This window comes from Hemiscyllium ocellatum, chromosome 8, assembly GCF_020745735.1.
Source record: "Hemiscyllium ocellatum isolate sHemOce1 chromosome 8, sHemOce1.pat.X.cur, whole genome shotgun sequence".
NCBI lineage: Eukaryota > Metazoa > Chordata > Chondrichthyes > Orectolobiformes > Hemiscylliidae > Hemiscyllium > Hemiscyllium ocellatum.
Window position 1 is genome coordinate 73,530,298 of NC_083408.1, and position 249,238 is coordinate 73,779,535.

Sequence of the window (249,238 nt, forward strand, 5' to 3'; positions counted from 1 at the left end):
AAGTTGTTGGAGGGAATCCTGAGGGACAGGATGTACATGTATTTAGAAAGGCAAGGACTGATTCAGGATAGTCAACATGGCTTTGTGTGTGGGAAATCATGTCTCACAAACTTGACTGAGTTTTTTGAAGAAGTAACAAAGAAGATTGATGCGGGCAGAGCAGTAGATGTGATCTATATGGACTTCAGTAAGGCGTTCAACAAGGTTCCCCATGGGAAACTGATTAGCAAGGTTAGATTTCATGGAATACAAGGAAAACTAGCCATTTGGAAACAGAACTGGCTCAAAGGTAGAAGACAGGATGGTGGTGGAGGGTTGTTTTTCAGACTGGAGACCTGTGATCAGTGGAGTGCCACAAGGATCGGTGCTGGGTCCACTATGTTTTGTCATTTATATAAATAATTTGGATGCAAGCATAAGAGGTATAAGTGGTGTCATCTGCAAACTTACTATGTAGTGGACTGCGAAGAAGGTTACCTCAGTTTACAACAGGATCTTGACCAGATAGGCCAATGGGCCGAGAAATGGCAGATGGAGTTTAATTCAGATAAATGTGAGCTGTTGCATTTTGGGAAAGCAAATCTTAGCAGGACTTATACATTTATAAGGTCCTAGGGAGTGTTGCTGAACAAAGAGACCTTGGATTGCGGGTTCATAGCTTCTTGAAGGTAGAGTCACAGGTAGATAGGATAGTAAAAAAGGCTTTTGGTATGCTTTCTTTTATTGGTCAGAGTATTGAGTTCAGGAGTTGGGAGGTCATGTTGCAGTGGTATATGACATTAGTTAGGCCACTGTTGAAATATTGTGTGCATTTCTGGTCTCCTTCCTATCGGAAAGATGTTGTGAAACTTGATAGGGTTCAGAAGAGACTTACAAGGATGTTGCCAGGGTTGGAGGATTTGAGTTATAGGGAGAGTCCGAACAGACTGGGGCTGTTTTCCCTGGAGTGTCGGAGGCTGAGAGGTGACCTTATAGAGGTTTACAAAATTATGAGGGGCATGGATAGGATAAATAGACAGTCTTTTCCTGGGGTGGGGGAGTCCAGAACTAGAGGGCATAGGTTTAGGGTGAGAGGGGAAAGATATAAAAGAGACCTAAGGGGCAACTCTTTCACACAGAGGGTGGTACGTGTATCTAATGAGCTGCTAGAGGAAGTGGTGGAGGCTGGTACAATTGCAACATTTAAAAGGCATCTAGATGGGTATATGAATAGGAAGGGTTTGGAGGGATATGTTTCTGGTGCTGACAGGTGGGTCTAGGTTGGGTTGGGATATCTGGTTGGCATGGACGGGTTGGACTGAAGGGTCTGTTTCCATACTGTACATCTCTATGACTCTTTTTGGGTTTTTTCTTTACATAATTACAAAACTAATACTAATACAAAATGGTGTAATCACTTAACAATATAATAACAACAAATAAATAAAGAAAACAAACAATTAATCTATTCTACAAACTACCAACACACTAAGTATGTAAAAAAACTCTATATAAAAAAACTGCAATACAGTAAATAACTAACAAAGAAAAGGATAAATAATTAAACATTCAAAATAGAATTCTATCAAGTCATAACAAAATAGCTTATTTTACATGCAATAAAGTTCCAACACTCAACGCATTCGCATTATAGCTCCCAATCGATGGGAGCAATAGTGTGCAGACCCGCATTTATACAGGATTCTTCCTCCAGGGGGCCCCGAACCGACAGATATCATCCCCATGGCTAGACAAAGGTCTTAGATAATATGGCCAATACATCAGCTTTGACATAGCTCAAAAAGGGCTGCCCATGTTCTATAAAACAATGCCGTTTTTTGGTGCACCATATTCGTAAGGAAATGCAAGCGAACGTGTTCCATAACTATCCTGTGCCAATTCGAGAGTCTTGGGGGACTTTCCGATACCCAGCTTGCTAAGATGTTTTTCCTCGCACAAAAGGAAAGGATAGTAAACAGTTTCTTCCCGTGTGCATCTCGAGAAGGAAAATTTGGGAAATCCAAAAGGAGAGACACCAGATCCAACCCAATTTCCATTCCCAAGATATTTGTTAAGGCATTTGCCAAGCTGTCCCAGTTTCTACGGATCTTATGGCATGTCCACAAACAATGATTGAGAGTACCAACGTCTATTTTACATTTAGGGCACATTGGAGACACTCCTATCTTAAACTATGCAAGCCGCTCTAGTGCCATATGGGCCCTATGAAGTATCTTCAATTGAATAGCTTGAGTCCTATTACAGGTAAAGATCTTCCTGGCACTTTCCCAGATGTCCTCCCACATCTCTGAGGAGATATTCACTCTCAATTCTTGAGTACAGGTTTTAAATAGTCATCCCATGTCCTTCGACACATTATTACCTAGCAAATGATAGGGAGTACTGTCCGAGGGGGCACCCATCGGCCAAAGCACTCTCCATATCCGATTTATAAGGGTTGACCATCAATGTGGTCTTTTTCTGTATGAAGTCTCATACTTGAAAGTATTGAAAAAAGGTCCTTGCTAGGTAACCCGAACTTCTGACGCATCTGTTCGAAGGACATCAGGACCTCCCCATTGAATATATCTCCCAAGCAGGAGATTCCTCTGGCCTCCCAAAGTTTAAAGCCAGAATCTATTAGACCTGGCTGAATTCCCAACATTCCCACTATAGGAGTGAAGGGGGAGGTTTTTTGGAGATTACCCTCACCTTGTCGAATCATCCTTCAAGCTTTGTTTGTGTTGAGGACAATTGGGCTTTTACAATGATCCATGACAGTCCTTACCTTATCCATAAACAATGGGTTGATGAGGGGGCATTTTGCCTGGGAAGCCTCGATATCCAACCAAATTGGTTGTAGATCACGAGAGACCCAATCAGCCACAAATGATAACAAGGAGGTCAGCTGGAACTTCCTAATATCTGGAATATCTAGACACCACTTCAACCAACAACACCCCCTCCACCCCCCCCGCCGCCCCTCAACTTTCTTGTGGAAGCTGCAATTTATCAAATTTGATAAGGGGCTGTCTATAATGCCAAACAAAGGAACCGAGCCAGCCATAAAGCTTATGCAGCACTTGCTTCAGCAATTTCAAAGGAAGCATTCTCATAGGGTATAATAGGCCAAGGGAGAACATTCATCTTGACCAGAACTATTCTTCTCAGCCAGGATATTGGGAGATCTTCCCAGTACCGGAGGTCCTGCCTTATTTTCTCTGACAGATGCACATAGTTAGCTTTGTATAACTGATCAAATGCCAGGGTAATAAAAATGCCTAAAAAAACCTCCCTGTGACCACTGAAAGGGGAAGCTGGTTCCATCCGCAAAGTTGGATATGCTAGTTCGACCTCCTAGCGGCATGGCTTCTGATTTCATAAGATTAAGTTTTTTTTTAGATTACCTACAGTGTGGAAACAGGCCCTTCGGCCCAACAAGTCCACACCGACCCGCCGAAGTGCAACCCACCCATGCCCCTACACTTACCCCTTCACCTAACACTACGGGCAATTTAGCATGGCCAATTCACCTAACCTGCACATCTTTGGACTGTGGGAGGAAACTGGAGCACCCGGAGGAAACCCACGCAGACACGGGGAGAATGTGCAAACTCCACACAGTCAGTCGCCTGAGGCGGGAATTGAACCCAGGTCTCTGGCTCTGTGAGGCATCAGTGCTAAGATTGTACCCAGAAAATGTACCGAAAGAATTAACTGCTTGTATTAAGTGGAGCATGGATGTCAATGGATCAGTTAAGAAAAGAAGGATGTCATCAGCACAGAGAGTAATGTTGTGCTTGCTTGATCCTACCTCCGGGGCCATTACACTGAGTCTGTCCGGATAGCTTCTGCCAGCAGTTCAATCACTAGTGTAAATAATAATAGCGAAAGCCCAGTGTCATTCTTTGCTGGCATACTTGTACCATATTTAGCACTCTTCTAATGTTATTAATGATTTGCAACCTTAAAAAACTCCGTCTGATCCTCTTTTATGATAAATGGCAATACCCTCTCCAGTCTTAATGCCAACATTTTCAACAGGATTTTAAAGTCCACATTCAATAAGGATATAGGTCTGTACGAAGTACAGTCATTGGTGGCTTTCCCCTTTCTTAAGGAGGAGAGAGATATCTGCTTCTCTCAAGGAGGGTGGAAGACAACCCTGACTAAATGAATAGTTATACATTCGATCAGTGGTCTGGCTAGTTCATCTATAAACTCTTTATAGAACTCAGTCTGACATCCATCTGGCCTGGGCATTTTACCGCTCTGGAGCTGCTCCGAGGTAAAACCTGAAAGGTCCAAGTTCTTAACAAAGGATTCCATCTTCCTCGCTCCATCTTCACAGCCCTCCAACTGATACAACTCAAAATAGAACTTTCTAAATGCTGCATTGATCTTTTTAGGATCACAGATCAAAGTACCAGCACTCTCTGTAATAGATGTAATGGATATGGGGAGCATCTTCTTTCTGGCAGGATATGCTAGATACCTAGCCGGCTTATCGCCATATTCAAATAGTCTCTGCTTCAAAAATTGTATCTCCCTCTTTGCTGTTTGAGTAAGTGCAGCACTCAAAGTAGCCCTGAGGCTGTAATCCACTGTAGTTTAGTTATGGATGGCCCATCAACATATGCTGACTCAGCTGCCTTCAGGCGAGCCTCGAGCAGACATTATTGTTCTCCCCTCTGTCATTCCCAGGTCACAGAATACGGGATAATCAAGCCCCGCACATACGCCTTGGCAGTCTCCCACATCACCGATGGGTTACTGGCCGAACCTAAGTTGATATGCCAGAAAGCTTTAAATTCCTGTGAAAATTATTCAGTAAGAAAGGATCCACACGCCAGTCTGGGAGTCCATCACAAAACCACCAGCCTTGACCTCCATATACACTACCCTGTGGTCGAAAACAGCTATATTCCCTATTTTGCCGGACAGTATCGAATTCAAAACAGTCAAATGGGTAAAAGACATATCAATTCTGGTATGACACTTATGTGAGTTAGAATAAAAAGTAAAATCTCTACCCTCAGGGTGAAGACATCCCCACACATCCACCAGTCCCAACTGCCTAATCAAATCCACCAACTGTCTAGACTGCAGAGATATACCCACACAGCTCCTAGGTATTCCGTCCATCTTGGGATCAATGATACAGTTGAAATCTCCCCCTATAATCGTGTGACACGTCTCAAGGGCCATCAATCTGCAAAGTGCATCTGTTACAAATTTAAAAGGATGCGCTGGGGGGCAATATACATTCAAAATCCCATTCTCCTCTCCATATATTAGAGCTTTAAGTATTATAAACAGCCCAGATTCATCCTTTATTTAGCTTAACATTTGAAATGAAAGATTCTTCAGGACAAGATTGGCCACGCCTCTACTTTGAGTTGAAAGATGAGAAGAACACCTGACCAAATCCCCCCTGCTGCAGCTTCAAATGCTCCTTGTCAGTTAGGTGTGTCTCCTATAAAAGGGCTACATCAAACTTCTGTTTTTTAAAGATTTGACAGTATCTTTTTCCTTTTAATTGGAGAGTGACTCCCTTTAACATTCCAGGTGCACCATTTAAACAACTGATTAGCCATGATCGTTCAGGAAGATCCGAAACCCCCCAAGAGGAAGAACCCCACTCATTGAGCATTGAGTAAAAACTGTAAACAATTCACATAGATTTAAAAATACAACCTTTAACATTGCTAAATCAAAACTACCAAAACAAAACATAAAACACAAGTAAAAGGAGTCGTTCCCCCTTGTCCACAGGGGGCACTCCTACCATCCAATAATTCCACCATGACTCCTTCCAGCTGGAGCGGTGCCCTCACCCCAGACATCACAAAGTAAGATAAACAGATGCCAATATCTTATATCAAGGAAATTAAAAGTGGGTATCCAACCCCTCCCTTTCACACCATTATTCTAGGCATTCTTGGCAAAGCAGCAACATAAAATAAAATATAAACTTATAATCCAAACATATATTAGAGGAAAAATCCAAATTACCCCCGAACAACCAGGTAAACAAGGCAGATTATAAATAAAGATAAGAAAAAGAGAGGAAAAAAAAGAAGAGTGGAAAAGAGGGATAAAGTAAAATAATTGTCGATATAATTCAGACCAATCAGTCTATTTAACAGTGTCCAAAAACTATTTTACCTTTTCCGGCAATCCAAAGTTATACTCAGACCCTCCACGACTGAAGTGCAATGTTGCCGGATATCTCATAGAATACTGAATATTCCGGTTCCTCATTCACTTCTTTACCGCGTCAAACCCGAAGGTAGAAGACAGAGGGTGATGGTGGAGGGTTGTTTTTCAGACTGGAAGCCTGTGGCCAGTGGAGTGCCACAAGCTGGGTCCGCTACTTTTCGTCATTTATAACAAATGATTTGGATGTGAGCATAAGAGGTATAGTTGGTAAGTTTGTAGATGACACCAAAATTGGAGGTGTAGTGACAGTGAAGAAGCTTACCTCAAATTACAGCAGGATCTTGATCAGATGGGCCAATGGGCTGAAGAATGGCGGATGGAGTTTAATTTAGATAAATCTGAGGTGCTGCATTTTGGGAAAGCAAATCTTAACAAGACTTATACATTTAATGGTAAGGTCCTAGAGAGTGCTGCTGAACAAAGAGACCTTGGAGTGCGGGTTCACAGCTTCTTGAAGGTAGAGTCACAGGTAGATAGGATAGTAAAGAAGGCTTTTGGTATGCTTTCTTTTATTGGTCAGAGTATTGAGTACAGGAGTTGGGAGGTCATGTTGCAGTGGTACACAACATTGGTTAGGCCACTGTTGGAATATTGTGTGCATTTCTGGTCTCCTTCCTATTAGAAGGATGATGTGAAATCTGAAAGGGCTCAGAAAAGAGTTACAAGGATGTTGCCAGGGTTGGTGGATTTGAGCTACAGGGAGAGGCTGAACAGGCTGGGGCTGTTTTCCCTGGAGTGTCGGAGGCTTGAGGGGTGACCTTATAGAGGTTTATAAAATCACTAGGGGCATGAATAGGGTAAATAGACAAAATCTTTTCCCTGGGTGGGGGAGCCCTGGGGTAGAGGGCATAGGTTTCGGGTGAGAGGGGAAAGATACAAAAGAGAATTAAGGGGCAACTTTTTAATGCAGAAGGTGGTACATATATAGGATGGGCTGCCAGAGGAAGTGGTGGAGGCTGGTACAATTTCAACATTTAAAAGGCATCTGAATGGGTATATGACTAGGAACTGTTTGGATGGATATGGTCTGGGTGCTGACAGGTGGGACTAGATTGGGTAGGGATAGCTGGTCAGCATGGACGAGTTTGACCGAGGGGTCTGTTTCCGTGCTGTACATCTCTATGATTCTATGACTCTAAACACCTTCCTCTTGCATATCACAACCGGAGAAAAGTCCTGAAAGAGCATTATTTTTGATTCCTTGTACTCCATACCCTGGGGATCCTTCCTCGAGGCCTGGAAGCAGCATTCGTTGTCTCTGTATTGCTGGAGTTGCACTAGGATCGGGCGGGGGTACTGGTCCAATCCGGACCTATGCACTGCGACCCGGTGGGCCCACTCAACCCGCACCCGGCCTACCTCAGACTCCAGCCTCAGCAGTTGTGGGAGCCATTGCTCTAGAAAATTAACAAGATGGCCTTCTTCCTCCCGTTTGGGAAGGCCCAGCAATCAGATATTCTTCCGATTACTTCAATTTGCGGAGTCCTCGTGACTGAAACGGAGCACTGCAGAGTATCTCAAGGAGTACTGGATACCCAGGTTCCTCAGCCTCTTTTTAACTTCATCGAAGGACTTCCTCTTTTGAATTAAAGCTGCTGAGAAATCCTGGACAAGCATGATTTTTGACCCCTTGTGCAACAATCCCTGTGGGTCTTTTCCCAGTAATCTGGAAGTTTCTATTACTTTTTGCTTGTCCTTGTATGAGTGGAAGTGCGCTAGGACTGGGCGGGGATGCTGTACCAGCTCTGACCTGTGCACTGCGATCTGATAGGCCCTTTCAATCCGCAGCCGGCTGGACTCGATTTGAAGGCCCAGGAACTATGGCAGCCAGCTTTCAAAGAAGCTGACTGGCTGCCCACCTTCTTCACTCTCTGGCAACCTGACAATCTGAAGATTCATCCTCGGACCTGGATTTTCGAGGTTGTCAATCTGGTCTTATAAGGCCCGCACCTCTCGCTCCGGCACTTGGATCCGACCAGATGATGACTCCATTGCTGCTTCTGAAGCCTTGGTTCGACCCTCCACCTCCTCCAGCCACTCCCCGAGGCCCTGGACCTCCTGTTCATGCTTCTGCAGCATGGACGCATTGGGTTGGTTCTGGGCCAATCGCAGCCCCAACCTTTGAGGTAAGTCTTTCCATCGCCATCGCCAATTCCTGCGAGTCTGTCAGGTCCTCAAGAGGTTCGGGAAGGCTGCTGCTGTTGCTGCTGTCTCTGGTATACCCGGTGCTGCAGGGGAGTGTTCTCCCTGCTGCTGTTTGCTCATTCCCCTTCAGGTGTTGCTGGAAAAGCGCAGCAAGTCAGGTAGCATCCAAAGAGCAGGAGAATCGACTTTTCGGGCATGAGCCCTTCTTCAGGAATAAGGAAAGTGTGTCCAGCAGGCTAAGATAAAATGTAGGGAGGAGGGACTTGGGGGAGGGCCATTGGAAATGCGATAGGTGGAAGGAGGTTAAGGTGAGTGTGATAGGCCAGAGTGGGGGTGGGGGCGGAGAGGTCAGGAAGAAGATTGCAGGTTAGGAAGGCAGTGCTGAGTTCGAGGGTTGGGACTGAGACAAGGTGGGGGTAGGGGAAATGAGGAAACTGGAGAAATCTGAGTTCATCCCTTGTGGTTGGAGGGTTCCTAGGCGGAAGATGAGGCGCTCTTCCTCCAGCCGTCGTGTTGCTATGGTCTGGCGAAGGAGGAGTCCAAGGACCTGCATGTCCTTGGTGGAGTGGGAGGGGGAGTTGTAGTGTTGAGCCATGGGTTGGTTGGGTTGGTTGGTCCGGGTGTCCCAGAGGTGTTCTCTGAAACGTTCCGCAAGTAGGCGGCCTGTCTCCCCAATATAGAGGAGGCTACATCGGGTGCAGCAGATGCAGTAAATGATGTGCGTGGAGGTGCAGGTGAATTTGTGGCGGATATGGAAGGATCCCTTGGGGCTTTGGAAGGAAGTAAGGGGGGAGGTGTGGGCGCAAGTTTTGCATTTCTTGCGGTTGCAGGGGAAGGTAACGGGAGTGGAGGTTGGGTTGGTGGGGGGTGTGGACCTGACAAGGGAGTCACGGAGGGAGTGGTCTTTTCGGAACGCTGATAGGGGAGGGGAGGGAAATATATCCCTGGTGGTGTGGGGTCCGTTTCGAGGTGGCGGAAATGATGACAGATGATCCGATGTATATGGAGATTTGTGAGGTGGTAGGTGAGGACCTGTGGGGTTCTGTCCTGGTGGCAATTGGAGGGACGGAGCTCAAAGGCGAAGGAGTGGGAAGTGGAGGAGATGTGGTGGAGGGCATCGTTGATCACATCTGGGGGAAAATTGCGGTCTTTGAAGAAGGAGACCATCTGGGTTGTACGGTATTGGAACTGGTCCTCCTGGGAGCAGCTGTGGCGAAGACGAAGGAATTGGGAATATGGGATGGCATTTTTACAGGGGGCAGGGTGTGAGGAGGTGTAGTCTAGGTAGCTGTGGGAGTTGGTCAGTTTATAGTAAATGTCCTTGTTGATTCGGTTGCCCGAGATAGAAATGGAAAGGTCTAGGAAGGGGAGGGAGGAGACTGTGACAGTCCAGGTAAATTTGAGGTCAGGGTGGAAGGTGTTAGTAAAGTGGATGAACTGTTCAACCTCCTCGTGGGAGCACGAGGCAGCACCGATACAGTCATCGATGTAGCGGAGGAAAAGGTGGGAGGTGGTGCCAGTGTAGCTGCGGAAGATGGACTGTTCCATATATCCTACGAAGAGGCAGGCATAGCTGGGGCCCATGTGGGTGCCCATGGCTACTCCTTTGGTTTGGAGGAAGTGGGAGGATTGGAAAGAGAAGTTGTTCAGCGTGATGACCAGTTCAGTCAGTTGAAGGAGGGTGTCAGTGGAAGGGTACTGGTTGGTAAGGCGGGAAAGGAAGAAGCGGAGGGCTTTGAGTCCTTCGTGATGGGGGATGGAGGTGTACAGGGACTGGATGTCCTTGGTGAAGATAAGGCGTTGGGGACCGGGGAAGCGAAAATCATGGACGAGGTGGAGGGCGTAGGTGGTGTCCCGAACGTAGGTGGGGAGTTCTTGGGCTAAGGGGGACAGGACCGTGTTGAGGTATGCAGAGATGTGTTCTGAGGGGCAGGAGCAGGCTGAGACAATGGGTCGGCCAGGGCAGTCAGGTTTGTGGATTTTGGGCAGGAGGTAGAAACGGGTGGTGCGGGGTTGTGGGACTTTGAGGTTGGAGGCGGTGGATGGGAGATTCTCTGAGGTGATGAGGTTATGGATGGTTTGGTGGTGGGAGGTGGGATTATGGTCAAGGGGACAGTAGGAGGAGGTGTCTGCAAGCTGGTGTTTAGCCTCAGCGGTATAAAGGTCGGTGCGCCAAACTACCACCTCGCCTCCCTTGTCTGCAGGTTTGATAGTGAGGTTGGGGTTGGAACGGAGGGGTGGAGGGCTGCACGTTCTGAGAGAGAGAGTCTGGAGTGGGTGAGAGGGGTGGAGAGGTTGAGGCGGTTAATGTCACGGTGGCAATTGGCTATGAAGAGATCGAGGGCAGGTAAGAGGCCAGCACGGGGTGTCCAGGTGGATGGTGTGTTTTGGAGGCGGGAGAAGGAGTCGTCAGAGGGTGGGCGAGAATCCTGGTTGAAGTAGGCGCGGAGGCAAAGGCGCGGAAGAATTGTTCAATGTCTCACTGCGTGTTGAACTCGTTAATCCGCGAGCATAGGGGAATGAAAGTGAGGCCTCTGCTGAGGACTGATCTTTCATCCTCAGAGAGGGGGACGTCTGGAGGGATGGTGAAAACACGGCAGGGCTGGGAGCTAGGACCTGGTGCCGGGCTGAAGCTGGGAGTGGGGGCGGGGTTGGGCGTGGAGGCGGGAATGGAGATCGACGCGGGGGCGGGGTTAGGCGTGCGGTCGGAGATCGGCGTGGAGGCAGGGTTAGGTGTAGTGATGGATATCGGCGTGGGGCGGAGACTGTATCGGCGCTGCCTCGTGCTCCCACAAGGAGGTTGAACAGTTCAACCACTTTACTGACACTTTCCACCCCGACCTCAAATTTACCTGGACCGTCTCAGACTCCTCCCTCCCCTTCCTAGACTTTTCCATTTCTATCTTGTGCGACCGAAACAACACAGACATTTAATACAAACCGACCAACTCCCACATCTACCTAGACTACACCTCCTCCCACCTTGCCCCTTGTAAAAATGCCATCCCAATCTCCCAATTCCTTCGCCTTCGCTGCATCTGTTCCCAGGAGGACCAGTTCCAATACCGTACAACCCAGATGGTCTCCTTCTTCAAAGACTACAACTTCCCCCCAGACGTGATCAACGATGCCCTCCACCACATCTCCTCCACTTCCACTCCTCCGCCCTTGAGTCCCGTCCCTCCATATGCCACCAGGACAGAACCCCACAGGTCCTCACCTACCACCTCACAAACCTCCATATACATCGTATCATCCGTCGTCATTTCCGCCACCTCCAAACGGACCCCACCACCAGGGATATATTTCCCTCCCCTCCCCTATCAGCGTTCCGAAAAGACCACTCCCACCGTGACTCTCTCATCAGGTCTGCACCCCCCACCAACCCAACCTTCACTCCCGGCACCTTCCCCCGCAACCGCAAGAAATGCAAAACTTGCGCCCACACCTCCCCCCTTACTTCCTTCCAAGGCCCCAAGGGATCCTTCCATATCCGCCACAAATTCACCTGCACCTCCACACACATCATTTACTGCATCCGCTGCACCTGATGTGGCCTCCTCTTTATTGGGGAGACAGGCCGCCTACATGTGGAACGTTTCAGAGAACACCTCTGGGATGCCCGGACCAATCAACCCAACCAACCCGTGGCTCAACACTTTAACTCCCCCTCCCACTCCACCAAAGACATGCAGGTCCTTGGACCCCCTCCATCGCCAGACCATAGCAACACGACGGCTGGAGGAAGAGCGCCTCATCTTCCGCCTAGGAACCCTCCAACCACAAGGGATGAACTCAGATTTCTCCAGTTTCCTCATTTCCCCTCCCCCCACCTTGTCTCAGTCCCAACCCTCAAACTCAGCACCGCCTTCCTAACCTGCAATCTTCTTCCTGACCTCTCCGCCCCCACCCCCACTTCGGTCTATCACCCTCACCTTGACCTCCTTCCACCTATTGCTTTTCCAATGCCCCTCCCCCAAGTCCCTCCTCCCTACCTTTAATCTTAGTCTGCTTGGCACACTTTCCTCATTCCTGAAGAAGGGCTCATGCCCGAAAAGTTGATTCTCCTGCACTTTGGATGCTGCCTGACCTGCTGCGCTTTTCCAGCAACACATTTTCAGCTCTGGTAAAGTAGAAAGCTGAGTACAAATGAGGTGAGTTCTGTTGTTAACAAGTTTAACGAGCAGCAATCCTACTTAAATGGCAACTTACTGCTGCCTAGTGAGAAATTCACCATACCACTGGTTAAAGTATAAGAGATGGAATGAGGTGCTCCCAACATCGAGATTGGCCTTGTTGGATTTCTTGTCCAATTCTGCTACAAATCTTAGTATTGCCAATGGCAGTCATACTCCTATAAGATTCCATCTAATTATTCCAGTTGAATAACTCTTCTTTAGAGAAATTGATTGGTTCTGCCTTAGAATAGAAGTGTTATAGTGGTGTGATAGAAAGTTTAAACAAGACATACGGCGAATGGTAAATTCATGCATAAGTATGCAGATTACTTCAAAACTCATATAGTTTGCTTCATGCAGTTAAGCACTGAAACTTTGTCAATGTTGACTTCATTGAACTATAAAGCAGGTTAGGATTTGCAACAGTATAAGTTTTTTGTATGGAAAGATACCCTATTTATTATGAATAAGTGTTATTATGAATAACTATTAGAAAATAGCACATGAAGAAAAAAATGTTTAGTATGTAATGCAGAAAATGAAAAGATTTTAACTAAAGTAAAAACAAAAGAAGAATGGAAATTCGGATAGAGAAATATAATTAATAATGATAGTCAGTAAGAATCGATAAATTAAATGCAAGAACTATGAGCAGGTTTGGGCTTTGAACCCTTTGAACTGCTCTGCCATTCAATGAGATCATTACAAATCGTCTACTTCAACATATATTCCTATAAGAAGATAAAAAATAGGTAATACATAATGAGCTGTCTGAGCAACACACCCTCCAATAATTAGACTTTGAATCATTGTAGTCTTAAGAACTTGTCCTTAGGGAATATCACGTAGCAGGCACCCCACCTATCTGTCCAGTTTCTCCTCAATTAAACTCCTTACATTTTAGAGACTTGACTATTTAATGCTTACTCCTGTGTTTCAAAACAAAAGCTTTCCTTTTTGTTTCCAAGTTTAATTAACCAAGAGGGTGGAGTCTTCCCAGCCACAGAACAATATGGGCAGTGATGAGTCAGTTGTGAAGATACAGTGAGATTGGGGAAAAAGAGACTATTGATGCTAAGAAGAGAAGTCTGATTCTACAAATAGGTTTTGAACAGTGAAATGAGTCTTGCTACTGAACAGTGCAAGACCTATTTGCATCCATTAGCATGTCATTAGTATCTCATCTCACCTCATGGATATGCAGTTTCCTACTTTCCCATGCACCAGATAAAAACTAGATGGTGACAATTCCTGATAGGAAATTCAGAGCAGGTAAACAAAAGCCAAGGAATATAGGCTGGGGTGCCTGACATCAGTGGTGGGCAAGTTGTTGGAGGGAATCTTGAGGGACAGGATTTAGAGAGGAACCTTGACTATCCAGCATTCAATTATCTGAATATCGGATTATCCGGCAACATCACAAGGTGCTGATGCTTCACTAAACTATGTTACCTGGCATTCCATTATCCATTCCATGTGTCAGCCCAAGCCGGGATGTTGTCCAGAACTTCCTGCATTTGGACATGGTTCAGATATTGCAGGAGTTGTGACTGGTATTGAGCATTGATCAATCATCAGTGAACATTCCCATTTCTGACCTTATGATGGAGGGAAGATTATTGATAAAACCTCTGGAGATGGTTGAGTCTAGGACATTACATTGAGGAACATGTGCAGAGCTGTCCTGGAGCTGAGAAGACTGACCTCCAACAACCACAACCAGTTATGCTGAAGATATATAGTTCTATCTAATCAGCACCTCTCACCACCATGTTATTGCCTCTGTGTTGTTAGCCTGCTTGTCAAAGATACAGGTCTCAATTGTGCAATTGCCTCCTGTTAAATTTGAGAAGACTGACGTCATCACTTTTAATCCCTGCTACAAACTCCTCATCACTAATTCCATGACTCCAACCGCATTCAATTTCAAGCCAACTGTTTGTACCTGCAACACATTATCAATGAGCTTGAGCACTTCACCAAGACCTTCCCCACACCTCCACTACTTGCCTTTAAACAACCGCCAAACCTCAAACAGATCATTGTTCGTAGCAAACTGCCCGGCTCTCAGGACAACTCCATATAACCCTGTCACGGTGGACGCTGCAAGATGTATCAGATTATGGACATAGATACCACTATTACGTGTGGGAACACCTCCCACCTTGTACATGGCAGGTACTCATGTGACTCAGCCAACGTTGTCTATCTTATACGTTGCAGGCAAGGATGCCCAAAGGCATGGTACATTGGGGAAACTGAGCAAAGACTACGACAACGGATGAATGGGCACCGCACAACAATCAACAGACAGGAGGGTTCCCTCCCAGTTTGGGAACACTTCAGTGGTCCAGGACATTCAGCCTCAGACCTTTGGGTGACCATCGTCCAAGGTGGACTTCGGGACAGGCAGCAGAGGAAAATGGCCGAGCAGAGTTCAGTAGCTAAGTTCAGTACCCATCGAGAGGGCCTCAACCGGGACCTTGGGTTCATGTCATACTACAGGTGATCACCATTGCACTACACACACACATTCTCACATACACACGGACACAGGTACACACAGACGGGCACACAGACACCCACACACACCCTTATAGACACACACACTCCCAGATTCACACATGCACCCCGTCATAGACTTAAGACACTCTGCACCCACCACCCACACACACACACTTTCTCACACTCACAACCCCGAACCCAGACAGACAGACACACACAGACGGACAAAGACCCACATGCATACATATATTTTGTGGGGTGAATTTGTATTGCAGAGTTACATTGCACTTTGCTCAAAAACTGCATACATTCATGTAGAACTCTGAGCTCAAAAGCTGCATGAATTTATGTAAAACACTGTTATCTCACTTTTTAGATTAGAATCAATCTAAACATCAGGTCATAGACAGAGAACACAGAGGGCTAACATCTTCAACATATTGTCTAGCTATCACCATTGTTAACAGCTAACCCGAGAATGCAACTTTTAAAAGAAGGGTTTTGTGATTTACACATGAAAGAAGTGAAACTATCACTGTATTCTAACAGATGAAAGGCTTAGCAGACAATCAATTTTTCAATGTATAATTTCAGTTACATCACATTGCAAATTTTTGCCATAAATTCTGTGTTACGATCTAACCCTCCACAATCACCTGATGAAGGAGGGTCGCTCCGAAAGCTAGTGTGCTTCCAATTAAACCTGTTGGACTATAACCTGGTGTTGTGTGATTTTTAAGTTTGTAACATTGGCATCCTATGCTTATTTGCACTTCGGCTTATTAGTGCCGTAGGCCTTCCCTGAACTGTTCCAATGCATTAACATCCTTCCATTAGTGTAGTGACTAGTACTGTACAAAGCACTCCAGATACAATCTCAGCATTGCCCTGAATAACTGAAGCATAAATCCTCCCCTACTCTTGCATTTAATTCTCTTCACAATAAGCTGTAACATTCCATTAGATTAGATTAGATTACTTACAGTGTGGAAACAGGCCCTTTGGCCCAACAAGTCCACACCGACCCGCCGAAGCATATACCACCCAGACCCATTCTCCTACATTTACCCCTTCACCTAACACTACAGCAATTTAGCATGGCCAATTCACCTAACCTGCATATTTTTGGATTGTGGGAGGAAACCAGAGCACCCAGAGAAAACCCACGTAGACACGGGGAGAAGCTTTCTTGATTACTTGCTGTACCTGCATACTAACTCTCTGTTATTCAACATTGGGACACCCAGATCTCTCTACATCTCAGAGCTCTGCAACTTCTCACTATTTAGATAATATACTTTCTTAATTCTGCCAAAATGGACAATTCCATACTGTTCCACATTTGCCAGATCTTTGTCCACTCACTTATCTTAACTGTATTCCTTTGTAGGCTTAATATGTCCTCCTTACAACTCAATTTCCCACTTTTATTTCTGTTGTCAACAAATTTAGCCATCTTTGGTCCCTTTATCCAACCATTTTTATAAATTGTAAAGAGCTGAGATGCCAGCACTGACTTCTGTGGCATACCACTCATGACATCCTACCAGTCTGCTTCCCATTAGCAAGCTAATCTTCTATTCATGCCAATATGTTAACCCTTACACCAGAACCTTTATTTCCCACATTAATCTTTGATGTGGCTCTTTATCACCTTATCAAATTCCTCCTGGAAATGTAAGGAGCTGGTTCCCTTTACATACAGCATGAGTTACTTCTTCAGAGAACTGCCTATGTCTTCAGCCTTCTATGCTTGAAGTTTTGGAATTCCATCATAATTCACTCTAACTCCCCATCCTTTTGAATCGCCCTTTAAATCTATCTCTTTGTCCAACCTTTCAGCAACTCCATGAAATTTTGCCTTCTTTGGTTCTGTCAATTGTCATCTCACCACACACTTATGAAGCATTCTGGGATGTTTTAAAGATATGTTATAAATGCATATGGTTTTGGGATGTTGTCATTTGAAGCAGAGATAGCTGACAAGGTATTAGATAACTTCTTTGAAGGTATATAGGATTCTAAGAAGAACGAGGAAGGACTATTTCTTCAGATTGGTAAATTAGTGACAGGGCAACATCAATGTAAAACTGTGATGAAAAGATCAATTAAGATAAATTTATTCATGGCGAGAATTGGTGGAGCGTGGAGTATTTTACCATGAGGAATGATTCAGTTGTTTAGCTTCTAAGGCAAGAAAATATAAACTTTTAAGATCTGTGAAGAAAACAGGGGTTGAATTAATTTTAGACTGCTCTGAAGAAATGATAGCAGTGCCATAAGTGAGAGAGAGAGATTGGCCGATCTTCAGTATTATAAACATTCTGCTATTCCAAAAGCAAATTCAAGACCAAAAGTTGTGAAATAATGACATGTTGTCCCTGAGAAACAAAGATGCATTTCAGGCATTTGAAAGAAAGAGATAAATATTTGTATAAGTAATCAGTGTATTGAAATATTGGATAAAAGACAAAAATTGGGATTAAAATCGTACAGGATTGCCATGGCTGAACTATAGTTGTACAACAATTCCATTAAACCTTGGCAACATATCTCCCTTTTCAACTGTAATAATCACTTTTTAATTTTTTTTTATCTTTTCTGATTGGTAGATAGCAGTAAATGATTAGTTGAACCTTTTAGTAAAATATCAACATCGTTGCAGTTACTTCATCAGCTCCAAGTGAAGTGATTTTCAGGGCTTTGAAACAATTTCTCCCTGAAAAAGATAAATCATCTGCTAACTGAAGCAGCTATGATCTTATAGAATTGCAGGACAATCTTGAGGTCTCCTCCACCACCGAAACAAAGCCACCCACCAACCAGAGAAAGAACACCTCATCTTCTGCCTCAGGACCCTATAACCACATGGCATCAACATTGACTTCACCAGTTTCCAAATTTCTCCAATCCCCAGCTCCAAATCCAACTCAGCACTGCCCTCTTTACCTGTCCTACCTCCCATCTTCCTTCCCACCTATCTGCTCCACCCTCCCCACTGACCAATCAGAATTATCTCCCACCTGCAATCACCTATCGCCATCCCACGTACCTTGCCCCAGCCCCACCCCCACCCCTCTATTTATCTCTCAGCCCCCTTCCCCCTCCACATTCCTGATGTACAGCTTACGCCTGAAACACCGACTCTCCTGCTCCTCAGAGGCTGCCTTACTTGCTGTGCTTTTTCAGTGCCACGCTTTTCGACTCTGAGGGCTGAATGGCCTACTCCGATATCTTATGTTCTTGACATTCTTAACCACCTATGCCACTACTGGGGCTAAATAGACCTTTTCTGTTTTTGGCTAAGGTTCTGTCCACACAACCTTTGGTTTTAATGTATGTCATTTTTCAATGTTACTGTTATCTTCATAAATCTTGCCCCAGGTGTTTCACTGTTATGAACTACTATAGGTGATATTGTTGTTCAACATCATGCAAAATGGGCTTCTTAAATTTGCACTTTAATTTTGGTTGATTTTCTTCATTAGCAGGTTTTAAGTAATTAATTCAAAATTTCACAAATAAAATAGTGAAAATCAATGATGAATGGCAGTTGCACACTCCTCCTTATTCAGAATTAGATTACTTACAGTGTGGAAACAGGCCCTCGGCCCAATAAGTCCACACTGACCCCTTCACCTAACACTACAGACAATTTAGTATGGCCAATTTACCTAACCTACACATTTTTGGACTGTGAAAGGAAACCCACACAGACATAGGGAGAATATGCAAACACCACACAGTCTGTTGCCTGAGGTAGGAATTGAACCCAGGTCTCTGGTGCTGTGAGGCAGCAGTGCTAACCACTGTGCTACCATATCATGCTATAAGTTTGCCTTCTGTCAGCAAAGCAGTTCCACAGTTGACCTTGTTTTGCGAACTTTAACTTTTGAACATTCTTGACAATTTTTCACATTTTTACATCGCTTTCTGCAGTCTTTTTCAACTTTGAGATTTTAGTTAACCTTTGAGCAATGTTAGCTTGTTAATTATTATTGTTCTTTATATATTTTGTAATATTTTTCTAAACATTATATCTATTCTTATTGCTATTTGGATTATACCTAAGTGAGTTTGGTCAGACAATCTACTTTAATTATCAACACAATATAAATGAAAGTTTATAAATAAAGGTCAAGTGACTACAATTTAATTTAATTAAATAATTTATCCAGATAACTAAATTTACCAGTCGGGAATATGTTATAAATATGAATGCACTAAATCATACACTAACAGTTGAACACCAAATGTGCTCATTACATTACAGTTATAGCCCGAATTAGTGCACAGAATGAATTCTGTCAAAATGTTTATGTGGGCAGAACTCGTTACGTTTTAATGTGGAACTCAACATTTTCCTGCTGCTGTAACTTATTAATATCTTGAAAATGTAGATGCAACTTACTACTTTTAATATTCTTTTCTATCAACATATGAGCCCCTCTTTAATCACTGCTGAGCCCAAATTCTGACTTGCCCTAACACATACTTCCAGCAGGGGTCATTGGATAGTATTCAAGTCTGGAACTGTGATTCATTATATCCTTAACTCAGAAATCAAGAAGAGGTCTGGAATACTACTTCTGGTAACACCTTAGTCAGCTCAGCTCACAAGAACTCTGAATGAAGCTTGGATTGTCCTGATTGGTAATGCTCACTGGATAAACTTACTGAGCTACGGGAAAGCTACTTACAATTTATACAAAGCGGATCAGCACCGCACACAAATAACGATGGACTGAGCGATGTATTTAGTGCTGAGTGGATGATGCAGCTCAGCCTCCTCCAGAGGTTTCTAGCTTCAGAAATGCCAATCTTCATCCACTTTGATACACTCTATGTGACACAAGAAACTGCTGGAGACAGTGGTTACCACAAAGGCTCTAGGGTCTGTCAACATTCTGGAAATAGTGCTGAGGATTTGCACTCCAGAACATGACATGTCCCTCGCCAAGCTATCCCAGTACAGCTGCAATGACGTCTATCCAACAACAGGGAAAATTACACAGGTACACAAAGGCAGGACAAATTCAACCTGGCCAATTACAATCCCATCAGTCTACTCTACATCATTAGTAAAGAGATGGATGGTGTCATGAACAACATTATAAAACAGCACTTGCAAAGGAATGACCTACTTAATGACACTCAGTTTTGTTTCTGTAAACACCTCTCAGCTCCTGACCTCATTTAAGCCTTAGTTCAAACAAGGACAAAAAGTTGAATTCCAAAGTTGAGATGAGAACGAGCACCCTTGACCTCAACACTGCATTTGACCAAGTGCAGCATCAAGAAGGAATTGGGAATATGGGATGGCGTTTTTACAGGGGGCAGGGTGGGAGGAGGTGTGGTCTAGGTAGCTGTGGGAATCGGTCGATTTACAGTAAACGTCCGTGCTGATTCGGTCGCCTGAGATAGAAATGGAGAGGTCTAGGAAGGGGAGGGAGGAGTCTGAGACGTTCCAGGTAAATTTGAGGTCGGGGTGGAAGGTGTTGGTAAAGTGGATGAACTGTTCAACCTCCTTGTGGGAGCACGAGGCAGCGCCGATACAGTCATCGATGTAGCAGAGGAAAAGGTGGGGGGTTGGTGCCAGTGTAGCTGCGGAAGATGGACTGTTCCACATATCCTATGAAGAGGCAGGTATAGCTGGGGTCCATGCAGGTGCCAATGTTTCTGCGGGAGTCGGTCGGTTCATAGTAAATGTCTGTGTTGATTCAGTCGCCCGAGATAGAAATTTTCTGTGGGAGTCGGTCGGTTTATAGTAGACTATAGTAGACCACCTAGATTACACCTCCTCTCACCCTATGCCCTGTAAAAACGCCGTCCCATATTCCCAATTCCTTCGTCTCCACCGCATCTGCTCCCAGGAGGACCAGTTCCAATACCAAACAACCCAGATGGCCTCCTTCTTCAAAGACCGCAATTTCCCCCCAGACGTGATCGACGATGCTCTCCATCGCATCTCCTCCACTTCCCGCTCCTCCGCTCTTGAGTCCCACCCCTCCAATCGCCACCAGGACAGAACTCCACTGGTCCTCAGCTACCACCCCACCAACCTCCACATACATCATATCATCCGTCGTCATTTCCGGCACCTCCAAACGGACCCCACCACCAGAGATATAGTTCCCTCCCCTCCCCTATCAGCATTCCGAAAAGACCACTCCCTCCGTGACTCCCTCGTCAGGTCCACACCCCCCACCAACCCAACCTCCATTCCCAGCACCTTCCCCTGCAACCGCAAAAAATGCAAAACTTGTGCCCACACCTCCCCCCTTACTTCCCTCCAAGGCCCCAAGGGATCCTTCCATATCCACCACAAATTCACCTGCACCTCCACACACATCATTTACTGCCTCCGCTGCACCCGATGTGGCCTCCTCTTTATTGGGGAGACAGGCCGCCTACTTGCCGAAAGTTTCAGAGAACACCTCGGAGACATTCGGACCTACCAACCCAACCACCCCGTGGCTCAACACTTCAACTCCCCCTCCCACTCCACCAAGGACATGCAGGTCCTTGGACTCCTCCATCGCCAGACCATAGCAATGCGATGGCTGGAGGAAGAGCGCCTCATCTTCCGCCTAGGAACCCTTCAACTACAAGGGATGAACTCAGATTTCTCCAGTTTCCTCATTTCCCCTCCTCCCGCCTTGTCTCAGTCCCAACCCTTGAACTCAGCATCACCTTCCTGACCTCTCCGCCCCCACCCCCACTCCAGCCTATCACCCTCACCTTAACCTCCTTCCACCTATCGCATTTCCAATGCCCTTCCCCCAAGTCTCCCCTCCCTACCTTTTATCTTAGCTTGCTTGGCACACTCTCCTCATTCCTGAAGAAGGGCTCATGCCCGAAAAGTCGATTCCTACTTCTTGGATGCTGCCTGACCTGCTGCGCTTTTCCAGCAACACATTTTCAGCTCTGATCCCCAGCATCTGCAGTCCTCACTTTCTCCTACAGCATCAAGAAGCCCAGCAAAATGGAATCAATGGGATTCTTGGGAAAGCTCTCTGCTGATTGGACTCATATCTGGCTCAAAGTTAGATGGCTCTAGTTACTGAAGATCAGTTACTTAAATGTTGAGAACAAGATGAAATAAGAAGGAAAAACTATGAAGCACACCTTATCAAAAAAAGTCAAACCATCTGCTAATGTCCTAATGGTTATGTAGGTCATTGTTTTTTTTCCCCTCTTTATTACCCCTACATTACCACCTAACTGTGGTAGTGCTTATTTTTCCCTACACCCACGTTGTGTGTGTGCAGGTGCAAGACACAGTGAAAGACACAAGGTGCATGAATCTTTATTCAATTTCCACCACCAGGAAGTAAAGAAACACCCAAGACGCCAGTGACAAGCAGTGAAGGTGAGGGCAGGGATTAAATCAAAATAGAATTGGATGAGGAAACTCCACTCCCTGCGGTGCCCACCTCTCCCTGAATAGCTCAAGGGTGTTGATGGTCACCAGATGTTCCTTCTCCAGAGCCACCCGAGCTCTAACATAACTGCAGAAGAAGGGAAGGCTGTCGGCCCTAACAACCCCCTCCACGGCCCGCTGCCTGGACTGTTTATGGCCAGTTTGGCCAGGCCCAGGAGCAGACCCATGAGGAGGTCCTCAAACCTGCCCTCCCCATTCCATACCGGGTGCCCAAAGATCAGGAGCATGGGACTGAAGTGTAACCAAAAACAGAGAAAGTCATTGGTTTAATTTATTCTTCTGAAGGTACATGTGTGTGTTTAATCAAGTGCTGTAACTCAGCCATAATGGACTGAACTATCACAATATCACTGAAAGGCTGTTTTAAAACAGCCATGGTGAATTATATATGATAGTATGGACTATTTATCATATAAACAGAGAATACTTAGCCATAGGATTGTGTTGTGTAAATGTCATACATTTGACTTGATGACAGAAAGGTGGCAATGGTGTGAGCAAGCTAAAGCTGAGGTCAAAGTTCATTTAAACTAAAAGATAAGCCTCTTTCTGAAGAAAACAAGCAAGTACTAATGAGTTAAATGATCAAACTGGCTGTGAGAAAAACCGCACAATTGTAACTGATCATTTGCTCGCATTTGAATGCAGTCTTCTGTAGGGAGAAAAAATAGAGTATAAGAAGATTTTTCTCAAGATATAGTTAGATAGCTCACAAGATTGTCTGATCAGTAGCTGAAAGTTGAGACAGAATGGGCTTATCACTCTTTTGGCCTGATCCTCAGTTCGAGCTCACCTGACTGGATATATCCTAGGATTATGTGGGAAGCGAGAGAGGAAATTGCAGAGCCGTTGGCAATGATCTTTTCGTCTTCACTGTCGACAGGGGACTGGAGAGTGGCGAATGTCGTGCCCATGTTCAAAACAGGGAATAGGGATAACCCCGAGAATTACAGGCCAGTTAGTCTTACTTCGGTGGTAGGCAAAGTAATGGGAAGGGTACTGAGGGATAGGATTTATGAGTATCTGGAAAGACACTGCTTGATTAGGGACAGCCAGCACAGATTTGTGAGGGGCAGGTCTTGCTTTACAAGTCTTACTGAATTCTTTGAGGAGGTGACCAAACATGTGGATGAGGGTAGAGCAGTGGATGTAGTGTACATGGACTTTAGTAAGGCATTTGATAAGGTTCCCCATGGTAGGCTTATGCGGAAAGTCAGGAGGCATGGGATAGTGGGAACTTTGGCCAGTTGGATAGAGAACTGGCTAACCAGTCAAAGTCAGAGAGTGGTTGTAGATGGTAAATATTCAGCCTGGAGCCCAGTTACAAGTGGAGTTCAGCAGGGATCAGTTCTGGGTCCTCTGCTGTTTGTAATTTTTATTAATGACTTGGAAGAGGGAGTCGAAGGGTGGGTCAGTAAATTTGCAGACAATACAAAGATAGGTGGAGTTGTGGATAGTGAGGAGGGCTGTTGTTGACTGCAAAGGGACTTAGATATGATGCAGAGCTGGGCTGAGGCGTGGCAGATGGAATTCAACCCTGTCAAGTGTGAGGTTGTCCATTTTGGAAGGACAAATAAGAATGCAGAATACAGGGTTAACGGTAGGGTTCTTAGTAAGGTGGAGGAGCAGAGGGATCTTGGGGTCTATGTCCATAGCTCTTTGAAAGTTGCCACTCAGGTGGACAGAGCTTGTAAGAAGGCCTATGGTGTATTAGCATTCATTAGCAGAGGGATTGAATTCAAGAGTCGTGAGGTGATGTTGCAGCTGTACAGGATCTTGGTAAGGCCACATTTGGAGTACTGTGTGCAGTTCTGGTTGGCTCATTTCAGGACAGATGTGGAAGCTTTGGAGAGGGTGCAGAGGAGATTTACCAGGATGTTGCCTGGAATGGAGATTAGGTCGTACAAGGATAGGTTGAGAGTGCTAGGCCTTTTCGCATTGGAATGGCGAAGGATGAGGGGTGACTTGATAGAGGTTTATAAGATGATCAGGGGAATAGATAGAGTAGACAGTCACAGACTTTTTCCCCGGGTACAACAGAGTGTTACAAGGGGACATAAATTTAAGGTGAAGGGTGGAAGGTATAAGGGGGATGTCAGGGGTAGGTTCTTAACCCAGACAGTGGTGGGGGCATGGAATGCGCTGCCTATGGGAGTGGCAGAGTCAGAATCATTGGTGACCTTTAAGTTGTAATTGGATAGGTACATGGATAGGTGCTTAAGCTAGGACAAATGTTTGGCACAACAAGGTGGGCCGAAGGGCCTGTTCTGTGCTTATTGTTCTATGTTCTATGTTCTAGAACATAGAACATAGAAAAATACAGCACAGTACAGGCCCTTCGGTCCTCGATGTTGCGCCGACCAAAGCCTACCTAACCTACACTAGCCCAATAACCTCCATATGCTTATCCAATGCCCGCTTGAATGACCATAAAGAGGGAGAGTCCACCACTGATACTGGCAGGGCATTCCATGAACTCACAACCCGCTGAGTAAAGAATCTACCCCTAACATCTGTCCTATACCAACCTCCCCTTAATTTAAAGCTGTGTCCCCTAGTAACACCTGACTCCATACGCGGAAAAAGGTTCTCACTGTCAACCCTATCTAAACCCCTAATCATCTTGTACACCTCTATCAAATCTCCCCTAAACCTTCTTTTCTCCAACAAGAAAAGCCCCAAGTGCCTCAGCCTTTCCTCATATGATTAGATTAGACTTAGACTTACAGTGTGGAAACAGGCCCTTCGGCCCAACAAGTCCACACCGACCCGCCGAAGCGCAACCCACCCATACCCCTACATATTACCCCTTACCTAACACTACGGGCAATTTAGCTTGGCCAATTCACCTGACCCGCACATCTTTGGACTGTGGGAGGAAACTGGAGCACCCGGAGGAAACCCACGCAGACACGGGGAGAACGTGCAAACTCCACACAGTCAGTCGCCTGAGTCGGGAATTGAACCCGGGTCTACAGGCGCTGTGAGGCAGCAGTGCTAACCACTGTGCCACCGTGCCGCCCATGATCTTCCTACCATGCCAGGCAACATCCTGGTAAACCTCCTCTGCACCCGTTCCAGTGCCTCCACATCCTTCCTATAGTATGGCGACCAAAACTGCACACAATACTCCAGATAAGGCTGCACCAGAGACTTATACAACTGCAACATGACCTCAGGACTCCGGAACTCAATTCCTCTACCAATAAAGCCCAGTACGCCATATGCCTTCTTCACAGCACTATTTACCTGGGTGGCAACTTTCAGAGATCTGTGTACAAAATGGGTTCACTTTTGATTAGTAAGCATTGCATGGGTAAGGTGTTTCACAGTAATTTTCTAGTGTACTTTGCTTTAATAAAGAAGATAGGGTGTATCCTGTTGGTAGAACTGCATGGGTTATTGTTATCCAGAGTAAACCCAATGGACCAGAGAACTGGGAATAAAAGCCTCAGGTCTCAGCTTCAGAATTTCTCTGCAGGAATACCTCAGGGTAGTATCCTAGGCCCAATTATCTTCAACTGCTTAATTAAAGATCTTCCCTCCATTATAGGGTCATATTGGGGATGTTTGCTGATGATTGTATAAATCTTCAACATTAACGTGAGGGGAGGAAATGGTTGAGAAGTATTATCATTAGGCTATTAATCCAGAAACCCATTTAATGTTCTGGGGACCCAGGTTTGAATCCTGCCACAGAAGATGGTGGAATTTGAATTCAATAAAACAAAATCTGGAATTAATAAGCTACTGAAGACCATGAAACCATTGCTAATTGTCAGAAAAACCTATTTGACTCACTAATGTCCTCCAAAGAAGGAAATCTGCCATCCTTGCCTGATCAGGCCTACATGTGACTCCAAACCCACAGTAATGTAGTTGACTCTCAGTTCGCCTCTTAAATGGCTTAGTAAGCCATATAGTTCAAGGGTAGCTAAGGATGGGCAAGAAATGCTAACCAGAGTTGAAAAGTGTGGTGCTGGAAAAACACAGCAGGCCAGGCAGCATCCGAGGAGCAGGAGAATCGACGTTTTGGGCATAAGCCCTTCTTCAGGAATGAGGCAGGAATGAGGAATCAGCCTCATTCTTGAAGAAGGGCTTATGCCCGAAACATCGATTCTCCTGTTCCTCGGATGCTGCTTGGCCTGCTGTGTTTTTCCAACCCCATACTTTTCAACTCTGGTCTCCAGCACCTGCAGTCCTCATTTTCTCCTGAGAAATGCTGAGCAGCCAGCGATGCCAAAATTAAAAAAAATTGTGACTCCTTCGGTACTGAAATAATGCATGTCCAATGCAGCAATTCCAAATTTGGGCTGACAAGTGGCAAGTAACATTCACACCACACAAATAACCATCTCCAACAAAAACAGAATATAATGTTATGAAGGTGTAAGGGGTACTGTACCTTTAGAGAGTTGAAGGACTTAGCAAGCACACAAAGTGCTGAAGAATTTACAATGTAACATTTGATGCAGCAGCTAGCAGTACCTGGGTTACTCTGAAATAAAAAACAAATTCAAACTCGGCCAATCACCTTAAATTATGCCTCAAGATACTATCCTCTAATCAAGTTTGAATTTAGTATTTTGACAATATTAAAACCAATGAAACAATTCAATGCTTTGGGGGTATAAGACCGGGATAAATTGAACAGTTGGGGGAGACCTGCCAAAAGACCAACAAATGTAGGCTGCTAGTGAGAACTCTCTGAAAGGTACCTGGCTGGAGAAGGACTCTGCACTGGAAAAAAGATTGACACCAATCTAGAGAGCAAATCTACAAAGGAAAATACCAAGAGAAGATTTGACAGCTGACTGGTTTTGAAATTTGAATTTTTCTGTAAATCTTATTCCGGGGTTTTATTGGACCAGCATTGTAGAGGGGAAGGTAAAAGATAGGTTTAGACAAATGAGTTGTAGATAATTATTGGTTAATTATTGTCTGTTAGACTTTTAAAAAATCAAAATTCTTAATTCCTACTTTAAATAGTGACTTTTGGGATTATTCTTTGCCTCTTGAATTTTAACAGATTGCAGCACAGGTTAAATCATTTCTGTGTTGCAGGTTTAAATTAGCAGAGGGGTTAGCCCCATGCTGTAACAATAACTATCACTGAACCACTCCCACACTCATGTATAAATGGCCTGGGGGAGGTGGGGGGGAGGGGGTGGTGCGGGGTTAACGGTTGACTAGAAGTAAATTGGTCTCGTCATATAAATATTACACATACAATGGCTGGTCAGAAGTAGGGATTCTGATTTCCCAAAGCCTGTCCATCATCTACAATGTATGAGTCTGATGTGTGATGAGATACTCCCCACTTGTCTGGCGGGATGCAGCTCTAACACCAATCAAGAAGCTTCACACCATCCAGTACAAAGCAGCCCGCTTGATTGGCACAACACCCACAAGCATTCAGTCCCTCCACCATTGATGTTCAGTAACAGCAGTGTGCACCATCTACAAGATGCACTGCAAAAATTCACCAAGGATTCTCTTAACCTGTGACTACTACCAACTAAAAGGGTAAGGGCAGCAGATATATGGGAAGAGCTCAAACTGCAAGTTTCTCTCCAAGTCACACACCATCCTAACTTTGAAATACATCACCGTTCCTTCAGTGTCGCTGGGTCAAAATCTAGGAACTCTCTCCCTATTGGCATGGTGGATCTACCTAAATCAAATAAAGACTAGATTCCCTACAGTGTGGAAACAGACCCACACCGACCCTCCAAAGAGTAACCCACCCTGACCCATTCCCCTATCCTGTATTTACTCCTGACTGATGCAACTAACACTATGGACAATTCACCTGACCTGCACATCTTTGGATTGTGGGAGGAAACTGGAGTACCCAGAGGAAACCCACGCAGACACCGGGAGAACATACAAACTCCACACAGTCACCCAAGGCAGGAATCAAACCAACGTTCCCAGTGCTGTGAGGCAGCTGTACTAACCACTGTGCCACCCCCTTCTCCAAAATCTCAAATAAACCACAGCAGTTTGAGAAGGCAGCTCACCCCCACCTTCTCTGGGGCAACAAAGGATGGACAATAAATGCTGGTCCAGCTGGGGTCACCCACATCTACTGAATACATTTTAAAAAATACAGTCTTCTTCCTTAGTCACTATGCTTTGTTGTTGGATTAAATCTGGCTTCTATTTATATATTCTGCAATGCTTGGTTTTGAAAGGTTCACATTGCTAAAAATACAAACTATTTGATGTTAAATTTTTCAATTTTATTAGCTGCATGGATTATGTAGAATGATTTTCAGTGAATTTTTGCAAGCATTATCTCCTAAGTTGTGACATGAACTACACCGTCGGGGACTACTCAGTGTTGGGATCACAAATATTGTCTAAATAATTTGAAACATGTCCTGGAAATTTTAATGAAGTGCACAGCTTGGTAACGTTGGATCTCCATCAGAGAACCAAAGTTGAATACAAATGCATCTGTCTTCACTGGGTGAGTTTGCCTGGTCTCAGCTGAGCTGACAGATGGAGCACTCTGAAGAAATGGAGTGGCTGCATTTCAAGGGCAGCAAAATCTGGCAGAATCTTGAATACACAAGTGTTCTGTATCCAATCGTAGAACAGCATTGACAGCAGCTGTGAAGAGACTATAGTTGTGAGCAGTTTTGCCCCAAGGCGAAGATTAAATTTTAGAATGCACAGGCCAGGGAAACCAATTCTTTTTTCCCCACTTCCAAGCTATTTCCAATTTAATAAAGAATGTGGGTTCTCACCCAATTGGCGGTTGCATTTCTTAGATTGATTACTTATTGCGATGTCAAACACAACATGTGCTTGTGTTCCTTAAAATAGCAAAGCTTCAAATCTCCTAAAGAAAAATTTCAAACTAGATGCTGCCTCTGGGGTGAGATAAAAGATCAGAGTCCCTGTTATCCCGAATTACTATTGCAGCGGCATGTGAAATGGCACAAGGTGAAGTGAAAGTGAATTGATTTGATTTGAATGCCTTAAACTACAGAATTAGGATTAGTTTGGGGTTGTAGGGAAATGGATGGAGGCTGTTTCCAGAACGAAGAAGTGATTTGGTTTCTGTTTTCTGTTCAGAGGAGCTGAAAAGTGTTGCTAATTTTTGTGCGTGCAAAATGGATCTTAAAAGGGCAACTTGTACATAAAATAGAATACTCCTGGTAATGATTGAATTCTTAGGCTGATGTTTGGATGGGTGGATGCAACACAAAGTAGAAAGGCATTTTCAGGACAAGCGAGAAGATGTGGAAATGCATCTGTTGTCTAAATGGAGAAATAACCAACAGTATTGTAAATAAAGCAAGAATGAAAGCCTATGCAAAAATCCTGGTGTAGTGGCTATCTCTATTGTCTTCCTCATCCAAAAATGTTGAATATACAAAGATGGTCCAGCAATCCGGAGTCACAAATATTTACTTTGGTAGGATTGGAATAGCTTGAAATTTATGATTGCTTTCATTTCTGAAGAACTTCCAACATGCACAAAATGGGGCATGTATCATTGAATTTACTACATTTTTAAAAAGTATTTAATTGAGTTAATTTCAATACTCATTAGATAATGAAGAAATATGAACAAAAATATTTGCAACAGTTCAGTATAAAGTACATCCCCATCAAATTTGCTGTCAAGCTTACATATTTTTCCACAAAGGAATGCTCTTTTCATCATTATTAAACATCTTATTCGTCAGAAGTCCAATCTTGGACGAGCTTCAAATTCCTTCAGATAAACATTGGTAAAAACAAGAGCTTTGTTTTTGGAATTGTCCACAAAATATCCAATCTCCTTCTTCAGCCAGTCTCAGATCAAAAGGCTGCCTGATCTGCTACTGTGACGTGGTCTTTTGCCTCTACCAGGATATTTGTACTGAATAAGACAATACTCATATAAGTTCTCAGAATGTAAGAATGAGATAAATGGAACTGTAAGACTGATACTTATTACAACTCCTGATATGTGTATACAACAAAGTTACATGCAGTTTGATGTCCGAATTAAGGCTATTCAGTGACAGACTGTAGCAAAATTTGATCTAGTTTGAAACTAAACCTGTCTCTTGATAATTTAATATATAATTCCTCCAGCATTGATAATTTACATGGAGACCTTTAAGTGAAAAGTGAAAAATGAAAGGTTGAGGTGCCTTGGATCTAAATGTACTCTCAGGTGACATCTTTCTATAAGATTCAGATGATGGAGCTCCACTGATCTGTGTGATGGTGAACCTTCCAAATCACACTATTTCCCTCCATCTCACCCAATTGTGTGAGAGGTTTCTTCCAAATGTGTACACTGCACCTTCTTCAAAAATTCAGTGCTTTTTTTGACGTTGAGATATATTACACTATACATAAAATTGTCAGTTATGTTGAAGGAGCCTGGGTACAGCTGTTTGAAACCATGGATGGAATTATTTGCATCACACCTGCAATGTGGCTTCATTCGTATGAATTGTCACCATATTGTGATCTGTATAATTATTGGTACTATTAGATTTTAGGTAACATCCATAAGCACTGTAGTGTGATTACAATGGATCACCAATTCTGTATGACGCGATGTTGTGTTGTACCACACGGCATTATCTTGCTGAGCTACATATTTATGGATGTGTAGTGGTAATATATTGGCACCATCTTCTGTGTTGAGTTTAACTTTTTAACTTTTAGTCTAAGGGGGAAGGTGATGGCCTAGTAGTATTATTGTTAATCCAGAGACCCAAACAATCTTCCAGGGACCTGGGTTTTAATCAGGCCATGGTAGATGGTGGAAATTTAACTCAGCAAATTAAGAGTCTAATAATAGGAAGGAAACTGCCATTCTTATGTGGTTTAGTCTGCATGTGATGCCAGGCCCACACAACGTGGTTAACACTTTATTGATAAGAACATCCCCAAAATTTAAGATTTGCCTTGCTGCCAATGTTGTAGTGTGAAATTGTCTTGTCGGCCGTCTTGCATTTGGTTCTAAGGTCTGGATTGGCCTTTGGTCTATATTTGCAGAAAAGTCTGGTTCTAATGTTCTTTGGTGCCACATAGTATACAGATGTGAGGAAATATTGAAGAGCAACAAATGATATCTTTTAAAAATCTTATTGATTTTGTGCATTTGTATGCTATGGTGATGATTGCACTGGAAAGATGGAATAAGTCAGCTGGTCACTAATGCTACCTTCAAGCAATCCATCAGTGATTTTGTCCACAAGATCCCTTCAGTTAGTATAGAAGTGATTACTAATTCAATGAGCCTTTCCGAATGGTTTCCTTTGGTAAAAATCACACAACCTTTGCTAAAGGCATTTTGCAACAAGTTCATCAATAAACTCTTAGGGTTTCTCTCTGCAGAACATGAATTGAAGTCTGTTAATCCAGAAATTATTTCTTACCTTGAGCTGGTCTTCAAGACTTGCCTAGATATTTTTCTTTTTAAATCACCTATAGAAAGATCACATGTTTTAATTCTGCAAGACCCTTCCTGCCAACAGCAAGATTTTCAGAGATCTCTTCCTCTGAGTATTTCTTACTTGACCTGCAAAAATCAAGCTGCATAAAAGATGTTTAAATAACCATAATTCAATAAAGATCACGGTTCTCTGCCCAATCATAATTATTGTTTGTATTCAATTTCTCATTACTTCTATTAAAGCAACAGATCTTTCCAGTGCAAGGCTTGTTTGCTCATTTGTTTTACTGCTTTTTGTCATTTGTTTACTTGTAAAACAAGCAAATTAAGAAAAATACTTTAATTTTTCAGTCTTAGACCTCCTTTATTTGGTTATAATCACTTTCAGTCTGCTCCTTTAAGAAAAACAGGTCTGCAGTAGCAGGTTACAGTCACTGTGGTAGTTATGACAAATAAGGAGTGATAAAAATCACACAGGCTTTCCACATCAGCATCAAGACAATGCTATAGACTAGGCCAGACTCCATCAAAACATTTCAAGCAAGTAGCCGGGATCTGAATTTTGCTAGTTGTTTTAAGCAGGTGTAACGTGAATATTCTGAGTGATGCAGCTGGCCAACCACTTAGCTTTAGACAAAATAGAATTTATTTGCAAGATTACCGAATGAAACACAAACAAAAGAGAACAGAATACAGAATAACTTAACTTCTCTGAAAACCAAACAGATTATCCCAATTTAATTATGCTGTTCCAAATACTTGTGACAATCCCTGTAAACACCCCTTTGCAAAGAAAAAAGGCAACATCCAACACAGGTCTTTACAGGAGAGATGCCAGAGAGAGGGAGGATCAGCATGGACCTGCTTCTTTGCATCAGGTAGCTTCACCAGTGACTGATAAAACCAAACCCCAAAAAGCTAGCTGGGAGAACTGGCCAATCCCCTTTTGTAGTAGAAGTTTCTTTTTAAACTTAAGCTTCTTCAAGTAGATCAACCCCAGGTATTTCAGAACCTGTGTCTTTATGACCTCCTGAGAAAAACAACCAAGGACAATGTAACCTTGTTAAAGGAGCAGCATCATCACAACAAAGGGAAGACGGTATGGCTGAACTCACTGACATCTGCATACTAATAAATTTTCTTCGTTTCTTACTATTTTAAAAGTAGTATTTAATTCAGATTAGCTTTGTATTTAAGCTGAGAGTAGCCTTTGACTGCAGTTTTATTTAAAAAGAAAGTTGAAATAAAAACAAACTAGCAGCTTAGTAAATCCAAAGTTCTCAAACAAAATGCCACTTTTAATATGCAGATCTACTCAGGAATTTGTGTGAAGTTTTCAAAAACTTTAAGTCCAGAATTGTCACCTTGTTAATCTTCAATAACGTCTTGATGTGCCTGCCATTGTGAACTTGCACTCTTATAAATGACCACTGCTGCCCATAGCTATGCTGCCATTATATTTTGCCACATTATGGGTATTTGTACGTGATAAAGGTATTACTTACATTACCCCCCATGAAGTAAATCTAGCTCATAAAGGGGAAATGTATTTATTACAGCTCCCAGTATACTTATATTGTGCAGTCACAGGTATTTCAGTGTCTGGGCCAATGTGAAACTAATTGTTTACAAAAGCTAGCACATTCCATCAGCATATTGAGCTTCAAGTGTCCCTAGTTAAAATTCACCTGAGACTTGTATGCCTTCATGTCACATATTATAATACAATGATGACTGTATGAGCTTGACTGTTAAAGGAATACTTATTATGAGCAAAGACCTAAAGCCATCGATTGGGAATTCTAAAGGTTCTCCACCACACTCCCCTCCCTTATGGCTTTCCGAACCCATATGTGCAGCAAAGCTTTTGGTCACCCACAAAATCTCTCATTGAAACAATATTGCCACCAAAGAAAAAGTGCAGTTTAAAAAGAGATAATAGATTAGATTCCCTACAGTGTGGAAACAGACCCTTGGCCCCCACAAGTCCACACCGACCCTCTGAAGAGCAACCCCCACCCTTATGATTAATGCACCTAATACTATAGGCAATTTAGCATGGCCAATTTAAAATACAATTTGAGAACACAGTGGTTCTAATGTTAAAAGGCAAAGCTGGCATTAACACTTCAGTTGAGCCACTTTGATATTAAAGATTAATTAGCACTAAAGTTGAAATCAATAAAAGACTTTAATTAGTTCACATTGCTGCTTGAGATCCAGTGTACTAATGCACTGGAACAGGTTAAGTTCAAATTTCTTTAGCAAACATTTATAATATTTACTTGAAATATAAATCAAATGAAAAGCTGTATTGAGAAATTGAGAACTTATGGCTAAGTAATTTAACTTAGAGAAGCACTGTTTCATCACTAGGACTTTGAATACCACACAGTCTTAAAACCACAATGATGTATCATACAAATTTAATAAGTTACAGGCAACAATAGTCATTTATCTTAATGTTGCATTCAAAGAGTTGGATTTAAAAATTACCACTAGGTGGTGGTATTACACCAGTGTTAAATATAGGCCAGTGAGATTACAACCTAAATATACCTGAAATAGTCACAACTTGGTGACCTAACACTTTAAAGTGATTTAGAAAAATACCTTTTCAAATGTACCAATTTCAATCATTTCTAAATCTTTGCAGGTTTCTTTCTGAAGAATCTTTTAGCTATTCCATCAAATTGTGCTCACTTGCCACGGCTGTCTCCAAGACAACCATGAACAACTGTTCTGAAACACCAAAGATGTTCACTTGTTTGTTTCTGCATCTCTCCACCACCCTGGATATGTTATTCTCTTGCAGCTACAGGAAAGTTGAATGCTTTGTTCTAAGATTAATGAGCAAATTTATAAAAGGATTATATAAAAGAAAAAATTGTTTTCTGAATTTAAAAAGGCCAGTAGCTGCAGAATATAGAAGAGTGTATTGGGCAGTCATATCCAAAAACCAAGAAGAATGGAATGCAAATATACAAGCTGAGGTATATAATTTATATCAGAACCAACTTATTTTAGTACTCAGCTGCAATTCTGAAATATTAAACTTAATTGATTCCAATCATATTTAGAAATGGATAGGATGCTCTTCAGTGAGTTGGTGTGACTCAATAGATCAAATGGCCTGCTTCCACAGTGCAGAGATTTGAAAGCCTGATTGACTGACAAAAATCACGTGACCTTGTGTATTGAAAATATATACTGTATTTCAAATTTAGCTAATCTGTAATACTGCATAGAAGTAATAGTTTGAGCCATATATAAATTAAATAGGAGTAAGTGAGGACTGCAAATGCTGGAGATCAGAGCTGAAAATGTATTACTGGAAAAGCGCAGGTCAGGCAGCATCCAAGGAGCAGGAGAATCAACGTTTCAAGCATGAGCCCTGATGCGCTTTTCCAGCAACACATTTTCAGCTCTGATCTCCAGCATCTGCAGACCTCACTTTCTCCTCCATATATAAATTAAGGCTAGAATGTTACTCTTATGGTCTGAAGTAATACTAATTTTTTGAAGGTTGAACAAAAAAACCATGATAAAAGTTAGGAATAATATTCAAAACATAATATACATTTAACTTAACTACTAATAAACATCCAGTAGTAACCACAGAAAATGCTGGAAAAACCCAATGGGTCCGACACTATCTGTGGAGAGACAAACAGAGTTAATAATTCAGATCCAGTAGGAATGTTCTTCAAAAACCATACAGATTGCCGCTTTGTTAAAGGCCAAGAACACAGTAACCCGACGAAACGTTGCAGCTAGCAGGACGTCAGAAAACAGGTTACATCTATATCAAACATGACTATTTTTCAATGGTGATTTAATTAGTCTAGTCAAAAGGAAGTGGACATTTATCACAAGAAATTTAGTTGCATAGTTACAAAATCAGTTTCAAAACATTCCTCTTTCCCAAAGTGATTCAATTAAAAAATTTGCACTATGTTAACAAAATGGGACATGAATCTAGTGGCCAAAACCAGAAGCAACTTATTAGGGCCTTGACTACAATACTGTAGGATAATCTAACTCATAACACTTACAAGTTTACTTTTCAGAAATCCAACTCATCTAATATTCCAGTTCAAATAATTCAGGATGTAACATGTTGCAATGTGCTGGGATGTAGAGTCAAACCAATTCAATAGTTTACCACAATGGTGCAAAGTACTCTGGCTTCAAGAATATAAAGCTTTGCTGCATCCAAGTTGTTTTTAAAATTTCAGACTGTTTAGGAAATGCATAGCCAAAGATAGGAGGAAATATTGGCAAATGGCCATGGCTAGGAGGTAGTGAGGACTACAGATGGTGCAGAGTCAATTAAGTTTGGCGCTGGAAAAAGCACAGCAGGTCACAAAGCATTCAAGGAGCAAGAAAGTCGATGGTTTGGGCGTAACCCTTCATCAGGATAAAGGATTATGGCCGAAACATCAATTCTCTTGCTCGTCGGATACTGCCTAACCTGCTGTACTTTTTCTAGCATCACACTTTATACACAAATGGCATGAAGCTACAAGAGTGACAAAGTTATATTTTGTAGTATTTTGAACACGAACATTTAAAGATTAATATAACTTTAAGGAAATATATATCAGAAACTGGAGTCAGAACCACTCCAGAGACAAGAGCACACATTCTTGCCTTGCAATTAGCATAGACACTATCGTAATGCTGGGAATGTCAACCTTCAAATGAGATGTTAAACAAAGGCTCTGCCAGCTTTTTCAGGTGAACAATAAAAGTCATAAAAACAACATTCAAAGATCAGGAGAGTTCACCTGAAGCCCTGCCCAAAATTTATTCCTCAACCAGTATCGCCAAAACAGATTATCCAATCATTTATCTTGTTACTGTATGGAGAGCATTGTGGGTGTAAATTGGCTGCAGCAGTATTACAGTGACTGCACTTCCAAAGTGCTTCAATTAACTACTTTTAAATATTTAGAAAATCTTAAAAAGGTGCTAAGTAAATACAAATATGTTCATTATATTGGCTAGGTTATTAACGCCAGATGAGCAGTATTTATTTTAGGTTGCATTTTTATAGACCCAATAGGTGAATTAAGTTGTCAACATTGCAAATTAAGCTACAAAATGAAAAATGACCTCTGTGGCTCCACTCCCTCCCCCCCCAAACCACCAAATCAACACAATGGTCCTTGCATCCATTTGTTGCACAATAATCCACGATAACCTCTATCAACTTGCTTCTCATTAAAGATGCTAATGAGATCAGAAGTTGCAAACTCCACTGCAACATTTTATTCCAATATCCAATCAAATTAGTTATTTGATAGAAAAAAGTCTGCATGAATTTGTTTTGCATCACATCTAGTAAATTCAATACAGAAAAGATTATTTGTGCCATTTGTGAAGACAAGAAATGACCATTAATAAATGGTTCTAGCCATTACACAACTCACAGAATATTTTTGTTAATAAAGGTCATTACCATCCTCCAATATACCAGGTACAGTAACAAGGGATTAACAAGCAAGCAATTCAGCATATACGCATGCAAATAAATTGTATTAAATTTGATGATAATATGTACAGTGAGTATTGCTTGTAGAACCCCCGAAGAGACCCCTAACAAAATGACTACAAAAACTGGAAAAACTAGGTTTACTGGAAGAATGACTATTAGACAGCAATCCAAAATAATTTTTGTGCAGCTCCAAAAGCAATTTTGTAAATAGTTTTTCTAAATGTGAATGTAACAAATTAACTACCAAATGGACTTTGAAAGGATTACAAACAATAGGTATCCTATTAGCATGGTATTATTACATTAAGTGGAGGAGCACTGCCATGGAACTTGCAAGCATGGAAGCACGTTTAACTATTACAGATGTCGCACACATGCAAATGAAAAGGCTTATACTAGTGAAATAGCCTAGGTTTATTCTACAGCAATTAAAAAGACAAGCCAAAAGATTGAGAAACAATCAATAAAAGTCATAACCCTGAGACTTCAATTTTAAGGATTAATTATCCATCAAGACATTGAATAAAACAAATCTAAAAGTGTAAAATCACAATGGGGATTTGAGAACTTCAACTATTCATTTGTAACATCCTACATTCAAAATAATTAGCTTATTTTCTATAATTAAGAAAAAAAACACACAAATAAATGTCAGTTCTTTTAATAGGAGTTGTTCAATTTTTCTGAACAAGTTGCAATCGTGCACTAGTTATTCAATCCATTGAATGAGGTAATATATAAAAGGCACGTCTTCACAAAATATACAGGCATTTAGACTTTGCCATGAGCAAAAAAATACATACACAAAATTAGGAATCTCAATATACTTAATTTTTAAAAATTTTGCTAAAACTAAGAGTCTAGTCACGATTGTCACAGTTTTACAACACAAAAACAGGGGCAAAGAAAATTAAAAGAGATCTTGCTGATTAAGCGCTACAGGTTTAATAAAAAAAAACACCCTTCACTTTCCGATTGTCTTCTATTGACCATACAGAACACTATTGTTAAAATTCAGACCAGGAAACATTTTATTATAAAAATGCAATAAAAGTTTTGTAAAAAAAATTAGACTTCATTCTAAGGGCTCTGCTACATTCTTACTATAAAACTCTCCATTAATAAATTTCAAGGATAGGAATTATACACAGCAACTTCGTAAAGACCACAAAAAGCTATAAATAAAATGTTTTTGTTTGATTATACAAAGCTTCTTTTTCTTTACAGACCTGACCTGTTTTATATTTTATGTTAGATGACTAGTCTCCAGTTTTTAAAATTTTCCTTGAAGCTGCTTATTAAGCAGTTATGGTAAATTGAATTTATCAAAACCCCAAAGAAAACCCAGAGTGCAACATAAATATTTTCCAAGTGTGCAATACAACTTTTAAAATATACATTAACAAGTGGTTTTTTATCTTAAAAGTTTTCAAAAGAAATTGAATTTCACATTTTAATTCTTCTAAACCATTTTTTGTTCCAGTATGGATCAGTAATACCCAATAAAGATCAGGGAACTCATTACTGAAAAAATTCCCATTAACAATAATAAACACCATAATTCTTTGAAGAACACAAATTTATGCAGTTAAATAAGAAAACTCAAAAGAAAAATCAGTAGTAGTTTGTTATTTTTTGAATCTTTCAACATAGAACTCAATTTTTCATAGAATTGCCCATTTGTGGCATCAAGATAAACTTTTATATTTTAAGAAAATTAAAGCTTGAAATAGTTCAAACTTTAATTAGCTAAACTCAGCCTTTAAACAACAGAAAATTCACTGCATCCCAAACCATCAAAATGCTATAAATACAGTATCAAGTTTCATCAGGAGAAAGAAACATTTAGTAGTTGTTCTTAGTGCTATATTCCAATCACAGCAAACAACAAAATACAACACTTCATAACTGAATTTCTCCAGAAGTTAAGACCACATACCCAACATTCACAGGTTAAAGTTACAGTACTGCACTTCAAAACAGTTAATTTACCTCTCATTCAGAATGGTATTGGGTCATGTTGCTAAGTGAAATGTCATACCATCAAGTATATCTATGTACAGCAAAAATTGTATTTCTGAAGGAGTTAGAGTGTTTGCTTAGATATTAACAGACCAAACAATTTAACATTTGCTAGCATTAACATTATTGTGCTAGCAAATTCTTAAACTGGAAAATGCAGGACAGTTCAAGTAATTGGTTGCTTATTGATTTTTAAATAATGGTTACTACATTTGATGACTCACTAAATGGTTTAACAGGAACTATCACTCTCATTCAATTATAATACCTGGAGGTGTCACATTTATGCAACGTCAAAAGCTTGGTGAGGAAGAGGATGAACACAGTAAAATCAAACTTTAGGAACTGAGATCATTGAATCTTTTTGAGAAAAGAGAAATGGGACATCCCTCTAGTGATTACAATTGGATCTTCATGAAAGGAAAAGAAAAGAAAATAGTTCAAATTTTTGAGGTTGTTTCCTATGAAATACTGCAACTTTAACAGATTTAAAAAATATTGAAAGCAGATTTCTTTTCTTACATTTTATGCAAGAAAGCCATGCAGTGGAATTTGTTTCTTTACAATTGTAGCCTAAACCATGCAAGGTTTCCAGATATGAACGTTAACTTGAAGATATTCAGATTTAATGCTAAATGTTATCTAATAGCAATATTCTTTACAAGACCACAGTGGAACTTGCGTATGTGCCTATACAGGTCACCCGACTGAGTAAATCGTCTTTCACACCATTTGCAGGCATGTGGTTTCTCCCTGGTGTGCACAACTGTGTGACGGCTGAGATTATGAGAGTACTGAAAGCTCTTTCCACATTGACCGCAGGTATAAGGCTTTTCACCGGAGTGAGTTCGTTCATGACGTTTTAGTGTGTACATGCAGGAAAAGGTTTTCCCACACTGTGAGCAGGTGGGCATGGAGCCATCAGTAGGCATTTTAGCTCGAGGGCCATCTTTTTCCCTGAAGTGAGTGCTCAGGTGAAGCTGAAGGATATGTGGGCTTGGGAAGCCTTTGCTGCAGAGAGGACAGATAAAAATATGTCCTGCCGACATTGCCACCTTTTTGCCTGAAATATCTGATGATGGCATATCATCCTCACTCCCGTCCTTTTCATGCTCTCCTCCTACAGCACGTGCCACACCATTCCCAGCAAACACAGGACCAAATCCTGTCAGCATGCTACTGGCAGAATTCCCACTCTGACTTGCTGGATCCATTTCTTCACTGTCTTCTTGGTCTGACAGCAAATCTTGTCGATCTCCAATAAGTGGTCCGGTGCCCTGCTGCTGGCTGTTGGAGGCCAGCTGTCCAGAAACATAGGAGGAGTAAAATAAATCTCTTCCAGACACAGGCTTGAAAGACAGATCTAGAGCACAGTCCACATCAGCTGGGGCCTTGATATGGTCAATAGCTGTCTGAGACAAAGGTTCTGTGGAACTACTGACACTGGACTTTGTTTTTCCAGCTGCTGCCTTGCATAATTCTGGTTCTGTAGATACTGGATTGATACCTACAAGGTCAGAAAAGCCTCCACAATGTCCATTAACTTTTTCACTGCTTGTGGGTTTATCATCTGCAACAGTACAACTTTTCTTGATCCGTATGCCACAATTGTGTGTCACTGGCTCATCACTTTCTGAAGAACTCTCTTCTTTCACAGATCCAAGTGCATTACCATTCATTCTGTCATCTATGCATTGTTCTTTATCTTTCAATCTTCCTTTACAAACTTTCACAATGTTGTACATGTGAAGGTAGCTGGCTGCAGCTAACACATCTTCCACTGGTAGACTATTAAACTGAAGTTTTCCCTCATACATGAATTCAAGAAGCAGGCCAAAGGCAGGAGCTGTGACAATGTCACTGTTCAGATGCACAATGTCTCTTTTGTCCAGCTGGTCCCTGTAGAATAGATGGAAGTACATGCTGCATGAAGCAAGCACTGCGCGATGGGCTCGAAACTGAACGTCTCCAACTAGAACAGTACAATCACAGAGAAAGCCCTGGTGACGCTGCTGACTCAGACACTGCAGCAACTGCCGGCTATGGTCTGGAAACTCCATTCTTCCTTCATAACCTGCTAAAGCACGAAAATGAAACAGAAATTACAACCTAAGAAACGCATTCAATTAAAAACTGCGCCATTAATGCTTTAAGACTCTAAAATTGAGAGACAGTAATAAACATAACGCTTGCGCGGATTTATAACGAGCACCTAGTGTTCGTGCAGATGGCATCTGTAACACGACAGCTGTCAGAAAAATGTTATCAATTAGGGAAATTAAGTAACGATCATTTAAAGCAATTAGTTTCCCGAGTAATCACCAAACTTTGGCACTTCAACATGACAAAAGAGCGTTCAGTCAGTGATCACTCGTATGGCGAGCAAACAACTGTTTACTGTTAATACCTTGACCACAGGCAAATTGAATAAAACTAAATTCTCACGCCCCCTTTTGGTTCACTCCTCCCCAAAAAGCGTCAATAGCCTGAAAGCTTCCCCCCACCCCACCACCTCCCCCCTTGCTGAAACCCACCCGAGTAAAATCGGTTGGAAATCCGAAATGGACCCTGTGGTAAAGTGGCCTCGAAGCACAGAGAGAGAGAGAGAGAGAACTGGGTTTACTAACTCCAGGAACAAGCTGGAGAGTCAGCTGCTCTGACATCACTGGCAATGGAAATGCTACCTCCAGCTGTGCTCCTTTAATGCCATATGTTCCTTTAACTCGAGTTCGCAGCCAACGACCGGAGGGGGAGGGATAGGAAAGAGAGTTCACTGTTGTTCCAATTTTACATCCTTCTCCTGGCTCCAGCTTTTGCTGTTGCTGTTGTTGTTGTTTTGCAAACGGGGCGCACACAACTTTCTCAAGTTAAAACACATCCTGGAAAAATTACCAAGTGCGAGTGGAACTCCTGATACTTCGGCCTAGGGGGGCGGTAGTGATAAGCCAGTGAGAGAAAAGGGGAAGAGGAAGGGAAAACAACACCAACGCGCACTTGCATAACTCCGAAGCAGAAGCCTGCCGGTGCACGATGAGAACTTGGGGAGCGGAGCGGAGCTGGGCTGGGCAGGAGGAGCCTGGCTCTGTGTGTGTGTGTCCCTGTGTCTGCGCGTGGCCCTGGTCCCGGGAGCGCGTGCTGCCCTCCCTCCCAGGTGTGCTGCACCTACCTGGGCAGAGCGAGCGTCGCGGCGGTCGGCTCCGGGGGGACGAGCGCTCATGAGGCCAGTCTCTGCGCAGTTCCCCCCGCTGTGTGGTCCCTTCATCTGCGGCGGCCCAGATGTTAGTGGCCGCGCAGCCAACTGTTGGTGAGTGCAGGACTCGTCTGGGAGCCCGCTCTCGCGATACTTACCTATTGAGCAGCGCTCTTAGGTCAAGGCACTGGATTCATGTGTCTCCCTCCACCGACTACCCTCTGCACGTCTTCACTCACTCCGCTCTACCTGCACTCCGCAGTCACCCGAGCATCTGGGTACATAAGTTGTACTCTTAACCCAGTTCCATTCGATTTTAGCACTTGCACCCCGATAGAGCTGCACGCCAGTTTAAGATTGGGGAAACAAAGTACCCTAGATGCTGGAATCTGTACTGAAAGCAAAACAATAAAGAAAAGCTAGATATCACAGCGGATTAGGTTGCGTCCCGTGAAGTGGATATGCCTCTCTTCGATTTTTATTCCCCTCCCCCGTACCATCCTTTCTAACTGTTGCCCCGCCACCCAGTAAAGGATGCGTGCCACTGTTCGAAGAAAAATTAGGAAGTTCTTCCAGTTCCCTGGTCAATATTTGCCATCAACCAAATCTATCCAAAACAAATGCTGTTTGTGATGTGTAAAATAACTCTTGTGTTTACTAACATAGCAACAGTCACTGTACCTCAAAAGGAATGCTGTAAAACACTTTAGGGAATTTCCAACAAAATATCAATACAGGTCTTTTCTCTTTCCCTAGTTCTTGCCAATCAGGAATTGACTGCATAAACAGAAGGGGACAATGATCAATGATTGCTTTTAATGGTTACATCCCACTTTTCTTGGCAGTTACAGTTTTCCACTGCTCCTCTCCCATTACTGCCATGTCATTCTTCCTAACTAAGGGAATGTGTTTATTGCTCAAAGGTCCATGGAACTATAAAGGAAAACAAAGTGTTCTCCCCGGTTCCTGTCCAATATTTATTCTTGCCCAACTCAATCCATATAAATGCTATTTGTAGAATCTTGCAAGGTGTAAAAGAAATCTCATGTTCACCTAGACACTGCACCCCAAAAGTGAAGATGAAAGCATCAAGTTTAAGATCCGACTCAAATCAAAACTGATACCTTTTCACTCCATGGTACATTATGACACTCAGGTGCCATGACAGTAATACTTTACTAAATGACCCTTAATAGGTTTGGGAACAAAAGACTATTATAACATTCTTACTTAAATAGTCTGTTCAACCTCAATCATCAACCAATTTAAGCAAAGAAGTCAAGGGATTAGGAGACAGGGCAACAACTTGGAATTGAGATAGAATATCAATAACGAATTTATTGAGTTTTGCAGCATGTTGAGCTGCCAGATCATCTATGTCTGCTCCCATTTCTTATGCTCTTATATTCTTCAATAGGTGTCCAATACAAAGAAAATGTTAGTGTTGTGAATTTATTCAAATTTCAAAGCAATACTGCCATTACAATTGTTCTACAATATGAAGGATTTTCTTCTTGGGCTTCAGGATCTTGGCCTAAGGTTCAAATGGAGGTCATAAACTTACACTGTGTGAGGAATAGTTGGTCATCTGTGATTTTTCAGTTAATGGTCAGAGGGTGTGCTTGGTGTCCAAACCAAGACAACTGTTGGTGCAGTCTCAAACCTGGAGAACCAAAAAGGAGGCCTTCCAGCATGAAAGCAGCAGCAGCTGGATCTATGGTGGGCAAGTGAGGGAGATGGTGCTTCAAGATGGAAACATTCTCCTCTCCAACCCTTTAAGTTTAAAAGCAAAAAAATTTGCAGACTAGTTGCTGATGAGAGGGTTGTCACTGATGCTGAAGCCAGGCAGGCTACTGGGATTTCCAAGGTCCATCACAGTATTGATCACCATAGCCTGCCTGATGGCATCTGTACAGATCCTCACCACCTATGGAGTGGAAGATCCCAGTCAGCCTCCAACAACAGGCCTTAATAGGCCTGAACAAGCAATTGGCTACCCATCACTTGCAATTCAGTAGTCTTGTCACACCTCCATAATGCCTCTGGGAAATGGTGCAAGGATGAAACGAAGGAAAGGGCATGCTGACCAATAGTACTATTTATGTTACAGTCCAATCTGTCTGTCACAATTCTGCCCTGCCTCACTTCATTGTGGTTTGAGACCCACTAGATTGTAACTTCACTGCAATGTCAAACCTTAAGTAGAATGTACCCTTTGACCTCCTTGACTATCTGCTTTTTACACCTACTTGAAGCATTCAGTGTTTAAGTGCCAAAAGAGAAGTGCTGCTCATATTTGTAAACTTACATGTGCCTTGTTCTCTTCTGGGCAGAAATACAGCCTTCAACCAGGTATTGTAATTCAGCTACGGGTTTGCAACTGGAAGGCTCACATAGTCAGGTGTAAGAATATAAACAAATCAGACATCAATATGAACAAACAGATATATCAAATCATAAAGGAAAGATGAAATATAAAGTATAGTAATGTAAAGTTCTATTAAACTGATACTGCAAGTCCTTGTGGTATGCATCTTGGCCTATAGATTCAGAAATGTTGTGGTGTGATGAATCATTATATTATGGCCTTGCCACTCAGTAAGGGCACAAATTCATGCTTGTGATTTTTTTATGTAGAAAGTTCTCAAATTCAGCCATTTACTTGGAAGAGCCATCTAGAGAGAGAGTGAAAATTAAAGGAAAAGACACCCTGAGCCACTTTTGGCAAACTCATAGCAGCTAGTTACAGAATGGCATTGGCAGAGTGCTTGAGAACAGATTGCCTTCTTGTCATCTTGGCGAAGATGTAATAAGTGACTCAGGGGAGGGGGCTAGAAATGATGTAAGGAAAATTAAATCTAAAAGTAAAGCCCTATAGCAATGAATTTTTTACAGATTATTTATCATAGATATATTATGATTCAAAAATAGAAAGAAGTTGTTTTATATCTGGCTTCCTATGACACTTTGAAACACATAATCATTTAAGGTTTCATTTTGGTTCATGTATAACGTTTTACTAGATCCAAATTCAGTTGCACTCCTCATTATTTGATTATGCAGTATGTCACAGAATCATGTACACAGGACTATAGTGAGTTAGGTGCTGTCAGTAAGGACAGTAGTCTTATGGCAAGGGTGGAGAAAATGTATCAATATTCTTTTACCTGATCATTATCTGTTCTGAGAGTGCATGACTGAATCAGTCAGATTGTTTATTACTTGTCACTGCAGATAACTACTTTGGCAAAGTATCTCAGAGCAAAGTATCTCAGAGCATGCATGGAGTGCAGTATGCCATCGAGAAAAGGAGGTGGAAAGTGTGTGAAGAAAATAAGGTTAAACTTCAAATGGATTTTGAATATTGATATTAAGAGTGACACTTTTTGAAAATAATTACAGCTGAGAAGTAAATATAATTTAGTTGCCACTTTGTGGACTGTTTAGATGAGGTTTACTAGATTGGTATAATATACTAAAGAACTGCAGATGTTGGAGATTTGCATCAAAAACAGAAACTCAGCAGGTCTGACAACATGTGTGGGGAGAAAGCAGAGTTAATATATTGTATCTCACTGTATTTCTCATATATCTGTCATATTTAATGTATGCTCTTAGATGTATAACACTTCCAAATTGTTAGATCATATTTTTGGAACATCATAGTTTTTGCAAAAGGCAAACAAAAAAAGGCTTTAATATCTACATATCTGAAGCACATATTTTGATTTGCTGACATTTACCTATTGAGAAAACTAAGAAATCATACTTGTTTTAGAATGTCAACCAGTAAGTATCACTAAGTCAGTAAATATCTCCAGCTGTTAGTTGTATATATTTTTACAAGCTGTTTTTCAACACATCAAATGAACATATGTAGCTAAACATTAAATTTACATGACAACAAGCATATGACATTTTTAACAAAACAAAGCTTATGCATTAGATTCTTGACCTATTGTTAAAATACTCTGCAGGAGTTTCTTTGATGATGGTTGTGTTTTGGTTTGGAACTAGGGCATAAGTTTCCAGATGTTGAAAAATTCTGTGTGAAAAATAAGCAAAATAAGACATATAGTCAAGTTATATTTTTCTTACTGCTAATTGTAGGAGTAGAATATCAGTGGGCATTGTACCAATCTATGGCACATTATAACTAAGCACAAAAAGAAATAGGGAGTTCTAGCTACTGTGACAGAATTCTTTGATGATGAAAAGGTTTTATCATAGAATTTAGTTCCCATCTTCAAATTAAAGGACCTGTAATATAATGAACTATTCCAAGACATTTCACAGAATATAATTTGATAGATCCACATAAATAAAAACTGAAGTAGATGATGAAAAGAATGTTTAAAAGAGATAGATATTAAAAGAGAAAAATAAGGCATAAGCTTTAGGGAGGGAATTCCAAAGCTCAGGGCCTTGGCAGGTGAACGAGTGGCAATCAATTCTGGGTGTTCTAAAATCAGAGAATTACAAGAGTGCAGATATCTAGAGGATTGTTGAGGTGGAGGAGGCTACTTTGGCAAAGTATCTCAGAGCACGCATGGAGTACAGTATACCATCGAGAAAACGAGGTGGAAATAGGGATGGGCAAGAGTAAGGAGGAATTTTAAAATTAGGATGAGAATTTTAAAATTGAGGTGTTGCCAGACAGGGAGACAATTGGTCAATGAATATAGGGATGAAGAATCAAAGAGATTTGGTGCACTTAAAGATATGCTGAGTTTTGCATCTGTCTTGAGTGAAGGACAAAATCAAATACAATCTTCATGATAATTCGCCTCATCGAAGATCAGGGCCTAAATAGGGCCTAGGTGGGAAGTTGTTTAATCTTAGTATCCTCTGTGCCAGAATTGAACTGACAATGCATGAGCTACAGTTATTGTCCACTTTACACCAGATTTGCATATCACATGAAATTTCTTTAATTCTGAAGATAAGAAACTTACTCAGTTCTTGAATGTTGCCAAAACAAAACTCATATCAACATACACCTGGTTAGCCAAGTATTCTATCTCCAATATGTTGAAGATGAGACTCTGGAGAGACTCATTTCCTATACCTTGGCAGCCATCTCTCTCTCAAAAGGCTACTATTGCTGATGAGATCCAGTTTTTACAGCAGTCTTGGTTTACAATAAAATCGCTTCAGTGTTCCAAAGAACAGTTATTGAAATCAAAATTCATTGAATCCACAGATGCTGTCAGACCTGCTGAGTTTTTTCACGACTTTCTGTTTTCATTTCAGATCTCCATCTTTGCTTCTTAGTTGCTTTTATTACCAAATATACATCATTAAGGCAGGATGAGAAACCCTTTTCAGGTCATTGTCTTCCTATGACTGAAGAGATAAGAATTAAACTAGGAAAGAGTACTCCTAACCATTTGGATGGTAGGAGAAAGGAGTCAGAGGATCAATATGTAGTCAACCGTGGCACAGACTGCAGTCAAGGTGGGAAGGTGAAACTCCAGTTACACCAGCAACTAAACATTTGTAGATATTTTGTTATCAACCTGTTCAGAGGTGTGTCCTCTAGGGCAGGTGAGACATGAACCTCGGCCTCATGGCAGAGAGGTAGGGACTCTATTACTGCATTACAAGAGCCCTACTTACATATATATACTTACATTTATATTATATATTTAATGAAAAGTAGATTTTATAGGCCAAATGATTTCCTTCTATAATGAATCTGTAAATAACTCCAAACTCTTTCACAGGAGTAAAATCAGGCAAGTACTAATGCTGTGTCAAAAATGGACATATAGAGGGTTTCATTGAATTCTTGGACAAAGAGGTAGGATTCAAGAACAGCTTTCAAGGAAGAGAAAGGCATGAAAAAAATTAGAGGTTCTGGGATGGAATTCCAGAGGTCAGGGTATTGAAATCTGAAAACAATGGTAAGGGCAAAAACAATGGGGCATGCAAAAGAGACCAAAGATGGATCAACACAAAACCTCAGTCTTTTAGAACAAGAGGAGATTACAGATGGGGAGAAATAAGGCCATGGAGGAATAGATAATGAGGATGAGTATTATAATTTGAGACAATAGTGCACTGGAAAACAATTAAGCTCAGTGAGCACAGAGTTAATAAGTGAGCAGAACTCAGGACTGATGACTGTGAAGGCAACCAAGATTTGAACTGGCACAAATTTATAGACAGTGGAAACTCAGAGGCTGGCCAAGGGAGCATTTGAATACTTCAGCCTGGAACAAACATATAATGGACAAGAATTTCAGCAGCAAATATGCCAAGGTGAGGCAGAGAAGGGCAATTTTACGGATGTGGAATGCAGCATTTTTGGTGATGAAGATGATGTGTGATTGGAGGCTGAACTCTGAATAAAATAGGAGGCCCTGATTGTAAACAATTGGTTCAGCCTGAAACCGAGGTAAGAAAGGGGTATTGAATTAGGGCCAAAGGCAATGGTTTCAATCTTCCTATTTTTCAATTGGAGGAAGTAAGTCAAAATGAAAACTAATGTTGGAGAAGCAGTCTTAAAACACAGGCAGTTTGGGAGAGCTGGTAACAAGGTAAACTGGGGTTTATATCTGGAGCCTAATGTCATGTATTGTGATGTTGCTAAGGGTCATAATTTAGGTGTGAAATTGCTGGGAGTCCAAGATAGATTCTCAAGTCAGTTGCTGTCTTACTATGATGAAGTGTGGTTACGTTTGAACTGTAGCAGAACTATGATAACATCAAAAGCTACACTTTTTTTGGCATACCCTTGAACAATGTCAATGAAGATGACTGGGATTTCTGAAAAAAAAACACAGACAAGCAAGTAGTATTGGCAAAGCAAGGTGGAGGGAGTGGCTGGTAGGATGGAATGGAAAGGAGTGTTGCAGAACTGGAAAGGGCAGGAAGGAGCAATGGGAGATGAGAAAAACAGACGTGGTAGGCAACAGATGTACAGCAATATCAAGAGAAAACCTGCATGCAATGGAAGTTGAGTGGCATGACGTTACTGTTCCTGTTCAGTGGCAAAAGTCAGCATATCTGACTGACTACATCACCTTGAACATCAATTTCTATCAAACACGTCATTGAGATGGCTTCTAGCAGATGATTGTCAATGGACTGGGCTCTGGGCAGTTTTGGAACAAAGAACATAGAACAGTACAGCACAGTACAGGCCCTTCGGCCCTCGATGTTGTGCTGATTTTTTTATCCTACGCTAAGATCAGACTAACCCTTCATTGTACTATCTTCCATGTGCCTATCCAAGAGTCACTTAAATGTCCCTAATATATCTGACTCTACTTCCACTGCTGGCAGTGCATTCCATGCAACCATCACTCTCTGTGTAAAGAACCTACCCCTGACATCTCCCCTAAACCTTCCTCCAATCATCTTAAAATTATGCCCCCTCATGATAGCCATTTCTGCCCTGGGAAAACATCTTTGGCTATCTACTCTATCTATGCCTCTCATCATCTTGTACACCTCTATCAAGTCACCTCTCATTCTTTTGTGCTGCAATGAAAAAAAACTGTAGCTTCCTCAACCTTACTTAATAAGACATGCCCTCTAGTCTCAGCATTATCCTGGTAAATCTCCTCTGCAACCTTTTTAAAGCTTCCACATTCTTCCTACAGTGAGGTGACCAGAACTGAACACAATATTCCAAGTGTGGCTGAACCAGGGCTCTATAGAGCACAGCTCTTAAACTCAATCCCCCTGCTAATGAAAGCCAACACACCATACGCCTTTTTAACAACTCTATCAACTTGGGTGACAACTTTGAGAGATCAGTGGACATGGACCCCAAGATCCCTCTGTTCCTCCATACTGTCAAGAATCCTGCCTTTAACCCTGTATTCTGCATTAAAATTTGATCTTCCGAAATGAATCACTTCACATTTTTCCAGGTTGAACTCTATCTGCCACTTATCAGCCTAGCTCTGCATCCTGTCAACGTTCCATTGCAAACTACAACAGCCCTCCACACTATCCACCACTTCACCAACCTTCATGTCATTGGCAGACTTACTACCGTTCCTTCCACTTTCTGATCCAAGTCAAAATCACAGTGAGCAGAAGTCCCAGAACTGATCCCTGCGGAACATTGCTGGTCACCAAGCTCCAGGCTGAATGCTTTCCACCTACCAACACCCTCTGTCTTCTAAGGACCAGCTAATTCTGTATCCAGACATACAAATTTCCCTGTATCCCATGCCCCCTTTCTTTCTGAATGAGTCTACTGTGGGGAACCTTATCAAACGCCTTTCTGAAATCCATGTGCACCGTATCAACTGCTCTATAGTCATCAATGTGTTTTGCCACATACTCAAAGGATTCAATAAGGTTTGTGAGGTGTGACCTGCCACTCACAAAACCATGCTAACTATCTCTAATTAAGCTCCGGTTTTCCAAATAATCATAAATCCTGTCTCTCAAATTCTCTCCAATAATTTGCCTAACACAATCGTAAGACTGATTGGTCTGTAGTTCTCAGGATTATCCCTATTCCCTTTCTTGAACAATGGTTTGCTGCCTGCCAATCATTTGGCACTATTCCAGTGGACAGTGAGCATGCAAAAATCATTGCCAAAGTGCAGCAATCTCTTCCCTCACTTTCTGTAATAACCTTGAGTATGTCCTATCTGGCCCAGGGGAACCTATCTACCCTTATGTTTTTCAAAGTTTTCAGCACATCTTCCTTCTTCACGTCAACCTGTTCATGCAGATCAGTCTGTTTCATGCTGTCCGCACAAATGTCAAAGTCCCTCTCAGTAGTGAATACTGAAGTAAAGTATTCATTAAAGACCTCCCTTATCTCCTCCAAATCCAGGCACAAGTTCCCTCCGCTATCCCTGATCGGCCCTACCCTCATACTAGCCATCCTCTTGTCCCTCATAGAAGTGTAAAATGCCTTAGGGTTTTCCTTAATCCTACCTGCTAAAGCTTTTTCAAGCCCCCTTCTAGCTCTCCTAAGTTCATTCTTCAATTCCTTCTTGGCTACCCTGTAATCCACTAGAGCGCTGCCTGATCCTTGCCTCCCCAACCTTAAGTAAGCTTCCTTCTCCCTCTTGACTAGATGTTCCATATCCTTTGTCACCCAAGATTCTTTCAACCTACCATCCCTTCCTTGCTTCAGTGAGACAAACCTGTTCAGCACCATCAGCAAGTGCTCCCTAAACAGCCTCCTCATTTCTGTCATGCATTTCCCTGAGAAGATCTGTTCCCAATTTAGGCACCCCAGTTCCTGTCTAATAGCATTGTAATTCCCCCTCACCCAATTAAATATTTTTCCATACCATCTGCTCCTATCCCTCTCCATGAGTAGAGTAAAGTCAAGAAGTTGTGATCATTATCACCAAAATGCTCTCCCACCAAGAGATCGAACGCCTGGCGCAGTTCATTGAAAAGCACTAAATCCAATAGGGCTTCCCCTCTAGTTGGCCTACCTACATATTGAGTCAGAAACCCTTCCTGGATGCACCTGACAAAAACTGCTCCACCCAAACTATTTGAAATAAAGAGATTTCAATCAATATTAGGGAAGTTAAAGTCACCCCTGATAACAACCCTGTTTCTTTTGCACCTTTCCAAAATCTGCCCCCAATCTGCTCCTCTGTGTCTCTGTTGCTATTGGGGGGTCTGTAGAAAACTCTCAATAATGTGGCTGCTCTTTTCCTGTTTCTGACTTCCACTCATACTGACTTTGTAGACAAACCCTCTTTGATGACCTCCCTTTCTGCAGCTGTGATACTCTCCCTGATTAGCAATGCCATTCCTCCACCTCTTTTAACTCCCCCTCTATTCCTTTTGAAACATCTAAACCCTGGAATATCCAACAACCATTCCTGTCCCTGTAATATCTAAATCTCCGTATTGGCCAGAATATCATTGTTCCAAGTACTGCACCAAGCTCTAAGTTCGTCACCCTTATTCCTGTTACTTCTTGCATTAAAATAGACACATCACACTGACTGCACCTTTGCCCTATCAGCTATCTATCCCTCCTCACAGACTGTCTGCATGCTGTATCTGGCCGTTCACTACCTACTCCATCATCTGATCCATAGTTCCACTTGCCACTCCATTACCAATCTAGTTTAAACCCTCCAGAAGAGCTTTAGCAAACCTCCCATCAAGGATATTGGTGCCCATTCAGTTCAGGTGCAAGCCGTCTTTCTTGTACAGGAGGTATCCCAATGATCCATATATCTGAAGCACTCCCTTCTACACCAGCCCTGCAGCCATGTGTTTATCTGCACTTGTTCTCTGTTCCTCAACACTGGAGACCCCAGGGGTACATACTCAGACCCTTACTGTACTCACTGTATACCCATGACTGCATCACCAAATGCCAGACTAATGCCATTTACAGGTTCACTGATGACACCACCATTGTCGGTTGAATCTCAGATGGCAATGAAACAGACCATAGACTTGGAAAAATGGTACACTGAGAACAACCTAGCTCTTAATGCCAGCAAAACCATGGAACTCATTATTGACTTTTGGTGGGATGTTACTCATGCCCCCCCCTACACATTAACATTTACAGGTGAAATGAGTGGAGAGTGTCAAATTCCTGGGAGTGGTCATCCACAACAAGCTTTTTTGGACACTTCATGTGGATGTACTGGTTACAAAGGCCCAACAATGTCTCTTCTTCCTCAGACAGCTGAGGAAATTTGGCATGATGGCGAATACCCTTGCCAACCTTTATAGGTGCGCCATCGAGAGTATTCTGTCTAGATGTACCACTACCTGGTATGGCAACTGTACCATTCAAAATTGGAGACAATTACAGAGAGTGGTGAACTCGGCCCGGACAATCACAAAGGCCAACCTCCTATCTATAGAATCCATCAACCAGGCCCACTGTCAAGGAAAGGCCGCCAGCACACTTAAAGATTCATCTCACCCTGGCAATGTTTTTCTACATCCTCTACCCTCGGGGAGAAGATACAGAAGCCTGAACACACGCACCAGCCGATTTTGCAACAGTTTCTACTCTACTGTTAGAATATCAAATGGACTCACAAACTCTTAACATTCACCCATAATTTTGTTTTTGCCACTGTTTATCTATTATTTACTATCTATGCTACTTAACCATGTGATCTGCTTGTATTGCTCACAAGACAAAGCTTTTCACTGTGTCTCGGTACACGTGACAATAAATTCAATTCAATGCAATTCAGTTCAATTCCTAGCCTCAGTATCTCGTGGCACCAGTAGCAATCCTGAGATTACTACTCTGCTCGTCCTGCCTTCCTGCCAACATAGCTCCTTATATTCACTGTTCAGGTCCTTATCCCTTTTCCTACATATGTCATTGGTACTGATTTTTACCACAACTTCTGGTTTCTCTCACTCCCCCTTAAGAATCCTGTAGATTCGATCCGAGACATCCCTGACTCTGGTACAATAGCTAAACATTATTGCAAACTATTTGAAACTAATTATCCGATAGCTATTACGCTATCACTCTTGTATTTGAAAAGGGAAACAAATATGTATTGCCAAAGCTTTTGCTCTCCTGAAATGTGCTAGAACCTACACAAATATGTACATGTTAGGACTATGTCGACACAACATATAGTAATGTGAGGATTTCTAATAGTCTTCAGGATGAATTCAGCAGATTTTCCATGGAATTGGTAGCTTTTCATTTGGTAATATAAACACAACACCAAACAAATTTTGTTCACTACACAGTGTTGATCTCTTACACAGATACAAAGCACAGTTCCGGGTATGTCATGTTCTGCCTATCTTATCTGTTTATCATTCTGCAGTCAGGAAGTAATGCTGAGTCACTTCATTAGGGAAGTGTCTATGTGTGTGGAGGAGGGTGGTGGTGATGATGGTGGTGGAGGTAACATGTCGGTGAGTGTGTTTGCTAGTGGGTTATCCAGAACCAATCGGACAAGAGTTGTCTTTATTTTAGTTAATATGTGCAGCTGTGCATGGATCATCATGGTCTGGGACCTACTGAGCTACGATGACCAGTTCTTCTAATATAATAAATGATGCCTTTGTGGGGAAGGTGAGAAGTAAAATAATAAAACATTTTATCCAGGAGATCAGAAGGCATGGTTGGCATTGTGGCAGACATTTTATAAAATGTGAAGTTGTCAGTACACAAACTGTGATTGCTAAAATAAGACTTGAACTGCATTATTGAATTAAAGCTTTTACACAAGAAATGTTTGGTCCAATGAAGAGGATGTTAAATTAATTCTATGTTATTTCTCTCACATTAAACATATTTGATAAGTTCATGACAGATTCGATCATCAGACCTATGTTACTTGGATATGTCCGAGTATGTACACAGGTCTTACAAGTCTACAGTCCATAAAAATTTGTACAATTCTACTATGCTTTCATTCTGTTACATCTATACTTGTAAAATGAAAGTGGAATTTATTTTAACTGATGTTTGCCTGTGATAGCACAATGGCAGTATATTTTATTCCTTCTTTGAACAGAAGGATGTTTATTTAGTCATCATCATGAAGGATGATAGGTAGAGAGAACTGGTGGAATGTAATTCGCGGATGAATTGATATGGCTCTTAACTGGTGGATCAAGAATGGTATTAGTAGATATATTTCATGCTTATATATATTTCCCTGCTGCCTTAGCCCATTCATATACATATATAGTTCATTGCAAGGGTCAAGTTATGGTGCCAGATCCAATGAAACAGGAAGAATGGCAACAACTGTATTTTTTAAATGATTCTAAATGAGGTCTATTATATATACATTTGTGTTAATACTCACTACATCAGTAGTCAGAATACAGCCTGAATTGGAATAAAATAATTGCCTAAAACAAATGTATATTTTCATGATTGTATCATGACCAAAAGGTATCTACAAAATGCATTTAATATTTTAAATATTTAGCAGTAAATGCACAAAGCTGAGGAAGTTGACACAATGACTGTTTAACAGCAAGAGGAATTAAATATAGTTAGCTTTCTCAGAATTAGAAGTAAGTGGTTGATCAATTCACAAAGTTCCCTTTTTGTGTTTTTCACAGCAGTGAATAACAATTTGTTAGAAGTTGAAAATACATTTTCTTCCTCATTCCATTAGATACTACGAATTGAAAAGAGGCCCCAGTTTCAGTCACTGTAAAGTCATGCAAACTTGTTATATATTCAGGATTCTGAAAAGGAAGGATAATACTGACCTCCCATCAAGAGAGCAGATACAACCCTACTCATATAGCTCAACTGATAACATTCACACTTGGAGGTGAAGAGGCTGTTGGTGTTGAAACCCACACCAGGTTATACTTCCTTATATGCTGACACTCTAGCCCAGTACAAAAGAAATGCAACAAATCATAACTTATCTTCTGCTACCCTATCCAGTTGCCATTGAAAAGAAAACAACATCACTATGAGTGTTGACATAAAGTGCAATTGCTCATACGTGATTGTAATGAGGTCAACTAGGTGGGCCTCATAACATATCTCATGTTCCCTGATTGGGGCTGTTAATGTGGTTCAGTCAGAGAGCTCTGGCTGACACAGTGTCAGAGGTGGCTCTGAGGAAGCCAGACCAGTGACAAGTGCACACGTAAATAAAGGATGACTTGGTGACTGGATACCAGCCTCTGTGGAGTTATTTTAGTGGTAACGAGAGTGGGATTAATGATGTAACCATACAAAAGCTCCTACTAGCTGAAGTTGAATCGGACTTCAAACAAGAACTACAACTGGCTTTGTCATTACGAAAAGTGGCAAATGGAGCATATGAGTTACAGGGTATGCTGATGGAAGTGGACACCCTCATGTCCACTTGGGGAACACCGTTTGAGTGAAGGCAATTGCATAGCCTGAACAAAGGGGATTCTAGGTCAGCCCACAGCAAATACCTAAAACAAAGCCAAGCCTTGGCCAAATGGTTAAAATATTCTTCAGGATCTGGCATTGTAGTTGCTGTTAGTATGCGGACCCGAGACAGCAAAGGAATTCCACTAGACTAAATCAAGTAAAAGAACTCATAGTCTGGTATCAAGGAGAGTGTATATCCTGGAAAGTCCACCTACATCTGGCTTGGAAGAGTTAAATTGCTTATCAACATCAAAATTAGAACTAATCAACATAATTCTCTGGTTAAATGGTTACCCATTTAAGGGAGATTAATTCCAGTATCAGTAATTTCAGGACCAGTCTTTAACAAAATTCACTCTGGACTCCAACCCTTAAGTTTGTGTAAGAGCTTGGCTAGACTGAGAACCTGTGCTGCGTAATCTTTACAGATTAATGGTACAATTTCTGTTCTCGTCTTTTATGAGAAGCAGCCAGTTCAGTTACCACTGACTGTAATAGAAGGCTCAAGCCTAAGTTTGATAGGGTGAAATTGGTTGAGAAAGATTCACCTAGATTGGCTCGCCATTTGTCGATTAGAAAATGGCTACCTGAGTGAAGTCTTAAATAAATACCCAAAAGTTTTCCAGGAAGGTTTAGGGACTATCAAAGGAGCCAAGACCACCTTGTGCATTAACCAGGAAGGAAATTGACAATTTTGCAAAGCCCACATAGTGCCATTTGTCTTACAGGCATGGGTAACAGGCACAGTCAATGCAAGGTCAGGTCCCATGGTGTACATTCCGGTAGATGAAGCGGTCCTGAACAAGCATGTGGACCACATGAAAGCTGCAAACTTACAAATGGGGTAGGAGCAAAACATACCCGACCCCTCAGAATAGCCGGAAAGTCTGTTGGTTTCTCCCCCTCCGTCTAACATTGAAGAAACCTTGGAGTCTGAGGTGAACATGGTGGATGTTGCAGCCTTGACACCTCTACCGGATGAAGAAATGGATGAATTTCATCTGAGGTGCTCCTGGCATAATAGGCAAGTTATGATCCGGTGAATTTCATCCAAGGCTGAGTCAGAGAAAACCATACCCGTAGGAGAGGCTGCAGGAGAAAGGACAGGATTGGGATGGGGTGGGGGAATGAGGTCAGCCAGGTGGATCTCATAGAATACCAGCTCCCTGATTGGAGCTATTAATCTGGTCCAATCAGGGAGCCCTGGCTGACAGTTATAAACAGGAGCGTCAGAGATTCTGTTCACTCTGAGAGCTGGTTCTGAGGAAGCCAGACCGGTGTCAAGTCCAATGTACATGTAAATAAAGAGTGACTTGGTGATGGGAGTCTGGCCCACCTGTCCCTATTGTTCTAAAACCTCTCTTACAACTGACTCTGTTAAACAGGATGAAGCAATGTTCAATGCATATAGTGAAGAGGCTTTCTAATTTAATGGAATTAGTTAATCAACAGCTAACCGCAATGACAAGAAAAGTCATAAATTAAATTCCTAGCCTGTGCTGAGATGGCACAGCTACAGTGATAGAAGAGTGCAGAAAATTGACTAGTTGTGATAAGTAAATCTGATAGTACTCAAAGTTCAATTGTTTGGTCAGAAAACATTGTAAGACTAGAATATGCTTGTTATTTCACATTCACTGCTTCATTTCAAAATCAGATGGATATTTCCTCAATTCATATTGGTCAACAACTCAATTGATGTTTTATAAGAGTCATCTGAATTTAATATGTTATAGTGTTGATCTATGAAAGATTGTTGTAGCACAGTGATTGTGTCCCTGTCTCTGAGCCAGGAGGCCTGGATTCAAGTCCTACCTGCTCCAGAAATGTATCATAACATCTATCCACAGATTGTTTAGAAAATATCTATAATATTGGTCCTCAAACATGATTAGAAACTTAATGACATACTATGCTGTAATGAATACACTGAGGGCTTATTTTTGAAAAGAAGTCAGAAACAAGTGATTCAAGCAATTAGAACAGATACAGAAGATGCTAGCTTGAACCCTAGGCTCCTATGGAAAGCTGGTATCCCAGAACAAACAAAATAATAGATGCTATATGATCTGGATTGAAATATAAAAGTAAAACAAGATTTTTACAGGCTATTTGTAATTTAATATGTTGCAATTATGAGATTTATAAAATTGTAATGTTTATGACATTGGTACTGTATTTAGGATAAAACTAATGGGTTATATGAGCTGTTATGAAGTCTGTCTGCTAACAGGCCTGGATGAGGGGCGAACAGAGATTAATGGAAGACCCATATGCTTTGGGTAGGATAAAGTGTATAAGATTTTCACACTTGGAGGAAATGGCACCTGTATTTGTGTTTAAAATGGTTAAATGCATAGTCACTAATGTCCCAGAACATGTTGAGACTGTTGGACTATGAATAGTTACGCTTTTAATTCAGTTGTTACTTTCAAGATAAAAGGGAGTTGCCGTCTCAAGGATCAATATTTCTGCCTGGAAACAAGGTCCATGTGATTCATGAAGAATGGCTTTAAGAGGAAAAGAAAGATGCCACATAATGTGCACAGACACAGGCAGTCAGCACTGGATCTGGTAGAGAGGGAGCAGCTAAAAGCTTAACATCTCTATAGTTCACTGGGCAAGAATGTGGCTGGGAGCTCGCATTCAACCTACAGGAACAAATTTGTGTGATTTTGAGATGATTCTGAATGATCTGCCTAGCCTGTGCAAGAGGCAACATTGCCAAGAGAAACCTTCACAATGAAAGACATTTCTATGTTTTGCTGGAAAAGAAAAGTAGTGGAAGTAAGCCCACAGGAGCTCACTTCGGACTTGGTCCAGGAAAATCAAATGAATGCATAAAGAACAATGTAAAGTATACCTGTGACATGGAGAATTTAGTTGGTTTAAGAAGTAAAAGGGAGAATTCATGTTCTGCAATTTAAGTATAAATTGCCTACTAAATATTGTGTTTAATTCATAGTACATTTTGTCCATTTGATACAGTAAAAGCTTTGAAATCTTGTCATACCATTGTTTCAGCTATCAGTCAGAAGTTTGAATTTAGTTTTTCAAAGTGATCAGTCTTCACAAGGATCATAGAAATCTCCCTATTCTTTGGATGTGTTAACTCAAAGATTTTGCATATGCAGGGTACAAAATAGGAGCAACAGTAGGCCATTCAGCCCTTCAGGCCTGCTTTGACACTCAATATGATCATGGCTGATCATCCAACTTGGTATCCTGGTCCCACTTTCTCCCCATAACCTTTGATCCCTTTACTGCTAAAAACTATATCTAACTCATTCTTGAAAGCATTCAATGTTTTAGACTCAACCGTTATCTGTAAGATAGAATTTCACAAGCTCGCCACTCTCAGGGTGAAGATATTATTCCTCATCTCAATTAGAAATGGCCTCCTTGTATCCTTAGACTGTGACCCCCTACCTCTGGACTCCTTAGACAGCAGGAACATTCTTCCTGTGTTTACCTTCTCTAATCCTGTTAGAACATTATAGGTTTATTTGAGATATCCCCTCAGTCTTCTAAATGCCAAATGAGTAAATTCCTAACTGAACTAGTGCCTCTTCATAATGTTGAGAGTGTAATGAGGTCAGCCAGGTGCTTTGGGGCTTTTAGTCTGTTCCACTCAGAGAGTTCTGGCTGACAGACATCCTGTTCACACTGAGAGTTGGCTCTGAGAGAGCTAGTTCAGAATTAAGGACTCTCCATGTGTAAATAAAGGGTCACTTGGTGATGGGATACTGGCCTCTTGAGAGGTATCTTACATATGACAGTTCTCCCATTCCCAGGAATCAGTCTGGTAAATCTTGGTTGCGTTCCCTCCATAGCCAGAGGTATGAATTTGCTCTGATAAGGAGATTAACCTGCACACAATACTCCAGGTATTGTCTCACCAAGCCCCTGTACAAACACAACAAGTCATTTCTATTGCTGTACTTGAATCTTCACCCTATGAAGGCCAACAGACCATTAGCCATCTTCATTAACTGCTGTACCTGCATGCTTACTTTCAGTAACTCATGCACAAGGACATCCCCTAATCATTGCTCTATCTCCTTTCACCAATCCATCACCATTCAGATAATAATCTGCTCGAGTGGATAATCTCTGCCTTGCAATTTTCCTCTCACTCAATTTGCCCAAATCAACTGAGGCATAACGGCATCTTCTTCACAGTTTGCCCATTCACTCAGCTTTATGTGGTCTGCAAACTTGGAGGGATTTCATTTAGCCCTCTCATATAAATCATGAATATATTTGTGAATAGTTTAAATGTCAAACATTGAAACAACTTATTTCAAGGCATAGTCAATGCTTCCTCACGTTAAATAACATTTAATTTTTACAAAAAAAAAGTTAGGCTGTGTGATTTAGTAGATTGCTGAGAATGGCAATGAATCTGTCATTGCATATGTTAGATATTGGGTTACAAGCTGTTCTTGAAGGAGAGTCATCCATTTATTCTAGTTCATTTTCTGGTACTTCAAAACATATTCCTATTTGAATACATTTTCAAGGTGAATGCATTATTCATTTTTTATTTTAAAGGGTATAGTGAAAAAAAAGCCAACTAATAGTGCATTACTTTACACTTCTCCAGTATAAGCTTATGCAATGACTGTTGCTTAGCAGTAGTTAGCTCATATGAATCTTTGGGAATCAACACAATAGGCATGTTCATTATGAATCATCCAGGGGTCATTAACTTACTCTCAATGTTTTTATTTTATGCAATTGAATTTACTCTGCTGGTCCCACACTTAACTGTGCGTAAGGCAAAAATTTTCAAAGACATTCAATAGGCAAGCAGTCATGTCTGTTCTGGAATAATTACATGTTTGTGACGAACAAACCACACACTAAAAATAACATTACTTTGCAGTACAGATGCTAACTATAATGTAAACATATTCTAGATTTTATGATATCTGCTAATCTAAATTATGCAAGTCAATTTGGCAATAAACATGTAAAAAAATGTTGTTATGCAAATTAATTTAAAACAAAATAAGGGCAAAAGAAAATTCTGCCCCCAGTTTGAAGACTGGGTGCCATGAGATCTGATCCTTCCATGCTCAGTTTAAGCAAGCATCACAAAACATCACATTTCCCTCTCATTTGCCTGATTGTAATGCACAGCTGAACACAACCTGTACTCCTGGCTGGTTGCATGTGCTGCAACTAATTTCCAGTTCTTGAATACAGGCTGCTGTTCTTTAAGGGGAAGGTTTTCTAACACTGAATGAATCTGCTGCTAACTACCAATATAGCAATTGGCTAAAGAATAAATAATAGAAATGGAGCAACAAGGCAAAACATGAGCTATCAGGTTCATGGATAGGCCACTTAGCAATAGAGGTCAACATGTTTGCTTAAGGGAATGATCATCACCCTCTGGTGGGAATGGGAGAAAATGGTTTTGGGGATCAATGTGAGGCATCTAACCCTGAGACAATGACAGTAGTGCTGGAAAAAGCTCTATAGCCTCACATGGATGGTCAAGGTGAATGAAAGCATGATATCCCCTACCCATTACACAGTCAACCTCTCATGCTGCTTAATGCACCACACCCCACATCATTAAACCATTAACAATTTTGAGCAGTCAGAACTGAAGGATAACTTTCAGACATTCTACCTTCCTCTCACACAATCTCCAATGATACAAGGCGCATACTCAACTCCTGCAGCCTCCAAATACTCCAGGTATTTGGAACTATGACAAGCAATCAGCCAAACACATTAAAACACACTCATTGACATTCTTCCCTCTATCGTGCAGGTCAAGGTGGCACATAATAAAGGGAGGAGAACAGGACTGATGGAGGCAGGTATGCCTTCAATTACGTAAACACAAAGGAGCTGATGGCATTCCACATCACATGGCCAGCTGCAACAGAATGCCTTTGTATCATGTATCACCAAGAACATACACAATGTCAATGTGACATCAAATACAGGCTACTAATTTTTAAAAAGCTTGTTGGCCAACTTAAAAGTCTGGGATTTTGGAGTTGAGGAATGATCTGGGACAACTAAATGGCTCCCAAGGTCAATTAGCTCAAAAGTAGACAAGGAGAGTACAAAGAAATGGTATTGCTGTGACTGAGAAAAGGCAAACTCTTTGAAAAATGCAAGATGGAGGTGAGAAAACAAACAAATCGGCTTCAGTTGTGGGTGAAATAAGAGACTCCTCGACTGCAGGTTTTTCCAGAATGAAAATTTAAGTCTGAATTTCATTATGCAAAGAGGAGGATTGGAACTGTGCTCATTTATGTCGAAAAATCACAGGGAATTCTGGATGGAGCATCAAAACGCATTGTAAATACAGATTGTCCTCATTTTACACCAACAACCCACCCATTCCTCTGCTGTCCCCTTGTGATGAGCCATGATTAAAAACCTGGATTTGTTGCTGCAGACACACATTTGAAAAATTGCGGTAACATCCAGAGTGAGGACTCTGTCTCTCTTCGGAAGAGATACCAGGTTCTGCAAAATGCGGTGTGCCCTGAACTTCTATCAGGAGCTGAGAATTTTCAATAACTGCAGCATTATGACTGATGTCATCTAAAAATTCAGATAAACACCATCATCCTCAGAATTAAAAGTAATTCTACACTTTAAAGACAACCAAATGACTCTTAGCCATGTATTCCTTTATCTTCCCTTGTATGTGTGCATTTGTATGTGTGAGTGCGTGGGCTCAGGTGACTACATCAAGTGCTTGATGTCATATTTTAATTACTTTACTCTGGTTTAATAAACAATAAATCTGCCTGTTTCAATTTGCTTGAGAAAATTCTGTCAATTAGCTCCTTATTACTCACAGAAAAACATAATGAACTGCAGTTTTATTTAGGGAGAGGTACAGCCGTGTGCAAAACAAAACTCAGAACTTTGTTGTGACCAAACAAAAAGGTTGAAAAGAAGGAAGCAGGTTGACCCCCTTCTCCTCAGGTCTAAATAAGGATGACAGTATGTTTCTGCCTTCTACCCTTTCGCAACAGTCATCTCATCTTCACCCTACTTTCTAGTAATGAGTTACTACTTGGAAATGGTATAACCATGGATCTTTTGCTTCCCCCCCGATCCACCTGCCCCACATTTTTGTTTCCTTGATCATTTCCTTTTGTATTAAATTTTCGGTATTAAAAACCTATAAACTGTCATCTGGCAGCTCCATTCCTCTTGTATACCTAGTGTGTACATGTGAACAAGTAATCGGCCTTTCTTGAAGATAATGCACATACCAGAAATGTGATGGAATGCTCTCCACTTGCCTGGATGGATATAGTTCCAACAAGACTTCAGAACCCAAAACCTAATGTGTCATTGATCAGGCCATATGGACAATTGTCTAAGTATGGACTGTCCACTAAAGGCAACACAAATACAACCTAGCCTATTATCATATCATCAGTATTCTCAATCATTCATAAAGTGATGAAAGCTACCTTCGACAATGCTATCAAACAACATTCAATGAACAAATGCATTTCAACAGATCCAGTCAACTTCTTACCTCATTATAGCCTTGGTTCAAATATGGCAAAAGGGCAGAACTCAAGAGGGGAAGTAAGAGTAACTGCCCTTGCCATCAAGGCAACAGTTGGCTGAAAATATAACAAGGAGTCCTAGCAAAACTGGAATTAATAACATTCAAGGGAAAACCCTCCACTGGTTGTATTCATGCCTAGCACAAAAAAAAATGGTGGTATTTGTTTAAAATCAATCACGTCAGCCTCAACACATCACTACGTATGTGCCTTATGGTACTTATTTTCTGAACAACCTATAATGACACACCTCTGGAACAGGTGGGATGCCAACCCAGGCTCCTGGCTCACTGCACTCAGTCCCTCATGGTAATGTTCTAGACCTAACCATCTCTAACTGTTTTATCAATAATCTTCTCAAAACCATAAGTTGAGAGCTGGGGAATACTTTCGAATGATTGTACAAATTTCAGCACTTTTTATGACTGCTCAGATACTGTAGCAGTCCATGTATGGAGAAAAACCTGGACACCATTTTGGCTTGGGCTGATAAGTAACATTTGCAACACATAAGTGTCAGGCATTGACCAATGACAAGAGAGAATGCAAACATCACCCCATGACATTCATGGCATTGTCATCAGTTAATAGCCTACTATCAATATCCTGGGTGGATCTGACCTGTAAACGAACTGATGGAGTGATTTAAATACATTGGCTACAAACGAGGATCAGAGATTTGGAATTTTGTGGTGAGTAATTCATCTCCTGACTGCTCAAATCCTGCTCACTGTCTACAAGACACAAATCAGGAAGGCGTTGGAATACTCTGCACTTGCCTGGATGATCACAGCTTCAACAATACTCAAGAGACTCGGCCCAATCCCATTGAACACTTTCAACAGCCACTACTTCCATCACTGATGCACAGTTGCAACAGTATGTACAACTGCAAGATGCATTGCTACAACTCACCAAAAATCCTCAAACTGCACCTTTCAAACCCGTGACCTGTATCATCTTGACGGAAAAGGGCTGCAAATACATGGGAACACCATCACATGTAAATTTTCCTCAAAGTCACACAGAATCTTGATTTAGATCTGCATCTCCACTCCTCCGTTGTCACTATTACCCTCACTAACAGCTTGTGCATGTACATACATGACAAGGAATAAGGCAGTTCAAAAAGGCAGTTCACAACCACCTTCTTAAATGCAATTAGGATGGCCAATAAAAGACTGGCCCAGCCAGAGACATGTACAACTCATGAATGAATAAAAGAAAATGCACTAACTAATAAAAGAAATCCAAAAACAAGCCAATGTATTTTCACAAACTGTGCTGGTAGATAAATTAAACTGCACTTATTTCAATGCAAGAGGACTAACAGGGAAGGCTGATGAACTCAGGGCATGGTTAGGAACATGGGACTGGGATATCATAGCAATTACAGAAACATGGCTCAGGGATGGGCAGGACTGGCAGCTTAATGTTCCAGGATAAAATGCTACAGGGAGGATAGAAAGGGAGGAAAGGGAGGAAGGGGACTGGCGTTTTTGATAAGGGATAGCATTACATCTGTACTGAGGGAGGATATTCCCAGAAATAATCCAGGGAAGTTATTTGGGTGGAACTGAGATCTAAGGAAGGGATGATCACCTTATTGGGATTGTATTATAGACCCCCTAATAGTCAGCGGAAATTGAGAAACAAATTAGTAAGGAGATCTCAGTTATCTCTAAGAATAATAGAATGGTTATGGTAGGGGATTTTAACTTTCCAGATATAGACTGGGACTGCCATAGTGTTATGGGTTTAGATGGTGAGGAATTTGTTAAGTACAAGAAAATTTTCTGATTCATTATGTGGATGTACCTACTAGAGAAGATGCAAAACTTGACCTACTCTTGGGAAATAAGGCAGGGCAGGTGACTGAGGTGTCAGTGGGGGAGCACTTTGGGGCCAGTGACCATTATTCTATTAGTTTTAAAATACTGATAGAAAAGGATAGACCAGATCTAAAAGTTGAAGTTTTAAATTGGAGGAAGGCTAATTTTGATGGTATTAGGCAAGAACTTTCAAAAGTTGATTGGGGGCAGATGTTTGCAGCTAAAGGGATGACTGGAAAATGGGAAGCCTTCAGAAATGAAATAAAAAGAGTCCAGAGACCGTATGTTCTTGTTAGGGTGAAAGGAAAGGCTTATAGGTGTAGTGAATGCTGGATGACTAAAGAAATTGAGGGTCTGGTTACAAAAAAAGGAAGCATATGTCAGGTATAGATGGGATAGATCGAGTGAATTCTTAGAAGAGTATAAAGGCAGCAGGAATACACTCAAGAGGGAAATCAGGAGGCAAAAATGGAATTTGAGATCGCTTTGGCAAATTGGGCTAAGGAGAATCCAAAGGGTATTTACAGAATAAAGCCCCTCAAAGATCAGCAAGGCAGCTTTTGTGTGGAGCCACAGGAGATGGGGGAGATATTAAACAAGTATTTTGCATCAGTATTTACTGTGGAGAGTGACATGGAAGATATAGAATGTAGGGAAATAGATAGTGACATCTTGAAAAATGTCAATATTACAGATGAGGAAGTTCTGGATGTCTTGAAATGCATAAAAGTGTATAAATCCCCAGGACCTGATCAGGTGTACCATAGAATATTGTTGGAAGCTTGGGAAGTGATTGCTGAGCCCCTTGCTGAGATATTTGTATCATTGATAGTCACAGGTGAGGTGTTGGAAGACTGGAGGTTGGTAAACATGGTGCCACTATTTAAGAAAGGTGGTAAGGACAAGCCAGGGAACTGTCGATCAGTGAGCCTGACCTCGGTGGTGGGCAAGTGTTTTGGAGGGAATTCTGAGGGGCAGGATGTACATGTATTTGGAAAGGCAAGGACTGATTAGGAACAGTCAATATGGCTTTGTGCATGGAAAATCATATCTCATGAACTTGATTGAGTTTCTTGAAGAAGTAACAAAGAGGATTAATGAGGGCAGAACAGTTGACACGATCTAGTCAGTAAGACGTTCGACAAGTTTCCCCATGGGAGACTGGTTAGCAAGGTTAGATCTCATAGAGGTCAGAACTAGCTCAATGGTAGAAGTGAGGGGGTGGTGGTGGAGGGATATCTTTCAGATTGGAGGCCTGTGACCAGTTGAGTGCCACAAGGATCGGTGCTGGGTCCACTACTTTTCGTCATTTATTTAGTGATTTGGATGTGTGCATAAGAGGTAAGGGAAGTGAGCTCGCAGATGACATCAAAATTGTAGTGTACACTATAGAAGGTTACTTAGATTACAACAGGATCTTGATCAAGTGCGAGGTGCTGCATTTTGGGAAAGCAAATTTTAGCAGGTAGACAGGATAGTGAATAGGTGTTTGGCATGCTTTCCTCTATTGGCCAGAGTATTGAGTACAGGAATTGGGAGGTCATGTTACTCCTGTACAGGACATTGATTAGGCCACTTTTGGAATATTACATGCAATTCTGGTCTCCTTCCCATTGGAAGGATGCTGTGAAACTTGAAAGTATTCAGAAAAGATTTACAAGGATGTTGCCAGGTTGGGAGGATTTGAACTGTAGGGAGAGGTTGAATAGGTTGGTGCTGTTATAAAATCATGAGGGGCATAGATAGGATAAATAGACAAAGTATTTTCCCTGGGGTGGGGAAGTGCAGAACTAGAGGGCATAGGTTTAGGGTGAAGGGGGGAAAGATATAAAAGGGACCTAAGGAGCAGTTTTTCCATGCAGAAGTTGGTACGTGTATGGAATGAGCTGCCAGACGAAGTGGTGGAGGCTAGTACAATTGCAACATCTCAAAGGCATCTGAATGGGAATATGAATAGGAAGGGTTTGGAGGGATACGGGCCGGGTGGTGGGAGTAGATTGGGTTAGGATATTTGGTCGTCATGGACGAGTTGGACCGAAGGGTCTGTTTCCGTGCTGTATATCTCTATGACTCTTTGACTCCATGACTGACTGAAGCTGAGATTTGTCCGTCTATAGAAAATAAAACCAGTTCTTTCCTCCTTCACGTCCAGATGATTAAAAATTGCATCGTTCTTTCAAGATGTTTCACATGGGTTCCTGTCCCTGTAGCAACCAAGTCACATGTACTTGTTTCTGGGTGGATTTCCTTCACCAGATAACTCCAACTTACCTTGAATTAAAGAAGACAGTTTAGAACATTTCTATCTCATAAATTCTAAGATTTGTAACAATTATATATCAAAGATAACATAATTCCTCTTTATGCAATTTAATATAAACTTTCAGCAACAAAGATACTGCAATTATAACAATTTATAATTCTTTTTTCTTCCTCAAACAGCCATCAAAATACATTCCTACAATTTTCCAGTAAGTTTAATTCTGTGTAATAGTTATCAATGATGTTTAGAACATAGAACATAGAACATAGAAAGATACAGCGCAGTACAGGCCCTTCGGCCCTCGATGTTGCGCCGACCGAATCCTACCTAACCTACACTAGCCCAATAACTTCCAATTGCCTATCCAATGCCCGCTTAAATGACCATAAAGAAGGAGAGTTCACCACTGCTACTGGCAGGGCATTCCATGAACTCACAACCCGCTGTGTAAAGAATCTACCCCTAACATCTGTCCTATACCTACCACCCCTTAATTTAAAGCTGTGTCCCCTAGTAACACCTGACTCCATTAGAGGTAAAAGGTTCTCAGTGTCGACCCTATCTAAACCCCTAATCATCTTATACACCTCTATCAAATCTCCCCTAAACCTTCTCTTCTCCAATGAGAACAGCCCCAAGTGCCTCAGCCTTTCCTCATAAGATTTTCCTACCATTCCAGGCAACATCCTGGTAAACCTCCTCTGCACTCGTTCCAATGCCTCCACATCCTTCCTATAGTATGGTGACCAAAACTGCACACAATACTCCAGATGAGGCCGCACCAGAGTCTTATACAGTTGCAACATGACCTCAGGACTCCGGAACTCAATTCCTCTACCAATAAAGCCCAGTACACCATATGCCTTCCTCACAGCACTATTTACTTGGGTGGCAACTTTCAGAGATCTGTGTACATGGACACCAAGATCCCTCTGCTCATCCACACTACCAAGTAGCCTTCCATTAGCCCAGTAATCCATCTTCTTGTTACTCCTACCAAAGTGAATGACTTCACACTTAGCTACATTGAATTCCATTTGCCACATTTCTGCCCAGCTCTGCAACTTATCTATATCCCGCTGTAACCTACCACTTCCTTCCTCACTATCCACAACTCCACCGACTTTTGTGTCATCCGCAAACTTGCTTACCCAGCTTTCAAGCCCTTCCTCTAGATCATTTATAAAGATAACAAAAAGCAATGGTCCCAAAACAGATCCTTGTGGTACACCGCTAGTAACTGCACTCCAAGATGAACATAGTCCATCAACTACTACCCTCTGTCTCCTTCCAGCCAGCCAATTCCTAATCCAAACCTCTAATGTATCCTCAATGCCATACCTCCGTAGTTTTAGCATTAGCCTACCATGGGGAACCTTATCGAACGCCTTACTAAAATCCATATACACAACATCTACTGCTTTACCCTCGTCCACTTCCTTAGTCACCTTCTCAAAGAACTCAATAAGGTTTGTGAGGCACGACCTGCCCTTCACAAAACCATGCTGGCTATCCTTGATCACGTTATTCCTATCCAGATGTTCATAAATCTTATCCCTTACCATTCTCTCTAAGACTTTGCCCACCACTGAAGTCAGACTCACTGGCCTATAGTTACTAGGGCTATCCCTACTCCCTTTCTTGAACAAGGGGACCACATTCGCTATCCTCCAGTCCTCTGGTACTATTCCCGTTGACAATGACGACATAAAAATCCAGGCCAATGGCTCTGCTATCTCCTCCCTAGCTTCCCATAGGATCCTAGGGTAAATGCCATCAGGCCCAGGAGACTTATCTATTTTCATCCTCTCCAATATTCCCAGAACCTCTTCCCTGCATATTTCCAGGCCATCCATTCTAATCATTTGTGACTCCATATTCACATCAGCAACAGTGTCCTGTTCCTGAGTGAATACTGATGAAAAGTATTGATTTAGTGTCTCTCCAATCTCCTCCGCCTCCACACACAACTTCCCACTACTATCCTTGACTGGACCGATACCTACCCTAGTCATCCTTTTATTCCTGACATACCTATAGAAAGCCTTTGGGTTTTCCCTAATCCTACCAGCTAAAGACTTTTCATGTCCCCTTCTCGCTTCTCTTAGCTCTCTCTTTAGATCCTTCCTGGCTACCTTATAACTCTCTATCGCCCCAACTGAACCTTCATGCCTCATCTTTACATATGCCGCCTTCTTCCCTTTCACAAGGGATTCCAATTCCTTACTAAATCACGGCTGCCTCACAAGGCCCTTTACACCATGCCTGACTGGTACATACTTATCGAGGACACGTAGTAGCTGCTCCTTGAACAATCCCCACATCTCATTAGTGTTCTTCTCTTGAAGCCTGTTTTTCCAATCCACACATCCTAAGTCATGCCTCACTGCATCATAATTTCTCTGCCCCCAGCTATAACTCTTGCCCTGCGGCGCACACTTATCCCTCTCCATCACTAAAGTAAAAGTCACCGAGTTGTGGTCACTGTCCCCGAAGTGCTCACCTACCTCCAAGTCTAACACCTGGCCTGGTTCATTACCTAGAACCAAATCCAGTATAGCCTCACCTCTTGTTGGCCTGTCTATATATTGTGTCAGGAAACCCTCCTGCACACATTGGACAAACACTCGTTGGAGTATAGTAGCAATTTTGTATATAGTTTTCAGTCTGTATTAGACTAATAGACATTTATTTCATTGCTGCTATGGTTCTCAGATTCCAAATACAGGTAGCGATATTCTCTCACGTAAAGCATTTAACAACTGTCACCTTTCAGATTTACTCTTAATAGTCTATTCCAGGCAAGTTACTTAACTAAAGCATCACATTACTACTATTATATGAGAATGGAAAGGTGCATTAGCACAGGAGGTGGATGTGTGAAGCATCAGGTACAGCTGGGGAACAGGATGTCAGATCCTGTAGGGGGGTTTCGGGAAAAGTTATGAGTCAGGTACAGAAGGAGTTCAGTCTGGGTCTGGGACTGTAAGAAATCTGGGCAAAATCTATTTGAGAGTGTGTAGGTCCATATGAGGCCAGTTGAAAAGTTAGGCAGGAATTAGACTATGTACTTCATCGTGTAATTTCTCCCAAGTAAATATTTGCTTACTTTTACCCGAATCCTCCAAAGTCAGTGATTTAAATGTAGACACTCAGGGAAGGTTCCAGGTGTACAGGAATTGTCCAGAGCAACATTAAGTTTCATGTTTGTCGTACAATAAGAAAAAGTAATGAATCCTGGACAATGCTTAGGAAGTTCCAAATGTTTTTAGCAACAGTAGCAGTGACTGTTTCTAACAAATAGTAGTTGATGCCTGAACAGTAGGAAGGTGTATGGTTTGCCACTATACCCACAACAGTTAGTGAGTGGTTTGTTTTAATAATTCAGTAGTTGAATAATAGTTCTTTGTTTAGTAGTGGATTTAACTCCAGCTCTGGGCAGATACTTCGTTTGGTAGAATAAATATTTGTTTGGCTCATTATTAGTTGCTTAGTCCAAATAGTTACATAATTTATTAACTTTGTGATTGGTCCAACTCTCACTCAAAATTGTTGCCAGCCAAGAACTACCCACTGACATTCATCTCAGTGTGAGGAAGGGGTTCTGCAGCAGTGAAGGACACCTTGAAAACCTGGCACCAGCATCGTATTTCACAGAAGTCTAGCTTGAACTAGATATATGGAATAGTTTCTCCTAGAGAAAGGGGTTGCTTTAGAACTGTTAGGAAATAGGTTAGCTCAGTACAAGGTCTTCAGTTTCAAAGTTCTAGACCAGTTTTATTTGGTAGAACCTGTAAGGGATTATTCAAAGCTGAGAAAGTCTAAACTCAGTTGTCTGACTAATCAGGGAAGAGGCTACCAAATTTTCAAGGAAGTGAAAAGAACAGTTATGTTAAATCTGTAGAATTGATAAAGAAGCCAACTCATTGTGGTTTTTGAATACTATGACATGATGGTTTTGGACTAGATGGGATAATATGTTACTGTATGTTTTGAAATCTTTCAAATTGTGTTATATACAAATAATTTTATTTATTCTTCTTTTTTCCATTTATTTTTCATAATAAACTTCAATTTTATTGATTAAACCAAATCTGCAGCATGCATGTTTGTGTTTCAGTGAAAGACCATCTCATTAAATAATAAAAAAAAATTTATAAAGCGATGTTTCAGTCTGGGATCTGACTAGTAATATAACATCAACGGGGATCATAACAGTGCACTTGCTCTCCTAGCACTCACTCATTTTGTGCCTCCTTGAATGCTCACATCCTCCCTGCCTTGTCTCATCTTTGTGCACTTTGCCCCCTCAGATAGAGTTTAAAGGCTCACAATTCTTCTGTTTTGTCTTTCAGTACATACACAAACGCAGACAGCTTGTTGAGGTTGTCAGTAGTCATCAGTTAATTGGTGCTTTGTGTTGTGTCAGTCTCACAATTGCACCCTGTATCAGTGTGTACACCGTCGAGCACACTGAATGTGCTTCATGCAAATGGTCACGTCTCAAAATCAAAGGGGAGTAGTTCCCAGTCAAAACAGACTCCTTTTATGCAGGAGTTCTTCGTACAGTAGGTCAAGGTCAGCCTCTGATATCAATCCAGAGGCTTGGGCATGATCAGTGAAACATTCAGGGTGGTCACTGTCACGGAGTTCATTCTTCTACAGTCTGGGGGTGAGCCACAGTCAGCCCTGCGGCCCCATTACAACCAATCTGGGGATCTTGGAATGACAATCAGGGAGCTGTCCAGCTATCAGTCAGTAGGCATGGTCACTCATTGTTCAGGACTGTCGGGTCACTCAATGAGGGGAGCTACAGTCAATCCATTGGCCTGTTCACTGAAAGTCAATGGGAATATTTATCAGGGACTTGAATCTGGGAACTTAATTAGAGGGCATTAGAGGCAGCATGCTGTGATGCAGAGGGGATTCCAATTATGAAGGGAGATGGCAACTCAATATATAATGGGAAAGATGATAGATTGCAGAAAAAAGGATAATGCAAGAGGCATGTCATCCACAGTCAGCAGCATCCTGTTTTCTATGGGTGATAGTAGACTACTAGGTCTGTCATGGGGATAGGAGGGTTGGTGTGTGGGGGTGTAAGGGAAGGTGTAAAATGGGGCGATGAAAATTTAGATGGTTGGGGTGGGAGGGTACTTGGGGAAGTTCAAAGACTACGGGGTTTGACAAAAAGGGCTACAAGAAGGGAATACGTGTGTTTGTGGGCTCATTGAGATTGCGAGTCTGAGCTGAGATTCACAAGAGCTGAATATGGCAGCCACAACATTCAGGGATAGGGTAATGTGAGGGAAGGCTCTTCAATTTCTTCAACAAGATGCTCTTTAAAGGACAATAAAATTCTAAAGAAATTCATATACTGATGCTGAAACATACCTGCGAGCAATATACACTTTGTGAACTGAAGGCATTAAATCCTGGCGCCAGCTCACTTGACTACAACGTGCAACATTGCGAAACAATCCTATAATGGCTGTGATGTACACGCAATCTGAAAGCATTCACTAATTATAGTGTCATAGAGTCACACGGCATAGAAACAGACCCTTTGGTTCAACCTGTCCATGCCAACTATCATCCCAAACTAAACTATTCCCATCTGGCTGTGCTTGGCCCATATCCCTCCAAATGTTTCTTATTCATGTATTTATCCAAATTTTTTTTTTAAACATTGTAACTATACCCGCATCCACCACTTCACCGGAGGTTCATTCCACATGTGAACCACTCTCTGTGTAAAAAAAGTGCCCTTCATGTTTTTTAAAATCTTTCTCCTATCACCTTAAAAATATGGCCCCTAGTCTTGAAATCCCCCACACCTGCTATTAACCTTATCTAGATCCCTCATGATTTTATAAACCTCTAAAAGGTCACTACTCAATCTCCTACATTCCAGTCAAAAATATCTCAGCCTATCCAGTTTCTTCTTATACTGTAACTCAAACCCTCCAGCTCTGGCAACATCCTGGTAAATCATTGCCAAACTGGAAATCATATTCCAAGTTCCATTGGCTGCACATGGAGCAGGATGGTGCTCACTTAACACCTTGGACAAGAGGATATTTTGTAACACTAAGGATGGTTAGTCTTTGTAATTTCAGTATCATTAGGCTGAACAGACATTTGCTTGTGGAGCTGATGAATAATAGTGAACATGTATTTATAATTGTGAGAATGTATTTGCAATAAAGTGTCATTCATTGCTACCAAATTATGTTCAGAAGCTCATATTCTTCCTTTGCTCCCATTCAGTCTCAGTGCAACCTGGGTTCCGCAATGATGGAGGCAGCCTGCCCATGTGGAGCCCATTTGCCTGGGAGCTTTGGTTGGGTGATGCTGCGTGTGTTTGTGCCCAGGAGGTCCCGACATGCTGAGTGTATCCTGCCTCCTCAGCTTGACCTCCCACAGGGTTAGAGGTGAAAAGCAGGGTGAGGTTTGAAAGCCCAGCCAATTTTGGTGTGTCCTGAAAGGAGACTTCTAGGGAGAATTATGTGATTCCTCCTCTAACTGGGTATCTATTAGCACTGCTCTGTGTCCATGTGAGGAAAGGATGAGTCAAAGTCCCATGACACTGCTGAGCCTAACACTCCATGACATCCACCATCCTGTTCATGGAAACAGCCAGACAGTCACATGCTGAAGGCAGCAAGATCCAGACAGCATTGCTGGAATCCTGCAGTCTTTCTTTCAGGTTACCCAGTGCTCCTGAAAAAACTGCCTGCTGCTCCTGTGACTGTTGATTAACTCCCTTACTGCTGATACCATGGGGTTCACTCCTGCCTGAGGTAGGCAAGTGCAGGGTCTCCACCAGTTCTTTCTCATTTATCAGCTGCAGAGACCGAGGAATGACATGCTCACCAGCAGGTACTCCCAGATATAATCTAGCTGAAGTATTCACTGATGGGTTAGTATCTGAACTGTTGGATTGTACAGGAGGCTGCCTTGCTGGTATATCCTCTGAGGCATCATGCTATTTTTCTTGGAGGTGGAGGGAATGTCCTTTTGACTACGGAGACCATGTTAATGCTGCTTAAATCTTCAGGAGGCAAAAGAGAGAATATGTTGTGAATAAGGAGTAGAATTCCTAGTATGTTATGAAGTAATTCACAGTGGGGTAGTGTGAGAGTAACACAGGAATTGAGATTGCTTCATGTAGTGGACAATGAAGAAGGTTACCAGAGAACACAATGTGATCTTGATGAGATGGCCCAATGGGCTGAGGAGTGGCAGATGGAGTTCAATTTGATAAATGTGAAGTGCTGTATTTTGGATTGGCAAATCAGGGCAGGACTTATACATCTAATGGTCATACCCTTGGGAGTGGTGTTGAACAAAGAGACTTTGGAGTGCAAGCTCATAATCCCCTGAAAGTGGAGTCACAGGTGGATAGGATAGTGAAGAAGGTGTTTGGTATGCTTGCCTTTATTGGTCAGTGCATTGAGTATAGAATTTGGGTGGTCATGTTGCAGCTGTACAGAATATTGATGAGGCCACTTTTGGAATACTGCGTGCAATTCTGGTCTCTCTCCTATTAGAAGGATGCTGTGAAACTTGAAAGGGTTCAGAAATGGTTTACAAGAATGTTGGAGCATTTGAGCTATTGGAGAGGCTGAATAGGTTGGGGCTGTCTTCCCTGGAGCATCGGAGGCTGATGGGTGACCGTGTGGAGATTTATAAAATCAAGAGGGGCATGATAGGGTAAATACACAAGGTCCTTTTTCCAGAGTGGGGGAATCCAAAACTCGAGGGCATAACTTTAAGGTGAGAGGAGCAAGATTTAAAAGGGTGCTAAGGGGCAACTTTTTCATGCAGAAAGTGGTGTGTATATGGAATGAGCTGCCAGAATAAGTGATGGTGGCTGGTCAATTACAATGTTTAGAAGGTATCTGCATGGGTATATGAAAAGGAAGGGTTTAGAGGGCTATGGGCCAAGTGCCGGCAAATGGGACTAAATTTATTTAGGATATCTAGTCAGCATGGACAAGTTGAATGGAAGGGTCTGTTTCCATGCTGTACATTTGTACGACTCTGTGACTCAGTTGCTGACACAAGGGTCAAGGTCATCTTTTCATTGCAGGTGGAGAACCAAAAGTTGGACATCCCATTCACTATTTATGCTGGCTGTGTTGGCACAGTTATGGATTGTTTTCTCCATGAGAGAAAGCAAAGTGAAGTGAAAGTGAGTGGCATGTTTGTTGGTGCTGGTGGGGAAAAGTGGTGAGGTGAGAATGGAGGGTTGGGACAGTGACAGTCTGTGAGGGAAGATGTGATATGCAGTAGTGATAATAGCATGAGTCTTGATAGGAGATGGCTGTAGTGGCAGAGATAAATTGAGTGTGAGAGAACAGAGAAGCATTACTAGCGCTTATGCTGATGGAGTGGAAATGGCATAGACTGTCTTCCTGCATTCTTGGGTGTTTCCCCTGACTCTGGAAACCACACTCACCCAAGTGGCAACTTTGGAACAGGCTGGCAGGGTCTGGTGTCCAGACTACCTCTGCCAGACTGGGACAGGAGGACGGGTCCTCCTCAGCACCACCATTTCTACCAAAGCCTCCTGGTCCATGTCTAAAAAGTGAGGCAATAATTCTCCATTATCTACATAATCAGGAGCAAATATCATTGATCATGCAGAGCGGCTCTGGACTGCAAGCTCTCGGTTGGGTGCACAATGGCCTTTTAAATAATGAGCTAGTGCCAAGAATCCTGGGATGAGTACTTCAGCTTACGATGAATTGGCTAGCATTGGACAAGCAGCTGTCATGGGCATGACACCCAATTAATGAGATGAGTTTGGGATGATAGCTTGAGAAAACTTGATCAACCTCTCTGGGAGAAACCCTCCATGAAATTTGACACAGTCAATTTCTGATAAGGTACGGCCCTTTTTTTAAAAAAAATCTTAAAATGGAAATAGTGATTTCGTTCACTGTCCACCTGTATAGTTTGCTCCAGTGATGATTTTGTTTTGTGCTGCTCCCAGGAGTTGCTTTGAGATATGGCCATTTCCAGTTGTGGACCCACAGTAGCATTTTAATTTGGTCGTTGAGCACAAAGAGTTGCTTATCTCGTCAGTTTCTGTGAATTGTTTACTGACAGTTATCTTGATCCTCGCTGTGAGCCTAAGTCGTTACTTTGTTCACTGTTTGTTAATTGCAGGAGTCATTCAGTTGACTGTGGAACCTACTGATGACTGTATTTACTGCTAGTTAAGAATGTCAAGCTCGCCTGGGCGTTGTGAAGCCCCCGTACTGACGTGTTGGGGAGCCCAGGCCAGCCTAACGTCACCCATTCTCACAAAAGGAAGAAGCTGTCCCCCCCCGCTTACTGCAGCTGCACTGCCCTGTGAACCTTGCTGACGATCCGGAGCTGAATGTAGGAGCGGTACAGGGAGGTAGGGCGCCGGAGCCGACTAGCTACAGGTAGGAAAGCAAGCCTCATGGTAAACTATCCACTGAGGACAGTCCCAGCGCCTACAGGCCTGCCTCGGCCTGTCTCCGTTTGCCTGTCCGGAGATGGGAGATCAGTCAGCCCCTTACCCCGGGCTTCCCTCTCGGCCGGACGCCCCAGGAGCCGCTTGTCCTGTGGCTGTGCCCGCTGAACAGGATGGCCGGTGCCGGTGCTGCGCCGGGCGCGTTACGTTCCTTGCCATTCATTAAAATTAGTTCAGAAGTTCATAGGAGCTCGGAAATCACTGACTGTTTGTGAACGCCCACCTTGTCCTATCCCAGACAAGCTTGCTAACTGATAGAATTACTCATACTAATCCTTGCTTTCTGTGTCTAACGCAGGTTGTTGTGACGAACAGGGAGTTTCAATCAGGAATCTTCGAGTTAACTTTCTCTGAAAGTGAAGTTTTGCTGCTGTTTAATTTTTTTTTAATCACTATGACTGAAGGTACCATCGTGAAAGAGGGGTGGCTTCACAAAAGAGGTAAGGTTTGTCATTGATTCCAGGGGAAGTACTACAACACATTTCTTTTCACACATTCTGTTTGAACAGCTATTTTACAATTGTCAAAGTTTAATATGCAGAATTGGTAAATGACTTTACCACTGTCAAACCTTGCAAGAGAGTATCTCGTTCACATATGACGATTTGGTGCAAATTGCTATAGTGTACTATTTGATCTTGTGTGGATTAAAGGTTTTATTTTGTAATGGCAGAAGCACTATAAGGCCATTTTCTTGAATTTTTTTTATATGTTTAGTGAAAATGGTAACAAATAAAGGCACTTATAAATGTGGCATTGTGAATTTAAAAACCTCTCCTTACAGTGTTTACAACATTTTGATACAATAATGGTATTGTCACTATTAATATCAACAAATAATTTTATTGTATAAAACAGTATCTTTTAATAATTTTCATTGCTAATGTTATTCAAGTCCCTGATTATGTTATAGATCTGAGTGCAGTCTGAATAGGCAGTCCTAATATGAGTACAAATACTGGAATTGAGCATTAGTGCAAGAATGGATGTGGTTTACTCCCCACTTCCTGACATGAATGAATGCCTTTTAAATGATGAAGACATTATTGTTGCCACTCCAGCAATTCCACTACAGTTTTGTAGTGGAAAATTTGACTCCATTCAGTCCGAAAACTAACATATACACTCTTAATCGCACATTGAAAGTACAGTTCAATGTCTACTGTGTCAAGAGTGCTTGTCATAAAATACTATTGATAAGCAATTGATTCGTTTTATTATGTGACTTAGAGGATGGTATTGCATTGGGAAGAATATTTAGCTGAAATGCTGTCATTGTAGTTAGCTTAATGAGAAATGTTCTTATAAGAAATGCTAGGCAAAAGTGAGGACTGCAGATGCTGGAAATCAGTGTCAGGATTAGAGTGGTGCTGGAAAGGAACAGCAGGTCAGGCAGCATCCGAGGAGGAGGAAAATCGACATTTTGGGCAAAAGCCCTTCATCAGGACCCTTTTGCCCGAAGCGTTGATTTTCCTCCTCCTCGGATGCTGCCTGACCCGCTGTGCTTTTCCAGCACCATTTTAATCCTGACTCTGGTTTCCTGCATCTGCAGTCCTCACTGTTGCCTAGTTGATTTTAACCTTACTGCGAATCCCTTGCAAGGATGCTTACCTTGAAGAAGTTCTCCTCCTCTCTCCATAAGAATCTCAGTGAGTTTGTTTCTCTCATTGCAACCCCCAGGTCATCTCTGCTTATAAGAAATACTGCACACTGTATGAAAGGATGTAAGCATATTTATATATTACAAGATAGGATCAATGGCTGATACATCTTGGAAGTCCACAGTCATTCTTCATTTAAGTAATACTCTATCTTTTCATTTTTCCTGCAAAAGTGAACAATTTCTTTATCTGTTTGCAATCTCCTTATATCTTCTTCACAACATACTTTGCCAACTCCTCGTTATTAGTCCCGATTTTAACTCTAACAGACCAGTGATCATTACTTATAGAAACTGTTATCTATTTTTACATTTCGTAGCCAGCTTCCGTTATTACTTTGCTTTTTCTTCATTCTGATTAACCTTTCAGTCACTATCTGTCATTCTATATTCTGATTAACGACTCATCTTTGTGCAATTACTTCCTTTTCTTATGTTTCATCCTTTCCTAACTTCTTACAGATGATAGATCCTTCCTTTGGAATTCTTTTCATTATATTAGGGATATACGTATTCTGACATATCCCCCTTAAATATATGCCACTGCTTGTTTTATTCCCTTGCCTCGGAAGCCAGATCATTTCAGCTAGTTCGGTTTTCATACCCACATAGTTGACCTTATTTAAAGTATTAGTCGTGATTCAATCTACTCTCTTTTTCACTGAATATAAAATTCAATCATATTATGGTTGCTGAGTTCCCTCTGAGCTGCACAGCAGAAGGTCAACATGTGTCAGTCGATGCATGGACACATTGATTTCCAGAAGCTGTTGCTGTGCACAGATGTATTTAAGAGGGAACTGAATGTGGCCATTGCAGACAAAGGGCTCAAGGGGAATGGAGAGAAAGTGGGAATGGGGTACTGAGATTGCATGATCAGCCATGATCATATTGAGTGGTGGTGCAGGCTCAGAGTCCAACTCGTACATGATGACCAGATATCCCAACCCAATCTAGACCCACCTGCCAGCACCCGGCCCATATCCCTCCAAACCCTTCCTATTCATATACCCAATCAAATGCCTTTTAAATGTTGTAATTGTACCAGCCTCACCACTTCCTCTGGCAGCTCATTCCATACACGCACCACCCTCTACGTGGAAAATGTTGATCCTTAGGTCTCTTTTATATCTTTCCCCTCTCACCTAAACCTATGCCCTCTAGTTCTGGACTCCCCGACCCCCAATGCATCAGTACATCAGTCAGCATGCCCAGGACCTCCCAACAGCAGCATGGTAGAGGGAACATTGTTCTGGTCAGTTTCAGACTGTGATGCTTTAAAAAAAAACCTTGAAAAGCATTCCATAAATTAATAAATTACTACTACCAGTCTGATTTTTTTTTCCCCCAGTTTGTGTGGACTGAAGTCACTCATGATTTATTGCTGTCTCTTTGATCAACTTATTCTGCATCCTGATTTCCTGGACAAAGTCATACCTCAGTATTGCGCAAAAGCCACCTTTTTCTAACAATCTACCCTTCCACCTTTATCTAGCATCCTATTCATTCTGAATGCCACATGTTCTTCCATTATCAGGACCAATCCTTGTCATCCTGCAACCAGGTCTCTGAAATGACTATCAGATCATATTTCATTCAATGTATGCTATGAATTTGTTTGTTTTAGGAATGCTACACATGTATAGATATGGAGCCATTAGTTTTGTCTTTTAAAAACTGAAAGAACTGTGGATGCTGTAAATCAGAAACAAAACCAGAAGTTGCTGGAAAAGCTTAGCAGGTCTGGCAGCATCTGAGAAGAGAAATCAAAGTTAAAAGCAGTTCTGAGGAAGGGTCACTGGACCTGAAACATGAACTCTGATTTCTCTTCATATATGCTATTAGACCTGGTGAGCTTTTCCAGCAACTTCTGTTTCAGCTTTGTCTTTCTGTTTGCTTTGTAACATCCTGTCTTTCTTGTTGATGTATTCCTAGTTTTTCTTTCTCTCTGTCCCTTCCTGCAATTCTCTGACCCACATTTTCCATTTTACTGTTTTCCTCCTCCCAATTTGTTTTTACATCTTTCTACATTTGATATTCTGTCCACTATTTCATTCAAAGTCCTTTTAACTTCCTCAGTTATGCAGTCTGCAAGAACATTGGTGCAGCATGTTTCAGGTATATATTACATTAGATTTCTTACAGTATGGAAACAGGCCCTTCGACCCAACAAGTCCACACTGCTCCTCCGAAGAGTAACCCACTCAGACCTATTTCCCTACCTATATTTACCCCTGACTAATGCACCTAACACTGTAGATAATTTGGCATAGCCAATTCCTCAGATGCACCTCTTTGGATTGGGGGAGGAAACCCACACAGACACGGGGAGAACGTGCAAACTCCAAACGCAGTCACCAAGGCAGGAACCAAACCCAGGCCCCTGGCGCTGTGAGGCAGCAGTGCTAACTACTGAGCCACCATGCCACCTAGCACCACTGTGCTGTCCATGACATGAATGCCATGACAGTATAGCTCCAATTTTACACTCTAGTAATGCAAAAGACCCATGAATCACTATTCCAGAGATTAGGGTCTAGATGCCTGAATGAATAGTAAACAAGTATGGTGTGAATAAAATGGACTTTTTACAAGAGGCAAAAATTGGAAACCTGCAGAGAGCTCAAAGTTGTAGAGTTGGATGAGATTTCAGAAACATGGATGTGCATTGTCATGGAGGGATTGAAAAGCAGTTTTAAAGTAGAGGAATTGTAGAACCAGTAAGAATATAATTGATAGAAATACTGAACTTTGTGTGAGAAAAGATATAGCCAGAAGATTTATGGATATGGTCAAGTTTTTGTATCAAGTGGAAGAATGGGAGACCATTTGAGTACTTTAATTTGAGGGTAAAGGAATGAGGCTGAGGAACAGGCTAAGACTGGTCATTTTATTATTGTTACCTTTCTCATGACATTGGGTCAGAACCACAGCTTGGTCATCTGGGATGCCCAGGCTGTGAACAGTGTTGTTCAGCTTGAATGAGTGAACAGGAAGTTAAGTGGAATGATTGGTTGGGAAATCATGTTTGTAGTAGGGACTGAAGGCAATGGCTTTGGTTTTCCGATCTTTAGCTTATGTAAATTTATGCTAATTGAGGATTAGATGTCAACCATGCATTCTGATAACACGGGAAGAGGTAGTGATGGGATAGAGCTCGCTATTATCAGCATAAATGTGGAACTAGATGTTTTTGAAAGGAAGCAAATAGACGAGAACTAAAACTGGGACAAAAATAAATCTTTGTGTAGCTGGAATAGTAACAATATGGACAGGAGCAATAAGCCACTATATACAAGACAAAGATGATAACAGTAATAACCATTTTGTTTTCTGCAGCCCTCATGAATATTTCCTTGCGCAGTTTTCTGGCATGGTAGGGTCTATCACTGAAATTTAAAGCTCATTCTACTCATGTGTGGACACTTAAGTATTCAGAAATGTTGATTTATTTCAAAACAATTAGTTTGAATTGTGTATGTGCTTTTACTAAGGATTAGTTTGATTGTTTAGAACAGTGAGTGCTTTGATAATTAATTAACTTTTTTTCCCAAGTTCTGCTGAATATTCAAACCTTCAGTGCTGGCATCCAATATTTATGCATAATTTTAATTACATGAAGTTGGCCCTTTTTCCTTTGAGAGCAATCAGCTTCCATGCATACAGCAGTTGACTGTGCTGTACCTCATTGTTCGAGCTGCAACAAGGCACCGAGAACAAAGATGAAAGGTTTTAGACCATAAGACCATAACATGTAGGAGCACCATTAGGCTATTTGGCCCAACGAGTCTGCTCCACCTTGCAAACCTGGTTGATATGTTTCTCAACCCCATTCTCCTGCCTTCTTCCTGTAAACCTTGATCTTCTTACTAATCAAGGACATATCTATCTCTGTCTTAAATACACTGAATAACTTGACCTCGACTGCCTTCTGTGGCAATGAGTTTCACATATTAATCGCCCTCCATCTGAAGAAATTCCTCCTCATCTCAATTCTAAAGAGTTGTCCCTTCAATCTGAGGTTGTCGACTTGGGTCCTAGTCTCTCCTATAATGGAAACATTTACTTCATGTCCACTGTATCCAGGCCTCTCAGTATTCTGTAAGTTTTGATCAGATTCCCCCTCATCTTTATAAACTTTACTGACTACAGACAGAGTTCTCAACAGCTCCTCATGACAAGCCATTATCCCTTGGATCATTCTTGTAAATCTCCTTTGGAACCCCTCCAACGTCAGCATATCCTTCCTTATATCCTGGGCCTAAACTGCTCACAATCTTCCAAATGCAATCTGACCAGAACCTTTATACAGCCTCAGTAGTACATTTGTGCTCTCATAATCTCGCCCTCTTGAAATGAATGCTGACATTGCATTGCCTTCCTAACTGTGAACTGAACCTGCATGTTAGCCTTAGGAGAATCCTGAACTAGGACTCCCAAGGCCCTTTGTGTGCCAGGTTTCCAAAGCATTTCCCTGTTTAGAAAATAGTCTACTCCTCTAATCTTCCTACTAGTGCATAACCTCACACTTTTTTTACCAACTGCCTTAAGTTATTTTAAAATATTTTTAAAACTATGAAGATATTAAATATTGAGTGTAGAAGGCTACTAGAAATATTGGTGGCTACTCTGATTTCTTTATTCTCTTCTGCTTTCATGTGAAAACTTGTCTTGTATTCAATTTCTTGTCTTTCGTTTCTGTCTTCCTTTTATCTCTACTCTCCCCTCTCATGATTCTGTTCCTGTTTTAAAATGCTTTGTTTCTACTATATTCAGTTCTTAGGAAAGGGACTGTTCAAAACAAAAAAGATTTTTTAAATTCTCTTGATGGGCTGCCTGCCTGGAGTGTCTCCACTACTATTTTCTCTTTTTGTTTCTGATTTCCAGCATCTGCAATACTTTAGTCTTTGTGAACAAAAGTACATTAAAATGGAAAGTGTTAAGCTGTTGAACAAACATGCAAGAATAATTTAAAAACTATAGCACAGATGTTTATAATGTATTTTATGAATTATCAACCTGTTGAACCTGGGAAAGTAGATAGCCATGTTCCGAGTGCTCTTTTACATATTAATATTAAAGCAAACTTAAAGGGCTCAGAACTAAGGAACCATAGGAAAACTGCATATTTTAGAACATTTACTTGACAGGTATTCAAAGAATTTTAATAGTGTGTAGTCAGCAGCTTAGTTAGTAATCAGCAGGTGTTACTAGATTTTCCTTTAAAAGAATACCTGGGAGGACATTTTATTCTTTTTTTTGGTGAAGTTTAACTTTTTTATAAACTTTATGTGCTGCCAAAACATAACTCTGTGCTTGAATTCTCATGGACAGTTTGTAAATTTTGCGTGTTAACATTTAACCAGAAAAAGTTTTATTGGATTTGATTACTTTTATATTAATACTACAGTTGGCCATTTTAATACTTTTTTCAAATTTGTAGTCCGTTTTACTGTTTTACTTTAAGCAAATATTCACTCACGATCTGTTGGTAAAATAATGCAGTGTTGACAAATCTTGTTGTGTCTTAATATGCAAAATTAATGAGCAAGTTCAGGGGAGAAAGAGTTCCCCATTTCTAGAACTTGCTGGTTGGTAGAAATTTAATGTGCAGTTTGATTCATGTGAACAGCATCTCTCCCTTGGCCTCCTACTTATATGTTAATCGCAGGATTGGCACTTTGGCTATTAACCTGTTCGATCTTAATAGTATTAAGACCATAAGACATAGGAGTGGAAGTAAGGCCATTCAGCCCATCGAGTCCACTCCGCCATTCAATCATGGCATTTCAACTCCACTTACCCGCATTCTTCCCGTAGCCCTTAATTCCTTGTGACATCAAGAATTTATCAATCTCTGCCTTGAAGACATTTAGCGTCCTGGCCTCCACTGCACTCTGCGGCAATGAATTCCACAGGCCCACCACTCTCTGGCTGAAGAAATGTCTCCGCATTTCTGTTCTGAATTTACCCCCTCTAATTCTCAGGCTATGTCCACGGGTCCTAGTCTCCTCGCCTAAGAAACAATTTCCTAGCGTCCACCCTTTCCAAGCCATGTATTATCTTGTAAATTTCTATTAAATCTCCCCTTAAATCTTCTAAACTTCAATGAATACAATCCCAGGATCCTCAGCCGTTCCTCATATGTTAGACCTACCATTCCAGGGATCATCCGTGTAATTCTCCGCTGGACACGCTCCAGTGCCAGTATATCCTTCCTGAGGTGTGGGGACCAAAACTGGACACAGTACTCCAAATGGGGCCTAACCAGAGCTTTATAAAGTCTCAGTAGCACAACAGTGCTTTTATATTCCAATCCTCTTGAGATAAATGACAACATTACATCCGCTTTCTAAATTACGGACTCAACCTGCATGTTTGCCTTTAGAGAATCCCCGACTAATACTCCCAGATCCCTTTGTACTTTGGCTTTACGAATTTTCTCACCGTTTAGAAAGTAGACCATGCTTGTATTCTTTTTTCCAAAGTGCAAGACCTCACATTTGCTCACATTGAATTCCATCAGCCATTTCCTGGACCACTCTCCCAAATTGTCTCGATCCTTCTGCAGCCTCCCCACTTCCTCAGTACTACCTGCCTGTCCACCTAACTTCGTATCATCGGCAAACTTCGGTAGAATGCCCCCAGTCCCTTCATCCAGATCATTAATATATAATGTGAACTGCTGCGGTTCCAACACTGAACCCTGCGGGACACCGCTTGTCACTGGCTGCCATTCCGAAAAAGAACCTTTTATCCCAACTCTCTGCCTTCTGTCAGACAGCCAATCCTCAATCCATCCCAGTAGCTCACCTAAAACACCATGGGCCCTCCCCTTGCTCAGCAGCCTCCCGTGTGGCACCTTATCAAAGGCCTTTTGGAAGTCTAGATGGACCACATCCACTGGGTTTCCCTAATCTAACCTACTTGTCACCTCTTCAAAGAATTCCAACAGGTTTGTCAGGCATGACCTCCCCTTACTAAATCCATGTTGATTTGTTCTAATCTGATTCTGCTCTTCCATGAATTTAGAAACCTCATCCTTAATGATGGATTCTAGAATTTTACCAACAACTGAGGTCAGGTTAATTGGCCTATAATTTTCCATCTTTTGTCTAGATCTTTTCTTGAACAAGGGGGTTACAACAGCGATCTTCCAATCATCTGGGACTTTCCCTGACTCCAGTGACTTTGAAAGATCTCAACCAACGCCTCCGCTATTTCCTCAGCCACCTCCCTCAGAATTCTAGGATGTATCCCATCGGGGCCAGGAGATTGATCAATTTTAAGACCTTTTTAGCTTTTCTAGCACTTTCTCATTTGTAATGGTAACCATACTCAACTCAGCCCCCTGACTTCCTTTAATTGTTGGGATATTACTCATGTCTTTCACTGTGAAGACTGACGCAAAGTACTTGTTAAGTTCTCCTGCTATTTCCTTATCTCCCATCACTAGGCTTCCAGCATCAGTTAGAAGTGGCCCAATGTCTACTTTTGCCTGTTGTTTGTTTCGTATGTATTGAAAGAAATTTCTACTATCATTTCTAATATTAATGGCTTGCCTACCTTCATATTTGATCCTCTCCTTCCTTATTTCTCTCTTTGGTATCCTCAGTTTGTTTTTGTAGCCTTCCCAATCTTCTGATTTCCCAGTGCTCTTGGCCACTTTATAGGATCTCTCTATTTCTTTAATACATTTCCTGACTTCCTTTGTCAGCCATGGCTGTCTAATCCCTCCCCGGATAATCTTTCTTTTCTTGGGGATGAACCTCTGTACAGTGTTCTCAATTATACCCACAAACTCCTGCCATTTTTGCCCTACTGTCTTCCTCGCTAGGCTTTGTTTCCAGTCTATTTTCGTCAGTTCCTCTCTCATGCCCTCATAATTACCTTTATTTAACTGGAACACCATTACATCCGATTTTGCCTTCTCTCTTTCAAACTGCAGACTGAACTCTACCATATTATGATCGCTGCTTCCTAAGTGTTCCCTTACTTTAAGATTTTTTATAAAGTCTGGTTCATGACATAGCACTAGGACCAGAATAGCCTGCTCCCTTATGGACTCCATGACAAGCTGTTCCAAAAAGCCATCATAAGCATTCCATGAATTCCCTTTCTTTGGATCCACTGGCAACATTATTTACCCAGTCCACCTGCATATTAAGTCTCCCATGATCACTGTGACCTTGCCTTTCTGACAAGCCTTCTCTATTTCCCGGTACAAGTTGCACCCCTGGTCCTGACCACTGTTAGGAGGTCTGTACTTAACTCCCATTATGGTTTTTTTTGCCTTTGTAGTTCCTCAATTCCATCCACACAGACTCCACATCATCCGACACTATGTCATTCAGTGACTTTTAAGTACTATTAAGTCCTTTTAACAATGAAAGAATTTTTAAGTGAAATATTGGGGACCCACTTGTGGTGCAGTGGTAGTGTCCCTATCCATGGATCAGGCTGTCTGGGGTCAAGTCCCTCCTGCTCCAGAGGTGTGGTAATAATGTCTCTGAACAGGTTGATTAGAAAAATAGGTTAAATGAAATGTTAATTAGTCTCTCTGGCTTTTAAAGGGAGTGACGTAAATTGTTCAGTCTTCCTCCGCCATGAGTAACTTGTTATTTGAGATCTTAAAAAAAGTGACATTTTTAAACTTATTTTTGAAAAAACTTTTCCTTTCTGTATTTATTTTGTTCCGTCTCTTTTCTTTCCCTTTTTATCTTTTTATTAGTTTCTGTGCCTGATTTAACTTTAATCCCCACTTTGCAACCATTTCTCCATTTCTTTCTCAATTGCTATAGCTCATCAGTCAAGGAGGTACACTTTTAATACCGGAGTTCACTAAGTTCCTCCTTGCCCTCACCATTCTGTTATCAGTTTGCATTTCAGCAAATGATGGCGCCAAATCTTTGAGCTGAGAGTGCAGGATAAAATTTAAAAGACGTACCCATCCCAATAGATCTGACATTGCTTTAATTTTTTTCAAGCACGGTACTTGCAAATGGTTTACTTGCAAATGGTTTACTTGGTACTTAAACTTTTTAACTTTACAAGTGCTGTTCATGTAGCACGAAAGCTGAATTGTAAACAATAACCTGGAAAGGAGAGCAGATACTGATTCTGCATTAGAGCTTAGAACAGAAATTGAACTAAATATTTAAAAGTTGTAATTTTGCTCTAATGTTATAACAATTAAAAAATGTAACAGTACAAACCATAACATTATGGTTTTTAAGTGAGGTGGGGCAAACCGAGGCTGTGAGGGGTGCTATGTAAACTGAAGTATTTTCTGAATGATTTCTTATGCCATGTGAATCATATGGTTGTCATCTTGTGAGTTAATTAGAACATAGAACACTACACTGCAGTACAGGCCCTTCGGCCCTCGATGTTGCGCCGACCTGTGAAACCAATCTGATGCCCATCTATCCTACACTATTCCATTTTCATCCATATTTATCATCCATGAAGCTCAAAAGAGAATATTTCAACTCTCCTATGCTCTTCACAGCCACACTGTTGACCTTGCCATTCCCTGCTGCCTCTCGCATGATTTCAATCACAAAATAATAGACAATAGGTGCAGGAGTAGGTCATTCTCCTATGTGTCCACTTCCTTGTACCTCACCAACACATCCACTGTTTTATTCCACATCCTTCTTCATCTCTTCCTTTGGAAAAATTTTTCTCAAGGTCACTTGTAACTGTTTTTCAAAAAGCAACTGTTCAGCCTTTGGCCTTCCATTTAAGGAGATGCTTCAATTTGCTCAAATGTTCCTTCACTTCCATTTTGATACCTCATCCCCATTATTTATTTCTGTAAAACATTGGGGAGATTGAACTCTTCATCTTCAATCATCGTCACAACCTCTGTGTCCCTGCAATCAATTTCACCCACTTCCCTGGTTAATATTTCAGGCTGATACAGTATTTGATGCCCTGAGTTAAGTATTCAACCCTATATACTCTCCAATCTGAAGATTGCTTACTGTCTTGTCTGTCTTTGCAACTATCTCAGTCCATATGCTGCCGTATTTAAAACTCTTCTTGTCTGTATTTTTGTTATTTCCAAAATAAGCTATTCTAATGCTTTCCTTGTCAATGTCAAAACCCTTGTCTGCATAAGTTTCAGGCCATCCAACGTTCTTCCTGTATTTCATCCTGCACCATATGACACTTTGCAACACCCTTGTCTTTGTTGACCATTCTTTTCTGGTTCCTAGCCCCTACTGCCTCTATAATTTTAAATTGTTTTTCTCATATTTGAAACTCTTGCCTTGGCTCTCCAATAGGGCTGTGTGGCCATCTAGCAGGACTGACCAATTCTAGAGTTTTTGCATTTTTTGAATCTGGTGGAAGATGCCCAAAAGCCCAGTGATGGTCATGCTTTTAACTCTGCACACTAAAATTTATTTGTTCGATCTCTCCTTACTTCCTTAACACCTCTTCAATGTTTTGGCTCACTCTTCTGGCAATCAGTTCTCATTAGAGAGCGATGACTGACTAGTGGTGATTTAACCAGAGTGTTACCATGCCTCAGGTGAGGGGAGAGATAAGAAGAAAGGTCCTTCATGGTAACCTCAGCTGGTGCGGGAATTGAACCTATACTGCCTGCATTGCAAACCAGTTGTTTAGCCGACTGAGCTAACTTACAATTTGTACTCATTGGGACAATTGCTAAGTGAAGGGAAAACAACATATATTGTGAGAGATGAGTACTGATTGGTTGGCGGATGGATTTAGATTGCGAGAAGCTTTGCTGTGGAGACTGTGTAGTCGTTCGACGATGACTGACTATTAGATACCAGGATTTGTTGAAATTTTAAACAAGGCATTGGCTTTCAAACGTTTTGTTATGCTGAAACAGGTATGTGTACATGTTCTTTATGCCTACAAAGAACAGGGCCCTGTTTGTTGACATTTGGAGCTTCCCGTACATGTAAGTGTGCCATGTTGTGAGCCCAAATAATGATCATAAATTGGTTGTCAACATTATTCTTTGCACACAATGATTATGTAGCAAATGTTGTCCAATTGCAGATTCATATCTAATATTGGATACTGGTGAGGTACCATCAGTACTTTGCTTGTTGCAAGCAATCAGAGGGGTATGCAATTTTGGTCTGATTCATCAGTCTTTGGGATGCACTGTTTATATGTATACTGCGTTATTAGTTAATAGACGAGACTGAAGTCCATACACGCAAGAGGTAGAAGAGATACTCTAATGAAGTGCCTCACCTTTGCAATGCACTCTATATTGTCCATGCACCTGTAAATGCCACAAAAGTAGCTAAAAATTGCACAAACCAGAAAAAAAATCCCATAATAGTTAAACTTTTATAACTTGCTTGTTAGTGTGATATGATGGATGTGGATGATCACAGAATGGAAGTTTGACAGCAACATCTGTCAGGAATTTTTTTTGGATTTAAAATATACCCAAGTTAACATTATATATTGCTTCATCTTATCTCTATCCTTGTTTCGCATTTCCATTCCTTTTTCTTTGTTTTCTTTTTCTTCCTATGTCTTTTCCTTTTATTTTTAAAGTACCTTTTTCTATTTAAGGAGAAGCTGTGGTTTAGTGATGGTGTCACTGGATTCATAATCCATAAAGCATTGGAACAGGATTCAGCCATTCTGCCCTGCCGTTCAGTCATGACTGATGTGTTTTCCAACCCCATTTCTCCTGCCTTTACCCTGTAATCCACAGACTAAGACTAATATTCTGGGAACATGAGTTTGAATCCCACTGTGTAGATAATGTAATTTGAAGTCAACCTCATTTGAAATAAAAGGTTTGGAATTAAAAGCAAGATAGTGATGGTGACCAGGTAGCCATTGTCAATTGTCATGAAGATCCATTTGGTTGACTAATTGCCATCAAAGATGGAAATTTGTTGTACGTACCTACTTGGTGCAGACAATTATGTGACTCCAGACCCACAACAAGCAAGTGCCCTCTGAAATGGATTGGCTAGCCACTCAGTCATATTAGAACTGTTGCATAATCTAAAGAAAGGAATGACAACCTGGACAACAAAGCACTGGAAATGACGACAATTAACCCAGCTCCTTTGGCCCTGCAGAGTGTTTCTTACTAGCATCCAGAGACCTGTGTCAAAAATGGTTGAGCTATCCCACGAACTTGTCAACCAACTGCCTGGCATAATCATGCTCAAGGAATCATACTTTCCAGACAATGTCCCAAACAACACCATTACCAGACGTGGCAGCACAGTGGTTTCCAGTCAGATGGCTGTTGTTTTGGAAATCCTCAACATTGTTACTGGACTCTGTGAAGTCAAGTCAGATATGGGAATGAAACCTCCTGCCGATTTCCCCAGCCTCACCTTGGTTGATGAACCAATGTTGCTCCATTTGAATATCACTTAGAGGAAGCACTGAGATTGTAAGGGCAAAGAATGTGCTCTGGGTGGGAGACCTCAATGTCCACCACCAAGAGCGGCTCAGTAGGACCACTACACATTGACCTGGCTGAAGACCTAAAGTACATAACTGCTAGTCTGGGTCTGCAGTAGATGGTACAGGAACCAGTAAGAGGGAAAATGTTTTGACCTCATCCTCACCAGTCTGCATGTCACAGTTGCAACTGTCCATAACAGAATTGGTAGGAATGACCATTACACAGGCATTGCGGAGCTGAAGTCTCACCTTCACATTGATGATATTCTTCATCATGTTTGTGGACTGTGCTAAATAACAGATTTTGAACAAATCTAACAACTCCAGTTTGCACATCAATGAAGCACTGTGGACTGTCAGCAGCAGAAATGTATTCAACTGTAACCTCCTGGCCTGGCTTATCCTCTACCAATTCAAGAGATCAATCCTGATTCAATGAAGAATGCAGGAGGACAAGCCAGGAAAAACATTGTCTTACCCAAAAATGAAATATAAACCTGAACTATGTGTGTGCTAAGCAACATGCAATGAACAGAGGTCAGAAATTCCACAACAGAGATTGGGTTTAATGTAGGTTTGCTCGCTGAGCTGGAAGCTTCATTTTATGTTTGGGTTTTGGGTTGGTGATGTCATTTCCTGTGGTGATGTCATTTCTTGTTCTTTTTCTCAGGGGGTGGAACTCTATCAATAAACATATCCAGTTAGACCCCTTCTACCACCCCTTGAGAAAAAGAACATATAAATAAAAAGCAGGAATCATAAACAGCGCTTCACCTGGAGGCCCACTGAAGATCTTACCTAGAAGGGTGACAAAATGTCTGGAAATGAACCTTCCAGCTCAGCGAGCAAACTTACATCCAGAACCTCCACCTGAGCTACAAATCGTCACAAAACCCGCTCAGATTGGGTTTAAACTGGACAGTCCTGTTGTATCCAGTTATGATTGGTGGTGGACAATTAATTGAAAAAGATAAGCCTGAAGTGTTTTCATTCATCTTCAGCCAGGAATTCTGAGTGGCTGATCCATCTCTACCATCTTCTGAGGTCTCCAACACCACAGATGTCAGTCTTCACCCAACTTGATTCACTCTACTTGGAAGGCAGCTTTGACAATGTTTAAAAAGCAGAACTTGCAAAGGAATAACCTGCTTGCTGATGCTCAGTTTGGTTCCTGATTTCACTACAGCCTTTCTCCAAATGTAGCTGAAAATGTGTTGCTGGTTAAAGCACAGCAGGTTAGGCAGCATCCAAGGAACAGGAAATTCGATGTTTCGGGCCAGAGCCCTTCTTCAGGAATGAGGACAGTGTGCCAGGCAGACTAAGATAAAAGGTAGGGAGGAGGGACTTGGGGGAGGGGCGATGGAGATGTGATAGGTGGAAGGAGGTCAAGGTGAGGGTGATAGGCCGGAGTGGGGTGGGGGCGGAGAGGTCAGGAAGAAGATTGCAGGTTAGGAGGGCGGTGCTGAGTTGAGGGAACCGACTGAGACAAGGTGGGGGGAGGGGAAATGAGGAAACTGGAGAAATCTGAGTTCATTCCTTGTGGTTGGAGGGTTCCCAGGTGGAAGATGAGGCGCTCCTCCTCCAGTCGTCGTGTTGTTACGTTCTGCCGATGGAGGAGTCCAAGGACCTGCATGTCCTCGGTGGAGTGGGAGGGAGAGTTGAAGTGTTGAGCCACGGGGTGGTTGGGTTGGTTGGTCCGGGCATCCCTGAGGTGTTCCCTGAAGCGCTCCGCAAGTAGGCGGCCCGTCTCCCCAATATAGAGGAGGCCACATCGGGTGCAGCGGATGCAATAGATGATGTGTGTGGAGGTGCAGGTGAATTTGTGGCGGATAACTGAATTCCAGATGTGCAGTGTGAGTAACCGCCCTTGAAGTCAAGGCTGCGTTTGACCAAGTATGGTATTGAGCATTAGCAATACTGGAGTCGATGGGAATTAGTGAAGACTATATTTGGTTGGAGTCACACATGCACAAAGGAAGCCACTCTTGGTTGTTGGATGTCAATCACATCAGTTCAAAGGCTTTGCCCAAGGTGCTGTCCTTCGATTAGTTTCCTTAACAATCAACATCTCTGTATTATAAGGCCAGAAATTAGATGTGCAATTATCAATTAACAATGTTCAGTCCCATTTGTGACTTCTTAAATAGTAAAGCATTCCGTGGCTGAAAACAGCAAGCCCTGGACAATTTTCAGGTCCAGGCTGAAAAGTGGCAAGAAAATTCATGCCACACAAGTGCCAGGCAATGACTTTCTCCACAAGAGAGAAATCATCATAGAAACATAGAAAATAGGAATAGATTATTTGGACCTTTTTGAGTCTGCGCTGCTATTCAGTGTGGTCATGGCTGATCGTCCCACTCGTAGGCGAAAGTGAGGACTATAGATACTGGAGATTAGAGTGGAGTTGGAAATGCACAGCAGGTCAGGCAGCGTCTGAGGAGCAGGAAAATTGATGTTTCAGGCAGGAGGCCTTCATCAGGAATGAACCCTCATTCCTGATGAAAGGCTCTTGCCCGAAACGTTGATTTTCCCACTCCTCGGATGTTACCTGACCTGCTGTGCATTTCCAGCACCACTCTAATCTTGACCCACATCCCAATCGATACCCTGTTCCTGTTTTTTTTGCATAGCTTTTGATCTTTTTAGAATTAAATATCATTCCTTCTTGAAAACGATCAGTACTTTGGCCTCATCCACTTTCTGTGGCAAAGAATTCCATAAGTTCACCACTCTGAGAAAAAATATCTCATCTCAGCTCCAAATGGCCTACCTTGTGTCCTTAGACTGTGACATTCAGTGGTGTTGATATCACTGAAAACCACTCTATCAATATCCTAGGATTTCTATTGACTAGAAGCTGAAGGGAACTAGCCAAATAAATGCTGTGAATATAAGATAAGATCAAAGGATAGGAATTTGGGTAACTTGTCTCCTATTCCCCAAAGCATATCCACAATCTACAAGATGCCAGTGAGGAGTGTAATGGCATAATTTCCACTTGCCTGGATGAGCAGTTTCAACAACACTCAACTCCTTCACACCATCCAGAATGAGGCATTCTGATTGATTGGTAACCAATGTAGCACCTTCCACCACTACACCCTATCAGGGGTATATATACCATCCACAAGATGCACTGCAATAACTCACTTGGCCTTCTTTGACAGCACCTTCAAAATTTGTGTCCTGTGCCATCTGGAAGGACAAGGGCACCAGATACATGGGGCATACCTGAAGAAAGTTTATTTTCAAGCCACACTCCATCCTGACTTGGAACCATATTGACATTGAAGGAATGACAGAGTGCTGAAACTCACTTCCTTAACATCTGGGTATCCCTACATTCCCAGAACTGCAGAGCTTGAAGAAGACAGCTCATTACTAACTACTCAAAAGCACATGGGACTTGGCAATATGTTGGCTAAGCCAGCAACAGCCACATCCCATGAATGTAGGGTTTTATATAGATGGGTATGCTAAGGGACTGGTTAATGGCATATCTGAGTCATGGCACATAGGTTTGCTTAACGTTACACCTGTAGACACCAGGAATGCATTACCATGACCCAAAGTGTTCATATCAATAATAACATTGGAAAGGACCACTATTTTAAGCAGGAATTTGCTCTTTTTAGGTGATAGGGTGGGCAATGAACCAGCAGAAAGAGAGGAATATAATGTAAAATTGATGTCTCATACTCAGCATTTTACAACTGATTCTAGGGATTCATAATAAAATGTGTATTTATAAAATATTTTTTGAATATTTGCTCATTATTTGGATGTGGTGCTGTATGCTTTGAAATGCTTTTGAAAAATAACTTTTATGGTTTGAGTTTCTCTGACATTGGATTAACAATGAATTATGTTGTACACTTTCCCAATTTCAAGTAGGTAACCTTCTATATCCTCAGAAGTTTTAACACAACATCACATGTTGAAGTGGTGAAGAGTTCAACTGCCAATTTATTTGCTCTTTTTATAGAAGTTTTGCTGGAGACCAGTCCCTCAGAAGGTTTTCATGAAATTTTCTAAATTTAAATTTTTTGATGTTATAAGTTGGTTTAGTTCCAAAAAATGAGATGTAAGTAAATTAGTACTGCACACTCTTGAGCTAAGTAGAATCACTACAAAATAATATTATGTAGCCTTACATTGTGCAATTGGCAGCTGGTATAGGTTCCACAGTGTGTGGCAGAAGTGGGTGCATCAGGAAGGGCTTTTGCCTGAAAAATCAATTTTTCCAGCTCCTCGGATGCTGCCTTACCTGCTGTGCTTTCCCAGCAGCCTTCTAATCTTGACTCCACTGTCTGTGGCACCTATTGCATCACATAGTGGGTTCACTTGCCAAGACATGCACTGAAACTTCCTTTTTATTTTAGGGGTAATGTCACTGCTCACAAGAAACTTGCTTAAACCCTGGTCTGTGATTTCTTTAACTAATGTCAGTATATTATGTCTCAACAATATACATTGTTCACAAGAAATCTGCATTAATTCTTTAACTCTGGCACCACCTATGACAAATAATGATGGGAGAAAATTCCATAGTATGGGATTTTGTTGGTCAGAATGAATGGATTGTGGGAATAGGGAACATAAAAATCAGGGTTGGTATGTCAGAGAGTGTACAGTGTGACGTATGGCTGCGGAAGATCACTGATAAAACTGGGATAATTTTAATGCTACAATTTGATCTTATCCCAACAAAATTGGAGAACATGATAAGGGGTGTGCGCAGCATAGATATGAATTGCTTATAGACTCCTGGATTATTTGAAATTTGGATACAAGATTGATCATGTTATTATGGACTGGTTTAAAACTGAAATGGAGTAAAACTTGATAACTGCTATCTGATCACAACATTCACCTTGGATCTTGACCAAAGCTGTGAAAAACTGGGGCAGAAGCTGGTCAGAAACAGTGAAGATTCCACTTCAAAAACTATTGAACTCTGAAATTTCGCTATTTAGTTTCTACAGTTCAGATAGTTTTATGCAGTTGAATCCAGTAATGTGGAGGAAGTGAGGACTGCTCCACTCTTTCAAGCTGCAGCATACACGATGCAGTATTTTCAAACAAACTACCAGAGAAAGCTTTACATTCTGAACAATGGCGTCCGTGCTGGAGATCAGGGTTAAAAAGTGTGGTGCTTGTCAAGCACAGGGGGGGTTGACGTTTCGAGCATAAGCTCTTCATCAGGAATGTGATGAAGCACTTGTTCCTGATGAAGAGCTTATGCTCAAAACATCGACACTCCCGCCACTCGGATTGTCTGGCTGGCTGTGCTTTTCCAGCACCATACGTTTTGACCCTGAGTCCAGTAATGCGTGTTGTTGGGAAATTCATATACTGTAAGGTGTAAATGCGGATTTGCTTCGTCCACAGTGTTTATTGCATCAGTCTGATTTTCTAGCTTCAGACTTGCCAAGAGGATATGGAAAAGCTATTGTTTCATGTTTCATGTTGTATCACAAAGAAAAATGCATGCAGGATGAGATTCTGTGTGCTTTTTTTTAGCTTTAAACAAAATCTTTCAGAAATATATATTTTACTGCTTGTTACTCACACATCTAGTTAAATAACTCCTATCAGGGATAATAGAACAATATCTTAATTTCATATATTCAAATAGTGCAGCTGTTCAAAATAAACTGGTGCTTGGGAGATAAATGTGACGTTTTCACTACCCAATTCAATGTGGTGTATTGGTGTTATTAATGGTGAGAACATTTGTGCTGCACAAGTGGAATGTTTAGCCCAAGGCATAGAACTTCTCTTTAGTTGTACCTAAGTCACTATTTGTCCTTTTACCAGTTAACAATTCAAAATGTTCAAATCGTACTGTGAGGCCATTTACGGGTATTACATGATGAGGCTATTGCTATTGAAAAGGTATTGCAAAGCATTTTGTTGCAGCTTTAAACAAAGAGAATAAAAACCAACTTGTTTAGACGGTACAATTGACGCCTTTGTTCAGAATGTAAAACTTTCCCCGGTAGTTTGTTTGAAGAAACTGTATTGCGTATGCTGCAGCTGAAAGAGTGGAGCAGAAACATTGTTTAGTAATTATGGCTAAATGCCCACCGGATCTTCTGTACATGCAGGAGGTCTGTCTAGTTGCCAGTGTGCCAGGCTTTCAGTGAATTATTGTAAGCCAGATGCAAAAGCTTGCTCTCAATACACAAGGTTTGGTAATGCAAGATAGAATACTTCTCTTGGTGGAGTACAGATTCAATAATCTGGTAGCCCAGACTGAATTAGTAGTGAAAGCTTTTCCCTACGCAGATTAGTCAAATTAAGTTTCAGAATGAAATAACAACTTTTAAGTCGGTGCTAATTTATAAACCGTACATGAGGAGAGATTCTTTGCATTGTAATTGGGGCTGGTATTAATGAACTCAATTTAAACACTAAATTGAGAAAGTAGTACTGTTAATATGTATTTGATTCGAAGTTTGCAAACTGCAAAATGTATAAAGTAAATCGCATTTGAGTAGCTGTTGGGATTTGGCATCAACTTCCATACAAAGTAATGTAGAGATGTAAAGTCCATGCAAAAAAAAACTCTTGGGCTATCTTCAAACTTTGTAGGTCTACTGTGTTGTTACTTTGGTGTATAGTATTAGCTCGTTTTACCACTGTAAAATGACATTTATAGAGTCATAGAATGTACAGCACGGAAACAGACCCTTCGGTCCATCTTTTGACTTTACAGAGAATTGTGGTAAACACTGGAATATAGAATTTTGAAGAGTTAATAATGTGAATGAATATCTATGAAAGTAGGAACAGAAAAATGTTTTCTGGAAATTAGAAACTTGGGTAAATTAGAATATGAAGTGATGCTTTTGTTTTCAAATGGCGAATAAATGTGAATGAAAAGTATGTTTTGGAAAGAAAAGTTACGAACCCAGTTTACGTGCGCAGTTTACCATGGAAGCATATACTGAGACATACTTTATTAGTGGTTATTCTTTTAAACTCTTAATCCAGAGACTAATATTGAATAGGAGTTCACCATAGCAGAATTCAAATTTGCTTTAAACCGAAGACCTAGAAATACCTGATGGTGTTTGTTTCCGTTGAAATGTAATAATCTACAAATGTCCTTCCTCGTCTGCTGTATATATGTTTCATTAGGTGCATATATTGCAGGAGACCAGGCACTTCAATAAGCACACCATTTTGACTAGACTTCTGCCTTGTGAACACAGAACAAGGTGTCAGAACTGGAGCTGAGATCCAGTGTGGAAGGGCTGTTTCAAAAAAAAAGACACAGCTGTTGATAGAGCAACACAATAATATTCAGAGCTATGAAAGCTACTATAAGCAACTGAAATTAACTTTAAAACTAATGAAAAGATACAGGTCACAGCTGTAACAGAGTTAGAGAAAATAGCTGCAGCTTTTTCTCTTCCGGTGCTGGTCAAATTGAAAGATGACATGAAGCAAATGTGCAGTTATTTCCACATACAATGGCAATATTTTATGAAGTAGCAACTGATCTATTCAGCAAGCTATAACAGGCTTTGCTACACTCAACACTGTTGGGATGAGACTTTGTCTTTGTTTCAAAGGGTATTTCACTTTGAATCTCTCTAGAGAACAGAAAAAAAAACCTGCAGAAAATTTGATAGCCTTGAAGCAACATTTTGAACCCTAAGTGAATGTAATTTATGAGTGGTGTGTGACCAACAATAGGTGTAAAAGAGTCCATTAATCAATATATGACCTTATTAGCTCAGTTCACAGAATTATATTAATTTGCAGTAAAAGAAACTAATTCAAAACCAGACTGTGTTGCGTGTAAGAGTTCCTGTAGTAAGAACATGACTACTGAGAGAGGTGGAGCTCACTCTAGGGACAACAGTGCTATGATTGTAAATTGGGAGCTAGAGCATATTTCTGGCAGAACAGACTTGGTCTTGCATTATGCTGATAGATATGTCATGCCTGAAGGGCAGAACAATCACAGATAAATGTTAGAATGCAAATACTGCGGACTTGATGCAAAAGTCAAGAACATGTGGCCTGTGTTGGGCAAGTACTGTTTTCACTGTAAGAACCTGAATCATTTTGGACAGAAAAAAATGTATGGCCACAAAGAAGCTCAACAAGGAAGTACAATTGGCTATGGGAGAGATATCAACTAAAGATTCTAACAAATCACTCTATATCATATAGCAGCTTGATTTAATCAGCTTGATAGGTGATACGTGGTTGGGAAAGAGGACTCCAGTTGGTGAACATAGGTCAATATGAAAAGTCCAATTAGACATCAGTATATCATCCAACATCACTATCTTTTCAGAAGATCAAAATGATGCTCCAAAACTTTGAAAATAAGTTTGAGGCTGTGTGAAACAGGACAAAAGCAGTAGTTCCCTAGTTGCTTTCTGGGTGCCCTCAGCGATATAGATGGTTGCACGTGTTGTTTAACTTCCCAATGTGAGATATCGAGTGATTTTCCTGGAGTGGAAGGTATAGTAGATGATCCATTGTTTTATGGAGGTGGAAGCACAATCCATATTCTCTGTATGGTCACGTAGCTGCTTGGAGGATCATCACTTGCTGGTAGGCATGTGAACCGATTGATATCCTATTCCCGAAGTCATGGCCATGAACAGACCTAAGAGGATTGCACAACAAGAAAACTTGAGATAGCCTGCACTGCCAATATAAAGTCTTCACATAAATCCTGTAAAGATGAGTGTTGGAGCAGCAATCAAGCATTACACCAACTTGTAGCCAAAATGCGCATTGAGATTGAGGCATGGAAATAGAAGCAACATTCATTTAAAGTCAGGTAACTAATGACTTGTCAGTGTTGAAATATTATGAGAGAAATGATGATGAAATTGCCCAGAGTGTGTTGCCAGCAAGCCAGGAGTTGGAGCAACCTTAGTGTACCAAGGACAACTGATTGTATTTGCATCCAAATAGTTGACACAAACAGAACAACACTAACCTCAGATCGCCACAGAGTGTCGAACCATTGTCTTCGCTTGTGAACATTTTCATCAGTGCCTACTTGGAAGAGACAAAGTGACAGCTGAGGTTGATCACAAACTATTTCAAAGCATTTTCCTCAAGTTGCTACAATCAATCAAGTATTTTAAAAGAGTAATGCCCTCCATCTGAGTCTTCCTCAGATTTTGTTACAGAAGCTATCACATCAATGTAACTTCTACCTAATAATTATCAAATCATCGAACTTCATCTGGTGTAAGAAAAGAACTTCACCTTGCTAGCTTTTTTTCATTCTCTACTAGACTAAACCAGGCCCTGTAGATACCTATCCTGAAAAAGGATGATGGCAGTATAGAAATGAGGGAAAGATTTGAGGGAGAGAAAAAGAGGAATATAGTGAAAAGAAGTAAAAATAAACCAAATATCAAGATTTTAATTGTTATTGCAATGTCCCCTTTTGCAGCAACAAATTTCAGTGCAAGGGATGGTATGGCAATACTGAACCTTATCATTGGCAAGAATGCTGCAACTGAGCTGGATGAACCTTTTCTGTGTTGAGCTTAGTCTGCCTACCATTGTAGTACAAAAATATCTTGAACGTATGGTACTTAGTATATTTGGATGAGGAACCAGACAACAAGACACCATTTCTGTCATTTGCAGAGGAGCACCATATCTCAACTGTGCACTGGCTTTCTCAGTTTTTATCTGCTATTGCTTGAAATTGCCATCTGATTTATTTTGTATCCAGCCAAAGACTGTGCTAAACTTCAAATGGGATGTAGGTGCAGGGTCATCTTGCAATATCAATGCACAAATTATTTGAAATTAGCAGTGAAGGTCAATAAAGGCTGTTGCTTATCCAAAGGGACACAGAGTACAAAAACAAAAGAAATTATGATGAAATGTATAAAATACCCTTTCTTTCCCTCAATTGATGTATCCACTTTTGTGCACTACACTTCAGGATGGATCTGAGAACCTTAGAGAGAACTCAGAAAAGATATCACAAGCATGGCTCCTTCGTAATGTTGAATTGGAATATCAAGAGTGATTCTCTTTAGAGCCAGCCCATCAGATACCTGCTGATCGACATGCGCTTGTTAGGTGCATTGGTCAGGAGTAAATGTAGAATAATAGGGTAGGGAAATGGGTTTGGGTAGGATACTCTTCGGAGGGTCGGTGTGGAGTTATTCAGCTGAAGGGCCTGTTTCCACACTGTAGGGGATCTAAGTAACAATCAATTTTGCTTTGCTCAATTAACTGAGTAGGCATTTCAATGTAATGAGCATAGGGAAGATGATGCAGGCAAGAGTGGGAAAGGAAACATAAAGGTAATCCACTCTGCTGCTTAGCAAGTGACATTGAAAGTTTTGTCAATGGCTCTCCAATATACTGTCAGATTTTTTTCCACTCCAGTCTGACAGAGGACCTTTTTGAGGGCTAACTCTCTCACCATTTGTAGAATAAAATCTAGTGCATCACAACTGCTAAATACTAGTAGAATATACTATATGGTATATTCATTGCTCCCAAAATATGCAAACATTTATCAAACTCATTCCTACCAGTCGGAGCCTTTATTGTGAAAATAGATAATGACTTTATTTTCCAGGCTAAATGAGATACGATAGCAGTACGTGTTTGCTGGATTTGTGTTTTAGTAGCGTGAGAGTTTGTGCATGGAAATTGTCACAGAATTTTGTATTTCAGATTTAGCAGCAATTAGACAATAGACAATAGGTGCAGGAGTTGGCCATTCTGCCCTTCGAGCCTGCACCACCATTCGATATGATCATGGCTAATCATCCTTAATCAGTATCCTGTTCCTGCCTTATCTCCATAACTCTTGATTCCACAATCCTTGAGAGCTCTATCCAACTCTTTCTTAAATGAATCCATAGACTGGGTCTCCACCGCCCTCTGGGGCAGAGCATTCCACACAGCCACCACTCGCTGGGTGAAGAAGTTTCTCCTCATCTCTGTCCTAAATGGTCTACCCCGTATTTTTAAGCTGTGTCCTCTGGTTCGACACTCACCCATCAGCGGAAACATGTTTCCTGCCTCCAGATTAAGCCAAGTCTGACTGGGACTGGAGTCTGCATTTGAGTACCAACCATGTCTGAAATGACCATGGAATCATCACTGCATCCCATCTAAATCTAGTTCACTGCCTTTTCAGTGATACTTGGATAACTTAAATCTTATGCTCATGTAACAAGGCAGCATGTGTACATTTAACAATTTGTGAACAATCCCATGCAGGTAGAATCCATGAATAGCATTTTGTTGAGTAGTTTGCCTTTTATTTCTTTAACTGCAGGAGGAGTACAAATAGAGAAGGTGCATATACAATAAAGGTCGGTATTCTTCCCCAGTTATTAACTTCAGTATCATCAAATTTTACTCCCATATGTTATTAAACTTCGATTTGTTTTTCATGCTCATTTTTATCTACACTTTTAAAAGAACCTTCATACATGTAGTTAGATTGCAGATCAGCTATGTTGTCATTGAATAGCAGTGTAGGCTCAAGAGGGTAAATAAGGAAAAGTCTATGTGTTCTAATGAGTTAGTGAAGTCTTAAATATTATTTTCATTATAGAATCATTGTAGAATCCTGAATGTGGAAAGATGCTATTTGGCCCACCAGGTCTGCACCAAATCTTTGAAGACCATCCAGACCCCATCCTCCATCCCTGTAACCCTGTATTTACCATGGTTCGAGTAAAAAGTGAGGTCTGCAGATGCTGGAGATCAGAGCTGACAATGTGTTGCTGGTTAAAGCGCAGCAGGTCAGGCAGCAACCAAGGAACAGGAAATTCGACGTTTCAGGCACAAGCCCTTTACCATGGCTCGTTCATTTAGCCTGCCCATCCCTGGACACTATAATTTAGCTTGGCCAATCCCATCTAACCTGCACATCTTTGGACTGTGAGAGGAAGCTAGAGCATCCAGCAGAAACCCACGCAGACACTGGGAGAACGTGCAAATTCCACATAGTCAGTCACCTGAGACTAGAATCAAATCTGGGTTGTTGGCACTGTGAAGCAGCAGTGCCAACTACTGAGCCGAGAGCATGGTGCGTGAAAAGCACAGCATGTCAGGTAGCATCAGAGAAGCAGGAGAATCAATGTTTTGGGCATAAGTCCTTCAACAAAAATGAGGCTTGTGGGGCGGAGGGGGCTGACAGATAAATGGAAAGGGGGTTGGGGTGGGGTGGGTAAGATAGTTGCGAATGTGATAGGAAGATTAAAGTGGAGGAGAAGGTGATAGGTCAGAGAGGAGGGTGGTGTGGATAGATGGGAAAGCTGATGGATAGGTCAGGAGGGCAGTGCCCAAATTGGAGGCTTGGGACTAGAATAATAATTGGGGGAGGGGAAACGAGGAAGCTGGTGCAATCCACATTGATCCCGTGTGGTTGCAGAGTCCCAAGGCAGAATATGATGCGTTCTTGGGACTCTGCAATTAGACGGGATCAATGTGGATTTCACCGGTTTCCTCATTTACACACCTTTCCCCCCCCCCCCTCCCCCCCCACATTATCTGAGTCCCAAGCCTCCAACTTGGCACAGTCCTCTTGACCTGTCCATCTCCTTTCCCATCTATCCGCCCTACCTTCCCCTCCTAACCTGTCACTTTCACCCCCACCTTCATCTACCTTACCCCCAGCCCCACTCCCTTCCATTCTTCCATTTATCTCTCAGCATCCCCCCCACCCCCAGTCCACAAGTCTCATTCCTGATGAAGGGCTTATGCCCAAAATGTCGATTCTCCTGCTCCTTGGATGCTGGCTGACCTGCTGTGCTTTTCCAGCACTACACCCTTGACCCTGATCTCCAGCATCTGCATTCCTCACTTTCTCCATACTAACCACTGAGCCAATCAGCCGCCTTGGTTACAAGGTTTGTGTTGGTAATGTTTTTGGCGAGGTGATAGCAAGAGAAATTTTGAGCAAAACAATTCATAAGTCTATTTAGCTGTTTCCAGAATATTATATAATTTATCTTTACATATGCATGAAAGAGATGTTGTAACAGTGTGATGTTTCTTATACATATATATCCTATGCCGTAAGATACTAAGCTCATTCAGGCGATCTGAAGAAGTTGGAAATGAAGGTAATTTGTGGTAATTGAGAGAGACTGGGGGCTAGGTGATCCTCTCTGACACCTTTCCAGTCCTCTATTTAATAACCGCCTATATGAAGAAACCTTAAAAGCAGAAACAATCTTTCAGGAAGGAATATAATAGTTGAAAAGAACATTTATGGAATTTAGAACGAAAATATGCTTCACAGTGCACTTACAGAAACCCAGTATAAATAAATAGTTTCTAACTGCAGTGTTCAGGTACACAGCTAGTTTTGTGCCTCTGGATGTTTACCAAATATAGCTTGTAAACTTATTGCCTTATAATGTTGTATTCTAATTGAATTAATTGGATGATTTATTGAGGTAGAACTCAGATGAGAAGTTCAGGAGTATTTTTAATTATGTTTGCTCGCCACCAGGATTTGAGGAAGCAAGCGGAAAAGTGTTTGTAACAAACAACTTTTGTAATATGATTACATTGTCATATAGTTTTAATTGTTAATTCAGAACTTGGGGTACCAACATATGCATAATGGTATGATAATTAAGCAGGTGCAGTATGTAATGTGTGAGCGTGAGAATAAAATGCAGCTTAAAAAAGGCTGTAGTGGCACTTGAGAGCCTGGCATTTCTCATCAACCTGTTGACGGCAACGTCAGTCATCCTAATGCAGTCTGTTGTAAGTGCATTAATGCAAAATTCATAGGACTGAAGTGCGCACAAAAACAGCAAGTGGATTTGCCTTATTGTGAATAGGTGGTTTAATGGTAAGCTGCCTTATATGGGCAATGAAAGATGCAAAGCATTGCTAAGCTGTGGAGCGCCGGTCTAGTGCAGACAGTCTGCTGACTCAGGCTTGACCTCTCCATTGGGGTGTACTCCTGACTGCAGTCTGAGCAGGTTCATTGAGATGCAGGGCACAGTGGAACAGTCCGCAGCTGTACGCTGGAGGCAAAGTTAGAGAATGGATACAGAGAGTGACCGTAGAAAATCAACAAAGAAGCAGTCCTATAATCTCTCAATAGCCAAACAAAACCGAGGTCCTCAGTAAACACATGTTCTTTATTTAGCATACAGCAGAAAAAAAACAGTGGCTCTCATTTGAGATTTTTTTTCACATCTTCATAACAGCAATCTACAGTTTCAACAAATCTGTAGCACCAGTTTGAGGACTACCTAATCTGTTAATGGGAGAGGCTGTAATATTGTTAATGCATCAACTTTGTACAATGGCAGAAATGTAATAGTGGGGCAAATTAAAATGAACTAACATTTGTTCTGGTTAGAGCTTGATTGTTGCTTTATTGCCTCTTCTCAGATGCTTGCTTGAAAGCTGCAGCTTTTAATATCGAACAATTATAGTTGCAAGACAGACTGGATTTAATTAATTCTGGGTTGGTGAAAACTAAAGAAGTAGTACTTGCAGATTATCTTCTTTAAAGCGTTTTGATTTTAATCTTATTATTCTAAATTTGCCATCACTAAACACTTTTTTTAAATAAATGTCATTTTCAGATATCAGTGCCCATTTGATGATATGCTGAGTTAAATCATAAACTGAGTGACCTTAAATGGAATGTTAATCTTTAAGTTCATCTGTCATGTTTGTCCTTTTATTTACCTTGCTTACATAAATGAAGCTTCATATTTTCTTCTTTGTTAGTTCCATATAATTATTAGACTGGGAATAAAAGGCAACTTAGTAACACAACTTCTAATTTTTCTTGTTAGGGGTGATTTTGAAGAAATCTAGAATTTTAGGAACAATCTCATTAAATAATTACATTGATGCAGTTCATTTTGTCAGTGAATCAGACAGAACTGATGTGTCTCTTATATGCTCCTTCTTCATAATTATATATTTGAAATTTTGAGAAGATTTGTAGTTCCGGTTGAGGTTCTGGATGTAGGTTTGGTTGCTGAGCTGGAAGGTTCATTTTCAGACATTTCTTCACCATACTAGGAACATCTTCAGTGAGCCTCCGGACGGAGCTGGTGTTTCCTGCTTTATATTTATATGTTTGGGTTTCCTTGGGTTGTTGATGTCATTTCCAGTGATTAGATTAGATTAGATTAGACTTACAGTGTGGAAACAGGCCCTTCGGCCCAACAAGTCCACACCGACCCGCCGAAGCGCAACCCACCCATACCCCTACATTTACCCCTTACCTAACACTAGGGGCAATTTTAGCTTGGCCAATTCACCTGACCCGCACATCTTTGTGACTGTGGGAGGAAACCGGAGCACCCGGAGGAAACCCACGCAGACACGGGGAGAACGTGCAAACTCCACACAGTCAGTCGCCTGAGTCGGGAATTGAACCCGGGTCTACAGGCGCTGTGAGGCAGCAGTGCTAACCACTGTGCCACCGTGCCGCCCACAGTGGTGATGTCATTTCTAATGGTGATGTCATTCCCTGTTCTTTGGGATCCAAGTCAATGTGTTTGTTGATAGAATTTCGATTGGAATGCCATGCTTCTAGGAATTCTCGTGCATGTCTCTGTTGGGTTTGTCCTAGGAAGGATGTGTTGTCCCAGTTGAAATGGTGTCCTTCCTTATCTGTATTTGAGGATACTAGGTGCGAGAGGGTCATGTCGTTTTGTGGCTAGTTGATGTTCATGTATCCTGGTGGCTAGTCTTTTGCCTCTTAGTCCAATGTAGTGTTTGTTACAGTTCTTGCACGGTATTTTGTAAATGACATTAGTTTGCTTGTTGTCTCTATAGGGTCTTTCAAACCCAAATTTTGGGCCTGCTACATGGTTGACACCTTTTGTCATCACTAAATGAAACAAATTAGAGGAAACCTTCAAGACCATCAATAATACCCTTACTGGCATAAAATTCACTAAAGAGGAGGAAAACAAACTGCCATTCCTAGATGCCGCAGTAGAGTGAACAGCCAATGGGGAACTTCAAACCATAGTCTACAGGAAACTAACACATACGGATCAAATATTGAACTACAGAAGCAATCACCCCAACATCCACAAATGAAGCTGCATCAGAACATTATTTCAATGAGCCAACATACACTGCAGCAATGAGGAACTGTGAAAAACAGAGGAAAATGACTGCCAGACTACCCAGACTCCTTGGCATTATGGTAGCCCACAAACCCACCAACACACTAAAACAGCAGCTAATTAACTTGAAAGACCCTATACAGTCAACAAGCAAAACTAATGTCATTTACTAAATACCGTGCTTCGTCTGGAGGCTCACTGAAGATGTTACCTAGTATGGTGATGAAACGTCTGAAAATGAACCTTCCGGCTCTGCAAGCAAATCTACATCCAGATATATTTGAAATAGATTTCTGCTTTTGTTGACAATATTTCTTTCGCATAAACTGTCTTTGCTCTTGGTCTAGTTCAGTCACTTTTAAGTGGAAACTGCTGGAATTGAGCCATTTTTTCATGACTAGTATAATGTATGTGATTGTAGCTGGTGGAGGAGGAAAGCAATTTCCTTTTTATGTTTTGGATAATTATTCATCTGTATGTGATTTCACAGGTATATCAATAGAAATACACAATACAATTGAGCAGAGTCAGCACAGCTTTGTGACATATTTATTGGAATTCTTTGACAAGATAACAGGCAGGATAGATAAAAGGGAACCAGTAGGTTTTGGATTTTCAGCAGGTGTTTGAAAAGGTGCCAGATGTTAGGCTACTCAAGAGTCGTGGATGTTTGGAGCAGTATATTAGCATGGACTGAGGATTGACTGCCTCTGAGAAGATGGAGAGATGGGGGATGGGGGCATTTTCAGGATTGCAACTTGTAATTAGTGGGGTGCTACATGGATCAATGCTTGAGCAACAGGGCTCATGCCCAAAACGTCCATTCTCCTGCTCTTTGGATGCTGCCTGACCTGCTGCGCTTTTCCAGCAACACATTTTCAGCAATATATATTGATGAGTTGGTTGAGGAAAGTGAATATGCTATTGCCAAGTTTGCAAAAGACACCAAAGTAAATGGGAAGCTAAGTGGTGAAGATGACAAAACGTCTGCAGAGGGATCTAGAAAGGTTTTGCTCACTGGCTTAACTGGCAAATGGATTAATGTGGGGAAATATGCGGTTATGCACTTTGGTAGGAAGAATAGAGGAACTGAATTTTAATTAAATAGGGAAAAGGTTGCATAAAGCTACAGCAGGGAGGGTTTTGGGAGTCTTTGTCCATAAATCACAAAAAAAAAACTAGCACTCGGGGTAGTAAGAAAGGCAATTGGAATGTTGGCCTTTCTTTAGAGTCATAGAGATGTACAGCACGGAAACAGACCCTTTGGTCCAATTCGTCCACGCCAACCAGATATCCTAACCTAATTTAGTTCCATTTGTCAGCACTTGGCCCACATCCCTCTAAACCCTTCCTATTTATATACCCATCCAGATGCCTTTTAAATTTTGTAATTGTGCCAGCCTCCACCACTTCCTTTAGCAGCTCATTCTGTGCACACAACATCCTTTTGTGTGAAAAATTTGCCCCTTTGGCCTCTCTTAAAATTTTTCCCTTCTCACCCTAATCCCATGCCCTCTAGTTCTGGACTATTTATCCTATCCATGCCCTGCATGATTTTCTAAACCTCTAGAAGGTTAACCCTTTGCCTCCAACATCCCAGGGAAAACAGCCTCAGCCTATTCAGCCTCTCCCGATAGCTCAAACCCTCCAACTCTGGCAACGTTCTTGTAAATATTTTCTGCACCCTTTCAAGTTTTGTAACATCATTCCTATAGGAGGGTGACCAGAATTGCACACAATGTCCTATACAGCCACAACATGATCTGCCAACTCCTATACTCAATGCTCTGACCAATTAAGGAAAGCATACTAACTAATCCGAGGAGCAGGAGAATTGATGTTTCAGGAAAAAACCCCTTCATCAGGAACCTTCTTCACTATCCTATCTACCTGAGACTCCACTTGCAAGAAACTATGAACCTGCACTCCATGGTCTCTTTGTTTAGCAACACATCCCAGACATTACCATTAATTATATTAGTCCTGCCCTGATTAGCCTTTCCAAAATGCAGCACCTCATGTTTATCTAAATTAAACTCCATCAGCCACTTCTTGGCCCATTGGCCCATCTGGTCAAGATCCCATTGTACTCTGAGGTAACCTTCGCTGTCTACTACACCTCCAATTTTGGTCTCATCTGCAAACTTACTAACTGTACCTCTTATATTACATCCAAATCATTTTATATAAAATGGTGGACCTACCAATGATCATTGTGGCCCTCCACTGGTCACAGGCCTCCAATCTGAAAAGCAATGAAGTATAAAAATAAGGAAGTCTTGTCAAAATTATACAAGATGTTAGGCAGATTACAGTTAGAGCACTGTAATTAGTTTTTGTGCCATTAGCCAAGGTTTGGGGGCAATCCAGAGCAGTTTAACTTGGGTAGTACAGGATGTGGAGGGATGGTGTTATGAGGAGAGGTTGAGTAGTTTGGATCTGTATTCATTGGAATTGAGAAGAAGGCTCTTGAGAGATTAAAAGAATTGATACTCTAGGACCAGTGGGTGTAATCTCAGAATAAGAAGTTGGCCAGTTAGGATAGCAATAAGGAAGAACGTCTTCTCCCAGAGGGTAGTGAAATGTGGAATTCTTTACTGCAAAGGGCTGGAGAGGATGGATTATTGAGTATATTGAAGGCTAAGATAGATTTTTAATTGATGGTTATGGGGATAATGCATGAAAGTGAAGTTGAGAATGATCAAATCAGCTATGATCACATTGAATGGCAGAGAGAGTCGATGAGCTGTGTACGGCCTATTTCCATTCCTAAATTTTTTGGTCTTCAGGTCTTTGCTACCTAGCTTGAACTTTATCCTTTTGCGTGAGTCTGGTCACTGCGTTCTGGTTTGTATTTGATTATAAAGGTGGTCACTTGCAATAAAATTAACTTTTTAATTGAGATTGATACAAGATTGACATAGATCTTCACACTCTGCTCAGTCTGAACAGCTGAAACGAGAAAGGAACTAACTAGCACTGATTGTATCCAGTGTTTCTGTAATCTGTTGCTATATGTAATGTTGTCCTATCTTAAGGTGACATTTAATTTTATAGGCCTTTCCATGTTAATTTCATTTCCAATTCAACACTTTACATATTGGTAGTGTCTTAATCTTTTAAGCTTGTATGAACTATACAAGCAATAGAATTAAACTGCCATGGATGAGTTGGCAGTTTTCATGAGTGACATATTTAGGGCAACCATTCCATCAGCTTGATGGTGAGGGCCTGTGCAGGTTCTGTGGCTCAGCCTCAAGGTAAAGGTAAATTTACCATAGTTCTCCTGGAGATTTGGGGTGCCCTCTCTTGAGCGAGAAACAACTGATGGTTTAATCTGAGGGTCACCAAGAGGAGAAATTGAGAAGGCGAGTCCTTCATGTTAACCTCAGCCAGTGCGGGAATCGAATCCATCACTTTGCATTGCAAGCCAGCCATCCAACCATCCGATCTAACTGACACCCAAACCATGGGCCAAGGCTAATTTAATTGTAACTGGCAAGTCGATGACGATACAGATAAACAGCTTGCCAGTTGAGAGGAAGGGCTTCTGCCTAAGGATAAACAGCAGCTCCTCAAAGGGAAGGAATATTTTCTTGATAAGACAGTAGAAGGCAATTTTCTACAAAAGCATGAAGCCTGCCTTCAGCCACGGCCATTGTTCTGTCCAAATTGTATGTTCACAGAGCAATCCAAAAGTTTCATCTGAGGCCAAGTACAAGCCAGACCTTTTCCAATTTAAGTTATTATATGTATCTGGTAGGATTTTAAAAAAAATCTGTGCATTTGAATGAATCGGCTAAATAAATGAAGTGTGTGATATGATGGCTGGGGTTCTGAATATCCCTGCAGTGCTGGAGGTGCTAATGGCATGTGTAATCACAGTGAGCAACAGACACAGAGCTGATAAAGCAAGTAACTGCCACAAATGTTGTTCTATGGACCTTCCTGCAGAGCAGTGCAATTAAAAAAATGTAATGAGAATATTAGAGCTGCCAGAGTAGGTTTGATTCCAGTGCAGTTCAACCACTGAGTGAGAGTTCCTGAGAGGATTAATGACGTAAGAGTGCCAGGGCAAGCTGTGTTTCCAAAAGTAACTAACCTCACATTTGCTGTGCAAGGACAAAGAGTAGGCAGTGATATTCTATAGGGTCAGAAAAGAAAGTGGAGCTGAGGTCATATTATTTAGCCTGCATCCAGGACCCAGGGAAAATAGGCAATGTTTCTGTGTCACAGAACCGTAATCTGTTTCTGGTTGTCCATGGAGAAAGTAATGTAAATGCTGGAAATGGTGGTCTTCCATTTTGCAATACTCCTCATTTATGCATGGGGTGTAAGTCAGTGGTAGCAATGTTAGCTGAGACAGATTTGGCATTAGCCATTTGAGAACATAATTTGACCCTAATGTTTTTTGGGTGCTTAGCTGTTTCCATTTGGCACTCTAGCAATATAAGACAAGACCACCCAAAAATTGGAACAAGTTCTTTGACAGGATTCTGAACCTGCTACTGCCAGGTCTTTGGTGTAAACCGGACATCTTCCCCCATCATTTGCTGTGTGATTGACCACATAAAAAGGATTTCAGGGGATTAAGTGAGCACTATACAAAGGAAGTAGCTAATAAAATGAACATTTTTCAAGAGGTCTGCCAATTAATTTCTTGATAAATGATACAGCTAAGTTGTTTTGATTTAGTTTCATCTACTTAAAATTATTGATTTGATGTCTGTCTCTTGCTCCGTTTGTCATTTCCTCTTCTCACATATGCCCTCCTGTTTAAACTTCTATGTTTATTTGTACTGTCTGCATCAATGTTGTGCTGTTGCTTTCTCAGACTGTCATTCCTGACTCAACTCTCTGCTTCTTAAAAATCCAATATGCAATTAAACCATAAGACAGCTGTTATGGCAACAGAGTGATTAACATGACAATAAAAAGTCTGTACAGAATGTGAGTTCTGTGAGTAACGTCACTTATTAAATGCTTCTGATGCTGAAATGCAAGTTGTTAACTGGGTCATAACTACACATTTTTGAAATGGACTGCATTTCATGTGGCCTTCCTTAGTCTATATCCTGACCAGCTGCATAGTTATTTGATTTTGTTGCCATAACCCCAAACCTTTGCTGTTAGCATTGTGTCACAAGAGATTACTTCACATGATATTTGTGAACAATTCGGAACTTAGTAAAATAAACTGTTACAAGTCACTACCTGACAAAACAGATTACGGCATTAATGATAGTAGTATAAAATTGATCAGAAATGTCTCATTCCAAATTTTCCACTGAAGTTAATGAATTCCGGAATTGGATGAATCATCAACTAATTCTGCCAAATGTAAATTGTACTATATGTTAGGGGAAAGCTGAAGCATTTGTTAGTAATTGCTGCTACTTTATTGATTGAAATTGTATTATTCATGTCGCACAAGGCATTTAATCAATTCTTCCTCCTGTCATCTGGAATATTGAATTTATCTTAAATGTGCCCAGCTGTGTAATTTCAGTTCAAAATATAGTTATCAATTTGGTATTAGATCAAAGTTTATCTCTGGGTAACTTGGTGTTTATGTGCACAAGGAGATTTATTTTGCATTTTATATCTCATATGCTTGATGCTCATAAACCTGACTGGCACCTTGCACACACTTAGAAGTGAGTTGTTGCAGATGATCTCGTGTTTTTCCAATTTATATAGTCACGGTGTTTATAAAATAGAATCTTTGGAGGATGACCACCAAATGTCTATTATATTTAGGGCCATAACACCACAAGATATAGGCGCAGAATTAGGGTATTCAGCCCAGTGAGTCTGCTCCACCATTCTCAACTGATATGTTTCTCAACTCCATTCTCCCTGTAATCTTTGATCCCATTACCAATCAAGAACCTCTCTATCTGTCTTGAGGATACTCGATGACTTGGCCTCTTTTGTGGCATGAGTTCCACAGATTCACCACCCCCTGGCTGAAGCAATTCCTCCTCATCTCAGTTTGAAAATGTTGTCCCTTCACTCTGAAGCTGTATTTGATTTGGCTAGTACACTTCATTTGGTCTATTTATATCTTTTGCGTGTTAACATTCCTTAGAAAGCTGTTTCTTATTTGACAAGTGCTCAGTGCTTAATCTTTGATTAACATAAATTATAGCTTCAGAGATTGTTTTATCAGATTACTTAGCTTCCTGCTGTGTTTGATCTTCTGTAGAAATCCTTTTATAATTTTAAAAATCAGTCTTATTAAGACTGATTCATCTATGTATGTGCCATCTTGTACCACTCTATTATTGCCACATTTGTATTAGTGATCCAGAAAGTTATGAAGTAGACTGAGCAGAATATCGAAAATAAAACTGAGCATTTATTGCAATATAAACTGTGCAAATTTCCAGAACTATCCCTTTTTTATTTCACTAGAATGTAGGTATCCTTTATAGAGGTTTATAAAATCATGAGGAATATAGATAAGGTGAGTGGCAAGTGTCTTTTTCCTTGGCTGGGGCATTCAAGAGTAGGGGACATATTTTTAATATGAGAGGAGAAAGATTTGAAAAAAAACATAAGGGGAATTTTTTTTACTCACTGGTTCACATGTGTTGAGTGAACTTCTAGAGAAAGTGGTGGATGCAGGTACAGTTAAAACATTTAAAAGACATTTGGGTAAGTACATGAATAAGAAATGTTTGGAGGGATACAAGCCAAGCCCAGGCAGATGGGGCTAGTTTAGTTTGGGATTATGGTTGGCATGGACTGGTTGGACCAAAGGGTCTGTTTCTGTGCTGCATGACTCTGATTCTATCCCACTTTGAGTCCATTTATTTTAATATTGGAAAAATCTTAGAAAATGATTTTGATTGTTTGTTTGTAATTTCACTGGTTTAATCAGGATTCCTGCGGTTTTGGATAGACCTAAATTTAGTCTGAATATAGCATTAGATTAGGCTGATTTCCTCAGTTGCAGAAAGACCTTCATTGCTACTAATTTAATGCCAGATATTATATTACTGTTTGATCCAATGATTTATGTTATTGTAAAGAAAACCAGGTGTTTTCTGTACACAATATTAAAACTGGTATCTATATCAAGACAGTCCTATAAAATCTACAAAAAGTGTTGATTGGTCAAGTCTGTATTTTACAGAAACCAAACCAGTGCAAGAAATCCAATGAAGATTCATGACAATGTACGTTAAAAATGGTGTGGTGGAATATGAGAGAAATTTAGAAATAACCTCATATTTTGATATTTTTCTAATTAACCTGTTCAGAGATGTTATTACATACCCCTGGAGCCAGGGCTCCTGGCTCAGAGATAGGGACACTACCACTTGTCACAAGAGCCCTAATGTAGCATTTTGGTATTTTTAATTACTGTTCAGAGATGTTATGGCACACCTCTGGAGCAAGTGTGATTTGAATGAATCACTTTGATATTTTCAAATTATTATTACACACTTTTCGAGTGGATGGACTTGAAACCTTGCTTCCTGGTGCAGAGGAGGCTACTACAACACAAGACCTCTAACAATGTTTTGTTTGTTGTTTACTCATTCATTAGATGAGAGTGGCATCAGCTAAGCCAGCATTGATTGCCCATCCCTAATTTCCCAGAGAGTAGTTAAGAGTCCACCATATTGTTGAGAGTTTGGAGTCACATGTAGTCCAGACCAGATAAGGATGACTGTTTCATTCCCTAAAGGACATTGGTGAACCAGATGGGATTTTCCTGACATTTGGCAATCGATTCATGGTCATCATTAGATTCTTAATTCCAGATTTTTATTGAGCTTAATATTTTGTCCTATTTTCAACCTATTTTTCTGACCAACCTGCTCAGTGATTTTATTAAACACCTCTGGAACAGGTGGGACTTGATGACTGTGATTCAAACTCATATCAATGCTATCCATCAGCCAAAGAAGCAAATCATTTCAGAGCTGTTAGATTTGTCTTATGTGGAATATAATTTGATAAATGTACAAACAAAGTATTGTCCTCCAGTAACACAATTGAGGCTGTAAAAATGTCAGTTCATGAGGAAGACATCACAATTGTGAATGGAGCTATCCGATCTACTCAGCAGAGTGAAGAAAAGATTACGTATTTCAGTACAGAGTTGTTAGTAAAAAGAGAGTAAGTATTTGCTTGAACAAAATGGAGATGAGCTGCATCTGACAGCATGGAAGTCAGCTTCCATAGCATCAAATGCAGCTTCACGACTTAGTCAAGAAGAGAACATTGCCTATTTAAACAGGTTAGTCATCTTTCATCATTGAGAGTCATAAAGTTAAAGGTAATCAGATATTACAGGGCAACTACCTGACTTAGCAAGGAAGAGATTTTCTGCAAAGGAGATTATTCATTACCTCTTCAAGGACCAACTGTCACACTTAGCAGGAACAGCATCCTCTGTAAAGGGCATCAGAAAGATGACTAGACCACATGAATTTGTGGAGTCTGAGATTTGGGGGAAATGGAGTATAAAAGTAGTTATACACCTGAAAGTATACATGTTAACAATGGGCTGAAGCCTTGTTGCAGGATGTTGTATAAAAAAATGGTTCTGAAAGAGTTAATGTTGAAGCTGTATTAAGCTTCACCCAATTTAATATTGTAGCAGTTTTCAGGTGAAGAAGAGCAGTTATGGACCATGTTGCAGTGGAGACAGACATGTCCACTCTGGCTCCTTGTAGTCTTTCTAATTATGCCAAACTAGTCAGTGTAAATGATACCTTGTTGCTGACATGCATTAACAACATTATGTGTGTAAAACAAGTGCAAACAAAGTATTTTCTGGATTTATAATCATTTACTCTATCCTTAGCCATTGGGAGGGGAAAAAGAAACAAAGAAGTTGCAGTTATATAGTGCCTTACATGTCTTTGGGATATCCCAAAGCAAGCACTTTTAATGAGTTAATTACTCAATTACATGAGGTTGCAAATGTGTAGTTTATCTGTTTTGGTAGTGGTGACCCCTAAGGAATAAATGTTATGTAGCAAATCACACGAACTCTGAAGTGTACATCTTTTACATTATCTAAACAAAGTCTCATCTTCAAAGAGCAATCTCTCTAACAGGCAACATTGATTTGGTATTGTATGGGAAATGAAATTGTCAGTCTAGATTAAGTGATGAGGTTATTGTGTGGGACTTGTAACGCAACGCCTTGAGACAAGAGTTGACTGTACTATCAAATTGGCTAAAGATTGATATTAAAATACACTGCAGAGCATTGCCCCAAAATGCACATGACTCCTTATGAATTATAATCACAGCTAAGGGTTGGAAAGAGTTGTGCTAGTGAGAATGTTAGAACGACTGAAACTGTTTCAATATTAATACTTAATTTGTTGGTCCCTCAGGCAATTGGTCACAAGATTGATAAAATCTAAGATACACTGTTCAGGTTTAACATGAAGTAGCTGAAAGGCAAAATTTCCAAAATGTTTTTTTTTACAGTCCTCTGCTGGAAATTGATCACAAGGAAAATTGTATTTTATATAGTAACCATTCTGAAAGGTTCTTAGTTTTTCCACATTCTGTAATACAATGCAAATTCTTGAAGTATTCATCCAGTGAATGAGGTGAGTGAAGCTGTAACCTGCACTTGTAGGAAGCAAGTATCCATGATTGCACCAAATACTAACTTATCAGGAGCTAATGACCGGAAAAATTGTATTTTCATTTATTCATGGGATGTACGTGTCACTGGCTGGGTCTGCATTTATTACTCATCTTTAATTATCCTTGTGCAGGTGGAGGTAATAAGCTGCTTTCTTTACCTGCTGCAGTCCTCTGGGTGTCGAAAAACCTACGGTATTCTTGTGAAGGGGGATTCCAGGAAGTTGAATCAGCAACAGTGAAGGAACAGCAATATAGTTCTAAGTTAGGTTGATGATTGGTTTGGAGGTTCTGTATTTGGCAGTGTTCCTGTGCATCTGCTGACCTTTTCCTTCTTGGTGGCAGAGACCATGGGTTTGGATGGTGGGGTTGGAGGAGCCTTCAAGAATTGCTGCAGTTCATCTTGTAGATGGTGCACACTGCTGCATAGGTGGTGGAGTGAGTGAATGTTGAAGGATGGCACCTGGTCTGCCAGTCAAAGGGGTTATTTGACTTGAGTGGTATTATACTTGTTGAGTGTTGTTGGAGCTGCACCCATCTAATCAAGTGGGAAGTACTTCTTCGCACATCTGACTTTGCCGTTGTAAATTGTGGACTGGCACTGGGGAGACAGGAGATGAAATTCTCACTGTGGAATTCCTAGATTCTCACCAGCTTTTATAGCCACTTTTATTCATTATGGCTAATCCAGTTCAGTTTCTTGTCAATGGTAACTCCCACGATGCTCAGGGTGGGGGATACAGTGATGGCAATGCCATTGAATGTTGAGTGACAATGATTTGATTCTGTCTTATTGGAGATGGCCACTTTCTGGCTCTTGTATGGTGCAAATGTTCATTGCCACTTGTCAGTTCAAGCCTGGATGTTGTCTAGGTTTTGCTGCTTATACATACAGGCTGATTCAATATCTGAAGGGTTGTGAAGGGTGCTGAAAATTGTGCAATCATCAGTGAACATTCCCATTTCAGACCTTAAGGTGAAGGGAAGGGCATTGCTGAAGCAACTGAAGTTGGTTGGCCGAGAACCACGGCAGAGATGTTCTAGAGCTGAGACGACTGAGCTCTAAGAACCTCAGCCATCTTCCTTTGTGTGAGGAATGACTCCTATCAGCGGAGAGTTTTCTTTCTGATTCACATTGATTCTCACTTTGCTCAATCTCCTTGTTGTCAACACTCATTCAATTATGGTTTTGATGTCAAAGTCAGTCACTCTTGCCTCCAGAAACCTTCTACTTAAAAGGGAATTACTTTCATTGTTAGATTTCTCTGTCTTAACAAGTACAGCAAATGCTGGACAAAGCAAGTTCTTATAATAAATCACTATGTTCCTCAAGGCAGGTCCTTGACTCATTGCTGATGGCTCATCCATTTTTTTTTTGTTTGTTTCATTGTTTTGCGGCCACCTACTGCTTTTGGGTGCAGGTCAAGAGGGTAGACCCTATTTCCATCTCAGCTGGAATAGAAATCAAACTTTTGCTGTTTGTGTCATTCTGAACCACAAACTAGAGATCTAGCCAACTAATTCCTGCTAAATAATGCTTTTGCACAGTTATTTGTAAAAGGCATTAATTTTGCACAGTATTTGGTGTTTCTTAATTTTTCCTTTATGCTCACCAGACCTAGATACATGATGCGTGGTATTCAGTGGCATAACAAATCTTTAATCCCCCACTATCAGCATCCTGGGGGTTATTATTGGCCAGAAACTGACCTGAACCAGCCCTTTATAGACAGTGATTACAGAACAGGTCAGAGGCTGGGAATTCTGTGGAGGGTAACTTACCACCTGATTCCTCAAAGCCTGTCCACCATCTACAAGGTACAAGTCAGGAGAGTGTTTACACGCTTTCCACTTGGCTGGATGTGTCTAGCTCCCGCAACACTCAAAAAGCACAATATCTTCCTGGCCAAAGCTGTACACTTCTTGAAGTCCCATCCACAACCTTCAACATTTATTCCATTCACTATCTACAAGATGCACTGTAGCAACTCATCAAGATTCCTCCAACAGCATCTTCCAAATCTACGTGGTAGAGGTTGCAGAAGGGAGGAAACACAAAATAAGGGCAGGAGTTGCCATTTGACCCAAATGATCCTATTCCACCATTCCATATGGTCATAGCTGATCATCCAACTCACTTACCTGTTCCTGCTTTCTTACCACACTGTTCTGATTTTAGTGCTAAGAACTATTTCTAAGACCTTTTTGAAAATATTCAGTACTTTGACTTCAATCACTTTCCGTGGCAGAGAGTTTCAATGCTTACGGTTTTCTGGGTGAAGAAATTTCTCCTCATCCAAGGCCTAAAACATCCAATAATAAGGATGAAATTGTGGAATACAGGGAAGCGCATGGCAAAATAGGGTGGAGTCAACAAGGAGAGCCAGTGGACATGATCAATTTCAATTTCCAGAATGCAGTTGTCAAGGTGTCACAAAGAAAGGTTGAGTAGGTTAGGCTTATTTTCATTCGAGAAGATGAGATTGAGGGGGGACCTGATTGAGGTTTACAAAATCATGAAGGGTGTAGACAGGGTGGATAGAGACAAGCTTTTTCCCAGGGTGAAGGATTCAATAACGAGATCACACTTTCAAGGTGAGAGGTGGCAAAGTTTAAGGGGGGATATACACGGTAAGTACTTCACACAGAGGGTGGTGGGCGTTTGGAGCGTGTTGCCAGCAGAGGTGGTAGAGGCAGGCACGGTAGATTCATTAAAAATGCGTCTGGACAAATGCATGAGTAGGTGGGGAGCAGAAGGATATAGATGCTTAGGAATTGACCGACATGTTTAGACAGTACATTTGGATCGGCTCCGGCTTGGAGGGCCGAAGGGCCTGTTCCTGGGCTGTATATTTTCTTTGTTCTTTGAGGCAGTTAAATGAGAAGAGCCCGTGGTGTTAGGGACAAGGCACTGGAGTGGCTGACTGGCAGAAGAGAGAGAGTGGGTTAAAGGGGTCCTTTTCAGGATGGCAGGTGCTAACTAGTGGAGTTCTGCAGAGGTCCATGTTGGGAGCACAACTGTTCATGCTACACACTAATGATCTGAATGAAGGCACTGAGGACATTGTTGCTAAGTTTGCAGTTGACACAAAGGTGAAGTTACAAGTAGTGTTGAGGAAGCAGGGCGGCTGTTGAAAGACTTAGGCTGGGAGAGTTAGCAAAGAAGTGGCAGATGGAATATAAATATGGGAAAGTGGGAGGTTATGCACTTTTGTAGGAAGTATAGAGACAAAGACTATTTCCTAGCTGGAGAAATGAAATAAGCACAAAGGGACTCGAGTCCTATTGGTTGTCATGCAGATTAAGTTGACAGTTAGGAAGTCAAATGCAATTTAGCATTTATTTATCGAATTATACCCATAGAGTCATGTGGCACGGAAACAAATCCTGGCTCTAGGATTCCCTGATCATTGGTAACATATTTCTTGCATTTACCATCCCGAGGGTAGAATCTTACAGGTATCCATTTTATAGCTTTCTTTGCACCCCCCCTCACCCATTTTTACTAAACTGCAATGAATATAGTACTAATTAATCCAATCTCTCTTCGTAAGTCAGTCTGCCATCTCAGGAATCATGATTTGGAGATATCGGTGTTGGACTGGGGTGTACAAAGTTTAAAAATCACACAACACCAGGTATAGTCCAACAGGTTTAATTGGAAGCACTAGCTTTCGGAGCGCCGCTCCTTCATTAGGTGATAGTCACCTGATGAAGGAGCGACGCTCCGAAAGCTAGTGTGCTTCCAATTAAATCTGTTGGACTATAACCTGGTGTTGTGTGATTTTTAACTTTATCTCAGGAATCAGTCTGGCAAACCTTTTGCTGCACTCCCTCCATAGCTAGAATATCCATTCTCAGATTAGAAGACTAACCTGCACACACAACTTCAATTGTGGTCTTACCAAGGCGCTGTACAATTGCAATCAGACAACCCTGTTCCTATGAAGGCCAACAGACTATTTTCCCTCTTCTTCACTGCTGTCACTGCATGCTTACTTTCAGTGACTGTCTAAATCATTTATATAAATTATAAAGAGTTGAGGCCTTAGCATTGATCGCTGTGGCACATTACTCATGACACCTTGCCAGCTTGAAAAAGAGTTGTTTATTCCTACACTCTGGCTAGCTAACAGGAAACAATCTTCTGTCTATCTGAACTTTTATTTTCCATAATAACTTGTGATGTGTCATCTTATCAAATGTCTTCTTGAAATTTAAATACAATATATTCACTAGTTTCCCCATTCCTTCACAGCTCACGTTATTTTTTCAAAGAACTCCAATAAATGAGTTGAGCATGACTTGCCTTTGACAAAATCATGTTGGCTCTGTCTGATTCCCTCGAATGTATAGGAGTGTCCTGTTCATAACACCTTTAGTAGCTTCTAAAATGCATAGGCAATCTTGATTTGGCATTATCTATCATCATTTCTCCTACATAATAGTATCAAAATCTCGAAATTCCTTCTCAGCACCGGAGGTGTTCCTAACTTCTCCATGAACTGCAGAAATTATCGCAATCAACCAAGGATGGCCACTTTCTGTGAATGAATGGAAACATCGCTGAGGTGGCACAATGATGTTCAATTTGTGGATTTAAAAAAAATCTTAATCTCCCAAAGTAGCTCCTGATCAAAAACAAAATCTTTGTGTCTAAATTGTTTCCTACACTCTAACTGTTGTTTACAGTTATAACTTTTCCCAAGTTCTATTTTGGGACTGTATCTTTAAAGTAAAATAATAGGATTCATGAGGCCTGTTCTGAAGTCTTTCTAAAGTTTACAGATTAAAGAGTTGTCTTTTTTTTGACAGGGGAGAAAGTACAAGATGTTGATTCTTGGACACAAGCAGCAGTGTCTGTGTTTACAGAGGTGATCTCATGTCCCAGGAAAGTGTTGCGAATGTTGTCCACTCACAGATATCCTTTGAGCTATCCATTTGGTTTCAAGATAAAATAAAGTTGGTATCTCAAGGATAGCTAGTCAGCATTTCCACCTGGATACAAGGACCACATTATTCACTTCTTTCTGCGCAAAGGCTGTGAGAGGTGAAAGGGTTCTAAAATGTCCCTGAAAACTCTCACCAGGCTGTGAGGAAGTGAGAGTAGCTAGAGATTGAAATTCTCGATAGCTCACAGTGTGGGAATGAAGGTGGAAGCCCTTGTTCAATTGTAAGAAGAAATTCACCAGTTAAAATTAAAGATTTGCCGAGCTTGTGATGGGAGGAATCTCCAGTAAAGTCCTCCCCCCGCCAAAAAAAAGACAGTTCTGGGGTTAATAATTTACTGGGGTAGGAAAAGAGCAGAATGGAAATTGTCCCTTTGGAGCTGAGAATCACCTTGGACTGAATCCAGGAAAATTGAATAACTATTTAAAAGACTGTATAAAGTATATCTGTGGCATTTGACTTTTTTGATTATGCTGCAAGAGAAAGGGAAAGGTTCTGTTCTCTAATTTAAAGTATAAATTGCTGACAAAATAATTGATTTGTGATTTTAGTTTGTTTCGTTGTGACAATAAATGTCTTAATGTGAACTCTTATTTTGCCACTTCAGCAGGTTTGAACTTTTGAAAAAATGTTTGCACTATACAGGGATCAAGATAAATTTGGACTTTTTCTTTGGGATTTTAAGCACTCACAAGTTGAGACTGGTACACTGGATTTGACCAGGATTTAAATGAACCAGATTACACAGGCACTTCACAGTCTTAGTTTTGGTTCGGGCACATTCCTTTCAGGAGGAGCCAGCAGCAGGAGCTAGGAGAGTGTACACACAGGCAGTCGTCATTGTCCACATTGGCACAAATGACATGGGTAGGAAGAGTGACAAGGTCCTGCAGTGACCATTCAGGGAGTTCGGTGGTAAACTAAAAAGGAGGACCTATAGGATAGTAATCTCAGGACCACTCCCCATGCCAAGTGCTCCTGAGATTAGGAATAGAGATATAGTACAATTGAACATACGACTAAAAAACTGGTGTGGAGGAGAGAGCTTCAGATATGTGGATCATTGAGATGTCTTCCAGACAAGTTGGGCCCCATGCCTGAAGGATAGTTTGCATCTAAGCTAGAGGGGCACCAATATCCTGGCAGGGTGGTTCTATTTTGCCATTTGGGAGGGTTTCAACTAGTGTGGCAGAGGGGTGGCAACCAGAGCAGCAGGTCAATAAGTATAGAGCCTGGGGAAGAACTTGAGACCAAAGACCTAAGAGGAAGAGCAGTCAGGGAGAAGTTGCTGAGCTCAGCAGAACTGGATACTTAGACTCTATGTGCCTCATTGTAAGAAATATAACAGCAAAACAGATGAACTTAGAGCCTGGATTAATGCATGCAATGATGATGGTGTTGCTATCAATTTGATATGGTTGAAAGAGGGATAGGATTGGCAGCTTGATGTTTTAGATGAGACTGAGGAGGAAGCAAAAGAAGTGGGAGGGAGTTGCTTTATTGGTTAGGGAGCATAATCACACTGTGCTGAGGAATCTTGTAGTGAAGTATTGAGTAGAGCTCAGGAATAGGAAGAATGCAATCACAATGCATCCATCTCCTTCCCCCCGCCCCCCACAACAATGGACTGGCACTCCCTTAGTATCGAGTGTTTGGAAGGGGTATACTTTGTTAAGCATGTCTTTTTAAAGGGTTTTTTAAAAAACAGTATGTGGATAATCCAATGAGGGATGGTCTATACTGGACCTGATATTGGAAATGCACCTGGCCAGGTGATCACAATATCAGGGGGGGGAGCATTTTGGGAATATTAACTATAATTCTGTAAGTTTTTGGATAGTTATGGATATGGACAAGAGTGAACCTCAAAGGTGTTAAATTGGGGGAAGGCCAACTATAAAACTGAATTAGGCAAGAATTGGAGAATATGGAATGGGAGCAGCTGTTTGAGGGTAAATGCACATCTGACAAGACAGAACTTTTTAAAGATCAGTCGACCAGCGTGCAGGACAGGACATGTTCCTCCGAAAATGAAAGACAGGAATGGTAGGATTTGGGGACCTTGGATGATGGGAAATTATCAGCTGAATCAAAAAGATGGAAGCATCCCTAAGGTCTAGACAACTAAAAACAGATGAAGTCATTGAAGGATATACAGAAAGTAGGAGGGAACTCAAACAGGGAGTTAGGGGGGCTAAAAAGGGCCATGAAATGTTAGGAGCAAGAAGGTAGCTCAGGCAAGAGTTGGCTCACTCAAGGGTAAAGGAGGGAGGTTATGTGTGGAACCAGAGGAAATGGATGAGATCCTCAATGAGTACAATTCCAACATTCTAAAAGGGATCTAGATGGGTGTATGAATATGAAGGATTTAGAGGGATATGGGTCAAATGCTGGAAAATGGGACCAGATTAGGTTTGGATATCTGGTCAGCATGGACGAGTTGGACCAAAGAGTCTGTTTCTGTGCTGTGTCTCTATGACTCTATGACTGAGTACTTTACATTGGTATTGATTAAAGAGAGGATGTGACAGATGTTGAGATTAGGGAAAGGTGAGTGATTATTCTCGAGCAGGTCAATATAATGAAGGAGGAAATGTCTTGAAATGTATTATGAAATGAGGTTTATCCCAGGAAACTGTGGGGGGCGATATCGCTGGGATCTTAACAGATATCTTTGCATCCTCTTTGGGCTCAGGTGCCATTCCAGAGAATTGAAATTGGTTGATGTTGTTCATTTGTTTAAGAATGGAAACAAAGATAATCCAGGTAATTACAGGCTGATGTCTGGTGGGCCGCTTCTGGAGAAGATAACGATATTTATTCACATTTGGAAGCAAATGGACTTGTTAGTGATAGGCAGCATGTGTTTGTGTGGGAAAGGTCATGTCTCACCACCTATCTTGAGTTTTTTGAGGAGGTGACAATAATGGTTCATGAGGGAAGGGTGGTGGATATTGCCTACGGGGACTTGAGTAAGGCATTTGATAAGGTACCTCATGACAGGCTGGTACAAAAGGTAGAGTCTCATGGGATCCGGGGTGAACTGGCTACATGGATACAGAACTTTCTTGGTCATAGAAGACAGTGAGTAATGATGGAAGGGTGCTTTTTTTGGAATGGAGATCAATAGCTAGCAGTGTGCTGCAAGAATCAATAGTTGGGACCTTTGTTGTTTGTAGTATGTATGATGGCCTGGAAGAAAATGTAGGTGGTCTAATTAGTAAGTTTGTAGATGACACCAAAATTGGTGGAGTTACTGATAGTGAGGAGGATTATCAAAGGATACAGCAAGATATAGATAAATGTCAGATTTGGGCAGAAAAATGGCAGATGGCAATTAATCCATACAAATGCAAGATGATGTATTTTATAAAATGAAATTCAGATATGACTTGTACAATAAATGGCAGAACCCTAAGGAGCATTGAATGCAGAGGGATCTGGGCATACAAGTCCACAGAACCCTGAAAGTGACAACGCAGGTGAATATGGTGGTCAGGAAGCACGCTTGCCTTCCTCAGCTGGGGCTTTGAATATAAAAGTTGACAAGTTATGTTTGGCAGTACAAAACTTTATTCAGGCCACATTTGGAATATTGCGTGCAGTTCTGGTCACCTAATTACCAGAAGGACATGGATGCTTTGGAGACGGTGCGGAGAAGGTTAACCAGGATGTTGCCTGATCTGAAGGGCTTTAGATATAAGCAGAGACTAGATAAGCACGGATTGCTTTCACTGGAAAGATGAAGGCTGAGGGTGACCTGATAGAAGCCTACAAAGTTATGAAAGGCATAAATAGGCTGGGTAGTCAGAGACTTTTTTTTTCCCAGTGAGAGATCAACTACAAGAGGGCACAAGGTTAAGGTGAGGGGGGGGAATGTTTTTAAGGGAAAAATGCTGTGGAAAGTTTCCACGCAGAGGGTGGAGGGTGCCCGGAACGTACTGCGAGTGGAGGTGGTGGAAGCAGCCGCATTTTGAATATCTTAATAGACACCTGAACGAGAGGCGAACAGGGGAATAAAAACTGCATATGGCCAATGAGTAGCAGGTCTAAGTAAGGACTAGGAATTGGTGCAGATTTGGAGGGCTGAAGGGCCTGTTCCTGTGCTGCATTGTTCTTTATTTTATTGAATTCAAGTGAAGTTAAATTATCTATGTCTATTGCTGAACCATTCCTTGAATGGGAGAATTTATCTTTATCACGTTGCAACAGTAACAAAGGCTAATTTGAGGGCAATAGCAAAAGATTAGAAACCGATTTAAGAACATATACTAAAACCACAGGGATAGTTGAGCTCAACTCTTGGAACTTGAGGAAGAAAAAACAATTCAGATAAAACAAAACAAAAAACCCAGAAGCACTGCAGATACTGGAAATCAGAAACAAAAATAGAAATTGCTGGAAAAACGCAGCAGGTCTGGCAGCATCTGTGGAGAGAAATCAGAGTTAATGTTTCCGGTCCAGTGACCCTCCGAACTATGGTAGCTCGGAAAAGGATACTTTATGCAGAAGCTGGGGTTGGAGAAGGTGCAGAGTAAGTGACAGATGGAGTTAGAGCAAAAGGAATATGGTGAGAGATACGTGTGATTGAAGAACGACATGTTGATTTTTGCCATAGCACAAGTCATGCAAAGACAGACTGTTGGAAGTTTAAAGCTAAACTATCAGCTTTTGTGGGCAAGTTTAGTGTTTCTCCAGAAAATGTGCCAGTGAGTAAAGCTTGTGGCAAATCAATGCCATCTGATATGTTTGTTGAGGATCGTCAAAACATTAAAAACTATAGGAATTTTGTAGTTGTGGTTCAAGTAATCCCACTTTAGCTTGATATTGATACTAGGTTGCCCAATTCCTGAAGTTAGAAAAATCTATGAATTTCTCTTGAAGTTGTTCACGAAATAAAAGCATACCAACAGAAGTTGTTCATCTGTTCATTGTGTGACATGAATTTGATCTGTGTTTTAGTCAATACATCTATTGTTAGAGTCATGCTGATGTTAGAGTTAACCCTAACCCTAACACTATCACAAGTAGCTTACTCATGTCAGTTATGTCTAGAATTCACTTCATGGGAATTGATGTGCTGTCATTTCCTGGGATAGTACAAAGTCTATTGATAATCCCTGATTTCTTTAGTATACTATGTTGAATCCTGCTGTAGAAAGTACTCTTTCAACTTGATTTATGTCCCAAGAGTCAATAGCTGTAAATCTGAAACTGAAATCCGAGAGCTCTAACAAACTGATTCCGTCATCATTGAACTTGCCTGCAGAACTAAAGATGTTGGGAACAATAAAAAAGCAATGTTGGAGCCTCAGAGAGCGATGGTCTTTTAATGCAAAATGATTTGGTTGATTTTGTGGAGTTACAAGTATGAAAGTTTCAGAGAGGGAAAGTAAAACTTTAAAATGAAGACACTGTGGCTGTTGATAGGTGAAATCGGGCAAAGTTCATGTTGAAAGAGAAGGTATGAAACATTATTAAGGCAAAAGAATGTGAGAGCTGACTTTTAAAAGAAGAATCTGGATTTTTATTATTGGAGCATCAATGTCAGCTCAATGAGATTCTTGAAGCAGTGAAACAGCTCTGTAATCTTGCATTTAAACAGAAGGAAGATGACTCATAGCTCACTCACTGAAGCTTTCTTTAAAATGTGAGCATTAAGGAAACATTTAGTTCTGAAAGAGAAGGATGATTTGTCATTAGGGCATTGACTTTGGCTGAAACAGAAGGTAAACAGAATTTCTTATTGGTGTACAAATCTACACTAGCTGGCTCTCAAAGACCAGGGCAATGATCAGAAATCGGTCATCTACAAAGAACAACACAGCACAGGAACAGGCCCTTCAGCCAACCAAGCCTGTGCTCCCACATTTTACCCTTCCAAACTAAAACTGCCCCCTTTATGTGAAAAACTTGTCTCTCACATCTCTTTTAAACATTCCAATCACCACCACCCCCCCACCATGCCAACCCACTGCCCCTTAAATGTGTGTCCCCTAGTAATTGACCCCTCTATCCTGGGAAAAAGCCTTATACATTCCACTCTATCCATGCCATTCATTTACATAAATGATTTGGATGCGAGCATAAGAGGTGCAGTTAGTAAGTTTGCAGATGACACCAAAATTGGAGGTGTAGTGGACAGCGAAGAGGGTTACCTCAGATTACAACAGGATCTTGACCAGATGGGCCAATGGGCTGAGAAGTGCCAGATGGAGTTTAATTCCGATAAATGTGAGGTGCTGCATTTTGGGAAAGCAAATCTTCGCAGGACTTATACACTTAATGGTAAGGTCCTGGGGAGTGTTGCTGAACAAAGAGACCTTGGAGTGCAGGTTCATCACTCCTTGAAAGTGGAGTCACAGGTAGATAGGATAGTGAAGAAGGCGTTTGGTATGCTTTCCTTTATTGGTCAGAGTATTGAGTACAGGAGTTGGGAGGTCATGTTGCGGCTGTAGAGGACATTGGTTAGGCCACTGTTGGAATATTGCATGCAATTCTGGTCTCCTTCCTATCGGAAAGATGTTGTGGAACTTGAAAGAGTTCATAAAAGATTTACAAGGATGTTGCCAGGGTTGGAGGATTTGAGCCATAGGGAGAGGCTGAACAAGCCGGGGCTGTTTTCCCTGGAGCATTGGAGGCTGATCTTATTGAGGTTTACAAAATTATGAAGGGCATGGATAGGATAAACAGACAAGGTCTTTTCCCTGGGGTGGGGGAGTCCAGAACTAGAGGGCATAGGCTTAGGGTGAGAGGGGAAAGATATAAAAGAGACATAAGTGGCAACTTTTTCATGCAGAGGGTGATACTTGTATGGAATGAGCTGCCAGAGGATGTGGTGGAGGCTGGTACAATTGCACCATTTAAGAGGCATCTGGATGGGTATATGAATAGGAAGGGTTTGGAGGGATATGGGCCAGGTACTGGTAGGTGGGACTAGATTGGGTTGGGATATCTGGTCGGCATGGACGGGTTGGACCGAAGGGTCCGTTGCCATGCTGTATATCTCTATGACTCTATCAGATTGCCCCTCAACTTGCTGCAGTTCAAGTGAAAATAAACCCATTTGATCCAATTTTCCTCTGAGTTAAAATCCCCCATACCAGGCAACATTCTTATAAATCTTTTCTGTACCCTCTTCAAAGCAATAGACTCAAAATGTTCACTTGCGCTCTCCCTGGATGCTGCCTGACCTGTTGTGATCTCCAGCATTTGTTGTTTTCAGTAGAGATTCCAGCATCTGCTGTAATTTGCTTTTAGACTAAGGACCGCAATTTCCCTTCCCATGTGGTTAAAGATGCCCTTCAACCCATCTCGTCCACATCCCGCACCTCCGCCCTCTGACCCCACCCCTGCAACCGTAACAAGGACAGAATGTCCCTGGTGCTCACCTTCCACCCTACAAACCTTCGGATAAACCAAATCATCTGCCGACATTTCCGTCACCTCCAAAAAGACCCCACCACCAGGGATATATTTCCCTCCCCAACCCTTTCCGCCTTCTGCAAAGACCGTTCCCTCCGTGACTACCTGGTCAGGTCCACGCCCTCGTACGACCCATCGTCCCATCCTGGCACTTTCCCTTGCCACCGCAGGAACTGTGAAACCTGTGCCCACACCTCCTCCCTCACCTCTATCTAAGGCCCTAAAGGAGCCTTCCACATCCATCAAAGTTTTACCTGCACATCCACTAATATCATTTATTGTATCCGTTGCTCCCGATGCAGTCTCCTGTACATTGGGGAGACTGGGCTCCTCCTAGCAGAGTGCTTTAGGGAACATCTCCAAGACACCCGCACCAATCAACCACACCGCCCCGTGGCTCAACATTTCAACTTCCCCTCCCACTCTGCCGAGGACATGGAGGTCCTGGACCTCCTTCACCGCCGTTCCCTCACTACCAGACGCCTGGAGGAAGAACGCCTCATCTTCTGCCTCGAAACACTTCAACCCCAGGGCATCAATGTGGACTTCAACAGCTTCCTCATTTCCCCTTCCCCCACCTCATCCTAGTTTCAAACTTCCAGCTCAGCACTGTCCCCATGACTTATCCAGACTTGTCCGACCTGCCTATCTCCTTTTCCACCTATCCACTCCACCCTCTCCTGCCTGACCTATCACCTTCATCTCCTCCCCCACTCACCCATTGTACTCTGTGCTACTTTCTCCCCACCCCCACCCTCCTCTAGCTTATCTCTCCATGCTTCAGGCTCTGCCTTTATTCCTGATGAAGGGCTTTTGCCCGAAACATCGATTTCGCTGCTCGTTGGATGCTGCCTGAACTGCTGTGCTCTTCCAGCACCACTGATCCAGAATAAGGATAAATCTGTCTAACTGAGAACATGAAATATAAATGATTGTGAGAAAGGAGAGGTACTACAATGCCTAATGGAAGGCAAATCCACAACGAAAGAAATAAATGCTCAGCTATATGAATAAAGAATTTTAGAAATCAGAATTAAGCTGACTTTAAATTCAAACTGATACAAACATTTGGTTGATGTGTTTTGAAGTTAAATATTGTGATGGTGCCAACCTGTTTGATGGAAAGCTGTGACAACATGAGGGTGGGGACAGGGGAAGAATCATTTAACTTTAACTGTATGTAGTAAATTAGTTAAAATGCATGAACTGTTATAAGTTATGAAAACTCATCACTTCAGTGACGTTTCATTTCTCAGGAGGTTACAATTTGAGATTTCAGATTATGTTTTAACTTTTAATTTGGATAATTGAAGAGAGTCGTGTGATCAGTTTTGATGTCAACTTGACAACAAATCTAGTTGACATGGCTGGTAAAGATTTGAAAGTTTTTTGTTTTGCTGGGAAGAAGGTGCAAGGTGGTCACACTTGGGCACCGGTGTTTACAGTGGTTAGACTGTAAGTCTCCCAAATTACAGGAGCATGCTGAGAACGTTGAAATTGTAAGCAGATATGTTTTTAAGCTTCAAACATTGAGGTCTTTAGAATAATTGGTCAGCGTTTCTACTTACGTACAAGCTCCATATGATTTCCAATACCATGCGGGGTGGGTGTGGTCGATGGAGGAGAGCATTTTCTGAGATGTTCCTGGAAACTCTCAGGGACCGTTCGTCTGCCAGGACCCAGGAGAGAGGAAGAAGCTGGAGACTCAATAACTCTGCAGGAAAATAAATAAGAGCTCACATTTGGAATATTAAAGCCAAATTTCTGAGAAGTAAAAAGAACCTGAAAGATTCCTCTTGCTTGCGCTAGAGGAATGCTCTCCCTTTAGCTATCAACTGGAAGCTTGAATTCCTTTCCTAAAAATTCTCCAGCAGGATCATAACTTTCTTTTTTTGTCATGAACGGGATTTATTTCCAAATTCAATGCAAATTCACAATTTAGTACCATACATGGTGAAACTGCAATATGAAATTATTCCAGAGTCCCACTCAGCTCAAGCTGAGCCTGTCAAACAGGTACTCTCCCAGGCCATTCTCAGGGGCTCCCAGTCTCTTCAGGTTGGTGATGTGATCTCCCAGCTTCTTGATCATCTTTACTGACTCATCCAAATAGTGCCTCTCCAGGAAGTCACACAGGTGAGGGTCCATGTGGTCAGAGGAGAGTTTGTGCAGATCCAGCAGACTCTGGTTCACATTCTTCTCCATCTGCAGAGCTCACTGCATTGCCTCCAGACCATTGTCCCACTCATCCTGCTCTGGCTTCTTGACATCCTGCAGGAGGACTCCGTCTCCACATTTATTCTGGGATTCCATCAGTTTCTCAGCGTGTTCCCGTTGCTCATGGGACTGCTCTTTGAAGAACTCAGCAAAGTGTATTCCTGATGAAGGGATTTTGCCTGAGACATAGATTTTCCTGCTCCTCGGATGCTGCCTGAACTGCTGTGCTTTTCCAGCACCACTCTAATCCAGAATCTGGTTTCCAGCATCTGCAATCCTTGTTTTTACCTCATAACTTTTTTTGCTTCCTATGTGATTTTTAGTTATAGAATCATGGGTGTAATGTTTCAGACCCATCCAATATTTTTGAAAGGGCAGATAGGAAACTTAATTGAGTGGATGGCTAAAAATCAGTCTCCCAGTGCTGGGTTAAAGATTTGGGATTAGGTTCTTGACCTTTCAGGTGGGTTGGCTTTCCTGACCTTGAAAGCGCGGAATGTGTATTGCATCTGTTAGCATGCCTTGAGTACTCATTAACACCATAGTCCACTGGAATTACATTTACAGGCACAGTTTTGATAGCTTAAAAAAAAATCTTTCACTAATTCAGCTTTGTAAGTGAGATGTATGGCTGGTGGGATAGACTTCCTCCTCCAGGTTTCCCTAAGTAACTCCTTCAGTAATTTGGCTCCTTCATTATCAAGCTATTTCTTTGCTCAAGCGCTTACAGTGTAAAGGATGAAGCTAAATTGGGTCAACAAATCTGTCCAAGAAAACCTGACTGGGAAAGGAAAATTAGGCTCTACTCAACATGGGGCTCTAGTGGAAAGGAGGGCTTAACTCTTAGGGTTCAAATAAATGTGGATTAAGGGAAAAAGAACAATAAAGAATGTAACTTTTAAGGATATGATTGTTTGGGGCACTAATATTCCTGGAGACTAGAAACAGGGATACAAAGGAGAAAATCACACTGATAAGGACAAAACAAACAAGGAAGGATGACAGCTACATAGTTACAGTCAGGAATATCTTACATGAGATAATTGGGGTGCAAGGATAGGAGAAAGAGCAGATAAATTGAATAAAGGATGTTTTAAGGCGAAGGCTTGGCATGAGGATCTGGATGGGAGTGGACTGGCAGAATAGATGGAATATCCAGGGAGGTGGTGAAAGAACTGAGAGTCACAGAGGGAGGTTCGCAGAGAAAGGAGATATTAGAGGAAAGGAGAAGGCCTTCTACTGTGATTGGGAGAATTCAGTGTTGTACAGAGGGAAAAGGTAGGTGAATGTTAAAGCAACTACCATCTTCCTCTTAAATTGGTTTGCATCTGTACTAAAAATTTTAATTTTTTAAAATGTTATTGTCACATGTACCTAGGTACAGTGAAAAGTTTTGTTTTGCATGTAGTACAGACAGATCAGTCAATACAAAGTGCATTAGGATAATAGAACTGAGCAAAGAATACAATGTTATGGCTGCAGAGAAGGTGCACAAAGAGCTAGATCAACATTTAAATTTAAAATTTGAGTGGTCCATTCAGCAATCTGATAACAGTGGGGGAGAAGGTGTCCTTGAATCTATTGGCACATGTGTTTAAGCTTTTGTATTTGAGGGAATAAAATACAAACTGAAAAATACTGTTGCGTGTGCATACATTTAAGGGTTTAGGACCAAAATGAAGTACTCTATAGCATAAAGTTGAACAAGCTCTATCAATTCTGAGCATCATTATCCATGTTGCTGTTACATCTGAGAAGAAGGGTACCTAAGACTCAGTAGAAGTGGCATGGGGGTTGGCATGGGCCAGGGAAAGTTGCATACACAGTTATGGAGGAGCATTCAAAGGCCTGTGTCACTGAAGGTCAAGGTGGGGGGGGGGGCGGTGGGGGGGGTGGAGGGATGGTAAAACAATTTGGTGTACTGTAGATTCCACCGTAAAGGTTGCTCACAGTGGGTAACGAAGACTACTAAAATATTAGATCTTGCACAGGGCAGAATGAGGAAGAGGAAAATTGGTCCAGGGTCATGAAGGTCGTCATGTTGAGGTGGCTTTCAGTCAGACTATCACCCAACACATTAACAGACTGACAAGGGCTGAAGGGGTAGTGTGACTATGTCTAGATTTCAAATAGGAAATAACTCATCCTGGATGAGTTATTTCTTCATGGATTAGTACTTTTATGCCAGATGTTAGACCAACTTAACCCATTAACAGTACTAACATTGCTGTGGTTAAGGAGGAAGAGAAGAAGAAATGCCCAGTGCCAGCAAAACCAGAGGCATAGTAGTAGCATGGCTGCTGTGGGGAAGCATTACCTGAAAAGGGGAACCAGGGTCTTCAGTGCCATCAAGCCGTAAACTGAGAGTGAATGTATTGAAGATGTTGTAGCTATTTATAGATAAATGAGAGACAATGTTGGAAACATCTTTGCCAACTGTGAAAACCAGTACACATGTCTGCTACCTCTGAATACAAATCTGCAAATGCATGGCCTGGGAGGCAGAATATGGCAGTGACAAAAACCTTGAACTTCCTCACTACCAGCTCCTTTCAAACCTTAGTTGCAACTCTCAATCTGCAGATCACAAGTGCATTTGTGAGTTCATTTGTGCCCATTACAGGAAAGCAATTCGGTTTTTCCAGTTCACCATGGATCAAAGTGGGCCAAGCTGTTAGATTGGCAATCATCATTGTGTACTCTTAGGTACTAGGACCATCGACTGCATGCATGTGGTGCTCAGACTCCATAGCATCATCCAGGTCATATTCCTGATCTCATTCCCTCAATATCCAGCTTTGTGACCAAGGGCAGCAATTCCTGCAGCTGTGCACCAGTAATACAGGGAGCTGACATAACACTTACATTCTGCGCATCTCCCAGATCCCTATATCAACTCCAGGGTGATAAGGGATACTCCCAAAAAGTATGGATAATGGTCTGAGTGCACAAACCTCAGGTGTTGGTGTAGTGCTTGAATATTAGCCCAGATACTTAAATGATGTTCTGGGGACTTGGGCTCATATTCCACTATGGCAGATGAAGGAATTTGAATTCTCTGAAAATTTGGAATGAAGAATCTAGCAAAACATTAAGGACCAAGACCATGAAAAACATCATTTATTGTGGGAAATACCCATCTGGTTCACTGATGTATTTTAGAGAAGGATGCTACCATCCTTACCTGGTTTGGTCTACATGTGACTCCAGACCTATAGCAATGTGGTTGAGTCATAACTGTCCTCTGGGTAACTAGGGATGAGCACTAAATGCTGGCTTTGGTAGTGATGCCCACAATCTGTGAACAAAACAAAAATCCTACCATTTGGTCTTGTGTGCCACTGTAGCAGCCACAGCTGAGCTTGAAGAAGCCCACTGACTCCTTTGTCAGGTTACGCTGATGACCCTTGGCAGCTGGTCTGTGGTGCTCTGAGGCATAGATGTGGGATGGTCTTCTGTGTAGGTGCAATCTTGTGATTGTCCAAGTCACAACTAAGAAGATTGTGGTATGGGTGGTAGTTAGGCGTTAAAGAATTCTCATTGAAATGAGTCAGCGTTGTCAAAGAACTTCAGTTGTTGACAAACAAAACATTGTAAGATGTGTATGCCTGAGATATCTATGAAGTGTTGATTCCAAAGCCATCTTTTGTGCTTGTGTTCTTGTTTCCTGCAAACCCTTGTTGAATAACAATCAAATGTGTACATTCTCTGAGAGTTAAGAAAGCTAAGTGAATTAATGGGGTGTGAGCTGTTGAGTGGTTATCACTCCTTTTTAATGTTTGAAATGTGAACCCCGGCAGATGAGTTAGAGGCAGTGCCATTGTGGTAGTTGTGTTACACTGGGACCTGACGGGAAGTGAAAGACATTGATTGCACATGAGATGCCTGATGGAGATGTCTGGCTGCCAAACTTGTATGTGCCAGTCCTCTCTAATGGCAGCCTTGCAATGTCACCTTACTCACAGAGGCATGAAGCGTTGAGCAAGTGGTAGTACAGCCCTTGCAGAATGAGCATGCCATTCATCCTTTTCTGGTACTGGAATCAGGTCCTCTGGAGCCACCCATGAGTGCTAACTTCTGCTGCCACTTCTGTAGAGATTGTCTTTGTCACTTCAAAGAACCTCCCTTCTTTCCTGGACAACCTTCGGAAGAACATCTAAGGAAAGATTGCTAACTCCTCACGTTTTGCCTGTTCTCTAATATTTCCAGGGGTGAATCAGGGTTATGAGTAGAGATTGAGTAATGCTCCTTAGTTGCAGAGAATGAAATGCTGGCCAGTTACCTTTTAAAAGACACTGGCCAGTGGTTGGAGATTTAAAAAAAAATTCATGCCTGTGGGGTGGTAATGGTGGGAGAGGGGGGATGTTAATGCACGTGCAGATCTTCCCAGCTGCCTGTCCAAACAATTTGATGTCCTACCTGTGCGTGAATACTCAATAATCTAAGAAGGTCATAATCACACAAGAAAACCTGTCTCACTTCAGGCACACCTCCTTAGTTTCTATTAAACAAGATTACACCCCATGTGGGGAGATGATGGCCAAGTGGTGTTATCATTGGACTGTTAATCCTCAGATCTAAATAATGTTCTGGTGACCTGGGCTTGAATTCTGCCATGGCAGATGATGGAATTTGAATTCAAAAAAATCTGGAATTAAGAATCCAATGATGACCATGAATCCATTGTCGATTTTCAGGGAAAAAAACACCTGGTTCACTAATGTCTTTTTAGGGAAGGAAGTTGCTATCATTACCTGGTATACTTTATATATGACTTCAGACCCAACAGCAATGTGGTTGACTCTTAACTGCCCTCTGGGCAAATAGGGATGGGCAAGAAAAGCTACCTAGCCAGCAATGCCCTCATTCCGCAAATGAATAAAGAAAAAAAATGTGGTTCACAAAGAGAATTTTCAAGTCTTTCTAGAATATTCCTCAGGGCAAATTTCTTTGCTTTTTAAAAATTAGGGCCAGCTAACTGGTTTAAAGAATGGGTGGCATGGTGGCTCAGTGGTTAGCACTGCTGCCTCACAGTGCTAGGGACCCAAGTTTGATTCCAGCCTCTGCGACTGTGCAGCGTTTACACATTCTCCGTGTCTGTGTGGGTTTCCTCTGGGTATTCTGGTTTCCTCCCACAATCCAAAGATGTGCATGTTAGGGTGAATTGGTCGTACTAAATTGCTTATAGTTCAGGGATGTGTAGGTTACATGCATTTGTCAGGGGTAAATGTCGGGTGAGGGAATGGGTCTGGGCGGGTTACTCTACAGAGGATCAGTGTGGACTTGTTGGGCCTGTCTCCACATTGAGGCAGTGCACTTTGCAGCACTCTTTGTGTCACTATTTCTTTCTTTACCTTCTATAATTAATCAAGACATGAGTACTATGTTATGACTTTAACAAGTAAATTCTTCAGAATAGCCTGCATGCACTAGCTGTGCTGCAATGTAGTCCTCTAAAAATGAAGCCATTGGTGTGTCATGATAAAAAATGATAGCAGCAGAACAAAAGCGTTAGGCATCTGCTGTTGTTTTATAAAGAATTACTTCAAATGAGATGTTTGAGAGCTGGCAATTATCCATTTTGCAGCATCAAAGATGTGGGAGTTACTATTTTTATTTGTGTGACCAATTTCCTAATTATCTTTGAACCTTTGTCTTAGTTTAGAACACATGTTGCTCCTGAGCAAAATCCTCCTGTGCTTTATTCTTTTTGAAGCATCTATTTAATTGGAGTGATTTTCACACAGGTATTCTCATTAAAGTTTTGGGCCATGCATGTTGTTCTCATGATAATTGTTTAGAATATTATGATATGTCAGTTGCTCAACTGGTTAACTGCTTTCCTTTGTGCATGGGGAAGTATTTTGTTGTTTGTTGTTGCAGTGATATATCCAGTTGTGTCCAGAACTTCAGTGATGTGAAAGACAAAGCAAGGGCACAGCTTTATATATTATGGGAAAATTTTACAGCAGCTTGCATGGATTCCCCAATTAGTTGGCTGTCAAGTCATTATATTTTGATAACCAGAGTAATCTAAAATTGTCAATTTTAAACCAGGTTATTTTCAGTTGCCCAGTTATAAGTAGTCACAAGATTCATTTTCTTTACCTTAAAACAAATAAGCCTTGAAAGATTGGACGTTTCGGGCATAAGCCCTTCTTCAGGAATCAGACTTATGCCCGAAACGTCGAATCTCCTGTTCCTTGGATGCTGCCTGACCAGCTGCGCTTTTCCAGCAACACATTTTCAGCTCTGATCTCCAGCATCTGCAGACCTCACTTTCTCCTCGAAGCCTTGAGAGATTCACATGTAAACCGTGCCTTTTATTGTAAATACTTGATCCTAACAAAGTAGAATATTGATTGATTAATTGGGCTATTTTTTCAAAAAAAAGGTAATTTTTCTTTTGCTGGAATATTGTATTAGATATCTGTATACTGATAATCTAATGCTGCCTTGCTGAGTCAGTTTATAGGAGTGGTGCCATTTTCGGATTGAAAACTGGGTACCTCCAATATGATATCTGCGACAAAGTAGATTGTTCTTTAAGTATAATTTATTTTTTTCTCTAGAATAGACAAAGATTTAAGCAGTATACACAAATGACAACCCAACAATTTCTGATATTGTAAATTAATTTTGTTCTCTGTTGATAAACTCTGAAAATTTATTAGTTCCATTTGTTGTTCCAAGATGTTCAAAAGTATGATTTGCTTTTGCAGTTTGGACCATTCTGTTATGCTGTTGGAAATAATATCACTTCATACTTGACAGCAAATATTAATGGTGTGGATATCTATACGTTATCCCATGTAACATGTTTTACAAACTTGGGTTCTTAATCAGAATTTTCTAAAAACAACTAACTTTGTACAGAGAATAAGAGATGGAGATCATGCATACCAAAGTTTACGTACTATGATGCCATTTAGATGCCTTTAAGGTAAAATGCCTTTCTGAGAACTGTGTAGCAATACAATAGATGTTGAGTCAGACATGTGCTGTGACATATTACTAATTGTGAATTTTTTCTGATTATGTTTGTAAAGAATGAGATGATTTTCATGTTCAAGATCTTGGAAAATCTTTCTTTAAATAGTTAAAATTCAAATGCTTCTGCTTACATATTTGGATTTCTTTTGCAAATGTTCACTGTTAATTGAACTTGGCATGTGAATTTTAATTCGGAACATCTTTTAAATGTTGCATCTGGTGTTTCTCAGTAAGTTCATAGATCTTGATGAGGAGATCCTTCAGATATTTGGCACTGATTCGAGGCAAAATAGGCGGAATCAATTATCAGCAACTATGCTTTTGCTTTTTCTGTACTCCATTATTAGTGGAGCTCGAGTTGCCGGTTTGTTTTTCTATATTGCCTCTTTCCTTTTTTTTTGCCTTTCACCTCCCCAGCTGTGGTTCTATTGTCAAAATAGGTGAGAGAAAATACATGCTTTATTTCACAGCACAGATGTTTCTTTTCTCTTGATCAGCTGATAGAGGGCAGATGTCTATCCAAAGACAGATTTGAATTGAACTGGAGAGTTAGCAAACTCTCCCCATCTGCATCTTCCACAGTGGGGAATTCCACCGGCAGCTCTATTTTAAGATAATGTTTCACAAGTAGCTTGGATCATTGAAGTGTTCACCTTCGTTTTAAAATATAACATAAAAATGATGTTCATTTTTAATTCTTTGTTTCTTCAACATTTCTTTGCTTCTCCAAATACTTACAATTATTGCAACAGTTCCTGCAGAAAGATAACGTACAACTGCTAGGCTATGAGTTGTTTAGAAGAGACTACGCAGCAGAAAATCAGGACATAACATGTATATGTATAAACTTCAGTATTAAGGCACAAGTGAGAGAGGATATAAAAGAGAAATGGCGGAATTAATAGATGGTAAACTGGGGGTACACTATAGGTTGCTACGTTGCAATTCTTAAACCTGGGTTTGAAGGGGTTAAAACTAAATACTGCCATAAGTATCACCCACTATGATTTTCATATATGGACTTGTAGGCAAAACAGTTTAGGATTTTGTGGGAGTGAATCCTCACACATGTGGTTGTGCTTAAAGTCTCTGAAACAATGTCTATCATATCAATGTAACCTGTACTGTTAATAAGCAATAAACTATACCTTGTTAACTGCAAGGGACTCTTCTAACTGGGCCGGGAAGTGGGCTTTCTTTACTGCCATAGACCCAAAAGATCTGTAGGTTCCTCCAGTGAGCGAGGATGGTGGCAGCAATCTTCATCGTGAGTAGCAGCTCGCACAGTACATTGAGCTGTTATGCTCATGTGACAAGGATGAAACCCTTGATCTGGAGTTGTAGAATGAGATGAATATAGTGACTGCTAAGGAACTAACTATCAAAAGTGAAGACTTAAGTCAACCGAAGTTGACTGGGACAATAATATTTGCATGGGAAAAGATTTTGAGAGATAATGGTGACTGTTTGTTTTTGTCCCAGTTCGTAAAAGGGCTCACAACAAAACACACAGCTCAAATTTGATGGTCACTATCAAATTGCCTACTTAACGATGGACAAAGATTTTACTTACCAGTGATGATAATACAATCACGTTTGACAGTATTAAAAATGTTCCATAAAAAGGAAGTGGATATTTCCTTAAAGCTGCCGGTTGTTTTCATTGGTTGGTTATACCTGTTTCACCTAAAATATAAAGCTGGCATTAGATTTCTGTTTACACAATACTACATGTAATTCAATTTCTGAACTGCCTTAGCTTATTCAACTGGGAATCTTCTTCTGATCCATTTGTCTGCTCCCTTATATCTGAAAGAAATAAAGGACTTTTGTATTTTTAATCAATTTTGACAAGTGCCTTCATACATTACTGTCAAAAGGAGCAATGAATATTCCTGCTAATGAACAACATTAGCTGTAATGTAGGGGTAGTGCGCTCTCATCTGAGTTGTAAGTTCAAATACGGCGACCAAATACTTGGGAATGAAATCTAAGCTAGCACTGCTATACCATATTGAGCTTGTGTTGCCCTTTTGGAACTGCTGCCAATTGAACGAGTCATTAAACAAGGATCTTTTTAAACAAAGCTTTCCTGGCAAGGTCAGCATTTATTATCCAGTTCTGAGTGAACCTCAGATAAGAAGAAATAGGAGCAGAAGTAGGCCATTCAGTCCATTGCATTTGCTATGTTACTCTAATAAGACCATAGTTGAGCTGATGATCCTCCGCTTCACATTCTCCTGCCTCTTCTTCAAAACCATTGATTCCCTTAGTGATGAAAAAAAATCGTGCTATTTTAGCTTTGAATATATTCAACAATCCAGCCTCTTCATCTTTCAGAGGGTAAAGAATTCCACAAATTCATTGTCCACTGAAAGAAGAAATTCCTCCTCATCTCAGTCTTAAATGTGTGACCTCTTTATTCTGAGATATGGTTTCTGGTCCTAGACTCTCCCAGAAATAGATAGAACAATGGCAGTACATTTATCATGAGATTTGAAGCTTCACCTAGATTAGAAAAGTCACATTGCTACAGATAGCCATGAGGAACAATTGGAAGGTATACCCTGTAACTCCCTGGAGAATCTTATACATTCCAGTGGGGTCACCCCTTATTCTTAAAAACCCCAGTGGGTTTAGCCCAATCTACTCCAACCTCTCCTCATGAGACAGTGGGATCAGTCTAGTAAACCTTCTCTGGGCTGTCTCCAATGCTGTATATTTTTCCTGCCTCAGGCGACTGTCTGTGTGGAGTTTGCATATTCTCCCCGTGTCTGCGTGGGTTTCCTCAGGGTGCTCCGGTTTTCTCTCTCAGTCCAAAAATGTGCAGGTTAGGTGTATTGGCCATGCTAAATTGCCCGTAGTGTTAGATGAAGAGGTAAATGTAGGGGAATGGGTCTGGGTGGGTTACGCTTCGGAGGGTCGTTATGGTCTTGTTGGGCCGAAGGGCCTGTTTCCACACTGTAAGTAATCTAATCTGATCTGATCTAATCTAATCAAAAGACTCCCCTAAAGCTGTTACAGTATTCGAGCTGTGGTCTGTGGCCTTGTATAATTTCAGCAAGACCTCTCATTTTTTATACTCTATTTTAAAGGCAAAGATTCCATTTGCCTTCCCATTACATAGTGAACATGCATGCTAGCTTTCTCTATTGAGGACTTAATGGTACTTTTTATCCAGTGAAAGTTTTATGTTTTTCCCTCTCCTAGATTCATAGATTCATAGAGATATACATCACGGAAACAACCCTTCGGTCCAGCTTGTCTATGCCCACCAGATATCCCAACTCTTGATTTTCTTTTTGTATTTTTGGAATGGTATTAGTTTCTTTCACTGTAAAGACTGATACAAATTATTCAACTCCTGCCATTTCCTGGTTCCCATTATCATTTCCCTAGCCTGGTCCCTAAGGGGTTTATCCCCTTCCTGGAATCATTCCTCCTTATCAGACTATGTCTTTGTTGTGAATTATCAACTATTTTTCTTAAACATCTGATTCCTTTATAATTACCTTTATTGAAGTTTTTAGTATGCTGTTTCCAACCAAAGATTCCTCCTCCTCAAACTGAATGCTAAATTCTACACCATATGGTTGCAGTTTCCTAGGGGATCTTTGACTCTGACGTTGTTTATTAAACTTGGTTCATTCTACATCACCAGATCCAAAATAGCCTGATCTCTGGTTGAATCCAAACACATTGTTTTAGAAAACTATCCAAAAGTCACACTTTTTGAATTCCTCCTCATGGCTATCTCTAACAATTTGATTTTCCTAATCTATGTGAAGATTCGAGTCCTCATGATTAATGTACTAACATTGTTATGTGTGCTCATTCTCACCTGTTGTATTTTCTGGCTTACCATATAACTGCTTTTAGGTGCCTATAGACTCCTCCCACCATTAGCATCTTCCATGCTATACTGACAGTGCTGCCAATAAGATCACACCAGTTAACTTGTATTGATGCTGTTAACTTGCTCTGAATACGACAAGAATTCAAGTAAGATGCCATTAATTACATTTTTACCATTCATCCCCACAGTTTGGTCCTATTTACTCCTGTTTTCTATGTTTATACACTATTCCTTTCTGTCCTATTCTGGCTATCGTTATCAATATGGCTGTCCTGATCAGGTGGTGGGGAGACCCCTCTTGACCTGCTGTAATCTCTGGTGTAGGTACCCCTAATTGGATCACAGATTTGGAAAGTGCTATTGAAGATGACTTGGTGTGTTGCTGTCAGTGAATTTTGTAGATTGTAATAATTGCTGCTCCTGTAGAAGTCCTAAAGGGAATGAATACCCATGATGGTGGATTGGCTGTCAGTCAACCAGGTTGCTTTGTCTTGGATGGTGTCAAGTACCTTGTGTCTTGTGTGTTGTGGAATGTACTTAACCAGGCCTGTGGAAAATTTAGGAATGGGAAGAAGCCATTCACCCCGTCAGTGAAGTAATAGGATACATTTCCAAGTCAAGGTACTGTACGGTTTGAAAAGCAACTTGCAGGTGGTAGTGTTCCCATGTATCTACTATCCTGATCCTTTGCAACAGTACAAACCATGGCTTTTGAAAATACATTGGTGGAGCCTTGGTGAATTTCTGCTGTGCATCTCACAGATGGTACATGTAGTTGCTACTGAGCATTGATAGTGGAGCCAACAAATGTTTGTAGATGTGATGCCAAACGAGCACAGTGCTTTGTCTTGGATGGTGTCAAGCTTCTTGAGTGTTGGAGACACACACCAGTCCAGGCAAGTGGGGAATGTTCCGTACACTCCTGACTTTTGCCTTGTACTTGGGGGATGGAAAATATGAATTAACAAAGAGTTACTACTTCATGTCTTAGTATATTACTGAAGGAACATAAAACGACAAGGCTTCTTGTTGGAGTAGGGTTGATAGAGAAATTAGTTTTTCAGGCAGCATCTGTTCTGATTCACATTATTTATTTATTTTTAGAATTGCCTGACTATGAAGGTGAGCATCAGTTTGATGTGTCTAATATCTGGTTGTGATTGAAGGAAAACTATATTGACAATGTTTCTGTGCTGTTTATAAATCTGCTGTCTGTCTTCGACAATGATACATCTTTTTAATTACTCTGTAACCATAATATTACACTACATAAGGTAGAACATCTAACAGCAATATTTTAAAAAGGAAAAGATTACATTTTGTCCTCAGCCCTCAACACTTTCCCGTTTGTCAGCTGTAAGCAGCCGCATAAGTGCACATAATAGCTTTTTCTGTCCTGTCCTAACAATATGCATTCATACCTAATTTTGAAGATTGAGAAATGTGCAACAAACAATCCATTGTTCTATTGTGGAATTGAAGCTTCTAGAGAGATGATTTGAGACTATATAAACTCACTGACTGCTAACCTGATTGTTTAAAATAAATGGGTAAAAAATGAGGTAAAATAAATGCAATGTTCAATAATTGTGAGATGCATTGAAGTGGAGTGCATTGATGTTCTAACATGCTGTGCCACAGAGTGGATAGAATGTGATATTGCACCCACGAGCTCTCACATGAGAGAGCATCATCTGGAACCAGTCACTTCCTGAAAAGGGAGGAAACTGAAGGTGAATCACCACTGGCCTATAATGCCCAATGACGCAGACTTGGAAGCTACTTGCTTCCCATTATGATTTAAGTGATGGGGGATATTTCTCTTTAAAATATGGAGGCACATAGCTGGAAGTTATATAGCTGTAAACATGCGAGATCCTTAGGGGGACTTGGCAGGTTAGATGTTCCCTTGTGGAAGAATCCAGGTCAAAAAGGCATAATCTAAGAATAAGGGCTCAAACCTTAAGAGACGAGGAAGAATTTCTTCTTTGAAGGTGGTGAACTTGTCAAATATATTTACCACCGAGGGCTATAGAGACTGTTTCATGAAGTGAGAGAGACATGTTTAATCAATAAAGGAATCAAGTATTTTGGAGAAAAGGCAGAAAAATGGAATTGAGAATTATCATATCAGCCATGATCTCATTGAATGGGGAAGTAAACCCAATGGGCTGAATGGCTTGTTACTGCTTGTATGTCCTATGTGTGGGGTGTTGCTAATATTATGTTGGCTTGTGGTTTTAGCTTAGGTTTACTTTGACTGACCATTTTATATGGTGATAAAAGATGTTGTTGAAATATCTTGTGCCATTTTTAGCGAGCAGAGTACAAATTTTACAATGGCTTCCATCAATCAGAAATGAAAAATTACACAGACACTTTTGTTCATCATTTAAAATAAAGCTGACTACTTTTTTGCAGTGTCCCATGACGTTTATAGTATTAGATTAGATTAGAATCCTACAGTATGAAAAGAGGCTGTTTGGTCCAACAAGTCCACCAAACTTAGTCTCCTACCCTTTATTTACCCCGAATTAATACACCAAATACTATGGGCAATTTAGCATGGGAAGAAACCGGAGCACCCAGAGGAAACTCATGCAGACACTGGGAGAATGTGCAAACTCCACACAGCCACCTGTGGTGGGAATCAAACTCAGGTCCCTGGTGCTGTGAGGCAACAGTGCTAACCACTGAGCCACCGTGCCACCCATTCATTATGATTTTGTAATTGTATTTTCAGAACCTTACTGAATTATAAAATACAATTCTAAAAATCATTATAAATTAACTGCACACAAACTAGACACTTTAGTTGTACATAATTGAGGGTAGGATTAATGCACTGATCAACCCGCAGAGTGATTCAGGGAACATCTCTAGGTCACACGCACCAAACAACCCCACTGCCCTGTGGCCAACTGCTTCAACTCCAACACCCCCTCCCGCTCCACCAAGGATATGCAAGTTCTGGACCGCCTCCACCACCAAATCCAGGCCACCCAACACCGGAGGAAGAACGCTTCATCTGCCTTGGGACTGTTCAACCACACAGCATCAACATCAACTTCACTTGTTTCCAAATCTCCCCTCCCCCCACTTCATCACAGATCCGACCTCAACACCGCCCTTTTGACTTGTCCCATCTGTCAATCTTCCTTCTCACCTCTCTGCTGCACCCTCCCACTGATCTATCACAAATACCCTCCATTTGCATCCACCTATTGCCTCCCCAGTGCCTCCCCCACCCCACCTCCAACCCCACTTCCCTATTTATCTCTCAGTACCCCAACACATTGCCAATATTCCTGATGAAGGGCTTAAGCTCAAAACGCCGACTTTCCTGCTCCTTGGAAGCTGCTTGATCTGCTGTGCTTTTTCTGTACCACAGTTTTCGACTTTGACTTTCCAGCCTCTGCATTCCTCACTTTTTCTCCTCGTCATTATTTCAACCTGGCCCTTCAAAGAGTAATGTGTAAATTAAATAGTTATGACCATCCTCGACCTTTTGGCAAGAATTTCCTGATGCCTTGCCAAGTTGCCTGTCTATGACTCAGCATAACAAAGGTACTTATACTGCAAAACGTTTTTTCCTCATCCCCCTGAGTTCCTTTTTATTTCCCCCTGGATTTGAGGTTACGGTATAGGGAAGTTTAAATGTGTCTTCTAGTTCTATACAACCCTTTGGTCAAAGGACAGGACTAAAGGAATGCATAATTTGAACTTGTTTTGTTAATGTCTAATTGCAATACATTGCGATGTTTTATTTTCTACTTGCCTGTATTTCCAGGAGAATACATAAAAACGTGGAGGCCCCGCTACTTTTTGTTGAAGACTGACGGCACGTTTATTGGCTACAAAGAGCGGCCACAAGATGCAGAGCAACTAGAAACACCTTTGAATAACTTCTCTGTAGCACGTAAGAAAGACTTACAATTTCATTATGGAATTTTCCTTGCTGTTCGAGCACACAGTTCTGCTCAAATTTGAAATCCGTGTATAAAATAAAAAGATAATTGTTATATTAGTAGTACAATAACAGATCACTGAATGAAGTCATTTACTGTTGAATTGGTTTGAACTAATTACAGTTTGTAACATTGATAGGTAAGTTTTAAACTATGAGCTCAACTCTGTTAAAAACCGGTTCCACGTTTAGCAATTACAGTATTCTGAAAGTAAATAACTGGGGTGGCCTGGTGGCACAGTGGCTAGCACCACTGCCTTGTAGTGTCAGGGGCCTGGGTTTGATTCCAGCCTCTGGCAACAGTTAGTCTGTGTGGAGATTTTGCATTTTCCCCATGTCTGAGTGGGTGTCTTCTGGGTGCTCTGGTTTCCTCTTGCAGTCCAACGATGTGCAGGTTAGGTGAATTGGCCATGGGAAGTGTAGAGTTACAGGTTAAGGTAGGGGTGGATGGTCTGGATGTGACACTTTTCACCGGGTCAATGTGGAATCGATGGGCTGACTGGCCTGCTTCCATGTTGTAGGGATTCTATGATTCTATAATTATCAACAAGAGATGCAGCAGGCACAGGGTTTGATCTTACATGGTAGAGTTGTGAAGGTATTTTTAGTGCCTTACATTACAATTCTAAGGATTACAACATTTCTTTATGTTTAGGGACTATCTGTTTAATTTAGAGACAAATGTAGGGAATCCTGTGATCTGTTCTAAATTCATCTTAAAAGCAGGCGCAGATGATTTCGCTATCAAACATTAAAGGAAAGACAAATTATGTTGCTGGAAAGATGGTGTAAGATGTTCCCATTTTGAGAGAAAGCAGCTGCTTTTGTATTTACAGATTGCTTTGACATGCCAGAATGATGTTAAGAATATCATGTTGTAAACTGTTATGCTTTAATCTGCACATCGATTTCCAAAATGTAAGAGAGTTGGGATCTCAAGGTAGCTAATTGGCATTTCTACCTGGATACAAAACCGATGCAACTTATGTGGAGATTCACACGGATGATCCCTGGAATGGTAGGTCTAACATATGAGAAACGGCTGACGATCCTGGGATTGTATTCATTGGAGTTTAGAAGATTAAGGAGAGACTTAATAGAGACGTACAAGATAATACATGGCTTGGAAAGGGTGGACGCTAGGAAATTGTTTCCGTTAGGCGAGGAGACTAGGACCCGTGACACATATTAGAATTAGAGGGGGTCAATTCAGAACAGAAATGCAGAGATATTTCTTCAGCCAGAGAGTGGTGGGCCTGTGGAATTCATTGCCACAGGGTGCAATGTCTTCAAGGCAGATATTGATAGATTCTTGTTGTCTCGAGGAAATCACTTTGCCACTCTATTTCACTCTCGACTGATGCTGCCAGTCCTGTCTTTCATCAGGATTTTCTGTTTTTTTAAAATTTCTGATATTTAGCATCCGTAGTATTTTGCTTTTTCAACATGAATGTAATTGTGTTTCACCTGGTTCCTGATATGGCCAATTATGTGCTTTAACTATATTAGAGCCAAAATAAAAAGGTCCATCAATCAGGTTTCTTCAATAAGCATTAAATTACTAATCTGGTGTGAAACAAAACTTAAGGATGATGCAAAATTAGTTAATACGTGCAACTTGCAATTTGAATGTACAAGCAGTTACCCCTCTAAATATTTCAACACATGTGACAAAGATGTAATGTTTTCAGAGCTGGTTTTTGAGGAAAGCTCACATTGGCCAGTAAGTATTATGGGTGATTTTTTTTTCCTTGGTGTGTTGTGAGTAACAAAGGTGGGATATGTGGAATGAATAAAAATAATCAGATCCTCGACATTCGAGAAAAATCGTTCTTGGTGAATTTCCCCTCAAACCTTAAGTAGAGACTTCAGAATCTCATCATTGAGCAACCTTACTTCCATTTACTTGCACCTCATTAAAGACCCAACTTGCATTATTGCATGCTACTTCCAATTTTCTTCTTCTTCCCTGTGAAACTTGATAGCGCAAGTTCCTGACATGCAACAAGTATCTGATGCTATCATGCAAATGCTTCATTATAACAGTGTCCCTGGATGCTCCATGGCTGCAATCCGTCTTAATCTTTTATCTATACAAGTTGGCATTACAAACCACCAGCCTCATCATCTCACTGCGCCTGCTTCTTCCAGGTTGTATTGCATGCAGGACACACAGGCATCTCATGCATCTGCACAGGATACATCTTACTACTCTTAATTTGTGTTTACTTCACACTGCATTCTTCGTGCATACTCACTGACTTCAGCAGTGACTTGCAGTCTGCTAGCCTCTCTGTGATTCAGATTACTTCCTTAGTATACAGAGCCTTTAATTTCCAGCCTCTTTTTGGTGCATAGGGAAAGGTGGACAGATTGTGACATGAGGGTGCATTGGACAATTAAGGGAGTGACAAGTGGTTGAGTGACACAGTACTACATGTGCCAGCAGTATGGTCAGCAAACACACTGCATGTGCTTCATACAAATGACAATATCTGCAAGTCAAAAGGCAGCAATCCAATGTGGTGCATACTCAGAGTACTGCCACAGTCAGTCAGGAGGCTGGCACAGTCATCAGGCATTTGATCCTACCAGAGACTGGAGATCCATTTTCTTAGTCTGGGGATTAGATCAGTTAGTCCTGAAGGTCAAGGGCAGGCAGTCCAAGGATTACAGGTAGCTCAGCCAGAGTGCTGTGGACACCTCCGTTTTGGGAGTGAACCAATTTTTATTTATTTTTTTTTAAAAACTCTGCACTTGGACTGTTCTCTTCCTGCAGTTAGCTGATTGTGCCTTTAGGAAGAGTGTGAGATTCCCAGGAGCAGGTCCCTGGAAGTGTGTTTGTATTTATGTGGGATTCTTCATGAAAGTTTTGGAAATCATTGCCTTAAATGGACTTCACAGTAACTAGTTAGTCACTGGATTTGCGAGCTCAGTTCTGCTAATTACAAAAATACTAGAAAATGCATTTTTTCTTAACTGGTAGCTTAAAGAAAAATAACCATGTGTTGGATGCTGTTTTGAATATTAATGTTCATGCAGTATGTAATTTTGCTGAAAAGGCTTAAAGCTCATCAATGATCTGATAATGTGTCAGTCAGAGTAGAACTGGATAATTAGGCAGTGATTGTTCCACATGACACTGTGTTGATTTGCAATGGTTATTAGTAGACAAAATTTCTGATAACCTTGGTTGCATCTTCCGTCTGCTCCATCAGCTAATTTCCAATCTGTGTTCAAGGAAGGAGATTGATATCTTATTTAAACTACAAAATCAATCTTCTCTTTCTTCTGTCAACTGCGGATAGTTCACCAGTAAACTAAAAGGCAAATTGATTTTACTAATACAATTTTAATACTGTTCTTCATCAAATTACTTTTGCATGGATCTATTTTTCAATTTTGTAGTATTTGTTTCTTTGGCTCGTTTACAGACCTCCCTCTGAAATTAAACATATTTCCAGGCCTTGTTGAGTGTTGTCCAAGTCGGATGCTACATGCTGTTTGAAACCAATTTCTCACTCTTCCCATGAGAGAACTGCCCAGCTTCCATTTATCCCAGTGTGGCCAGAATTATTGTGCACTATGATGTATTCAGGGTGTCATAAATATTGGAATGGAAAAGCATGTGGTGCTACTTCCCCACACTCTCACTTTCCCAAAGCGCCGTATGAGAGTATTATGGAATAGTAATAGTCACCAAGTAAAGTAAGTTGTTATATTAGGTGAGATGACCAACACTTGGTCATAGTGGTAAGATAGAGTCATGGAGTCATGTAGCATGGAAACAGACCCTTCGCGTTAACCATAATCCCAAACTAAACTAGTCCCACCTCCCTGTGTTGACCCATATCACTTCAAACATTTCTTATTCGTATCTTGATCCAAATGTCTTTTAAATGCTGTAACTGCATCCACCACCTTCTGTGAAAGTTCATTCTACACATGAACCATTCTGTGAAAAAGTTGCCCCTCATGTCTTTGTTAAGTCTTTCTCCTCTCACCTTAAATGTACAACCCCTCATCTTTAAATCCCCCATGCTAGAGAAAAGACACCTGCCATTCAGCTTATTTCTACTTCAACATCTTAAGAAAGCTGACAAGATGTATGGTGGGATCCCCTTCATCGAAATATCTGAAATAGGGATATTTGCAGGTGATTGCCCAATGTTTAGCACCATTTGCGACTCTCAAACAGTTCATGATCAGATGCAATAAGACCTAGACAATATTCAAGCTTGAGCTGAAAGTGATAAATAGTATTTGTGTCATACAAATGCCAGGCAGTGACCATCTCAATTCAGAGATAAATCTAACAACTGCCCCTTGACATTAAAGGGTGTTAACATCATTGAATCCCTCACTATCAATATCTTGGGGGGAGGGGGGGAGCAACCACTCTTCAGAAACTCAAGTGAATTTGCCATATAAACACAGTGGCTACAAGAGCATGGGTGATACAAAGATTGGTGGAGTTGTGAATATTGAGGAGGATTGTCAGGGGATACAGCAGATATAGATAGGTTGGAGGCATGGGCAGAAAAATGGCAGATTGAGTTTAATCCAGGTAAATGTGAGATGATGCATTTTTGACGGTCAAGTGCAGTGGAAATTATACAGTGAATGGCAGAACCATTAGGAGCATTGATACGTAGAGGGATCTGGGTATGCAGGTACGAAAATGGGGTAGAGCAAGTTAATAAAGTAGTAAAAAAAGTCTTGCCTTCATTGGAAAAGGCATTGAGTATAAGGATAGACAAATTATGCTGCAACTTTATAGAATTTAGTTGGGCCACACTAGGAATATAACATATCGCTCTGATCACCACACTACCAGGAGGGTGTGGATGCTTTGGAGAGGGTATGGAAAAGGTTTACCTGAATGTTGCCTGGTATGGCATATTATAGTTATGAAGAAAGGGGCTGCGTGGTGGTTCAGTGATTAGCACTGCTGCCTCACAGTGCCAGGGACCCTGGTTCGATTCCAGCCTCTGCATTCAAGAACCACCTGGGCGAATACATGAATAGGAAAGGAATAGAGGGATATGGATCCTGTAAATCATGACAGTTTTAGAATGGAAGGGCAAACTGTATTGGGTCAGGTTGGAGGACCGAAGGGCTTGTTCCTGTGCTGTATTGTTCTTTGTTCTTGCTCTAAGAGTAGATGAGCGGCTAAGAATACTACAGTGAGTAAATCACCTCCTGACTCCCAAAAGCCTGTCCACCCGCTGCAAGGCACAGAAACCTGAAAGGATTCAGAAAAGATTTTCCAGGGTTGGAGGATTTGAGCTGTAAGGAGTGGCTGAATAGGCTGGGGCTGTTTTCCCTGGAGCATCGAAGGCTGAGGGGTAACCTCCACAGAGGTTTATAAAATCATGAGGGGCATTGATAAGATAAATAGACAAAGTGTTTTCCTGGGGGTGGGGGAGTCCAGAACTAGACGGAATAGGTTTAGGGTGGGAGGGGACCTAAGGGGCAACTTTTTCACACAAAGGGTGGTGCGTGCGTGGAATGATCTGCCAGAGGAAGTGGTGGAGGCTGGTACAATTGCAACATTTAAAAGGCATCTGGATATGAATAGAAAGGGTTTATGGGAATATGGGCCAACTCCTGGCAAATGGGACTAGATTAGGTTGGGATATCTGGTCGGCATGGACAAGTTGGATCGAAGGATCTGTTTCCACGCTGTACATCTCAATGACTCTAAGAGTCTGTTGGAATACTCCCCATTTGTCCTGATGGGTACAGCTCCAACAACACTCCAGGAACATACATCATCAGGGACAAAGCAACCTGCTTGATTGGCACCACATCCACAAACATCCACTTCCTCCACCATCGATGCTCATTAGCAGCAGTGTGTACTGGCTACAAGATATAATGCAAACATTTGCCAAAATCCTTAGACAGCAGCTTCCAACCCCATGACCACTTCCATCTAGGTCAAGGGCAGCAGATAGATTGGAGCACCACCACCTTTTAGTTCCCCTCCAAGCCATTCACCATCCTGACTTGGAAATATATCATTGTTTTTTCTTTGTTGCTGGGTTAAAATCCTGGAATTCCCTCTCCCAAGTGCAGTGTTCCTCCGCCTATAGCGTGTTGTCTGCTGTGGTTCAAGAAAGCAGTTCACCACCACTTCTCAAAAGCAACTAGGAATGGGCAATAAATGCTGGCCTAGCCAGTGACACAAATTTTGAACCAGGTCAAACTCTCTCAAAATATTCAGAAGATAGTCTAGACTATAAGTTTTTTTTTTATTTTTGAGGTTAATGTAAGATGTTCCATTTCAGATGCAATTCAATTGGTAAAACTACCAGATTTATTGCAAAGCACACTTTGTTCGTCCACTATAGTTAAAATACAACAAAAGAAAGAAGGAATTGGAATAACTTAACTCAATTGAAAAACTTGGCAGAATAATAGAAATGGTAACTATTACTAATTAACTGTTACAATGTAGTAAAATCCCATAAACATATCCCTTGGCAAAAGTCAAATTCAGAACACAGATTGCCTCACAGACAACTCCCGAAGTAGGCCGAGAACCCCAGCTTTTGGCTGAACCCAGGAGAGGGGAAGAAATAGCTTTCATTTCTTCAAGGCCCCAACAGCAACTGCTGAAAGGTAAGCTAAAGATCCTGGTTCTGTGGGAGTTTGACCCCATCCATTCAGGCTGCTTCTATTTTTCCAACTTAAAAAAAACCCAAGGCCTCACAAACTGTTTACTCTAGTGCATGTCATTTCTGCCTTTAAAACCTCTTAAATTTTAAAACAGGTCAAAATAACCATTTAAAGCTACAGATCATCAAATGCCCATGTCCTAAAAAGTTTATTTTTTAGAAATTAGGACCTAAGTATCTGATGGCAAGGTTAACAATGGTGAAGTGATTAAAATTGGATTAGTCAATAGATCATAATTTGTAGAAGGATAGGACATAAGGAGGTCTGTATGGCTGAAGTACATTAAAGAGCTTGATTCAGATCTAATGTACAGTCGTTCAAATAGCACAGCTTTCACTATATTCTGAACTCCTATTTGACTTTTTTTAGATGGGTTATTTGGAATTGATGTGACCTTTGCAGCAGAATTTACAATGGCATCCAGTTTGTGATAGATGAGACACTGGCAACAGTCCAGAAAGGCTGGAGTAGAAAGGGTAATGGCAGATTTTTAGATAAAACGAGAGAATTGTCAATAATGGCAATTGAGAAAGGGAAATCGTAGAATCCCTACTGTGTGGAAGCAGGCCATTCAGCCCATCAACTCCACATTGACCAGACCCACACCGCTACCCTATCCCTGTAACCCTGCATTTCCCATGGCTAATTCACCTAGCCTGCACACCCCTGGAGACTGAGCAACTTAACATGGCCAATACACCTAAATTGTGTTATGATCAGATAAGGTGAAGTCAAATAGGGCCAGAAGAAAGATAATAGAGAAAGTAGAGAAAGGTAAGGCTAAAATATTCAGGGTAAGTACAAGGGGGAAACTTAGAAGAAGTTATGCTTAAAGAGCTAAGGAAATGGAAGGAGGAATAAGAGCCATCTGATTTGCCGATTCAATCTTCATGCAGAAAATGCTCTTGAGGTCATGGTACTTATTGTTAGGCGTGAGAGTGGAGGAAGCAGTGATGAGCACACCTGAAATGATGGTTAGTGGTGATGAGAAGCTGCATGGGACCTTTGCCTTCTGTGATGATCTTTGAGTTGTGAACAATATTTATTCTATTCATTAGAACATAGTTTTAGGTTTTGTCACACTTAAGAATTTTTGACGAAATGTTTTCATATTCCATGTTAATGCTTCAATTTTGAGTGCAGAATTTTAACATCATGTCACTGATTAAATTTATGTGGCCTGGTCCCTGGAGTTTTTCTTCACATCCAGAACATTTCCTGTTTGTGGTAGAATGTTTTTTTAAAAAATTGGCAAGTGTAACTTATTGTATGAAACTTTTTTATGGTAAAATAAGCTGTAAAAACCTGTTGGCTGTGTGGAACAGTGAAGATGATTTAAGTAACAGATACGATGGTGAACTCTGTCATGAATTAGCAGTCATTTGGGATGATAAACCAGTGCTGAAGAAACCCATTCCCATTGAGAGGTTTCTCTTGTACTTGATTGTTGATTACTGTCAGAGTTTATTCCTTTGTGGCTCTTTAAGATGTTTTAAATCATTATAGGTGCTATATAAATGTAATTTAACTGTTCTTATCGCCATTCTCCATTATTTGTCATGGCCAAGCATTTATTGTCATTGTTTAATCTATTCTGACCAACACATGTTAAAATTACCATGGATCACATTAGAGCTGAAGTTATTTCAATATGTTGGATAACTGTACATGTTGTATAGGCAAGAATTCATCCTGTGAGTGGAGATCAATGACACAAGCAACTTGGATAATCTACATAAATGTGGCTTTCTTGCCACTGATTCTGTCCTTGGAATTATTGAATAGCTATTCTGTAGATAATTTTGTCAGTGTTGTGTATTAGTATGTTTAAGCAATTGTTGACCTCTGGGGGTAGTAATGTTAACATTGAGGACCAACATTGCCTTTGTAATTTGGGTTCAGTTTCATACCAGGGCCAATTTCCATTCATATTACACTCTTTCTACATATTTATTCAGTTTATTTTTCATGTTAATTTAATTCACTGTTAAATGCTATAATTGAGTTGTCTGAAATAGCCATTTACGGAAAAGCATTTTCTATTTTGATAAACCTCTGCTCAAAAAAGAACAACCTAAATATTCAAGTTTTTTTCTAAGTACCTATTTACTGATAAACAAGAGACATGTTATTCAAAATATTTTTTCACTGTATTCTCAACTGCTATTTGTCTTTTTCAGTCAGGCTCTTGAAAATAACTTTTTAAAAATATTTGAAATGTTAGCAAGAAGTTTTTTTATGCATTAGCTAGAGCAACACTGCTAAATTTCAGAAACCCCATTTGAAGGTCAAAATTTTCCCTGTTCAGATTGGGAAACGGACATTGGAGGAGGGAGAGATCGGTTACAACAATGATGTTTGCAGGTGCAGACTGCTAATTGGCTGAAGGGCAGATTGAGCAGCTAATTTGTGAGTGTAGAATGGAGATGGACATTGCGAGGTGTCTGATGGCTGCTGTGATTATTTTTAATGGACAATGTGGCTGCCATTTGACTGAAAGAGTGAATGCACCAGGGATTCAGTAATCTGTGACTTTGCAGATGACACAACACTTGCAAGTATTACTAAGGGAGGATAACTGGATATGGGCAGGCTAGTGGAATTAGTGTGCAGGTGGCAGATGAAACTTAGTGCAAAGGTGAATGAAATCATTCATTTTGGTAGAAAGAATGTGTGCGCGTGTGCATGTGTGGTGGGGGGGGGTGTGGTGGGGGGGAGGGGGGTGTGTGGTGGGGGGAGGTTGGTGATGATGGGGGAGGTGTTGGGGTTGGAGGGAGGGAGGGTGGGGTTTGTGTGCAAGTCATTGAGGATGACAAGCCAAGTTGAGAAAGCAGCTAGTAAAGCTTTAGGGATCCTGGGATTTATATATAGTTGCATAGAGTGCAAAAGTGTAAAATCTGTGTAAGTATTAGTTTGGCTTCATCTGCAGCCTCTTTAATGCCTTTACATCGAGAATGGCACACTATATTCTGATTAGAATTCAAGAGAATGGTCCCAAGTGATAGTGAACTTCAGTTAAATAGATCAGTTCTCTTTTTGGAGAAATGTTGAGAGGAGGTTTGGTAGAGGTACTCAAAATCATGAACCATCTAGACAGAGTAGGTTGGAGCAAAAGAATGTTGCCTTTGGTGGAAGGATTGAGTACCAGAAGACACAAGTTTAAGGTAACATGAGGAAATTTTTTTTATGCCTTGAGGTTTAAGAATCTTGATTGCACTGCTGGAGAGTTGAATAGAGGCAGAGTCAATTAAAGCTTTCAAAAAGGAATTGGACATTGTCTGAAGAGATCATTTTTAGGTTTTAGGAGGAAAGGCATGTTTCCTGTGGAATTAAGTGAGTTGCAGTTGCAGAGAGCTGGCATGTATAAGGGACTGAATCGTCGCTTTCTGTGTTGTATGGATTTAAGAGCTTAAAGAACCTGCTCTGAGTCCTTAATAATCCATGAGAAACACCCAAGAAATATTTCTGAAGGTTTATACTGCCTCTTGTTTTACATTGCATGTCCCAATGTTGTGTCTTTATTTACCCTTTGTGTCGATTTTTTTGCCTAATTAAAATAAGGTTGTACCCCGATTGCTCCGTTTGGTGACTTTTTATGATTTTAAGCAGATTCACATTCTGCCTCTCACACCTACCCCACCCCTGCAAATGTATTGCTTCTGCCTATGTATGTTGAATTGTGACAGGCGTACATCTGTCTATTTATCTATTCTGCCTAAATCCTCTTGCAGTCTTCCCGAATTTTAAGATCAGCAAAATTTGACATCATTTGTGCTGTTGTGCAAGTCATTTGCGTATCTAGAGAACGAGAAAGGTTCCAACACATCCGTGAGGCACGCCTCTAGCACATTTTGGCAGTCTGAGAGCATTAATTTAGTCATTGTTTCGTTGTTTTATCCTTCAGCCATCCCTTTATCCTTGAATATCATTAACTTTAATTTATGCATCGTGTCCCATATGTGGCACTTTATCAAACAGTTTTTGAAAATTCAAATTCAGTGCATTCTTTGTTTTATGCTCTCATTTTTCAAAGAATTCAATGGAAATAATCAAGCATGACATACCATTTACAAATCTGTGTTGACTGTCCTTGATTAGATAATACTTTTTCAAATGTATAGTAATGTTAGCCCTAATGGTTTCCGCTAGTTTTCTTCCTCTGATGTGCAATTAACAGTTTGTAGTTAGGACAGATGGTTTTCTTATTTAAACTTTGTCAAGTAACCTTTGTCACCTTCTCGTGCTTTGGTATGTATATTTTCCTACATAAAAAGAAATGAAAAATATGATTAGAAAGTCTGATGTTTAATTGCTAATATGCTGCGTGGAGCTTGGACTATCTGGGTTTGCTGTCGATTTATCATTTGCCACAATGTTTTGAAATAAGTGTGTCAGTTATTCCTCATTCCTTTTAAGGACCCCTCCTTTCATCTTCGACTTTTAAATATAAAAGCAAAATGATTAAGAATCTCAATTCCATTGAAGATTGCTGCTGACATCCTTCAATAGCTTCACCTTTTCTTTAACTCAGCAATTGTATTTGCCAATATCTTCAAGACACTCTAAGGTCCTGTTTACTAAAATGCATAATGATTGATAGCAGTGAAAAATGTTTAAGGAACAGATGCATGCGTTGCAACAGGGAAAGTAACACCGTTGTGGCTAACAAAATAAATTAAGGATAGTATTAGATCCAGCGAAGAGTCTATGAAGTTGCTAGATACTGTGTGGGGCAGCACAGTGACTCAGTGGTTAACACAGCTGCCTCACAGCGGCAGGGACCTGGGTTTGATTCCATCCTCTGGCAACTGTCTGTGTGGAGTTTGCGCATTCTCCCTGTGTCTGTGTAGGTTTCCTCCGGGTACTCAAATTTCCTCCCACAATCCAAAGATGTGCAGGTTAGATGAATTGCCCATGCTAAATTGCTCAGGAATGTGTAGGTTAGGTGTATTAGTCAGGAGTGAATGTAGAGTAATAGGGTAGCGGAATGGGTTTGGATGGGTTACTCTTTGGAGGGTCGGTGTGGACTTGTTGGGCCAAAGGGCCTGTTTCCACTCTGTAGGGACTCTATTAAAAATTCTATTCTAAAAAATAGTAAACTTGAGGATTGGAAACAATTAAGACTTCAGTAAATGATGACTAAGAGATTTGATGGATTATGAGTGGACAAAATAGAGCATGAGTGTGAATTTGCAAGGAACATAAAGTAGACAGCAAGATCTTCTATGAGTATATAAAGAGGAAAAGGTTAGGGAAATCAATGTCGGCTGCTTATTGTCTGACTGGAGAAAATGGAAATTAGAGAACAATCAATGAACAACTTTAGTTCTCTACAGAAGGAGACACAAATATCTTCCATGGAATGCTAGAAAAGCAAAGGCCTGTTTGGAAGGGGCAATTGAAAGAAATTTGATTTTGTCATAAAAAGATAATACAGGAGAGGTTAGTGAGACTGAAAACTGATGTGAGAATCCTCACTGACTTTTCATTACTTTTATTCTTCCATCAATTTTTAGTTTGGAGCTATGAATTGGGAATTATGAGCTGAAGATAGTCTTTGGACTTTGAGAAAACAGCTCGTGGTAAAAGGAAAAGAACAAATCAACTAAACTTTTGTTTATGGGGCCAGGCCTAGAATTTAACTGCAGACTGTTTCTTGATTAAAAGAGTTCATACAGACATGGGAACACCCGGAAGAGCACTGTATTTAAACAGACAGCAGAAGTTGGCTATTAACGAGGTCAGTACCTGGGAATTGATCTTATATTCAAGCAGATAGCAATGGTAATTGAGGCCCTAGGAAAAGACAGTCAGTTTATCAGGGCAGTACCAGAGTGGTTTTTGTTTTTGGACTATGTATTCTGCGGAGAAGTGTTCTGGGTGATGGTGACACAGCATGAAGCTTTTAAAGCTGTTTACCTAACTTACTTACCAGCTTTTGGAGGTCTGGAGAGTAGAAAGCTAAGTTAGAGGTATTACTATATGTATCTGAGTGAACTGAAAAAAGTGATGCTGATCAACATCTCCAGAAGAGCAACCAAGGAGTTCATATTTGTGCCTATGAAACAATGCATCATGAAAATCATTTAAATAATCTGGCCAGTTTTATTTTACTTATCCCCGACTGTTTGTTTTTCCATTTTTTGTATGAATGGGGGCTGAGAACAAATGTTTTGGGTTTAAAACATTAAAATTAATTATTTTGTTTGTTTTTTTTTCTCTGCTAAAGTTATTGTATTTACCAAATCGTTAAGTTTTTTTTTATTTAAGAAACAAAACTGGTGTCTGAACAAAGTTAGCAGAGGTGGTGGTTCACTGTCGGAAAGGATTTGCCTCAACATTCGCTCCAGACCCCATGAAGTCTCATGGTTTCAGGCTAATGTTTCTGATTATGACATTCAATCCTTCCTTGGCAGGTGAATCAGTGTTCCTCTATGTTGAGCAACACTCTGAAGAAGCACTCAAGGTGGCAAGAGGGTGAAATGCCTTCTGGGTGGGGGATTTCAATGTCCACCACCATGAGTGGCAGTACTACTGCTGGTGGGTCCTAAAGAACATATCTATTTGATTGGGTCCGTGGAAGGTCATGAGGGAACCAACAAGAGGGAAAAAACATACTTGACCTCATTGTACCCACTTTACCGGCTGCAGATGCATCAGTCCATGACAGTACTGAGAAGAAGGACCCCCCATATAGAACTTGTGGAGACAAAGTCCCGGCTTCACGTTGAGAACTATCTCCATTGTGTTGTCTGGCACTATCACTGTGCTAAATGGGACAGACTTTGAACAGATCTAGTAATTCAAGACTGGGCAACCATGAGGCCCTGTGGGCCTTCACCAGCAGCAGAACTGTACTCCAACACAATCTGCAACCTCACGACTCAGCATATTCCCCACTTAACCATTACCATCAAGCCAGGGGATCAAACATGGTTCAATGGAGATTGCAGCAGGGCATGCCAGGAGCTACGCCAGACATGGATAAAGATGAGGTGCCAACCTGGTGAAATTACCAAACAGGACTACTTGCATGCCAAGCAGCATGGGTGACAAGTGATAGGCAGAGCCACCCACAATCAATGAATCAGATCTAAGCCCTGCAGTCTTATCACATTTTTAAAACATTTGCTGATGGGATGAGGGCGCTACTGGCTAGGCCAGCATTTATTGCCCATCTCTAATTGCCCAGAGAGCAGTTAAGAGTCAATCACATTTCTGTGGGTCTGGAGTCACATGTAGGACAGGAAGGCACCTTTTTTCCCCGAAAGAACATTAGTGAGCCAGATGTGTTTCTCCAACAATTAACAATGGATTCCTGGTCATCATTAGATTTTAGTTCCAGATTTTCTTTTATTGAATTCAGATTTTACCATCAGCCATGTTGGGATTCGAATCCAGGTCCCCAGAGCTTGCCTGGGTTAACAGTCCAACAATAACATCGCCTCCCTACAACCAGTTGTGAATGGTGGTGGACAGTTAAACAACTCACTGGAGGAGGAGGCTCCAGAAATATCCCCATCATTTATGATGGAAGAATCCAAATCATCAGGGCAAAAGCATTCACAGCAATCTTTAGCCTGAAATGCCAAGTACTGTAGATGATGCATCTTGGCTGCCTTCAGTGGTGAGCAGGATCACAGATGACAGTCTTCAGCCAACTCGATTAATTCTAGAAATGGATGGAGGCACTTGATACTGTAAAGGCTATGGGCCCTGACAACATTCCAGCAATAGTACTGAAGAGTTGTGCTCCAGAACCTGCTGCTCTCCTTGCCTTGAAATTCTGAAGAAGGGTCACTGGGCCTGAAACATCAACTCTGATTTCTCTCCAAGATGCGCCAGACCTACTGAGTTTTTCTAGCAATTTCTGTTTTTATTTATAAATAAATGGTAATAGTTTTGGGAAATGTTAAAGTCCAGAGGGACCTTCCAGCAGGCTGTGCAGTTTGTTCTCCCTACCAAAGAAAGTCATAGAAGGACCACAGTATAGTTTCACCAGATTGTGATAGGGAATGGCAGATTTGTCACGAAGAGAGACTGGGTCGACAAGATGTGTATTCACTGAGCTTTATAAGAATGAGAGGCAATCTCATTAAAGTGTGGAAAATTCTGACCAAGCTGGATGTACTGGATGCAGAGATGAGACTTTCTCTGGCTGGGTGGTTCAGAACTAGAGATCATGGTCTGAAGATGGTATGCCATTTAGGATTCAAATTTCTCCATTTTGAGAGGGCGGTGCACCTGTAGAATTCTCTAGCAGAGAAGGATGTGAAGGCCAAATCACTGAATATGTTCAAGGAAAAAAAGGTTTCTCGAGACCAAAGATGTCAAGGTATATGGGAAGAAAATGAGAATGTGACATTGAAGCAAGAGATCAGCCATAATCATGTTGAATGAAAAGGTGGGCTGGATGGGATGAATGGCCTATTTTCTCTATTTTATGTTTCTATTCTATATTTGTGCTTTGCCACTTCTCCTGCTTTCCTTCTGTTATACCACTCAAATAAATTGTATTGCACTCTTTAACTTTTAGGTTTTGGTTTGGGCTTTTGGAAGTCCTTTGCTCCTAGTTAGGGTTTTAGGCTGAGCCCTATCCATCACATAGTTAAATGCCTCCCATTCTGATGTTCTGTATTACCTCCAACGTCTATTCCAGTTATTAGATTACTTAGATTATTTACAGTGTGGAAACGGCCCAACAAGTCCACACCGACCCACTGAAGAGCACCCACTCCGACCCATTCCCCTACATTTACCCCTGCACCTAACACTACGGGCAATTTAGCACGGCCAATTCACCTAACCTGCACATTTTTGGACTGTGGGAGGAAATCGGAGGAAACCCACGCAGACACTGGGAGAATGTGCAAACTCCATGCAGTCGCCTGAGGCGGGAATTGAACCTAGGTCTCTGGCGCTGTGAGGCAGCAGTGCTAACCACTGTGCCACCATGCCACCCACATTGTTATTTTTCATCCCATATCATCTCTGTGTATTTTATGTCTGTATTAAAATTGTAAATCTAGTAAGATTACTGGGACTGAAAATATGTTCTACTGTCAGATTATTAGATGCCTATTCTTAAACTCTTTTTTTTCATTTTTACATTCCCTTCCATGTCAAAGACTTCTTTGTGTTCCACATGCCATAACTGCTGTGTCAACCAATACTTCTGTTAAGTTGATTGGTGAAAGGTGCACCATCTTTGATTGATTCACCCAGTGATCATTGTTATATTTCTCCATTTTGCTTACCTCACAAATCCCTTAGCTAAGTGGGCTTTTTGATTGAACGTCCTGCCATTCCAAAAGTGTGGATGAAATATGAAGTTGGAGATGGGAAGTGAGTGTTGTGTTATCAGAGTTGTATTTATAATTATGCCTGGTAGTAGAGATCAAGTGAAAGTCTGATATTTAGAAGTGTAATTTTCAGGCTAATTTTATCTTTCCGTTAGAATGTCAACTGATGAAGACAGAGCGACCAAAATCAAACACATTTATCATCCGGTGTCTCCAGTGGACTACAGTAATAGAAAGAACATTTCATGTTGATAGCCCAGAGGAACGGTATGTTTTATAAAGGATGTGTGTTTATCAGTAACAATGCTGATCAGCTCAGTTAAAACTGCACATTGTTTCTTTACAGCATAGAATTTTAATCACCAGCAAATTCGTTCGTAATACATGTCTAAAATATTCCTTATTTCAGTAGTCAAATAATTTTCAAGGATATTTTTAAAGAAGACAAAAGTCTATTGTAGACTTAGTGTATTATCGGTGCCTTTCAAGAACATGAAGACATTTTCCATGCCCTTGATTGATGTGGGCAATGGCAAGACAGTTGGGAAAATGCAGCAAGAATGGAAAACATGGAATCTTGACTTGAAGAAGAAGTGTCCCTATTTTCCCTATAAGGTTCATTTGGCAAGCTCAGAATCTCACTATTAAGTGGTGACTACTTTTATTACAAAGTATTTGCATCTCCTCATTAGCTCAACTCTCCTCATTTATATTCTACTTCCAATTCTCCTTCCCTGAGGAACTAAATGGTGCAAAATCCCGACATGAAAGAACAGTTACTCGGTGGTATCCACTCATCGCTTACTTCCCTGGATCTCATCTAACTCTATCTTCTTCTCTATGTCTCTGCATACTCTATAGACCTTCTTCACACAAACTAACACTGGCACGTATCACTCTTGCCATGTCATCAGGTCTGATCTCCATCCAACTCTTATACTATCTCAACCTCAGGATTTTATATTGGAGGTCAGGGATGCCAATGACTTGCATTCTTCTCCCAGGTTGTGTAGCATGCAAGAACAAGCACACCTGTACACCTTCACAGGAAACATCTTGTGGCTCTCAGCTTTGTTTGAGAGTGACTGGGAATTGCAGACAGCAAGAAGAATTAATAGCTTGGATGGATGAGCGCCTTTGAATGGACACACTGCATTTAATAGATGTATAGTTCACAAGCCTTGGGAAAATGGATGTGTAGTGACAGAATTAAAGTAAGTGTAAGATAGCAAGGAGAAATTAGTGGCATTTACTCTTGTGGAGATCAAAAGATCATTAGCCTTCTTGCTGCACGGCTGTGTGTTGTATTTCAGCTGGGCCACTGTGTTAACATGGATTGCTGTCTCAGTCCAGGCTACTTGTGTTTCTGGTGTCATGGCCTCCTTTTGCTAATTAGCATGATGCAGTACTGCCCTCCTCTCTGTCAATTACCACCAAGGTCCCAGTCAATGTGCTGAGGATCTTACCTCTCTGGGCCATGTCCTGAATATAGACATTCAACCGTCATAGTCTGATCAAGCAGTTCCTTGCTTACAGCATCTTAGGTGGTGTACAGTTGGGGGTGACAGTAACATTAACACTGGGAGGCCCTAGCAGTGATCAGTATTTCTATCTCTCTAGTCATGTGATTCCAATAAAAAGATGCATACGATCCAAATGCATAATTAATAATGTGAAAAACTGAAGATTGGGTGAAAAATGTCATTGTCAGCCATCACAATCCGGACTACATGAATCTCACTTGCTAAACGGTTTGTTGTGTTGTGGATCAGACCAAACCTCCTGTTAAATATATCAAGTAGATAGCCTAGACCCTAACTTTTAATTCAATTGGTTATGCTACTCGGCTTTAAGCAAAACACACTTTATTTTAACTGTAGGATAAGAATACAACAGAAGAAAGAAGAATTGGAATAACTTAACTCTATTGGAAAACTTAACAGAATAATATGTTATCTAGCTGCTAAACAGCAATTATTCCAATATAGTAACATCCCATAAACACACCCTTGGTAAAGGCAAACTCGGTAAAGTAGATTGTCTCACATGTGATCTGGCATCAGAAAAAACCCAAACCTTTAGCTGTAACAGAGAAAGAGGGAGATGGAGAGAGAGGCAGCTTCCATAGCCAACTTCAAAACCCCAACAACTGCTGAAAGCCAAACTAAAACCCTGGTTCTGTGGGAAGCTGACTCCACCCATACATGCTGCTTCTTATGTTTCACCTTTTTAAAAAAAAATCAAAGGCCTTTTAAGCTATTTACCTTATTTGCTTGGATTGGACTGCTCAGTGTTTCTGTCTCAATGTCTCTTCATTTTCAAAAGAAGAGGACAAAATACACCCTTTAATGCCATAGTATTGTCGCTGTTGATAATGGGAGAATTCCATCTTGTTTAATTTTTGGTGCCTTTACTTTCTTGATGAGGGTTTTCTATCTAAGGAACATGCATTTAGTCTTCATTTACATAATGATGAGATTATAAAGAAGGATTTGAAATATTAAACCAAACCAAAAAGGCTTGAGATTTAGCAGTCATGTTCTAAGTGTTTGAAATGACAAACCAAAAACTTGTAATGTGAAAAACTATTACCAGGGAAATAAATAGGACAGTTTCAAGAATATTTTTCACAAATTTATTAGAAAAGTGGAATATGTGCTATTTGTTTATTAAGGTAGAGTCTAACTTGGATAAGATTAATTAACCAGGTTTATGGTAAAAATAATATATAAAAGAATATGGAAAAGAGCAAGAAATTTCATTTGAAATGCCAGTACTTGAATGAGTATGATGGGCTAAATGGACATTTACGTTATAATTTTCATGACTCCATGCCTATTCAAATTTTCTAACCATTGACTTCTACCATTTAACTTTATGCATTTGTCCTCTGCTGTACTGTTGAAATGATCAGTTACAGTTCTTGAGTTATATGCTCTATGTTCTGTTAACAATGTGATGTAGGCACTTAAAAAGAGGAAAAGTGAAAAATCAAGCGACATACAATGTGATTCTAAAGGCTGATATTTTAATCCTTTATGTGTTGCAAGCGGGTGATTGTGTTTTTGTTTGTTCCCCCAGTAACTGTTGCTGTTAGTGACATTTGTAGCGAGATCCCCTACAGGGAGAACTCTTTGAAATATGGGCAGTCAGCCACAGAGTTAGATAAAGGGAGAGTAGCTGAGCCCAGCATTCACTGTAATAGTTTCTATCACAGGAAAGAATACTGGGTGCCTTCCCTGATCCTGCTTAGCCATTTTACCCCTTTTGGAAAATAGTTCACATCGAAAATTAGAGTATTTTGGAAAAGCAAGAAAAGCTTATTGTTATTGTTTTAGAAATGATAAAATTCGAGGAACAAAAGAAAGGATAATAAAGGCGAATAGTGACAACTGACAAAGAAAAATAACATAATGAAGTGAACTTAAGTACAAGTAAGGGAAAAGTGAGGAAAATAAGGAAAATACGAAAAATAATACCATAAGACGGAGGAGCAGAAATTAGGCCATTCAGCCCATCAAGTCTACTCCACCATTCAATCATGGCAGATCAGTTTTACAACTCCATTCTCCCACTTTCTCCCCACAACCCTTGATTCCCTTCATACTCAAGAACCCATCTATCTCAGTCTTAAATATACTCAATGATCTGACCTCCACTGCTTTCTGTGGCAATGAATTCCGCAGATTCACCACTCTGAGGCTGAAGAGGTTTTCCTTATCCTTATAAAAGGTCTTCCCTTTACTCTAAAGGCTGTGCCCTTGGATCCTAGTCTCTCCTAATAATGGAAACATATTCCCAACATCTACTTTGTCCAGACCATTCAGTATTCCGTATGTTTCAATTAGATTCCCCCCTCATCCTTCGAAACTCCATGGAGTATCGACCCAGAGTCCTCCAACATTCCTCATATGTTAAGCTTTTCATTCCTGGGACCATTCTGGTGAACCCACTCCAGGGCCAGTACATCCTTCCTGAGATATGGGGCCCAAAACTGCACACAATACTCTGAATGTGGTCTGACCTTATAGAGCCTCAGAAGTACATCCCTGCTTTTATATTCAAGTTATCTCAAAATAAACACTATCATTGCATTTGCCTTCCTACCTACTAACTTAGCCTGCAAGTTTACTTTGAGACAATCCAGGACTATAACTCCCAAGTCTCTTTGCATGTCAGACTTCTGAATTTTCTCCTCATTTAAAAAATAGTCCATGCCTTTATTCTTCCCACCAACGTGCATGGCCTCACACTTTCCCACGTTGTGCTCCATCTGCTACTTCTTTGCCCACTCTCCTAACCTGTCCAAATCCTTCTGCAGCCTCCCTGCCTCCTCAATGCTACCTGTCCCTCCACCTATCTTTGTACCATCTGCAAACGTGGCCAGAATGCCCTCAGTTCCTTCATCTAGATCATTGATGTTATAAAATGAAAAGTTTGTGATCCCAACACGGAACCTTGCAGAACATCACTTGTCACTGGCTGCCATCCTGAGAAAGATCCTTTTATCCCCACTCTGTTTTCTGCCAGTTAGCCAAGCTTCTATCCATGCTAGCACCTTGCCTCTAACACCACGGGCCCTTATCTTGCTTAAAAACCTCCTGTGCTGCACCTTGTCAAAGGCCTTCTTGAAGTCCAGGTAGAAAACATCCATTGGCTCTCCTTGGTCTAACCTGCTTGTTACTTCCTCAAAGAATTCTAGCAGACTTGTCAGGCATGACCTCCCCTTGATGAAACCATATTTCTTTGTCCTATTTTACCATACACTTCCAAGTATTCAGAAATCTCATCCTTCACAATGGACTCCAGGATCTTACCCACGACCAAGGGTAGGCTAATCGGTCTGTAAATATAGTAACAAATCACTGTAGATGCTGGAATCTGTACTGAAGACAACAAATGCTGGAGATCACAGCAAGCCAGATAGCTTCTCATTCTAGCGTGACTGAAGACCAAATGCAGGTGCATTTTCCTTAGATCTAAAACTCTAAAGAGAGCAAACTAACATTTCAAGTTTAGATGACTCTTCGTCAGAGTTGAAGTGTGGAGGGGACAGTATTTATGCTATAATCTGGTTTGGGATGGTACTGGGGACAGTGGGTGTAGGGTGCTGGTGATGAAAATATATTGATATTTCGGCTCAAGCCTGTGAGAATGGCAGAACAATAGCGTGTCTCCTGCCAGACTTGAAAGGATAGTAAGTGGGAAGTGGGGAGGGGAGGACATGATAACAAGTTAAAAGAAAGGGAGGAAATGTTCCCAGTTTGAAGGTGTTGAACAGAATATTAAGTGCAGAAGGTTGCAAAGTGCCTAGTCTGAAGATGAGGTGCTGTTCCTCCAATTTGCGCTGTGATTCACAAGAACTGTGATTCACTTAAGCTGAACTGTCAACATCTTTTCTTCACTGGCATCTCTGCACCCAGTGTCAACACCCCCCAACGCAACCCCCACTCTCCAAACCATAGCATGAATGCTGTCCCCTCCACACTTTGAGTCTAGATGACACTTCATCAGAACTGACAATGTTAGCTTGTTCTCTCCCTGTCGATACTGTCTGAGCCAATGTGATCTCCAGCATTAGTTGTCTTAAAAATAAGAAACATGTTCATTTTCTTGCCAGAGTCCATCAGGGGATTGATGTTTTGTTTTACTTTGGATTTAAGACAGTTTTGTGTGCAGCAAACTTGCACAAGCAGTAGTATGACAATAACCAAGTTATTTGTTTTGTGATGTTAGCTGTTTCATACAGTGGATCATCTATGTATAGAAGGAGCTGCCAGAGGAAATGGTGGAGATGGGTATAATTGCAACTTTTAAAAGGTGTCTGGATGGGTATATGATTAGGAAGGGTTTAGAGAGATATAGGCCAAATGCTGGCAAAAGTGATTTAGGTTAATTTAGGATATCTGGTTGGCATGGTTGAGTTGGACTGAAAAGTCTGTTTGCGTGCAGTATGACTCTATGTCTCTAATTCAGAGATTAATGAAGGTCTGGACTCTGATTAACTTGTCAGCTTTACTTCAGCATAATCCATGGGATCTTTTATGTCTACCTCAGTAGATAAACAGCACCTCAGTTGAACGTCTCATCCAAATTCTGGCACCCCTGATAGTCCAGTGCTCTCTCGGCATTCTGCTGGAGTGTCAGTCTATATTTTTGTTTTGTGCTGAAGTACAGGAAGTGGATATGTAGCATCTGCAGTTAGTTAAATCTATAAATCCAAGCTCACATTGATGACTATGTTGAATAAACTATTAACTGAGACCTTCCAAAGCTCTGATCACTGCTTTCCAGAAGCACAAGGGTAGCAGATACATGCGAACCTTGCCTCCTGCAAGTTCCTCTCCAAGCCACTCACCATCCTGACATGGAAATATATCACTGTTCCTTCACTGTCGCTGGGTCATAATCCTTGAACTTGCTTCCAAACAGCATTATTCGTCAACTTTCACCAAATGGACTGCAGTGATTCAAGAAGCACCTAAGATTAAGCAATAAATGCTAGCTCAGCACACATCCATGAGTGAGATTTTAGAAAAAGTACCTATTGTCAATGGCGCGGTAAAGTAGGGATCCATTTTTTTTAAAGGACTTTTACCTGCCACCCATTAGTAACTGGTTGTGGAAAATTAAGATAACTTGTGAACTGAAAACAATACAAAGTAACTTCACATTTGAGTGGTCAGATCAGTTTTCCTTCTTGTGAATCCAAAGAAAGTGATAGGACCAGATGGAGTACTAGGCCATGCACTCAGAGCATGCACAGATCAACTAGCAGAGGTCTTCTCAGACATCTTCAACCTCTCCCTGCAGCAGGCCACTGTCCCTGCCTGTTTCAAGAGGGTCAACATCATCCCTGTGCCTAAGAAGGCTCATGCAGCATGTCTCAATGACTACTGTCCAGTGGTCCTAACACTGGTGCTTTGAAGGGCTGGTCATGGCATTAATCAACTCCAGCCTCCCCACTACTCTTGATTCACTCCAATTTGCCTATCAGACCAACAGATCCACCTCAGATGCCATTTCACTTGCCCTTTACTCCCTAGAACATCTTGACACCAAGAACAGCTATGTAAAAATCCTACTCATTGACTACAGTTCAGCCTTCAACTCTATTATCCCCTCACGACTGATTACTGGACTTAGTGATCTCGTACTAAGCCCCACTCTCTGCAACTGGATTCACAGTTTCCTGACCGACAGGCCACAATCAGTGACGACTGGGGACAATGTTTCATCCTCACTAACACTCAACACTGGAGCCCCCAGGGGTGCATACTCCGCTCCCCTATTGTACTCACTGTATACCCATGACTGCATCACCAAATACCAGACTAATGCCATTTACAAGTTCACTGATGACGCCACCATAGTCGGTCGAATCTCAGATGGCTACAAAACAGACTACAGACGGGAGGTGGAAGACCTGGAAAAATGGTGCACTGAGAACAACCTAGCTATGCCGGCAAAACCAAAGAACTCATTGTTGACGTTCGGCGAGATGTTACTCAACATCACAGCACAGAGGTGGAACGAGTGGAGAGTGTCAAGCTCCTGGGAGTGGTCATCCACAGCAAGCTTCTTCTTGTGGATAGACTGGTTACAAAGGACCAACAATATCTCTTTTTTTTTCCTCAGGCAGCTGAGAAAATTTGGCATGGCGGTGAATACCCTAGCCAACTTTTATAGGTGTTCCACTGAGAGCATTCTGTCTGGACGTATGACCACCTAATATGGCAACTGTACCATTCAAGATTGGAGACGGTTACAGAGAGTGGTGAACTCTGCCTGGACAATCACAAAGGCTAACCTCCCATCTATAGAGCCCATCTACCAGGCCCACTGTCGAAGATAGGCCACCAGTGTTCTGAAAGATCTATCTCACCCTGGCAATGTTTTTCTACAACCTTTACCATCGGGGAGAAGGTACAGAAGCCTGAATACATCCACCGGCCAGTTTTGCAACAATTTACACCCTACTGGTGTTAGAATACCGAATGGACTCTCAAACTCTTAACATTCGCCTGTACTTGTGTTTTTGTTTGTGCCGCTGTTTACCTATTATTTACCAACTATACTACTAAACTATGTGATCTGCCTATATTGCTCACAAGACTAAGCTTTTCACGGTGCCTCAGTACACATGACAATAAATTCAATTCAATTCAATTTGAAAACCTGTTTCAATTGGGGGAAAATCAAGTGACTGATAAAATTGCATTGTTTAATTGCTTATCATTTTATCTGTAATTATAAGATGAAGCTTTGAACAGTTTAATAAAAATATCTCTTAAAAATATGTTGTACAAAAAAATTATTAAATGTATCACAGAAACATTAGTTTTGGGATGTTTCAAAAGTAATTTATCTTGTATGCAAGATGAGATTTAGAATGATTAATTGTTTTTAGTTACATTCTTACAGGGAAGAATGGACAAAAGCCATCCAAACAGTAGCAGATCGTCTTAAGCAAGAGGATGACATCATGGACTACCATCTACAGTCACCTACTGATCACTCATGGACTGATGCCATAGAAATTTCTCGCACTAGACCAAAAGACAAAGTGGTAGGATGTCTTAATTGCATATACGCAAACACCAAATATATTATAACTTGCATTATTTCGCGGAATGACATTTTTGATTATATTGGAATAGTCCCCCATAGATTAGAAAATACTGTTGTTGCTAACTGCTGATAATTACTGAAAGCATTACTAAGATATAATACCATAATTGTAACAAACGAATTAAAATAGACCAAGAAATACACTTAAATAAATTAAACACCCATCTAGTTTCTCACGAGTTAATTTGTAAGCTTTTGTGAATGTGTGAGGTGAGAGAAATAAAGGTTAATATTTTGTTTGAGATTTTGTAACTTAAAGATACCTTTGGATTTATACAGCCCCTTTCACGCCCTTAGACTGCTTCGGTATGCCATAGAGCTGATCAGTGTACATTTTGGAAGTGCGCTTCCTGTTGTTGCCAATTTGCGTGCAGCAATATCAGACGGAAGTGTTGGTTACCATAATGGGAAGAGTGTTCCCTTCCTTTTCTTCAAAATACCAGTGGGGCAGATGCACGAAGGCTTTAAATCTCAGGTTTCACACTTGCATCACCATTACGCAACTTCTTTTATTGATTTTCTTCGATCTCTTTGATGCTTGATGGGCAGAATCACTAAAACTTCTGTAACTGATTGTATACTTTCCCCCAAAACCATTCTTCTCATTTCTCACTAACACAACTTAACATCCATCCACTGAGTGAGTTTCAGTATCACCAGCACTGGCAGAGCTGGCTGAGTCCTTGTGGATGTGTTTGTCTGACTAGGTCTGTGGCAGGTGGGTGAATAAACTTACTTACATTCAACTTTTGTTTTCACCAAATTCATCTGTTGCAGATGCATTTGTTGATTACATTATTGGTAGAAATGACTATTGAAAAGTCCTTTTGGGGATGGGATCCTTTCTGCACGCTCCATGTTGTGTGGCACTGCCACTGTACAAAATTCTTATGGATTTAATACAAGCATCACAACTGGGCATCACTGAGGGGCTATGGGCCATGAGCAAGAGTAAAATTATATTTACTCAAGCTGTAATTTCATGGCCTGATATATCTCTCAATCTACATTATTATCCAAGCAGAGGATCAACCTTGGTCCAATGGGAAGTGCAAAAGAAAAAAATGGGAGCTGCATAAAATATACCTAAAAGTGAGGTGATAATCTGGTCAAGCTACAACACAGGATTCAAATCATAGGACAAATGTGCAATGGGGCCCAGGTCTTTGGCATAGAGCTTGTCCCTGTTGCACAGAAGGGAAGGAGGGAAAGGAGGAGAGTGTTAGTCATTGAGGACTTGATAGTTACAGGCTCAGATAGAAGGTTTGTAGGGAATGAACGAGACTCACGGTTGGTATGTTGCCTCCCAGGTGCCAGGGTCCGTGATGTCTCTGATCGTATCTTTGGGGTCGTGAAGGGAGAGGGTGACTAGCTTCGAGTCGTTGTCTATGTAGGTACCAACGACATAGATAGAAAGAGGGATAGGGATGTAAGGCAGGATTTCAGGGAGCTAGGGTGGAAGCTAAAGGCTAGAACAAACAGAGTTGTTATATCTGGTTTGTTGCCTGTGCCATGTGATAGCGAGGCAAGGAATAGGGAGAGATATCAGCTGAACACTTGGCTGCAAGGATGGTGCAGGAGGGAGGGTTTAGGTTCTTGGATAATTGGGGCTCGTTCTGGGGAAGGTGGGACCTGTACAAACAGGACGGTCTTCACTTGAACCGGAGGGGTACTAATATCCTGGGTGGGAAATTTGCTCTTGCTATTCAGGTGGGTTTAAACTAGTTCAACAGGGAGAATGGAAACCTGAGGTGTTGTTGCAGTGCACAGGAGGATGAGAGGGACAGGATTTCAGGGTCACAGGTACGTGCTGGCAGACAGCAAACTGGTTTGAAGTGTGTCTACTTCAACGCCATAAGTATCCGAAATAAGGTAGGTGAACTTGCAGCATGGATAGGTACCTGGGACTTCGATGTTGTGGCCATTTCGGAGACATGGATAGAGCAGGGTGAGGAATGATGTTTCAGGTTCCAGGATTTAGATCTTTCATTAAGAACAGACAAGGCGGTAAAAGAGGAGGAGGTGTGGCTGAGAGAACTTTTGATGAGAACTTGTGTACTGAGGTAGTGTGGGCTGAGGTTAGAAACAAAAGAGGAGAGGTCACACTGCTTGCAGTTTTTTATAGGCCTCTGCAGAGTTCCAGGAAGGTGGAAGAGAGAATTAGCAAAATTATTTTGGGTAGGAGTGAAATGAACAGAGTGGTCACTATGGGGGACTTTTAACTTCCCCAACATTGACTGTAAATACTATAACTCTAGTACGTCGGATGGATCAGTTTTTGTCCAATGCGTACAGGAGGGTTTCCTGACACAGTATGTCGAAGGGTCGACAAAAGGGGAGGCCACACTGGATCTGGTACTTGGTAATGAACCAGGCCAGGTGTTTGATTTAGTTGTAGGTGAGCACTTTGGAGACAGTGACCATAATTCAATTACGAGTAAAAAGTGAGGTCTGCAGATGCTGGAGATCAGAGCTGAAAATGTGTTGCTGGTTAAAGCACAGCAGGTTAGGCAGCATCCAAGGAACAGGAAATTCGACGTTTCGGGCCAGAGCCCTTCATCAGGAATCCATTCCTGATGAAGGGCTCTGGCCCGAAATATCGAATTTCCTGTTCCTTGGATGCTGCATAACCTGCTGTGCTTTAACCAGCAACACATTTTCAGCATAATTCAATGACGTTTAGTTTAGCAATGGAAAGGGATAGGTACATGCCACAGGTCATGAGTTATCGACGGGGCAAGGGCAATTATAATGCGATTAGGCAAGAATAAGGATGCATAGAATAGGGTAGCAAAATGCAGGGGATGCAGACAATGGAAATGTGGAGCTGGTTTAAGGAACAGATATTGCGTTTCTTTGATAGGTATGTCCCTCTCAGGTAGGGAGGAAGTGATAAGGTAAGGGAACCGTGGTTTACGACAGAAATTGCATCTCTTGTTATGAAGAAGAAGGAGGCTTATGTGTTGATCAGGCAAGATGGTACAGATGAGGCGATGGAGAGTTACAGATCAGCTAGGAAATAGAGTTAAAGAGAGAGAGTTAAGAAGAGCAAAGAGAGGACACGAGCAGTCTTTAGCAAATAGAATAAAGGAGAACTCTAAAGCTTTCTATAGGTATGTGAGGAATAAAAGGATGATTAGGGTAGGAATAGGGCCTGTCAAAGACAGAAGTGGGAAGTTGAGTGTAGAGATCGGAGAGGTGCTAAATGAACATTTTTCATTGGTTTTCACTCAGGAAAAGTAGAATATTGTAGAGGAGAAGAATGAGATATTAGACTAGAAAGGATTGTGGTTAGTTATGAACAGGTGTTATCAATTCTAGAAGGAGTGAAAGTAGAAAAGTCCCCTTGGTTGGATGGGATTTATCCAAGGATTCTCTGCGAAGCTAGGGAGGAGATAGCAGACCCTTTGGCTTTGATATTTGATTCATCATTGTCTTCAGGTTTGGTACCAGAGGACTGGAGGATTGCAGATGTTGTGCCCTTGTTCAAGAAGGGCAGTAGAGATGACCCAGTGAGCCTTACTTCTGTTGTAGGAAAGGTTTTGGAAAGGATTATAAGAGATAAGATTTATAATCATGTAGTAAACAACAAATTAATTGCAGATCGTCAACATGGTTTCGTCAAGGGCAGGTCGTGTCTCACAAACCTCATTGAGTTTTTTGAAGGTGACCGAGCATGTAGATGAGGATAGGGCAGTTGATGTGGTATACATGGACTTCAGTAAAGCCTTTGATAAGGTTCCACATGATAAGCTGATGGAGAAAATGCAGGGGCATGGAATTGTGGGTGATTTAACAGTTTGGATTAGAAACTGGCTTTCTGAAAGAAGGCAGTGAGTGGTGGTTGATGGAAAATATTCAGTCTGGAGTCTGGTTACTAGTGGTGTGCCACAAGGATCTGTTTTGGACCACTGCAGTTTGTCATTTTTATAACTGACTTAGATGCAGACATAGGTGATGGATTAGTAAATTTGCAGACAACACTAAAGTCGGTGGAGTAGTGGACAGTTTGGAAGAATGTTACAGGTTGCAGGGGGACTTGGATACACTGCAGAATTGGGCTGAGAGGTGGCAAATGGAGATCAATGCAGCTAAATGTGAGGTGATGTACTTTGGGAAGAATAACAGGAAGGCAGAGTACTGGGTCAATGGAAAGATTCTTGTCATGTGAATGTGCAGAGGGATCTTGGAGACCATGTACATAGATCCCTAAAAGTTGCCACCCAGGTTGACAGTGCTGTTGAGAAGGCTTACAGTGTGTTAGGTTTCATTCGTAGAGGGATTGAGTTCTGGAGCCGCAATATCATGCTGCAACTACACAAAACGCTAGTGCGACCACACTTAGAATATTGTGTACAGTTCTGGTCCCCATATTTCGGGAAGGATGTGGAAGCATTGGAAAGATGCAGAGGAGATTTACCAGGATGTTGCCTGGTCTGGAGGGAAGGTTTTATGAGGAAAGGCTCTTGGGATGTCATGTTGCAGCTGTACAGGATACTGGTTAGGCCACTGTTGGAATATTGCGTGAAATTCTGGTCTCCTTCCTATCAGAAAGATGTTGTGAAACTTGAAAGGGTTCAGAAAAGATTTACAAAGATGTTGCCATGGTTGGAAGATTTGAGCTAGGTGGAGAGGCTGAACAGGCTGGGGTTATTTTCCCTGGAGCATCGGAGGCTGAGGGGTGACCTTATAGAGGTTTACAAAATTATTAGGGGCATGGATAGGATAAATAGGCAAAGTCTTTTCCTTGGGATAGGAGAGTCCAGAACTAGAGGGCATAGGTTTAGGGTGAGAGGGGAAAGGTATAAAAGAGACATAAGTGGCAACTTTTTCACACAGAGGATGGTGCGTATGTGGAATGAGCTGCCAGAGGAAATGGTGGAGGCTGGTACAATTGCAACATTTAAAAAGTAATTTGGATGGGTATATGAATAGGAAGGGTTTGGAAGGATGTGGGCTGTGTGCTGGCAGGATGGACTAGATTGGATTGGGATATCTGGTTGGCATGAACGGGTTGGACCGAAGGGTCTGTTTCCATGCTGTACATCTCTATGATTCTATGACTTGAACCTGTTCTCATTGGCAAGAAGGCTAAGAGGGGATTTGATAGAGACACATAAGATGATCAGAGGATTAGATAGGGTAGACAGTGAAAGTCTTTTTCCTAGGATGATTACTTCAGCTTGTACGAGGGGGCATAACTACAAATTGAGGAGTGATAGATTTAAAACAGACGTCAGAGGCAGGTTTATTATGCAGAAAGTGGTAAGGGCGTGGAATGCATTACCTGTTAATGTAGTCAACTCAGCCACATTAGGGCGATTTAAACAATCCTTACATAAGCACAAGGATAATGATGGGATAGTGTAGGGGGAACGAGCTGAAAATAGTTCACAGGTCGGCGCAACATCGAGGGCCGAAGGGCCTGTTCTGGTCTGTGTTGTTCTATGTTCTAAAAGTACTGCAACCATTCTATAATGTCCATGCTGGTTATCTGCATTAACAACTCACTCACTCCCCCTCTCACCTGCCTCTTCTAAGCAGTCTGACAAAACATACACAATTCCATTCTGAAAGTCTGCATTAAATTTGCCTGAACCACATTCTCATTGGGAAATGCATTTCACATAAAACAGCTTTTCTTTTTATGTCACAATTGCTTCTTTTTCACAATTGGCAACCACAATGATTTGATTAAATCTGCTCCTTCATCTGGTCACTAACTAAAACAAATTCATTTATATTTGCTCTGATTGTCCCACCTCCCCACTCCTATAATTCTGAACACCTCCAATACGCTTCCTTTTGCAAAGGAGAATAACTCCAGTGACTCTAATCTATCCATTTAACTGAAGTTCCTCAACTCTCCAACCCATTGCCTGAATCTTTCTTGTACCTTCTTGAATGCATTTACACCTCTAATACTTGCAAACTAAATAGTAAAAACAATATGTTACAGACAGAGCTGAATAATTCCATCAACCAATGGATATGCTCAAATCTCTGCAATCTGCCACATCTAGTTGTAAAGTAACTAACTGGAGGAGGAGGTGCATCATTTATCGTTATTCTCAGTGATGGGGGAGTCCAGCACATCAGTGCAAAAGATGGTTGCAAATGCTTCAGCCTATCTTCAAACAGAACAGCTGAGTAAATGATCTATTTCGAACAAAAGCCACGAGCATACTGATACCAGGCTTCAATCTTTTCAGTCCATCCCATGTGATATCAAAAAAAGTCTGAAGGGCCTAGATACTGCATAGTCTATGGAATTCAACAAGATTTCGACAACAGTACTGAAGACCTAGGCTTTGGAACTTGCCAAATCCTTCACCAAGCTGTTCCAGTACAGCTATAACACCAACGTTTACCCAGCAATGTGAAAAATTGCTCAGGTGTATTCTGCACAGAAAAAGCGGGTCAAATCCACCCCAGCCAATTACCACCCCATCATTCTTCGCCAAAGATGGAAGGAGTTTTCAGCAGTGCTATTGAGCAGCACCTGCTTAGCAATAAGCTGCTCACGGACACTTGGTTTAAATTCCAGCAGGTTCACTCAGCCCCTGACCTTGTTACAGTTTTGGATCAAACATGGACAAGAGAGCTGAATTCCAGAGGTGAGGTAAGAATGACAGCCCTTGACATCAGGGATGCATTGTGGCATCAAGAAACCCTCGCAAAATGAGAGCTAGTGGGAACTGGGGGTAGCTTTAGGGTTATATGTAGCCTAAGAGCATAAGATATAGGTGCAAAATTAGGCCATTTGGCTCATTGAGTCTGTTCTGCCATTTGATCTTGGCTGATATGTTTCTCAGCCCCATTACCCTGCCTTCTCCCCGTAACCTTGATCTCCTTGCTAATCAAGAATCTATCTATTTCTCTCAAGTACATTCAGAGACTTGAGTTCCACAAATTATCCCTCTCTGGCTGATGAAATCCCTACTCACCAGCGCTCCCTCTAATTTTCTTTCCAGCTTCTCAGGCCACTGAGTTCTTTTTGTAATGAAAGAAAAAAAAAATCATCATTTTATTCATGATTATTGGACTGAATTTTGAGATTTTTGTCCTGGAGCTCCATTTATTTATTGGAAGCACTTACAAAATCTTCAAGAACTGGAAGTCAGTGCTGCGAAAGGCATGTGGAGAACTTCAGAGTGCAGCTTAGAGGGAACATTGCCTCGCACATAAGGAGGTAGTTGTGGTTGTTGAAGGTCAGTCATCTCAGCTCCAGGTTATTTGTGGAGGAGTTCTTCTGAATGGTGTCTGGTCCCAACAGTATTCAGCTGCTTCATCAATGATTTGTCCTTCTATCATGAGGTCAGAATTGTTCACTGATGCCTGCACAATGTTCAGCACTATTTGGTGACTCCTCAGATACTGAAGTGATCTAGGTTCATACATGGTAAGCCTTGGACAATATCCATACTTGGGCTGTCAGGGGGCAAGTAACATTTGTGTTGCAGAAGTGCCAGACAATGACTATCTCCAGCAAGAGAAAATTTAATCATTGCTCCTCAACTTTCAGTGGCATTATCATTGTCAATTCTAGGGATTAAACATTGCTAAAAGTAGACAAGATTTGAAACTTGTCATCTTTCAGTCATCGAAACTACAATGGAAGAAACAGACTTTAACGAAAGGCCTTCATCAGAGCCTGATCAAGGGCTCTGGCCCGAAACGTTGATTTTCCTGCTCCTTGGATGCTGCCTGACCTGCTGTGCTTTTCCAGCAGCAAACTCTCGACTCTGATCTCCAGCATCTGCTGACCTCACTTTCTCCTAGTTGAACAAAGGGCTGCCATTTTATGCAGTGTGAGCAGAGGGTGCTGATTGACTGAGCCATCAGTGGCATGGAGTTGCAGCAGATCACCAATGATGGCCCAACCAATCAACCAACACTCTCTTCTTGTGGCTGTCAAGTGACTAGTGTCACTAATGCCCTACAGGGATCTGTATTGGGGCCTCAATTATCCACAATATCTGTTTATGACTTGGATAATGGCATCAAATGCCAAATATCCAAATTTGCCGATGACACAAAATTGGGCAGCATTGAAGACTCTGGTGACTACAGTATAAAATTATAACAGGATATTGATAGATTAGATGAATGGGAATGACTGTAGCAGATGGATTTTAATGTAAGTGTAAGATTATATATTGACCATCAGGATATTTTTTACAAGGCACAAATTTAAATTTAGTGCCTGTCCAATGCGATTTGGCAATTCAGGTGCAAACCCTTTAAAATGCCCATACAAACCTACAAATTGGGAGGAGAAGTAGGCTACTAATGCCTTCTGTGTAGTTATTAATACTTTGTAAAATAAATATTTCTGTAGCAATTGTATTCTGTCTGTAAAAGTTTGAATGTATTGGGGCTATGTTTGTTTTCTGTTGGACACTTGCTGGTTTTTGTTTGCTGTGTTGCAGACTATGCATAATTTTGAATACTTAAAACTCCTTGGAAAAGGCACATTTGGAAAGGTAATTCTAGTAAAAGAGAAAGCTTCTGGAAAATATTATGCCATGAAGATTCTTAAGAAAGAAGTCATTGTAGCAAAGGTAACTCTTAAAAACATGCATTGCCACCACTGCTGGGAAATAGCTTAATTCATGAAGCTTCATTGACTATTTTTCACTAAATTCTTTAATCTTCTAAAAAAACCTATTTATTTACCATCTGTTATTTGAATTGAAATGCAGCTGTATTATTGCTACCTTGGTTTTTCTCAATCTGTAACTCTTTTATATTTTATACAGGATGAAGTAGCGCACACTGTGACAGAAAACAGAGTGTTACAAAATTCTAGGCATCCATTCTTAACTGTAAGTACTTATTCAACGACTTAAGGAAATGTTAGTAAACTACTCTGTTACAATATCTCAAAATGCATGCACACAATACATCCAATTTAACTTTGCAAATTGTACAGTTTAATTGTTTTTTTTGTTTGAACACACTCTCTCAGCTCTCTCATATTAAGAGCAGTCAAAGCAAACTATTCAAATGAGTTTTTGAAAACACATAATTATTGTGCTTTCTGAAATGCACTTTATGATTTTTAATTCAATTTGATCTTTTCAGTCATGAACATTTGGTGAAAGTGAAAGCAATTTTCTTTACATTGCGGTAAAACCTAGTTGTACATTACTTTGGAAGAAGTTTGGAGTTTCAGAAATTTGATTCCACCAGATAGAAAAGGCCTGAACTATGAGCTGGATGGGAAGTAGAACAGCTCAAGGGTCTTACTACCTCACCTGAAGGAGGAGAAAGAAATGAACCCCTTTTATCTGGCCACAAGAGCTCATTGTGACCACATAGAGTCATAAAGATGACAGCACGGAAACAGACCTTTCGGTCCAACCTGTCCATGCCGACCAGATATCCTAATCCAATCTAGTCCATCCTGCCAGCACCCAGCCCATATCCTTCCAAACCCTTCCTATTCATATACCCATCCAAATTACTTTTTAAATGTTGTAATTGTTCCAGCCTCCACCACTTCCTCTGGCAGCTCATTCCACATACGCACCATCCTCTGTGTGAAAAAGTTGCCACTTATGTCTCTTTTATACCTTTCCCCTCTCACCCTAAACCTATGCCCTCTAGTTCTGGACTCTCCTACCCCAGGGAAAAGACTTTGTCTATTTATCCTATCCATGCCCCTCATAATTTTATAAACCTCGATTAGGTCACCTCTAAGCCTCCGACGCTCCAGGGAAAACAGCCCCAGTCTGTTCAGCCTCTCCACCTAGCTCAAATCGTCAAATCCTGGAAACATCCTTTGTAAATTTTTCTGAACCCTTTCAAGTTTTACAACATCCTTCCGATAGGAGGGAGACCAGAATTGCATGCAATATTCCAACAGTGGCCTAACCAATGTCCTATACAGCCACAGCATGACCTGCCGACTCCTGTACTCAATACTCTGACCAATAAAGGAAAGCATACCAAATGCCTTCTTCACTATCCTATCTACCCGGGACACTACCTTTAAGGAGTTATGAAATTGCACTCCAAGATCTCTGTTCAGCAACACTCCCTAGGACCTTACCATTAAGTGTATCAATCCTGCTAAGATTTACTTTCCCAAAATGCAGCACCTCACATTTATCTGAATTAAACTCCATCTGCCACTCCCCAGCCCATTGGCTCATCTGATCAAGATCCTGTTGTAATCTGAGGTAACCTTCTTCGCTGTCCACTGCACCTCCAATTTTGGTGTCATCTGCAAACTTACTAACTATACCTCCTGTGCACACATCCAAATCACATATAAATGATGAAAGGTAGTGGACCCAGCACCGATCCATATGGCACTCCATTGGTTGCAGGCCACCAATCTGAAAAACACCCCTCCACCACCACCCTTTGTCTTCTACTTTTGAGCCAGTTCTATATCCAAATGGCTAGTTCTCCCTGTCTTCCATGAGATCTAACCTTGCTAATCAGTCTCATGGGGAACCTTGTCGAATGCCTTACTGAAGTCCATTTAGATCACATTTACCACTCTGCCCTCATCGATCCTCTTTGTTACTTCAAAAAAGTTAAGTTTGTGAGACAGGATTTCCCATGCACAAAGCCATCTTGACTATCCATAAATCAGTCCTTGCTTTTCCAAATACATGTACATTCTGCCCCTCAGGATTCCCTCCGACAACTTGCCCATCATCGTCATCAAGCTCACTGGTCTATAGTTCGCTGGCCTGTCCCTACCACCCTTCAAAATATTAGCACCACGTTAGCCAACCTCCATTTTTCCGGCACCTCACCTGTGACTATCGATGATGCAAATATCTCAGCAAGAGGCCCAGCAATCACTTTCCTAGCTTCCCACAGACTTCTAGGGTACACCTGATCAGGGCCTGGGGATTTAACCACTTTTGTGTGTTTCAATACATCTAGCAATTCCTCCTCTGTAATATGGATCTCAGATGTTGAGTATTTAAATATCATTGAAATGACTAAATTGATTATTGAACATTATTTTGTGTTCTGAGTTTTACCCCCACAGCATTACTTTATTAAAGCCAAAATACATCACTGTTAGGACTATGCTGTATTCATGAAATGGAATATATTTAAAAATAAATTCTTCCAATGAATTAAATTAAATTAAAGATCAATTAATAAAATTCCATTCACCTTATTATCATTGATTATGTAAACACTGCATATAATTTAAATGCTTACAAATTACATCTAGTATATTACACAGAGTTAGCAAAGGTAATATTTGTATAATCAAATACTTTATTCCTGAGGTGTGTAGTGTTTTATAATTTGTGAAGTGTACAAGTTAAAGGTTCCTTCCTATCTGATCAATATACAAATAGAATTTTAATCCATTACATTTTCAAAGAAAAAAAATCTTGATTTGTCTCAGTATTTTTTGCTGCATATGAGTTTAACTGAGACTCAAGGCAGAGATGAGACAGTTCTTTGTTTCTAGCAAAACTAGAATCAGAAACAAAATTGCTTGTCACGCATATTCTTCTGATCGCCGAGTAATACCTGACTGATGAAGGGCTCAATTCGACAGTGGCTTTTCATGAGAATTAAAATTTAATTGCAAAGAATGATCGCTGATGATGATTAAATAACCTAGTTACTTAAACAAAAGAAGTTATTTAATTCTATTAAATTATGTTTCTGATTTAAGGTTTTTTTATTTTCAAGGCACTGAAGTATTCTTTTCAGACAAATGATCGTTTGTGTTTTGTTATGGATTATGCAAACGGAGGTGAGGTATGGAGGACATTTATTAATTGAAAAGGACACCCTAAATGTCCGATTTTCTCCAATTTCAATTTCCTTACCTGTTGTTTTTAGGATATTCCTGATTGAATAAAGGTTTATTACATAGTATCATCATTTGGGAATTTGGGTTTTAGAGATGATTGGGTTTTTGTTTCAGTACTGTGAAGGTAACTTGTTTGTTGTTTTAAAAAAGTTAGGAAGTCAATTTTTAACAGTGAACTAAGTTCATCATTTCTAAAAATGTACGGGACTTCAATGAAATGCCTAGTAAGCTATTAGGCAAATTAATGTCTTATTTCAATTTTGTGACTTACTGAAAACAGATGGCCATGGCTATAATTGGACTTCAGTATGAGGAGAAGTGATTCCCATTAGCAGAAATGCCATTTAGGTTTTTATAGTTTCCAATTGGCTCAGAGCTGGAAAGATATGCCAAGGTTGTTCAGAATTAAAAAGATAACCAAGGAATGATCCTTTAGTGTGTCTGAGTTTCTGTAAAGCACATTGGCATGAAAAAGGGACAATTTTTTCTTTTTTTTATCGTTTCAAATTTTCTATATGATTACTTAATTTTTTCCCCTTCTGTATAATAAACTTTTGTTGTTTTGATCCAAGTATTTTGAAAGTCTTGTGTGAATACATTTAGTTACTGACCACCATGGCAACCAAATTGTAAAACAAAAATTTATATTCTATTAAGCCAGCTTTAACTCTGGGATCTGACTTGTCCAGTACTACCATCAGGTGGAATCATAATACTCGGTACAATTTAACCTTTTCTATGATGAGAATCACAGTTATTGCTGATGAGAGTTCTCATTTAGCAATGCTTCTACTTGAAGGATGCAGAAGAACTAAAGTTCTAAATAATATTTTGCCCTTCCTCCTCCATCCAAAGGTCTGAAATCAGATGTAATATCTGTCTCTTTATCTTGGTGGAAATGATTCAGCATTGAACCCCATTGAACTCCCCTGCCCTGTATGGCTCAGATTGCTTATTGGACAAATTTACAGAATAAGTCACTTATAATTGAATCATGAATGACTGTGGTCAGATTTTTTATTTGTAACACCTCGTACATGTTTTTGTTTCAGTTATTCTTTCACCTATCAAGAGAACGTGTTTTTTCTGAAGACCGTGCCCGTTTCTATGGAGCAGAGATTGTTTCTGCTTTAGATTACCTCCATTCTGAAAAAAATGTAGTCTATAGAGATCTTAAGGTAAGAAGGACATAGTGTAGTGCATTGCATTCTTTGACTCTTGTAAATTGTCAGTTAGAAAATGCGCTTGACTGATGTGATGCATATTTCTCTTTGTGGAATTACCATTAAGATTTCCCAAAAGGGGATATTGATTCACTCAAATAAAAAATCACATCTTTAAATAGTTTAGGAATATGTCAGGGCATTCACTTTTAGAGTGAAAATTAATTTAACAGTTTAAGTTGAATAATAATTAGTTACTTTATGCTCAGTTGCTGTTGCTTAATTTTATTTAGTTGGAAAACCTTATGCTGGACAATGATGGTCACATTAAGATAACTGACTTTGGGCTTTGTAAAGAAGGTATCAAGGATGGAGCAACTATGAGAACCTTCTGTGGAACACCAGAATATCTTGCACCAGAGGTTTGCTGTTTCAGTTTATTACTTTTATCCTACAAGAGTATTTGTGCTTTATCAAATAAGGGATAACATGGCTGGAGAACAAAGCATACTTACTACATTTATTTTCTATTGCTAACATCAAGCATTTCCAAGTGAAATGCCATTCAACCTGATGTTCAATGTAAGTACTCTACTGCTGACTCTCAACAGCTTAAGTTAGTCTAGTAGTATTCCAATAAATTAACCTCTCCGTGTTTGAGTGAGTGAGTGTGACTATTTAGTGCTGGCTGATCCATTTGTTATGGATTTGAAATTAATAGAAACAAATCTTATTAAGACTCATTGCAGCATTCTCCATTACCATACGGCACTGTTAGAAGAGCTATCCCTCATGATAAACTAGATCAGACTCTAGCCATTCTGTTAGGTGGACATTATTTGAAGAAAAGCAGTGGAATATTCTCAATGTTTTGGCTAATGCTTATATCTTAACCAGCATTTTAGAAAATGGACTTGATGGTATTGTATTTGATGCAGTTTGTAAGACCTGGTTGTGCTAAATTAAATGCAGTATTTCCTTACAGTGACTAAATTTCAAAAGCACTTAATTGGCTATAAAGTACTTAGGGATGTCTGTTGGCTGAGAGATTTTCTGTAAATGCATATCCTTCCAGTTAGCACAAAACTTACCATTTGAAACTGGTGTTAAGATAAATTTTGAGCAAAGCAAAAATTTTTTCAAATTTAAACTAATTTAATTAGTAAACCCTAAAAGCAGAAATATCAGACTTTACTTTGATAGCAATATTTGTCTATTAACCGTTTTTGGAATGGCACATTGTTAATTTTAACACACTTCCTCATCTTTTAAACTTCCTCATCTTTTAACCATGAGATTTTGTTGCTGGACACTTGGTTCCCTTTGCAAATACCACACTGTGAACCATTTGTTTCTCTTATTTGCATGCAAGTAAGCATTGAAGTATCACTTCAGTAACTTTGGAACCTTAATGCAATTTTTAAAATTTTAGTTGACTTGAATCACTTTCCTGTCATTTGTTTCTGTGTTTGTTTTGAAAATTCTACTGTTTGGAGTAGTTGTTTCAAACAACAGGTCTGATGAGAAGTTTGCTGCACAGTAATAGTTTGTACAAATCAATTCGAAGGGCTTTATAGTACTGTGCTTGGGTGCATTTTGAGAAAAAAAAAGGCTGGCTTGTTGTAGCTTTTAAAAATTAGGATTGTTGGAAGAACATCAAAATATTCTGTAAAATAAAATTACTTAAATATGTTTCAGTAATCATAGGAGCTTTAAACATGTTGTATGTGTATTTGCATGTGATCTGGCAATTTCCGTAAACATATATGACGTGTTGTGAGGTTATAAACTTCATTGATACCATTTTCAGCTGCAGTTCAAACTTAAGTGCATAATGCTGGAAAACCTCACTTACAGATTAAGTGAAAAATGTTTAACCAATAAATTTAGGGTTGATTAAAGTTTATTTTCAATTAAGGAAAAGTGTTTTGCAACATTCCTCCCAGAAGAAAGTTTAAGAAGTCAGTGTCAAACATTGACACTAGTATTGAACATCAAGTTGAATGGCATTTCACTTGGAAAGGCTTGATATTATAGTTTTGAATATTATTATTATAAATGTGACTCAAAAACCACAGCTTAGTTATTTTTCATAACTATGTTTGGATTCTGACCAGAGAATAGATAATAGGAATTTATGAAATCTTAATGTATCAATCGGTTTGTGGGGCATTGACGTCAGTACTGGGGAAACTCGGATCTGCATTGATTGGACGGTCTCTCAATGAAGTCTGATGGGCCCAATGTTCTTATTAACTGCAAAATTAAGGAAGCAGCATAAAGTCAAGAATAAATAGTACAGGCAAAGGATAAAGTTTGTGAACATGCAGTAAGTAAAGGGTAGATTCAAGGCCAAAAGAAAATGTATTAATTTGAGAAATTCTAAATAAATCGTGAAGCTACAAATCAAAGAGAAAAGCCTTGAATTTACCAAGAGAATAAAATGATAAAACTAAGGGCCCTGTATCTGAATGCATATAGAATTTAAATCAGAATAGCTGAGACCAGAGCACAAATAAAAATAAATAGATACAAACAGGATGGCATTGCCGGGACATGACATTTTAGGAAGGCAGGAAGTTTGGAAAAGGTATAAAGGTTGTTCTGTTAGTTAATACCGGATAAACACTATAGCGAGAAATGATCTAACTTCAGGAAATCCAGATGTAGCAGCAGCTTGGGTAGAAATAGAAAATGATAAAGAAAATAAGTCACTTATGGGAGTGATACTTCAGCCATGAACAGTAACCACATGATAAGGTGAAGCATAAAGGAAGAAATGAGAGCTTATCAGAAAGGTACGGTGATAGTCATAGGAAATTTTAATCTACATATTGACTGACAAAGGTAGTCTAGATGAACAGTTCATAGAATGTTGTTAGGATTATTTCTTAGAACAGCATGCTGTGCAGCTGATGACAAAGATAGGTAGTGAAGTGTACATAAAGAGGCTACAAAAAGATATAAATAGTTTAAGTCAGTGGACAAAAATCTGGCACAATATAATGTGAAATTTTCCAGTATATGAAGAATTTAAATGAAGCATATTATCTATATGGTGAGAGATTGCAGAGCTCTGCAATGGAGAGGAATCTGGGTGCCCTAGTGCATGAATTGGCAAAGGTTAGTTTGCAGTCACAGCAAGTAATTATTAAAGTTCACAGGGTGTGGTCATTTATCATAGACCGATTTGAATACAGAAATAAGGAGCTTATGCTTCACTTGTATGGAACACAATTGAGACCACATTTGGAGTACTGTGCACAGTATTGGACTCCTTATTTAAGCAAGGATCCAAATGCATTAGAAGCAGTTCAAAGAAGGCTTACCAGCCTTGTACTGGAAAGGTTGGGCTGTTTTTATAAGGCAGATTAGACAGACTAGGCTTCTATTCAGAGAAATTCAGAAAAGTAAGTATGCCACGAGTGAAATATGTAAAATCATGAAGGGTCTTAACAGGGTAGGTGTGGTGAGAATATTTCCTCTCATGAGAGAATGTAGAAACATGAGTCACTGTTTAAAAATCAGGGAGTCACATTTATTTATTTCTCTGAGGGTCATGAGTCTTTGGAACACTATATCTGAAAAGGTGGTTGAAAGCAAGCCCTTGGATATCTTCAAGGCAGAGGTAGATATATTCTTGTTAATCAAGAGGGTGGAATATTATGAGGGAGGGGCAGGAGTATAGGTTTAAAGTTACAAATAAGATCAGCTACAATATTACGATTGGTATAGAAAGCTTGAGAATACAAAATGGCCTGATGCTGCCCCTTGTTCCTATGTTTCAACAATGAATCTAAACATTCAAGAGTGTACTCTTGCAAACTCCTTTCTAAGTCCATGTTGCATTGAACAATGGTACTATTGAAAAAAAAGCTGTCATTAATAAAAACTGAAGATGGGCAGAAGAATTCCATTAAGAAGGACCTAGAGATATTGAAAACTACGAAACTTTAAATAAGAGCAATTTGTTAAGTCTGGATGATTGTACTGAAGTACAAATTTAAAATTTCACATTTTCTGGTTGCTAACCTTGAAATTATGCACTTCTATTGAAAAAGTGGATGCTTCTTTTGCTTTAATGTCATCTTTTAACATGGGTACTGGAATGTAAAATAGTTGCTTCTGTTTACACAGTTGTTGTATAGTTGTTTTTAGCTGCATGATGGAATTTGGTTCTGGGAATGGGAGTATCTTGGAAATGTGAGCTTCTGGTTATCAAAGGCTTCAGTGTTTATCACTGCCTTGGTTCCTCTTGTAAATTGTGTTAAACAGCTGTCACGCGTTGTACTTGTGGTGCTACCCATTTTAACAGACTTTGGTTTTTCTCATTGTTTCAACGTAATATTCACAAATGGGGATGTGGTTGGGCATTCTGCAGATGCCATCAGAGTTCCTTTTATTTTTACAGCTGAGTTATTTAACAGCAGCCTGTGATTAATTGAAGTCACTTTTATTGATGGTACCTCCATGAATCAGGAATCTTTTGAGAGGCTCCTTCCACTTGAAAACAATTATTCCAATCTGTTACCTCCCTGCACTGAATAACAGGATATATAGACCTGCAGCAGGTCTTAGGTTCGATCCAGGTTTCTCAGCTGGTGGAAGGCTGGTGCAGTTGATCTCAGTTGCTTTTTATTAGGGAGACAGCCACTGGGGAGCACTATCCAGCAATCCTGGTTAGATTCATCGGTGTCAAATTAGGACTGAATGCCCTGCTCAGTCAAATAACAGATATGAAGAAAAATCATATTGAACTCCAAAATGTCAAATATTTCTTTCCACACACATGCTACCAGATCTGCTGAAATTCTCCAGCACTTTGTTTCTATTTTTACTTTCCAACATGCATAATATTTTCTTTTATTAATAGAATAGTTTTTGCTGCTGGGAACAAAGAGGACAGTTGTCTGAGTTTTGAGTTTTAATATTGATGACAACAGAAAGTGCTAACATGGTGAAAGGAATGACTTGCAACCTAAAGCTAAGCTGGTGGCTCTGCTGGATGTTTTGAGATACACAAGATAACAAAGTGAAGAGCAAGATGGCAAAGTTTGGTTGTGACCGTTTGAATGACTATACTCTTATTTTTTTGAAGTGTTCTTGGCTTGCATAATTTACTGCCTGAGGGATGAGTGAATTACTGCCTTTGAGCTCTCGATGCAATGAATGAGATGTTAGATTAGTGGAACTGCTTAAATGAACCTGCCTTGGATAATTGAATAGAAACAGCAACTAGGACTTCTTATGCAGTAGAACTCATTCAAATGTTAAGATTAGATTAGTAATGTTAAGAGGGAAAACTCTTTTTTAAATAATGTCCATTCCATAAGTTGGGAACAATAATAATGGATGATGTAACAGTGAGATGGGACCAACTGCTCATGACAAGGTTCACTGGACATGGCATCAAATAGCCCCAGTCAAACTCAAGTCACTTCCAATAAGGGAAAACTTTCTACTTGAATTCTGAAGAATCATTATTGGACTTGGAACATTCATTCTGTTTCTCTCTTCACAGATTTTGCCAGATCTGCTGAATTCCTCCTGCACATTTTTAAAATGTTTGACTTGTTGCAGTCGTATCCAACCCAAAGGAAATTGGTTGCGATTCTTGGTATCCAATCACTTTGGTTCAAGAACATGGTTGTTGGAATTCCTCAGGATAGTGACCTAGGCCCAACTATCTTAAGATGCTTTACCAATGGCCTTCTTTCCATCATAAGGTCAGAATGGCTGTTCACTTATATTTACTTGATGTTCTGTGCCATTTGGAAGCTCTCAGATACTGAAGGAGTCCATGTCCATGCACGGCAAGGCTTGGACAACATTCAGATTTTGACTGCGATGTGGCAAGTAACAATTGTCAAGCATTGACCATCTCCAACAAGAGAGAATCTAACCATCGCCCTTAATAAATAATGACATTATCATCTTTGCATCCCCTAATATAACATTCCGAAAATTGCAGGTGACCAGAAAAAGAATCAAACAACCATAATAATAGTGGTTACAAGAATAAGCTACAAGAAACTTCTGTGGATTTAATTCACCTCCTGATTCCCAAAGTCTGTCTCTTATCTGCAAGATACAAGTTAGGAGTGTGATGGGATACTCTCCACTTACCTGGATGCGTGTGGTTTCACTCAGGCTCAATACCATTCCAATGAGCCTGCTTATTTGGCATTCCATTCACCACCACAAGTATCCACTTCCTCTGCTATCGACACATAGTGGCAGTGCGTTTTACCAAGACAACTTTAACAGCACTTTCCAAACATGTGACTTCCATGGGGTGGCACAGTGACTCATTGATTAGCATAGCTGCCTCACAGTGCCAGGGACCCAGGTTCGATTCCAGCCTTGGACGACTGTCTGTATGGAGTTTGCACATTCTCCCCGTGTCTGCGTGGGTTTCCTTTGAGTGCTCTGGTTTCCTCCCACAATTCAAAGATGTGCAGGTCAGACGAATTGGCCCTGCTAAATTGCCCATAGTCTTAGGTGCATTAGTCATGGGTGAATATAAAACAGGGGAATGGTCTGGGGGGGGGTGGGGTTTACTCTTTGGAGTGTCAGTGTGGACTTGTTGGGCCGAAGGGCCTACTTCTATACTGTCGGGAATCTAATCTAATCACCCGGAAGGACAAGGATCGTAGATACATGTGAACACCCATGCCTGCAAATTTTCTTCCAGTCATTCTGGTTTCGAACAATATTATATTCCTTTGCTATCTTTGGCTATAAACTCCCTTCCTAACAACATTGTAGGTATACCCACACTAGACAGACGCCACTGGTTCATGAAAGCAGCTGACCATCACCTTCTGAAGGGCAATAAATTAGAGGTGAGAAACAAACGTTGGCCTTGCCAACCACACACTGATTCCCCGAAGGATGAAAGGATTCTGGCTGTTGGTGTGCGAGAACAGCCGGCTGAGCTCTTGCACTTTCACTATATGTAATCTCTGAATGTGGCTGGGAGGTTTCTTTTCTGACAGCACAGCTAAAATCAAGAGGTCTCCAGGTAAAGAGATAAAGCCTGAATATTTCCTGATATAATCCTGACAATGTTGTTGACTGATTATTATAAGTAAGTGAAGTTTATTAATGGAGAAGCAACAATGGCGACTTGGCATACAAAAGCAAAATACTGCCGATGCTGGAAGTCAGAAATAAAAGCAGAATGATGCTGGAAATACTCAGTTGTTTCTCCACCATAGATGCTGTCTGAGACAGACTTAACATTTCAGATCTATGACCTTACATCAGAATAAACTTGCTATGCTCTGTTGTTTTAAGGAGGCACAAATGATAAAGGAATTGAATGATCAAGTTCAATTTGAACTTGACCAAAGTATGCTTATGAAACTAAGTGCTAGTTTTATTGCATGTGTCTGTTAACTCCCTGCAGCTAGAAAGACTCAGGTGTACTAGTGGACTTTCTCTCTGGAGCCAATTGAAAGGAATTGAAAACAAAGCTGTTGTTTATTTTTAACATGAGAATTTGAGATCCATTGCTGTATTTAGGCAGTTTCTATAGATTACTATCATCACAGAATCTAATTTTAACATCTTTCTTCCAAGCCTTACTTCAGCGTTTTTGGGATTGTGTGCTTTAATCTAGGGAGTATTGATAATGCTGTTAAGTTAGATTTGTCTCCTACCTTCATTTTACAGTGGAGCAATGAAAAGCAATGCTGTTGGCAGAATTAACTCTGACTAATACTTTTGTACATTGGACCACTGCAACACAACTTGATGGCTGTTCCTGCCAGTAAAGGGTTGTTAGTATGAAATGGATCAGGAACTCTGTGTGGGGATTTGAAGTGACAGCTGTGGAACTTGTAATAAAATGCACTGCAAGTCAGTATTGCAAGCACCTGAAGAGGGGGAGGGTAAGATTAATCCTAATTAAGATGCATTTAATTAACCACAACATATTTGGAAAGTTGCGTCTTTTTAATTTTCTGTTTTGTCGATAAGATTATCATGAATATTGGGTGCAGAGTGACACCTTCCAAGCAGTAGAAAAGATTCTGATTACTCTTAAAAGAGTTGATGAGTGTAGCTCCTGGAATTCTGGCTGGCAAGCAGCTGTGTTCCTCCTATACATATATGGGGCAGCTGGACAACCAGCTGTCGTTTGGTTTGAATCATTCAGGCAGGAGCTGCTGTAAATAGACCTGTGTGTAAGTAACATAATACCTGCTCAGATTCCTGTCAGCAGATGAGTTTTAGATTTCTCTACAAACCTTTGTAAGAATCAAAAATGAGCAGTTATACCAGCTAAAAATTCTATTAAGGAGGTCACTGAAATCATCCTATGAATGTATTGAGGTAATTTCAGAAGACATTTGATTCTGAACTGAAAAGAAGTGTTTTTTTTCCTTGAAATGTAAGTTTAGATTCACAGTTAACTTATTAAAAAAAACATAACATTTCCAAGCAGCCTGAGGTTGTTTAGACATAATGTTACAAACCCATGACCTTACCACCTAGAACAACTAAAGCAGCATTTCCTAGGTATAGCTACCACTTACAATTTCTGTTCCATGGCTCACACTATCTTGACTTGGAACTCTATTAGTTCCTTCACTGGTGCTGAGTCAAAATCCTGGCACTCATCCTTTCGAGAAGCACAATAGGTGTACCTATATCATTTGGATTTGAAAGGTTCAAAAAGGCATTTCAGCACCATCTTCTCAAGGGCAATTAAGGCTGGGCAATAAATGCCTAGCCAGCAACACTTAAATCCCATGAGTGAATAAGGGAAAAAAAAAGTTCAACTGTCTGAATGAATTCAATAACCCAGCTTCTATTGGATAAACAAATATTAAATCACAAACAATTGACAAGGTACAATTTTCAAGAGCTTCTATTTTGGGATTGTTGGGTGAAAGGGAAAGTTCTTCTCAGTTTTCTGATTTTCTAATAGGTTATAAACTGAGGGGCAATGAACACTTCTCACTGTGCCTGATCAAAGTGTATAGAATCACTAGCTGAAATTTCTGAATGTGTTTAACTGCACGTGTGTTCATTCTGAAGTTACAATCAGTTTTAGAGAATAATTACAGCAAAAGCTGACAGCATGGTCATCATTTCTATCCTAGAATACAGACCATTATAGGTTTAGCCCTTTTATTAATTAATGGTAATAGAAGGTTTCTCAGAATGTACTCTGTAATCAGTGTTTATGGTGAAACCTTTATATTGCATTGTTTCAGTACACTTCAGTTAAGTATACAACTTTTTAGGTAAATAATGGATCATTTCTGTATCAAAATCCTAAGTGCAGTTTTCTTCACTTGCATGGTTTTTATCACCTTCAGACCAGATGACTCTAACATTCCCATCTTTCAGCCTTACCCTTTGATGAATTCCAACTTTTCAAAAATTGTACACTTGTATGTTTTGGATTAAGGCCTGTTTGCCCATCATCACTTCCTGCGCAGACCTATGTTAATTCCCAGTTCTCTCATAACTGGAATTTAAAATACTCCATTTCTCTGACAAGAAAATGGTCTCCCTCACTTTACCTCATCAATGACTTCAGTGGATTCAGCTGCTTTATTGCTACTTACATGAACTTCTTCCCCAAACCTTTCCACTTAAATTTCCTCCTTTAAGACTTCTTAAAATACAATGTTTTGGCTAAGCTTTTGGTCATCCATGTTATTCCTTTATTTGTCAGTGTCTATTTTCTTCAAGTCTCTTTGATAAACCTTATAATATTTTTCGATACTAAAATGTGATTTATGAATGCACATCATACAAACAGAATATTACAATATTTTTAAGGCAAAGTTAAGTGTATTCTACTAACCAAGGAGATGAAAGGTTATTGGGGGCATGCAGGAATGCCGAGCTGACATTAAAATCAGTAGGGCCAAGCTCAGATTGAAATGCCAGAGGATGCAGGCCTACCTGTCTAGCCTTTCCTCATAAGGCAATCCACCCATTCCAGGCATCAGTCTAGTAAACTATTTCTGAACTGTTTTCAAAGCATTAACATCCTTTGATAATTACAGTGACCTGTACAGTACACAGTACTCCAATGCAGTCTCACCAATATTCTGTATAACAGAAGCATAACCTCCTTACTCTTGCATTCAATTCACCTTACAATAAAACATAACATTCTCTTAGCTTTCCTGATTGCTTGCTGTGCTTTATGCTAATCTTCTGGAATTTGTGCACTGGGACACCAAGATCTCTCTGCATCTCAGAATTCTGCAACTTTTCACAATTTGGATAATATGCTTTTTCTTACTCTTTCTGTCAAAATGGATGCTTTCACTCTTTTTTCTACATTATTTTCCATTTGCCAAATCTTTGCTCACTCACTTAACCCATCATTATCCTTTTGTAAGCTCCTTATGTCCTCTTCACAACACACTTTCCTACTTTGGGTCATCAGCAAATTTAGCTTTGGTCTTGTCATCTAAATCATTTATATAAATTGTAAAATTTGAGGGCCCAGTGCTGACCCCTATGGCACACCATATGTGACATTACACCAGCCTGAAAAAGACAAATTTACTCCTACTCCTGTTAACTAGCCAATCTTCTAATCATGTCAGTACATTACCTCCAACACCATGACCTTTTATTTTGTACAGTGATGTTTGATGTGGTACCTTATCAAATATTTTCTAGAAATTGAAATACTGTATATCTATTGGTTATCCTTTATCTACAGTATAAATTCAAACAACTCCAATAAGTTAGTTAATCATGATTGGCATTTGGCTAAACCATGTTGGCTCTGCCTGATTGCCTTGAACTTAACTGAAGTTCCCTGTTACCATGTCATTCATAGAATCCCTATAGTGTGGAAACAGGCCATTGAGTCCACACTGACCCTCCGAAGAGATTCCCACCTTGACCCACCTACCAAATACCTGAAACTGTGTATTTCTCATGACCAGTCCACCAAGCTTGCACATTCCGAGACACTATGGGCAGTTTAGTGTGGCAAATCTACCTAACCTGCCCATCTTTGGACTGTGGGAGAAAACCCATGCAGACATAGGGAGAATGTGCACATTCCATGTAGACAGTTGCCTGAGGTTGGAAATGAACCCAGGTCCCTGCCACTGTGAGACAGCAGCACTAACCACTGAGCCACATATGTCAGGAAGAAACTTCTAATAATTTCCCTTTAACCAATATTAAACTGACTTTGGTTTCTACGTCCCTCCCATTTTGAATAAAGGAGTGACATAAGTCATGCCTGGACAGCATGGTGGCTCAGTGGTTAGCACAGCTACCTCACAGTGCCAGGGACTCAGGTTCGATTCCTGCCTTGGGCGACTGTCTGTGTGGGGTTTGCACCTGCTTCACATGTCGCTTTTGTTTCCTCTGGATGCTCTGTTTCCTCCCACAATCCAAAGATGTGCAGGTTAGGTGAATTGGCCATGCTAAATTGCTCGTAGTATTTAAGGATGTGTTGTTTAGGTGCATTAGTCAGAGCTAAATATAGGGGAATGGGTCTGGGTGGGATACTCTTCAGAGGGTCAGTGTGGACTTGTTGGGCCGAAGGGCCTGTTTCCACACTGTAGGGATTCTATATCATTTTTTAATCTAGAGGAATCTTTCATGAATCTAATGTGTTTTGGAAAATTAAAATCATTGCACTAACTATTTTTAAGACCATAGGGTGAAATCCATCAGTCCTAGCCAGCAAGTTGCCAACATGCAATTTTAAAAAATTACTCAGTACTACTTCCTTATTTATAGTAATTTTCTTGAATTCCTCTCACCCTTCAATTCATGATTTAAATATTTCTGGGATGCTACTTGTATCTTCCTTCATGAAGACTGAAGAAAAATATCTGTCAGTTCATCTGCCATCTCCCTGTCCTCCATTGCTAACTCACTGGACTCATTTTCTGTCGGATCACCAATTACATTGTTAACTTTTGTGGCTGTTTTTATATGTTTGGCTAAATTTCTCCCTCTTATTAATCTTTAAGAAACAATTTGCAGTTTTAAAAAATATTCTGTCCAATTTTCTGACCTGTTACCTGTCTTTGCTGAATTACACATCTTTGAATTTTTTAGTTAACCATGGATGGTGGGTACGTCCCTTAATTTTTCTTATTGTCGGAATGTATTTATTCCGCACTTTCTGGTATATTCCTTCAAATGTTTGCCATTCTACCTCTATTGGCCTATCCTTTATCTGAAATCACCAGTTCACTTTTCTCTAGCTATGTTTTCATGCATGGGTAAATCACCACTGGTTACCTTTTAATTTGGCTGTTTATGAAAATGTCTCACGGATAATCAAGAACTGAAACTTCATTGCACGTAGCAACCAAAATAAGACCCCTCAAGTAAGTACGTTAAGCCTCACAACTCAACTTGGCTGTGACCTGATTAATGCTGGAAACTTGCTACGATTCCAACTAACAGTGTCTGCTGCTGATGTCCAGGGTTTGATCCACGTGCATCGTTTTTCTTCAAAGTTCTGATCCTGAGGAATTCTGGTGTTAGAACATAGAGCAAAGAAAATTACAGCACAGGAACAGGCCCTTCAGCCCTCCAAGCCTGCGCTGATCCAGGTTCTTATATCTAAACCTGCTGCTTATTTTCTAAGGATCTGTATCCGTTTGCTTCCTGCCCATTCATGTATCTGTCTAGATACATCTTAAGTGATGCTATCATTCCCGCCTCAACCATCTCCATTAGCAATGTGTTCCAGGCCCCCACCACCTTCTGCTTAAAGAACTTTCCATGTGTATCTCCCTTAAACTTTGAACTCGTGACCCGTAGTAATTTTGTTCCGCACGCTGAGAAAAAACTTCTTGCTGTCCACCCTGTCTATACCTCTTATGATTTTGTAGACCTCAATCAGGTCCCCCCTCAACCTCTGTTTTTCTAATGAAAATAATCCTAACCTGTTCAGCCTCTCTTCATAGCTAGCACCCTCCATACCAGGCAACATCCTGGTGAACCTCCTCTGCACCCTCTCCAGAGCATCCATGTCCTTTTTGGTAATGTGTCGACCAGAACTGTATGCAATATTCCAAATGCAGCGAAACCAAAGTCCTATACAACTGTAACATGACCTGCTAACTCTTGGACTCAATACCCCGTCCAATGAAGGAAAGAATTGGACCACTTTACTGAGCTGCGTTGCGACCTTCAGGGAATGATGGACCTAAACACCCAGATCTCACTGTATGTCAAATTTCCTGAGGACTTTTCCATTTACGGTATAGTTCACTCTTAAATTCAACTTCCAGATTGACTTCCATCTGCCATTTCTCTGCCCATCTCTCCAATCTATGTATATTCTGTTGTATTCTCTGATAGTCCCCTTCACTATGAAAGAATCTGCAATACTGCAAGTCTGCAACTTGCCTTCTTATTAGAGGTAGCTTCCTCGTTCCTTGTTACATTTGGCATTGACTATCTATTTGAAGATGCAGCTTTCCTGTGATTAACTCCTCAAATTATTCTACAGGGCAATAATTTGTCCTTGTGGCAATAAAGAAACCAGTTATCAAGCCAATCTCAAATTAGTTTTGTCCATGTAGCTTCAACTCCCTCTTTATTTTTTCTCAGACATGGCTAATTATTTTCAATTTCTATAGGAATATGTTCATATTCCTTAACAGTTTATACCAGACAGAGCTAATGGTGCTTCTTTCAATTTATGAACAGTTATTAAAGTTCTGAAGTTTACACTATCACACACCCTTCAATTGCCCTTGTTTAAATCCAAAATCTTGGGCTCACCCTTCTTTTCCTTAAACTAAATATAAAATTCAATCATATTATGCTTGCTGCATTGAGTATAGTTCAGTAATTTTTCCGATCTCATTGGTAAAACCAAGTCTGCTATAGCCTGCTTCTTTGGTTGAGTGCTGGTCTAAAAAATTGTCCTGAAAGCATACAATGGATTCCTCATCTAAACTGTTTGTTCCCATATGATTTTTCTAGTCTGTCTGTCAGTTAAAATCTCCCATGACAATTGCTGTTTCCATTTGACAAGCATCCATTATTTCTTCCTTGATATCTTGGCCTACCATGTTAAGGAGCTGTACACAATTCCCACAAATGGCCTTTTGCTTTTATTATTCCTCATCTACTCAGACAGCTTCTGAATCCTGGTTTCCTAAAATTTACATCATCGCTCTCTATTGTGCTAATGTCACATTTATTTGACAAAGCCACTTCTTCACCTTTTTTGAGCTAACTTGTATCTCCTAAATATAACATACAGGTCGTTCTGCTATAATGCACATTTCATTACTGTGTATTAGCTATAATGCGATTAACAAATTGTGCTTTAGAAACAATTTCCCCAAACTTTTAAAACGTGAGTTGGCTATAATGTGACTAGATTGCCAATACTTTAAACGATGTTTCTAAAGTGTGACTTTTCTATAACATGGGGTTGCACAAGATCACAACCACTGTATTATCGAAGAACTGACTGTATCCACCAATATTTAGGTCCCAAACTAGGTCAACTTTCAGCCACAACTCCATAATAGCCACTAGATTGTACATATTTATCTCAGTTTGGATTACTAGTTCATCTGTTTTGCAGCTGTTGACTGAAAGGCCAGTTTGCATGGAGAGTGATGCACAGGTTCAATTCTCATACAGAGTGCAGTTCACGTGAAGGCCCTGACTTCTCAACCTCACCCTTTACCTTAGGCTTGGTGTCACTTAGGTTAAACCACCATCAGTCATCTCTCTCTAATGAGGCAGTAGCCAATGGTCTGCTAGGTCAATGGCAAATTAACCTTTACTTGGTTTTGAATGCTACGTGCCTTAACTATTTTCCTTTATTACTTTTGTAACCTATAATCTAATCTGAAGATTTGCTCTTAGAATTCTCAGTCCCTTGCTGCCAGTGTCCGTTTATCATTTTCTACATTAATTCCTTCCTCTGTTGCCTTTTCCCTGTTTTTTATTTCACCACTCCCTTGGGGAAGTTTTCGCTACTGCTGTATTGGAGGTTTTAAACTAATGTGGCAGGGGACTGGGAACCAGAAGAGAAAACAAGTAGGCAGCGAGGTGGAGACTGGAGACTGTAAGAATCATGAAGATAGTATTAATAAAGGGAAGAGTAGGCAGAGAGCAGATGAGCTCAAAAGAACTGGTGGCCTGAAATGCATCTACTTTAATGCAAGGAGGATTAATGTGTAAGGCAGAAGAACTTAGGGCTTGGATTGGTGCCTGGGAGTATGACGTTATTGCCATCACAGAGACTTGATTTGTTTTCATTAGAAAAAAGAAGATTGAGGGGGCATCTGACTGAGATTTACAAAATCATGAAGGGTATAGCCAGGGTGGATAGAGACAAGCTTTTTCCCAGGGTGAGGGATTCAATAATGAGAGGTCATGCTTTCAAAGTGAGAGGTGGAATGTTTAAGGGGGAATACATGTGGCAATTACTTCACACAGAGGGTGGTGGGCATTTGGAACACATTGCCAGCAGAGGTGGTAGAGGCAGGCATGGTAGATTCATTTTTTGATTAGATTAGACTTTCAGTGTGGAAACAGGCCCTTCGGCCCAACAAGTCCACACCGACCCGCCGAAGCGCAACCCACCCATACCCCTACATTTACCCCTTACCTAACACTACAGGCAATTTAGCTTGGCCAATTCACCTGACCCGCACATCTTTGTGACTGTGGGAGGAAACCGGAGCACCCGGAGGAAACCCATGCAGACACGGGGAGAACGTGCAAACTCCACACAGTCAGTCACCTGAGTCGGGAATTGAACCCGGGTCTACAGGCGCTGTGAGGCAGCAGTGCTAACCACTGTGCCACCGTGCCGCCCCATTTAAGATGTGTCTGGACAGATGCATGAGTAGGCAGGGAGCAAAGGGATGCAGATGCTTCGGAATCGGGCAGCATGTTTAGACAGTAAATTTGGATCAGCTCAGGCTTGGAAGGTCGAAGGGCCTGCTTCTGGGCTATAAATGTTCTTTGTTCTTTGTTCACAACTTCTTAAACTTGGGCCCTTGCTCCACTGTTTAGTCTAAAACCCACTCTATGTTCCTAGTTCTGCAGTTGGCAGTAACACCTGTCCCAGTATGATTCAGACTGTTCTACCAGTATAGATCCCACTTTCTCCAATATTGCTGCCATGCCCATGAATGGGAACCCATTTCTCACACACCAACCTTCCAGCTAGATATTTATCTCTCTAACATTGTTGACCTGATGCCAATTTGCATGTAGTTCAAGTAATGGTTCACAGGTTAGTTTTGAGATTTTGCTTAATTTGATGTCAAGCTCCTTACAATGACTATGCAGAGCCTCTTTCTAGCTGTACCTATGTCATTGATGCCCTCGTGGATCACAACAACTGGATCCTCCCCCTCCACTGTAAATTCTTCTCCAACCCAGAGCACATGTCCTAAACCTAGCCCTAACCCTAATCCCAACCCCACTTGAATGGCTTCCTGTACCATGGTGCTGTGGTCATCTAGCACATCCATCCCATAGCCCCTGTCCTCATACAATCAAGCTGAGAGACTTGCACAGGACATTGGACATTTGCACAGGCTCATACTCCTATCTTCTGGGTCCCCTGACCTGTCTCACTTCCTCCTCCCCTGGTCACTGAAGCTACCAGCACACCCTATCCTAAAATGTGTAACTGCCTCCTGATACAGCTTTCCCTCTCTCTGATGCTTTGCGGTGTCTGTGATTCCATCTCGAGCTCATGTACTCTGAGGCAAAGCTACTCAAATTTCAAACATTTGTCACATAAAGTTTATCTTGGAGCACAATGGTATTCTTGACATCCCACATACTGCAGCTTTGAGATCCTACCTGTACTGTTATTCTTAATGAATTTGCATTACGTATATACTTATACCATTCATTACTTTATGTTGTGTTTTATGTATTCTATTAACTTTACCACCAGAATGTATACTACATTAAAACATGAGAATAGAACATAGTTAAAACCAATAAACAAACACTTATTTCTGATGAAGTAGATGGCTGTGTCAGATCTGGATCTTCTGTTTGGGTTTGAGCCTCTTGCCTTCCAATCCTTTCTTTCCAATGCCAGCCAATAAACTTGTAGACTTTCTGTGATGCTTCATGATCTTGAACATCTCTGTCAAGTCCTGAAAGTCTTTTTCATGTCTGGTGACATAGTTCTAAATTCTTAAATCACTCTTCATATTGGGATCCTTCTCCAATGATAATATGCAAGTGACTCCAAATTGCACATTTTAACTGTTTTTGATAATCTGTCTATGACGCGGTGCCGATAGTTTTCTCCAACATTATTTCTCAGCCCAAGCACAATCTGCGTCTTTGATTGGGTTATCTGTTCTCACTAGATAACAGATCCTATGGACATTATGTCTCAACCCTCAGTTTGTTCCTACATCTATGTATGTTATTGCTTTTCATTCTACCGTTGTCTCCACACACACTTGGTCATCTCTTATAATTTCCTTTCCATTTTCTTCCCAAACTTAGTGCGTATAAAGTAAATAGGAGAATATTAAATGAACAATCAGGTTATTTTAGGGATGATAAAAGGTTCATTAATTTTTTTATCAGGTAGTTTTTTTTTTGGAAATGTTTGTTGATAAGCCATGGTACAAAGGTTTCCCCGTCATTGTACAATGAATGCAGATTGTTTATCTAGTTACCAAAATAAGTGCACTTGTAGCGAATAGAGTACCTAACTGTTCACTGGTTGGCACTTCCTTCCTGGCCATGATGTGATTCAAAGTGAGCAATTCTTATAAAAACTTAAAATAATATCTGAATTGTTCACACTTATAGCAGTGCTTGATTATTCAGATGATCTTACAACTAATCATATTTATTGCTATAATGTATACCACATGTTCATTTTCTTGTGTTTCAGGTTTTAGAGGATAATGACTATGGGCGCGCTGTAGACTGGTGGGGTCTTGGAGTTGTGATGTATGAAATGATGTGTGGCCGCCTTCCCTTCTACAATCAGGATCATGAAAAGCTGTTTGAACTCATTCTAATGGAAGAGATTAAATTTCCACGTACTTTGTCACCTGAAGCCAAATCTCTTCTTTCTGGGTTGTTAAAGAAAGATCCCAAACAAAGGTGTGTGTTGGCTTTCTCTGGGTTGTAGAAGGGATATAATTACAAATAATTGCACCAGCAATGTTTGCAAGTCTGAGCAGTGCTTCAATACTGTTAGAGGATGCAAGCTGATACTATCAAAATTTAAATTTTGGTTCAGAAATTTGTACATGTTTTTAGCACATGCTTTTGAAATTTCATCACTACATTTATCCAGATATTCTTTACCAGATTAGAATATCCTCTGCCATTTTAATGTATGTTACCTGTAGAACTAGGTTTTACTGAAGAGAGAAAGGCCATTTGGACTGAAGTCTCATTTACCTGCTGAGGTGGATGTAAATGGTTCTATTGCAATATCTTGAAGTGCATTAATTCTGGCCAGCATTTACACTGGCAACAATTTTATCCTTAGGTGTTACTAGTGAAACAGATAATCTGACCAGTTATGTTGTTGCTGTTTGGTGTCTACAAATTGAACTTACAAGTTGCTACACTTAGAAGAATTTTGGGCATCCTAATGATCATAGACATGTTAAACAAATTGCAATGTTTTTCTACTCGCACCTAAGATCTGGAAGCAGTTCCTTGATTTGGGTTTGAAAGTCTTTAGCAATGAATTAACTTTAGCTAAATATTTGATAGAGTGTAAAACTATGACGTTTCAAATTATTTATCATTCACTTACTTTGTAAAGAATTCCACATCAGGCATAACATGAAGATATACAAAATAAATAACTACAAATGTTGCTAATTATGTGTACTAGTTTTGATCAGTTCACTGTATTCCATTCATTTTTATACTTTCCTGAAAAAAACTTCCAATAAAATATTTTTTGTGTACTTGCGCATTAAGTGATTAATAAGGCAGAAATATTTCAAGTTACTACGTTTTCTTTTACAAAACCCATCTATTTTAGTTTTTGTTTTGTTCATAGTTCTTCCATGGTGCACACCATTACCTGACCAGGCTGCTGACTTTGAATCACCTTCAGTAGTAACTTGCTACTGAACATTCCCTGGTACTGTTATAATTCTGCGCAGTGGAGTGATTTACTCAGTGATGATGAGTGGGACTAGTTTTGTAAACTATTGAATGGCTGTATTTGCTTTTCTGGAGATAAACTGAAATTGCTGCAGAATATTTGTCATTGCCTCTGTCCATTTGGCTTGGTTTATGGTACTTATTGAGAAATTGAGCTGCGCATCAGGATTTGAATACTCAATTTCAGCTAACATCCTGATGGAGCATAGATGGCTACTGTGCTTTAAGAAATGTTACGCTTGAGACACAAGTTAATAAACCGAGGTCCAACATATATAGATAGATTTTCAATAATTGATTTTAAATACGAGCAAAGGCACCCAGTGTTGTGGCTGATATTATTTTTCCCTGTTAATTGATCCAAAACAAAGCAGAAGAACCAGTCACTCACCTCTGTTATCTCAGGATAATACTGCTCATATGTTTGCTTGTAGTCATTAAACTTCAATTGACATAATTAATTGTATGAAGTGATGTGAGATGTATGATGTAATTATGATTTCGTAATATGTTGGAAATTGGCATTGTTGAATCTGTGAGACTTTAACATGGTGATATAATAACTCAAATTCATTTTAGACTAAATACTTATGTGCATTTTTGAATATTATTTGCCTTAGACCAATTTTATTTCCTTTTGCATCCGAGATGTACATTGAGACATTTTTTTTTGTTTTAAGACCATTATGTAAATGCAAAATGTTGCATTTCTCACTAGGTTGGGTGGTGGCTATGATGACGCAAAGGAAGTAATGCAAGACAAATTCTTTGCTGGAATCAAGTGGCAAGATGTCTATCAGAAAAAGGTGATGAAATATATTTAAGTTGATCTAGTTTGTACTACAGGTGCAGAACTTACTGAATAAAATTGGTCTGAGTGTATTCATTTACGGAGAGGCTTAGCTTGCACTGAATAAGTCTTTCTTTCAACACTGCATTTAAAATTGTACTACGCAGGAACTGCAGATGTAAATCCTGCATCCTATCAATGACCACACTGCACTATTTTGTTTAATCCTACTGGTTTTTTTTTTCTCTGTTATCCAGTCGTTCTTTATACCTCTTCTAGTTGTTGGCTACTTTGTTCTCACTGCACCATCATTTCATCCATTCTGGGGAAAGGAGTTTGGAAGGTGAGAATGTGCGGTAAATCCAATTTGGGAAGTTGGCTACAGTACCAATCAACCACCCTGTTACAGTAGGGGTATTCTTCATAGGGTAGGGCTTAGCTACATTGTTGATATTTACATATGGCGGTGCTGTACCTGAACAAGGAATGTTGATAATAGTTTCTTGAAAATGAAGGTGTTCCACTTCCCAAAACCAACATCACTAATATTGGTAAATGTGAAAAAACAGGAAATCAATGATGTATTTAATACATCCACTTTGTGTTTCTGTGACACTGCTGCACATACAATTGATAACTTTTTATTCCAGTATGATCTTCAATTTGAGTTTTTTTTTATTGTGAGCCCCAATGAAATAATAACATTTTGTATATTCAATAGCTAATTCCACCATTTAAGCCTCAAGTGACATCTGAGATGGACACAAGATATTTTGATGAAGAATTTACAGCACAAACAATAACAATCACTCCACCTGATCGAGGTACTCATTACTTTTCTAACGATAGCTGATTACATTGTTCCAAAAAAAGTTTAGTCAAATTTTTGAAAACATAGCACTTGTCTGCTATACTGATGAGGCTCTTGTGTTGAACAGATGGCAGCATGGAATCCATAGATAATGAGAGAAGACCACACTTTCCCCAGTTTTCTTACTCAGCCAGTGGAAGGGACTGAACTCAACTGCCTTAAAAAAATGAATAAAGGAAATTGGATCAAATTTATAATAAGGAATGAGCATGAGAGGTTATCAGTATCATCTGGTTGGTTTTTGGTGATTTGGACAACAATGTTTGCTGTTTCAACAAAATCTTCATTTGTGATATATTGGAATGTGAGCTGTTATTTAAACTGAAATATTGTTTCCTGTACACAACTAATTTTAAATGAGCAATCATGGGAACATGCATTTGGAATACATGGGTGCCATTTTGATTGACAGGACAGTGGAAACTGATATTTTGAATGGAACACACCCTTTATTATCGCTACATATTTCTGGTCATTGGGTGCATCCAATTGATCAGAAAGAATTAAAATTCTGTTTCCGTAAAATTCTCATTATGCTTGGTTCCTTGCAAATTATTTTCATACCTATAAACATATGGAATGATCTATCCAATCTATTGACAAGTGTAAGATCTGACTAAGATAGTAGTGCAAGAAGCAAATCTGTTAAGTCAGAAATAGCTCATTAAGCACTACTGGCCCAATATACATGACTGTAAAGGTGAACTGTACTCTGGAATCCAACCAGAGCTTCAGCTACAATTTGTTTACCTATCTACAATGTGTAAACATCAAATTGCCTCAGTGAGGCACAATAATATCTTCAGCGTGGGAACTTTGCTGCAGTGTGTGAGGAGAAATTGAAATCTAGAATAATTGTTTGCATTTCAGTGTTCAGCTTCTTACTAACTGAAATACATTCCACATATTATCTTGTTTATATGTAATAAACATGCCATTTCTTTGATGCTTTCTAGGCATCTTTGGATTTTGCTTTCACAGTTTGGTAACACTATTTATCATTTTTTTAAAAATTTAAATCAATTATGTCAATACACCAAACTTAATGCTTGATCACGAATGTTGAGGAATGTTTGTTTCCCCGTTTGTGGTTAGTTTCTGGATGTTATTGTTCTAAATGGAGCAGAAAAATATCTATCATACTGTATTCAAATTGTAATGAATCAGTTCAGTCATCAGTTACATTCCCTTGAGATTGCTCACATCATTCTCGCTCATCTACATGGAAATTGCAGGATTGAACTGGTAGTCAATGCACTATTTGTGAGTAAATGCTCTACAAACACTGTCGTTCCTGCTTTTCACTTGGCATTTGGTGGATCAAAGATAACTAATTAGGTATTGGTAAACAAAACCAGTTACTGCTATTTTGTACACTTGTAGCATTTTTACATATATAATGTAACAATTTCCTTTGAACATGAATAAATAAAAGAGATATAACACCTGAAACCTATAATCATTGTATGTTATACATTGACCATGCATTTTATTTTAGGTATGGGCCAAGAAAATTACTGTTTAATCTTCTCATTCTTGGAATGGCAGGCTTTTACGAGAAGGGGTTACACAATGATCAGCACTAGGGCCCACTTGTTCAGTCTATATAAACTATTTGAATGTTGGGGACTATTTATAATGCTTCCAAATGTTTTGTGTCATCAGAACAAGGGTGGGAACATACATTATGAGGAGGCTGCAGGAGACTTCAAGTGGATTTGAATATGGCAGTTGAACTATCATGTTGTCACAATATAGTTAAAATATGGACTTCAAACATCTGATTTTAATAGTTGAGGCCTTCGTGGACTAAAATGGTTTTAAAAAGGAAGGAAAGTGGACCTAGAATAAATTATCTTGAAGTATAAATACATCAACTGCAGAAATTTGCACCATAGGTTAGCAAGCATTAAAACAAATACACAAATTAAGCACCAGCCTTTATTTCTCTAGGGATAGAATTGAAAAGTAGAGGAATTATCCTACATCAAATTAAGCCTTGGTTAGATCACATGTAGGCTACAGCAGACCATTTTGGTTTCCATATTGTATAAAACAACCATACAGGTACTAGTGTGCAGGGAAAATTAACAAAGGCAGTGCTGAAGCTATGTGGGTGCATGTTTCAGCAAAGGTGAGTAGACTGAGGAGTGACATATAGGAAATCTTTAAAATTATGAAAAGTTTTAATGGAGTTGATATGGAATGAGTGTTTCCTCTTTAAGGGAAGAATGTTAACTAGATGACATTTAAGAATCTAATAGGAAATATGGGAGAAACATTGTTTGCAAAAGGGTGGTGAGAATGAGAACTCAGTGCAACAGGGAGTGGCTGAAACAAACATTACATTTGTGGAGAAACTAGCCAAGCAGAAGGAAGAAGGGAATTTAGATGAGAAAAGATGGAGAAGACTTGAGTGGAGCATAAATGGTAACATAAACTGGATGGGCTGAATGGCCTGCTTTTGCCTAGTATAGTTTAGTATTTTTATGTCCAGATATGGTATCTTTTTTATGCATTTGAATCTGAAACAACTTTAAAAAACCAATGTGCCTCATTATTCCATGGTTAAATATCCTTTTCCTCAGGTTCTCCATTCAAGCTTTCATTAATTAAATCTTTGAAATAATTTCTCGTTGTAAGTAAGTGCAAGATACATATTTTTGTGGAGCTGATTAACCTGCACCATGTGGCAGTGTAGCCATCAATGGTTGGCACTTAATTCAAGTCCAGGTGGTATGACAGACAGACTGTATTCTCCCGAGTTGTTAAAATGTGACATCTGTTAAGTACCCAGATGTTACTTGTTGTGAAAATTCGAACCATTTTATGTTGATTCTGAATATGAAAAAGGATTCAACTTGAACAACCTTACAATAGAACAGAATGCTTTGTATTCCATTTAAGTACTTGGCCATGTATTTCATTACATGGTGCTTTCTTTGTAGCAAAATGAAAGCACTGTCTCAGTTTTTTTGTGTTTGCCCCAGATTTCTTTGAGCAGGATCAATTTTTCATTACATTAGGAAAGAAACATGTCTATAAATATTTTCATTATTGTTGGGGTCACATTCATAAGGTGAAGAATTTTACATTTAACTTGTCCTGCTGCCATTTAACTCCCTTTCTTTAATTTAGTCCTTCTCTTTACCCCCTGCCCAATTATTACTTAGGGTCAACATTTCTTTGTGCTACTGTTGTGCCCTTACTCAGATTAAAATTTATTGCACACAGCAATAGCTATGTTTTCATCCAGTTAGTCTGCAGCACAATATTACACACCAACAATCATAGCCGACTTTGTTAGTAGGCAAATCTATGACGTTAATTACCTTTAGAAAGATTCTCTAATAACTTTTGCATAAGATGCATCTTGGTAGCTAAATGAGTTCAGACATTCAATGGAATAGGTATAAAAGTTAGGCAAATGCCAGGCACAAATTCTGATCTGTACTGAATTATCTGACTTTTTTTTAAAAAACTACATGGTCTTTCTTGAAATAATTTGCAGGATAGGTCATTTTGGACTGAGGTGAGGATAATTTCCTTCCCACAGGTGGTGAATCTTTGGAATTTTCTACATTAAGAAGGCCAGGTTACTGAATATATTTAAGAAGAAACTAGATCTCTAGACATTAAAGGCATCAAACAGCATGGGAAGAAAGCAGAAAGATTGCACTGAGGTAAAGGATCAGCCGTGATCATATTGAATACTGAAAGCTTGGTGGATTTGGACTATTCCTGCCTCTATTTTCAATGTTTCTCTGTGGAACATCTCCATTCATAGACCTATGAAACAACCATCTAACTTGCTCATAGAACTTTGTGAAAAGGTCACAGCAATGTTACGGTAAGTGTATTTTGGTCACTTATAATTTTGGGTTAGTCTGCATAAGAGGCTATTTATGCTCTCTCTTCTGCCCTGCTTATTACTTCAGTCAGTACCCACAGTTTAGGAGACAGAGGTAACTTTTATTAATGATAGGAGAGATGAGAAATCGTTTTGTGCAACAATTTAGGATCGAGCATGTGCTGCAAAGGAGATCATAAGAGTCATAGAGATGTACAGCACAGAAACAGGCCTTTCACTCCAACTCATTCATGCCGATAAATATTTGAAAAGGATAAAATTGCATGTGTATAAGGAAAAAAACAGATGAGAGAGACTACCAGGATTGTTCTATGTGTAAAGGTACATGGGATCAAATAACTGCTAACCTACCCTCTCTCTCTCTTTCCCCCCCCCCCCCCCCCCCCCAAACCTATATACCTGCAACAGACATGCAGCATAAGGCTAGCACAGATAGTGATTGTAATGGTCAGATGCATAGTTACAGGCACAAGACCATGCAGATATTTTAAGATGCTACTAAGAAGCACCACCAAAGTAAATGCTTTTTGCACCTACCTCATCCAGCAACACCTCCGGGATCATCGAATAGGATTGGGGACTGGCTTCTATTTTACTAACCTGCAGATTTTGATTATTAACTTGGATTTCCTAATCCTTTACTTTTACATTTTATTTATATTTTGAAATGCCATCAATCAACTCTTCAATGTCTTCTAGATCTCCCAAAGCTCCAAGAACTTTTATTGCTAACGTTTCTGATGGTTCAATCTACACTTTACATTTTCCAAGAAATTTCTGCTCTCTACACACATCTAATGGAGGTGAAAAATTGTGTGCAAAGAACAGACATCCATTTTGGTCACTTTTGCACCTGTTTCAAACTGTGTCAATACCAGAAGTTGTTGGGTCATGTTTTGCACATTTAGTATAATAGACTGAAAATTGCACATTGAGGATCCAATACCATCAGTCAACAAACTTTAAATTAGATGTTAAAGAACATTATTTACTGGTGATTGCGACTACATTTAGTGGAGATCTTAGATGGAAGACCATCTAGTACACACAGCCCTCCAGTCTGAAACTGGCATTGAACAGCAGACTTAGAAGTTTGAGAATTCACCTGACATAGAGATCCAGCATCATCTCCCACACTAACTCAAACCTGGAACCCACAGCAGGAAAACACAACATAACAAAGCCACCTGTGTTCACATGAATAATTTAGTAATGTTGAACTATGAACAAATTCAGTGTATTATCTTAAAAATTGAATTTAACGTTTACAACACAAAAACAAGTGTTGTAAGCTCATATAAAAAGATTGAAAGTTAATTCATAGTAGTCATTTTTGTAGACAAGTGTTTACTCCTAATATCCTACTTGGGGGATGAAAAAGTTCTGTAATGCTGATAGGCTCTTGTCATTAGCCACTTACATATGTGGCTGTACATAAAATATCAGTCAGCTTTTGTCCTCAATTGATGGGATGCAATTATTAGACTGGAGAAATCACTGGTCACAATTGACTAGTCAGAATCTCTTCAGTATCCTACTGTGATTGAGTGATGCATAGGTCCACTTTGGTCAAAAGGTTGAGACTATTGGACGACATGCTGCGGTTATACTGAATCAAAACTGCCACAGAGAATGTACTGGGGACCAGCCATGTTCTTTTCCCCTATCCAGAGACATAAAATACTTCATGAGTCTAGACGTGCTTAGAAACTCTGCATAAAAGCAGTTGTGAATGACTGACAGATTGAATCATTCTTTGTTTTGCAGAAGTGGGAACATGTGTCAGCTGTCACAGCATCTGCCCTCAGTAGATGTGATAGGCTTGAACCCTGAAGCAACAGATTGCAGGTCCTAATTCTAAAAATCCTTGACTTTTATAAGTAAGGGGTAACTATAATAAAAAGAACAAATTACCATTTCATACAACTGCAGCAAACGTAAAGCTAAGCTGCAAAGAACAATTATGTAACTGTCTTGTGAATTTTTCACCAAAAGGTTTACATCTGTATCAACACAATAGTTTGCTTCATAATAACCTGCTGGCTTTTGGGGGAATAGAGAACTCATAGAAGTTTTATTTTCCACTTTATGGTCAGATATAAAAGAAAGTGTTAGCTAACTACTTCACACCAGAAAGCTTTTTATTAAACAACAAAAGATAGGTTATTGAACATCAACTGATTATCTTATTAAATCCAGCGTTTTAAAAGTGTCCTTTCTTGGTAACAATATACTGAATTCAGATATAATTTCAAGATTAAAGTCAGATTTAAAGCAAAATATCCTTTCCTTTGAAAGTGAAAACTTTACATTAAAGTCAAATTAAATGTTCTTGTAATTTTAATTGTGTGGTAAAAGCTAGCTAGTTACCAGTATCTAAACTCTTCTATCTCTTGCATGTTCAAGTAGTTTCATTGTCTTAAAAATATATATCAACATAACTAGAACTTCAACAATTTATTACTTGTATCTTGTCCAAATAATTTGCTTGAAAATGATATGAACTGTATCATTCTACAGCCTAGCAGTGAAACTAGATTCTTATGTTGATTCAAAATTTATTTAGAATTCCCAATGTATACTGTGCTGTGGGAAAATAAACTCTTTCTGGCCTATAGAAGAGGAAGGAGCAGCTTTATCTCATCATAGCCAGCCATAGTAGAACAAATCAGGGCAGAGATTTAAAATGATTTTAACATTTCTTTACAATGAAAAACAAAAAAAAATTTAGGAAAAAGATTCATTTGATTGTGACCCTAGTAAAGTGCTAAAAACTTTGCTAGGACTTTGTGCAACCTAGGATTGTAAAAGTGCAGGAACACATCCATTGTATGAAACACTATTTCTTTTGTCAAGGTATATATTCAATGGTATTAACATTAGTAATCATTCATATGGTATTATCGCTCAACTATTAATCCCGAAACTCAGCCAATGTTTTGGGGACCCAGATTCAAATCCTGCCAAGGCAGATGATGGCATTTAAATTCAGTAAAGAATCTGGAATTAAGAATCTAATGATGACCATTTTGGGCATTTAGGGCAGAGTGCCCTCATCCAAGAGTAAATAAAACTTCAAGAACATTCTTACAGATAATTCATAATAGAACCTTTTAAAAATAAAAGTGTTTTCACATTAAAATTTTGTTTGTAAGGAATTAAGTTTCCTACCTGGAATATATTAAAAAAACCTGCATGAACTATTCTACAGATAAGAGATTCTCCTTTAAAATAGCTAACATTTTCAGTTTGTTTTGTAAACTTTCAAATTTTTAATCAGGTTAACAACTTGCAGTTCTCTCACAGCTTTAAACACATTAACAATGTTAGTGCTTTGCAAGATCATCATCATACAAATTTTAATACATGCAACACAGATGTTGTACCAGGTGATCAAATGTTTTGGTGGTGGAGATAAGCAGTCTTGTGGATGGAAACAAGTTAGAAGCTCAGTTCAGGACCAAATAGAATACCAAAGCTGAAAGCAGTCTGGTCCAGTTTCTCTCGTGTTCTAAGAAGGAGTCTGTAATTAGAGAAAGTGAGCTTGTGGTCTTTTGTGCATGTATGGGAAGAGTCAGTAAATGAAGAATGTCCTGGTTACATGAACAGTTGAAGTTTTTGTTGTGTACTTTTAAACTGCAATGAAGTTTGTTAGTGTGAGAACATAAAATTTGCCACCAATTACTTATGGCTGCTTAACACAATAAAACAAGATTAGATTAACAGTAACTATAGGAAGAATAGAAAAAAAATACTTTAGCAGTTTAGATAAATCCAGATGAACAGTTTGTCATTCCTAAAAAGGGTTATTTACATTTGACCTATAATCTTCAAATACTCCCTAGAAGACACTGACAAAAGCTGTTTAGTTTATGCTCTTCAGATCTATTAACAACAATGAAGTTTTCTTTTACCAAACGTGGTTAAGAAATTTGAACTGGACCTTTCTAATCCAAAAATCGCAAGCAATGGCAAGTATCTTTACTTTTGAGGCTGGTGACACAGGTTCTAGTCCCACCTGCTCACGAAGTGTCATAAAATCTCAGAACAGAATGATTTTAAAAAAAAAATCAAGTGTTACTATTCAGTTATCTGCTAATTGCATGTATGGAATTTAAGTGGATAAGGTTTGCTTGAACTAACTATAGGGGTTTGGATACAAAGAGTATAGCACAGGAACAGGTCCTTCAAGCCTACAATGACACATTTTGCCATTCCAAATTAAAATGGTCTTCACTTTCAGGATCTGTATTCCCTTCCTATTCATCAATTTGTCCAGATGTTTCTTGAATGCTACTATTCTGTTTGCCTAAACCACCACCCTCTGGCAGGGTGTTTCAGGCACTCTCCACCCTTGGTATGAAAAACTTGCCTCACAGCCCAAACCTGTTTGCCCCCCCTAGTAACTGGCTCTCCCTTGAAAAAAAAAGTCTCATACTTTCCACTATCTCTGTCATTCATAATCTTAAACTTCTGCCACATCACCCCGCGACCTTCTGCATTACAGTGCGCAGTCTATCCAATTTTTCTTCATAGCTAAATCAACTCAAGATAATTGTGGATGACAGATAAGGACACAGATCTTGGGTCCAATGGTTTTAAGTATTTTTCTGAATAGTATTTTAAGTAGCACTTGAGCTTAGTTACCATTGTAGACTTGGAATTATTGGACAAACAATTCTACAGGTTAAATAGACTTAACCATATAAGGTTTTGCAAGTATAAACTTACTCTAATGCACCTCCTGATATTGAAACTTCAGTTTTGGTTTCTGCACAAGTCTCATACTTTGTGGTAGTCTAAAGCCCAGAAAAGAATTTCCCAACTCTGGTTAACCTCAATTCATGTTAATTTCAACTATATAGCTCAGCAGTGCACTCTAGTGGCTATACAAGCACAGTCCAAAAAAGGGAGAAGAAAATTGATGGAGTTAGGGAAAACTAAGTGCAGCACTGGAACAGGACCTTCTATTTATAGAGTGAAATGAAGAGGAGATGGCTTGAGGGAATAAACATGATTCAATTTTTTTAATCCATTATACTATTGAGACAGCCACAGAGGTCACATGCATAATGAAGTCATTTATGAACATGACCAATTTGATTTTGCTTGACATTTGACTGTCTTTCAAGTAATTTACTCTACTATAGTATCTTATGGTTACTCAACTTAAGGGCAACTTTATTATATTAAAATACAGCATTGTCAGAATTATGTTTTATATAGGCCCTAAACTTTCATTTCTGTTGAATAAAGAGATCATAAGATTTAAAAGATACTGGGAGAAATCTAATTGCAGTTGCAGTTTACAGAATCTTGTCTACAATCAGCTCACATTTCCCTTTACAACCACAATTATGCAGCAGGATCCATCCTTTGTGGTAAGATAGATGACAAAAGGACAGGTGAAATAAAACATTCTTTGATCATTTCCTCAAGAGTACAAGGCAGACAGAAGGAATAAGTGCTAATCAGACTAATGCAAGTGGCTGTGGTAATGTACTTGCCTCCAAGCCATGAGGATCAAGTTCAAGCCCCATTTGCTTGGTGTGTAATACACCTCTGAACAGTGATTACAAAATATCTATACTTTGAACCACTTTAGAATTAGTGTAGTGGAATAGTTTCAGAAATTCTCCCCTAATTGCAGAAGTCCAACTTGTATGGTGGGTCAAACATTTATAGAATTCCCAGTCTTTAGGGGATCACTAAGGAGAGGTTAAATAGATTCTTGGGTCCTACTTGATTTAGGCAACAATAGGAAGAGTTTAGACTACACAAGGGCAGAATAATTTATAAAAAGACATTCAAGCTCCCTTAAATTTCATGCTTTGGGTGTTCAGTTACCAGTTTGGAAGTTATCAGTTTTCCCCTTAAGCACCATTTGGCAAATGGACATTTTTATAACATGCACTGGACCTCTATAGCAGAAGGTGCATCATAATTCACTGAGCAGCATCAGTTGCACAATTACTGGAAAGATACATCAAGTGCACTAGAATGCACCAGGGCCAAGTATTAGTATTACAGAATCAGGCCTAGAGATGAGCAACTGCATTAACACTTTAATCTACACTTGAATGTAGCAATTAATGTGACATTTATTATGACTAACAATTATGCATACATCTTTGCAAATAGCCCAGTGTATCAGGACTGCGGATTTTGATAAACCAGCCTCACCTGATACCAAGTCCACTTTATGATCGGTCTTCAATTTGCAGTTGTACCAGTGAAATCATTCAAAGCTTGTTCTCCTACTTGCTGCACCTAGCTTCAAACTTTAAAAAAACTACATACTAAGCCAGCATCCGCTTCCTTTTAATAAGAGGGATAAATTTATACGAAAACACTTTTCCATCTTATAGCAGCCATCCTGACATCTTCAGATACCCACTGGCTGAGTCTTCAGCATTGTTACCTTGGTCGTGTTAATTATCAATTTTACTTTTGCTTAAAGAATAGACATTATTAGCCATCAGAACATTAGTTTTAATCTGAACTGGACTTAAGGAATAAAATGCAAGAGCAGTGAAATAATGCAAAAATTTATACAAAGTTTTATTTATACAAATACAGATTAAAAAACACTATATTACAACATTAGATTTCACTTCCATTTGTGTATGAAAGTGATCAAGTTAATGCATTAATTGTGAACATTTCTATACAAGTTAGAGCTGATTCAAAACTTTGTGTCTTCAAGGGAAGCAGCCATAACAGAAAACCCGATCACAAGCTTCATTATAACTGAAAAAGAAAATAGTAAATGTTAGTATTGCATTTTTTAAAACACCAGTTTGTTATAGTGCAAGTGTTTGATTGTAGGGATGAAAACACTATTGTAAATCAGATGTTGCCAAATCAAAGCACTCCAACTACAACAGCACTGAGCCATGGATACAATGCATGCATTCTTGTGCAGCAACTTCTCCGTAACATTTATCCAAACTGCTAAGTAAAGCTAGACAGAATTTACTAGTAGAGGTTGTAAAATAAATGGAAAAGCTTCAGCAGAATCAGTGCCTGGAGATCAATGAAATTCTGAACAAAAAACACTGGAAATGAGTTCTAATTGCCATTATTTCATATTACTCACTTATGAAAATGTGACACTTGGAATAAAAAAAAGGCAAACAAACATTAAATTAGTGAAGTATTAACAGGATTAAACCAATGGCTCAAAAGCTAGCACAAGGAAGGAGCCACTTGTGGTAGATAGTGTTTAATTTTTTTTTAACAGATTAGATTCCCTACGGTGCGGAAACAGGTTCTTCGGCACAAGTCCACTACGACCCTCCACCCAGACCCACTCACCCACTCCCTACTAATGCACCTAATCAGTATTGACAGTTTAGAACGGCCAATTCACCTGACCCGCACATGTTTGGACTGTGGAGGAAACTCACACAGACACAGGAAGAATGTCTGTCTGCATGGAGTTTGCACAGGTACCTGACACCGGAATCAAACCTGGGTCCTCGGTGCTGCGAGGCAACAGTGCCAACCACTGAGCTGCCCTTTGATTTAATTAGATATAAAATTTACAAAAATACTCTAGTTTGGAAGAAAAATGAGGTGCAATTCATCAATTCTCCCTAACAAGAGAATAGATAGAATCAAAGGCTCTATCTTCTGCCTTTTGCACTTGGTATGTTAAGCAGCATGAAAGATTTGTGGACTTCTAGAATGACCGAATAAAAATTTTATTAAAAAAATGGAATTCTCAAGTCCCCAAGGTATAACTTCAACATGTTTTCCAGGTCCTCCAGCTGTTCCAGGGAGTGAGAGGTTTGCTTGCTGGTTGAAATTCAATATTAAAAACAAGCTTGTCCAGACATGCCCCCACACCTTCACAGCAGGTGGGCTTAAATCTGGACCTTACAGGCTAAGATGCAAAGCCATTTCATATTTCATGAAAGCAGCAAACAAGAACCTCCTTAGCAGAAGTTTGCAGGGCAGTAATAACTGTCATTTGTATGCTGATGTTTCCACAGCATCAACGTGAACAGAATATTCAAATGCAGGTGGATTAACTATATTAAACTTCAAAATTGTTGGTTTCACATTTTTGCATTAAAATTAAATCTAAATGCACAAAAAAAAATCAGATTACTCACTCATTGAATGAGCAGAGTGAACAGCAAATCCTTGCACAATGATCACAAACTTTGCTGCAATGTTGGCATATTAAGTGGTCACACTGTGAGCATGGCTCCTTGAAACTTGATGGCTTTAAACAGATAAAACAGTTCATGGTTGCTGGCTTGACTGATGCTATGGAATAAAAACAAAAGCAAGCATGTGTAAAACCAAACCACAATAAACTATTGCAAGCAAAGACCAAAAATTTCTAAAAATTCTAACTTTGCTGCATCAAAACTTACACTGACAGATCATGGAACTTGTTTTTAATGAAATTCAAAACCAGTAAACACTACTACAATTGTCAGGGAAGTCGTGTCTCAGTGAGAAGTTGGTAATTCAGCTGTGCTAGTCTGAGAAAACATCAGCAATTATTCTAATGTCATACTCCATCAAGTGGCTAGCTTTGTCATGAACAGAAACCAGCGTCAAACAGCCTCTTGGTGACACCCTGCAATTCCCCCCCAACCCAAAAAACACATCTATGCCAATATTAAAAATTTAAAGCCCTGCTGTACAAGAACAGCTTTTCTATTCACTTCAAAGAACAGCTCAATGTGCACTGACATGTTAAAATGAAGTGTTATTATTGCCAACAATTGCTTATAGAACTTCAGTTTTAGTAATATCAATCACTAAAACAGAAAACAAAGCTAGTAAATTTCAAGATTTGTAGTTCACGATGGGGTTCTGGATGTAGGTTTGCTCGCTGAGGTGGAAGGTTTGTTTTCATTCAGAGGCTCACTGAAGATGTTACCTACTATGGTGACGAAACATCTGAAAACAAACCTAGCTCAGCGAGCAAACCTACACAAGCTTCACAAGCATAGACAGAACACAAGCAATAACCCATTTCACACAACTGACCCATAACTTATATTTGCTACGGAGGAGTGATTTCATATCTCAAAAGATTTAAAACTTGCAACACAAGGAACTGGCATAAATCCGAACACTTTAATAAAATCTTGTAGGCAGCTGTTGTTAGAATGCTCACTTGGACATCTATGAACATTTTTGCAGACTGTAGTGTTCAGATTAGAACTTTAAAATGCTTTAGTAATAGCCAGGAACTCATCAGAATGCAAACATCACAGCATAAAATAAATATGGATTAATTGCAGTAAGCTTACATTTATATGAAGACCGCGAACCCTTTATAAGTTGCCCATTGTGTCCTAGAAAGGTTTGCCCATGGAGTAACTCTCGTCTTTCACATCCATTACAAACATCCATTTTTTTAAAGCAGTTATCTTCAACAGGCTTGGTCATAGGAACCAGTGTACAATTGTCTTCTGAGCTGCCAGCCCACATACATCCCATAAAGGCTTGTGCACCATTAAACAGCAAACATTTAGTCTTTTCTGCAAATAAAAACATTAAAAATAAAATTGGGAGTCAATTCAAAATCATTAAAAAATGTAAACAAGTCTGCAAAATTACTAATCTTGCCAATAAAATTCTAAAAATGGATGCACGTTAGGGCACATTATTCTTCTCCCTGTGCTAATTCTTTACTCAGCAAGTCGTGAGTTCATGGAATGCCCTGCCAGTAGCAGTGGTGGACTCTCCTTTATGGGCATTTAAACTGGCATTGGATAGGCATATGGAAGATAATGGGCTAGTGTAGGTTAGGTGGGCTTGGGTCAGCGCAACAAAGAAAAATACAGCGCAGTGCAGGCCCTATGTTCTAATTGTTCTGCAGGTTCCTCCCTCTCCATCTATCTTTTAATATTAGCCAACCTGCAGACTGCACTTGAGACAAGTTATATCACCACACTGGTGGGGAAGTTTAACTGCACTGGACAATTGATGGGCACAAATAAAAGTTTATTTACAAAAAGGTGTATTATTAGAAAAGCCAAGAGGAAATAGTTGCATATTTGAAAGGAACAGACCAAGAAGGAATGAGTATATAGAAGGAGGAGGAAAATTGAGAATGATGAATAAAAAAAAGGTGCATGATGTACACCAGGTGGATCCTTCAAACTAGAACCAAAAGTTCACAAGGAAGAGAAAGGGAAAGCAAAGAGATGAGAAAATAGCAGGAACAAAAGGACCCAAAACTTCTACCATGCAAATAGGAGACAGGGTTGGGTCTACAGGTAATTCTCTAACACTGTAGTTCAGTTCTCATACAATCTTGTTTTAAAAGAGAATTGTGCAATATCAGCACCATTTAAAACTAACAGGGCCAGAATCATGTCATTTAAGGAAAGTTAGTGTTCCACAAATATCAGTCTAAATTCAGCAATTGTGTTACAACCAATTCATGTTGTAGGAGTACATGCTATTGCAGAACCACCTGCATTCAGAACAAAGAACAATCTGTACTAATAAGCCCTAGACAAGGCTAGAATATGGAGAGAACTTTAAAAAAGAAATCAGTTCAAAGAAAAGGATATGAAATAAAAGTTGATTTGAAGACAGGAGGGGTAAGGACCAAAACTAAAGTTGCCAGCATGATGTTTCCAGTGCTAAGACAAATAAGGGCGAGTATAGTAGAAAGGTACACCATGACCTTCAGATATATAGGGGATATTTTAGAAGATCACAAAGTAAAAGTGATGTGCTTGTTCGAAGAAGGATGCAAGGATATTTTTAATAACTAGGAAAGTTCAGTTTAGACATACTAGGGTACAGGAAATCAGGTACCTAGAGGTTGAATTGATCAACGAGAAACTGCATAGATTTGTCAAAGACAGAACTCATTGACTAATTTGATTGGCTTATGAATTAGAAGTTGAAGTGAATTTCAGCAAACTGGCCAACTTCTGTTCATGAATAAAAGTCAGACTCAGCATGACAGATGGAGAAACAAATTGAGCTGGGTGGGATGATGATTTTATAGGCATGGAGAAAATCGTAACAGGTTTTGATCAAGTAGACAAAAATAAAAAGACTATTCCCCTTAAATTTGTGTCCCATAGGTTTTTCACTGCCTAAAGTTTTTGGTAACAATTCAAAGGGGTGTACATGAAGACTAAGAGTGACCTGGAGGTTGCACCATAGAGGTGATTAAACAGAAGATAAGTAATTTCAAAATAAAGTTGCATGGGTACTTGACAGAAATAAACTTGCATGGCCATAGGTCTACAAGCAAGGAAATAGACCAAGATGCTCTGTATTAAACTCACCTCCTAGCATTCTGCACAGCCTAGTCTAATCTGGCCAGCACCTTATAGAAGAAACTGCATGCAAAGCTAACATTCAGCCAGCACTATATGTGCCCAAGTGCTCAACTTTTATTGCCTGAATTTTTTTAAAAAAGTAAAAAAGTACTTCAGTTAAAGCAGTTCCAATTATAACTTGTGAAAAGACCTTTCATTTGAGCACTTTTACAATATTATAAAAATTCTTTGAGAACAATTGTCCAGAACTCAACAAGTGGAAAGCTTAGGGAGGTAGCCATGATGCAGTACCTTTCCATATCTAGAGAAGAAACTACGTTGTAAGATTCTATAATAGTTAGAAGAGGCCAGGGAATTACATTGTTATTGACCACAAAAGGCCCAGAACTGGAGGTGCACTGGATCAAAATCCTGAAACTGCTTCCCTAGCAACATTGTGGCTGTACTGACAGCACTGCAGCAATTCTAAAAGGCAGCTCACCACCACCTTTTCAAGGCCTACTGGGGACAGACAATAACTGGTGGTACAGCCAGCAATGCCCAAATCTCAAAACTGACTAAAAACAAATTTGCTGTTAGTCAGTGGAAGAAAAGCTTAGATTCAAACATTTGTGATAAGTCAGTGACAGAACTTATAGTAAGCCATCACTTCGATGAGGTTTTGGATTTCCACACAAGTCTTATCCATCACATGAAGTTTAATAGTGAAAACTTGTACTCAAATACTATTTTCAAAGCAAATTTCAAAGCCTCGGTCTTGCAGCAAGGAGGAAATGCCAACCACTCAGTGTAAGTCAGATAAGAACGCTCGCAATACAGTTAAAAACAAATTGGGAAGTTATCACTGTCCTGGAAACTGGTACAAAGGTATGTGACTCACTATTGAAAAACACGCCGAATGAAGCCACTGCACTCGTTGTACGCAGTCTCTGTGGGGAAAAAAAAACTTAAACAGGCCAAGTTTTCATTCCTGCTAAACAGCCTCTTAAGCATCAGAAGTTAACTTTAGCGTGTACAAAGTCACGCTTTCAGCTTGTTACCGTTTCAGAGACTTAGCATAATTTCCTATTGTTTTGAGGTTTCTTTCACTTTCTCCACTGAAATTAAACGTTGCGCACGGCTCAAGGACTTTGCAATTTAAGTTACCACTTAGACTCGCTTTTGCCTTGTAGACAACTCCCAAGTTCACCAACCTTTCAACCCTACACCGAAAAGAGCCTTCCTCCCTCAAGCCAATTCTGATACAAACAGAAACGCCGATCTCAAGTGTGTTACAACCGCCCCCTGAAACGGAGCTAAAAGAGAAAGTGCTGGAAAATCTCTCACCCCACGCCCTCCTTTGGTTTCAGATGCCAGCATCCGCAGTTAGTTATTTGCTTTTATCCTGAAACGGAGCTCAGTTTACTAACAGCCTCAGGTGCAGGTCAGTAAGAAAGTGGCCGCGCTGTCCAGAAGGCCAGTTACCATCAATGCCGAGATACTTGCCCCCGACCCCACCGTTTTACTGACACCTCTCTCTTCTTCCCCCCACCCCCTGCTCCGTGCAGGTAGGGCGGGCCTTCCCTCCCTCCCTCCCCGGCCTCTCCCTCCCCGGCCTCTCTCTCCCCGGCCTCGCTCCGTGCAGGTAGGGCGGGCCGGCCTCTCCCTCCCTCTCTCCCCGGCCTCGCTCCGTGCAGGTAGGGCGGGCCTTCCCTCCCTCCCTCTCTCTTTCCCCGGCCTCTCCCTCCCTCTCTCCCCGGCCTCGCTCCGTGCAGGTAGGGCGGGCCTTCCCTCCCTCCCTCTCTCTTTCCCCGGCCTCTCCCTCCCTCTCTCCCCGGCCTCGCTCCGTGCAGGTAGGGCGGGCCGGCCTCTCCCTCCCTCTCTCCCCGGCCTCTCCCTCCCTCTCTCCCCGGCCTCTCCCTCCCTCTCTCCCCGGCCTCTCTCTCTCTCCCCGGCCTCTCTGCCTCTCTCCCCGGCCTCTCCCTCCCTCTCTCTCCCCGGCCTCTCCCTCCCTCTCTCTCCCCGGCCTCTCCCTCCCTCCCTCTCTCTCCCCGGCCTCTCCCTCCCTCCCTCTCTCTCCCCGGCCTCTCCCTCCCTCTCTCTCCCCGGCCTCTCCCTCCCTCCCTCTCTCTCCCCGGCCTCTCCCTCCCTCTCTCCCCGGCCTCTCCCTCCCTCCGGCCTCTCCCTCCCTCCGGCCTCTCCCTCCCTCCCTCTCTCTCCCCGGCCTCTCCCTCCCTCCGGCCTCTCCCTCCCTCCCTCTCTTTCCCCGGCCTCTCCCTCCCTCCCTCTCTCCCCGGCCTCGCTCCGTGCAGGTAGGGCCTCGCTCCGGCTCTCGCGCCGTGCGGCCTCTAAACGCAGCCACTCACCATACACCTCCCGCTTGTACTGCTCCCCGAACACCCCCTCATTCAGCTCTTTCTGGGTAACGTGAATCTTCCACTGCAGCGGCGCCGTGTCGCCGAACGGGCTGGCTCTCTTGGTCATACCGGCGGTACCGAACACCAGATCCCGTTCACCGGGGGAAAAAAATTAAACCGAGAGGCGCCAAGCCGCAACCTCTGACCCGCCGGGACACGCGCCTATCAGGAGGCCGGCGCCCGCTCACGTGGTAGGGAGAGGCCTGAGGATGAAGCTCCGCCCACAAGTCACGTGCTCCCTCTGTCCTAGCGCGTGCCTGTATCTGCAGTGTCAATGTGAATTGTTACTGTAGATGCTGAGGTCCAAGAGTTAACAATCACACAACACCAGGTTATAGTCCAACAGGTTTAATTGGCAGCACACTAGCTTTCGGAGCGACAATTAAACTTGTTGGACTATAACCTGGTGTTGTGGGGTTTTTAACTTTGTACACCCCAGTACAATACCGGCATCTCCAAATCATGAGGACAAAGAGGGAAGTGTTGGAGGACCTTTGTAGGTATCAGAGCATTTGTGGAGAGAGAAACCCAGCTCACGATGTGATGCTACTTAAATTATTTTCAGCTTCTGCCCCAACAAAGTTCAATGAAAGCTGGAGGAACTACACCTCAGGTAACTTGCAGCCTTCATGACTCAATATCGAATTTAACAATTTCAGACTATGAATATCGCCTTTCTTGTCTATTACGTATTTCCACTACTCCAGATTCTGTCCTGAAATAGGTTGCTCAGGACAGCCAACACGTTTTCAGCTCTTAGTCGTCATTAGCTTCTTGTCTTACCTGGCTTACTATCAACAAACCCCTTATCTGACTTATATTTTTCTCTCCCTGGGTTCTGCGGTCACCTCTCTGCTCACTCCTTTCTTTCCCTCCCATTAATCAGCATAAATGCTACCTTGTTTGAGCTGCTTCTAGTTGTGAAGAAGGGCCACTGCATACTGTATTCACTCTGTTTTCAATCCACAGATGTTACAGATCTGCTGAATTTTTTGGGCATTTACATTTATAATAATTCTGCTGTTTAATAGCTCTGCTTGTTCTGCTGCTGCTTGTCCACACCATATGGCATATCTGCATTTATGAAAACAGATAATGAACAATAATCTGTTACTTTACATAACTGAGAGATAGATATGGGCTATCTGCTATCCAAAGATGTGCAGGTTAGGTGAATTGGACATGCTAAATTGCCCATACTGTTCAGGGACGTGTAGGTTAGGTGCATTAGTTAGAAGTATATTTAGAATAATAGGGTAGGGGAATGAGTCTGGGGGGGTTATTCTTCACAGGGTTGGTGTGAACTCGTTGGGCCAAAGGGCCTGTTTCCACACTAGCAATTCCATCATTCTATCTCAACAGGATGATCTTGCTCTTCTCATGTGGACATGAACAGTCAGATAAAACGTTAAACAGAGGTTCTATCAGAAAGGTAACCTTTCTGACAGTGCAGCACTGAAGGAAATGCTGCACTGGTGTCTCTCTTCATTGCCAATGCTTAAGCCCTGGAGTGGAACTTGAACTGTCTTTGAACTCTCTTCAATTGATTATTTAATTGAGCAACATTACTAGTTTTAAATGCTTGACCTGACATTTCCAAATCCTCACACAATAAAGCCATTTTTAAAAATTCTGTTACAATATCTAATAAAACCCTAAGGCTAGATTCTTCTAGTCTAGCTATATGTGGGCACCAGACCTCAGCTCAAGAATTGTTGAATCAAGAAGAAGGCATTTAGTATGCTTTCCTTGATTGGTCAGAGCATTGATTATAGGAGTTGGGAGGTCATGTTATGATTATACAGGACATTGGTTAGGTTGCTTTTGGAATATAGTGTGCAATTCTGGTCTCTCTCCTACAGGAAGGATGTTATGAAACTTGAAAGGGTTCAGAAAATATTTGCAATGGTATTGTTAGGGTTTGAGCTAAAGGGAGAGGCTGAATAGGCTCGGGCTGTTTTCCCTGGAGTGTTGGAGGCTGAGGGGTGACTTTATGGAAGTTTATAAAATCATGAGGAGCATGGAATGGGTAAATAGACAAAGTCGTTTCTCTGGTTTGGAGGAGTCCAGAACTAGAAAGCATAGGTTTAGGATGAGAAGGGAAAGATTTAAAAAGAACCTGAGGGGCAACTTTTTCATGCAGAAGGTGGTGTTTGCATGGAATGAGCTGCCAATGGAAGTGGTGGAGACTGTACAATTATCCATCCAGATGCCTCTTAAATGTTGTATGTGAAAGGAAGGGTTTAGAGGGATATGGGCCATGTACTGGCAAATGGGACTAGATGCTTGGTCAGCATGGATGATTGGACTGAAGGGTGTGTTTCTATGCTGTACATCTCTGACTCTAAGTCTCTTATGGAAAGCATTTTAAGTTTGGCCCTTTGCCCTTAACAATGCAAGATGTCTAGCCCAGCAGCAAAAACAAAGAATCTGGAAGCAGCAAGCAATCTTAACGTGAGTCTCGGACTCTTGTGAGATTTTTGGGAGCCACTAAAAGCTTTCTAGGTGTTGTACTGGTGGGTATGAATTTTTCAAACAGTCTTTAGCAAGTTCAGACAGCTGTGCTTATGTTAATCATTCAGTCAATAAATTTATCTCCTGGCTGTGTGGGCATGGGCTGACTAATTGTTCTCCATTTCTGTCCCTCTTGTATCTTGACCCATTGTTGGATCAGCTCTGTAACTGAGAAGCCCACTTGACAGTCATCTTCAGGTTAAGTGCCAACAAGAAGTAAACAAGTGGGCAGCAAGCACAAAGTTTCTTAATGTAGAACGTGCAATGTGTATACAAAGCTAAAGCACGAAACATCGCCAATTTTCATGCCTTGCCTGTGAGGGAGTGCTGCCTATGGTCACAAATTATTCAACCTGTTCAATTAAGTGGCGGGAGTCAATGAATGGTATGTCATAGCTTAAACAGTGTGAATATATATATAAAACTTGCGAGAACTTACCAGGAAACTAAATTGTAGAGTCTGAGGGGCGTGTCCTCAGCGCTCGGAGGTCATGTGGTCCTCTGATGCGTGCGCAGAGGATGATCACGTGATGCTCTGAGACGCGGGCGCGGTCACGTGGTCTCCCTGTTTCGCGCACTGGAAGAGTGCCGGGAGGTCACGTGATCGGCCGTTTCGCGCCCCGGAAGTGGGCGAGTCTGCCGTTTCGCGCTCGAAAGGAGGCCGCGTGGTGGTCCTTTGTCTCCGAAAAGGGAAGGTCACGTGAGATCGGACATCCAGGAATTCGAGGAGGCGGGGAATGGAGTCAGAGCAACAGCCAATTAGAAGACAATTTCACTTGAGTGATGGTATGATGTTTTGTAGGGTATAAAAGACTGGGTCAGGGACAGAGACAGGTCTTTTTTCTTTGTGAACTGACTGACTTAGTAGTTTGTCAGGGACAGAAAGGTTAAGACCCAGAGATCTGTATACTTTATCCACTTACACTTTTAGTTTTATTCTAACAATAAGATTAAATGTTTTTTCTTATTGCTTTATTTTAAAGAGCACGCAGGACTTGGCTCACACATAAAGAAAATAAGTGTGTAGATTGAGCCTAAAGTCTGTCAACAGCTATCAAATTTCTCTTAATAGCCATTGAGAAATTGAGGAAGTATCTGTTAGTCTCCTGGGGTTAGCAAAGCTATTATTAAGAGCAGTGAGTTATCTATTACACTGCTGTTTTAATGTTCAGAAATCAGTAATCTACAAATAGATAGATGTTTAAATAATTAAGTTTCAATATTACTAGAATGTATCTTGTTAAAGTAGGGATCATGTTTTAGAATTAGCTAAAGCTCACCTTTGCAATCTGTATGTTTCGAGCCCAGTGGGAAGAATATTGCTGGGAGATGAATACTATCTGTAACCATTGAGAGTGGGAGAACAAGTGGGGAACATCAAGTAAAATGTAGTTCAGTTCAATGGAAGGAACAGCAGAAAATTGCAAATGTTGCACCCTTGCTCAAAAAAAGGGCTTGAAGAAGATAAGCCCCGTAACTGCAGACCAGTCAGTTTAATCCTGGTGATGGGAAAGCTTTTAGAAATTGATTCTAGATAAAGTATTGATTACTTGGTCAAACACAGATGAGTTAAAGAAAGCCAGCATAAATCTGGGGCAAATTGTGTTTAAATAACTTGCTTAAGCTTTTATCTGAAGTAACAGAAGGTTGCTGTCAATTGGTGTGCATGAACTTCCAAAAGGCATTTGACAGAGTTAGAAAAATTACAGCTCATGGAATTAAAGAGACAGTAGCAACGTGGATACAAAATTGGTTAAATGAGAGGGAATACAGTAGTCAAGAATGGTTGTTTTCTTTTTGACTGGAACAATGTTGATAATGGAGTTTCCAGTAGCATAGAAAACCATAGTAATATTCCCTGTGAAAGTTTAACTATGTCAGAAAAATGTGGGCTTAGGGTGTCAGGTGGTCTGGTGCCAGTTTTTGAAGTTAGTAATGTCTCAGTCAAGTAGGGTGCCAGGTGGTATGTACCAGAAACCAGCTGTGCAAGGTGCCGGGTCAGTAGAGCGTCAAGTGGGTAGGATACCGGTTGAATTAGATACCAAGGAACAAGATGAATAGGGTGCCAAGTAAGTAATGGTATGTCTATGCTAAGTTTGGGAAGTCAGGGCTGTCAGATCTGGCAGCATGTAGGAGAGGTACTACTGCATGTTGTGGAAGACTTGCAGATTGCTGTGCTTGGATCCTTGCAGTAGCTGTATATGGTCTGTAGCCATGCAGCTCAGAGGAAGTCTTGGTGACAGGGATTCTCAATAACTTTTTTCTCTCTGTGTGGACATGTTTGTGTGTAGCAGTGGCGTCTGGAAGTGGATTATGCATGGATTCTTGGAGTGGCTACAAATGCAACCAGACAGCTTAGAGGGAATATTATTTGGGATAAGGATCTGGAGGTAAAGCGAAGTACGTCAGATCCAGTGGCTGCTACAAATGTCAATTTCAGCAGTGGGTGAGGTATGCATCAAAATATCAGTATTCATGTCCGGTTCTAGAGGGGAGGGGTGCCTGTTCTGGCATTAGAATGAGGATTTCTGGTTAGGGTCAGTGGGTATAAAGGGTCTGGGAGAAGTGTAATAGGGTGGCGAATGGTATGTTGGGATGTGGGAGTGAATTTAATAGTTAACCCAAGAGTTAGTTTGGATTCTTAATCTTCTAAATTTTCCTAGTACCTACCCCCCCCCCCCCCCCCCCCCCCCCCCCGCCAACATTGAAATGAAATGGATACTTTCAGGGGGTTCCAGGTGCCTGGGAATCACCGATTGGAATCTTCAGTTTCTTGGGCAATTCCTTCAGAGTCAGCTCCACCAGGGATTCCACAAGGTCCCAAATCACAACGCCCTTCTAGGCTGCAGAAATGACTATCTGGCTATCAGGAAATCCAAGCTATAAAATTTATTGTGTAAAGGGTTAAAATCCACAGGTGAAAGAAAGGGTCATAAATTGACATTACATTAATGTGGAAATGACTTGGCATTTGTTATATGCTCCCTGTTAAAAATGGCAGAGTATCCTCTGAACTGCATGTACAGGTAGTGCAAAGAGCAGCAACTAAGTCAAGGTCGTGCTTAAACAATAGGGTCGTGCTTAAACAATAGGAGGTAGCTGCCTGTCTAAACGTGAAATGTTGATGACGTCTAAAAATCACTTGAATGTGTACTTGGATACCATAAGCTATTGGCCTAAGGATAAAGGGCTGGCAATTGAGAACTCGCGGGGTGAAGAAGAGGAATCAGCTGGCCTCAGTTTGACCCTCTTGCTTGGGCACAACAGGAATGTAATGAAGTCTTTGCCCTAGATTTCCCATCTCCAGATCCTCATCCCTCTGGGGTGTACATTTGGCTCAATAATGACGCTGTCAGCCTCATGTCAATCACTCTATGTGTGACGTTATTGATTTCTCTGTTAAAGGAAACTGGTCCTTTTTTTTTAGATTCCCTACAGAGTGGAACCAGTACCTTCAGCCCAACAAGTCCACACCAACCCTCTGAAGAGTAACCTACCCAGACCCATTTCCCTCTGACTAATGCACCTAACACTATGGGCAATTTAGCGCGGCCAGTTCTCCTGACCTGCACATCTCTCTTGGACTGTGGGAGGAAACCGGAGCACCCGAGAAAACCCACGCAGAAATGGGAATGTGCAAACTCCACACAGACAGTTGCCTGAGGCTGAAATCAAACCTGCAACCCTGGTGCTGTGAGGCAGCAGTGCTAACCACTGAGCCACTGTGCTGCCCGTTAATATCCAATCTATTTAGAAACCTCTTAATTTTATACAACTCAATTAAATCTTCTCTCACCACCTCTGTAGTAGAGGAAAAATAAACTTTCCAAACTTTCCTTAATCTCCTTATTCTCAATTTATGGATTGTCACAAATTTCCTCCATACGCTTTCTTGTGAGAACATATCCTTAAAGTGTAGATATGTCAACTGTCATCAGTACTCAAACTATGGTTCTAACTAATGTTTTATCATTACCTCTAGGCTGGGAGCATTTGGTACCAAAAGGAAGATCAAAAATATGCAGTTTAAAAATGCAAAGTGTCCTTGAGTTGTTAGGTTTTAACCTGACGGCATGGTTATTTAATTAATGATTTGTATCCTTCGAATGACAAAGTATGTCTCTCTTATTTTCCCCAATGTTTGCTTTCAGTATGTGGATGTACCTACCAGAGAATGCAAAACTTGACCTACTTTTGGGAAGTAAGTCAGGGCAGATAACTGAGGTGTCAGTGGGGGAGCACTTTGGGGCTAGCGACCATAATTTCATTAGATTTAAAATAGTGATGGAAAAGGATAGACCAGATCTAAAAGTTGTAGTTCTAAATTGAAGAAAAGCCAATTTTGACAGTATTAGGCAAAACTTTCAAAAGCTGATAGGGGACAAATGTTTGCAGGTAAAGGGATGGCTGGAAAATGGGAAGCTTTCAGAAATGAGATAATGAGAGTCCAGAGAAAGTATATTCCTGTCACGGTGAAAGAGAAGGCTGGTAGGTACAGGGAATGCTGAATGACTAAAGAAACGAAGAGTTTGGTTAAGAAAAAGAAGCATATGTCACATATAGACACGATAGATTGAGTAAATCCTTAGAGTATAAAGGAAGTAGGAATATACTTAAGAGGGAAGTCGGGAGGGCAAAACGGGGGCATGAGATAGCTTTGGCAAATAGAACTAAGGAGAATCCAAAGGGTTTTTAAAAATACATTAAGGACAAAAGGGTAACTAGGGAGAGAATAGGGCCCCTCACAGACCAGCAAGGCGGCATTTGTGTGGAGCCGCAAAAATGGGAGAAATACTAAATAAGTATTTTGCATCAGTTTTACTGTGGAAAAGGGACATGGAAGATATAGAATGTAGGGAAATAGATGGTGACATCTTGAAAAATGTCCATATTACAGAGGAGGAAGTGCTGGATGTCTTGAAACGTATAAAAGTGGATAAATCCCCAGGACCTGATCAGATGTACCCTAGAACTCTGTGGGAAGCTAGAGAAGTGATTGCTGGGCCTCTTGCTGAGACATTTGTATCATCAATAGTCACAGGTGAGGTGCCAGAAGACTGGAGATTGGCTAACATGGTGCCACTTCTAAGAAAAATGGTAAGGACAAGCCAGAGAACTATAGACCACTGAGCCTGATGTTGTTGGTGGGCAAGTTGTTGGAGGGAATCCTGAGGGACAGGATGTACATGTATTTGGAAAGGCAAGGACTGATTAGGGATAGTCAACATGACTTTGTGCGTGGGAAATCCTGTCACTCAAACTTGACTGAGTTTTTTGAAGAAGTAACAAAGAAGATTGATGAGGACAGAGTGGTAGATGTGATCTATATGGATTTCAGTAAGGCATTCGACAAGGTTCCCCATGGGAGCCTGGTTAGTAAGGTTAGATCTCACGGGAGAACTAGACATTTGGATACAGAACTGGTTCAAAGGCAGAAGACCAAGGGTGGTGGTGGAGGGTTGTTTTTCAAACTAAAGGCTTGTGACCAGTGGAGTGCCACAAGGATCGGTGCTGGGATCTCTACTTTTCATCATTTATATAAATGATTTGGATGTAAGCATGAGAGGTACTGTTAGTAATTTTGCTGTTGACACCAAACTTGGAGGTGTAGTGGACAGCGAAGAAGGTTACCTCAGATTACAACGGGATCTTGAAAGATGGGCCAGTGGGCTGAGAAGTGACAGATTGAGTTAATTCAGTTAAATGTGAGGTGCTGCATTTTGGGAAAGCAGATCTTAGCAGGACTTATACACCTAATGAAAGTCCTGGGGAGTGTTGCTGACCAAAGAGACCTTGGAGTGCAGGTCCATAGTTCCTTGAAAGTGGAGTCGCAGGTAGATAGGATAGTGAAGTAAGCATTTGGTATGCTTTCTTTTATTGGTCAGGGTATTGCATTTAGGAATTGGGAGGTCATGTTGTGGCTGTACAGGACTTTGGTTAGGCCACTGTTGGAATATAGTGTGTAGTTCTGGTCTCCTTCCTATTGGAAAGATGTTGTGAAACTTGAAAGGATTCAGAAAAGATTTCCAAGGATGTTGCCAGGGTTGGAGGATTTCAGCTATAGGGAGAGGCTGAACAGGCTGGGGCTGTTTTCCCTGGAGTGTCGGAGGCTGAGGGGTGACCTTATAGAGGTTTACAAAATTATGAGGGGCATGGATAGGATAAATAGACAGTATTTTCCCTGGTGTGGGACATTCCAGAATGAGAGGGTATAGGTTTAGGGTGAGAGGGAAAAGATATAAAAGAGACCTAAGGGGCGACTTTTTCACACACAGGGTGGTACATGTATGGAATGAGCTGCCAGAGGAGGTGGTCGCGGCTTGTACAATTGTAACATTTAAAAGGCATCTGGATGGGTATATGAATAGGAAGGGTTTGGAGGGATATGGGCCGGGTGCTGTCAGGTAGGAATAGATTGAGTTGGGATATCTGGTTGGCATGGATGGGTTAGACTGAAGGGTTTGTTTCCATGCTGTACATCTCTATGACAGTGAGAAAGTGAGCAAACCTTTCAGGTCTGCTGTTATGAATCAATCATCTTTCTCTGCCCAAAGCAATGGCTTGAAATAGTTATTTTATGAAGTTCCATGTTTTGCTTCTGTTACTGGACAATCTGACTTGAATCCCATTGATGTCCAACCAAATATCTGGAACTTCAAGAAAGGTGTAAATCAAATAAATAATATATTGGTTTGAGTGATTTTGATGCCTTGTCAACTTCTGTTCACTGGGTCTTGTTATTTGATGGTTTCGTTAAACCATCAAACTGGCTCACCCTATCGTCAGTGATCACTGCAACCTTCTCAAATCAATATTTCATCCTTTATTAAAATGCATTTTCGTCTATGAAATGTCTCAACGATTAAAAATCAGACAGTGGAAGTTGGAAATTGATTGCCCATTTTTTTCTAATTTTGTAACAATTTTGAGACCGATGAGAAAAAAATAACACAACTTCCCTGGAATGTTTGATAGTATGTCAAAACTTAAATACAAAGTAATGCTTGAAAACAGCTCTGTTAACAGTAGTTACTGAAATGGAAAAAATAAAGAACAAGACATACAAGATTAAATGCACGTAATTTGGAGCAGAGAGCAAAATGAACTTTTTTCACTGGAAAGTTAGAGGTTGTGGAGTTCAATTTTAGCATTAGTAAGTGAGGCAAAAGCTGCCAACGTTCAAAATAAGATTGGGCAGATGTACAGTAGAATTAGAGATGAGGAACATAGGAACAGCATGAGTAAATGTGTTTGGTGTTACATTTTTATGCAAAGGTTAACAGAAATATGGTCTTATATTTGTGAATGCTTAAGAATTCTGAAAACATTAAAAAAGCAAGAAATTAAATTGTATTCTATTTTAAATGATTTCGGCAATGAAGAATGCCATATGGCTCAAGTCAGAAGTAAGATCATTGTTTTATGGTTGTTCTCATGGTTCAAGCTATTGTAAATTGTGAGAATGCTTTGAGGAAGAAGGATTTACTTAGCTATGTTTTAAATTACTTTAGTTTTATAACAAAGTATGTAGCAGATCTATGTATATTAGTTTTGAATTTATATTTTGTTCTTTTATTTATTGTTGTATAGTCTCATGTGGTTCTTTGAATCAAAAGGATATTGATCGGTTTTTGAGAACTTTCAGTATATAAAATTGGACACCTGAGATTATGGAGATTTAGATCACCAGGGGTTGAAACTGCACACTCTGAGCAGACACCTAAATTGTCCATTTATGCCATACTATCTTGGTAAAGATCAATGGAGTTGGTAGCTAAGATTGTAAACGCATAACAAAAAATGATCTTACAAAGTGATTGACATGTCATATAATGAGTTGAATGTGTGGTGGTGGAAAAGCACAGCACGTCAGGCAGCATCCAAGGAGCAGGAAAATCAACATTACGAGCAAAAGCCCTTTCCTAATGAAGGGCTTTTGCCCGAAATGTCAATTTTCCTGCTGCTCGGATGCTGCCTGACCAGTTGTGCCTTTCCAGCAACACACACTTAACTCTAATCACCAGTCTGCAGTGCTTACTTTTGACAACAGCATATAATGAATCAGGAAACAGTAGGAAATAGTATAATTATGATCGTTACTGTTAAAGAAACAGATCATTAGCCAATCCACGATTGTCCAAGAACTGTTCACACATTGATAAGCTGATTTGAGTTCAGGTGTCTCTGATCATATACAGTAGGTAGTAGCTAGCAAGAATTAACACAGTGATTCTCAGGGGGTTCATGCACCAAAGACCAAAAAAGAATTTAGTCAAAAGAACAAAAGGAATCTGTGCTCAGTCAACTAATATCATGAACTGTCATCTGAAGAGAATCAATTGAGAACCACTGTTTTTATTAAGTTTTGTTTCATTTGCACCTGTTATGATAACCCTCATAAATCTGTAAAACTTTTGAGAACAGATTTGTACTCTTATGAAGGTGTAGAAGTACCTTTTGAAAGAGTGAAGGACTGAACAGGCAGTGTTGGAGAATTTACAATATAACGTTTGGGCCTAGCGCTGGCTGAGTTTCTATGAGACAAAAAATAAATTCAAATTCAGCCAATCAGTTTGAATTATACCCCAAAATAATTTTGAATTAGTATATTGACAATATTAAAACCCAACGAAACATTTCGGTGCTTTGGGGTATAAGACCAGGGGAAAAAATGAACAGTTGGAGGAGAACTGCCAAGCCACCAGCATGTACAGATAGCCTGAAAATTAGCTCTCTTAAAGGTGCCTTTATCTATCAATGACCTGTGAAACAGAAATCCCTAAGAAGAAGAAAATCTACAGAGGAAGATACAAAGGGAAGATTCGACAGGTGCCTGGTTTTGAAATTTGAATTTTGCTAAGTCTTAATCGGGGGGGGGGGTTATCTGAATAGTATTAGAAAAGGGAAAGTAAAAAATAAGTAAATGAAGAAGGAGTTAGTTACTTATTCTCTGTTTTTACTTTTAGAAATAAAGTTGTTAATTTTATTTTAAATAGTTCTTGCCCTCTCAAATTTTCACATGTTATTGCACAGGATAAATCTTTTCTGTGTTGCTGGTTTAAATTAAGCAGGAAGGTTTAGCCATGTTGTAACAGATTGGGGCTCGTTGATGGGATTTTAACTGGTTTAAACAGATTTGAATAGACTTGGGGGTATAAAAAGTCCCAGCAAATTTAATCGCTTGCAAGTTAGTGTCCTAGATCTTTAAATAAATGTAGGTGAGACAATTTGTTTAATTGTGGTGAATTGTGGTTGATTAAATTAAAAGTGAGAGAGAAATGGCTCTTTAAAATTGTTACAGAGCTTCTGGGATTTGAAGATGATTCTCAAATTTGCCAAGGAAGTTTAGAAGGAAAGAAAAATGACATACATTTAGAATTAGCAAATAAGTTAGATTTGGGTTTAACTAAAGTAAAGCTGAAATTATAAATTAGATGTGTCAGAGAAACAGACAAGTGCAGTAGAGGTAGAAAATGTTAAACTACAATTAATGAAATTGGAGTTAGAAGATAAACTGAGAGAGAAAGAAGGTTCTTAGCTGACCAAAGAGAGACAGAAGAAAGGGAGAGAGAAAGAGAGAGATTAGTGAGGTTAGTGCAGAGGAGAAATGGGCCAAAGTGCACCAGACTCTGTTGCCAGTAGCATACAGGAGGTGTTATGAATAGCACATGAACTACCTTTAGGAGGTCACCTAGGGGTATGAAAAACTCAGGCTAAGTTACAGAAACATTTTTATTGGTCTGGAATGCACAAGGGTGTTGTTAATGTTTGCTGTACTTGTCATACATGCCAAATGGTAGGTAAGCCACAGGCGGTAATAAAACCAACACCTTTCTTGCCAATTCCTGCATTTGAAGAACCTTTCATGTGAGTTATAATTGATTATGTAGGTCCCCTCCTGAGAACTAAAAGTTGGAATCAATACTTGTTAACCATAATGGATGTGTCTGCCAGATTTCCAGAGGCAATTCCATTACAGAGTATCAAGGCAGAAAAGGTGGTCGAGGAGGTTGTAGCTTTCCAGTATGGGCTACCCAGAGAGATTCAGTCAGACAGACGGTCAAATTTTACTGCTAGGTTGTTTTAAGGAAGTTGTAGATAGCTTTGGTATACAGCACTTTAAATCCAGTGCATATCATGCTGAATCCCAGAGAGATTTAGAAAGGTGGCATCAGACCTTGAAGGCCATGTTGAGAGCATACAGTGAGGATTATCTGAGTGATTGAGTGAAGGTACCCATTCGTATTGTTTGCCATTGGAGGAATCTACTCAGTTTACTCCCTTTGAGTTAATATTCGGGTAAGAAGTGAGAGGCCCTTTAAAATTAGAGTCCGAGTCAGAGATGTACAGCACGGAAACAGACCCTTCGGTCCAACTCGTCCATGCCGACGAGATATCCTAACCTAATCTAGCCTCACCTGCCAGCCCATATCCCTCCAAACCCTTCCTATTCATATACCCATCTGGATGCCTTTTAAATGTTGCAATTTTATTAGTCTCCACCACTCACTCTGGAAGTTCATTCCATACATGTGCCACCCTCTGCATGAAGAAGTTGCCCCTTAGGTTTTTTATTTCTATATCTTCCCCTCCCAACCCTAAACCAATGCTCTCTAGTTCTGGATTCCCCCACCCCAGGGAAGAAACTTTGCCTATTTATCCTATCCATGATTTTACAAACCTCTTTAAGGTCACCCTCAGCCTCCGCTCCATGGAGAACAGCCCCAGCCTGTTCAGCCTCGCCCTATAGCGCACATCCTCCAACCCTGGCAACATCCTTGTAAATCTTTTCTGAACCCTTTCAGGTTTCACAACATCTTTCCGATAGGATGGAGACCAGAATTGCACACAATAGTGCAATGGTGGCCTAACCAATGTCCTGTACAGCAGCAACATGACCTCTCAACTCCTGTACTCAGTACTTTGACGAATAAAGGAAAGCATACCAATTGCCTTCTTCACTATCCTATCTACCTGCGGCTCCGCTTTCAAGGAACTATGAACCTGCACTCCAAGGTCTCCTTGTTCAGCAACTCTCCCCAAGACCTTACCATTAACTGTATAAGCCTGGCTACGATTTGCCGCATTTATCAGAATTAAACTCCATCTGCCACTTCTCAGCCCATTGGCCCATCTGGTCAAGATCCTGTTGTAATCTGAGATAACCTTCTTTGCTGTCCATTACACCTCCAATTTTGGTGTCATCTGACAGTTTACTAAGTATACCTCTTCTGCTCACATCAAAATCATTTATATAGTGGACCCAGCACCGATCCTTGTGGCACTCCACTGGTTACAGGCTTCTAGTATGACAAAACAACCCTGCACCATCACCCTCTGTCTTCTACCTTTGAGCTAGTTCTGTATCCAAATGGCTAGTTCTCCCTGTATTCCATGAGATCTAACCTTATTAACTAGTGTCCCATGGGGAATATTAAAAAAAATTGACAGGACCAAAGTCGGTGATCTCACACTCCGATTATGTATCGGAGGTGAGGGAGAGACTAAATAGAGTAGGTGAGTTAGCTAAACAGCACCTAAAGAGGGCACAGCATAGAATGAAGAAGATGGCAGATTAAAGTTCTGAGACTCTGATGTTTTCCTGAGGAGAATGACATGTTAGTACTGCTACCAATGATAGGACATCCCTTCAAAGCCAGGTTTAGTGATCCCGATCAAATTGAGAAAAAGTTGAGTCAGCTAAACTATCTAGTAAAGATGCCAGATAGGAATAAAAAAGGTATTGGGTATATCATATGAATATGTTGACACCGTATTATACCAGAGAGGAAGAACTGGAGAAATAGGTGATAGTTACTGCCCCGCAGAGTGAGGAATCAAATCCAGATGATGTGGATTTTGATATACCTCAAAGTAGATTAAAAATGAAGATATTATTGAGGAGGTTAGTAAGCTGTTTCAGGACCACAGAACACAGTTGAAAGATTTGTTACTGCAGTATAAGGACATATGTAAGAATCTGATGGGGAAGACTAATGGTATTCGTATATGAAGTAGATGTAGGGAATACTGCTCCGATAAAACATCCCTATTGGCTTAAGCCTTTGAAAGCCAGACTGGACCAGAAGGAGGTGGAGGATATGCTCGTCAAGGATATCATTGAACCAAGCCAGAGCAAGTGGAGTTCGCCAATCGTCTTAGTTCCCAAACCGGACAGGACTGAACGATTCTGCATAGATTATCGGAAATTCAACGCCATTACAAAATCGGACTCCTATCCAATTCCTAAATTGGAGGACTATATCGAGAAAGTCGGACAAGCCAGTTACATCACCAAGTTGGACTTAATGCGGAGTTACTGGCAGGTACCTTTATCAGAGACGGCGAAAGAAATTTCTGTGTTTGTAACCCCAAATGGGCTTTATCAGTTTAAAGTGATGCCCTTTGGAATGATGAACGCACCCGCCATATTCCAAAGACTCATGAACAAAGTTGTGGCTTGGTTAACAAACTCTGCACTCTATTTAGATGATGTAGTGATCTTTACTAAGTCCTGGAAAGATCACGTGGTACAGTTGGCAGAGCTGTTTAAATGACTGAGAAGCAAAACTGGTAATCGCCTTAAACAAAACTGAATTTGCGAATGCAGAGGTGATGTTCTTGGACATAACATCGGTCATGGAAGGTTGACCCCACGGGACGCAAAGACAAAAGCCATAGAGAAATTTGCACGACCCAACCTAGTAGAAAGAGGCGATTTGATTCTTAGGACTCAGCAGATTCTATCGGACGTTTGTTTCAAACTTCATAGAACATAGAACATAGAACATAGAAGGATACAGCGCAGTACAGGCCCTTCGGCCCTCGATGTTGCGCCGACCGAGTCCTACCTAACCTATACTAGCCCAATAACTTCCAAATGCCTATCCAATGCCCGCTTAAATGAACATAAAGAAGTGGTAGTAGTGTAGTATTGCCATTAACTGATTTGCTGAACAAGAACACAAACGTTTCGGTGGACAGAACAATGCCAGGAGGCATTTGACCATTTGTAAGCAATATTAACCACCAAACAAATTTTAGCTATGCCGAACTTTACAAAACATTTTTAATCATTGATGCTAGTGACATAGGAGTTGGAGCTGTACTGCTCCAGGAAGATGAGGATGGGATTGTACGCCAGTTGGTTACTTTTTGAAGAACCTCAACATCCACCAGAAGAAATACTCCATGATCGGAAAAGAACCATTGAGTTTGGTACTGGCCTAACAACATTTTGTCTGTGACATACACATTAATGTGTTGGAGATGGTTGTGTACACAGATCACAATCCTTTTACATTCTTAAAAGGCTTTAAAGACAAGAATATGAGACATTTCATTGGAGTCTTATGTTACAGAATTTTAATTAACAAATCGTACATGCAGCAGCTCATAAGAATGTAACTGCAGATGCATTATCACAGATTTAACTGATAATCTTAGATGGGATTTGTATTTATTTAATGTTATATACAGTTATATTGGAAGAAGTTAACGTGAACTTAGAATAAAGTTGCCTGTATGTTAGGGTAATGTGTTTATAGGATAGAAAAAAAAAGCCATCTTTTCATAATGATGGTTCATTTTTTTCTTAAGGTGGGGTTGGTATTAGGAAGGTGTGGAAGTATACTGTACCTTTTTAAGAGAGTGAAGGACTGAGCAGGCACACAGTGCTGGAGAATTTACAATGTAGCATTTTGTCCACTAGCAAGCACTGACTGAGTTGTTATGGGACAAACAAATTCAAATTCAGCCAATCAGTTTAACTTATACCCCAAAATACTAACCTCCAATCAAGTTCGAATTTAGTATATTGATGATAATAAAATCCACTGAAACTATTTAATGCTTTGGGGTATAAGATCGGGAAAAATTGGACAGTTGGGGGAGAACTGCCAAGCCACCAGCATGTACAGACAGCCTGAAAAATAGCTCTCTTAAAGATACCTTTATCTATCAATGACCTGTGAAACAGAATTCCCTAAGAAGAAGAAAATCTACAGAGGAAGATACAAAGGGAAGTTTTGACAGGTGCCTGGCTTTGAAATTTGAATTTTGGTAAATCTTAATTGGGGGTTTTATCAGACGAGTGTTCGAGAAGGGAAAGTAAAAGATAGGTTAGAGGAAGGAATTATAAATAGTTGTTTTTAATTATTCTCTGTTATACTTTAAGAAATAAAATTGTTAATTTTATTTTAAATATTTCTTGCCACCTCGAATTTTCACAGATTACTGTACGGGATAAATTCTTTCTGTGTCACTGGTTTAAATTTAAGCAGAAGAGTTTACCCAGGTCGTAACAATACCTAGACTGGATCTTGCATGTATTCAGCACCCGTAAACTGCTGGATTGGCTTCTCAAAACTCAGTCTGCAATTGTAGTAGACTGAAGTCCTACAATTAAAAGTTCAAGTGAATCGCTAAATCTCTCACTTCAGTCAAATGATCTGTTTCAGTGTTGTAACTTCTATGTCTTCCTAACCTGTGATTAAATGAATCATATAATCACGCAGTGATGGGAACATCTAAAGGATGGCAAGGGCAAATAATTGGATGAACCGAATGCAATGAGTCCTGGAGAAACTCAGTGGGTCTGGCATCAACTGTGGAGAGAGGAAACAGAGTTAACATTTTGAATATGAAATGACCCTTCAGATCTTGGAAAAGCCTTAGCCCAAGTGATGGAACATCGAATCTTGGCCATAATAATAATTTATAGATGTTTTTCTTTAATAGGTTGTTGGCATCATTGGCAAAGACAGTCCTAATTGCCCTTTGAATTGAGTGGTTTATTGTAGCATTTCGAAGGGCTGTTAAGAATAAACTATTGATGTTGAGTTACAAATAGGCCAAATTAAGGAAGGACACTAGATTTCCTTCTCCAAAGGATCTGAGTGAACCAGATGGATTTTTGCAACAAAAAGTAGAAGTTGTCATGGTCACCATCATTGAAGCTAACTACATATTCTAGATTTATGAATTGAGTTTAAATACCACTAGCCACCATGGTGAGATGTGAATCCATATCCCCAGAACGTCAGCCTAGTCAAGTGATATTACCACTATCTCTACTCTCAGCTCATGTAAAAAATGTAAAAATACAGCCCCCTACTCCTGCCACTAATTTTAACTTATGCCAGTCTGTCTGACATCACAATGGGATTATTATATCATTTCAATCAAGCTAAAATTTATTTGTTAATATATTGAGAGTTATCCTCCAGCAGGTTAGCAATTGCATTAATCAGTTGAGGTATGATATTTCATTCTTTTATGCAATGAACTTGAACTCTTAACTACTTAGTTCATGTCAGGGCTCAATATTGAGTGAAATGTTTAATTGACTTCATGATCAGAATATCATGACTTTTGGATGGAAATGAGTGAAACTTTGCTCATTGTGTCTTTTATATTTTTATAATCTGTCTTAATTTAAAATTTTAATTTAATGCACTACATTCTAGGTACAAAGTGGTAAATATAATGTGAGGACGTGATGAAGAGAAAACACAATTTAGAAGGATTTCTCTGGTAAAACTTCATTCACTTGATAAATGTCAGATGTGACTTGTTCAGTATGCATTTTCTGTTTTCATATCTGCTCCCACATCTTGCCATTTGTGTTCTGTGAATTTATGATCCGCTAGTAATAAACCACTAAAAATACTGATGAATAGCTGCAGTCCTTAAGATATTACTGATCACAGGTTGTCAACAGTTCTGACAGCATCTATGGAAAGAGAAATTGAGTTAATGTTTCAAGTCCAGTTTCATTTCTGTTCACAGACACTACTAGACCTGTTGAGCTTCTCCAGCACTTTTTGTTTTTCTTTCCTATTTCCAGCATCAACAGCATTTTGCCTTTACTATATATATAATTTTTAACTGGCGAGTGTAGCTGAAATATGCATCTCTAATTGCACTAACATTAACATACCTGAATTATTAAGCTGGGAAGGAAGATATATTCATTCATTTTCTTATGATTTTCTATAGAATCAATTTTTATGGATGAAAGCTGATGGAGAGGATTGTGCAGAAAAGACTTCAAAGGGCACAAGGTTTGATAGGTCATATCCAAGAGGGCTTATGCTCGAAACGTCGAATTCTCTATTCCTGAGATGCTGCCTGGCCTGCTGTGCTTTGACCAGCAACACATTTGCAGCTGTGGTCTCCAGCATCTGCAGACCTCATTTTTTACTCATATCCAAGAGGAACAGAGGAGACGCTTGTTGGAATTAGCCCTTTTTATGTCCAGCCCTATTTAGAGTTGAACCGCAATGCTGCAGTCTCACCATTTCAGCACATACCTGTAATAATTCAGTTGGACAGCATACAACAAAGACTGATATTTAGAAATCAAGAACATGGGTAATTTTGCTAGATACAGAAGCTGTGCTTCATATGACACCTTCATTAAAACCTTGTTTTGTCATTTTCACTCTAGATTGTTTATGTTGAAATAGAAGATATGGATCTTTGTTGGCATCCTGTTCCAAATATGTGCCCTCCTGGGTGAGTATTTTGTATTATGTTGATAGATTTCTGAAAATAAAACTGCATTGTGTAGAGTATACAAAAATATGTTTGATTGCATTTGGGTATTGAAAATGAAGTAGGTGAAACAGGTATGAGAATAGCCTGAGGCTCCTTTCACTTCAAGAACTTGGATTCATGGTACAAAAATGTTAGAAGTGTAAATATTAGAAAAGGTTGGGTCACCTTGGGCAAGTTCTTCAGTGGTGTAGATTCATGAAATGATTTTATGATCTCTTTTTACACTGGTATAGTATGGATAGCACAGTAATGGAAAATGGGTGCAATAAATCACTTTTTACAGAGATTTCACTTGGAAGTATATTTGGCAGGACAGTGGTGGAAATAAATGACAAAATTGGACACTCTGTGCTCCTGTCCAAACTCCATTTTCCTCCACCTACCAAGCATCGGTCTAGATTACCGAGGAAGAAGTGCTGGATGCCTTACAATGTATCCACGGGACCTGATTGGATGTACCCTAGAATTTTATGGGAAGCAAGGGCAGTGATTGCTGGGCCACCTGCTGAGATGTTTGTATCATCAATAGCCACAGGTGAGGTGCTGGAAGATTGGTGGTGCCATTTTATAAGAAATATGGTAGGGAAAAGCCAGGAAACTATAGACTGGTGAGCCTGACATAAGTTGTTGGAGGGGATTCTGAAGGATAAGATTTAAATGTATTTGGAAAGCAAGAACTGATTGGGGATATAGTGGCTTTGTGCATGGAAAACCATGTCTCACCATCTTGATGGTTTTTGTTTGAAGAAGTGATGAAGAGGATTGATGAAGGCAGAGCAGTGGATGTGGTTTTTGTGGACTTCAGTAAGGCTTTCTTCAAGGTTTCACATCGTTGACTGGTTAGCAAGGTTAGATCACATAGAATATGGGAAGAACTAGCCATTTTGATATGCATAAGATAGGAGGCAGAGGGTAGTAGTGCAGGTTTGCTTTTCAGACTGGAGGCCAGTGACGAGAGGTGTGCCACAAGGATCGGTGCTGGGTCCACTGCTTTTTGTCATTTACGTAAAATGATTTGGATGTAATTCTTTCAGGTCTCATGAATAGGTTTGCAGATGATGCCAAAATTAGTGATATAGTTGACAGCCAAGAAGGTTACCTCAGAGTACAAAAGGGATCTTAATCAGATGGGCCCGATAGGCAAAGAGACCTTGGATTGCAGATTCACAGTCCCTAGAAAAGGGAGTCACAGGTAGACAGGATAGTGGAGATGTTTGGTATGCTTGCCTTTATTAGTCAGTGTATTGAGTATAGGGGCTGGGAGGTTATGTTGTGGCTATACAGGACATTGGTTAGGCCACATTTAGAATACTGCATTTAATTCTGGTCTCCCTCCTATAGGATGGATGTTGTGAAACTTGAAAGATTCCGAAAAGATTTGCAAGGATGTTACCAGGGTTGGACAGTTTGAGCTATAGGAAGAGGCTAAATAGGCTGGAGCTATATTCCCTGGAGCATTGGAGGCTGAGGAGTGACCTTACAGAGGTTTCTGAGAGGGGCATGGATAGAATGAATAATCAAGATCTTTTCCCCAGGGTTGGGGAGTCCAAAACTAGAGAGCATAGATTTAAGGTGAGTGGGGCCACGCAGTGGCTCAGTGGTTAGCACTGCTGTCTCACAGTGCCAGGAACCTGGGTTCAACCCCAGCCTCGGGCGACTGTCTGTGTGGAGTTTGTACATTCTCCCCAAGTCTGCGTGGGTTTCCTCTGGGTGCTCTGGTTTCCTCCCACAGTCCAAGGATGTGCAGGTTAGGTGGATTGGTCATGTTAAATTGCCTGTAGTATTCAAGGATGTGTAGGCTCAGTGGATTTGTCATGTGAAATGCAGGCTTACAAGGATGGGTGGGTCTGGGTGGGATTCTCTTTAGAGAGTCAGTGTGGACTCAATGGCTGATTGGCCTTCTTCCGTACTGTAGGGATTCTATCATCACATGAAGGGGAAAGGTTTAAAAGGGACCCGGGGGAGTGATTTCACACAGAGGGTGGTTAATGTGTGTAATGAGCTAACGGAGGAAGTGGTGGAGGCTGGTACAATTACAACATTTAAAAGGCATCTGGATGGGTATATGAATAGGAGGGTTTAGAGGGATATCAACCAAATACTGGATATTTCCAGAGAAAGTATATTCCTGGTAGGGGGAAAGAAAAAGGTTGGTAGGTATAGGGAATGCTGGATGACTAAAGAAATTGAGGGTTTGATTAAGAAAAAGAAGGAAGAATATGGAAGGTATAGACAGGATAGACCGAGTGAATCCTTAGAGTATAAAGGGAATAGGATATACTTAAGAGGGAAATCAGGAGTTCAAAAAAGAGACATGAGATAACTTTGGAAAATAGGGCTAAGGAGAATCCAAAGGGTTTTTACAAATACATTAAGGACAAAAGCTAACTAGGGAGAGAATAGGACCCTCAAAGATCAGCAAGGCAGCCTTTGTGTGGAGCTGCAGAAAATGGGGGAGATAGTAAATGAGTATTTTGCATCAGTGTTTACTGTGGAAAAGGATATGGAAGATATAGACTGCAGGGAAATAGATGGTGACATCTTGAAAAATATCCATGTTACAGAGGAGGAAGTGCTGGATGTCTTGAAACAGGTAAAAGTGGTTAAATTCCCAGGACCTGATCAGGTGTACCCTAGAACTCTGGGAAGCTATAGAAGTGATTGCTGGCCTCTTGCTAAGACATTTGTATCATCGATAGTCACACATGAGGTGCCAGAAGACTGGAGGTTGGCTAACATGGTGCCACTGTTTAAGAAGGGTGGTAAGGACAAGCCAGGGAACTATAGACCACTGAGCCTGATGTTGGTGGGCAAGTTGTTGGAGGGAATCCTGAGGGACAGGATGTACATGTACTTGGAAGGGCAAGGGCTGATTAGGGATAGTCAACGTGACTTTGTGCGTGGGAAATTGTGTCTCACGAACCTGATTGAGTTTTTTGAAGAAGTAACAAAGGATTAATGAGGGCAGAGTGGTAGATGTGATCTATATGGACTTCGGTATGGCATTTGACAAGGTTCCCCATGAGAGACTGATTAGCAAGGTTAGATCTCACGGAATACAGGGAGAACTAGCCATTTGGATACAGAACTGGCTCAAAGGTAAAAGACAGAGGGTGGTGGTGGAGGGTTGGTTTTCAGACTGGAGGCCTGTGACCAGTGGAGTGCCACAAGGATCGGTGCTGGGTCCTCTACTTTTTGCCTTTACATAAATGATTTGGATGCGAGCATAAGAGATGCAGTTGGTAAGTTTGCAGTTGACGCCAAAATTGGAGGTGTAGTGGACAGTGAAGAGGATTACCTCAGATTACAACAGGATCGTGACCAGATGGGCCAATGGGCTGAGAAGTGGCAGATGGAGTTTAATTCAGATAAATGTGACGTGCTGCATTTTGGGAAAGCAAATCTTAGCAGGACTTATGAGCTTAATAGTAAGGTCCTAGGGCGTGTTGCTGAACAGAGAGACCTTGGAGTGCAGGTTCATAGCACCTTGAAAGTGGAGTCGCATGTAGATAGGATAGTGAAGAAGGCGTTTGGTATGCTTTCGTTTATTGGTCAGAGTACTGAGTACAGGAGTTGGGAGGTCATTTTGTGGCTGTAGAGGATATTGGTTAGGCCACTGTTGGAATACAGTGTGCAGTTCTGGTCTCCTTCCTATTGGAAAGATGTTGTGAAACTTGAAAGGGTTCAGAAAAGATTTCCAAGGATGTTGCCAGGGTTGGAGGATTTGAGCTATAGGGAGAGGCTGAACAGGCTGAGGCTGTTTTCCCTGGAGAGTCGGAGGCTGAGGGGTGACCTTATAGAGGTTTACAAAATTATGAGGGACAGGGATAGAGTAAATAGGCAAGGTCTTTTCCCTGGGGTCAGGGAGTCCAGAACTAGAGGGCATAGATTTAGGGTGAGAGGGGAAAGATATAAGAGAGATGTAAAGGGCAACTTTTTCATGCGGAGGGTGGTACGTGTATGGAATGAGCTCCAGAGGAGGTGGTGGAGGCTGGTACAATTGCAACATCTAAGAGGCATTTGGATGGGTATATGAATAGGAAGGGTTTGGAGGGATATGGGCTGGATGCTGGTAGGTAGGACTAGATTTGGTTGGGATATCTGGTTGGCATGGACGGGTTGGACTGCAGAGTCTATTTCTATGCTGTGCATTTCTATGACTCTATCTACTTCTCTGACTTCCAAAATGCAATGCTGATGGGAAATAGGACATAACTAGCTGCCTCATTTTCCTATGTTCTTCTTTGACAATCTCAATGGGTAGAAGGGGAAAAGTATTGGTTGTGGTAATAGTAGCTTTTAAAAGCAAAATCATTCTGAGTCAGGTCCAGATCTATAGATTCACACTAGAAGTTAAATGACTGATCTCCAGGTTAAATATTGTAAAATAAAACAAAGAACTGCGGAAGTTGAAAATCTGAAACAAAAATAGAAATTGCTGGAGAAACTGAAGAATAGTCACTGAACGTGAAACGTCAATTCTGCTTTCTCTCCACAGATGCTTCCAGACTTTGCTGTTTTTCTCCAGCAATTTTTGTTTTTATAAAATATTGTAAACTATAGTTTGGATTGGAGTAGGAGATATTCTCCAGTGCTTTGAATTTCATTAAACCAACATTGAAGTCATTTTGAAATTAACTACAAGATGCATAAAGAAACATTTTTGAATGATTACACAGTTTAAAAGGGAAAATCCTACAGTGAACAGAATAAGAGATGCTACGAAACTGCAAAATATACTGCAATTAAATCTGATTTGTTTTATAAACATTACAGAGAACAATATGGGAGACCAGCTGAGCAATCAAATCATGCTCTGGCATATATGAATACTCAGTCCAATTTATGCTGTATTCCAACTTCAACTGGATCACAAAAGTTGGTTCCATTGGATGTGTATGGCCGACCAAATATTGATCGTTGGACGACAGCATACCATGATGCCTACAACACATACCATGATCCACGGGATGTAAGTTGAAATCCTCTTTTTATGTGAATGAGTTAAACATAATAGATTAAAGTTTTGTGATCAGCTACCCATTCTTAAAAAGGTGGGTGAATAAAAGAAATTTGCCTTCTCTTTTTCTTACCTCAATAGGACATTCTGTACTTGACAACAAAGGAAATAGGAACAGGATAGGGCTATTTACCTGAGGCTTGTTCAGTTAGATCGTGGTTGCTCTGTTACTTGACTCCGCATACCCACACTTGCACTTTTATTCCCTGACAACTTGGATTCATTGCAGATTTTAGAATTAGCAATTGTTGTAGCATCAATCACCATAGTTTAAAAAAAGTTCCAAATTTATCTTATGCTTTTCATATAGAAGTGTTCCCTAACTTTACTAATGAAATATCTCTTCTTCCTAGATTTCACAACTAGAAAATAATTTCTCTTCACTTACTCCATATGTTCTCCCAACGCAACTTGAAACTTAAAAAATAAAATGTAACTTTCTAAATTCTAGGTACTAGGGCAAGAGTCTGCATAATCTATCTTTGTACTTTCACCTTTGGAGTCTAGATATAATTTCATAAATTTGTACTTCACTCAGTGTAAGGTCATTATAACCATTTGAATCAGTGGAGCTCATTCTGTTCAGAGTAGTCTATATGCAACTTACGATCCTATGCATTTTAGACCTATTGTTAAAAAGATTAGCATTCCATTTGACCACTTATTTTCTGCAATCATCTATGAGAGTTTAATGACTTTTAAAAATATTAATCCACCGAAATTGTGGGTATTTCTTTGTTTTATAATGTTTATTTACTGCATTGATTTTTAGTCTATTTACCCATTAATCTTAGCCAATGCTAACCTCTTACTCATGTAAATAGCTCTGATTGAGTTTAAGATTCTTGTTTGTTATTGGAAAATGTCACTTCCAAACGCAACATGGAATTGAGTAATATTATAATCACTATGACATTCCTAATGAACCTTGACTCAGTGCATAATACTATATCTAAGTTGGCTTTATTCCTAGTTAGTTCCGAGGTAGACTGGCCATGCTAAATTGTTCATGGTGTCCAGGGATGTGTAGGCTGGGTGGGTTAGCAATGGGAAATGCAGGGTTAGAGGGATAGGATAGGGGGATGAGCCTGGTTGGGATGCTGTTAGAAGGGTCAGTGTGGACTCAAGCCAAATGGCCGGTTTCCACACTGTAGGATTTTATGATTCTATGAATGATTGTCTAAATCTGTATAAAAGCACACACTGCTTTTGTGACAAACTGTTTTTTATATAATTACTACTAGGGGGCCATTATTGTATTTTGACTCTTGCTATTCCAAATTTCTACTCAGATTAATTCTACTTCACAATCTCAGAAGCTAGATCCTTTCTCACTAATGTTTTCATCTAGTTTCCTGTTAATAGTGAATACATCTCATCCATTTACTTTAATTGTGCCACAAGTTAGTTGATCTTATTAAGATAGTTTGAGATTCAGATAAAGAACCTTTTTAATTTCATTTTTTAATAATGGTACTCTGTATTGTTTCCCAACTGGCTCCACTCCCTTTCACTTCAATGTCCTTTTCAGGCAAGAGGAGATGTCCTTAATCCTAGCATTGGACAGGTAACTCAACATTTGGAGCTCCTGGCTGCAGATCGAGAACCGGACCCATTCCTCTAGCTGTACTGTTTCTTATCACTGTGACATCCCTTTTTGTTCACCTGCCTTGATACCATGGCTATTCATTCATTCATCCTGCAGTCTTTCTGCACATAAGTGGCAAACAGCTCATGGGCCAAAATCAAGGGCTGTGGCTCCTCCATCACTCAATGCAGGTTCCCTTTGTCTGCCTGACATGCATTCATACCCTTCCATCCCATCCCTGACCACTCAACAATTCTACACTTCTGCCTAACCTAAGGGGTGTGACTGCTTCCTGGAACAAAGCATTCAGGTAATTTTGCCCCTCCCTGGCATCCCACAATGTCTGCAACTGATCAACTCTGCAGTAAGATTGTGCAAGCTGCTTACGTTTATCTGGGATTACAGCACACCATCATCTCTGCAGTTTCTGTCTAACCTATTTCATTAGTTATTAATCTATACAAATAAAGTAATAGAAGGTTATGATCTCCTAGCTTGGTAACAAAAGGAGAGCACTCAGCAGTTCTGAGGAAACGTCACCAGACCTGAAACGTTAACTCTGATTTCTCTTCACAGATGCAGCCAGACCTGCTGAGCTTTCCCTATGTTTTTTGTTTCTGATTTACAGCAGACTGTACATGTCAGAAACAGACTGAAACATGAAACAGACTGCACATGTCAATTCAATCAGTAGACCTTCTCTCACTTATTCAATGTCTCAAGCTTAACGCTTTCAGTTTTTATTAAGAACACTCTGGATGCTGAAAGGAGAAAGTAAAAGAAGTATTTTATTGCTTCTGCACCAAATTCTCAAATTCATGCTTAGTTTCCATCACACTCAA

At 40.5% G+C, this 249,238-nt stretch overlaps 3 protein-coding genes across 13 annotated transcripts; 1 reads left to right on the forward strand and 2 right to left on the reverse strand.

Annotated features, from left to right (window-relative positions):
* Nucleotides 1-38,043: 38,043 nt before the first annotated feature.
* On the reverse strand, nt 38,044-62,087 carry zbtb42 (zinc finger and BTB domain containing 42). 9 transcript variants are annotated; one of them, XM_060829212.1, is made up of 2 exons: nt 62,070-62,087; nt 38,044-41,487 (listed from the first exon to the last, which is right to left on the reverse strand). In XM_060829212.1, the coding sequence occupies exon 2, from the start codon at nt 41,468-41,470 to the stop codon at nt 40,049-40,051; it is 1,422 nt and encodes a 473-aa protein (XP_060685195.1). In that variant the 5' UTR covers nt 41,471-41,487; nt 62,070-62,087; the 3' UTR covers nt 38,044-40,048. The 9 variants fall into 9 exon arrangements, with proteins under 9 accessions (XP_060685195.1, XP_060685188.1, XP_060685196.1 ...); XM_060829205.1 differs by lacking the exon at nt 62,070-62,087 and adding an exon at nt 42,759-43,054; XM_060829213.1 differs by lacking the exon at nt 62,070-62,087 and adding an exon at nt 42,577-42,752.
* On the forward strand, nt 54,445-206,585 carry LOC132818315 (RAC-alpha serine/threonine-protein kinase). 2 transcript variants are annotated; one of them, XM_060829202.1, is made up of 15 exons: nt 54,445-54,459; nt 77,263-77,525; nt 77,895-78,036; nt 146,635-146,763; nt 162,953-163,064; nt 171,222-171,366; nt 179,861-179,992; nt 180,191-180,256; nt 183,111-183,179; nt 184,287-184,412; nt 184,691-184,819; nt 202,270-202,484; nt 204,229-204,316; nt 205,022-205,124; nt 205,239-206,585. In XM_060829202.1, the coding sequence occupies exons 3-15, from the start codon at nt 77,991-77,993 to the stop codon at nt 205,316-205,318; spliced, it is 1,440 nt and encodes a 479-aa protein (XP_060685185.1). In that variant the 5' UTR covers nt 54,445-54,459; nt 77,263-77,525; nt 77,895-77,990; the 3' UTR covers nt 205,319-206,585. The 2 variants fall into 2 exon arrangements, with proteins under 2 accessions (XP_060685185.1, XP_060685186.1); XM_060829203.1 differs by lacking the exon at nt 183,111-183,179.
* A 9,074-nt stretch (nt 206,586-215,659) lies between these two features.
* siva1 (SIVA1, apoptosis-inducing factor) lies at nt 215,660-222,893 on the reverse strand. Of its 2 annotated transcripts, XM_060829215.1 has the most exons (4): nt 222,664-222,888; nt 218,321-218,551; nt 217,163-217,319; nt 215,679-215,792 (listed from the first exon to the last, which is right to left on the reverse strand). In XM_060829215.1, exons 1-4 carry the CDS (start codon nt 222,779-222,781, stop codon nt 215,744-215,746), a joined length of 555 nt encoding a protein of 184 aa, XP_060685198.1. In that variant the 5' UTR covers nt 222,782-222,888; the 3' UTR covers nt 215,679-215,743. The 2 variants fall into 2 exon arrangements, with proteins under 2 accessions (XP_060685199.1, XP_060685198.1); XM_060829216.1 differs by lacking the exon at nt 217,163-217,319 and having other exon boundaries at nt 215,660-215,792; nt 222,664-222,893.
* Between the last annotated feature and the right edge of the window lie 26,345 nt (nt 222,894-249,238).

What these genes read in the sequence shown, in the direction of transcription:
- LOC132818315 (XM_060829202.1), top strand. Translation starts at nt 77,991, where the DNA reads ATGACTGAAGGTACCATCGTGAAAGAGGGGTGGCTTCACAAAAGAG. An exon ending in GGGGTGGCTTCACAAAAGAG is followed by an intron (nt 78,037 to 146,634) that starts GTAAGGTTTGTC and finishes CTGTATTTCCAG; the next exon opens with GAGAATACATAAAAACGTGG. An exon ending in GTTGATAGCCCAGAGGAACG is followed by an intron (nt 163,065 to 171,221) that starts GTATGTTTTATA and finishes ACATTCTTACAG; the next exon opens with GGAAGAATGGACAAAAGCCA.
- siva1 (XM_060829215.1), bottom strand. Translation starts at nt 222,781, where the DNA reads ATGACCAAGAGAGCCAGCCCGTTCGGCGACACGGCGCCGCTGCAGTGG. An exon ending in GTACAAGCGGGAGGTGTATG is followed by an intron (nt 218,552 to 222,663) that starts GTGAGTGGCTGC and finishes TTTTATTTGCAG; the next exon opens with AAAAGACTAAATGTTTGCTG. An exon ending in TTCGCGGTCTTCATATAAAT is followed by an intron (nt 217,320 to 218,320) that starts GTAAGCTTACTG and finishes TTTATTCCATAG; the next exon opens with CATCAGTCAAGCCAGCAACC.
- zbtb42 (XM_060829212.1), bottom strand. Translation starts at nt 41,470, where the DNA reads ATGGAGTTTCCAGACCATAGCCGGCAGTTGCTGCAGTGTCTGAGTCAG.